Raw genomic sequence first — 239,958 nt, 5'->3', positions numbered from 1 at the left:
GTTGAGCACAGGAACCCACGGTAGCTCTCCCACTGCCAAGTGTGGCTGCCATTTTGTAAAAAGTTGCCCAAAGATTAGAAACCCAGGGGATTTCCCAAACTGTTGCTGCCCCAATCAACTTTCTCCATTCCATACTTTTTTTGCTTCCTCTGAAATGCCATTCATTCAGTCAGCCAGTCATTAGTTTATTTAACAGAATGCTCTGGAAATTCTTCACGCAGCCCACAGTGAACAGCAGTCCCGCCTTCACAGAACCTATATTGGGTGGTTGAACATTCTTCGGCTCTTCAGTGTAGAGAGCGAAGCCTGACTAACTTGAGAACGCGGAAGGAGCTTGTGTGTAAGATTTGAGTCCGTCACACAAGTGGGGGTTCCCATTTCAGGTGAACCGGGGCCACCTGCAGATGTGGATTCCTGTCCCCGAATCCCCGGGCTTCCTGGGGTGCCAGGCCCAAGAGGACCAGAAGGAGGCATGGGGCCCCCCGGAATGAGAGGCCCCCCAGGAGCAGGTACGAGCCTCACGCTGACTGTTCATTATCTGCGTCCTGTGCTGCTGGAATGAGAATCTAAGTGTCTTGCTGTGTAGTTTTTAGCATGCAGCCTGAACAATTTGTGAGGAGGTAGCAAGGCAGTCCCCTTCCTCTTACGCATTTCTCTACATTTATCCAAAGCTTTGATCGTGTCCTAACTGGAGTGACACATGCCTCCTATTTTTCTGCTGAACTCCTACTTGAATCTTTCATGTTGCATACTTCGGCAGCTTTGGGGCACAAGGTTTTGAAGCTTCTCACACAACTGAGTAGATGCTCTAATTGTCATTACTAGCTATTGACTTGATTTTGCATTACAAACACTTGAACTGGGGCTCAGTGGAAAGGAGGGAAGGAAAGGTATCGCTTGGAGGAGGGGGAGGGGAAAGGGAAAGGGTCGCTCTAAATTATGGCCATGACTGGAGTGTTCATGTAATTAATGTGACCATCGCTCAGTCATTCTCAGGGTAGTAGGATCCTTATGTAAGTACTTAAAGCAAATCATCCCTTTAAAAAGTATCCTCCAAATGTGTTACTTTCTCTTCCCAGATCCCTACCACACTGGTAATTTATAAAGAGATTAGGGAGTCCAGGATGGTCCTCTAGTGGTCACCGATCTCTTCAGACCAATCGGCAGTGCCCATGATTCTAGACCGCCTGTGTGCAAATTACCCTAGGAGACATGAGGCCATTTTCTTTTCTGTTTTCCCACCTGTTCTCCCAGGTGTGGCTTTGGCTCTCTTGGGTTCAGGTCCAAAGGAATTGGAAGTAGAACTTGAATTTTGCACCACCTGGTGTGTGTGTGTGTGTGTGTGTGTGTGTGTGTCCCCAAAGCCAAACAGCTAAGGGCTGGAGTCTGAATAGTTCTTGGGTAGTGTCCGGAACAGCCCTGGAGCCTCCCTCATGTTAGTATGGGGATTTTCATGTTTGTATTTGCTGCATTGCATCTATGCAATTGCGTGTTAATTGCGTGTCCATTGGAGCAACTTCCGTTAATAGCGCACGAGCACTAAGAAGTGAGCGTAGTCCTTAGGCACTCACTACATGGGTAGAGCTTGCAGTCAGTCAGAACAACTCATCACTCAACCTACTTTTAAAACCAACCGCCTTTTTGTATATGTTGTTGTGCAATATTGATGGCTGGGATACTTCTCCCCCCGCCCACCACACACCCACCCCTTTAAAAAAAATCAACTCTCCAGTAGAAGATATGGCCGGTAATGGAGTTCTGCAAATATATTTCAGGAAACACTTCCAGATCCCCCACACTGTTTAGAAAGTGTGGTCCTGGGTATCGTGGGCAGTACGGATGTAGGTATGATGCGTTTTTCTCCCACCAGTGCCTCACAATCTCAAGGCAGGAATAGTTGGCAGAACAGGAGTAACTCTTAAATAATGGGAGATGATCATTTGTGCTTTGAAGGAGATTCTGACAAAGGCATGAAGACAATGGGACAGGGAGAGGTGAACTTTATCGTGGAAGCCTGCAGGGCTGCTGAGACTCAGGCAAGGGCTGGCCTGTGAGCAGAGCCTTTACGGAAAGATTGGGCTTTGAGGAACTAGAATTGTCCAGCAGGGAGATGACAGGGGCACAGCGGGGGTTGGTTTACCTTGAGAGCCTGGTGACTAAGTCAGCCACATCCTTGCTGCTCTAAGTGTGGTCCGAGGACCAGTAGCCACTCAGGCCATAGACCTATCAAGTTAGAATCTGCATGTTAACAAGATCCCCAGAATATCTGTGGATCCCTTCAAGTTTGAGCAACCCTAACCATGTTAGATGAGTGCTGTCCTTAAAAGAGTCAGCTAAGAGTGACACAATCCCTAGTGACTCAATCCTAGCTGTAGATCAAAGTCATCTGGAGGGGCAGGAAACAACCGTGAGGCCTGGGCCCCCTCCCAAGACCAAGGGAATGCAGAAGGGGGCAGGGCCCAAGTACCAGTGTTTGGAAAAAGCTCCCACGATGACTCTAGCGGACAGCCAGGGTTGAGACTCAGCACCGAACCCCAACACCAGTGGAGACAGGTTGGGTGGCTGGGCTCACCCATTGTGGTAGCTTGGGCAAAGAACCGAAGAAAGTTACTGAGAAGAAAAAATCAAATGGGCAAATAGTAATCTTGGGCACATACAAGATTCTGTCTCCATAGACTGTGAGCTTCTGAAAGAAGGCCGACAGTCTACATGGGCCCAGGTGTGATCACCTGTCATCTCTCGTTCTGGCTGACTTGGGGTAAGATGGGCTCATCGGGTTGCAGGTGGCCTCAGAAGGTCTACTCTGGCTTTCTGTGCCCTCTCCTTATTGATGTCACTGACCCTGCTAGCTGGCAGTGGGGACACCTGAGGCCACCGTGGTATCACAAAATGTGACTGTTATGTTAAAAAAAAAAAAAAAAGTGCCCAGCCCTTCCCGCAAAGCACTTCCTGTTCTCCATGGTTTCAGAGCGGGGCTGTGCTGCTCCATGGCTCAGCTTCCCTGGAGCTCCTTTCTACCCTCCTGTGTCCCCACTCTCAAGCCAGTGTCCCCTTCTGGGTCCCTCTTCCCTGACATGGGCCTCCAGATCCTGTTATAAAGGACCCCTCTTTGCCTACACTATAGTCTTTGCCCCCTAGCTCCCCCTGCTGGCCACCTGGATACATGGCTGCACTGTCCCGTTACTAAAACGTGACAAGTCTCTTCTGAGGGTCTAAAGCACCCTAACCCTGTCTGACTTGGGTCATGTGCAGGACATGTTGATCATCGCCTGTCTACTTTCTGAAGGCATTTCTTTCAGCACGGTGTTGGGGGCTGTCTACACTGCCGCCTCTCTACTTTCTGAAGGCATTTCTTTCAGCACGGTGTTGGGGGCTGTCTACACTGCCGCCTCTCTACTTTCTGAAGGCATTTCTTTCAGCACGGTGTTGGGGGCTGTCTACACTGCCGCCTCTCTACTTTCTGAAGGCATTTCTTTCAGCACGGTGTTGGGGGCTGTCTACACTGCCGCCTCTCTACTTTCTGAAGGCATTTCTTTCAGCACGGTGTTGGGGGCTGTCTACGCCACCCCCAGGGTTGGTTGTGAAGGCTCAGCTGAGACCAGGAAGCACCATGTCCACTTAAAATGGCATCGTTGGTTTCCTCTTGTTTTTCCTTCCAAACCTCTTCCATTGCCGAGCTGGTTCTGTAACCAGGTGCCACAGCCGAGATCTATTCAGAAGCAAACAAAGTTCTGGCTCTTGCCTGCCCAGTATGAGTAGGTAACAGCCACACTAAATATAATTAATGTCTGCTAAGAGTCCTCCACCATGGAAGGCCTAATGTTTTTCTGCTCACATGTCTCTTTGATCTACAACTTTTCCTTCCCGGTGGAGGGGGGATGGGGAGAGGCTCAAAGGCTGGAGCTTCCTGGGATGAACACAGAGGTGGTTTCCATATCGGTTTGAACTCTTACTGCCTAATGGACACATCCCCACATCCTGTTGGAGTGTGTTTAATCTTCAAGTCAACATGTGATGTGCTCAGAGGAGGTAATCCATCAAATACTGGAGAGGTTTTAGATGTACCTATAGTTCTTAAAACAAGTTCCAAGTAGAGAACAAGTCCACACGGTGAAAGCTCTGGGCACTCAGCTCGGGTTAACACAAGCTTTCCTCCCCATCTCTGGAAAACTGCCTGATGATTTCTCCAAAGGGAGCAAAGAGCCTATATCATAACATCTGGTGGGGGGGACTCCTGTCCCCAAATCGACAGTGATCTCGCCGCATGTCCCTATTCTGGGAAGACACCTGCTGCCTTTTCAGTGATCAGCCCGTTTGCTGGCTTGTCAGCACCTGGGCAGCCCTTTCCAGCATACAGCGCAGTGGCCACACGTTGCGATCCTCTCCTCGGGTGGGAAAGATGAAGGAAAGCTCTGAGCTCACCATCAGGGCCCTGTGTTCCTTCCAAAGTAGCTGATGTTCTCTTTGAAGCGGGTGGAAAGGGATGTGCTAGCCAGCATGCAGCAGCCCCAGGCATAGAGAGGTTTCTGCCCCATTACTGGAAAGGAGAGGGCGTCTCTCACCCAGATGGCGAGAGGGAGAGGGAGGGGCTTCCTTTTTCGCTTATGGAATGACGACCACGTACAGCACGCAGTCCAGGAACCGTGTGACCAGCCAGGAGAATTTGTTTAATACCCGAGGAAGCAGAAAGTGAAATGCTAGCACCCCAGAGGCCAGGAATGCCGGGGGGGGGGGTACCCACAGGAGCTCTGCCAGCATGGAGTGTGGGGGGAGGGGCTGGCTGGCTGCAGGGACAGAAGGAGGACGTTTGTACGGGACACTCTGAGGCAGGCAAGGTCAGAACAGAATTTCAAAGGCAGTGAGGTCTGGAAGGGTATGCGTCTCGGTGCTAAGAGGGGGGCCTGTGTGAGACAGGAAATTGAGTGGGACGGCCCCCTGTTCACCCCAGTACGGCAGTCCCCTGCTCTCAACCCTCAGGTGGCTTCCCCACTCCCTTGAAGAACAAGTCCTAGAGTGAAAAAAGAGCGAAAGCTGCGTAAGTGAGCCCTCTCTGACTTAACGGTTGGTTTTAGGCTAATGTGTGGCAGAGAGAGTGAGAAAGGGAGAGAGGGAGAGAAAAGCATAGGTAGAGACCAGAACCCTTGGGAGGGCTGGTGATTCAGGGAATTCAGGACAATGGCAATAAACTCCTCCACAGGCAAGGACCATATTTGCTACCCACGAAAGGAGATTGTGGCTCATGAATTGATGGCCTTGGCCAAAAGTAACGGCTTAAAAGAACCCCTCAAGTATCAGTGTAAATGCAGCCACGTCCTCCAGGGGGCGCAGCTGAGCCCCACAGCTGGTCATGGGTGGGGGGCGGGGGGCGCGGACGGCTGTGCCTTGGCCCTCACTCAGCCTGCCTGTCTGAGTGAGGTTCCCCACCCCATATGATCAGCTGTGTCACCTTCCTGAGCCTCAGCCTCCCCACTGGGAGGGTGGCATATGAGATCTCACCTGGTCCTGTGGCTGGTGAGAAGAGCGAATTGGTTAACCCACGTCAAGGGTGGTATCTTGCACCTTGTAAACGCTCAATTATTATTTTAAATAACTGCTACTTTTATCTTGCTCCAAATTTAACTTGGCTCTCAGGTGAATCCTATTAAATTTTATTTATTCCTTTTTTTTATATTAAATATAATTTATTGTCCAATTGGTTTCCATACCATACCCAGTGCTCATCCCAACAGGTGCCCTCCTCAGTGCCCTTCACCCACTTTCCCCTCCCCCCCCACCCTCCCATCAACCCTCAGTTCTCAGTATTTCCTCTCAGCTTTCTTAAAAAAATCGTTATTAAGGATGATATTTAATTATGAAAGTCATATATGTTCAGTGTAAAAAAAAAAGTCAAATATACAAGAATATGAAGACACACGAAGACCTCTCTCTCAACATCTCTCTGGTCTGGCTTCCAATCCCAGCTCTACTGGCTTATTATGTAAGTTGCTTGACCTTTGAGAGCCTCATTTACCCCGCTGCCAAGTGGAGGTAACACTTCCCACCTTCATGTATCTGAGAAGACAGAATGAGCTAATGCAGAACCGTCCGAATGGGGAGCCCGGGGCCAGCACCTGGCCACCAGGCGTCACACTGTTTTCACCACGGCCATCGTGAACTCTTGCGCAGGGTGCAAAGGAGAGTCGGGGCCGGATGGCAGGAGGGGCGAGGATGGCCTCCCAGGGTCTCCTGGGCCTCCTGGAAGCAAAGGGGACACGGGAGAAGCGGGCTGTCCCGGAGCACCAGGTAAACATTTTCAGCTTCTCTTCTTTCCTTTGACCCCGTAGACCTGAGGACTCTTGGCACAAGATCCGTGGCTTCTCACGCGGCTTTCCAAACTGCTCTTATTAAAAGCATTTGCCTTAGATGTGGACTCACCAGGTATTGGGCGAGGCAGAAGCAGCAAGAGCAGAACAAGGATGTATCCCCCACTGAGGGTCTAACTGATCCTCAGCCATCGTAAAGATGAGGCAAGGCGCTATCCCCCATTTGGCATCTTCCCGAACCGCTGTACATGATCATAAAATAATACTCAGCTCTTCTAGCTGGTTGCTTTGCCAAGGCAAGCCTGGCATTGCATGTCAACACCACTGAGAGGCCGTGCTGCAGATGGGGGGGTTCTCACCCTCCACGACTGGCTGGATCACTTGGCCTCTGTTTTCTGAGTTCACTTCCTCTTACTGTACAAGTGTCGAAACGTTTATATAGACTATGAGGCTCTTAAGACAAAAAAATGGGGAGGAGGCGTTGAGTGAGGGGAGAGAGAAGACATTACAGAATAGCCATTTGAAATATAACGCGCCAGGCGATAGGTTGGGCACTGGGGACCCAAAGACTCCCAGGTAAGTCGCATCTTCGGGGAGGATCTACCAGGTCGGTAATGAGAAGGGGTGAAGGGGGCCGGTGAAGTCTGTAACGAAATGGAGCCTGCAGTCAGCTTCAGCCCATTGCTGCAGGTGGGGGAGAGGGCTCAGCGGTGCCCACGCTGTGCTCTCCAAGTCCAAGGTCCCCGTCCGGACAGTCTTGACAGGTCAAATGCAACACGTGGGCAGGCCTAATTCGGTCCACAAGTCCTCTGGTTTCCAGGATGAATGAGGAGAGCCCGCCAGTCTTCCAGAAAGAGTTTTTAAAAAAATAAACAACGTTTAATTTCACCTTTGCTCTTGGCAATTAGAAGTAGCCATTGGCCTCCTTCAGTGGGCTGGCCCCTTAGAGATGCCAAAGGGGACAGACCCTGCTTCCCGTCTGCCAGCAAGAATGCCACCACCAGGCCTGCCTTCCTCCTCCCTCCCTCATAAAAGAAGGTCCAGGTTGTGCATGTGGGTTCCAACCCCTTGCCTTTCCTCCATATGCCAGAGCCATGAGAGGGTCCGGGAGGTGTAAGGAAGGCCAGCTTTGAGAATTACCTTTTCCGATGAGCAGGCTCCTAATTCAGTCTGAGAAGGTCACACATATCTAGTTCTAGGCTCCTAGTTCAGTCTGGGAGGTCACACGGGGGGGGGGGGGACGCCACCCCATCTTTGTCTTCTCAGCATGTCACCTTTCCCTGTTTGTCATTTCTCTTGTTCAAGTAGAATGTAAGCTCTGGAAGGGCAGGGATTTTTGTCTGCTTGCTGTTTTTCTGCTAACTTGGTCCGACCACCTGGAAGATGCTTGGGATAAATACTTGCTGACTGGGTCGTTTTGTATATATTGGGGTTGTGTCGGGCACCTTCCTGGGCATGGGCCACGGCAGGCTTCTGCCCTAAACTGCCTTCATTTTTTCTTTATTCCTCCAGGCCCTCCTGGGCCCATTGGGGATCCCGGGCCCAAAGGGTTTGGGCCTGGATACCTCAGTGGCTTCCTCCTGGTTCTCCACAGTCAGACAGATGGAGAACCCACCTGCCCAGCGGGCATGCCCAGGCTGTGGACGGGCTACAGTCTGTTGTACCTGGAAGGACAGGAGAAGGCTCACAACCAAGACCTGGGTATGTGTGTAGCACATGGTCACCCACGTCCATCGCTTAGGGGGACAACTTTTGGGGCAATTTTACAGATTCATCAACATCCTAAGTGATGGCTCATCTCCCGTGGGATTTGTTTCTTTTTAAACTACCATGCTAATTCTCAGCGGATTTTATTAAACGTGTGTGAGTCCTATGGTGGGGGGGGGGGGGGAAGAAGCTCTCTCCGGTGAGAGCTTATCATCTGGCTACTTAACTCATTTTTTTAAAAATAATTCTTCCTAAGAATATTTTAGTGTAAGAGTAAGTTCAACTTGACTCATATGTAAAATGTGGTTTTTATTTCCAAAGGTAAGTTATTTAATCAGGACACGGTCAGTTGCTGTGTTTACCTGTGAGATGGTGCATCGACAGCAGCTGGGTGCTTATATGATGTGGCATCAGCCGGTACCAGTCCCCCACCCGCCTCAAGTTGGTTTTTAAGTGATAGAACTTTATTTGGGGAGTCATCGCTTGGTGCTACTTGTCCATTTTCTTTTCTTTTTTTTTCTTTTTAAAATGTTTATGTATTTTTGAGAGAGAGAGACAGAGTGCGAGTGGGGGAGGGGCAGAGAGCGAGGGAGACACAGAATCCGAAACAGGTTCCAGGCGCTGAACTGTCAGCACAGAGCCTGACGCGGGGCTCGAACCCACAAACCATGAGATCATGACCTGAGAAGTCGGACACTTACCCGGGTGCCCCTGTCCATTTCCAATAGTAGATCTGTAAGCTACAGGAACTGCTTTCAAGCCAGGAGTTTAAGTACCTTCCCAGATCATGCTGGTTGAGTGATGGGTGCAGGAGCGATATAACAACAGGGACAGCTGCTGGAGAGGGGAGTCCTGTCACTGCCCCCCCCCGGGCTATGACCCCTGCTGTCAGCAAGGGCAGGCAAGGAGAGCAGGCTTAGCAATGGCAGCTACTTCCAGATCATTCTCCACTGGGCTTAGCCATGGCCATTCCCATTAGAGGGCCTGGTGGGGGAGGGGGAGGAAGAAGTAATGGGTAATATCTCGGCCTGTTTACTTCTCTCCCGCTTGCCCTTCGGCCGTCAGCCTTCTTCCTGCCTGTTTTCTGTTCCACCAGCTTCCCCCCGACCCTGGTCTAGCCAGAGTCTACTCACAAAGCTCTTCAAAAGCCCTGGGATAAAATCTGAGCTCCCTACAAGATAGACAAAGCCCACAGCCTCTGGTCTGACTTATCTCTGGACACCCGGAGACAGACAGACAGACACCCAGACGTCCTCTTCCCCCCTCACCAACGGAATTCCTTTCAGTTCTTTGGGCTCCACGCTTTCTCACCCCCGGCCCTGTCCACTGCTGTATCTTCTCCTTTGAATACTCACCATCTTCAGACCTGGCCAAGTCCTTTTCATACTTCGGGTCCTAGCAGAAAGGCATTCTTCCAGTTGTCCTCGCCGCAAGTCCCTGCACTCTGTGCTTCTCACTCGTAGGGCTGGCCATGCTGTATCTTCCTTGCCCAGTTGCTCAGCCATCAGCCCAGCCGGGGCATCTTTGTGGGGACAGAGATGTGGGGACCGCACCCCTCCAGCAGCTGGCCCATTGCTTGGCTCGTGAGTGACTGAGGAGTGAATGAGGGAGTGAGGGCTGGCCCCAGGACCAGGGAGGTGCCAGAAACCCACCACATCCGTGTAATAGAACACGCGTCAGCAAATGGCACACGCGGGAGAGGTCACGGGCACACCGGCCCGGCTGCTCACACACCACATTGCCTTGTCCTCCTTCCCAAGGTCTGCCGGGGTCTTGCCTTCCCATGTTTAGCACACTGCCCTTTGCCTACTGTAACATCCACCAAGTCTGCCACTACGCCCGGAGAAACGACCGATCGTACTGGCTGGCCAGCGCCGCGCCCCTGCCCATGATGCCGCTCTCGGAAGAAGAGATCCGCCCGTACATCAGCCGCTGTGCCGTGTGCGAGGCCCCGGCTCAGGTGGTGGCCCTGCACAGCCAGGACCAGTCCATCCCCCCGTGTCCACGGACCTGGAGGAGCCTCTGGATCGGGTACTCGTTCCTGATGGTGAGTCTCTCGCACGCCCGCCACCTTGCGGCACCCCTTGCCGGCCCCTTCCATCTGGACCGGGCAGTGGTTCCCTGGACTCTGTCGGGCAGACAGACAGCAACAGCACTTGTGGTCACGACGCCCGCCGCAAACCACAGCCGGTGGAGATGCGAGGTCATTCTTCATTTCTTATCGCCGAGTGTTTTATGATTTTGCTAGGGTTCGGTAGTTGGATTGGCTTCAGCCCTCCGAGGAGGGTGGATTCATTTTGTGTGCACGTCAACGCGTCCTCTACTTCTCCTTTCCCCAGTAGATCTTAGTGTGCTCTTCTTGGGACAATTTCGGGAAGAATGTAAAGTTAGGTCCAGGCCTCCGTGTGTGGCCGGCCGGGTCTGGGGTGGTCTGCACGCGTCCGAGCCCTAACTCTGTCTTTGTTGTCCTGGTAGCACACAGGGGCTGGGGACCAAGGAGGAGGGCAGGCCCTCATGTCCCCGGGCAGCTGCCTGGAAGATTTTCGAGCAGCGCCGTTCCTCGAGTGCCAAGGCCGCCAGGGAACTTGCCACTTTTTTGCAAACGAGTATAGCTTCTGGCTGACAACAGTGAGGCCTGACCTGCAGTTTTCCTCGGTGCCATCACCAGACACCTTCAAAGAAAGCCAGGCCCAGCGGCAGAGAATCAGCAGATGTCAGGTCTGCATGAAATACAGCTAGAGAACCCGTAACTCGCCACCGTGTCGCCAAGAGAAACTTCCTCGTGGGCCCGGGGGGGGGCCCAGGCTGTGCTAAGAGATGAATGGTGCTCATTTCAGACTCCAGCTTCAGCTGTTCCTTCTGTTTCGATGTGGTTATTCCCACTATCCTGTCATTCTCTCCTCTGTTCGGGACAGATTAAGCAAACGCTACCCCTACGGACTTGTTCGGACCTACCAATCTAGATGAAACCCGGATATTCTTGTGTGTTTGCGGATGATGGAAGAGCTGGCTTTGTTTAAAATTATGCTAATTCACAGGAAGGCAAAGAGATGATAAAAACCAGATTACAAGTGACATTACTGAAAACTTCATTCACTGGTTAATAGCACCTCCAACAATTGAAGTCAATTACTCTATAATACAGTGGGCTTCGGGATGGATTTTGTAGGAAAAAAATAAATAGGCCAACAAATGAGACTAGAAAGCAGAGATTTCCAACATTTCAAAATGATTTCCTCTGTAATCTGTTTTCCCATGTGCTTTAAATAATTGTAAAACCGTGACCCAAGGAGATGTTTAAAAAAAAAAAAAAAATCCACACAGCCAGCGTTAACAGTTCGTTTCAAAGCAGAATGAATCATTACGCCAGGAAGGACCACAGTTGCTGTATTCCGGAGATGCTACATTAGCATAAACACATCACAGAGGAACATAAAACATGTTCTCCTCTGCATTTTTCAGAGAATGGAAATGCCTACTTCGGCAGCCCTTTTGAAAAGTAGCATTTATGGGAAAAAAATATATTCAATAAGGGACGAGGAGCCTAAAAGCTATTAATGAATATTAAGGCAGTGATTCACAAAAATGGACTCCCCATTGCCGTGAACTTCCAACAGAGGGCATTTTCCCCAGTCGGGGTCCGGCTTGTCTTTGGCGTGTGCGCACTAATGGGACCGAAGCCACATGGGGCTCACTCAGGCACACGCAGCTCACACAAAGCATCCTGCTGTCTCCCCAGGAGCACCTGCGGAGCCCGCGATGGACGCTTTTCCTCCCAAACATAATGGCATTTCACATGGGGAAGTGACAGAGCCCTCATTATGCACTTGGGAGAAAATGAAGGGCCGGGTTAATTAAACTTAGGTGAGAAGATTCATTGAAGTCACAGGTCGCCCCGCCAGGAAGACATGGAAAGAAACGAAAAGCAACCTACAATTGGCGTTTCACGTTCCTGTTGTTGGTGTTTGCAGAAGCACCCTGTTTTTCCAGTTTTGAAAACATTCTTCTATCTTATGTCAGTATTATATACCAACGCAGCAGTTTGACATTTGACATTAATGCTTTCTGTAAAAGTTTAGCAGATATGTCCGTTTTTAACGAGTAGTTTTCTGAATAGCAAGGGATACATTTCCTATTCTGTAGGGATTCAGTGGTCCAATCGAAAAATCAAAAAGCTTGTGGGAAATAAATGATAGGAAATCTGCCTTCCTCATTTAAAAACATGTCATGTGAGAAAAGAAACTGAAGAAATTTCTCATGAGAAAGGGATGCTCATTTTCGTGCTTAGTTTCAACGCACTTAAAATAATTGAGAGAAGAAAAACTCAATTAAGATTTTGTTTAGAAGAGATGTTTTCCTTGCCAAACATTGATTAGCAATGAGCTCGTATATGTAGAACATATTTCAAATGAGTCTTGCCATGGGCTGCTCCCAGGATGGCGATTTATTTTAATAGTTTCCGGTAGAAAGGAAAAAAAAAGTTTTGTCCCATTTATTGATTGTTTTTAATCATGCTACGGCGTGTTCAATATTTTTTGAGCATCTGAAATTTAAGGCAATTTCAACCTTTTCAACCTCATTGATAATTACCCTTTCCCGTTTCCAAAGTTTTATTATATGTCCCCAAACATCAGGGCTTCTAAAATTTCATCTTCTACTTTATGCATTTGGTCTGAAAACATTTTCTGGGAACAGATAAGGGTGTAAGAATGTAAGAAACGTACCTTGCTTGCTGAAGTATTTTAAACATGTTAGGATATTATCTTAATAAGCTGGCCAAGTAAATCTTTAAAAAACAGGCTGAATTCAGTGGGCAATTTACTTGCACTGTGAGCCTGGGATTGTGTTTGAGACTTATTCACAATATTGATATTGCAAGGGCCCCTTTCTAAATGCATCCCATTTCTGCCTTCCAATTTTGAAAAGTTATTTTAACTGGTCTAAAGGGCAAAACGATGGAAAAAATAACTCCTTGGATTAGAAGACTGTGCTTTTTTCACCTGGTTATATATCAGTGTACTTTGAAATATCCTTTCTCTGTGAAGGATGAACAAAGCTTTATGGTGGTCCTAATCCATGACTGGTGATTATCCTTATCAACATTTCCTTCCCAGGAGCCTCCCTCCCCCACCTGGGTTGGAATGCATCTAGATGGTCCAATGGGAACGGCTCTGGGTCACGCAGAGGAGGACAGGATGTTTCCTTCTGGGTTCTTATTCTCAGTGAATGGAGCCCCATCCACGCGGGTGTCCAGGGACCCAGGCCTCCATGCCATTGAGCGGTGGCTCATCCCTTCTCCACCCATATTGCCCAGACCTAAACTCAGTCACTACTTCCTGTGTGGATCACTACCTTCCCCTCCAGCCTCAGGGCGCCTTAACACAGCCATTGTCCTCCACCCCTGCTTTTGATGGTAAACGTGTCGCAACTGATGCCACTGCTGTCAAATTCCAGTCCTTTCTCGAGACGCAGACTTGATTTTGTTGTTCTTTGGCTCAAAACTCATTCAATGACTCCGGTGCCTCTGAACTTCAAATGCCTTCCGATGGGGTGAAAGGCCTCAGGAGCGGCCCGCGGCTCACCTGGACCCCAATCACAGAGGCGTGTGCCTAGCTCTGTAACCTTGCTCCTGCTCTTTCTCCCAGTGGCATCCCCACGCAGGTGAGTTTACCTGGCACACAACTGCTTCCTTAAAGACTGAATTAGCTGGAGGGGAGGGGCGTGTGTGCATTTCCCCAGGGAGACTTGGGCTCCCTTCCGCTGCTCCCGGCACAACGAATGGGCCTGGCCACTCTCATGTTCCCTCCTCGCTCCCGTAAGGTCTCCTCACTCTTCCTCCATGCTCTTGCTAAAGTGCAAGCCCCTCGAGGGCAGGACCATGCTTCCCTCAACTTTGCCCAGTGCCTATACACAGCAGGGTACGCTACTGATCATTCTGTTTTCAGCGACAGTTCAGTATCATTTGGGGTTAGATCCACGCGCGTAGACTTCTCCTGGACAAAATGGTGACAAGCATAAGCCATGTCTTATTTCAGACAATTTGAATTTGGCAGCATATCTGCACACCCACAATCTCCTCTTCACAGTTAGTGACAGAAAAGCCAACTGATAACCTTTGACCACTATCCCCTCCTGAAATACAGCTCACGTTTCCAAACTGAAATGGCAGGAATGGCAAGATTCGTGGGATTTGGCCGAGAGAAGGCTCTTCATTGAAATGCGACAAGACTTAACTCGTGCTGTAAACTGTATTCCCTCATCATACAAGACCTTCCTAGTACAAGATCACATCTGTGAAGTTTGGGTACATGTTTTTGGTGCTTAGGAAAATAGTCAATGGAGTGGTCCACTAAAACTGGATTTTATCAGATTTTATTTTGAGCCTCTTATGGATTGTAATAGAGCAAACCATTCTGTGTGTTCTAGGAAATTACATTAGATTTGTGTTTCTGTCAGCTCACCGAATGACTCCTGATTATTTTTACTTTTATTTGGGCTGGCTGCAAGAATAGGGGGAAAATGTGGACTTGGGAGTTGGTTTGAATCTGACTCTGTCACTTTGCCACTGTGTCACCCTGGGCGAGTTACACCTACTCTCTGTGCCCCATTTTCCTCATTTATAAAATGGGACATAACACCTATTCTTGCATTGGAAATGAAGTTCGAATATATGTCTAGTGCATAGCAATCATTGTGCATTTATTCTGGTCACATCTACTTAACACAATTTAATACAAAAAAACCACAACATTTCTTGGTTTTTTTTTCCATAGAATTATATTATGATTTTTACAGGGTACATTAATTACTGATTAGAATTACTTGTATCTGACCAATTCTTTGTGTCTTTGGGAATGTTATTTTATTTCAGTTCTCAAAGTTACTGTCCCCCCACCCCCACCCCACACAGACACACTCAAAACCACAATTTCCTACAGGGACATTATCAGGAAGTTCTGCAGGGAACAAAACAATTGACATTAAAAATCAGTACTCTGCAATTGTCACTGTTATTATCTGCCAAAGACTCTGCATAATGCGTTTTAAACCACGAAGGCTGGCTGCCACATCCACGTGAAATGCTTGAATTTTATGGTGCTTAAATATTTAATGATTCATAGGACAAAATGTGAGATGTGTCCAATAAATTGCATCCCTTTCTCTAACCTACGGTTGTAAAGTTAAAGACTTGCAACACGGAACATTTGCAAGGTGCCTGGTCTGCTACTGACTCCTGAACCTGTGTTGTATTACCAGTCATAATATTGTGCATTATATATAAAATTCTGTGATGACCTCCAAACACAGCTGTGTCTTATCCGGGTGAATTTATTCTCTTTCAAGTCAAAGTAAGTTGGGTTTTTTTTTTTGTTTTGTTTTGTTTTGTTTTGTTTTGATGCACCTCGCTGCTACTGTGACCCGCTTTGGAGCTAGCTTAGTGCGGAGAACGGGTTGCATGGTCGAGGTGCGGACTGTAGGTGGGAAGAACATGGGCAGAGTGTGGAAGGTGCCCCCTTTGAGGGAAAGGGTGGGATTCTGAGGCTCGGGGAAGCGCTGCCTGCATCCGGTGATGGGGTAGGTGATGGAGTTGGATGGAGCCGGGCCAGGAGTTGCGGGGGCAGTAGGCATGGGGCTCAGACCTGTCGGGCCTCGGTTGTCCTATTAGTTGAAGGAGAGTGAGACCGCCTGCTTCACGGTGTTGTCCTGAGGCTTAAAAATTAGAGATGCAACTACCAAGAAGTAAAAAAAAAAAAAAAAAAAAAAAAAAAAAAATGGTACTGTTACTGATAAACTGTAGTAACTGGAAGTTAGGGGTTAGGCATCGATAGTCAATAACTTTCCGTGGGGTTCCTCCTTTCCAGTAGGAGTATTTGGCCCAACCTCTCACCCAATAGAGAAATAACAATATTTAGCATTTCTGGAGCACTTACTAAGTGACAGGAACTGTATTCACCCTGTTAGATGCGTTCCCGCTCAGCCTCTGAACTATCCTATTTTACAGATGAGACTGAAGTTTGGGGAGAGTAACTTGCTCAGTGTCCTGGTCAGCACCCAGTGGAACTTGGACCCTGGTCTGTCACTAAAGATTGTGCTCTTACCTGTTACACCATCATCCCCATTTGTGGGTTGGCTAGATAATAGAGGGTCCCATATAGATGTCACCCTGAGGCCCGGAACTGCTATCACTGCAAAGCCAAGGCCACGCGTCCTCAGACAGCCCGCCCAGCTCGATTTGGAGACTGTCTTAAACTGTTCTCGGGGAGATGAGGGCAGGAACCCATGAGGACAGAGTGGGGGTGGGGGGGAGCCCAGAGAGCAAACATCTCAGGGTCAACTGAAGATCAGCCAGGTCTCTGGAGCGCCTTGATGTCGGCTCAAGGTCAGCCATTCAGGAGAAGCGCTCTGAGTCGGACAAGGAAGTATCAGGACGCCCTTACCCGGAGGCTCGGTCACCGAGGCACTGGCCAACCTCGCTGTTGTTATTGTCCCGTTTGCCAGCAAAGGCACTTCCTGTCACAGGTCAATGTGGCGAGCGGCCCGCATCTCCAATGGTAAAATACCTAGTGCTTATCATTGTATAAACGTACAATTTTATACGACATTCTCAACTGGTAACCATTTGCATCTATTTGGGAAAAAGTAAGAACATTTTAAAACGAGGAGTGAAAGGTGCTTCTGGTCGCAAAGCAGTCTGTCTGCTTACAAGACGCACAAGAAACGGGGATGACCAGCCGTGACGGCGTGCGCGGGGCGGATCTGCCCACCATTCTGCTCTCGTGACAAACGGAGGGTAACTGACGCCTTCCACAATCTGTGATCGGGGGCCGGTCCTTCTCTGCCCCCCCCACCCCACAGCTGCCGCTCACAGGCACTCGGGACGGGCACCTTGTTCGCGGGAGGGAAGCGGTGCGTGGCCGTGGCCGTGGCCGCAGGTGAGTTCTTTTCCTCAAACTTCTTTCTGCCGAGGTCAGCCCCTCTCTTTCCTGCTCCGCAAGAGACAGTCACGGCGGCCGGCGATGTCGGGCGCTGGCTTACTGATCCCCGTGTCCCTCGCTTCACCGCTCTGAGCCTCAGGATCCAAACTGAAAACGGGGGGGCCTGGTTCCCTGGCAGGACGGTTGTCAGAATCCCGGCGGATAACCGATGATCATCTTAAATGCATTTGTGCCCACTGGAATCTGAGCAGGATTCCGGCGCCTATAAACTACTTGAGGCCAGTTTTATTTTTTTCCCTCTTCCACCTCCATATTCTTCTTTATGTTTCCCTAGTGGCGGGAGCCATTAAGATCCAGTGTCTTAGCAAATTTCAGTATACAACACAGTGTTACTAACTCGAGTCACCGTGAGCTATGTTAGGTGCCCAGAGTTATTCGTCTTATAACTGGAAGCTGGTACCCTTTGGCCAACATCTCCCCATCCTCCCCACCCCCTGGTAACCACCGTTCTACTGTTTCTGTGTTGGATTATTAGTATTGTTATTGTTATTTTTAGGACTCCACACGGAAATGAGACCTTACGGTATTTGTCCTTATTCCACTTAGCAGAATGTCTTCAAGGTCCACCCACGCGGTCACAAATGGCAAGATTTCCTCCTCCCTCGTGGCTGAATAGTATCTCATTGTATATACGTATATATGTCCCATCTTATTTGTCCATTCGTGCACACTCGGGACCTGTTACAATGCAGATTATGATTCATTTTGTCTGGGGGCAGGAGTCAGAATTTCTAGCAACTCCTGGCTGCTGCTGGCCCTGCTGGCCCAGGGCCCACACTCTTTGAGTAGCAGGAAAGTTGGCCCTGGCTGCTGTCCTTTCATGAGATCCTGAAGACCCTGTTCAATGGTTTTCATGCTTATCTGCTGCTAAGGATGTGCAGGGTATTTTCAACTGTTGGCGGAGGGACCTTATAAAGAGACAACATCACAAGGCTAAAATGAGTTAACTTTGGAGGACCTCAAACAAAAGCCCAGAATCTACGAAGTCACATGCTTTTCTTTGACTTGTTCTTGTTTTTAACACTTCCCTCCAGACACTACGCACGGTATTTAAAAGGAAATAAAGTGAGAGATACAACTTCCTGGCAGGAAGCCTGGCTGGTGGGTGAGCAGCTGGTGTCAATGCTTAGAAAAGGGACCCGCATCGGCTTCTGTTTACAGAGAGCCACGTGGCAGAGTGCTGCTTCTCAGGTTTTGCTCGTGTGGGCCCCAGATTCCAAGAGCCTCTTTAAGCCACACGATACCATTAATTTTTATCACCTCATTCTCTTCCCAAGCATCAACATGTATCGCCACCAAATTCAATGACTTCTACTAGCATTGTTTCAGTTTCCCTTGATAAAACGTAAATCCTATGTTCAAATCTGCCAGCTCGTTTCTGTCGTCTGAACAAGACGCCAAGATGTCTCCCCCCCTGCCCCAGAAGGGGGTTTGAGAAAAGGTTCGCACGGACACATCAAAAGCATTCCTTCAAGAGTACAACGGCCAGATCTGGTGGTCTACACGGGCAGCCCTCAGTGATATCTTTTGGACATACTGGGATCTCGAATTTTGTGCAGTGACAAAGTGTGTGTCTTCAGACTGATGCACGAGGGTGGCGATCCCTCCCCACTTCTGATCAGTACGCATGCTATCTTTTGAAGCTTGGGAAAGGTCTGAAATTCTTCCCATGGGCAAATCCTTTCCTTCGCGTTATTCCTCCCTTGATGTGATTCAAGAAACCACAACAATATCAGTTAGCAACACCCCCATCTTTTTTTTATGTGCTGCCGGTGACAGTATAAGTGAGCTTCTGCTTCAAAACACAGGCATTTATTGGTTCGGATGCTGCAGACGTTGTCGGAGGTACCGTGAGGAGATACACAGAAACAGTCATGGTCCCTGCCTCATGAAGTTTACAATCTAGAAGAGAAGAGACCTTCTTTTTTTTTTTTTTTAATTCTTTTTTTTTTAATCTTTATTTATTTTTGAGAGAGAGACAGCGTGTGAGCAGGGGAGGGGCAGAGAGAGAGGGAGACACAGAGTGCGAAGCAGGCTCCAGACTCCGGGCTGTCAGCACAGAGCCCGACGCGGGGCTCGAACTCACAAACCGTGAGATCATGACCTGAGCCGAAGTCGGACGCTCAACCGACTGAGCCACCCAGGCGCCCCAAGAGAAAAGACATTCTTTCACTGCAGGATACCTTGAAATTCCAAGAGGACTGTGAACAACGGCCAACAGGAGCAGATCATTCTGGGCTATGGTATCTGGGGGCCGGACAGGGAGGGTCTGGATGGGCTGAGAGAGAGGAAAAGACTGTCCCACGTAAAAGCACATCACAGTGAAGTCACAGGGCAAGCTCACGCCTCAGACAGGGAGACCCGTGAGTGGACGTGCAGTCTCTGGTATGCATAACTGGGGGTGAGGTCGAAAGGCTGGCTGGAGCCCCACGGTCAAGGCTGAGGAGTCTGACCTTCATGCTCTGGCAACAGAGAGACAATAAAGGGTACTGAGATGCTGACTGGCCATCACAAGAGTCCGTTTTGGAAGATTAAGTGGCAGAGCCACGTAGAGCTGAGTGAAGAGGGATTTTAAGTCTCGAGAAGAGCAATGAATTGAGAGATTTTAAGGTCCTCTAAGCAGAGTCTGTGATTCTAAAATGCAAGACTGGGAGCAAAAAAAAAAAAATCAGGAAATGATTGCGATACCCCATGGGAAGGGAAAGGAAGAGCTGTATACATAAGGATTTATAAAAATGACGAATCGAACACAACTCTATTGAATACTGAACCTCTCAAGAGAAACGGAAGACTGGGAACAAGGAGGCCCGCACTGCCACACCCTGCCTTACAGTCCATTTGGGTGGCGGGTCCCATCCACTCCCCCGTGGCCGAACAAGTGTCGGATAGAGAGACTGACCCTGGTCCTACCAAGCCCCGCCATTCACCGCTGACCCGTGCCGCGGCAACAGACAGCCTCACAGGATGGAGGAAGCCACACCCAGCACGTACAACTTTGAGATCACGGGCAATGACTGCGCTCAGGGTCATTACAAGGAAGCAACTCTAGCCGTTCCCTCATCTTCGGAAGCACAGAGAGATTCTGAATTGAGAGGTCTCCTAGGTTGACTGACCACACCCAGAGTACGGCAGCCGGATGCTTACTAGACAATCAGGAAATCACGATGGGCTAACCTACAAACCAAAATGTAAAAACAGCCCTAAATGCTTATCCTCTATGGGAGAGAATTTGTCTCATACAGTTGCTCTTGTTTATCCTTCTCAACCTAATTCCAGTGTGTTGACATCATTCTGGGGGTTCTTTATTGCAGGAAAATAAACCCAAGATGGACGCTGAAAATAATAAGCACTGGTCCCAGGCCAGTCTGTTAACAACAAAGTAATTATCCTAATTGCCAGAACATCTTCGTTGTTTATAACTAAAATGGCCTGTCCCACATCTCTAGAGTTGAATGCTGTTCCACTCCACAAATAAAGAAGGTGTGCATGTTCTGTTACTTCCACCATACAAAATCCAATTCTGGTGTCTTTGTATCTATTTGTATACAAATAAAATAAGGAACCACTATACTGGACTCAACAGCAACTAAGAAAAACACTTCTATCTACAGTGGCTGGACTTTCAATGTAATAGAAAGAACACTTTGGTGGGAAAACATTTCATGAGTGCCTCCCAGGAGCCAGGACCCGCCTCTGGGTGGTGGCAGGGGCGAGAAGGACAGTGCACACCCAGTCCCAGAACCCTTCACAATCCACGCTCCCTGCGTAGAAGGCATGTTTTTGTGTAGTTGTGCACAAATAATAACAGGGCAAGACATCAGTGCTATCACAGAATTGCCTTTACAATGTGCTGTGAGAAGACAGTCTGTAAGAATGAGGTTATTTCTAATAAGGAGAACGGGAGTCAAATCCGTAGAGTTTGGGAGCAAGGGAAATGACATTTGAACATTGGACATGTTTACGGCTATCAGACTCACGGATACAATTCATATAGTAAACAAGCTGTATGTAGCTGCATGTTGATTATAAATTAACCTGTGGAGCCCAGGTATCATCGTGCAGGTCACAGTGCTCCCAAGACTCAAGGGGTTTCTTAGCTCATTTGTATGCGAGGTTGGTGCCTCTCACAGATCAATTCAGATTGGAAACTGGATACAAGACTGCATAGTTGGCATGCTCCAACTTTGTCAAACGTGTACAAAGAAAAATTGAGAAAGTAATATCCCAAAAATGTTAACTTTGTGTACCTAGAAGTAGTGAAAATATAAAAAATGTTAAAATTGTACATGTATTTATATTTGCTTCTGTTGTGAATTTTCTCAGTGGAGACATAGTCCTTATTAAATCTATTTTCCTGATTATATATTTCTGGTTTTATTATATAAATCAGTTTTATTGATTGCAAAAGTAATATACATACATACAAATACACACTTTTTTTTTTTTATGTGAGAGAGAGAGCAGAGAGAGAAGGGGGGAGAGAGAATCCCAAGCAGACTCTGTGCTCAGCACAGAGCCTGATGTGGGATGTGATCTCATAACTATGAGATCAGGACCTGAGCCGAAATCAAGAGTCAGACACTTAACCGACTGAGCCACCCAGACGCCCCAAATACACACATTCTTTAAACACTGCGATATAAAATTGTAAAAAACCAGAAAGCAAAAATTCTACGTGCTCTGCCCCCAGAGATAACCTCTGTTAACATATGGGTATATTGCCTTCAGATGTTTGCTTTATGCATATATAAGGCACATATATTACTTTCATGATCATAAAACTATATATAAATGCTAGAAATATCAATGAAAATAGGAAGATCCTTTTCTGCTTCAACTCTCTTTAAAGATAAATACCTCAGTGACAATAAGACATCAGTGATATCTGACTTTGTCTTTTTATTCATGAAACACAGGCACCAGGAAATAGTCTTAAGTGACATGGATGGCCCGTGGGCTCTAACACTGAGGGCTTCTAGGTGGGTCCTGGGCACCTGGGCAGGACAAGCGGCTGTTACAGTGGCCATTTAAAAGGCACTTTTATGGGGGAAAAAATACTTCCTCAAAAGGGCTTTCTCAGCGACCAGCCCACCAAATGACTGCTTTACTCTGCTGGTAGCACCTGCTGCTGCTTGGCTGGCTGGTTAGCTAACCCAAGTGACATCTCTGGGAACCTATCCTCTCGCTGGAGAGGCCGCTGTGCGCCCCCAACGTCAGTGCCACCTGATGTCTACGGAGTGTGTAGGCGGCGTCCCCGAGGTCTGACCCAGGCCTTTTCAGCCCGACGTTCTCTAAAGACAGAGCAATGGAAGAACAAGTCCAGTACGCTGTCAACGCCACCCGCACGTGGGCGCCCAAGAGGCCGAGGTGCTCGGGCAAGGGCGAGCGGACAACACGCTCTTACGGCAGCCATGTCGTGTTTCCCGGAAAGTCATCGCAGCCACGTGTCAGGAGGCCGAGGCATGGCTTCTCTCTTCTTGCCAAGCCCTGCACTGGGCACGCCGGACAGAAGGGGGGGCCTGACCTTCCAGGCTGGTGAAAGTCACAGTCTTCAAAACCAGAACGAGGCAGAGGCACCGCCGGGCTGGCCGCACCAGGAGGGAGTGTGGAAAGTGGTCCCGGCCTGGAGGAACGGACCTTCCGCCTGTGACACAGGAGGAGGCCGGGAGAAGGGCCCAGAGAGCCGTGGGCTGCTTCCAGAAGTCTGGTTTCAAGACAAGTCAATCTGCTGGTGGATGGAGACCCACAGGGGCCACGGGGTGACGAGCCGAGGCAGATGTGAGATAAAGCTGTACTGTGCTTTTGGTTCAAGTAGGGGCTTGGGAAATGATGAGCCACATGGGCAATGATCACACGACTGGACCACTTTTGCCCAGGATGCCCTGCCCCCTCAGTGGCTGTCAAATCTGTGAAGCCGCTTCCTCCTCATTTCTTCCTCTGGTGAGAGACGGAACCCGTAGGGCAGGGGACCCGGGGGGCTGTTTCCTGTAGTGAGAAAACACAAGGGAGACTCAAACACTGCCCATCCATTGTTCTGACATTTACAGGGTATTGGTTCCTAGGCTTTCAAGGGGGAGAGAAGACAGATGGCTGGGGTGTCATCTTTGTTTCAGCACGAAGCAGAAATGTAACAAACATATTTCAACTTCAGCTGTCAATACTAAGTTTCAGCATCAAGTAAATGTTTTTAGTGCGGTCCAGTCTAGGAGTGTAATCCAGTCCTTTTGAAGATTCTTGACAAATCTCCCCATTTTTATTTTTTCTTCCATCACGCTTCATAATTTGCATCATCTAGCTTCTACAATGTCTCAAGGGCTTTATATTTTATTTTATTTTATTCTATTTTATTTTTTCTCATTTCATTTCATTTCATTTCATTTCATTTCATTTCATTTCATTTCATTTCATTTCACTGTATTTTATTTTATTTTATTTTTTCTGTCCAGAGGTAATTTGTCACTGTGTCTAACTTCCCCACCAAGTATGCTGATTAGTTTCTCTTCAGCAACCTTTGGGTACCCCCCTCTCCCTGCCTCTGCCCGGCTGCCTCCTGCAGCACCCTGCCATCTGCACCCCAGCCAGTGAGAATCAAGTCTGCGTGAAACACACAAACACCACTGAGCATCCAAGGCCACACAGCAAGGGCCCGATTACCATGCTGACCAATTATCTGGGAGAGCAGACAAAAATGCAGGCTTAACATCTGAAAATCAAATGGAAGACCATGGAAATCATCACTGCAAAAGGCTTTCTGCTCATTCTCTAAGACTGGCACCTTTTCCAAGGTGTTTCCAGGTGATATACATTGATATGACCATTGTGGAGCCCAAGATGAAAAAGAGTTGGAGAAAGCAGTGAGAAATTAACCTGTTCGCAAAGACAAATACTGTATGATGTCACTTACACGTGGAATCTGAAAAACTAAACTCCTAACCAGAGAGTAAATGGTGGTTACCAAGGGCTGGGGGTGGAAGAAGTGAGGGTATGAACTTGTAGTGAGTAAATAAATCCTGGAGATCTCATGTACAGCACTGTGCCTGCAGTCAATATCACTGTATTGGAAACTTCCAAGTTGCTAAGAGGCTACATCAACTGTTCTCAACACAAAGAAGAACTGGTAAATATTGACACGATAAAAATGTTGGCTGATGCTACTGTTGTAATCATATTGCAATATATAAGTGTATTAAATCGACATGTTTTACACCTTAAGTTTGTTAAAAATATTTTTTTAATGTTTATCTTTGAGGGAGAGAGAGTGCGAGCAGGGGAGGGGGCAGAGAGAGAGGGAGACACAGAATCCCATGCAGGCTCCAGGCTCTGAGCTGTCAGCACACAGCCCGACGTGGGGCTCAAACTCACGAACCACGAGATCATGACCTGAGCCGAAGTTGGACGCTCAACTGACTGAGTCACCCAGGTGCCCCTGCACACCTTAAATTTACACAATGCTGTACGTCAATAATATCTCAAAAAAGTCAGTCTCCTCACTCCACAACAGGAATTTCAGCTGTCAGATGATGAGAAATTTTGAAACGGCAGTCAAAAGGTAACTTTTTTTTTTTTTTTTTTTTCATTTTGTTGCTTCCCTAACACTTAGGCTTATCTGGTTCTCCTTTCCTTTTGAGACCATGGGAGAATTACCCCTCCTGGACACCATGTGGCCATTCCTGACTAGAAAACCTAAACGTCAACTGGGCAGGCCTAGCTTCATACTCACTCCTGCTGGCCAAGCTCTACTTGAAGGCTTTTTGGTTCAGAGCAATATATGCCAATTTATCAACCTTCATTAAGGGATGGCATTCAAACACAGTACAGGCTCATAAGACTGCCACCATAAAGAGTTCATGAAGTCTAGGGGAGCCTGGGTGGCTCAGTTGGTTAAGCATCTGTGACTTGGGTCATAATCTCGTGGTTCATGGGTTCGAGCCCCGCATCGGGCTCTGTGCTGACCGTTCAGAGTCTGGAGCCTGTTTTGGATTCTGCGTCTCCCTCCCTGCCCCTCGCCTGCTTGCACTCTCTCTCTCTCTCAAAAATAAGCAAACATTTAAAAAGTTATTTAAACAAAAAAGATGAAAAGTTTAACTGGATACGATTTTTGCTATATATGTATTTGAAAAGGAATTTTGTCTTTGTTTCCAAGTGGCAAATGCCTGACATTACAGAGAAACTCATGAATCCAATTACCACTAGTTTATCGCCTGAAACTGTTTCATGAGAGGAGATCCAAATCCTGCTTTCCCTTCAACAATTGTTTGCAACAATAAGGCACTTGGGAGTGAAGGCCAGTAGTGACACCCCTACCAGCGCGGCAGGGAGGCAGCGGCAGAGCTGTGGGCGGGGTCAGGGGCAAGTTCAACGTGGCAGGTGGAGCCTGGGCCACTGGGCATGAGCCCGTGGAAGCGGCAGGAGTGCTTGGCCTCCCAAAGGGAATCATGGTGTCCACAGCAGAAAGGTGGAGAGCTGAGGCTTCCATGGAGGGAGACGCAGGGAGGGGCTCAGAGCTGTAGGCCGTGGGGGCTCCTGGGGCCCGAGCTCGCAAAACGAGCAGCTCGCACACGTGCACTTGGGACCTGCTCGAGGGGCAGTCGGGGAGGGCGGGGCCGAGCCAACGGAAGTGCCGCGTAAGCAAGCAGAAAACTCCCATCAGGGGAACAAGGATCACTCTTCTGCTCCTAGAGCTTTTCTAAGGTGCCCTATTTCAGTCAGCTTTCACTCCCAGTTTCAGGACCCCAAGTTTACAGATGAGGAAACTGGCTCACAGAGTGTTGGGGACACACACGAGGTCACGTCTACCCACTTTCCCACTACCCCTGTACCGGCTGTCACCTCTGACGTCATCCCGGTGAGCTCCTGCCCAAACCCACGTGGACGTGGGAACTCCTCCCATTTGGAAATAGAAAAGGAAGGTCCAGCCTTGGGCCCTCAACTCTACACCTCGGCTGTCACCACAGATGTGACTACAATGCTCCCACAGGGGCCCCTGAAATTCCTAGCTTTCCAGGACCACCAGAGGGCCCTGACTGTAACAGTAAAACCCGGTTTGTAATCAGGCCCGATTTTATGGGTATTTAAAGCCTGTGCTTTGGGCCAGCAAGGCCTCTGCTATCCATTCAAGTCTCAGCTAAGCTTCGTCTTCCACCCCCTGCTTTTCATTTACTCTTGAAACTGTGTCTGTGTTTCTAGAGTTTCCACTTATGTCATATGGTCTTTTACTTCTCTCCACAGCCTCCACGGGGCTCTACAAGGCATTTCTCAAAGGGTCTTAGAAATGTTTACAATATGTACTTACATTTTTTAAGTGTATTTATTTATTTTGAGAGAGACAGAGGGAGAGGAAGGGGCAGAGAGAGAGGGATAAAGAGAGAGAGAAACCCAAGCGGGCTCTGCACTGATGCAGGGCTCGAACCCACAAACTGCGAGATCACGACCTGAGCCGAAACCAAGAGTCAGATGCTCAACCAACTGAGCCAGCCAGGTGCCCCTGTAACATTTGTTAAGCGCTTGGCAAAGGTGTGGACGGGCCTCAGCTGGGTGGTGGGAGAAGGTACAGCCCCCATCCCCGGGGACGTGATGGGAAAGGTGTTCGTAGGATGTCATCAGACGCTTCCAGCCCTGCCTGGAACCAGAGGGGACACCCCAGGCCAGTCTCCATTTTGCAGGTTCTAGTAGGCTCCTTTGTGAGGGGAGGCTGCTCAAACAGGTGATGGCTGGGTCCCTTCCAAGACTGTGAGGTCTGACCACCAGGAACGAAATCCCGACTCCTCCACTCATAGCTACACATCCCTGAGCAAGCTGGTTATCTTCACTAGGCCTTAGCTCCCCTATCCATAAAATAGGAATAAAGAGGGATTCCTTTGCTGGGCTGTTGAGAGGCAAGAAAAGAAATGCTACAAATAAAATGCTTAGCTGAGCCCCAGGCACGCAGGCAGTGCCTGATGAGTGCTGGTTGTTATAATTTTTCATCTCTACCACCATCATGAGTCACGTGTCACATGTCTACTTGTTAGTATCGTTAAGTAACTTGGTGGAAGACACAAAATAAAATGACTTCTTAAAAGACAGTGCCCAATTCTATTGGAGGCCCGTTTGGCAGCATTTTGTATAAAATGTGGAGTTGCTGCTTACTAAATATTTGCCTTCTAAGAAACAGATACAAAAAGGAAAAAGGTAATTAACAACCTCCAGTTAACAGCATCTTTTGTAACAACAGAGGAGACTTTTCAGTCCCTGGGAAAGCTGGCGGGCCCAGCCAAGACCTCCTTTTTTCTGCCGGGTTAAATCACGCACTGAACATTTACAGGCCTGGGTGAGACAGCCTTGCTCTGGTGAACTTGGTACAGAGTATTAGTATTTATGAGCCCTGCCTCCGTGTCCTTGTAAATGGAGGTCAGCCCTCAATGTTACTCAGAGAAACAGCGAGCATGCTTCAAAGAACCTCAGGAACAGTGCCCAGTTTAAGATGATTTAGCTCAATTATAGCACCAGTAGTGAGATCATAAGATTTATTGATTCATGGTTCTTGATGGAAAAATTTTCAGTTATCTACCCTTATGTATAATGCAGTAACTTCTGCAATTACATCCAGATAAGAATTGCTAAAAAGAGCACCATGAGTTGATGGCCATTTTCCCTCCCGTGTGCCATCCCTGTAAATAGAGATGTTTAATTTGCTGGTATTCACAGATCCTGCCCATGATCTAATGAGCACACTGTACGATTCAGTGAAATTAGACTGATGTGAGTCACAGGATGGCGTATCTTTCCCTTACAGTAGGGAGCTAAAGAGGCAATCACTTTAAAAAAAAAAAAAAAGAAACCCAACAACAACCAGGAAACCTCTAAATAAATCACCAGTGTTCTCAGGGATTTCTATTGTCAAATGAGGGCAGCAGCATGGGATCCACATTCTCTCTTTTAAGGTTACTTTATTAGTATTCCATGAATTACAAAGCTTCCAAAATGCCTTCTGAAAGGATGGTTGCTAAGTCATTTACTGACAACGACCAACAAGGCTGGAAGAAATCCTAACAATTTGGCAAGACATTCTCTGAAAAGGGGAGATACTTAAGGACATAAGACCACTTTACTTTTTGAGTCACTAATTATAATACATATCTGTCTGTCTGTCTATCTATCTCTTTAAAAAGAGTCTGAAGTTCACCTAAAACCTCGTAACTCCATACAAATGGAAGCATCATCATGGTTTACAAGAAAGGTAACATTTAGAAGTGACTTGAGAGGGAAAATATTCCCATTTCTACTACTCAACCAATCGAGTCAGCCACAGTGGGGATTTCTTGGTTTTGAACTTCTATCTGGAATCTCAAAATGAGAAGCTTTGAAATGGAGATCCACTCAATGGCTACTTTGCCTCTCTGACCTTAAGTCAGTTAATTTTGGAAATCTTTAGGGCTACAATAGACTTACAATAAATAGGCTATAATTCAGTGAGCAAGTCAAGTAACCTAAAATATTGGGTCTACTAGGTCAGGTCTAGTGTTTCTTCCAATACAGACAATGTACAGTCTGACTTCTGGAACAGAAAGTTCCAGAGACAAGAAACATCTGTTGGGCCATTACTAAATGCTCACCCTTCTTATTCTCCCTCCTTTTTAAAAAGTGCACAGCTTAATTAGTTTTCATGAACTGAACATGTGGGACCAATATCTAGATCAAAATACAGACCACTTCTGGGGCACCTGAAGTTAAACGTCCAACTTCAGCTCACATCATGATCTCATGGTTCGTGAGTTGGAGCCCCACACTGGGCTCTGCGCTGACAGCTCGGAGCCTGGAGCCTGCTTCAGATTCCGGGTCTCCCCCTCTCTCTGCCCCACCCGAGCTGTGCTCTGTCTCTGTCTCTCAAAAAGGAATAAACGTTAAAAAAAAATACAGAACATTTCCGACACTCGTCAATCTCTGCACGTGCCCTTTTAAGTCACTGCTCCCAACTAAAGAGAACCCACAACCCTGATTTCTGACCGGTGGAGACTCCTTTATTTTCATGCATAAATGGATTCATACACTATGTAACCTTTGTGAGTGGTTTCCTTTTATATTATGTTTGTGATCCACATTGTGTATGTGGTTTTTATTCTACCTGTGCCCCCAAGTGGAACTTCCCTATTTATAGACAGAGGAACTGAGGCTTAGAGATTTCAAGTAACTTGCCAAGACTATACAGCTGGGTCAGTGGCAGAGTCAGGACTCCATCCCAGGAAGACCCCTTTCTACTCTGCTCTAGATTTGACGTCTGTGAGTGTTTTCCTTAATCCCAAACCAGACTCTGTAAACCTGAACAATACTATTGCCTTAATCGTGACTTGGAGACGGGATCTGAAGTCTGCCTCTGCCTTGGACAAGACTCAGTGTAAACAGTAACCACTCTTGGGTTACTAAAGGGACCTGGGATTAGGATCTCCTTTGACGAGGTATCGTTTTAGCAACGGGCCCAGCCCCAAAGGGCAGCCTTGGTAGTTCACCATCAAGTAATATTATACACAAGAGAACAGTTTGTAACTTCTTACACAGACAGTTTTCGATGCACTTTCTACCTCACTGTGCTGGAGGAGCATCAAGGGAGGAAGGAGAGGCTGAGCATCCACCTGTCATTAGCAGTCACTGGCATATGACGCTTTTCAACTTGAGTGTAGCTGACACGCGATGTTAGACTAGTTCCAGGTGTACGACCTAGTGATTCGACAGTCCTGTCCATGATGCTGTGCTCACCACAGTGGAGCCCCCGTCTGTCACCATACCACGCTATTACAATACTATCCGTATTGTGACTACCAGTCACTACCAGTGACTATATTCCCTGTGTTGTGCCTTTTAGCCTCATGATGTGTTCATCCCGTAACAGGAAGCCTGTATCTCCCACTCCCTGTCACCCATGTGCCCCCCCCCCCCCCCCCCCCCCTCTGGCAACCAGCAACTTGTTCTCTGTATTTATGGGTCTGTTTCTGCTTTTGGTCTATTCAGTTACTTTTTAGATTCCACACATAAGTGAAATCATATGTCTTTCTCTGACTTATTTCACTTAGCGCAATGCCCTGTGTAGGTCCATCCATGTTGTCACAAATGGCAAGACCTCAGCCTTTTTTTTTTTATGGCTAACACTCCATTATGTATTTAAATTTTTAAAAAAATATTTATTCATTTTTGAGGGACAGAGAGACAGAGCGTGAGCAGGGAGAGAGAGAGGGAGACAGAATCCGAAGCGGGCTCCAGGCTCCGTGCTGTCAGCACAGAGCCCGACGCAGGGCTCAAACTCACAGACCACGAAATCATGACCTGAGCTGAAGTCGGATGCTTAACCGACTGAGCCACCCAGGCGCCCATAACACTCCATTATATATTATATCACATCTCCTTTATCCATTCGTCTATCGACGGACACTTGGGTTGTTCATGGAATTTTTGTCTAAACAAATGAATGTGAATTTTAATACTAAAAAACTTTCCTCTTTTTAAGATCTGTCTTAAATCCTTTGAAAATTCCATCACTGTCTCAACACTTTATCATGAGATTTTCATGACACTAACGATGATTTTCAAACACTTTTTTCATACATTTAACGATGCTTTAGAATGTTCCAAACTTTCCTTGATCTAAAGTGTTTCTTTGACCAAAATGCCATTTGGTCAGCAGTCTGTAGGTACCTCCGTTTACCCATCCTATCAGCTGATTCTGGAAATTGAGAAGAGGTTGACTATGTCTAAGAATATCTGTATACTTCAGGACTGTATTTTCCCCCCAAATTCAAAACCATGTAGGGTTATTCACTGGACAAATATGTACAAACTCTTGGAAAACTAAACACAGGGCTCCCTGAGGGCAGAGGTCTCTCACTTCTGCATTCTCATTGCCTAGCACAGATGAGGGGCCCGACGTGTCTGGTTGGGGTGACAGAAACCACACGTGGGCCTTGTCTTGAGACACAGGTGGGAGAACACGCTTTACAGCCGACAAAAAGGAACCGAAGGTAGGACTTCCCATCTGTGCGGAAGGAGCGCGTTCTGATAAAAAACGTAGGTACGTGAGCAGGGAGAGGCTAGGAAAAAGATGAAGACCCTTCGGGAAATGAAAACTCCACAGTCTTCTCAGAAGCTCCGGGGCCAGCGTGTCCACTTGGCCTCAGGGGGAGGGTGCCGACAGGACATTTCTGATGGAGATTCCACACCCGTGTGCAGAGGGGGCAGCTGCTGAGCTCGCCCCACCAGGCCTGCATCTCTGCCGGACCCCGCTCTGGGGACCCTCAGGGGCGTCACAGGATTGCCCAGGTCCAGATGGCTCTCTGCTCCAGGCTCTGGACTCCTCAGCCCTTTGTCAGCCCGACCCTCTGGCCTTTCTCTCTTGGGCGGGGGCTCACCAGTGGGGAGACCCACAGGCAGGAAGGGGCTTCTAGTGGCTTCTTCAGAGCCCGGATACAAGTCCTTCTGCCAACTCCTCATGCTTCTTGATCTTTTTTTTTTTTTTTAATTTTCATAACTTTCAATTTCATTCTTTAAAAAAGGAGAGGACAGGGATGCCTGGGTGGCTCAGTCGGTTAAGAGTCCGACTTCGGCTCAGGTCATGATCTCATAGTTAGTGGGTTCGAGCCCCGCATCAGGCTCTGTGCTGACAGCTTGGAGCCTGGAGCCTGCTTCGGATTCTGTGTCTCCCTCTGTCTCTGCCCCTCTCCCACTCATGCTCTGTGTGTCTCTCAAAAATAAATATTAAAAATTTTTTTTAAAAAAGGACAGTAGGTAAAAGAATAAACTATAATAAATTGAGCTTGACAAGATAAAAAACTGCCTCCTCCCGAGACACATAGAGTTCTGGCCCCACTTGCCTGCCACTTGCTATGACATTCACCCTAAAGAGTGGCCGTGGTGTTTTCCCTTCCTGGCTTTCAGCAGCCCCAGCCCTGTGAGCACAGTTACCACCCCACATCAACCGACTGGCCACTGAAGGCGGAAGTCACAGTCGGGGTCCCGGCCCTTCAACGGGGCCAATGCAAGATGTCTGGACAAAGCCAGACGGTCTCAGAGACACCACTCACTGGAGAGTTGCCCAGTATGCTGCTGTGGTCTTTAAACACTAGTGAACATCATAAAGGAAAACTGGTTAAAAACACAGATTACGAGATCCCACTGGTAGAGATTCTTGTGCTGGAGCCCAAGAAGCTGCATTTTAATGAGCACCCAAGTGATTCTGCTGCAGGCGGTGTATCAAATCACTGAGAACTGCCGTGGGAAAAAAAAAGATGCTTCACCAGACCTGGGCTCACATCCTGACCCTGCCAGGACCTTGGACAAGTCATTCCCCAGGCCCCCCCACACCCCCCAGCCCCTGCTCCCAACCCTCCAGGTGTTGGGCTCATCTGTGCCATGAAGGTGCTGGACTAGACATTTTGCCCCCCTGCACAGAGATGCCATGACTTGTCCGGTTCCCAGTGAGACATCAGGCTGGCTGGGCTAAGACTGCAATGGGAGACACCAGCCACCGGCCTTTACTGCCTGCAGCCCGGGTGGCTCACTCTGGAGGATCCCGCCTGCCCTGCTGGCTGGCCTGTCGGTGACTTCTGGCATCTGGACACACAACTGGCCGTGCTATGCTCCTTGACAATGTCCTCCAGCTCAGCTGGTCTATCTCGGTGCCCCTCCACTCTGACATTTTAATTTTCAGTAAACTTTTTTATTTTGGAACAGTTTTACATTTGCAGAAAAGTTACAAAGATAATAGAGATGATTCAATTCCCCTAATGTTAACAGCTTACGTTATGACAGTATAGTTGTCAAAGGTAAGGGATCATTTATAGGGATGGGTGCATTACTACGAACTAAATTGCAGGTTTCACTTGGATTTTTACCAGTTTTCCCACTAATTTCCTTTTTCTGTACTAGGATCCGTTTGGAACATTTAGTTGTCATGTCTCCTTAGCCTCTTCTGGCCTGTGGCAACTTCTCCATCTTTTCTTGCTTCCTATGACCTTGACCATCTTGAGGAAGTCCAGCCAGGTAGCCTGTAGAATGTCCCTCAGTTGGGTTTGTCTTATGTTTTTCCTCATGCTTGGACTGAGGTTATGGATCTTAAGAAGAAGTCACAGAGGTCAAGTACTCTTCCCATCCTGTCATAGCCGGGGCTCCTGCTATCAACATGACTAGCCACTGGGGGGGCAGGTAACCTTGAGTACTTGGTTAAGTAGTGTTTGCCATGTTCCTCCACCTTTAAACTTGTCCGATGAGTTCCGAGGGAATAAAGCTTTGAGTCTCTCCAGGAATGACCAGGATAAAATGGAAGAAGTGGGAGTAGGTAGTTCAAGGAGGCTTGGTCACCTGTTGGGGAATGACTGGATAGGGTGGGGGTCGTCCCTGACCTTCACTGGGCCCCAGGTCCCTGGATTCCAGGTGAAGGGGCTCCAACACTGGTGTGAATGTATGAATCACCACGAGGGCTGGAGAGAGTTTCCGATTCTGTAGGCTTGGCATGGAGCCCAGGCCATTGTATTTTTAATGAGCTCCCAGGTGATTCGGACCTACAGTAGCTCCAGTAGCTCCGGGGAACCAATGAGCTACAGCTTAGATTTTTCTTTCAACTAAAAATATCCACCTTGGGTTTGCTTCCAGTTTTTACACTTGCCAGCAGGTGGACCCAGAGGCCTGTGACACGGAGTCCACTGAAGAAAACTAGGGCAAATTCCAGTCAACAAAGCATTCCGCCTCGTAAGCAGAACTGGGGTTATTTTGAAACAGATGGGCGCTACAGAGGCTGCCGCACTGAATATTATGGAGCTGTTTATTGTCTAGATGGTCTGGATTATCTGCCAGCATCTAGCAGTTTCTCTGTCACATCAGACTTCTTCAAGAGCAGAGGAGGAGACGGACGAGGCACTCAGAGAAGGTGAGACGTGGTTATGGATGTGGGTGCGGAGTCGGATATTTCAACCGGCTCTAAACTCAGAATCTACTCTTGCTACTGTGCTTACTGCTTTGCATCACGGAGGGCTTTTTACCGCAAGGGTCTGTGTCCCCCTAACTCCGGGTTAGAAGAGGTAAACAAACACAATCTGTGGGAATAGGACAACCGTGGATGCAGTGATGCTAAAAACGACTTATTGTAAAACCTAACCAAAGCGGTAATGTTTCCCGGTCCACACTGTCACCCCAACGCCACTTATACTTGCCCCCAGTCTTCTTTCCTTCTGCCCCCTCTCCTTGTACCGCCCCAGCAGAACAGCAGGAGGGAGGAAGTGAGATAAACAAGGGCCATACGACTGTGCCTGATGCAGCGGTTCTGCGCGTGCAGGGCCAGGACTTATAAACGGAGTGTTCTGTGAGTCCTGGAAATCTGCAAAGAACTCCAGCATCCGTGGCTCCTCCCTGGAGGATGTTTTCAATTCCTTAGCCCATGACCTCAGACACTTAGCTGCTGTCCTGGCCAGCCCAGGCCCAGAGGGGCCACGAAGGGGTCTTTGAAGCTGGCGGCTTGGTAATTGGTGGTCTGGCTGTCTCTGCGGCTGGACAGTCCCCAGGGGTTGGAGGGATACCGAGAGGGGCTTCCTGGCGGACGAGGCCCTGCCTGAGATGGTGGGCTCCTCACTGCCTGGGCCACCAGCTCCCCCGGCCCCACGGGATAAAATGCCAGGTGCGTAGTCCACCCCCACCCCCGCCTCGCGTGCAGGGGGAGGCCCTTCGCTCAGAAACGACAAGCTCCCTAATGCTATTGCTTTTCGCCTGGGCTTTCAAAGCCCCTGTTCACACAGAGGTACAGAGACGCGTCTGTGATGACATTTAGACCTACTTCATTTTTTTCCTCACTCCCTCTCCCTCGAGTTTCAAATCAGAGACAGCTCAAGTTTCAGCTCTGGAAGCAAAGGCCCAAAATAATGTTTTCATTGACTTTTGAAATCACAGCCCATTTAAAATTAGACAATATTTCACTCAGAAACCTCAGTCTTCTGAAAACACCGTTTAGCCTTGGGGAATGAAAAAAAAATACAAATAAACATCATCCCAAGAAATCACGGGGTAAAGAAAAAAGTGTGGAGAGCTAATGTGAGAACTTTGGAAAGGGACAAGGGAACTTGGGTTGACAACCTCTGCTGACAGAGGTCAAGTCCAGCTCTCCCTGGACAACCACTGCAGGTAACTGGGTGTGTCAGGGGAAACGAGGAGTCTCGGGAGACAAGGGGGTTGGGATAGCTGGTCCCCAGGCTCGGTGGCCACAGCGACCCGATGCTTCCATGTCACAGTCCTGCGAGAAACATGGCATAACGAAGCACCAAAGGCCAGATACTGGCCATAGAGCAGGAAGTCCCAAAGTCTGATGTAGAGAAGCTTGGTGAGAGGCAGATTCTAGGCTGTAACTTGGGAGATCCCAGCCCAGTATCTGTGGTGGGACCCAGGAATCTGCATTTCTTTTTCTCAAGCTCCGACAGTGAGTCACCGGCCTCATTATATGAAACTTTGATCACAGCAATGCCAAAATGTACTCTGGGGGTTCGTCTGGCCTTGGCCATGAGCACCTTTATGGCCACTGAGTTTATAGAAGTCGGTCTTTTGTCACATTTTTCATGAGTCAGAGACTCTGGTGGTTTCTTGGGTTGTTTATGCTCAATCCTGGATGAGGTGGGCTTTAAAAGTAAGGTATCATTGTAACCTGGCTCTCCAGAGGATTATAACAAATACAATTATGGTATTGCCCCAGAGATTCTGTTAGCCTTAACATTAGTGTAGATGAAACTGGCCCACTGCCCCTCACCCAATCCTCGGAACAGAACGATTCACCTCTGGATCCCTGGAGGCCGGAACATGGTGGGTGTATCACAAATGTTTGGTGCATGGACAAAGAACAACTAATTGTGCCATCAGGGCTGAGCAGAGAGAGGGAGTCAGGGTGACCAGGCCGGAACAATGGGGCCAGAGGGCACTGACAGAAATGGAGACACATGGTGCCAGGTAGGGAATTTCAAGGTCTGGGAATCTTGGTTTCTGGCCTTGGCCCCCAACCAGCTCCCAAACTCTAGACATTCATGGATGAGGAACAGGTGAGAGGAGGCTATGCACACACAGGCTTAAGAATACAATGCCGTGTATTTGTTTCCTCTATGAAATTCCTCAGGAATTTCCTCTATGGGTTCCTCTAGGAATTCCTCTAGGAATTCCTTTTCCTGGGCTCTGGGATTCATGATACCTTAGAGAACTTTCAGTAGCTAGAAGCAGGCCAAGATAGGAGATGTACTGGGTACATCTAAACTGAATGCATCTTAAAGACTCCAAAAATTCAAATTATTTCTGCATTTCAAATATCATAAGCCAGATTAGTGCATAACCAAATGTCCAGAGATACTGATATCAATGCATAATTACAAAACATCCCTGACCTAGGAAACTGTCCCTGAGATTTTTGATGGCCAAGAGAATATCGTGGTTCAATGCTCTCATGAGAGCCGAAAGCTGCCTGGAATCCTTTTCTCGAAGGTGGGATGAGAGGAGGACAAAGTGATGAGAGCCTCTGCGATGGGGTGTGGCATGGCTGGTGTCCAAGGGTCGCAGCCGGCAGGGCCAGGCTGAGGGCATCACAGGGAAGCAACAGCCACGAGGAGCTAAAACAATGTGAGGACAGTGGCCGGGTGGTTAAATAAAAAAGGCAGGAGAGAGGAGGTGAGCATACATGAAAGAAGAATGGCACTCTATTGGATGTACGATCACCATGACTTCTGAATGGCCACCACTGGGCTGGGCTCCTCTAGGAGGGCACAGGCACCATGGAAGGGGAGGAGAGCACAAGTGCTGAGCCTTTCTGGGTGGATACAGCCCGTTGAGGTGGGCAGCTGAGAGGCCATCGGGGCATCACAAACACACAGGAGCCTTGCTCTCAGAGCCTAAGAGCCAAGAAGTTCTTCCTGAAGGTCAGAGTCCACCTGGGGTTGTGTTCGGTGACATGATAAGCGATCCCACAAGCGTGGCGGCCGTTTTCAAAACATGCTTCTTTCTGTATTCGATGGTATTTAGCCTGACCCTGAGCCTAACTGCCACTCTTTGCGTGTTCTTTTAGGTCTGATTAACTCACTCCCACCACATTCTGACCTTGTGCCCCATCTAAGAGAGTGTGTGGATGTGTGCGTGTGCATGGACACGTGCATGTGGGAGCACATGCACACACGTACACACACACCGAGACTTAAACATCTCCAATAAACAAACCCTCCCAGCCTCAGGAAGGCCTGGGGGCTTTCTCAGACGGTTTTCATACCATTCAAACAGCCTGCCTCTAACTGCCTCATCCTGACCTAGAACTGTTCAGAAATGACTCTAAAATGGCCTCTTAGCAGAGAAGAGATACTCCATAACAATAAAAAGTGACTTCCTCTTACAGGGCTGTTAATAATCTCTAGGAAAATAAAACTTACTTTATGAGCATTAAGGGAGACCTTGGGACTAAATTTTTTGAACTTTACTGGCCAAGTTAGGAGTCTAGAATTTGGCTTATCTTGGAAAACAGAGGAGCTAGATGAAGGGGAGGACTATGTTGCTCTCTGAGCCTCTTTGGAAGTATCTCGTGCATGCTGCAGACAGATTAAAAGCTAGTGCTGGAAGGCCTGTCTATGGTTTTAAGAAGGAAGCTCTGAGGAGTCAAGTGTGGACAGGAGATTTGGGGTGAGATGCATGCAGTCCACAGTAAAAATCATGGGTTTTCAGAGAAGGGAGGGGGGTCATTTGGGGTGGTGGTATCCAGTCGGCTCATTTTGGAGATGGGAAACAGAAGTGCAGAAAGGATAAATGGTTTTCCTGTTTTGTGCAGCTACGGGGGCAGAACCAGAAGTCAGGACTCTCGACGGTCTGTTCCTACTACCTGGCTAATTTTTTTTCCTTAAGTTTATTCATTTTGAGAGCCAGAGCAAGTGTGCATGCACAAGCAGGGGAGGGGCAGAGGGAGAGGGAGAGAATGCCAAGCAGGCTCTGTGCTGTCAGTGCAGAGCCCAAAGTGGGGCTGGATGTCAGGAACTGTGATATCATGACCTGAGCTGAAAGACGTTCAACCGACTGAGCCACCCAGGTGCCCCGTCTTATTTTCTCTCTTAGGCATTTCATCCTGCATAACCCACACCTCCCTAGTCAAACCCGCAGTGGACACTGGTTTTTCACTGAAGTGCCCTTCTGCCACGTGGCTCTGGCAGGGGACAGAGAGAGAGAATGATTTCTGGAGCCAGACAGACCTGATGTTCTTATCTGTGCAGGGCAGAAATCTGCTTCACAGATGTGCTCAGAAATGAATGAACTGAAGAGTTTTACCACCTGGCCCCAAACAATCACAGGTAAGTGGCTCCTGATTATTATACTAATAACCCCGCTTCCAGGCTGCCCCATCCTGGGTACGTCCCCACCATACAGCCAGTTAGTCACACATACCCAGACCCTAGTCATCCGAGACTATTCCTTCTTCCTCACCTGCCCCTCTTGGACCCCTCACCGAATCCTGTCATTTTAACCCGAACATTTCCCAAGCTCCTCCCTTCCTCTCCATCTTCCCGGTCACCAACCCTGTCTGAGCCACCTGCTTCGTGAGCCCGGACTGGCGTCTGAGCCTCCAAGTGATCTCCCCACACCGTCTCTGGTCCTCCTACCAGCCATTCCACACACAGTTGTGGGAGAGCTTCTGGAAAGCACGTGCCTCATCAAGTTCATCCTCTGCCTGCCAAGGGTTTCCTTTTACTTAAGTACAAACATCAAAATTTGTACCCAGTCCAGTACACTTGCCCTGTCACCTCCCACTCACCAGTTCCCTCCTCCAGCAACCAGCTCAAACACCATGTCTCCAGGAAATTGTGCCCAACCCCTCTCCCCCGCCACCCCAAACCCTCAGTGAGGGTCCTCTGCCCTAAGCTCTCACAGGAACACAGCCCCTTCCTTCAAAAGCACACAGTGCCTCCATTAGTAATTGGACAGGACTCATTATTTCAATAATGTGGGTTCTCACTGGGCTTTGAGCTCTGCGGGGTAAGAACAGGGAGAGGTTGTGTTCACATTCTCTCTCCAGGGATGAATAAATAAATGAGCCGATGCACGAATGAGAGAGAGGGAGGGAGGGAGGAGGTAGGGTAGTAACTATTGTCCTCATTTTACAGATGGCCAAACCGAGGCTCCAGAAGGTGTGTGATTTCCTGAGGCCTCAAGAGCCAGCACATAATATAGCCTGGACACGAGGGGCTGGATCTGAGCCCAGTGTTCTCTGTCCTCCATGAGGCACCCACCCATCTCCCTTTAACCAGCACCCACATCTCTCCCTTTAACATCCAACTTTCTCCACTTCAACCAGTGGCTCAGCAGAAAAAAAAAAAAAAAATCAGTGTTTTGTTTTGTTTTGTTTTGTTTTGTTTTCAATGGGGGCTATGAGGGTAGAGGAGGGGCCATAATTGGTACATGAAAAAAAAGAAGAAATTGCAAGTTGATATAGTGGATATTTTGAGTTAAAAAAAAAGATGACCATGAAAAGGCACAAAATTTGTTGCTATTTAGACCAACTATCACCACATTTCCAGAATTGTTTCTATGGGTCTGAAGATAGCAGATTAAGGGCAACTGACTTGGCAAAGGGCCTAGACGGGTTTTCAGACGCTCTTAGGTTAGAAAAAAATAAGGGCAGTAAAAGCTCCGGTGAGGACACTATACCAACATGACTGATATAAATGGAACATACTTCTATGAGTCATTTGTAGCTTTAAATACTACAGAAAAAAGAATTTATAAAACATGCCCAAACAGCCTCCCTTTGATGTGGCGAACCCTTTTAAAACCACATTGTTCAAATTTATGTTAAAATGCAAACCCTTCATGTTTACAATGGCACTCTCGGAGAAATGCAATATAAAAGTACAACTGTTAAATTTCAAAGACAAGACTTATAACCTCAGAACAATAGGGCATTCCCAGCGCAAATTTATGAGCTGTTAAACCTCAAAAGGTTTCTTCAATTAGCAGTGAAGGCTTTTGACATATTTGCAGCCTGATATAGGGGCTGCTCTTTCTATAATTTGGGGTGTATTGCTTTTATCAGAACTTTTCCTTACTTTTATTGACCTCGGCCGACAACCATTGTGCTTCTCTGTGCACAGCGTTTGATCCTGCTAATTATGCTGTGGGGCCAGGACGGCATTTCACGGTTTACCATTGCTCCTGGGGCGCGCTACAAATTATACATAATGCATTGCATTGTAATTGCTGCATTGTGAACTTGGCTCGCCTTTCCAACATAAAATACCGACATCCAAGTAGTTTTATTATAAAAAAACCATAAGGGATTCTTTTGGATTATAAACATCTGAAGACATAACATTCTCATGAATTCCAGCTGGCTATTTTGGACACACAGAGGGCAGGCAAGGCTGAAAAGCAAAGCAAATATACTTCATATTGATGTTTACAGAGGAAAAGGAGAGGCAGTCCTAAAGGCAAGAAGGCTATGATGAATGCAAAACACAACAGAGGAAGCAGAAGCTGAAGGGCAGACAGAAGTCCAAAGTGAGAAACCGGAGATGCAAATTCTAGCAATGGCCCTAGGCCTCACTGGGCCTCGAGTTCCTCATTTTGAAAACAAAGGCACAGAACCAAGTGAGCACAAAAGTCCCTTCTCCCCAAAGACAGCGGCCTCAGGAGAGCAGTGGCTTGTTTTCTGCATCTCATTCGTCAGGCCAGCCTTCCTACCAGGGGGCTAGGAACCTGAATCTTGTAGTAAACATGAGGCCTCTCTTGGGTGCCCTACTGGTTTGGGGCCTCGGACAATAAGATAATGGCTTTTTAAAGGGCGGGGGGCAGAATGAGTGAAGCCACACGTTTTATATATGCAACACGGCCAGCTGGCAAACAAAATTACGAGAACGGTATGGGGGTCAGTGAGGCTTATCGCTGTGGCCTGCACGCCCCGGGCCGGAAGTCCGTGCTCCGGACACCCCCCAGCAGGCTGCTTGTGTCTCCAGGCTTGTGGTTTAGAAGCAACACCTAGGTACCAGGCAACTGCTCCTAATCCTCTTTTCTACCTGCACCCTCCTCCCCTGCCAAAACGAGACAGTAGCCTGATCTATGAGTTCAGACTGGTTTCTTTTCACTTCCTTTCAGGGAGAAGAATGTTCTAGAAGAGCTTAGGTGGAGGTGGCACTCTATCTGAGCACATTCTGCATCAGTGAGGATGCCGTCATCAAAGTTGGGGAGAAGGTGGGGGTGAGGTTGTGGGGAGGTGGGTGTGGGTCAGGCCCATGCATCTTAATAATTTACAACAAATCATCGCTGAGGACACGCTGCTTCCTCGCTGCTTCCACGCATCACACTGGCTGGGTTTGGAAGCTGATGACTTGGCATCCTCACCTCTCTTGTCTAATGGTGTTTCTGGGTGCGGGGTGCAGGGGGATGTCTGTGTAAGATCCAGGATGAGCAGACAGCTACAGGCTGTCCCCACAGGCTCTGCCTGGGAGCTATATTTGGGCTGCCCTGACGGGGATGGTGGCCAGTTTTGTCACACCTTCACAGTGCCCCTTGGGCCAAAGGCTTGGGAGGTTTCATCCCTGTTCCAATCCATGCTGCATTTAGTCTCCAAACAATCGAGACTTCTGACCAGTCAAGTCGGCCATGCCGGCCGGTGAGGATGGAAAGGGGGACTATTTAAATTTTTTTTTTTTAATGTTTATTTATTTTTGACAGATAGAGACAGAGCATGAGCGGGGGAGGGGCAAAGAGAGAGGGAGACACAGAATCTGAAGCAGGCTCCAGGCTCTGAGCTCAGCACAGAGCCCGATGTGGGGCTCAAACTCACAGAGTGTGAGATCGTGACCTGAGCCGAAGTCGGACGCTCAACCGACTGAGCTACCCAGGCGCCCCTGAAAGGGGGACTGTTTTAAACTGAGCCCACTCGCGTGATTGCATTCATATTTTCTGTGTTGCTCAGACCTAAAGACAAAATACAGCACCTCAGTCCTGCAGCCAGATGCACTCAGCAGAGCCCGCAGGGGGCATGTTTTCAGCTCTTGTTTTCTGTCAGCAATGGCAGAACTTGGCCTATGTGTATGATCTCTTTTCAACTATTTTCTAAATCATATGTAGTTTCCATAAGCATTACCACAACTTCTAACGTGCCAGTATAAAAGGCAACACTTAAGGAGTTTATGTGTAGATCACTGTTGAAAATTCTAAGCCCAACAGATGTTCAGGGCTTCCTTCTTTGTGTAGAAATACATGCATTCCCATGCCTTTCTGCACTAGACAACATTTGACACAGTGTCTTTGCATCCAAGCAACCTCCCTGTTCTGTACCAAACCACCCCCTTTCCTTAAGAGAAAGTTTCTGTTGTTGGGGTGGGACTGGCCTGGTTTCTGCGGGCTCCAAGGGGAAATGAGAAAGTGTCAGGAAAATCAACAAGCGGGTGGCCCCAGGAGGAAGGGGACTTCCGCAAGGGGATGACCACTCTGAGGAAGGCAAGCCAACTGTTAGGGCCTCAAGAGCATCTACTCCCACAAGTTTCCGACACGGTCCTGTCAAAAAGAGTTTCTCTTTATGCTCCTTTATCATCTTGGCGTCGCTTAAACCTTGGGAGACCCGACAGGAGCGTGGGTCTAAAAGCTCACGTGTTAGAAATGGAGCTTCTGAATAAAGGGAAGGAATAGCTGGTGGTTTTAGGAACACAATTTCCAGAGTGACCCGGCGGCTCAGTCGGTTGGGCAACCGGGTCTTGATTTGGGCACAGGTCGTGATCCCGAGTCGTGGGCTCTGCACTAAGCATGGAGCCTGCTTGAGTTTCTCTCTCTCCCTCTGCCCCTCTTCCCTGCCCGCTCTTTCTCTCTCTCAAACAAAAATCTTAAAGAAAAAAAAAAAACACTACAATTTCCTTCCCACCACCAAGAGACTTGACTCTGACCCTTCCCTGGGTCACCGCAGTGAATGAGTTGGGGCGACTGGCAGTGCTGTGGTCCATATGTGGCCATCAGGCCAGTGGACCTGGGCCTTGTGTGTGCCACAGGAGCACAGCCTGCAGGAGATACGTGGCCTAAAACTGGTAAAGGTCACCCACGTACAAGGCCAGGGACCTTACAGGAGTGAGCTTCAATTATACAACGCCTTTGGCCCCAGACGGGTCGCCGCCCTGCGCTGAGAGATGGGTACTGGATGCTAGAGTGCCCTGGTGTTTGGAAATTCCTACGCAAATCACTTCCAGGGTAAACTCGTATTTATTTTTCAACCAACTGGGAGAATCAAATGACCAGATGTCTCTTTTGTAGATCTTCATTAACGAACAAGAGACCTGACAGAAGTCACCACCTGGATTCTCGGGACTCAAAGGCAGCGACACTCACACGTTATTGTGGGGTCAGGTCCTGGTTAAGCTTCACCACATTCACGCTCTATGCTCACCACTGTGTCCCGAGACCTGAAATTCCGTGGACCGACACTGAAAGGACCCTGTGAGTCAAATGTTAAGTGCAGTAAAATTTGGTGTAAAGGAAATACGCTCTCAAATGTCGGTTCTATTGGGGTGATGATCCACCTAGTTTCATAATCTCTGGTTAACTAGAAAACTCACAACTTCTTCCTCCTACTGCCGACAGCTGATGTTTTATTGCGAGCTTACTACGTGTCGGGTATGGAGTTAAGCATCTGATGTGACGATGAGGGACAAGGAGGTGGGGTGTGGCTCACCAGTCACAGCCAGGAGAGGACACAGTTAGTGTCCTCATTTCCATCCCTTCTAACCTCCTTTATTTTGGTTTAGAGTTTGTAATTTCTAATTCCAGCAAAGTCTTGGGGGCTGTCTGAAAATTTACTAATTTGTCTCTCCCCTCTTTCCTTAATTAATACAACCGACATTAACTGAAAACATGGACTGTGTGTCAGGCACCATTCTAGATTAAGGAAGAATAAGGTACAGTTTCTTCTCTTGAGAAACTCACGGAAGCCTAAGATGAATCGGGCTATATGGTTTAAATGAGTGCATATATTCACATCCATGAGACCTATGCGCTAAAGCCAATATTAAACGTATGTAAAATTTCTAAAGCTACTGAAGCTACTTACTTAGACACCCCCCTCGTTGTACAGATCCTGAAACAGGGTTCAGAAAAGCTAAGAAACTTGCCCAAGTCCCTCAGCTAGCTTCCAGTAACTTTGTGGTTGTTGCTGTGGTGGTGGTTGTTAAGATTTTGTTTTTAAGTAATCTCTACAGCCACTGCGGGGCTCACACTTACAACCCCGAGATCAGGAGTCCCGTGTTCTACCAACTGAGCCAGCCAGGTGCCTTGCCTGCATGAACCCTGGAACTGGAACCCGGCCCTTCTCGTTCTCATTGACTACAGACACACCTATGATTCAGCGCATCAAATACTGTATGTGCTCCAACAAGGTTTCCAGCAAGAAGGGTCATTCCAATGGCTCAGGCGGCCATAAGGCATTGCCAGTCTTGCTCACATAGCACATAACTTGACTGTGTTAGAACAGTGGCTTCTCTTTGATGTAGGGCCACAAACACGCAAAACATGCAGTTGGTGGGTGGTTAACCTTCCATCAAAGAGTTCTGTGTTCCTCCGACGGACTGCTCCTCCCACCTGGTTCAACAGTGAGCAAACAGCCCAGCTAATTTCAATCCAAACTTCGGACCTATATTTGGCAGCAAAGTATGTTTAGAACTTTGCAGGGTTGGCCACGCAAGGGTCGGAATCCTAACTATTCAAATTGTTACACCCAGTTGTGCAAAAGGGGCCTTTGACTCCGGCCACTCGTCAAGGCCTGTGATACTGGGTAAGGACGCAAGAGTGTGGCAAGACTGTGAGTCAGCCTCCCCACAGTCCCCTCAAATCCTCAAGCCTAGCACATGCCAGCAGCCATTCTCCTACCTAGTGGTCAACCTGGACAAAAAGGCTCTCAGGAGGGAGCAGCTGGAAGGGTCAACAGTCAGGATTACGATTTTAGGACAGAAAACTCTACTGGCCTTACAGTTGTTCTAAGGCTCAGACAAATGCTGGAAAGGGATGTGATCTGTGGCAATTATGCCCGTGAATGAAGCAGCCCCACGTTCTTCCCATTTGATTTTCACTCCGTAAGACAATAACAATGACAATCACAAGACACCTGGCAGTGTTAAGAATGACCATCTCTAGAACTTTTAGGCTTGTTTACTCATGGTCTAATTTACCACCTTCTCTAAAGAGAAAACAGTTCAACTATAAAACATTAGAAAAGTTCTTGCTGGGGTGCCTGGGCGATTCAGTCAGTTAAGTCTGACTCTTTTTTAAAAAAATATTTTTTTAATGTTTATTTATTTTTGACAGAGAGAGAGAGAGAGAGAGAGAGAGAGAGAGAGAGAATGAGCGGGGGAGGGGCAGAGAGAGGGAGACACAGCATCCGAAGCAGGCTCCAGGCTCTGAGCTGTCAGCACAGAGCCCGACGAGGGGCTCGAACTCACAGACCATGAGATCATGACCTGAGATCATGACCTCAGCCAAAGTCGGACGCTTAAGCGACTGAGCCACCCAGGCGCCCCAAGTCTGATTCTTGATTTTGGCTCATATCATGATCTCACGGTCTTGAGATAGAGCCCCATGTTGGGCTCTGTGCTGACTGTGGAGCCTGCTCAGGATTCTCTCCCTCCCTCTCTCTCTTTCGCTATCCCTCCCCTGCTTGCACATGCGTGCTCTCTAAAAAAATTAAAAAATAAAAAGTTCTTGCTGAACAGGACTGGGCAGGGAAGAAAGAGTAAACGGGAGCGGAAACATCTAGCAACTGCTTTGGGAAATAATCCCAAGGCCATGGAGCTTTAAATAAATAAATACCAACCTTCCGATGGGGATAGTTTTGGGTAAATGGCAAAGCACATGAGGAAGCCGAGTAGAAAAGGGCATATGAAAATTCCACCTTCCTGACTTCCTTACACAACGAGGCCAGACGTTTCCCCTCAGGCACCCACTTCTTGGTCACCAACATCTCCAACACAACAAAACACCTCAACATTTTCTTGAGTAATTATATTCTTAAGTTGACGTCAGGCAAATCTTGTTCTTTCTCTGGGGAGAATATGCTTTGGGATTCTTGCCACAAATGAAAATGCCCTTGATGATTTTAGAACAGCTCCCTTAAGAACCATATAGATCTAGGGGCTCCTGGGTGGCTCAGTTGGTTGATCGTCTGGCTCTTGATATCAGCGCAGGTCTTAATGTCAGGGTTGTGAGTGCAAGCCCCCTGTCGGACTCCACGTTGAACGTGGAGCCTACTTTAAAAAAACACGAAAAAAAAGAACAATGCAGATATATCCATACATGCAAAAGGGCAATACTGAAAGTGAATGAGGGGTGCCTGGGTGGCTCAGTTGGTTAAGAGTCTGACTTCGACTTGGGTCATGATCTCACAGTTTGTGGGTTCAAGACCTGTGTCAGGCTCTGGGCTGACAGCTCAGAGCCTGGAGCCTGCTTCGGATTCTGTGTCTCCCTCTCTCTCTCTCTGCCCCTCCTTCACTCATGCTCTGTCTCTCTGTGTCTCTAAAATGAATAAATGTAAAAAAAAATTAAAAAGAAAAAAAAAAAAAAGGAAGGTGAACGAGAGTCCCTGGGTTGAAGTTCAGGGAGGAACCACCATGAGGAAGGACAGTGCCAGAGGGCACAATACAAACTCAAGAAGGGTTCTACATCTGCTTATTCTGAAGTCCAGGCCCACCAAGAGATTTGAAAAGAAATACAGAAAAATACCATAGCAGGGGAGAAACTGAACGTTTACGTGCTCAATCTTTTTGCTCTAGGCTTCCTTCCCCACTGTAGGCTTTAGTTTATAAACAGAAGGGTTGTCTTTTGAATACATAAGGTCACGTGTGTATGTACATACAATCCAACCACAAAATGAGTAATAAAAAGCAAAGACATTTCAAATATACGTCACCAAAGGGACCCCAAGGAGCAAGAGACAGACCTCTGGACTCCAGGGACGAGTCTGTTCTGGTCACTGTGGTGTTGCTAGTCCGGGTGGCCAAGGAGCGTTTGCTGAATGACAGAATCCCGAAGGATTTTCATGGATGGAGGGCAAGTTCCAGCATTTCTGCCCCGAACCGGAAACTCAGCCCATCAAGCAGCATTGCAAGTTTTTGAGTTTAGCCCAAGAGTGGCCTGGAGGCCTCTTAAAGAGGTCCGTCACAGCCTCTGGAGGCCCTGGGGCTCCGTGAGGAGCAAGTACTCCCAGTGCCCACCCACATAAGTGTGGACCCCCTTTTCTAGGGTGAAAGCAGGTCTGAGGAAGAAAAAAAAGGGCTTTTTAGACAGTCCTAGTATCTCCCCTCCTCATTTAGTCCCTTTGTATTTCTTTCTTTCATCAGGAGGGGGCGCTCTCTCTCTCTAGCTTTCCACCATGTTCAGTAGGTCACTTGCTACCAAACCCTAGAGCTTTGAAGAAAGATGAAGATTCATCTTCGGATGAAACAAAGTCACACAGTTGTATGTCTTAATGCATCTGAAATGATACAAGGTGAGGCTTCCAAAAGTAAAAGCCCACAAAGGTCCTCAGACATCCCCGCATGACTGACAGGACATCCCTGTTCTCACAGAGCTTACCGTCTGGTGCGGTCAGAGGCACACATCAACAGCCGCCATCTCCTTGTGAAATATCTAAGAAAAGAACTCCTCTGAACCTCAATCTCCTCGTGAAAAAATAACCGACCCAGACCCAGAAACCACGGCCTTCATTCAGGGCAGTTTTGAGGATGCAATTCAAAACAAAAAAGATGGGAAAGTATTTCGCAAGCTCGAACTGATGAGAAGTAAAAAGTTTTAACTTCTTAGATCTTGGTACCTCCAGGTGGTAAATGTCTCTTACTGTGTCTGGTGCCGCACCTGCTACCTACAAAGACTCAGTGCTCAGAGCAGACAAATCTCTACCAAACCCTAAAAGTAAGGCTTCTACAGGTGTCCTTCTGCAGCCAACAGACGTTCCTGAGGGACTGACACACATAAACCAGGATGCTTCATGCACAGACAAATCTTGGTTCATATCACGGTGCTCTGAAGAGTCAGAGGTTTAAACAAACAAACAAAATCTTACTTTGGGAAAAGAAACCATTTTTCAACTAGCTACAGTCCTAAGCAGATACCACCATTTATTCGCCCTAGGAATGAGAAGCCATGGACTGCTCCTAAATTCAATTGTACGTCTCTCTTTTGCAGACATTTTATTAAACACCTAAAGCCTCCCAGCCAGCAATGCTAGTAGGTAAAAGGGGAAAATGAACTCAGTTTTGGAAAGAAAGGATCACATGACATAGTTTGGAAATCTATCCTTGGAGGCAATCTGGTTCTATTATTTGTCCTGTTTTTTTCCTCTATTCTTTTTTGTGGGCACCCTTTTGGGGAGCAGTGTGGGAGAGGGCTGGGGTGGGAAATGGCCAGGTTAAAAGCAGCCCCGGCACTGAAGAAGGATAACATGTAGAAATCTCTGCGAAGAGAAAACTGGCTGCTTCAAATGTGTTAGACTAGACCCTCCTTCTGGCTGCAGGGCTCCCTTTGGGTCTCACCGCAGGATGTGTGTTAAGATGATGTGCAGCGTGTTTAAATAAAACAAGAAAACAAACCAAGAAAAATTTAGCCTTATGAAGAAGGAAAATCGCCTAAAAATACTTTACTACGACTTCAAACATGAAATCACATTTACAAAATAACATTTTAATGACTTAGGCGTAAATGACTCAGGAACATATGGATTAAATTTCCTTCAAAATGCATATGGCTTGAACAATTAGGGGGACTTGCTTGGCAAAAATTAGCTTGGTTTGTAGAGCACAGCTCTGGAAAAAGGAAAAAAAAAAAGAAGTGTGTCAAACGGCACTCACTGTAGCGTCCCTTTCTGGTGCTTTCTTTGGTGACTGAGTCAATTGGCTACAACAGCCATTACCTAACAAACTTGGAACAACTTTCTTGGAAATGGTTTAACTCTTTTTCCCTATTTAGGCAAAGTATTCAATAAGTTTATAATAAATGACTCTCCTTCACCCCCAATATTGCATCAAAAATAGAGGCCCACTTCTGCAAAAAAATGTTGAGCTGTCTTAGGCCCAGAGCAAATGGCTGCTGCATCTTTTCAATAATAGGGGTTTAACATTTTGGGATGTTAAAACAGGGATGTTTTTTATTTTGTTTTAGTCTATTTGGAGTAAACTTTAGAGAGTACCTTTTTCTCCCCAAAATTAACGATGCAAATTTTAGGCAAAGCCCACAGTAATCAGGTTCTGTGTTACTTGCTCAACCTTTTTTGTTTTTTCACTCAACTTCACATGCGAATACTACCACTGTCTCTGTAAAATACCTTAGCATTCATAGTGTTTACTGGTTCCAAAATGTACCCTCAAATACCATCTCATTCTATCCTAGGGGGAAGTCATGATGAGCATTCAAAATATTTTTTTTAAGATTAAAACAATTTTTTTTACTCTTTATTTATTGAGATTGAGAGAGAAAGAAAGAGAGAGAGAGAGAGAGAGAGAGAGAGAGAGAGCAGGGAGAGGCAGAGAGACAGGGAAACCCAAGCAGGCTCCATGCTGTCAGTGCAGAGCCTGATGCAGGGCTTGAACTCACGACCCATGAGATCATGACCTGAGCCGAGATCAAGAGTCGAATGCTTAACCAACTGAGCCACCCAGGTGCCCCTCAACCTATTTTTTCGATAAAGAAACTGAGAGCTGAGGTTCAGATCAAGGTCATAAAGCACCAACCAGCCATTATGCAAACATCAGATTTCTTATCTTGAAATTTTTTATTATTCATTTTTAGTAATATTTGGTAGTGGCACTCTCCCTAGTCCCTTTAGAATACTAGAATCTCTATTCTTCAAGGACCAGAACAAATGCCACACCTTTCAAGATATGACCCTTGAACACCCAGTCTCTAAGTGTGATGGTCTTTTTTTATTGTGTCAACTGGGCTCATCTATGGTCTCCAGTTATGTAACCAAACACGAATGGGGGTGTTGTTGTAAAGGTATTCAGTAGATATGACTAAAGTCCATAATCTTTTGACTTTAAGGGAGATGATTCTAGATAATCGGGGTGGGCCTAATTCAGACAGGCCCCAAAGACCAGAGCTGAAGTTTCCCTGAAAAAGAAGGCATTTTTACCTGTGGATTGCAGCTTTAGCACGTGCCCGAGAGTTTCAGCCCACCCGTCCTGCGGGCCTGCCTACAGATTTCAGACTGGTCTGTGCAGCACCCTCAGGTGCATGAGCCAATTCCTTGCACTGAATCTCCTAATATATGTCTCCCACTGGTAGTTTCTCTGGTTGAACTTGACTAATTCCCCAGGTAATTCTCCTTCTCTGTTCCTATCATTTATATAATTGCCAAAACCATTGGTACTGTAAGTTCTTTGTAGTCAGACCCACATCTCAGACATCTCTGTAAGCCACAGCACTTAAGTCTTACATATGAATAAATATTCCCTGGAAGAATTCGATTATGTAATGCAAGAGCAGAAGGGACAGTGCTTCATCCTCCTGTGAAATAAGTAAAACTGATTCCAAAATGCTCATGGGGAAACAGGACAAGCCAAGGAGAGTCATAGCCTTACAGGTGATTTCACCAAGGAGACTGTTTCTGTCACCTACCACCAACAGGTTACCAGTTTCTGCTCACTGGACACGACAATCTTATGGGTGCAGGACATTTAAGATTCCTGGGCCCGAAGCACTAAATGATGATCACAACCTTTCTACTCACCCCATCAATGCAACAACTAAAAGGCTCTCACACATTTCCCAATGACCCCCCTGCAGGGGGCATACTGTGCCTTTCAAAAATTACCTCCGTAGCATTAAAACAATTAACATTTATCAAAATACGGAGTAAAAAATTATGCTAAGAATAGCTTCTTCTAAAACAAATGGCAGTTAGGGATCAGAAAAATGAAAGATACTAACAGGTTATCATGAATGCCAAAAAGTAATCACATACAGAAAGTCAGAGGCAGGATAAGATTTCTTAACTTTAGGTACTTTATCCAGGCTGAGGATATAAATATTTTTTATTAATTCAACAAGTACTTAGGAGCCCTTCTGTAAGCCAGGAAGTATTTGTTATGAGCTCATGAGAAAACAGCTAGGAAGACCTTCATGGAGCACACAGGGTATATTGTTGGGATGTTAAAATATTAGTTATGTGGCGCGCACAGAATTCATTCTCGGGGACCTGGGGGCCTCACAAAGAGCTAATCTACCTTCTACATCACCTTCTCAAAGTGATTTGTAGACCGAGCTCAGAGCATCATCTGGGAACTTGTTAGGAATGCAAAAACTCTCGGACCCCAGCCCAAGCCTGCTGATTCAGGAACTCTGGGGATGGGGCATCCATCCTGCTTGGCACGTATCAGAGTCACCTGCAGAGCTTGATGGAACAGACTGCCAGGTCTCACCCCGGTGTTTCTGGTTCAGCAGGTCTGGGGGGACGTCCAAGAATCTGTGTTTCTAACAAGTTCCCAGGACCCGCTTTGAGAAACTATGCTCCACATCTGCCCTAGTATGATGGCCACTGGCCACACGTGGCTCTTTACATTTAAATGAATTCAAACTAAGTAGAATAAAAATTCAGTTTCTCGGCTGTATTAACTATAGTAGTCTCCCGCTCATCCGTGGTTTTGCTTTCTGCTGTTTGGGGTGCCCGTGGTTAACCATGGTCACGAGGCAGATGATCCTCCTCTGACATATGGCCAGAAGGTCAAGAGTAGCTTAAGGCTACGTCACTCTCCTCACTTCATCTCATCAATAGGCATTTTATCGTCTCACATTCATCACAAGCAGGGCGAGTACCAGATATTTTGAGAGAGACCACATTCACACAGCTTTTTATTAGTCTATTGTTACAATCGTTCTCTTTTACTATTGTTGTTAATCTCTTGCTGTGCCTAATTTCTTAATTAAACTTTATCATAAGTATGTATGTATAGGAAAAAACAGTACATACAGGGTTCAGTACTATCTGTGGTTTCAGACATCCATGGGGGGGGAGGCCTTAGAACGTGTCCCTCAAGGATAAGGGGGAACTCCGATACATTCCAGGGGCTCAGCACATCCAGCGAGTGGCGACCACACTGGACACTGAAGATACAGACCGCACTGCAGAAAGTTCTATTGGACAAGGCTGTTCTGGAGTTACTGACGAGCCCATGCAGGAGGACCCTTCCATACATAGCCAGGTACCAGAGGCAGAGAAAAGACCAATTTCACATATTACAGTGGAAAACACAAGGCCAGATGGTCCAAGTCAAGGGGAAAACTGTTTTGCGAGTGAGCTGCTTCTCACGTGGGTGGCTCACTGTAGCTCCAGGATGAGGAACATCAGGGGTTTATTTACGTAACAGCAGCTAAGGCTGGAGAGACCAGTAGGAGTAATGCAGTCTGTCAATTATCATGTTCCTTTTCCTTTGCTCTCAGGGGTAGAGGTGGGGGTTAAGAAACTCAAGCCTTTAAAAGCACAGGGCTGGGGAGCCTGGGTGGCTCAGTCGGTTAAGCGTCCGACTCTTGATTTCATCTCAGGTCATGATCTCATGGTTTGTGAGTTCGAGTCCCACCTTGGGCTCTTCACTGACAGTGGGAAGAGTCTACGTGGAATTCTCTCTCTCCCTCACTCTCTGTCCCTCTCCCACTTGTGCTCTTTCTCAAAAAAAAAAAAAAAAACAAAAACAAAACCCTTAAAAAAATAAAAGCACAGGGCCTCTGTTTTAACTCTGATGGAACACGAGACAAAAGCAGAATCTATCTGGAACCAGCAACTGCTCATTTCCTGAAGCAGCTCTAGTCAATTCCATTGCTGACCTTGGCCTCGCTAAGCCCAGGGACCATTTCTCAGTTGTCATCCTACAAGTACTATGAGGGGCATTTGGTGCGGCTGAGCACTCCTCCCTCTTGACTTATCCTCAAAGAGCCACACTCTCTTCTCTACCTTCTGCCCACTTTGTAGCCCCTTCTTCTCACTCTCCTTTGCTGGTACCTTCTTTTCTCTCCAAACTTCATGTCGGAGACCTGGCACTCCGTCCTTGATCCTCTTTTCTATTTACACTCACTTCCTTGGAGACTCCATCCAGCTTCATGAAATTTAAGTATCACTTATACCTCACTGATGACCTGAAAACAGGTCCTGTTTCCAGACCACCTAGCATCTGGCCTCATACAAACACACGTCCTCACTGCCCCCACGTGGAGCTCTCACAAACCTCTTACTCCCTGCAGGTCCAAGACTGAACTCCGTCCCCCACCCTGGCCAATCTGTTCTCTGTGTTCAGGTGAATGGAAGGGAAACTCCAGCTTCCCAGTGCCCTCAGCCAAAACATCACTCCCTTCTCCCTCCTCTTTCTCTTACAATCACAACTATTCTGTCAAAAACTCCTTCTGCGCCACCTTCAAAATATATCTAGAAGCTGACCCTATCGCTGCTCTGACCCAAGGACCGTTCTGTCATTGGGTTTAGGGTCCACCATCTTGAGACCGCTGCCTTAATTACATCTGTAAAGGCTCTTCCTCCGAATACACTCTGATGGGGTCTTTTGGGGGTTACCACTCAACTCACTATGCTGGCCCACAGCAGCCCAGGTGATCTTTCAACAAGTTAAATTATGTTAGTCCGCTGCTCAAAATTCTCTAATGGTCCTATCTCGGACAAAAACAAAAGTCCTTAGACTGGCCTAAAAGGCCCTACATTATCTGGCCCTTTTACCTCTCCATCCTTACCACCTACCTTCTGGGGACAGAAAGCACTGGCTCAGACTAGTGCACATGGAAAGAAGTGGAAGAATGTGAGCCACGTTTTGAGTTAGCACCAAGAGCACTTGGTTATTGACAACAATTAACGAGGAATGAGTCGGGGAAGTGGAAAGGTCTGACAAATTCAGTTTCATATGGTCTGCATCTAAGAGGTCCTTGAGTGGGTTAGACATAATTTCAGAAGCTCAGGACGAGATCTGGGCTGAGGAGATAAACGTGGAAGTTGCCGGCATATACACAGCAACTGAAGCCTTGGGAGAGAAAAGAACACCCAGAATGAAGTCATTAGGAAAACCGGTATTCAAAAGTCAAGTGGAGGCAGGTGAATCTGCCAAGGAGGCCAAGGAAAGAGGCCAGAGTAGCAGCCGGAAAGCCAGGGGAGTGGGCACTGGGGGGAAAGGGAGGCAAAAGGTAGGGTTTCAAGAAGGGGTGATTATGTCTGGCAAGAAAATGCAGGGAAGAAAAATGACCCCGGGTCTTAGCAACACTGAGGTTGCTGGAGAACTTGGCTAGAGCTGTGTGATTAGGGTAATGGCAGCCATGAGGCGATCGAGGAAGTGGACGCAAGATTCAGAGTTGAAGAAGTGAAGACAGTAAGCAATTCGCTGGAGGATGTCAACGGGAAGAAAGAATGGGGTGAGTGAAAGGCAGCTGTGTTACTGCTCTCTCCTTTTGGGATGAGGCAGGAGAGAGGCTAGCATATGTTTCGCTGTTGATAGGAAGGATCCAGTAGAGGCCGACGGGAGAAAGGGATAATCAGTAGCAAAAGATTTTCCTGAGAAATTAGGAATTCTTTGATAAGAAGGAGACCTCCCTGCCCAGCTGTCAGAAGGGATGAGTTAAGTATGGGGATGGGTATAAGTAAGTCTGTAGCCTTCTTGATGGGAGCCGGAAGTCATTACCTACAGGTGGATTCTATTTTCTTCAAGCAGTCAAGGCCAGGTGGGATGTTGACATGCATTTATAATAAGCTCAGTCTCCTCTATTGGGTCACGTTCTCCAATCAGACTCAGCTGCCAGATGGAGGTTCTGAGAAGCCTGGTGGCTGGGCTCATCCCTGTCTGTGCTTGCTTCCAGATAGGTGGAAGAAGGACGAAGCAGCAAGGGCGTGGATGGTATTTGTAAGACGGTACTTGAAACAAAGGATCAGAAATCTAAGCAGGGTAGGGAGGAAAGATAAGGAATTAATGTAATGGACTGAAAACGGGGACAAAGAACACTGAGGCAGACTAGTCAGAACATTAAGGTCACCTGAAAGTGGTTGAAACTTTACATATTTAAATCCATGAATGCTAAGAGCCCAGTATATTTCACATGAAATATATTTCTCTTGTTTGTTTGTTTATTTATTTATTGAGACAGAGAGAGAGAGAGAGAGAAAGAGAGAGAGAGAGAGAGAGAGAGAGAGAGAGAACCAGTGGGGGAGGGGCAGAGAGAGAGGGGGAGAGAGGATCCCAAGCAGGCTCTGCATTGTCAGCACAGAGCCTGATGCCGGGCTCGATCTCATTAACTGCAGGATCATGACATGAGCTGAAGTTGGACGCCCGACCCACTGAGCCACCCAAGTGCCCCGCAAAGGTGTTTTGGATACAGCTACTTTACTACTGAGTGCCACTCTACTTTCTAACAAGGAGGACCAAAGGGACCTTGCCATTGAAGAGGTAAGAAGGAGGTACCGCAATTCAAGAAATATGATTCCGAATCTCTATTTCACACTATTAAATTACTTCTAAGTGATGCGCTTTATGAAGTTGACTACAGCTGTTTCTTACTTCTATTTTAAAAAAAAAAATTTTAATGTTTATTTATTTTTGACAGAGAGAGAGACAGAGCATGAGCAGGGGAGGGACAGAGAGAGAGGGGGAGACACAGAACCCGAAGCAGGCTCCCGGCTCCGAGCTGTCACCACAGAGCCCTACGTGGGGCTCGAACTCATGGACCGCGAGATCACGACCTGAGCCAAAGTCGGACACTCAACCGACTGAGCCACCCAGGTGCCCCTGACTACAGCTGTTTCTATGCGAGTGTCCTACATGCAAGTTTTACCAGATTTCTTTTTTAAAGCTATTCTGCATGCAGTGGCTATCAACTAGGGGTGACTGTGCCCCCCCTGGAGACCATCGATCAAGTCTGGGGATATTTTTGGCTGTCACAACTAGGGGGAACGGTGCACTGCAGCCAGCGGGTAGTGGCCGGGGGCTGCTCTTCATTCGACGGTGCACAGGACAGTCCCATGCCACCCAACAAGGAACTATCCCGCCCAAAATGGCAAGAGTGCTAAAGAAAACGCCAGCTATTTATAACAAAGAGGGCTCAACTGTGGATCAAAGTAACGAACAAACTATCTTCAAATTTTCTGTACCGGAAACATTACGGTGGCCTAAACAAAACCAACTTCGTTTTCGGAAAAGGCATCAAAGTAAGCACACGAAAAGGTGCGAGGTTTAGAAAAGAAAGCCTCTGGATATGCTGGACTTTCCCCCCCATCCTCGCCTGGCTTCCTCATTCCCTTGTTCCTCTCTCTCCTGCATCCTGGAGAATTAACTTCCAGTGATAAATTAATCTTGACAAAATTCCTTTACCAGAAGTAAATGTGAAAGTCTGAAGAATTTAGTAAGACGGCCTTTTGCCCATATATAGAAATGATGAAAGACCAGGCCGCGGTAAATTCCAAGCAGAGTAACATAATGATAGCAAATTTATGAATGGGTCTTCTTTTCACAGTTCTACTGTCAGGACTAATTACTTGTATTAATTAGGACTGTCAACACATGAATATGCTTGTTGAGGCCGCTTCCTACGGTAAAATATGAGACTTGTAAATATCAAGACACTTGGAAAGATGCAAAGACTTTTCATTTATTAGCAGCTCTAAATGATGTGGAAGCTCCTCTGTACCATGAGCCTTGGGAATTGACTGTAAATAGATTCCTGGTTAATGAATTTGCTGTTTGTTCTTCCTTGCTTAGGCATTACTCCCGGTGTAGCCTTTGGATCACACAGCCAATACATCCCTGCTTTAGAAGGACTGTAGGAAGGCTACGGAGAGAATTCCTCACGTTGCTGGAAAACTAGAAAGGACAACCAGGACAGTTAAAGGCAACGGGAGGGAGCAGAAGCACAGTCTGCCCACCACTTTTAACTCTATGTGACCCTGGGTAAGTGGGTGAGTGACTTAGCCTCTCTGTGCCTCGGTTTCCTGACCTGAAAAATGGAGATAGAGACAGAACTTGTACAGAGCCGTGGTGAGCCTCCAAAGAATCAATACACGCAAGGGGCTGAGAGCACCGCCCAGGCGGAGTCTGTCCTGGCTCTAACCGTTTTCATAATCACGGCTACCTGGGATCGGGGTAGAAACAGAATGAACGTTCCAAGGAGATCCTTGGAGTAACATGCAGTTATGAAGTGCTTCGGAGTCAGACAAAGGTCTGGATCATACCTCGACTCTAGTACATTTAATTTCTGGGCCTCAACTGTGCCAGTCTCCTGAGTTCTTGCAAAAAGTAAATGGCAAAGGAAAATGTTTGTAAGGTACCTGCTTATGCCTGGTACCTGAAAGGGGCTTGCTAAATGCTAGTGGCTTCAGTGTTCATTACCAGTATAAGCTTTTTGGAGAAATCTCCGAGATTGAAATGGATGCCAAAAGAAAAGACTTCGGTCAGTGATCTAAGAGAAGTGGGGAGACAAAACACTCGGAAAAAGAGAGAGGGAAACAAAGTGGCCAGAAGAGGTGGCCCCTTCCGCGCCAAGTGCCCTTCCGTTCTGTCTCAGGTGGCTACACCACAGCGCCATGAGCAGGGCCTAACTCCCTCGCCACAAAATCCCCATAAACCCCTCCCCTGGTGAAGGGGAGGCGGCTGCGATTCCAACAGGGGCCCGACTGATTGCAAAGCCCAGACCTTGTTGAGGTGGCAAGGCAAGGATGCAAAGGGCTTCCTCGCAGACTGAGGGGTCTGCAGATCCTACGCTCTTTCTGCTTTTTCCTTTTTGCCCTTTACACATAAAAAATAGTAATCAAATTCTTGGTAGGCAGAGCATGCTCTGGTTGGTCGGCTAAGCTTTACCCGATGACTACCACAAAATGCCATAAAATAATTTTAAATCAGTTCATCAAGTCACTTCAGTTTTAATCCCCTTAAGTATCAACTCGGCAACAGTCCATAAAAGACGAAATTATTCTGTATTTTATTTGACAAGGTCCTTCAAGAGACATCTCTCCCTGACAGTGTGAAGATGGCCTGTCTCGTGGGTGCTGCAGGGAACGCTTTGGGAATGACTAGAGAGGGCGTCTGCTAAGGTCCCTCCTGATTCAAAGATCTTCTATCTCTGAATAGGGCAAGATGTCCATACTATGAATGGTTTCAACTGAAAATCCGTTTCTGTATAAAAAATGCAAGATCAGACAATGTGCTAAGTCGACCCCTAATTTTGTCTTAAAAAATCATGCAGTACCTTAGAAACCAATCTGGCCAAAAGTTTATAACATCAAAATAATATATAAGGAGAAAATCTAGCTGCAGGATGTTCTGGATCCTTTCACAAGGATACTTGTTAAATACAGGGTAACAGAAAATCCACTGCAGTTCCTAGTGACGGAGTAAAAAGCAAGGTGATCCACACGGATCACTGGAACCTGCTAAAACTTATTTCAAGGACATGATCTCCCACCTCTACCCCAGTTGCTAATTGCTTTCAAAGCAAATGTAGGTACCAAAGGGTCCTACTGATAGTCCTCTAAGGTAGTGGGGAATCTTTAGAAATGGTCACAACGTGCATTATTGCCCTGTGAAGAATTCGGTTTCTTTTCTGATTGCATATTATGCTTAAAAATGAACGTGCATGATATGGTAGGAACAGTGGGGAGTGTAATGATGTGGATTTCTGGCTCTAGCCAATAACACCCTTTCCTCTGAGGGTGCAGAATGCCTAGGTGGTTAGAACCTGGCCATCCCTAACGCCCTTGCGGAGTGAAAATCCCAGGAATAAGTATGTTAACAAGAACTCTGTGTGATTCTTCTAAGGTGAAACCACAGCCATGGGGCTCGTAGACTAACAGTTCTGCACTGTTTCTGGAAGTGTCAGCTGAGCTCTCTTTAAATGGCACAACCAAGCCGCCAGGTTCTAATCGTCTCTAATTGGTGATCTTGTGAACTGCAACTTCCCTTACCACTAAAAGGGCTGACGGTATCATTCCTCTAATAAGAAACATGTTAAAAGGCAAAATAATAAAAAGAAAGCACTACGAGCAATAATCATGAAAATTCATTGCATTATGTTAACATTCCTCTTCAGTAAAAACTTGGGTCTAGAGAACAGAATAAACAAAAGCCAAACATGTTACTTTCCAATTTGTTAACTGCATGATTTCCAATAAGAATTGGTATGTGATGAAAGATGGGCTTAATGGTTCCTTTTTTTTTTTTTTTTGTCACGGAGACATGTCAAGAGAGTATCTTCCTTCCTTCTTCCCTCCCTCCCTCCCTCCCTTCCTCCTTTCCATCCTCCTTTCCTTCCTTCCTTTCCCTCCTTCCCTCCCCTAACATTCCCAGCCAGCAGTCCCCTTTTCGTTTATTAGCAAGTGTCACCTAGATAATAGCTATTCTTGCTGATGCCTTGCTAGTTCCCTCCCTCCACACACCTTCCTCTTTCTCCCACCTGACCTAGTTCTCTTAAGGAAGGAAATGTGGTCTTATCTTCATTTTGGAGGAACAGGGGGCAGCTGTCTTGCTCATGTTTGGCACAATATGGGTTTTCCACATATTCTAAAAGTCATATACAAAGAAATTAGAAATCTAGGTACTATTGAAATGGGTGGGATTATCTGTACCTCCAAGTTAAAAACAAAAGTGCCCACTGCCTTTTGCTAGAGCTCCTTAAGAGTGAAGCAGAGATAAATGGGAACGTCTCACCTTGATCCTCAAGTATCTCTCCATCTAAAGGCTAGGGAAGCTTACAACGCAATCCCAGTGCCTGGGCCCATGCAGGCATCTCTGCACACTTCTTCACCCCAACCCCAGTGGTGGCGGATTCTGCCTGGTAATTTAAAAACCTCCCCAGGTGATTCTAACAAGCAGGTGGCTGAGTACCAACAAAATCTCTGAAACATCTCCTCTAGTTACTTAAATACTCGTCAACTGTATGTTTGGTCTTTCTTGAATTACAGTCCTTGGATGCACTCACAGTCACCATTCACTTACTGAAACACACTGGATAACAATGGTTATTCTGTTTTCAGAAACCAAGTGAGGTCACTGCAGTTACCAACATATTCAGTTCTCCTGGATGTCAGTGAGCTGTCTCCTTGTCAAAAGTCCGCTCTCCTTTATTCTTAATGCTGCCTTTCCTGTCTTTCCACTGAATTGGAAGATCCCATCTATAGTTAGCTGAGTCTTACCTGTGGGGGGCGGGCATTTTGGAATTTCATATCCCCTGGCCTCTCACATGTATCCACTGAAGGCCTTGAAAACACTCAACCACGAAATTTGTCACACAAATTCCCATACAAAGCTTAAAGTTGACCAAGAAGACATTAATTAACCTCTACTTGGAAAACTTCATTGGAAACTTGATGAATATTTTACAGAACTCTAATTCACTGAAATTTCTAATTTTATTCCAAAGGAATGAGTATAAATACAAAAGTTCACTGAGCTAGTAAAGTAATAGAAGTGTTTCACAGAAAACTAGTGCTATTATTATGAATTAAAATATGATGATAATCCTACCAATACACTATGAAAGGCAAAATAACGTAATGATTAAGTACATAGACTCTGGAACTAAGACTGTATATAGGCTCACATCGTGGCTCTACCATTACCAGCTGTGTGACTTCGGTCAGCCTCCCTTTGCTTTAGTCTTCTTTCAAAAAGATAAACAGTAAAACTGACTTCATTGTTGTTGGATTAAAATGAGTGTATACATGCACACACATGGATACATATGCGTAGGTCACTTACAACGGTGCTTGTCATGCTGTGACTCACTTAAGTTCCATCTTTTCCCCGGCAGCCTGATCCCCACACGGTGATCCTAAAATCCGTATCTGAAGGGCACCACATCTGAAGGGCTCAGTTGGCTGAACATCCGACTTCAGCTCAGGTCATGATCTTGTGGTTTGTGAGTTGGAGCCCCACATCAGGCTCGCTGTTGTCAGCCAGTCAGCAAAGAGCCCGCTTCAGATCCTCTGTCCCCCTGTCTGCCCCTTGACCCCTGCGCTCTCCCAAAAATAAATAATAAAAGAAAATCCACATTTGATCTTATCGCTCACCTACTCAATGGCTTCCACTGTCCCCAGGGCCAGGTACAAAATCCTTAAACACAGTGTAGAGGGCCTTTCACAACCTGATTCCCGCCCATCTTGCCACTTGGGGCCCCACCTGAAAAATATATTGCAGCCCCAGCCAACTTAGTTTCTCCAACAGGCCATCATCTTATCTCAGGGTCTTCATCTATTTTCTCGGCGCCCCTCTTGGTTCAAACCCTTCAGTACTCATCACTTTCAGAGGAAAGCCAAAATCCTGAGATGGACCATAGCCTAGAACACACTAATTCAAATTTAGAGTCAATACCCAGGTTGCCCCCAAACTTAGGAATCGTACATTGATTCATAGGAGAAAGGAGGCTCGCTACCTGGGTGCCCCATCTGCCGATCTTTAAGACAATGAAGGTGATGGCAGATTGTTATGATGTCACTACAGCCACACAGGAGGAAGACCCGTGAATTCCGAGCTTAGAGTAAACGGCATCCTCTCTGTATGCCTCTGTCTCCTGTTTGCTCTAGGCGCAATTTTTATTTCCATTTTAAGTTATTTCTCTATTTGTGTAACTGCAAAGAGCAGAGGAAGATACGCTTTTTCAGCAAATACAAGTCTGGGGGTTTTTAAGGACAGTGCTCATTTGATCTCATTATTCTGCCAGTTAATTGACAGGAAAGAATGTCCTAATTGCTCATTAACTCTGAAGATGTCCCCCTTGTATGGTGTCAAGGTCTTAGAGACACAGGGTATACAGCATCTGTACAAACTGCTGCTGCTTTGGGGGACAAAGCGTAAGTTTCACACAGCTAAAAAAAAAAAAAAAAAGAAAAAACAAAAAAAAAAAACACCCCAAAAAAACCCCAACAGATGTTTTTGATTTTGGCTTCAAACAATCTTATCTATAATGGAGTAGAATTTGGTGGTGAGTTATTTTCTCCTTGAGCTAATAAGATGAACCACACTGCTGATTAAATACTGTTTTCTGGGGCCCCACAGTTTTTCACAGCCATTGTTTATGGAAATCATTCTTGGTTAGATGGTAATCTGCCAGAATGGCAATGGATTTTTTTAAAATTTTTTTTTAAACGTTTATTTTACTTTTGAGACAGAGACAGAGCATGAACGGGGGAGGGTCAGAGAGAGAGGGAGACACAGAATCGGAAGCAGGCTCCAGGCTCTGAGCCATCAGCCCAGAGCCCGACGCGGGGCTCGAACTCACGGACCGCGAGATCGTGACCTGGGCTGAAGTCGGACGCTTAACCGACTGAGCCACCCAGGCGCCCCAGCAATGGATTTTTGAAAGGTTCTCTGAGAAAGGTACTCCTCGAAGAACTTCCGCTTCTACCCACCCCTGGGTCCCCATATGCGGGACTGTGATGAGTAAAACCGTAACAGAACAAAGCCATCAACACAGGCACTGCTCAGGCCCCTTCTTCAAAGCGCACAAAGAAAGCCAGAATTGCTCAAACAGCTATGCCCACATACTAAGAAGCCTGGTTTACATGCCTCTGTGATATATAAAACATTAAAATGATAATTGGCAAATAACTAGGGATGCCAAGGGCTAGGGAATGTCATAACTTGACAATGGTCATCGTGTCAAAATTATGCTCAAAACGGGACTTACTGGGCCTGAGTTATCTAAGTCAGGGACTTATTTCCCTCTGCACCCACAAATGTCCCACCGAAAAGCATCCTCTATTCCACAGTAAATTACTTGGGGTTTAAAATGTATCTTTGTCACAGCAGTGTGTGCCAAAAGAAGGGCCCTGCTAACCCCCAGAGACACAGCTTATTTAAAGTTATAATGAAGACAGCAGGTGCTCTATGCAGATGTCACTTCTTCTAGGAGACACTTATTAAACACTTTATCTCCCTTACTGTCGCTGGGCTAGCTACATTTTATGTTCTTTCAGCATCACCGTAGCCAAAAGCAAACTGTTTCCTTTTAGTCTCACTGAGCTGAAAATTAAAAACTACTGGGCTTTGCGTTGTTTAGGGGGATTTGCAAAGAATTCTAAATGTAGTGATTCAAGAGTCAACCCATACTGTTTTCTAGTGACACAAAACTGTATTTTGCAATAAAACAACACTCTCCCACGGAAAGCATGCCAGACTTCTTTCCCTGGTGACCCAAACCTCTGCATTCCAACCACCACACATCCTTTTGTTCAGAGGAAGTGGAACAAACAGATAGGAAAGGACCCCACTCGAGGAAATGTACGAAGCTTTCCATTTCGCATACTGTCAGGTAAAATGGAACTGCCTGGGGCCATGGTTCCGAAACTCTGTGCTAAAGCAGCCTCAGAGTAAGACAGAATCCAGTATGTTCTGGAACCTTAAGAAAGAAGTCACTGCAGTAGCCAGGAAGAGCTAGCTACTAATAACGGGAGCAGTCGGCCTTCTTGCCTAAAGTGTGTGGATCACTTCAGCCTGGAAGGTTCAGAGTAGGGATGGAATGGGAAAGGGGGTAAGCAAGAAGGAAAAGGGGAGACTGGATCTGGAGGGATGTGGGCTCTGCTCAGTCTCCTCCATCACTCTGACTGCCCATGAGTAGCCTGCGGAGGCTGGAGGTGAATGAATGAGGTGTGTCTGCCCTTCTCCACAACAAACAACCTGAAGCCTTAGGTGGAATGGGGACGTGGAGAACATCAGAGAAGAGCATGGCTAAGCGTGAACAGTTTTAGCAATGCCCAGATTCATTTTGCTAATTTTTTTTCCTTATAAAGGTTCTGCATGATTTTGGAGACATTTTTGAAAAGGGAGTTAAGCCAAAGAAGAAAATAAAAGTCACCATAATCTTATTCTTGAGAAATAAGGGTAAGCGGCATTTTGTTAAATATCATCCCAATCTTTTTTACGGTACATTCACTAGATCTTTTTAATGGCTGAGTATTATTCTATATCATAATTTATTTGACCTGTCCCTTCTCATGGCATGATTAGGCCATCTGCAATTTTTCCAAAGCAGATGATTACAATGTAATTTTAATCAGCTTAATATTTATAGTAATCTTCCTAACACTGCACAGTTTTGGTCCTGTGTTACAACAAAAATAGATTTATGTAACACAGATGTGGCACAGGAAGATTTCTGGTCCCTAACTGAGATTCATGAAGATATATAAATACATAGTATGCATGGACTCTCCACATCTGGCTCTCCGTAACTAAATACAACAGAATTATAAATAGTTCTGGACCCTTGGAGAACCACCATGTGATGAAACTAGACCACTGTGAAAGCCATTTGTGAGTCTACAACAAATGGAAACCAACATATGACTTGATTTTTCTTACTAGCAACACAACACAACACAACATGACAAAGTGGAAGGAAGACAGCACAAGTCTAAGAGGGCTTTGAGAGGCAGAGTGGATGACACTGGAAATTCTCACGGGAATAATCCCACTCCTGAGGAGCAGGAGAAATGTGTGACAGCCTGATGTCAAATTCTGATGTCTTAAGCCACACCTAAGTGAGCACATGCATCTTTTTGTTCTCAATCATTCTCTTCTAAAAGGCAAGTTAACCAGGGGTGGCTGGGTGGCTCAGTCAGTTGAGCTCAGGTAACTTTGGCACTGCTTTGTCCTATTTTTGTCATTGACTTTGAAAATAATCTAAATAAATTAAGCAAAGGATCACAATAATATCCAAGATTATTCCTGAGTTCATGATCTCACAGTTCAGGGTTTCGAGCCTCACATCGGGCTCTGTGCTGACAGCTCAGAGCCTGGAGCCTGCTTTGGATTCTGGTCTCCCTCTCTCTTTGCCCCTCCCCTGCTCGTGCTCTGTCTCTCTCTCTCTTCTTAAAAATAAACATTAAAAAAAGTTTTTTTTTAAAGGAAAGCTACTGAACAAAATAGAGCCCTATTAAAATGACTGATTGCAAATATCCTTAATTAAAATGTCACTGATGTTTCTATATTAAAAACAGTATTTTCACATTCATATGCTATACATTTTGGTAAAAACGAATGACAGCTCAGAAGATTATTTATGATTGTCTACAGTAAGCACTTTTTTTTTTTTTTTTTTTTGAGTGTGTGTCCTTTAAGGTACCTGAGGTGCAGGTTTCTTGTGCAAGAGGGAGTTCTTTCCCTACAAAACAAACATTTGTTTTCCAATTTTTTTTTTTTTTTTTTTTTGGGACAGAGAGAGACAGAGCATGAACGGGGGAGGGGCAGAGAGAGAGGGAGACACAGAATCGGAAACAGGCTCCAGGCTCCGAGCCATCAGCCCAGAGCCTGACGCGGGGCTCGAACTCACGGACCGCGAGATCGTGACCCTTGCTGAAGTCAGACGCTTAACCGACTGCGCTACCCAGGCGCCCCTGTTTTCCAATTTTTAAACCAATCTGGATCTGTTGCTTAAACAAAAACCAAAATCCAACCAAACGACAGGGCTTGGCCAATCATAGATGGGCAGGTGAAGAAGACGGTGAGGGAAATGTCACTGTTATTCTGGAAGTAATACAGTCTTTCTAAAGGGTGTAGCCACACCCCCCTCCGTTTTCAGGGTTCTGAATTCAGGAACATCACATCAGCCAAACCATCTCCAAGAATACAAACCTAACTCCAGGTCAGTTAGGTCTTGACTATACGGAGAAAACCTCTCTCCTGTCATCAACAATTCAGTAGCAGCCTAGAAATGCTTCTTCTAAACAGGCTCTGTTGGTAAGACATAAAAGTGTCCCAACTAGTGTCCCTTCTTGTCTGGTGTTTACCACTTAGAATGCGACCCTGGGCAAGTCATTTAACTTCTCTATGCCACTGCTTCACAATCTGAAATAACAAAGATAATTGCAAATGCTTATTTCTTAGGGTTCTGTGTGGGTATGTGAACCTTCCTCGTCCCACGGAGAGGCACTTAATTCTTGCTGACTTGGAAAGAATTTCACCACAACATTTGCTGTGGTTTCTTCTGGGTGCCTATGTTATGGGTAGCTGCAAGGGTATACCTCAAATGTTACGTGGTTCTTCTCTGGGTGCTGGGGTTATGGGATCTTTTTTTGTCTTCTTTTCTCATTTGTATTTTCCGCAGCGAATATACATTGCTTTTATAACTAGAACAACAAACGTTAACCAAATTCTCAAGACTGTTATAGATGAGCTCAGTTAGCCATCATCACTGTCTTAGGTCCTCAACACAGTCCACCTCAGGACATCTGGAATTCAGGTAGAACTTCCAGAAAAGGAGTTGAGTGCTGACCATTCTGATGGCGAAACAGAAGCAGAACCACGCAGCAATCACGGCACACATCTTACCAGATGTAGCACCACGTACATCAGAGCCGTTTGTCACACTTTATCATCTGTCTCCCTTCCCTCGAAAGTCAGGTGGACTCTGCCCCTGGTGACAGAGAAAAGCTGAGAAGTCTGTCTGTAGTCAAGCCTACAAGGAGGATGTGAAAACTCACTCAGAGATTCAGCTTTAGGGCGGACTCATGGGAGCTCTAGAAATGTGGCTCCAATCTAGCACCTTCCAGGGAGGTCTTGACTCCCCGGTTCCTCCCACCTGCCTACTTCACACCTGCATCCCCAGGGCAGGACACTGTCAACAATAATCAAGTCCAAGTTAACAGACATGTATATAGATGGTGATGGGATACGAAGTCTCTTGGTTCTCTTAGACTGTTTCCTCATTGGGCCAAAATCAGGTGTCAGATATGATGCCTCCTAAGGTCCATGCCAGCCTATCACTGTTACATTTGAAAATGGCCACCTGCTTTGTCCTAATTCTTTGTCATTGACTTTGAAAATAATCTAAATAAATTAAGCGAAGGATCACAATAATATATCCAAGATTTAATCCCCAAGATTTAAACTAAAGTCACATGCTTAATATGCTCAGCAAAGGTGGCTCTTTACGAATGCCAAACTCATCACTGGCGTCAGTTAAACTCAAAGATGAAGAGGAAATATTAAGATACAGTTCATGAAAAATGTAAATGTAATCACTGTGATGTGCAATTACAATGCTTAAAGAGGAATCAAAAAGGCTCAAATAAAGAGAAAATAAAATCCAATTCACTGAAAACATCAACGAATGAGTCTATGAAACAAAGTCTGGGCCTTCAGCTAAAAAAAAAAAAAAAAACAGACGGTTTTGTATTATATTTTAGTATAAATAAGTGGGATTAGAAATTTCCTCATACTCTCCATGCTTTGATTAATAAGAATTTAAGATCCACTGTAATTTTAAAGCACTATTTGATATCTCTTTTCCAAATTAATACACTTTATAGAAATAATGTCTATATTAATAGTTTTCTATAATTATCTGATTTTATGGGACACTGACTATACACATAACTTCTGAGATTAAAAACTGTATACATAGCTTGAGTATACAAATCATTGTATCAGTAAATTTGGTGGTCTACAGAATTCTTACATAACTTAGGGAATGATGGTTTTGCTGAAGAGGAGAATTTCACAGATGGGTAAGTAAAATGACCAACTCAAAAGTTACTACATGGCTTTCGTGGATCTAATACACACAAGAGGCTCAAATACAGACTTGCTGAGTAACAGCATGAATAATGACCCTGAGGAACATGATGAGGGTACTGGGTAATATTCCTGACACCGTTAAGATCTGGTGGCCAGAAGTGGTCTCCAAGTGTGGGAGAGGATGGAGGGGACATGGGTGGGTGAACTGATTCATTACAATTCTGTTTATAGTTTTATTGTTAAATCTCCTCATTAGCATCTGAATAATGCCTTTTAATAAACGGTGATCGTGGGGGGTAGCGGCAGAGGAAAAATTATAAATACACATGTAACTATTACTGTCAAGATCCCAAATATGTTTAAATTTCATGTATCTTTATTTCTATTTTATTATTTCAGTCACCACGGGCTATGGTTAATATTTTAAAATCTGGGACTTCAAGAGAAGCCGGCTCCTTTCCCACTAGGGACGAAACAGAACTCCGGCCCGCTCATGTTATGATTTTTCTTCCTGGCTGGGATATTCACGTGTTGTTTCACAGATTTTAAAACTCACGTGCTTATGTTTCTTTACGGGCACAATTTGACATCTAGACACAGTCTCGAATGTCAAACTTCACTCGCTGAAGTGAGTATCTCCCAACACAGAGCTGCAAGCAAGAACCATGATCCAAAGGGAGCGTTCTGCAACGAGACTGCTTTTAGACAATCTGGCAGATGGTACTTGTTCATTACACAGAAACTTGTCCTAGGAGAAAACACGCCAATTTACTAAAAAAAAAAAAAAAAAAAAAAAAAAGAAGTTAAGTGGTCACACAGAATTAGCTGTACATCTCTGTCCTGGCCCGTAACGCCTCTGCCAAGCCAAGCAGGCCAGCCGTGAACATTTGCATATGTTAAAAACTGCCAACCGCATTATGCCTGCACTGGGCCAAGGAAGGATCATATAACCATGCAACTGAATGAGCCACCACCATCTAAGCCACGTATGTATCGATTCAGGTCTGCCACGGATGGCTGTGTGAGTTTGTCATCCCTAAACCCTGACACCCATGGGTCAAACACCAACATTCCTGACAGTTTCCCAGAAACTCCAGCTACACTCCTCCTACTCAGTCCATTACCACAGAATAATGGAAAAGGAAGAGGGGACCCAACTCACCTCTTTAGTGTAAAAAAATAAAAATAAAAACAGAGGTCTGAGGAGATTCAGTCATTCACACCTCAAGTAAAGCTAGTTAATTACTATGCCAGGACTGAAATGCAGGCCACTGGTGTTTTCCCATCATTTTCGCTTTGTACCACACCAGGAGAGATAAAAAGAATGAACATAATGCCTCTGTTTTCTGCAAACATGTCCACACAATAAAGAAACAGGCTCTTATATATCTTGGTGTAGCTTCAGCAAGAAAGAAAAATTGTACAAGTCTTTTTTTTTTTTTTACCTAAAATGTGTCTCAACGGTCCCTATGAACACATGATGCTTACAAACAAGATTCAAAGATATTGTCAAATAATCTGTTAACCACAAAAGCACTAGATATTGATTTGGAACCCCAACATTTTTTTCTCCAAAATGGCTCCCCTGGCAATTTCACATCGAGAAACTCAGAGACAAAGCAGCAACCAGTTTCATTCTGAAGCCAAGACCTTTGTAGTATATCCCACCATGGTTTCACATATGGCCAACCAGCAACCCCAACTGTATGGTGTGTGTGTGTGTCGGCAGTGGGGGGGGGGGGGGCGGTGACAGATCTGCCTGATTTCACGAGAGCCAGAGTTGTGATTGGGGCCATTTGCCTTTCAGAAAGAGTCTAAGAAAAGAAGCACAAGTTACTCTACATGGTCAGCAAGGATTTCCAGCTTAACCAGTACACATGCTCCAGGCTGGCAGACAGAAGTTGAAAAGGACACAGCTTTGCACCCAGCCGCCAGCTGAACTTGGTGGCAGGCTAAAAAAAAAAAAAAAAAAAAAAAGGCACAAATTATACATAGAAGGATGTGGGGGAGGGGGGGAAGAAAATGCAATGAGCTAATGTTCCCACTTGGCATCTGCCTTTTGACTCAAAGAAAGAGATGGCTCTTTTCCAAAATTTTTCTATTATTGTGCTATCAGCTGCCTCTTGGACGTGCTTATAAAAGCGGAGACTGCCAACAAAACAAGATTTCTGTTGATAGTAGTAAATGTGCAAGCTCCTTGAAATAATAGGGATTTCGCTATTTCTCCTGCAAAGGCTACTTTGGGATTATTATTCCCGGCACGAGCTTCGGGACATGTACAGCCAGGTCCTGTTGAGGACTATGCGAACAGCAAATTCTGAAGTTAAAGAGGTGCTACCTGGATTCATTAATTTCCTCCTCCAATATAATTTAACTAAAGAACAGTCTGAAACTGATTGGCGCTGGATGTTTCTTGCTGGACTGGCATTCAACCAAATGAATTTCTCTTAGTTGGCCCTTTCAAATCTCAGTATTGCTCTATTACACCAACTTCTTTGAAAACTGGAAATCAAAAAAGCATCCAGCTTCTTTGAAAAGGACTACAGATTCTACCTACTTCGTGAGGGAAAGACCTTATTCAAATGCACAAACACAAAAAGGTAACAAACAAATGTACTAAGAGTGATAGGTTCAAACTCCAGTGAAGAACCAGGAATGCTTCCAGCTTCCCTTTGGGGTGTAGAAAGCTAGGGAAAGCATCACTCCTCTCCTTACAATAAACATAAATGCTGGCCAATCTGCAAGTTAGTAACTTTTTCTTGAACCCATCAGAGAGCTGTGGCAGTAAGGCAGCTAAACAGAGTCTGAAAAGGTACCTGAGCACTTGCTCACCTAGGACGCACTCTGATGGACACTCAGAAGAACTCGGCCAAAACCATGGACGGATTGTTAAAGGCTTAGTGTGAGCTAGCCAGAGAACGCAGACCATGTTCACAGAACGTATAACGCAAAGTGTACTGGGGGCTATGATATACAAGAGTTCGCGCCCACTTCTAGGCTCTTCTCGGAACCTCTTGTGGGCCTCCCCCAAGGGACAGGTGAGTCCACAGACAGCATCCTTTGTCATTCCTGGTTCAGTCCTGGGAGAAAGAAGAGCAGTCAGGGCAGGAAAAGTTTGGAAAACAAAAGGCTGCTCACATCCTTCTTCTCTGTCCCCATGGAACAAAAGCCGTCATTGCCTGGGAGAAAGGCAAAAACCGCGGTTTCCCTAAGGGAAATGGTAAAAACCTACTGCAGCTTAGGATAGGGGGATGGGAAATGAAAAGGGACCTCTAGACCTGGGGGTGGGACAGGAACACAGGGAAGGCCACAACTCTAGTCACAGGGACACAGCCACTGCCTAAGATCAAGGCCTAGTCACAGCGTACCCCGCTTGCCCGCCACCCGAGACTATAAAACACAGTAAGCAGCAGCAGCGTGTGCCTGGGAGAGGGGCATGAGAGCACATGGGGGGCCTGCCCGAGCCACAGCGCAGAGGAAAGGCTGAAATTGAAGGTCAAGCAGACATGGAGAAAACCTCGTCAGCAAATCAGCCCCCACCCTCAGAAACAAGGTAACCCCGGAGGAATCTGAAGCGCTCGGTGTACAGGAGGTAACCGCAGCAACCCTAGGCATTCGGTAACACTGAATTATATAGTATATACGTACTAATATAAATGTTTTAATATAATATGTTGATATAGTAACTCATATAATTCGAAATGCAGTACGCAACAGAACAAGTAGAGAATAAGAATGGATTGGAACACCCAGGGGTGCTGGACTAAGTCAATCTAATTAACGTTTATAGAATATTCCACCCAACCAGAGAAGAATACACGTCAGTTTCAAGGGCACATGGCATTTTCATCAGGATGGACCATAAAATGTTACAACCAGGTGAGCCTCATCCTGGGAACGTAAACCTTCTTCAGCTTTGAAAATCAAAAAATGTAAGAAGAAAAAACAGATTAATAATCTCAACAGATAGAATTTTTTAAATTACTACTTATAATAGCCTACCTTCCCCTCCAAAAAAAATATTTAGGTATAAATCTAATACGTGGAGGATCTGGATGTTCAAAAAAATCTAGCGATATGAAAATATGATTACAACAAAACACTGAGTGAAAACAAGGTACAAAATAGTATGTACTTTACAGTCAGAATTTTATAAAATGAACTCAAACCAAATATTTTTTGCATAGGGAAAAAAAGGCTAAAGAAGGCCTTTAAGGCCTTTAAAACAGTGTCTCTTTGGGGGCGCCTGGGTGGCTCAGTCGGTTGGGCGTCCGGACTTTGGTTCAGGTCACGATCTCACGGTTCGTGAGTTAGGGCCCCGTATCAGGCTCTGTGCTGACAGCTCAGAGCCTGGAGCCTGCTTCCGTATTCTGTGTCTCCCTCTCTCTCTGTCCCTCTCCCCCACTCACATTCTGTCTCTCTCTCTCAAAAATAAATAAACATTAAAAAATTTTTAAAGCAATGTCTCTTTGGTTTTTTATTCTTTTTTTATGGTTACTTATTATTATTATTATTATTATTATTATTATTTATTTATTTTGAAAGAGAGAGAGAGAGAGAGAGAGAGAGAGAGAGAGGAAGAGACAGCAATTGCACGAGCAGGGGAGGAGCAGGGAGAGAATCCCGGGCAGGCTCTGAACCGTGAGCATGGAGCCCGATGCAGGCCTCGATCTCACAAACCTTGAGACTGTGACCTGAGAGAAAGAAATGAAGAGTTGGACACTCAACTGACTGAGCCACCCAGGTGTCCCATGGTGCCTCATAATCACAAAGTGTTTTAAACAAAATCAACCTGAAATTAATGTAAACAATTTGTAAAGCTAATCCCTTTGCTGCCACCTGGGTCTGTAAAATGTACTTCATGGAGTCTCGTTAGGTTAGTTTCCTTAGAACTAGTTCCATATGCTCTTGAAATCATTCACTGAAAATAAAGTTCTGTGGTCAAAGGAGTTTAGAAAACACTCATGTAATAAACTGGTTTCCCAACTGCAGAATTAATTAGAATCACACTGTTCTGGGTCCTTGAGAGAATATAGTTTGCTATATTTTTATAGCCTTGCAGTGTTTCCCAAATCTATCTGAATGCGGTACTTGCAGAGGGGAGAGCGAGACGTATGGGACAGGGTTGTTTTGGCTGACCTTCCAAAGTAGGGTGCAGACATCACAATATTTTGCTTCTAAATACTTCAGTGTGTATCTCCCAAGAATAAGGGACTTTCTGCTACTTACCCATGATACCATCGTCACATCCAAGAAAGTCAGATTACTTCCCTAACGTCTAATCTCTAGTCCAAATACAGAATTCCCATTTTCCCAAAAACTGTTTTTACAGTCAGTTTTTTAAGGTTCTCATGTTATGTTTGTTATTTCCTCTTAATACAAAACAACACCCTGTTTTTTTCTTTTCTTTTTTTTTTTTTTTTTTTATTTTTTTCCCTCAGGAGACCAGTCTCATTGAATTGCAGAAATCCCATGTTTCATCTAATTGTTTCTCCATGGTGTTATTCAGCCTGTTCCTCTATTTCCTGTATATTGACACTTATGTCGAGAGGCTCAGAGTCAAGTTAAATACTTTTAGGAAGAATATGATGTCTCATACTCCATCCTAAGAGGAGACACACAACAGGCCATCGCATTAATAACACCGCTAAGCTTGATCAGTGTATTGAGGTGGTGACACCAAATCTCTCTGTTGCAAAGGTACATTTGCCCCTGTTGTTATCAGCATTGTGATAACTTCCTCATTGTCCTCTCAACAACCTTTTAGGTGACGGTTTTTGTAGTCGCTGATGGTCTCTGCAGGACTACCCATTATTTCATTGGGTTTCTTACTAGTTTTCATTTACCTTTTTAAAATTTCTTACAGGCAAACTTACTTTGTGATGTACATGTATGTGAGTTCTGACAAATACAGAGTTGTGTATCTACCACAATAATCCAGACACAGAATAGTTACATCACTTCAAAAAATGCCCTTGCGCTGTCCCTCGGGGTATCCTAAATGAAGTTGAGTACGAAGCCCAGGCTCAACAGCTTTGCTCCAACTGTACTTGTCCCATAACATTTCCTGCCATGCCTAGTAGTGATTAAACCCCTCTGTGCATAGGAATAAAATCATGAAAACTTGTTTTAATAGAGGCTCTGGGGCCCTACCCCCAGAAGTTAGGACTCCAAGGCTGAGGCGTGCTGTTAGCGATTGTGATACTAGTAATCCCTGGAGGAGACACGATGTAATGATATGAGAACGGCCCTAACTCTCTACCTTTCCTTCTATCCATCCTCTTTGCAACGTGACTTTGCAGCTCCTGCCATGAGGAGGTGGCTTCTATTTCTGCATCCCAGGAGTCTGGGCGGAGACTTGTTTCAGCAACAAATACAATGGAATTGACAATGCACCAGCATAAGCCTCATTTCACTCTCTCAGAGCCCTTGGGCTGAGGCCTGGTGGATGAGCCTGGGCCAGCCGGCTGGATGAGGAGGGGTGCGTGGCCTCATCTCCACCATCGCCTCACACAATGGTCACTCAAGTGAGTGAATGGGCTCATCCGGGGGCAGCCAGCTCCAGGTGACCCACCGCAGACACCTTAGCACAGAGGCCAAGCCAAGATCGCTTAAGCTTGGCCAGCTGACCTATATGCTCTAGAGCAAGAAAAAATATTTATTGTTTTCAGTTGTGTGTGTGTCTGTGTGCGTCCGTGAGTGTGTGTTTGGTGATCTGTTACATGGTAATAGGTGACTTATACACCATAATTCTGATACGCTTCACCCAAGAAATACTGACTTATCTCTTCTTCTCCATTTCTCTCACCGCCTTCCTCATTTAGGCTTTCATTTCTTGCTCGGACCACTGCTGTCATTCAACCTCCGTGCTCATTGCTGCTGCTGCTGACTGTATTCTTTACAGTCAGAAGGCCAGTTGTCATAACTGATGCATTCTTATCATCTAGCATAATGCCTGGTCCCCCAACAGGTGCTCAGTCCTTCTTTGTGGTGCCGACAGATTCGTAAAGCACGGCTCTGATCACGTCCCTGGGCACACAGGACTGTACCGGCATTCACACCACATTCCAGGTCCATTTTCCACTTGGCCTATTTAATTCTAGGACCTCTGGGATCAGGCCACAGCCTTGCTTCCCACTCTTCTTCCCAGTCTTCTCTTAATGCTCCCTTCGAAAGTGAGGGCTGATGGACCACGCCCTTGCTGCCCGGTCTACGGGACACTGACTCCTGCCTGGAAGGCCTGCCTCCATCTCTGCAAACTCCACGCGTCCTGGAAGGTCCAAGTCTTCTGGGAGCGTCTGGTAGCCGTGGTTAAGGAAGAGTTCCCCCCTTTCCCCTGCCTCTACCAGTTGGCCTGAGCCTCTCGGAGCTGAGCACTCCCACCTGAGCACCTGACACGATGGTTACCTGTTCCTTGTGGCATCTAGCAGGCATCTCCTCTACCTGAGATTGCGAGCTTGTTGAGGGAGAAGTCCATCTGTTACCTCTCTGTATTCCCTGTGGTACCTAACACAGTCCATGAAACACAGCAAGACCTTAATAAATGCTTATTGAATGAATGAATGGATGGTTTCTCGTCACTAGTAAAACAACAGTAACAGTAATAAGCCAAACTCACAACAAAGATGGCAAAAATAAATACAGTGCTTTTCATATATTGGTCTGTAAAAGAATCTTCTGGAAAGCCTGCTCAAAATACACATTCCTAGGCTTTGTCCCCAGAGAGACTGGTTCCGTAGGTCAGGAGTGGAACCCTAAGTGTGTGGTTTGGGGGAAGGTTTGTGGGCAATATTTTGATATACAGTGGTATATACCTGCTTTATAGGTATGGATTCCAAGGCAAACTCCTTCCTTCATGCACCTATGAAATTTTTTTTTTAAGTTTCCTGACTTTAATGCCAAAGCATTGTGTGCAGTGAACCTATAAAAAGAACAGCTTTAACAATACATACATAGTCTGGCACCTCATTAGCTTAGGTTGCTGGGAATATGGCATCACACCGCATTCTTTGTAATGACAATCTACACATATTTTTTTTATCTACATATCCTTTTTATAACCTATTTAAAGTTTAATATGTGACAAACAGTCCTTTTTCAGACCGTCTCACCGTGTGATGCATGCTTTAAAAAAAGAGAAGGGCGCCAAATTCCTACCTCGGTCCCAGAGGCTGGCTCTTAACGCTCTCTCCAGTTGTTCCTCTTCATTCAGTCCTGCTGTGTATGCGTCATAGTCCCTGGGTACTTCTTCAGAGTAACCTGGCATGCCGTGGGGGTAATAATCCTGATATCTGGAGTAGCCTACAGTCACAGGGAAAAGGTTACAGAACATTGCCATGTACTGTTCTTTTCACTCTCTCTATTTCATGAAGCAAAGACAGTAAAATGACCTATGTCATCAATTTGAGCACAGTGACACTTGCCAAAATAAAACCAGATGACAAATGGAGAATGCCCCCGTGGGGGTGGGCAGTCGTAGGTCTTATCACTGTTGTACCCACGGTGCCCAGCGTGAAACTGGAGTGGATTCTTACAGTTCAGAGCTACACAATCCTTGGGGAATGTTCTGTGAAGTGCTCACGAAAGTCAAGGGAATGGCTGAAATGATAGCTGATAGAGCCTTTCTGTCTGTGGCTCCATACAATGAGAGGCAGACTGCCATTTAAGGCAGAAACCACAGGATTTCTGTGCTGGGTATACTTTGGACACTAATAACTACAGTGAGATATACAAGGCAGTGTCTCTGTAATTATAATTGTATGTCAAAGAACATGGCTTCTATCAATGGTCCTTTCAAGAAATTGGTTGCTGGGTAAAACGAGAGAAGAAACAACCTGCTCATTAAATGATGCTTTAAGTATCAGACTTACAAAGCCCATTACTAAAGGTCAATTACAGAGCAAAGTTCACTTCTGCAAGGGGTTTCCATCAATCTTAAGTTAATTTGAGTTTCTTCCTCACATTTCCTTTAACTGCCCACTTTTATGTAATTTGTTTGGAAGAGAATTTTTTCCCTCTAAAGATTACCAATCTAATTCTGGTGTAATAAGAGAGAAGTTAATAATAGTCTGTTTATCCCTTCTTTCCTTCTATTATCATAACCTTTGGAGGGGAGTTTTTAAATGTTTAATTAATGTGCTTTTGGTTGTTGATGAAAATTCCTACCCTGTATCCTTAAGTCCTGTGTCATATGTCTCCGTATCATCCAACATAGTACATGCCTGAGTTTAAACTTCTTATTGTTTTAGTAAGACTACGGGGGGAAAAAACCTGACAATCAAGCTAAAAAAGAGGAACGTTGTGGGGCAGAATCTGGTTAATTAAGATTTCATATTCAGAATATTTGATAATTGGTCCTGAGGCTATTTGAAAATTTACTTTTGTGTTGGTTATAAGTAAAATGCAAGATTAAAAGGGAAACAGTTTAAGTATCTCCCATGGGAATTTTCAGGCACTCAAAAAGTCTTTATTTTCAGAGAAACAGTGAAATGATAATAAAACACACTGATCTAGTTTCAGCTGATAATCTAATGTAATGATACACATTTATACAAATATTTGTCATGCAAAGTATATGTGTCTATTCATTATGTTTTCATAGCAGCTTTAAGGGGATATAATTGACATACGATATAATTCACCAATTTAAAGTATACACCTCAGTGGCTTTTAGTGTATTCATGGAGTTGTGCCATCACCACAACCAATATTAGAACATTTTCATCACCCTAAAAAAGAAACCTGTACCCGTTAGCTATCGTCCCCTGTCCCTCCCAGCCCTAAGTAACCACTAATCTACTTTGTCTCTATAGCTATGACTATTCTGGACAATTATATAAATAGAATCATGTAATATGTGGTGATCTGTGTCTGGCTTATTTCATTTAGCATAATGCTTTCAAGGTGCATCCACGTTGTAGCATGAATCCGTACTTCATTCCTTTTTGTGGCCAAATAATATTCTATGCGTGATTATATCACATTCATCAATTGATAGACATTTGGTTTATTTCTACCTTTTGACTCTTGTGAATAACATTCATGGGCAAGTCTTTAAATGGACACATGTTGTCATTTTTTTTTTTTTAACATTTAGTTGTGAGAGACAGAGAGAGAGAGAGAGAGAGAGAGAGAGAGAGCGAGCGAGCATGAGCGGGGGAGGGGCAGAGAATGAGAAGGTGACACAGAACCTGAAGCAGGCTGCAGGCTCTGAGCAAGCCGTCAGCACAGAGCCCGATGTGGGGCTCAAACCCACAAGCTGTGAGATCACAAGCTGAGCCGAAGTCGGATGTTCGACCGACTGAGCCACCCAGGCGCCCCGACATGTTATTTCTCTTGGGTATATACCCAAGAGTGAGATTCCTGGGTCATACGGAACTTCTATGTTTAACCATGTGGAAATGCCAGAATGTTCTCCAAAGAAGCTGTGCCATCTTAAATTTACACAAAGCAATGTTTATGGGCTCAGATTTCTCCAATCTTCACCAATGCTTCTATCTATCTTTGTAATCATAGCCATCCTACTAGGTGTAAGTGGTATCTCATTATGGTTCTGATGATTAATTACACTGAACATCTTTTCATGTGTTTATTGGTCATTTGTATATCTTCTTTGGAAATCAGTCTATTCAGAGTCCTTGTCTACTCTTACTGATTATTACAATACTCTTCTACCTTGGTACTGTTTTACTACATGTCCTGGAAAGTCACACACAAAATGAATGATTCAAGTAAACATTAAATAAAAATGTTCAGGATTTTGGGAATTAATTCTGACAAGCTTTGCTTCTAAAGTAGTAAAAAATTAGTGGAAATTTACTAAATACCTCCAATGGCCCAACTTCCACATTGTCTCTCATGTTTCCCATGTCAGAATACTAACATTATGGTATTTAAAACAGAAAAGGATACGAGCAAAGTGCCCGAATCCTCACAATAGTGTAGGACTGAAGTGGGATCTGGATTCAAATTTAAATATGGACACCTTCCTCAAACTGGTCTCTACTCAACTTTCCTGTGAAAAAAACTGAGCTCCCTCTGCTATGTTGGGGAACACCCACTAGCAGGTTTTATATCCTGAGAGTAAAGACTGCAGCAGTGTTACAAATATTGCTTTCCTGAATTCTCACCAAAACAACAGCAACAACAAAACCTTCCACATAAGGGCAAACAGTTAAAATACAGTCAGTATGTCTACTTCACGTAGAACCAAAGACAGGGGCAACTTCCAAAACATAAGGGAATACTTACGGATAAGTCATTAAATACCATGGCATGCTTTAGCAATCCCTGAACAGAGAGACTGCCCAATTCTCTGGGAGTGCCAACTACTTGACTGCAACAGAAAGAAGTATATTGGGCACTTTCCCATATGGCTCATTACCACTTTCAAACCACTGTGGAAAGTTATTCTGTTATAGAAGGTCTAAGCAGCATTTCTACCTATCTACCTTCGAAAATGTTCAGCTAATTCAAAACCCAAAATAACCCCAAAGCACTGAATCCCCATTTATACAGATATCAGAATTACTGCATACATCTATAGAGTTTCAATTACCACGTAAATTTGCTACAATTTGAGACAATGTTTTCTTGACACAGAAAAACATTTTTCTTCATGTTATTTCTTAGTTAAAAAACAACCCAGAAGTGCCTGAACGAAATAAAGTCTACAACTCTAAACATCTGAATATTATAAAATCTAATTTGGTACTTGTCAGACAAAACATAGGGTGAAAAAGGAAAAGCTTTAGTAAGTTAAGTCAGAAAGACTAGTGTGGTTAAAGGTTCTCTATCATCAGTCATAAATCATCAAGAAGACTAAAACTCCCATCAATATCTATTATAATGAGAACAGGTCTCCTAGGACAAAAAAATTTCTTCAGCTGTTCCACTGGCCCAATCAGATATTTTTAAATCTTCATAATAAACATGGCTGGAAAAACCCAACAATCAAACACTTAAGATAAATAACTTTAAATTATATCCTGCAATGAATACCAGTTTAATATTCTTTTGTAGCTATATACTTTGGCTCTGTAGTAAAAGAAATTCTGGTTATCATTATTCTATTAACTACTCCATCTGTTCCTTATACACATACCAGGATTTCATGGCAAAAGAGATCAAGAAACACCACCAAGATTAGAAAAATTGGTAACAGCTTTTTAAACATTCATGAGGTTCTTTGACCTATAAAGACTCTTCCAGCTAAGGACGGCCATATTAAAAATAAATCATTACTTGTAAGAGATACACATGCTCTCATACAAGTTCCCTAGATGACCATTAGCATGGCCACCTGGCCTTATGTAGCTCTGCTTTTGAAGAAATCCAGTCACTTCAGAGGAAGGAATATAAATATGGTAATCTTACAGGGGATAAGAGAGAAAGGTAAAAGAGGCTTTTATTTTTGCCCTTAATTCTCTGGTCTGTGTGTCTGCTCTGTGCATGCCTCTTCCAAATGAAGGAGGAAAGGAGCAGGTTTCCCTTTTTACTATTTTTTTTAATAAGTGCCAAAAAAAAAAAAAAAAGAGGAAAGAGAAGACAGTAAAGGGAACTGCCCTATTTCGTTAGGATAAATCAGCAGAATGTCTGGTCCACCTCCTATCCCTGTACGATAGAAAAAGCAGAGGCTAGGAATCGGTGAGTGGCACTTCTGGTCCTGGTTTTATCAATAACTAGCTGTACGACTTTAGTCAAATTACTTAACATTCCTAAACTTCAATTTTCCAGCTGTCACACAAGACCTTAGGACTAGGGAATCTACAATAGTTTAAGACATACATGTCTGTGCACAAGTATATTCTTATTATTCTCTTTGTCCAGAGGAACATTCCTGTTACTTTTGGGGATTTATCAACCAGGAGAAAGGCCGTTTTTCCTCTACCGATGCCTAGTGGTAGGGGCCATGTTCTCTGCCAAGTAGAGGGGATAAAGTCAACAGAAGTGAGAAATCACAATGGGAGAGAGGACCAAAATGGGTCTTCCTGTCCAACCCACCTCTTCCGAGTTACACGGGCCAATAAAGCTCTTATAATTAAATCAGTGTAAGCTGGTCTCCATAACCAACAGATGAAAGGAATCAATGCTCTTCCAAATGAGTATATTTATCAGCTTAGTCAGTAACTACTCATTGCACTTATCTTTAGGTGAGTCCACAGACAGAGGGAGGTGAGCTGGCACTCCCCAACACCTGTTCCTCTCCTACACCAAGACCACAGTTGTGACATTTTAAGCATTCAAATTAGCACAGGCAAAAAGCCTCAGAAGTGAAATCTTTTCTTGGGGCAGCAACAGTATTCACTTCTATGGTTCCCAAGTCTATGTAAACCCAATCATCTAAGCCTATGATTTTTGTTCTTGATTTCATTAAAACCACCTGGGTAGTTAAGAAAAAAAAAAAGTCCAATTCCCTGTATCTGTCCTCATTCTGATTTAATTTGTCTTGGATGAATTCAAGGCCTGGATATACTATAAAAACTCCTCAGGTGCTTCATATGTATAGCCAGGATTGATAATCATGATCCAAACCTTTACAACTACATCAAACACAGAGCTTGAATATAACTCCAACAGTATCACTCCACTGATTAAATCCTCCAGTGGCACTCTGACACATTCTGGATAATCTCAAACAGGCTCTTTAGTAAAAGCCCGATAATCCCTTTCTTCCCATTGTTTTGCTTAACTTCTACTTATTAATTCAAGACCCATTCTCCACTTCCTCTGAATAACCTCCACCAACTTCAATCTTACTCCTCCTTCTCAGGCTGCACACTGAATGTACCACGCTAATACTGTTGAAATGGATTTCTACCTCTGCTAGAAAGGAGTAACTGGAACTGAACTAGCCCTTCCACCATACTCAAGTAGAAAACTGGAGAAAATATATGAAACAAATAGACATTTTGAAATACAACAGACATTGTATAACAGGCAATACAAGATTTTGAGCCTTGAGAGAAAGGAAATAAGCCTGTAGGTGCTTCCCGGACTATGGTACAGGGAAAGGAGACATGAGCAGGTGCAGCAGGGTCCTCGTGATGAGCTGACATTCGCAGGGCAGAGTATAGCAAAGGAGAAAACTAAATGTACAGAAAAACCTTCAGAAATCTGCGTGGGTCCTCTGGAGATTTGGCTGAATTATTAAGCCAGGCATGTGTGGGTGAAATACCATGAGACCAAGGAAAGAATGATGAAGATCTACAAGTTGACCAATTCCCAGAGCTCAGGCAGGGCTGGAAGATCTCTGCTTCCCAACCAACCAGAACAGAGAGCCCTTGCTGAACAAAGGCCATTCAGGAGAGACCCCAGAAAAGTGATACCTCAGTTGTAGCACAGAATTAACCATAGAATAAGAGTTATTTTAGACTCACCTTAAAGAACTTAAAAACAAGTGCCAGAGGGATCAAACTGATCATCAAGAAACTTAACTGTGTGTCAGAACAAAGTTTTCTCTGAAATAAGACAAATTCAACACCGCAAAATACACAATGTCTAGTATCCAATCAAAACTTACCAGACAAACAAAAATTGTGACCCACAACCAGGAGAAAAATCAGTGTGTATTGTAGCAGCTATGTATACATATTACATATATATTTATTTATGAGGGGTAGAGAGAGAGAGAGGAGGCACAATTAGGAGCCAGGGACTTTGAACATAAATATTATAGCTATGCTTGGGATTTAAAGAAAAACATGAATATAATGAGAGAAGACATGAAAGACAGAGAAGAGAATGAAATAGGACTTCCAGAGCTGAAAAATACAGTATGTGCGTGGAAAAATTCACTAGACAGGATTGACAGCAAACTCGACCTTGTGGAAGAATCTGAACACACAGCAATAGAAACCATCCAAACTGAAGTCCCCACGTACCCAATTACACAGAGTCTCAGATTTTTGTAAGACAAAATGAAGCGATCCAACATTGGTGTGACTGGAAATCAGAAAAGGTGGGGGATGTTCTTTAGTAAAAAAGCTGGAAAAATGGATTACCAAGAGACCTGAACTAGAAGGAAATGTTTAAGAGAATTCTTGAGGCAGAAGGGAAATGATAAAAGATGGAAATTCGTATCTACATAAAAGGAATCTCCTATTTTTGTGAAATAACTCGCACAAGCCCTGGGTCCATCTCTGAGCTAAGTATGTGATGAACAGACCCAAGGGGGGATTAAAAACAAAAAAAAAAAGCAGGGGCACCTTAGTGGCTCAGTCAGTTAAGCATCCGACTATTGATTTTGGGTCAGGCCATGATCCCAGGGTTGTAAGATCGTGGCCCATACTGAGCTCTGTGCTGAGCCTTGAACCTGCTCAAGTCTCTCTCTCTCTCTCTTTCTCTCTCCCCCCCTTCTGCCCCTCCCCCTCTCATGCACTGTCTCCACTCTCTCTCAAAATAAAGAAATAAACATTTTTTTTATTTAAAAATTAAAAAAAATGCAAAGGCTTTAAAAACTGAACTGCTACATAACCCGCCACACAAATATCAAATTAACCCATGAGAGGTACATGCATGAGAATGGATCAAATAGCACAGTAGAAGATCTGAAAACTGAATTGACATTGGAACCGAATCACCCACAGAAGGAGAGATAGAATTTGTGTTCTAAACCTGAAGAGGGTGACTGCCTGCACAAACAAAAATGTCAATATTTTATAGACGATGTTCACAGGATCTGGAATCTCACAATAGTTAAAAAAGTCACCGTCAAAATTACTGGAAATCCCAAACTAAAACAAAATGGAAGATAGTGACTAATGCTCAGGATTAAAAGACAATCAACAGATTGTCAGCCCCATGAGCAGACTCAGAGATTGGAATTACCAGACAGACTTTAAAGACGATCCAATGACCAATGACCATTCTCCATGAGATAAAGTGAACACTCTTGAAATGAAATGGAAAGATAGTTTTCAGCAGAGATAGAAACCACAAAAGAGAACCAAATGGAAAGAGTAGACGTGGGTATTGTTAAAAGCCGTTGGGTGGGTTCAATAGCAGAATGGAGAGTACAGAGGAGAGAGACCATGAACTTGAAGATAAATCAGCAAAAATTATCCAAGGTGCAGAACACAAAGGGAAGAAGATTGGGGGTGGGGGGAAGGAGCCTGAAGGGCTTGAGGAACACTATAAAAATGTTTAGATTTCATGTCATTAAAGTCTCAGGAAGAGAGGAGAAAGCAACTGGAGAGAAAACATTTGTATAACTAATATCTGAAATCCTCCCAGATTCAGTGAAAGACAAAATACGTGAGGCAAAAACTGACCAAATTAAAGGGAGATCCAGATAGTTCTATAATCATACTTGGAGATTTTAACCCCCTTCTCTGCACTGACAGAAAACTTAGAGGTCAGCAGGATCAGTAAGATATGGAAAATTGGAGATATGTATGTATGTATATGTGTGTGTGTATATATATATATATATATATATATATATATATATATATATATCTTCACACACAGACACGTTAATATATATATAATTCTCTGTACCTATATTATTTAAGTCAGGGGTCAAAAAGCTACAAATGTGGTCCAAATACAGCCCACTGTCTATTTTTGTAAGTCAGGTTTCACTCATTTGTTTATGAATTGTCTCTGGCTGCTTTCATGATACAAGGACAAGTTGTGACAGAGACCATGTGACCATCAAAGCTTTTGGAGTCTAAAACGTTAGCTACCTGGCCCCTCACAGAAAAGGTTGCCGACCCCAGTTCTCCAGTGCAATGACTCTAAAAGACACCTAGACATCCACAGCTATGGTTTCTTTAACACCTGTCTGCAGAAACTGGCCCCAGGCACTACAGGGGGGCCTCCCCAGCACGGCACACGAGGGCCTCAGTCTGAAACAGGTCATGTGCTTTAACAGGAAGTGCTTTCTACATATTTGTAAACCATTTAGAAAAAATATGCTCTCTTCTTTAAGTCACATGGTATTAACTATTAGAGGAACGCCTACCTTAGCCTCTTAGGGTAGGCATGATTCCTCCTGAATGTGCAGGTGGGGTGGACTGTGGAGAAGAGTAGATCTGAAACTAACTTTTAACATTCAGTGGGCAGTGTGGACTCGTAGACTGAGAATCCAGTACTAGACCCGGATCTAGCATGAACCTTCCCATGCCTGACAGACCTCATACCAATCACACAATATTCTCAGGCCAGAGTCACCTCCTTCCCCAGCCTTCCTTACCAAGTCACCCAAATACGCTCCCTGGGCTCTAGCTCCATCTAGCTTCCAGGCATGATGGCGGCTCCAGTACATACCTGCGGACGCTACTCTACAACAGCACAAGCCAGTATCACCTTAAGGCAGCTCTGTGGTGGCAAACACTGTCATTTTAAAAAATAAAATGTATTCGATGAAATAAAGTGCTTACCTGAACTATTAAAGTAGTACTGCTGTCCTGGGTAATGAACAGGGGAGGGAAAATTGCCTAAATATGAAGGAAAACAGACATTTTAATTATAGCCATAAGGATTCCCCCACCCCAGCTTTACGGAGGTCTGATTAACAAATAAAAAAAACTGCATGTATTTGGGTTGTACAACATTAGTTTTTAAAAGGTATATAACATGATGATTTAATATACATATACATATGACATGACTGCTACAATCAAGTTGATTAACACCTATCACCTCACAATGGTGTGTTACCATTTTGTGTGTGTGTGTGTGTGTGTGTGAACATAAGATCTACTGTCAGTAAATTTCAAGTATACAATACAGTGGATGTCTACTCACAAGTGGGACTGCTATATCATAAGGTGTTCTATTTTTAATTCTTTGAGGAACCTCCATACTGGCTGTACCAGTTTACATCCTCACCAACAGCACACAAGGGCTTCCTTTTCTCCACATCCTCCACCAGTGCGTATTATCTCTTGTCTTTTGGATAATAGCCATCCTCACACTTCCCCATTTCGATCTGCATCACAAAGTTACAGTAACCAAAAAGGTACTGGCATAAAAAACAGCCACCTCCACCAATGGAACAGAACAGCCATAAGGCTTTAACTGATGATCTTGCCAACAATTCGGAGGTTCTTTATAACAAAGCCAAGGTCATTTCAAATGATTTCTAACCAACTGTTAAAACAAACTCCCTTCTGTCTGGGCCTAGCCCTATCGGGAACAGAATATGGGAAACCCTCACAGTTCCTTAGAGGTTCTAGAGGTTCCTGTTGACCTAAGAGGGTCTCTACCTCTAAAATAAGCCTGGGCTTAGAGGCTCCTGTACAAGTGGAGGTGGTCTGGTGTCCAGAGAACCTGCTGCCAGAAGACTGTTGGGGGAGCCATGGTTCTTACCCTTCTAAAGGGCCTTTCCCCTTCCTTGTCCCTAACAGGGCAATAGGACAGTCAATTCAGCGCTACTGAAGGGAGGCGGTGTGGGGAGTAACAGGCAGGCACAAATTCAGTGTGATGCTCCTTCTCCAGAAGTTATCAGGCAGATGCACTTGGCTATTTTCCACAGGGCTCTTGGGTCACCTCAATTCTCAGGTCACCCTAGATCTTTCTCCGGCTTCACCGGAAAAAAGGCAGAGAGATTATAGGCTATTTGTAAATAGCACTGAATGTTTGTTTCAACTTTTAGTATCTAATTTTCTATTGTATTACTTTGAAAACAACATGATGTAAAAAAAATAGTCGCCCAGAATATAGGCAAAGTTTCAAGAAGGAAAACTAAGAGTTGAAATGGTGTAATTGTGGGGAAAAATCCTCTTTAAAATCAAAACTCTTCCCTAAATTCTGCAAGAAAGCTTTACAAACCACTTCAACTTCAGATACACATAGAAAATGAGACAAAACATGGGGCGCCTGGCTGGCTCAGTGGGTAGGGCATGCGACTCCTGATCTTGGGCATATGAGTTTGAGCCCCAAGTTGGGTGTAGAAGTTACTTAAAAATAAAATCTTTAAAAAAAAAATGAAACAAAACATTAAACTCGCAAGAAACATTCCTTTTCCCTTATCAGTACTAAGGCGCATTTGGGCAACAAAGCTCATTACTAGATTTCCATAATTAAGTTGTATCAAAAATATAATGAAACTGGACATTTTCAATAAATGCAGTTCCCGCTGTCTCCTCCAAGCACACACACTGGAAACACAGTAATAAGCAAATGTAGGGAAATGGGAATCCGTTTAGATGCAACACAGCCTGTAAAAATCATCTGAAAGTGAACACAACCCCCTAATAAAGACGGCAGTGCAGTGCCTGGAAAGCTTTCTAATATCATGAATATTATATGGTTCTCAAGAATACCAGTCATCGGCACAAAGTGTGAAAACAAATTATTTATGGTTCAAGGAAAGGTAAAATAGTCTCAGAAGATTTCTTATGAATAAAAGATGAAATATTGGAACTCATATGGTCTATAAAACAAGTGTCTGCAAAATAGTTTTCCTATAAGTCAAACACAGTATAGCATTTTAAATTAAGAGGGCTAAAAAATTCATATATTCGAAATAAAATAAAGTATTTTCATTGGGCATCAATTTGACAGGGAAAAAAGCCAGAAAAACAAAAACAAAAACAAAACAACAACAAAAAAAACCCCCAAACTTTTATAGGCAGAAGCCACGCTTCAAGCCATAGCACACTTGATTCGGCCACGCATGAATATGCATCTCACCCACCAAGAACCTAGGGGTCATTCTGAATTCTTGCAAATACTGGCCTGCACTTCAGTCCAGATTTTTCTTTTTTAACTTTGCTTTGCACATATATTAATTTGGGGAATATTACGGAAGAATGCATTATTTTAAATCCATTTTAGGGGTGCCTGGGTGGTTCAGTCAGTTAAGCGTTCGACTTCAGTTCAGGTCATGGTCTCACGGTTCATGAGTTCAAGCCCCGCCATCGGACTCTGTGCTGACAGCTCAGAGCCTGGAGCCTGCTTTCAGGTTCTGTGTCTCCCTCTCTCTCACCTCCCCTGCTTGTGTTCTGTCTCTCTCTCTCAAGAATAAATAAAAAAACGTTAAAACATTTTTTAAATTAAAAAAAATCTATTTTAGTTCTCTGCATTTTCAAGAAAATTGCGGTTTTCTGTGAGTTCCCTTAATGCTGCAGGTAAAAATACCACAATTTGTCCCCTAAGAAAGCTTCTGGTTCACAATTTGGGTTTGCAGACTCTTCTCTGGAGCAGTGTGGGGCACACGTGCAGCCGGTGTTTGGCCTCTTGGTTTTAAAAAGAGCCTATTCAGGGGGCGCCTGGGTGGCTCAGTCGGTTGAGCGTCCGACGTCAGCTCAGGTCATGATCTCACAGTCTGTGAGTTCGAGCCCCGCGTCGGGCTCTGTGCTGACGGCTCAGAGCCCGGGGCCTGCTTCGGATTCTGTGTCTCCCTCTTTCTCTGACCCTCCCCCGTTCATGCTCTGTCTCTGTCTCAAAAATAAATAAACGTTAAAAAAAAAATTTTAAAAGAGCCTATTTGGGAATTCCTAAGCTGAACCACAGGGAAACTTGGGGTGGCTTCTGTTTCCATTAAAATTAAGATGAACTTCCAACCTGTTGTCAGGCCAAGGGTGTTTTGTTCTGTACCTGCACACATTTCCATGATTTTCTTCAGAGGCCCAAGAGTGTACATTAGTCCGACGAGAATCCCGGCCAGATGCCCAGCGAAAGAAGTCCTGGGAGAGAAGGAGACCCTTTGTGAGTATTTGCTCTGCCGCTGATTAGACACATTCTGTCTTCTCATTAGGCCGGTGCATGTCAATTAGTCACAGTCTGCAGGCTTTGCCCCCCCTCACATCCTTTACGCTGAGCAGCATTTAACTCTGTCCAAAGAACGCTTCCCACCTTAAAAAAAAAGTACAATGAATAATAACCACCACATGTTTAAGATGCAGTTTCCCCTCCTTGACCAAGAGAAGGGGGCTGGCTCCTTCACAGCAGTGGAAGCATTTTGTCAAGACAAACCCATCTGTTTCTTCCAGTTTTTCTCTGTGGCTCTTATCCCAAAACATAAATGAAATCCGTTTTCTCTGAATTACATCTCAAATTATTCAGGCATTGTGAGGCCCCATATCTCCCCGTGTAGCACAGCCGATTGCGGATTTTCATACACCACCGACGAGTGAGGCAAAGAGCAGGAGCAACCCGGCAGAGGAAACAGAGATGTCCACACCCCTTCCCCTAAAGTTGTCTTCATGTGTACCTTTCAGGCCCTTAGCAAAGAGACAAAAATGTAAACGTCAAGCTTGAAAGATGAGATAGGGCATTAAATTGGTTCCGTTCTTCTTTTTTTTTCCTTAATTTTAAATGTTTTATTTATTTTTGAGACAGAGAGAGACAGAGCATGAGCAGGGGAGGGGCAGAGAGAGAGGGAGACACAGAATCGGAAACAGGCTCCAGGCTCTGAGCTGTCAGCACAGAGTCCCATGCGGATATCGAACCCACAAACCGCGAGATCACGACCTGAGCTGAAGTTGGACGCCCAACTGACTGAGCCACCCAGGTGCCCCTGGTTCCATTCTTCTTAAAGTACCATCTGAGACTGGCAATCACTATAAGTGACTCAGCAAGCCGCAGCTAAGTCTTTGTTGAATGAGTAAAAGAATAAACAAAGGTCACCTACTGTCTCCCTCCCTCCCCACACCCCCACCCCTGCTCTTGCTCTCAGTGCATCCCACACTCTGCCATCAGCTGTTCTAGAATGGTGGGTTAGCCATGTCACAGCCATCCGGTGAAACTCACTGACTCGTCTGCTTCCAGAGCACCCCAGCCCGCAGCCAAGGCATCCCAGCACTCGGCCTCGCTCATCCCTTGTCCCCACTCTCATGGCCCACTAAGTCCATCACTGCACCCACCACCAGACCCCCACGTGCTCAAAGGGGACCACAGGTTGAGCGGAATGGCAGGCACCCCTTTCATAAAAATCGTGTCCCTCCTTCCTTCCACTGTCTTCCCTCAGCAATGCTGCTTCTGCCTTTACTATAGCATGTACTCGGCCTACCGGGGAGGGAAGTGTTAACTACACATTGGCCCGGCTGTCTGTCTGTCTGTCTCTGTCTCTCTCTCTCTCTCTCTCTCACAAATTCTCTGAGGGCACCAACGATGTCTTCTTATTCATCTTTTATGCTACATTAGAAACTAAAAACAAACAAACAAAGGGTCAAGTGTATGAATATTTCCACAGCTTAGGGAAGTGACCTTCATTCCAGAAAGTTATTAAGGAGCCAGATGTAAACTCCAAGAGCACAGTGATTTCTGTCGTTTCCACATATGTATGACACACCCCTAGGGCCATGCCTGGCACTGGAAGACACTGGGATGTGGGTTGAATGAACGATTCAAGTGTCCCAGGACACCAGGAGGCAAGTTAAACCCATTATATCTTCAACTCAGAGTGCACCCCCTGAGCCACGGCGGTGATGGAGCTGAGGGGCTGACGTTTACTCCCCTACAGCAGACCTAGACTCAAAGCCAACACACGTTGCCTACCTCAGCTGCAACCAAGAGGGCAAAGGCCCTGGAAAATCACAGGCAAAACAGCCACAAGTCATTTTCACTGTCTTAGAGCTAGCGAGAAGACTTGTTAGGTCCCAGGAAAAGAAGAGACCATAGAAGGCTTCGGAGAAAAGACCAGAGGAAGCCGTCTACAGGCAGGATGGCACTGATGTTTGTTCCAGGAGCTAATTCACTCCCAACGTTGCCCGAAAAAGCTCCTGCCATGTGCACAGGCACTGTCACAATGCGTGTGTGTCTGCATGCATGCACATACACGCTCGCCCCCCCCCCATCATCCCTTCAAGAGAGCTATTATCTTCATCAGATAGATTTACCTACAATATGTGCAACCTGATGATAAAAACATAGGATCAGACGCTCGGGTTCCCATTTTTAGGGGAAGAAGAGCATGAGCTATGCTTTTTCTGAGCTTTTCCAAAAAAAATAAAATTGTGCTTATTTTGTTCTATTTTTAGGCTACATAAAACCCTTCAAATAGTTCTAGGAATGGCAGAGAAAGTGGTAGTTTGAGGGATACAAAGGAGAGGCCAGAATCAATTTTTTAAAAATAGTAACCTCGATTTCACAGAGAAGAAAATTGCATCAACATTTTTTAACTTTTTAACCCAATCTTCACGGTGAATCATATAGATACAAAATAACACGGGAGAAAATTTCAATTTAGAACTCCAACCTATTAAACAATCAATCCTGAACCTCATTTACAATTTAGAGTACAATGCAGTGAAATGAATTTCTTATCTCTCTAAATGAGTTTGCAGAAGTTTGAATTATAATCTAATTGTCCTCATGTAATTGCGAATAACTGGGGACGGAAAGCTGGCAGACCAGAGACCATATTGCACCATCATCCGACATTCCGCATTTTCACACAAGTCCCATCTCAAAACCCTAGCTGTCCTTACCATTTAAGCTCTATACGGGTGTTCATCTCTTAAAATAAGAGATGATGATCATCTCAATCAAAACTGAGGATTTTGCAACATAGCACACAAAAAAAGGGACATGCCACACGGGAAAGGAAACCTAGGCTCATTCTGAGAGGCAGTTACCCTTCTCCATGCCGTCGGTAACCATCTGACAGACCGCCTCCCTCTCTCTCGAAGGGATACCCGTGTCCTGAGAGAGGAAATGGACCCGTGGGCAGGAAATGGGGCTGGAGACGTGTCTCCTTCCCAGCAGGCAGGGCGCCCAGTCCTAGCACCTGGGCACTTGGTCCCTGCCGCTTGGGGGTGCTGCGGGGCCACAAGGAGGTCCTGGGCTTTGGCAGAAGACAGTTAACGGCTTCAGAAGCAGACCGCGTTATGATCGTAACTATATACATGAAACAGACGTTTTGATGCCTGCGTTGTCCGAGGAAGCCCATGGTCTCATAGCATCTGTCCGCGAAGGATGTGCTCTACTCCGTTCTTAGTCACCCCCACAGGCGATGCCCCACGTGGCAGGCTCCTAGGAACATGGCTTCTTCTGGGCCTGATTAGGTCTTAGGCTGGGACTGAGGATTTGGTGATGGCCTGCCACCTTCCATCCCAATTCAAAGTAATTCTCAGGGATAGGACCACCCTCTTCAACCCAATACCCGTGATGTTACCAGTGCAGTAAACAGCCTGACACTAGCACTCAACAAATTTCTGAAGGAATGGAGCAGTGGAATTAAAACTGCATATGAAATGCCCATTTCTGATATACGTTACAATTGCATTCTGAAAACACAAGTTAGGCACGGTCACCAGTTAACAATTGTTTTAACATCACATCTCATCCAGAGAGAAAATGATTAAACACAACACCCTCCCCATCCTGCATACTTAGACAATGTATTACACAAAACACCCTCTCGATTAACAAAACAGCAACACCAAACCTATTATTATATCCCAGAATTGGTCACTGAGAAGCTTTATTTCTTCTGATAGCTCAGTAGTGACTCCCTTTAGAAAGCATAACAGCTATAATCAAACACCGATTGATGGCAAGGTACAGTCACAGGGGCCAGGTGCATTGCTGCCATGTCCAGTCACACAGGTTGTGCACCACGCAAACAGACTACGATGAGAAGAAATATCATTTGTCTGCGGTCTCAGGCGTTTCACAAAGATCCAATATTCAAATTCAGATCATCACGTCTCAACTTCGTGGAAAGCACCCATGTAATTTCATTCCAGTTGGGGCCTATTTCTTAATCCAGTAGTTCTTAAGCTTGTTCAGGTTCTAAGCCCCTTTCAACGTCTGATGAAAGCCACAAATCCTGTCTGCAGGAAAATTACACATACACAAAGTGTCACCTATAATTTTAAGAAGTTCGCGGATGGTTTGAATGCCATCCACGGACCTCCAGTTAAAGACCCTTGCCTGAAGTGAAAACAATTCATCACAAATGGGAGAATTTCAAACACTAGCTCCAAGTCTAAACATTTCATTTGTACTCAAATCCTAAGACAGGGGCAGCCTTTTGTTTGGATTACTTAGGTTTATTAACACGCCCCGTCTCTTGGCTGGGCTGCTGCTCTGTAGTGGTGTAACCTACTCCTAGATTCAATTTCCTCCCTGCCCAAATCCGACTGTTAGTCATTCTTCCAGCTAAAGCCTGAGAGTAAGAAATTCTGCTACTCTCTGTATGTCCGAAGAGATCTTTTCGTTTCAGCCTCCCATCTGTCCAGAGGCACAGGATCAACCACTGCTGCTAAAAAATCTCAGTCGGACAGTCCTTCATCTGTCTTTTCAGATTTTCTCTTTATTTTGGATACACTGCCATTAATACCACAACCACTCCAGTTGTAGACTTATCGTTTTGTACAACCCTGAAAAATCATTAGCCATTACTGTTTGTCCTGTAGATCTCCAGAGATGCAGCGCTGACACAGAACTGGGGCTCAACTTGTGTTTGTAGGAAAAAAAAAACTAAAAAAACACAAAAAATATTGAAAGGTTAAAAAATCAAATCGCCGTTGGTGCACATCGCTTATAAGGGATAGTGACGGTAATTGTGGACCAAAACTGAGATGAAGGTATTACTGTGCGTTACATGTCAAATGTATTTCAATAAAGCTGGGAAGAAGATGATTGAGGATTTCAGTTATGCAAACTACATGCAGATATTATTAACACCAGTACAGAGGGTTCTTTCCAATCATGCCGGCATAAACTGCTTCTCACTCCTTTGAGAGGCGACTTAGAAGGTTGAGCTAAGTGGTTATGCAAAATGTTCATGCTCCCATGTGCCACTGTTAAGGAATCAAAAGCCTAAGCTATGATTGAAAGCTGTGACAAGCTATAAAGGTCCTCCTCTGCTAAGTGGCAAATTCTTTCCACAGCTGAAGAAGCTGCCATCTCAGGCGTAGCTCAGAAAGCAGAAAATGTATTACTCTAAGACATAATCTCCCGGTGTGTGCAGAGCAAACGACCTCATTAAGGACGTAGCTTGATGGAGACACAGTGTTAGACAAGGCAAGAGGACACGGTAAGGTAAGAGGCGGTCAGCTAGAAGGGGGCTGCTGTAGCACGTGTTCCAGAATTGCCTCCTGTAAAAGCAGTCCGTACCGGGCTGGAACTGCATTTAACAGAAGTTCTTAATTGTTTGGCGCTCTTAATGAACGATCCTAATAAACTGACCTAACAGCCGCAAGGTGTGGCAAGAGGTGCTGAGGTTTTTGAACGTTCATGCCACTAGGAAAGACCTTGGTAGGACTGCTTCTTCCCAAGATAAACTGTTCTTAAACTGTTTGGTTTCTGTCCTGGATGCTTTCTTCAACCACTACGCCTGTACGTGTCTTTGGCAATGGCGATTTGGGAGAGACTTGGTCTATACGTTCTTTCTCTTCACCACATTCCCCGGCACCTCCTTCCTGCCACTGTTGGCTGCAGAAGTAAGAACCAGTCCTCTTCCAATATTATATTCCCTCCCAAGGGAGGCACTGAAATATTGGCCACGTAACCACTCTAATATCCATGTGTGTTTATTAAACACGGCACCAACCTCGGGCCTGGGGCTGGGAGCTGACCACTGACATTTACTTGAGTCCTAGACAATCATGATCTGGACAAAAACAAGAGTGCTGAAAAGGGATGAAAAGTCTCTCTTACAAAAGGGCTTCCAAGATAATAGATGATGCCTAGCCATTCCTCGGTTCTTGGTCCCATGGCCCTCAGCCTGGAAGCAAGATAACTTCATGAGCTGATTCAAGAGGGTAGCATTCATTCATTCATCAAATATGTACTGACTATTGCGTAAATAAGACAAACACGGTCGCGGCCTCGCGGAGCTTACAGTCTGGTGGGGGCACACACACTCTCTAACTGCGAACTGTTTCAATGTAAGGAAGCAACTCTACTTTCCCTAGAGTAGTCTGGGATGGCTCCTTAAGTGACATCTAAAGTGACATCCATAGCATTTGGAGCTTGTATGCCCCGAGGGGAGGAAGGAAGCTTCACACAGGGAAAAGCACACAAGTAGGGGCTGTGAGGCTGGGAAGAACCTGGTGTGTTTTAGGTGGCTGGAACATAGTGAGTTAGCGAGTGAGCATGAGGACATCCTACAGCATGAGATGAATCTGGAAAGAGGCGCAAACGCCAGGTCTTATAGGCCATATGTGCCAAGGGGAGGAATTTAGGTTGTTTCCTGAGTACACCGGGAGGCCACAGGAGAATTTTCAATGGGAGAATTTTTCACGATGATCTACTCTGTCCAGTGGGAGAGCAGAATCTACAGAGGCAAGAGCCAGCGTAGGAGACCAGCAAGGAGGCTCATGTAGCTCAGATGAAGAACGAGGGCAGCTTGGAAGAGGGTGGTAGCAGCAAAGGTGGGGAGAAGTGAGCGGCATGTATTCTGGCAGCAGAGATGAAACAACTCGCAGTGGACTCCACGTGGGGGGGGGCAGGAAGGGGAGGAATCTAGGCTGCTGCCTTGTGCAACACGACGGACAGTAAAAGCCTTGGGGCGCCTGGGTGGCTCAGTCGGTTAAGCGTCTGACTGTGGCTCAGGTCACGATCTCGCGGTTCATGGGTTCGAGCCCCACGTCAGGCTCTGTGCTGACAGCTCAGAGCCTGGAGCTTCAGATTCTGTGTCTCCCTCTCGCTCTCTGCCTCTCCCTCGCTTGCACTCTGTCTCTTTTAATACTAAACAAACATTTAAAAAAATTAAAAAAAAAAAAAAGGATGGACAGTGGAACCCTTTACTGGGATATGGGAAACTGGGAAGAGGAGAGGGCAGGGTGGGTAGAGTTCAAAGCTCAGTATTGATGTGTTTCGGGACAGATGCCTGCAAGACAACTAAATAGAGGCAACTAGTACAGTATTCAGTAGGAAGCTGGGTACCAAGTTGGAAACTGAGTGTAAGAATAATTCAAAATACTGCTCCAGGATATTTCATGTTATTTGACTTCTAGAATATTTGTATATACTAGGATGACAATATATCTTTATGTATATAACATAAGACACATTACAGACACACAAATATACATAGATGTATCTAAAAATAATATTTAAAGAAGGTACTGTACATTAAAAACAGCAACAGATAATGGGTGGGGGGAGGAGCAGGGAGTAACATCTTCCTTTCTATTTTCCAAACTTCTTATAATAGTGTTTTAGTAATTGCATTTTTTTTTTTCAAATACAAAGGGAACAGAATTTGGCAAGGCCCTCGTTTAACGAACGGCATTTCTCTCACCAGTGCAGTGGATAAATCTAAATGTTTTTGTTGTTGTGAGGGTAAATCGTGAAGAATGTTCTCTCCCATGTGGCACAGGCAAATGTTTTCAGATAGCACTCCAGATGAAAATCTGTAGCTTTGCGGTATTACGAAGTTTCTTTAGAATCTGTCGTTGTTACTCAGATTTTCAAAACGAAATGAAAGGTGTGCCAAATTAACTGAAAGCAACAGGTCGGTTTTATTTTGCACGCGACATAAGCAAACAACGATTCCCCTTCACCCCACACGCTTAATTGGGGCACAGACATTACAGAGTCCGTCCGTGCAATTCTAGAAGTGAGGCCTGTGCTCCTTTGCTCGCCAGACACCTCACAGGACCAGACGTATCCTACAGCTTCCTTTCCCTGGTTTTCCAAATTCACTATTGAGTAGCTTCCGTTTGCCCAAACTCTCTCCCTCTTCTCTGCACCATCCCACATGCACCCTGGCCCCTGGGATCATCTAAGAAAGTGCTTGAGAACAGGGGAAACTGGAGTTCTATCACCTGGGGTTGAATCCTGGCTGTGACACCTTTGGGACCAACGTGCACCCACCTGCACTGGCTCTCCCCACTGCACTGTCTTAGTTCAGGCCTCTCCCCGGCTCCGTCCCCCTTGCTCTGCTCCAGCCTGGCTCACCTTTGTGCAAGCACTCTCTCTAACAAGCCAGCCTCGCCCCAATCCTTAAGCCTCTTGGTAGCTCCCCAGTGTTTCTAGAATAAAACACAAGCTAGCCTTGTTACATCCTTCACGTGGCTCCAGCTGCCTCTTAGCCTTCACTCTCCACTGCCAGCCCGCAGCTTGACCACACCCAAGCTCGAGCCATTTGCAAAAGCCTCACTTTCACCCTTCCCGACTTTGTATGCAATATTGCCTTCCACCCGGCTAAGCCCTAGCAAAACGCTCCTGGCCAGCACGTTCCTGTAGGACAGGGTAGGGTCTGCGGCTCCTCTGTATTTTCCTGGCACCCACATCTTTCCTCGTCTGCTGATTTCTCTGCCATCGCCCTGCTGCTTAATCTAGTGGCTCTTAACCCTATCATACCGGATGCCCCCTTAAACTCAAACAGTTTGCAAGGCTCCATCTTCTTGAAATAAAATTTATAAACAATCACAATTACACACATACTTCTTAAGACACAGACACATACACACACACAATTTCAACTCAACGTTATAATGCTCTGGCTGTAAAATAAAGATTTTTAACAAGCAATGCAACAAAATCATAGGAATTATTTGCATAGGATACTACCAGAAGACACATAAAATGGTCCTTTGCTTGCCCCTATGTATGGAATCTGCATGAAGGTGAGAATAGTATATGCAGGCAGATACAGATGGGCTTTTTGTGACTCAAATACCACGTGCAGGGTTCCATCGGTGACATGATTTTATGTGACGATAAATAACTTTTGACTCCAAAAAAAGCAAAGTACAATTTTCCCTTAAGTTACATTTACAATTTTCCTGGAAAAGTCATTGTATATTAAATCCATGCCAAAAAAAAAAAAAAAAAGCAAACACACACACACACACACACACAAAACTTGGTGTTTATATGAAAAGCACAACTAGGTTTTAGGCTCGGATAATCATAAACAGCTTATTCACCTACATAAATGTCCTTTCAACAGATTTGGGGATGGGAGGGTTATGCAGGATCATTCTGGTTGGAGGGCACTGTCCTGCATGGTGCAGGGCGATTAGTACCTCTGGCCCCTGCATACCCAATGCCAGCAGCACCGCTAATCATTATAATAACAAAAAACAACCCTGCCAATTTCCAAAGTCCTTCCTGGGGACCTAAGCCACCTATTCCAGTGGAAAACCACTGGCTTAGTGCACAGCAAATGCTTATTAAATGTTTGTGGAATTGATAACCTTTAATCATTAGGCCTCAAAAATCTTTCTTTTCAAAGTACTTCCCATGTGACTATACTATGCACAAATTCCAAGGATTCCAAGTAAATCTACAACATATTGAACTGATACGCAAGCAAACTTCCCACCACGACTGAAATGCACATGGGGAGTAAGAATATTTGAAAGAGGCCATGATCACTTCCACATTGCACTGTGGCAGAATAAATGCAACTTGGCACGTGAAAAATGCTTTGCCATCTGCTATTACTATAGACAGAAATATTTCTGGATACCACATGAATGATTATTTGCACATCACCTCCACAAGTAAATATAAAATGAAAGAGAAGTTGGATTGTTTATAGCCTGATTGTAACATGTGCTACTGTTATGAAGCGAATGGATGTTCCCGTGAGCTCAGCCTTATGGAGGGGTTTTCAGAAGCAGTGTGATTCCTAGAAATCCCGTGGTAGGGGGGCAGCTCTCTGAGGTTGCAGGAAGAGACCGGCATCAGTGACCCCGATTAATAGGAGTCATCACAGGGATACACAAGGAAAAAGAGTGGCAGGGTGGGGTGCCTGGGAGGCTCAGTCAGCTGAGCATCTGACTCTCGATTCTGGCACAGGTCACGATCTTCGTGGGTTCAAGCCCCGCACTGGGATTCATGCTGACAGTACGGAGCCTGCTTGGAATTCTTGGTCTCTCTCTCTCTCAAAATAAATAAATAAATAAACTTAAAAAAAAAAAAAAGTTACAGCTCCGTGGACTCCACCCCCAGAAATTCTTCAAAATTTCCTTAGAGTGGGATGCTGACATCATTTTGTTCGTTTTTTTTTTTTTTTTTTGGTTTTGTTAATTCCCTAGGTGATTTTAATGTGTTGAGGTCCACTGATCTCAAGCCAAAGTTCAAATTCTAATGGTGAGATTACACCTACATCGTAGGCCAATAAGAAAAACATTTTGAGTCTAGGCAAGCCTCTTTACCCTACAAATTACCCCATAGAAGTGACATCTGTTTCCCTTCTTGGTAAGTGGGCCTTAATATATTCTACTATAATGCTGCAAGAGAGTAAGTATAACTTTGAAAATTCATGCAAGGAAACATGTGAGCTCACTTCAAAAGATTTACAAGTTCTTTGAACTTATAAAAACCTGGTAATTCAGCTAGTGTGCCCACATACCCAAGAAAGTGATACACACATGGCCAAAGGTAACCAACAGGAAAGAGTTAAGGTGATCCCCGAATCCCTAGATCCAACACAAAGACCGGGAAACAAAACTGGATCACAAAGTTAGCCTCTAGTTTCAGAAAAATTAAATTCCACTTGTGGTTAAATCTGGTCTAAATCGAAATTCTGACTAATGAATGCCCCACCTACTACATGACTCAGAGACCTGGGTGTGCCATTGATATCACAGACTGCTTCTGTAGCAGCTTTGTTGGTATGCCTGGAAGGCAGAGTTTATGCTAAACATGAGCACAGAACCACGGGCAACACAGTTCTGAAAATGCCTATTAGAGGAGAATCTGTTTAAGCAAAGCAACCTGCTAGGCTGAGCATCTGTGAAAGCCACGAGACCCACAAGGGCTCATCTCAGGGCACTGTCAGTGTCAAAGAAATGGTCCCACCTCCAATGGAGGCCCAAGGTGGGGAGATATTCCCTCATCTCCCTTCCTTGCAGCTGTACACAGGCATAGGACCTATACTTGGCCAGTGAGATAGATCTCATCTTGAGAATCTTATGATGAGAGTCCAGGGTAGCAATGTTCCAGTTCCATCCAGTTCTCTCAGGTGTTTCCAGCGCAGTGCTTCAGTATTCTCAACAATTCTACAAGATATCGGACAGCCTTCTGATCAGTCCTTTTGTGGTTAAGCTTGCCAGAGTTGATTAATGTTTTCAACCAAGAATCCCAATTGGGGGGTTCCAGGTGTATATATGGAATCTGAGGCGATAAGTGGCTCTATTTTCTCTAGAATCGCCACTAGCCCTAGGATGATGGAAGGTCGGAGCTTTGGGTCAACTCTGCCACCAGGCAGGTGAGCTTCTGCATGTGGAGAATGAAGGTGTGGTGGACAGATTCCAAGATGGGCCCTGATGATACCTGATTGCTGGTCTTCACCCCTTTTACAATCCTTTCTTCCTGCGCATGGGTGGGACCTGCGACTTCCTTCCAAACAATATAGCGTGCCACTTCCACGATTGCGTCACATAAGATCGTAACTTCTGCCTTACAAGCAGAAGACTCTTTTCTGTACGCTTTGATGAAGGAAGCTGCCATACTGTGAGCTAGCCTGTGGAGAGAATCCAGTGGCGAGGGACTGAGGATGCCCCTGGCTGACAGGCGACAGCAAAGCCCTTGGTCCAACAACCCACAAGGAGCTGTGTTCTTTGATGAACCACATGGCTTGGAAGCAGATCCTTCCACGTCAAGCCTTCAGATGAGATCTTAGTGCTGGCTGACACCTTTGCTGCAGTCTTGTGAGAAATCCTGAAGCCAGAGACCCAGATAAGCCATGCCCAGCCTCCTGCTGCACAAACACCATGAAATAACAGATACGTGCTTTTAAGCCACCACACTTGATACTGTTTATTACATAGCAATAAATAACTAACACAGAAGCCAACACAGGGAAAGAAACAGAGCCAGGAGATGGAGACAAAATCCTAATACACCTTGTCCGCACCTCCAAATCCTACCACATCTGATGCCTCTGAAGCCCTGGCCTGCACCACCGGAAATTCTAATCATATAAGCAAACAGAGGTCCTTTTCTTTGATCAAGTTAGTTTCGGCTGGGCTTCTTTAAAATGTAACCAGAAGAATCTCAACAACAAAAGTGTCCGAGGATGACGGAAGCGAGGTAGAACCAGCAGATCTCAAAGTCTGAAGGGGAGTTCTGCCAGACGCTCTTTCAGTTCCGGCATAAGCTAAGGCTCCAGGTGGGATAGGGGACTTGATGATTCTAACGAGAGTCAAAAACGTGTCACGTACACTGAAGAATTATTAACCCAGATGGTCGAGTCACCAAATCAATTCTCAGAACCTCCGCCCTGGTATCAGATACAGGCCCATTCCTCATGTGTGGAAGACAATAAAAGTAATCTTGCAAGACTTAAAAGAGAAAAAATACATATAAAAGTATTCCATATAATGCCTGCCATATTGTAGGTGCGAAGCAAAAGGTGAGGAAAAAATTCAAACATCTCATTTTTTTAACTGAGGAACACTATTTACCACCTCCACGAAAGAGCTCTGTGAAATTCACGGAGACTTTACTCAGTAAGTGTTAGCACAGACTTCCAGGGGGTTGCAGGACTCAGGCGGCACTGGAAGACTTTGGGAAGCTCTGACTAGCTTCAGTGATTCTTCCTGTGCCCACAGAAGACAACTCAGGGGCCCTGAAGTGGTGGCAGCTCTCCCAAGGAGCCGGACACTGATTTCAGGACTTTCCCTGTGGTATCTTTCGTTTTCCCAGACAGCCCATAAGATGGGTACTATTATTGGTCCCATTTTACAGATGAGGACTTGAGATTCAGAGAGAAGTAAAACCAAGGGCCAAGCTTACAGAGAGCGAGGAGAAAGCGCAAGCGGCGCTCAATAAATGTGTATTGAAAGGAAGACTCAGGAATGTATCCATCCCAAGGATCCCCACCTCCCTGATGGACACACTTTCTGCTTGTCTTTGCCTCAGACTCGGCACATCTGAGGAACTTTGACTAGGAAGTATAACCTGCAATGAGGAGCCTGAGACTCCGACAGAAGCATGAGTAGGAACGATGTCATTGTTCATGTGACACAAGTCTAACAATACCATGGGTCACTTCTGAGCCACAAAGCACTTGCGAAAAAATCAAATAATCTACTCTGATTTCTAACTTACAATCCTCAACGGGTTTTTTTTTTTCTTTCTTTCAAAAAACCAGTGCGTGCCTTCTTCAAATCTACTAAAAGCTTTATTGCACCAGGTGATTTCAATCTCGTTTACTGTTTTCTAAGCTCTTTCGCTGCCCATTCCCCCATCCAATCTTCTTTCCACCATGGATTCTGAGCTGGACCGTAAGAAAATTCTAGTGAAATTAACAGGCAAAAATCTATGAAATCCAGATTGAATGGGGACCTTGAGCCATCATTAAAGACGAAGTCCTGTGAAGATCTTGGAACACTATGGAACACACGCGGAACACCTTCCTCATCAGTTAGGCCGTCGGCTTCGCCCGCACGGGGAACGACGGTGCTGATGAAGCTTTCCAGACTGAATACGCAGAATGAGTCAGTCGGCAGCACTTGAAATACCATTACAAACAATGTGTGTCAAACGGTGTATAATCAGCACGCTCAAGATGCTTGATAGCAATCACTGGCAGTGTACTCAGAGACACTGGGGTGGAATTTATAAATTTTAAATGAACTTTTGCCATTTCTTACATCAAATCTTCAAAATGACTGCTACAATGCAAAAAAGCTTCAAACTTCCTGTTCCAAGCCAGGGATATTCACCATCCCCGCCCGTGTCTACCACCCAACTGTGACTCTCGGTTCTCCGTGGCCATGACTCAGTCAGTTCCCACTCCCTGCAAATACACCTTAAATCTTTTGCCACGACCTGAGAAGCTCAGATCAGAGATGTGATAACTTCCAGAACATGAATAATACCGCTGTGACTAGTATGAAATACCTGACTGAGGAAAACAAAACAGTCATAACGATGATGACGAAGAACATTTTTTTGCCTTCAGAAAAAGCCACGGTTCTCGATCGGCAAGAGGAAGCGTGGCCCTCAGGACTGGACATTCCATCCAGCCTTTTTACACAAACGAGGTTTGCTCTGTCACACCTTTAAAAAAACAAACAAACCAGGCACAGGAAGATCAGGGGAAAAATGAGTTCTGAGTAATGAGTCTATGAGAAATGTGGCTAAGAGTCATAATAATCTATGACCCTTACTTTTTCACACAATTAGACTCTTGAAGGGGGGGATTTTTCCTAAGCGAACTATCTTCTGCATCCTAGAACTCTAGCCTCATTTCTCATTCAGCAGCTTGCAGGAGGGAAGAAAAGGGAAGGAGGCCACCACGAGTCACCATCAAGTTAGATAAAGCAGACAAGGCTTGCTTTCAGAAACCTAGTTCACCATAAGTACAGAGGTAGTATCTACGCCGAAATGACTTTAAGGGATTCTCCAGAGCAAAATGCAACAAAACAAAACAAAACACCAAAAAACATTAGTAACAGCAGAATCCCATCAACACTGCACTACACTGGTTATTAGTGAAAAGATGGATCGGATAGTGTTCATTTTTAATTCATAGACTCTACTTGTATATTCAGTACAAAAAGAGCACTGCAAGTTTATAAAGTCATTTTTCTGCCGCCCGCGTAAGTACTGAATTATTTAAAGCTCATTTGAAAAACACACACACACACCTGACGGTTTTTAAAATACTGTTTGACAACAGCATTTTCAACATCTATAAAAATATGTGCTAGAAAAGCAGATTCTGTGCACAGTGTCTTTCGTTAGCAAGTCCTAAGGTATTTTTTACCCACCAGTGTGTCACATCTCACAAAATCATTTGAGAGAAACAAGGGGGAAAGGTGACCCTTTGCTCAGAGTTCAAATCACTTGATGATATATATATATTTATATATATATATATATATTTATATATAAGTATATATATCACCCGGTGAATCTATATCACCCTCAAAGTAAAATTAACTGGTTCATCAAAATCTGCACAATGTCAGTTCCACTGGGAAATCTTCCCTCCAATGACAAAATCGGAATTCCTGGATAAAGTGACACTACCAATGAGCGTTCTCTCCAAAAGACTTCACCAAATACAACTGTGATGAGTTTGCATGCCATCAGTTGGAATCCCTCAGAGAAACTCAGAGACTTGTAAAAAAAATGTTTCTGAAATACTGTCTGGATCATGAAATCTCCATGTTTTCTTTTAGAAAGAACACTTGGTTTTACTAATATCAGTCCACAACTTTAATGAAAACACACATGGTAATCTCTTAAAACAGAAAAAGATATTCCCCCTGAAACATACATCCTTCCAGAAGCTGATCTAGGTTCCTCCCACCACCGCTTCCATTTCCTTTTTCGTATCTGCTCTCAGGCAGTCTTTCTAATTCTCTTAGTAGCTTGCCCACTTGATTTGTCTCTTTCAAAGAAAAGACACTTCAATGACCAATTCTGTCATATTTTTCCTTTTTGGTTTTTTTTTCCTATTTTTTTTAATGTTTATTTATTTTTGAGAGAGAGAGAGACAGAGTGCAAGCAGGGAAGGGGCAGAGAGAGGAGGAGAAAGAGAATCCAAAGCAGGCTCCAGGTTCTGAGCTATCAGCACTGAGCCTGACGTGGGGCTTGAACTCATGAATCATGAGATCATGACCTGAACTGAAGTCGGTCATTTAACTGACTGAGCTGCCCAGGCGCCCCATTCCTTTTTGGTTTATTAAATTTTCCTTTCATCATTATCTTCCTCTAATCTTTCATTTGTTCCATTCATAGCTTCTTAAATTGAGGGCTTATGTTATTTACTTTGTAATCTTTCTTGCTATATTATTTAAAAAACACTTCAGACTTTGCCATAGCCTGCAGGTTTGATGTGGGGTATTCTTACTGTCTATTTATAAAGTTTCTTTTTAAATTTCCTCTTAAATCAGGGAGTTACTTAAATATTTCCAATTGATTATGATTATTGGAATTGTATATTTCCTTTGGCTCATATTTAGTTTTGTAAGTCTTTATTAATATTGTGTCATCAGAGAACATGACCTAGAAATCTCCTTTTCTTTTTTTTTTAGCAAGTCTTTTTTTTTCATTTTTTAAGTATAATTTATTGTCAAATTGGTTTCCATACAACACCCAGTCAGTGTTCATCCCAACAGGTATCCTCCTCAATGCCCATCATCCACTTTCCCCTCTCCTCCACCCCCTCCCCCCCCATCAACCCTCAGTTTGTTCTCAGTATTCAAGAGTTTCTTATGGTTTGCCTCCCTCCCTCTCTGTAACTTTTTTCCCCCTTCCCCTCCCCCATGGCCTTCTGCTAACTTTCTCAAGATCTACATATGCGTGAAAACATATGGTATCTGTCTTTCTCTGACTGACATTTCACTCAGCATAATCCCTCCAGTTTCATCCACATTGCTGCAAATGGCCACATTTCATTCTTTCTCACCGCCAAGTAGTATTCCATCGTATATATAAACCACATCTTCTTTATCCACTTGTCAGTTTATGGCACATTTAGGCTCTTTCCATAATTTGACTATTATTGAAAGTGCTGCTATAAACATTGGGGTACATGTAACCCCTATGCATCAGCACTCCTGTATCCCTTGGGTAGATTCCTAGCAGTGATACTGCTGGGTCATAGGGTAGATCTATTTTTAATTTTTTGAGAACCTCCACACTGTTTTCCAGAGTGGCTGCGTCAGTTTGCATTCCCACCAGCAGTGCAAAAGGGTTCCCGTTTCTCCACATCCTCGCCAGCATCTACAGTCTCCTGCTTTGTTCATTTTAGCCACTGAAGGTGCCCTTGTAGCCTCATGTACAACCCTCTCTACTGCATGCAGGCACCTGTGGTCCCATGTGGGATAAGGCGGGGCGCTTCACCCATTCTCGCCTGGGTGCTGAGATGCCTTTTCAGTCTTCTGAAGCCTCAGTTCCCTTTTCCTGTTTGAGTCCCTGACTTTGCTTTCCAGCTCTGTACTCAAAGATTCTGAATCTGACTTTTCTTTACTGCTCACTCTATACTTCTGGACTTGGGTCAATAACTCGGCTATTTACACTTTGCCTTTTATCTTTAATTGGGCCAGCCACCCCCTACTCTGACTTTACTCCACAAACACACATTTATCGAGTAACTGTGATGTGCCAGGCACTGTCTCAGACTCCGAGGACAGATTGATGATATCCCTGCCCTCTGGGCCTTTAAAGGAGACAAGCAAGTTAAGATTGATGACAGTATGAAGATACTCGTGAAAATATGCTACTATATATTTATATTTTACCAACACATTTTTTCTACTGTAAGTAATGCACATTCACTGTAGGGAATTTGGCAAAAAAAAAAAAAAAAAAAAAAAAAAAGAGATAAAGGAGAAAATGATAAACAACTCCATAACCTTGAGTTAACCATTAATACTATTTTTGGATATTTTCCTAGTCCTTTTTGTGACTCTTCTTTGGGGAAAAAATTGAAATCACATTATATATAATATGTTACATTCTACTTTCTACCCTCATCTTAAGATTTTCAAATTTAATGGTCATATTTCCAATATTTAACTCCATTAAAATAACTTCTGAACATACCATTTTAATGGCTATATAATATTCTACTGCATCGTGATTTATTACATCATTTACTCTATTGGACACTTAAGTGGTTCCCAATTTTCCAGTACTTCATGACAACAAGTACACTTCTGTTGATCTTTTTCTGTATTTCTGGTTATTTATAATTTGGGCAGGTTCCTAGAAAAATAGTTACTTAATTAAAGGGTATAAACTTTTTACAGCTCTTGATACAGATCATCGAATTACTTTTCAGAAAGTTTATACCAATACGCAGTCCCACTGGAAGTTTATGTATACTCCGATTCACCAAATCCTTGACAACAGTGATAATTTTTTAATCTCATTAATTTAATGAGTAAAATAGCTTATTATTTTTAATTTCCCTTTATTTGGTTAATGATGAATGTTCATATTACACATTTATTAGCCACCAATTGATTTTTTTTCTGTCAACTGTCTATTGATGGACTTTTTCGATTTGCCTATATTTTTCCTTTTTTTTTTGTTTTTTTTAATTTTTAACGTTTACTTATTATTGAGAGACATAGCGTGAACAGGGGAGGGGCAGAGAGAGAGGGAGACACAGAATCTGAAGCAGGCTCCGGGCTCTGAGGTGTCAGCACAGAGCCCAATGTGGGGCTCGAACCCACAAGCCATGAGATCATGACCTGAGCCGAAGTCGGACACTTAACCGACTGAGCCACCCAGGCGCCCGGCCTATATTTTTCTTATAGTTAGTATTACTTACCACAAAAAATTGACCCTCTTTTTTTCCTAATTTCTGTCTTGTGTGCTTTCTACTTTGACACATGACATATTTGGATCTGGGGAAAAAAATTGTTGCCTTGGCTTCATTTGAGATTACTATATTCATTGCTTTTATCCTTAGAAATTTCCTCCCAACTCAAGAACTGAAAAACTTCCTTCGCATACCCTTAGACATGTTTTACATGTTTTTAAAATATTCTAAACAAAACCTATAAGAAATCTGTTTTCACATATACTGAGGTAAAGCTCTAACTTTAGCTTCTCCCAAGTAGTTAAAAAATTCTTCAAGCACCATTTGCAAAATAACCCTATTTTCTCAACTGATTTCTGATTGTGTCTTTATTATGTTTGTGGCCTATTTGGTTCTTCAAAGATGTAGAAAAAAAAAGTATATCTTGGAATCGAGGAACTATGGTGATATAAATAACAGAGGAGACATATACTGCTAGAAATAAAACTTATTTATTTGACCTGTGTGTTATAAATGACTACAAAATTAAAATGCTCTCTTCTTGAATTCAGAGGGGAACAATGTCCACTTAAGGAGAGATAAATTAGAATCAAATTATTTTATCTCTCATATAAGCTAATGAGAAGCCAACTTTAAAATGGAAGGAGTCTGCAGCCTGTTCTCAGCTGGTTATCACAGAATAATTGATGCACTAAATGACTTCAATTCATAGCACGGACTGTCTTCATCTTGCATAATTTCATCCAAACCTGAATGTAAATGGAAAAGTCCTCTTGCCTATTTAACTCCCATGACTTTTACCTAAAAATCACTTAAGACTGCAGAAGAGGAAGGAAGAAATTAGCAAATATAAAGAACTTTCAATTTGAAAACATTCCTTTCTATACTGAAAGGGTAAGAATTAAGTAAATACATCAGAACTCTCCAGAGATGTGATTTATCATCTTATTAGTTGAGAGTGAATATTTAATTGTATAACATTTATCTCCAATAGTGACTCCTGAAAAAAATTCCAAACAGGTCAAAGTGAATTCTAAATACTCCAAAGGGAAATAAAAGTGCTTCACAGAGTTCATTATTTTTTTTTAATGAAAAAAATATTAGTAAAAAGAAAATCAAGTTGAAAGAATTGCTACATTTGGTAATTAACTTTTCAGAACAAAAAACACCCTTTTGCTATAAGGCACATTACACAATTTAGTTAAGATGCACTTATTCCTATCATCTTTTAACACAGGATATAGAACTTTTCCACTTTTTAAAAAATTCCTTTTTACAATACCCCCCAGTCCCCATTACCTGAGACATGCTATGAACCCGTGTCTTACGCCTGTCACCAAGTCACCAGCACGGATTATTAACAAGCCTAGTTAGTTAAGCACAGATTAGGTAGATGCCACCATCCACACACTCACAATTATATCACAGCATGGTGGCCAATTAGTTGCAACCTGGGTAGTAAGCCTTATTCCAGACAACTCCATGTTCAACCGGAAAACCAGCTGCTTCCTTATTTCTACCTACCGCTCTTCTCTGTTATTCTGAGCCAGCCAATTGGGTAAAGCAGGCCCTAGACAAGGTCTGACTAATTTACAGACAGCAGGCACCTTCCATGCTGGTGCGCTCTGGTTGGGATGGAAATTTCTCACATCCCCCTCTGTGTATGACGTATACATTTTAAAATAGAAAGGCTGTCCAATTACGGAAAACAATATGGGTCATACACCTAATCAAAACTTACTCAAATCACGTTAGTGCCTAACTGAACACTGTTTCTGAATCACACAAGGGCAAATGAAAGGAAGGTAATGCTTATACACACAGACATTTAGGAATAATAATTTATAACTCTTCATTAAAAATAAAATAAAATAGATACCGTATGTTTTCACTCATATATGGATCCTGAGAAACTCAACAGAAGACCAGGGGGGAGGGGAAGAGGGGGAAAAAAGTCACAGAGAGGGAAGGAGGCAAACCATAAGAGACTCTTAAATACTGAGAACGAACTGAGGGTTGATGGGGGGGTGGGGGAGAGGGGAAAGTGGGTGATGGGCATTGAGGAGGGCACCTGTGGGGATGAGCACTGGGTGTTGTATGGAAACCAATCTGACAATAAATTACATATAAAAAAAGTGAAATAAATAGCACAATACATTGTATAAAGCGAAAGCACGGCAATTTTAGAATGTTTTCATACGTAGGAGGGCCTTCATTGGTGCTGTCATTGCTGCAGTAGCTAACACTTCCTGAGGGCTTATTCTGTGCCAAGCAGTGAGCTAAGCATGCGACATAAATTACTTTAGGTTTTTTTCCGTGAATGCATGCATGCCAATTTCCTCATTTATCTTTGTGTCTAGTGTAGCTCATGGCATGGTTGTAGATACTCAATAAGTATTTGCTGAAAGGTGCAACTAGAAGGAACATGCACGTAGAATGTTAAACTTCTGAGCCCTTTCTCTTGATCTCAAGTGATGTATCATCTTCATGAAAATTATGGCTGAGTTGATTCATTTGGGAAACTACTGTAACATAAATCTCTATCATGGGGTATATTCTAAACTAAAGGGGATTATGAATGATACTGTGATAATGAAGAAAAATTCTGAATCGCAATCCTAAAGTGTTTCCTATTATATATATCTATGCGGGACACAGATGTAAAATAAATGCTGGATTATTTAAAAGAAAACAACAATAACAATGACAAAAAAACCCCCCAAAACAAAAACACCTGTCACAGCCAAGAGGAGCTGCTATGGACTGAATTTTTCCCCACCCAAAATCATACGTTGGAAGCCCTAACTCTCAGTGTGCTAATATTTGGAGATGAAGCGTTTGGGAGATAACTGGTTTAGATGAGTTCATGTCACTTTGTGCTGACATTAGTGCCCTTAGAAGAAGAGACACCAGAGATTAAGCTTGAGTCCCTCCCTTGTCCTCCCCACCATGTTACAACACAGTGAAAAGGCAGCCATCTGCAAGCCAGGAAGAGATTCGGCACCAGAAACCGGCCATGCTAGCATCTTGATCTTGGACATCTAGCCTCTAGAACTGTAGGAAAATAAATTTCTGTTGTTTAAGTGACACAGTCCATGGCATTTTGTTATGGCAGCTCACGCTAACCTATACAGGTACTAAGCAGATATGAAGACTAAATATTATGTGGTATCCTGGAAGAGATTCTGGAACAACAACAACAACAACAAAAGGACAATAGGAAAAAACTAGGAAAATCCGAATAAAGTATGGACTTTAGTTAATAATCTGTCAATACTGGCTCATTAATTATAAGAAATGTACATACTAATTTTAAGATGTCGAAATTAGGTGAAAATGGGTGTGGATTATAGGGGAACTTTTTGTATAGCTTCACAATTTTTCTGCAAATCTAAAGACATTCTAAAAAATAAAATTTATTTAAAATACTTAAGTATATAAAACCTGTGTCTTCAGTCTTTCCCCCCAAACAATCCATCATGTTATTTATTTTTGTTCTTAGCTACAGTTAAAGTATATCTTTATCCATTAATATTCAGGAAGAAAGAAATTCCCCATAAACATTATCTTAGTCATTATTTATAGAACATAAAATTGTACTATGTTCTTCAGGTCTCTTAGTATATATAATCTAATAAGAACCACGTGGTATTTCATATCACACAGCTTCTTGAAAATATGTAAAGCACACAAACAAATTACACGCAACAAAACACAACTTACTGAAAAGGAAATGACAAGTTGTCCTATTTCACTAATTAAAAAATTGCAAATAATAGCAAAGTTACAATTTTTGTTATGTATCAAATTTCAAAAAAAAAATTGAAGAGAATATTCAGGCTAGCCAGGAAGTGGGCGCCTTCTGTTTTTTTCTTTCTTTTTTTTTTAATGTTTATTTATTTAGCTTTGAGAGAGTGAGAGACAGAGAGAGAGAGAGAGAGAGAGAGAGAGAGAGAGAACAAGCAGGGGAGAGGCAGAGAGTCAGAGTGTCTGTTGTTCCAGACAGAATCTGAAGCAGGCGCCAGGCTCTGAGCTGTCAGCATAGAGCCCAACGGGGGGTTTGAACCTATGAACTGTGAGATCATGCCCTGAGCTGAAGTTGGACACTTAACTGAGTCACCCACGCGCCCCAAAGCGGGCACTTTCATACGCTGTCACTGGACTATCAACGAGACCAACTTACAGAAAGCACATTGATAACATGCATAAAAAGCCATGAAAAGAATTCAAACCCTGAGATCATTGATTATATTTCTGGGAATCAACTCCAAGGATATATGCAGGCTTGGGAGCCAAGACTTGCAAAGGAGGTGCTGACAGACATCCTCACTTGTCATTTGAAAGATCAGGTAGCAAGATTAGTATGTAAAATTAGTGAATGAGAAAATAAACTTAAGGAACCACAAAAGGAATCCTGATGCAGCCGTTAAAAATCGAGGCTTTTGACCTGCGCTCACAACAAGTTAAAGGAAGAAGGGGGAAATTTACTTGCGTGTGAGGGTAGCGCTGTGTGATCGGATGCCAAGACTAGTTTTCTCCGGGCGGGAGATCATGGGCAATTTGCTTTCTTCACCATGTGTTTAGAGATTTTCAACTCCTCTACAACGAATTTGCAATAATCAAAAGATTAGCAACTGAGAAATTAGGTTACATTTCCATTTAGCTGCTGCTTTTTTTTTCAGTTCAATTATTTATGTAATTTAACCAACTTCTGAAAGAAATTGTCATACAAATCTCTAAGAAAAGAATAACTGAAGAAAAGTCAGTCGTCAGATGAAATTGTCTTTTCTGTTTTCCCCGCGCCTCCTGTGCAGCTCGAAGTTGACTTTGTCCGGCTGGTCCAGGGCAGGTCTCCCCACTGTCCACAGGCTTGGACTCCAGAGCCAGAGAGATGATTTATACACCCCCTTTCCCTCAAGGAGTTCCAATTCTAGTGGCAGGGAAAGTTCCCTGCCTCAAAATTTCTCATTCTCATCTCATAAAATCTGACTCCAGGGAATCATTGCTTTGGTTAAGTATTGCTCTCACCTTGAGTTCTGCTCAACTACAAGCCCTCCTGGGAGGCAGACAAATTAACTAACTCTTTTATAGGATTCATATAACTTTCCTTTATGGGAGCCTGTAAGGAGGGGAAGGAGGAAGTGTGTAAATGGACATCCAAGGAATGCAGAAGAAAAATCTCCCCTGCTTCACAGAATTTGCTCAGGACAGCCCTGGAATGTTGATTCAAACTTACCTCCTTAACAGGCTCCAAAACCATGTTTCCATGAAATAAAACAGAAGGTGAGTATCAGTGCTATAAACATTTGTCATCCAAGCTTATTAGAAAAACAAAACAGCCCCAGTAGATACAAACAAAAGATGGGATTATATATTATAAACAGAACCACCAAGACTTCATAAAATGCTCATCCTGGACAATGCTTAAACAGATTTGTGTATGCACACATATACGTACATGAACACGAACATGCACCAAACAACTCGGCATCGTATCATACCTACTAAAAAGGTTATGTTTTATTTTTTTATATTTTTTAACTAAGTTTATTTATTTATTTTGAGAGCGAGCAAGCAGGGGAGGGGCGGAAAGAGAGAGAGAGAGAGAGAGAGAGAGAGAGAGAGAGAATCCCAAGCAGGCTCCGTGCTGTCAGCACAGAGCCTGATGCTGGACAAGAACCCACGGACCGTAAGATCATGACCTGAGCCGAAACCAAGAGTCAGACACTCAACTGACTGAGCCACCCAGGCGCCCCAAAGAGTTTATGTTTTAAATGATGATACCCAGTGCAGTTCAACCGCAGACAAGAGCGATAGAAGAAATTGGCATAACTTCTTGAAAAACAACTTAACCCACCCTTGAAAAACATGGATCCCAGACACAGCCCTCTCTCCTTTCAGTCATCTGCCCAAACACCACCCCAACCCTGAAGAAAGGACAGTTCCTCCTTGGGTACATCCATCAGGTCATTTTTGTTGCAGGAGCTGTCTCCCCCAAGCATGATTAATTTGGGTATCACCGGAATTACTTATTTTGTCACTTGCTTGTTTATACAAACCCCCAATGTATATTCTGACCCTATATCCATTTGGGTTTTGTTTTATTTCCCACTAAGCTGCTGGAAATACTCCCACATTTGCACAGTTTAGAAAGGAATCTTATGCTTTCCTTTGGGAAAAGGTGTTACCTCTTATACTTCATTTTCCACTTTGCTATAAATAACCCTTTCTTCAATTTTCAAAGGATTTTGTTACTAATGCTGTTTGTGACTGAATAGCTGTTATTAGCATCTTTGGTTGAGGTGAACTCTAAATCTGTTAGCACACATTTCCATATACTGACAGCTGTCTTGTGAGCCGGCACAGACTTTAGCAAGCCTCGTGAATAATACTCGTCCTAATGAAAGATAATAAATTAGTAGAAATGTGTGATCACACCCTGTTCTTCTCAATGCCACCAATGCCCTGGCTATTTATTACCACTGAGGACAATAAATGACACTGCTCCTATATATATTTCACTCCAGTTTAAGTAACTAGTAGCTACCCGAAAGCAGTAGCTGTCAAAATTTTTGTGCCGTGTCCCACAATAAACATACATTTTAGATTTGACCCAGGTCACATACACATACAGCTAAAACATACATACAGAAATTTCTTAATTCTTACCCTTACTGTATTCAAAATTAATATTTCTATTTCTCCCTGCCCCCCCCCCACTTCTTTTCTTTCTAAATACTAGTTGTGACCAACTAAATTGATGTCAGGATCTCTTTTTTTTAAGCACTTTTTTTTTTTTAACATTTATTCATTTTTGAAAGACAGACAGAGACAGCACAAACGGGGGAGGGCCAGAGAGAGAGGGAGACCCAGAATCCGAAACAGGCTCCAGGCTCCGAGCTGCCAGCACAGAGCCCGACGCGGGGCTCAAAGCCACAGACTGCGAGATCGTAACCTGAGCCGAAGTCGGCCGCTCAACCAACTGAGCCACCCAGGCACCGCTGATGTCAGGATCTCTTAAAGGGTTAGAACCCACAGCTGAAAACCCTGCTTTAAAGCCCCGTTACTGCTGGGTGATGTCGCTGTAACTCAGGGACCACAGCGTCTGGGCACCGACTTGCCCCACGCCTCTACCCTTTGCTTCCACTCCAATCTCCACATCCCCCAAGCACTGTCCTTTGTCCTCATGGCTTTTCATTCTGTTTTCCCCCTCTTCTTTCCATTCAACTCACCGTGGCGTTACAGCTTCTGCAGGGCACATCTGCCCCAAGGTAGTGGCATAAAGCAAGCATTTTCTTTGACTCATACTCAGGAGTTCAGAGAACGCAGAGGGGTGGACAGCCTCTGCTGCACGACATCGAGGCTAGGTTGATTGTTGGCGGTCTCTGAAGGCCATCTGCTCACATGTCATGACAGAATCGGAGGGGATGGACTTCTAACACAGACCCCAGGGCCAAGTATTTCTGCTCACAAGACAAGAAACATGTTGCCTCCGAAGTCGTGAGGCACTTTTGCGGACATCTACTGATTACAGTGGGTCACAAATCCACCCAGTTGAGGAGGAGGTGAGCTGGACGCCACCTCTTGATGGTGGAGTGGCTAATTTCTAAAAGAACATGTCCGGCAGGAGATGGTGTGACAGTCACGTTCTGAACAGTTATTCCCCAACATTGCTCCTAATTCCCAGGCAAAGATCCAACAGCCTACTGTGTAGGGTAGATTCACATGCATGTCAACTAGCACTTCAAATGTGATGTAGCCAAGCTGACCGCTGTCCTCTTCTTCGGTGTCCCCTATCTCAGTACGACTGTGGGGGGCTGGAGGAACCCTTATGTTGTGTTTTAGACAAACATGCCAGAAACAACCTCTCACAAAATGTAAGCAGACGGGAGGAGAGAACTTAGCATGTAAGAGACGGGAGGATGAACGTAGCATGACAATTCCATGCCGTCTAAAGGACTCTATCCCATATGGAACACAGGCAGGTTTCATAGTCAGTCTCTGGAGTAAGACAGACAAGGAGCCATTCTCCTTTGGACAAGGACTCAACAGCTCACGCCGACAGCTGTTTATCTAGCAATTTCAGCAGTTATGTATGTTTTCGCATGCCCCACTGTGTCCCTCTCTCTGCACCAAGCACCCCTGAAAAAGGTTCTACTTGTCTAGCAGAACGTCACCACCTTTCCTTTCATACAAGCTCAGAAACCTTCAAGCAGCTAGAGAGGCAGCATGAGGGCTTAGAGCAGCAGTTCTCAAAGTGTGCTCCATGGGCCACGGAGGTCCCAGAGATCCTTCCAGAAGTCCGTGACGTCAAAACTATTCCCCTAGCACTAAGCCATATTTGCCCTTTTTGCTGTGCTGCTGTTTGCACTAATGGTATACAAGCAGTGGTGGGTTCAACTGCTGATACCTTAGCACGAATCATATGAATCGAGGCAGTGGCCCCCAACAGCACCCTCAGTCACTGCATTCTCGACAGCCACATATTCAAAGTTAAAAAAAAAAAAAAAAGCTAAGTTTTATTTCATAATGCTCTTAATAAATAAAACAGAATAGAATTCTTAATTTTCAAAATACCAGTATTAGCACACGTTTTTTGCATGTTATGTGACAAAACAGGAAATATGTATAACGTGCTTCAACTGTGTATCAGAGGCAAGACACTTGTCACCAAGAAGAGCTCTTGTGATTGGGTGAGTTGTGTGAAGAACCAGTAACTGTTTTCATGGACCAACCTCTCGTGTCATATTCACTTGGAAGAAAATCTGACAGACTATGGTTAAATAAATGGAAAATGATACCCACTTTCTCAAAAATGAACAAGATGAGCCTTCAAAAAAAAAAAAGAAAGTAGCTGACGATATTTATTGCCAGTGATAAAGTTTGAGCTTTCAAGTGAAAATCAGAATTTTTTTTGGAAATTGACAAGATTGACACCATGAAAGCTTCCCAATGCTTGAAAGACTTCTGGTAAAATCAGTGGTGATACTGACAAATGGGGTATTCTGATACTGTCTAATTAAATTCGTCAATGTTTACAGGTCTGCATAGTCGGCAAGCCAATATTTCCAAATGACCAATGCAGGATCTTAGAAAAATCATATGTGGGTAGAAGATCTGTTCAAAGTTTAAGACAGGCCAGTGGACCTTCACATAACAGAGTATGGCAGGGTTCACGGATATGGTTTCAGATTCCATAGTAGAACTGACCTTTAAGAAAGTACTGCTTGCCAACTGTGGGTACAAAGAAGAATACCCACAATTATCTGAAAAGGCTATTAAAATGCTCCCTCCTAATCTTCCCAAGGACACGTCTGTGTCAGGCCAAATTGTTTTTCACCAAAATGATATGCCTCAACAGATTAATTGGGGAAGCAAATACAGGGGTCAGATGCTTTTTTCTTATAAGCTGATCATCAGTGAGTTTTGCAAAAATGTTTATTGCCGTTCATCGCCCCTTTCTTGGTATGGAAAATATACTTATTTTCCATAAGAATACTATTTATGTGGATACGTATTGGGTTAGGCTTACTATGATTATTTTAAATGAGTTATTATTAGTAAGGTTATGATTTTAAGTTAATTATCATGAACGTTGATTTTTAAAAAGAGTCTCATATTTCCAATACACTCAAGACTGATAAATTGACAAAAACCAAAGCTTTTTTGGGTCCTCAACAATTTTTAGGATTCTAAATTGGTCCTATGACCAAAAAGTATAAGAACCACTGGTTTAGAGGATGAATTCACAGATCCGATTGCTGAAGCTTAAATACTGGCTATCCAATTTACTAGCTGGTATCTGTCTAGCTTTAATAAGGGATTTCAAATTTTTTATGCCTCAGTTTCCTCATCTCGTGAGAGAAGTAATTATTCCTCCCTCACAAAGTATGTGTAAAGAAGACAAGAGATAATACAGAGCTTACAATGGCGCTTGGCAGGTAAGAAGTCCCCCTAAAGAAAAGTCATTATTATTACGCTCCATGGACTACCAAATTGGCCTCAGGAACCTCTCTTCCATATGTTCCCTCCTTTTCCTTTCTCTCAGCCATTGCACTATTTCCGGTCTTCAGTTTCTTGTCTAGTGTAGGTCAACATTTAACTAGATTCTTGCCACCAAATCTAAAATCAGAGGTCAGTTCATGGCTGTTGCTCCTCAGAAACCAAAGTTTTCTACCTAAGAAGCAAGGTCAGAATTCATTAACCTACCAAGGCTCTCTACGGAGGGGCCTCATCCAGAGTGTTCGTGAAAAGTACCCTGAAGAACATTTGTTCTGTAGAGACTGCTTCATGCTAGCAATAAACCAGAGTGCCATCATCAAATAAACGGGAAACTAATTGGTTGCCCTGATTTCTTGCTTTCTGAAGTAATTTCCTGAACCTTTCAGGTGTTCGCGTGTCCTGTAACCGCTGGATTGGAAAAAGAACACACATGGGCCGAGTTTACTGACCAGGGAACGTTGTGGCAGGGACGTCTCAGGAACTGGTGTTTTGAAGGGCACATGTGGGGGAACACTGCTAGCTTTATCTCCCAGTATTTGTGGGCAGATTCTTTGCTAATTCCTGAACGTGTCATGCTTCCTGGATTTTGTTCTTTCTGTTCCCACTGCAAAGAGTAGTCTACCTATTATCTCCCAACACTCAAGGCATATATACCCTCCACCTTCCTCTGTGAAGTCTCCTAACTTCTCAAATCAGAGTTAATTATCTTTGTTTTTTGTTCCTTTGCTTTTATTGAACTAAAATCTTTGCCTCTGTTTTGTTTCAGTTAGTTGGTGGTATGTGTTTCACTAAACCGTGAAGTTGCTGGAGGCCAGGGGCAGGGAAGCAAGGAATAGAATACTGATTCAAGTCAATATCTAATGAGAACCCCAACAGCAAAGACACAAGAGACACAAACATTCTGTTTTTACTTAAGACACTCAACATTACTTAATGCTCAACATTACTCCCTCCTTACAGCTGAAGGAGATAACAAGTTCTAAAACAATGAGATATTGGCCTGCCTTATAAATGAAAAAAAAAAAAAAAAGAAGTAAAATTGAAATATTTAACGGAGGTCATAAAGGAATCCATCAGAAGATTTCAGACCAAAAGCAACCACAGAAACTACAGGTCTCTTCAGTGATTGCATTATGGTTCTCCAGAGAACAGAACCAATAGGATGGATGGACATATCATTTATTTAGCTATCTGATAAAATACTTTATGTATTTATATTTACATGTAATTTATATATAAATTTATTATAAGGAGTTGGCTCTCGGGCGCTAAGGAGTCCTATGATCTGCCACTCGCAGGCTGGAGATGCAGGGAAGCCAATGGTGTAAATTCCAGTCCAAATCTGAAGGCCTGAGGACCAGGGGCACCAATGGCACAAGCCCCAGCCCAAGGGCAAGAGACGGCCAAAGTCTCAGCCAAACGGGCAGAGAGAAAGTAAAGAATTCAACCTCCCTCCATCTTGTTGTTCTATTCAGTTCCTTCGTGGATTGGGATGATGTCCATCCACAATGAACCTAAGTTCATTCAACCAAAAATATTTACTTAGTGCCCACTATGTGTCAGGCAGATGATAAAGACACAGAGATGAATAAGAAAAAGTCCTTAGTCTCAAGAAGCTCCTACCCTAGAGAAGCAGTGGGGAAAAAAAAAAAGGATAAACTCTAATGGAGACAGTGTTTAAGGTAGAGAAATCTATAAACACTATTGAAACAAAAACAAGGAAATAATTAACTCTGTCTGGAGAAATCAGGGAAAGCAGCAGAGAAACAGGTTATTATTTGATTTGGGTTTTGAATGATAACCACGAGTTGACAAGGAGAAAAGACTAAAGGGCATGCCAAAGAGAGGGAAGAGAGCAGCACTCCCAAAAGCCCAGGCACACGTGGTCGGTATTTTGAGTCTGAGTTTTCACCCCTTCTACCTGTCTTTGGGGTATGGTGGGCCAAATGATGATTCCCCAAAGTACATCCATGTCCTAATCTCGGGAACTAGTGAATGTTACCTATATGGCAAGGACTTTGCAAGTGTGATCAAGTCAAAGACCTTGGGATGGAGTGATTATCCTGCCATGTCAGGATGATTCCTAAATGTAATCCCCGTGTCTTTATGGAGGCAGAGGGAAATTTGACACAGGTAGAAGAGGAAAAGGCAACGTGATTTTGGTGGCTTTTGGGTGACACGCCCATAAGCCAAGGAATGCTGGGCGCCATCAGAACCTGAAAGAGGTGAGGGATGGATTTCCTCCAGAGCCTTCAGAGAACACACAGCTCTGCCAACACCTTGATTTCAGCCCAGTGGTACTGATTTCGGCCATTTAACTTCAGAAATCATGAAAGCATAAATTTCCACCATTATGAGCCACCACATTCATGGTAATTTGTTGTAACAGCGATAAGAAACTAATACAGATGCTGTCTGCTATCTGTCTCTAGGATCATTTCCTGACATCCATGGAGGACTCCGGAATAATTTCACTCCCTTCATCTCTACTTCCTACGATTTTTCTGGGTGATTTCACCACCCATGTAGATAATCCACCCAACACCTTAACCTTAAAGTCACCTCTTTGCCTCTTTGACCCCAATGACTATCTCTGCCACCATTCCCCAATGTCACACCTACACAGACATGCTCATGAGTAAAACCTCCAACACCCTGTCTTCTGACTACCAGTTCCTATTCTCAAAGCTCTCTGCGTTTTCAACCTCAACAAAACCTCCTATGTCCTACCCACCCTCCCCCCTCCATTTGCCCACCACGTACAGGCCTCTCTAGTTCCCTTCCCTTCCCCACAGGCATTACTGGGACAACCCTCTCAGAACCCACAGGTGACCTTGCCAAGAAGCTCATGGAGCAACAGGTCCCTCACTTGCCAGGGATCCTTCAGAGCATGGCAGAGGTCCCAGCAATGTACCCATGGGCTCGTAGGTTTTTGTAAAACTTGTGAAAGTGGGAAACTGAACCACATTGGCTAAAACCGCTACCCCTACGCACGCCAACTTCTGCTGTCACACATCCCCCCATGTCAGGTGGCATTAGCGTGGCCATAGACATTTTGGGGATTCGGCTAAAGGGAAGTGGAGTTGAACTTACATCTAGTTTGGATTCAGTGGAATTTATTTACATGGTTGATGGTCAGTTCAGGGCAGAGTTAAGTCCCTGCTAGTCAGGGCAGTGTACAAAGGGCTTCAGAAAATCCTCCTAATGCCTACTCTGTGTCTTTTTTCTTTTTTAAAGATTTCTTTATTTGGGGGAGAGTGCACGTGGGGGAGAGAGGCACAGAGAGGGAGATAGAAGATCCAAAGCGGGTTCTTCCCTGACAGGCTAACAGTAGCAAGCCCGATGTGGGGCTTGAACTCATGAAACACGAGATCATGACCTGAGCCAAAGTCGGACACTTAACTGACGGAGCCACTCAGGTGCCCCTGTACTCTGCATCTTCAACCTGAACTGTGACAGGAGGCAGAGAGGCACAAGTTCCACGGCACTTTCAAGTGCTCTGGGACAGCCAGCATCATGCTGGTGTCAGTGCCCAGGGTCTGGAAAGTTCTCCCAATCACGGAGCGTGTAAAACCATAAATGGGGGAATTCGGTTCCCACTAAAACAGAGTGAAAACAGCCATGAAACAGAAGAATCTACTCAGCAGCACAGTGGATACAATTATAAATGTGCCATCCATTCGACTTTTCCTTTCCAAGAATCCTGCAAAATCAACTTTATTCAGAATTCCTGGGTTTGTAGCTCTCAAAAATATTTTCAAATCATATCAGAAGCTGTAAAGAAAAGTAATAAATAGATTCTTAGAGTTCTGGTAATCCAATGAATGAAGGGAAGTGAATCCTAAAAGAGCATCGATACTTAAGTTTCTTGCTGACTGGGCACAAAGTAGTGGCACCCCTGAGGAAAACGTGAATCTCCCACCCTGCCACTAAAGATCCTTGACGACACTCAAATCGTTCAAAGTACATTTGAGATTGGTCGCTGCACAGGGACACTTGGCAGAGGTCTGAAATTTTACAGCTTATATGTAAAAACACTTCGATGGAGGTTTCTCCGAATCAGAAAACAGTGCTAAAAATCTACATGAGTTGTAAAGAAACTCTCCTCAACTTTCAATAAAAAATTAATTTTGATGCACATGCTATTCCCTCTACAGAAATGCTATTGCCAAATTACTGTCATATGAACAAGAGATCAAAAGCACACAGCCAAACCTGGGGGGAAAATATTATAGAGGCATGCCAGGGAGTTAATAGAGTATTATATTACTTTTATGGGTTTTATAATGTTTATAGTATTTGTTAGCTCTTTAAAATTTGTAAATTGTTGTGCTTTGGTTTCTCATTTAAAATTTTTACTTTTGTTTCCAAGTTTGTATTTTTTTTTCTTAAAAAGAACCCACAAAACTGAATAGCTCAAACTCACAGAACTAAGATCTGCCCTAGACAGAACACTCATCTTCAATCCCTTGCCTTCGGTCTAACTGGGGGTCAACCCCACCTAATAAATGTAGAAGGAATGACAGAATCTGAAAACCACTCTTTACAGCTCCCCCTGAAATTGCCAATTCAGACAAGGGTCCTCACTGGCATATACTAAACCATAAGGTAGAAGGTTATTAACAAGTTATCTGCATGATATCCAATTATCACCTCACAGTTAGCTTTCCAATTGCGAAAGGATAGACGTATCCTTACAATGGAGACTACCTTAATTAATCGATTGAACTTGGAATTCCTAATGGCGGGACAATCAGGCATTATGTCCTTCCTGTCATGATGCAAGAAGATATTACACAGCCTTACGGCATCACGCCTATGAAGTATTCTTGCCAACAGCCCAGTTTAAGCTGAATGTAAAAACATTTGCACCTAACTTCCAGTTCACAGAAATGCAGAGGGGCTAGAGGAAGCAATTATATAACCCTACAAGTAAACACGCAGAGAAATCTAGAACTGGAAACAGTCTACAAAACCTTCACTAGTCTCTTCACAATTTTTCCATGATAGTTACTTCTCAATGTCCTAGAAAAATAAAAAGTAGAAGGACATCTTTAGAGTAAAAGGGAACAAAGAAATGTCATAAACAAATGTGTGAGCCTTAACCATATCCTAGTCATCTTTTATCTCCACTCCACCCACCCCAACCACCCCCAAAAAAACCCACAGCAATTACAAAAGACACTTGAAAACTGGTGAATTTTGGAATATAAACTAATTATTAGACAACATTGGGGAATTACTGTTGATTTTCTTCAATATGACAAGAGTAATGTGGTTATATAAAGGAACAGATTTTTTTAGGAGACGCACGTTGACGTTTTTAAGGATGAAGTTACTCTGATGTTTGCAACTTACTTTCAAATGGGTTAGCAACTTTGCGTTTGAAACTTTTTACAATTAAACTGGAACAAGTAAAAAATGTATTAAATCTTTTTTTCTCTCAATCTAAGCAAGAAGTTTTTAGTGGAGGCAAAGTAATTATTCTCATCAACCATTAACAATGAAGCAGTACCCAAAGCCTAGGGGCTAATGTTTCAGAACTGCCATATTGTACTAAAAAATCTCCTAGGGTCCAAATGCAGTCATGACCTGCTTAATTTGTGTTTATGAGGAGCCCATGGGAATTTTTAGATTGCTAACTGCCATTCTGGTAGGAAAAGTCAGGTAGGAACAAGAGGTAGGGGACAGACGGAATTGAAGCAAACAAAATTTTGTTTGACTTATTTTACTCATCTTTAGGAAGAAAAAGATTTCAAGTATGATTCCTTTCAGGGCCATTGCACCCTTCCAGCGACTGATGTCATAAAAAAAATGTTAAATCCTTTTATAACTTATAAAGACTTTCACATAGATTATCTCTCTGACTGCTTAAAACAGACTTAGGAAACAGAGAAAGCAAGTAATATTCCCAATGGACAGATGAGGAAAATGAGGCTCAGAGAGGCCACATGATTCACCTGAGGTCGCATAGCTAGTTATGTCGGCCCGGGTCATTCACACATGACCACTGTCCTCTAGCACGGTGACTGAGTGGCTGTCTTACAAGGGGTAACGTTCGTTTCTCTGGAGCTTCAGTGTTTGGACTAAATAGCCTCAGGCTCATCGTGAGAAACTGCAGAGGTCAGAGGTAACGCTTGGCATCAGACCCCCTTTCTTCCATCGACAGAAGGTGGAGGGGGTGGCAGGTGGGAAGGGGCAAGAGCCCAGTCTACAAGGAGGCAACCTCCTCAAGGAGTCTGCGCACTTCCCTGCTGTGTCACCTCCAGAGCAGGGACACTTCTTCAAACACAGTCACCTAGCAGGGTCCCAGGCCACGCAAGGAAATGAAAAGACCATGTGAGGCAAAGCAGTCATGGAAACAAGGTACAAGCAAGTACTGTGAAAAGCAAAGGCACCAGCAAATGAGTGCTATTACTTCAATCCGCTGGTCAAGCCCAACCCCTCACAGTGCCTAATGGCTGGGTGTTTGGAGTGGCTTCCCTCCATAACACGCTGTAACTGGGGGAAATTACTAATTCCGTGGCTTTCATAAAACACAGAGGTCCACCAAATGTTTGCTTGGCAGATTTTTTTTTCTCCCCAGAGGGCAGCTCATTAAGTCTGACAATAAAGCAGGCTTTGTTCTAAAGATTTACAGTGTTTTCCCAGTGCAAATTCTAATTGACAACCACTAGGAGAATAACAATGTAGAGCCAAGAGAGCTCTGGTTTCTTCCATTCTTCCAAGATCCATCTCAAAGAAGCACTCGCTTCTTAGTTTCCTGGACCAGTGTTTAGCTGGGTCTTTATTTAGACACCGGCATAAGCAGATGCTTGGGCATCAGAAGTAAGTTTATCATTCAAAGTAGTCAAATCTTAAAAACCAAAAAGATTTATTCTTTCCAGCTTCAAAGATAGGAAAATGTCATCTAATTCCCAGGCTCAGAATATTGGGTCCCTCCGTGCAGAATAAGCATGTTACCTAAAAATGGAACCATGCCTTTTCCATGGAAAGGGAGGGGGGACCCTAAAAAAAAAATAAAGTGCATGATGATTGAGAAGTCTTCAGAAATGGTTGCATGAGAATATTAAAGGCACTGCTATTCAATGGATCCATCATAGAATAAAAGTTCAAGTATCAGAGGGAGTAATTTCAATATGAATGTTGGGTGTTGTGGTCACAAACAACAGTCTCTCCTCTACACAGAGGACCAAGTCACATCAAGCAAGTCAGGGAGCTGTGAGTGACAAGGTATAGAGCGAGCGGGCTGTTCAGATAAGGGACAGACATTACTGGACCCCTTTTCAAAGAAAACTTTGAAGATTTTGTTAGGCTTTCTTCATGGAACTGTCACGAGGTAACAATACAGTTGCAAATGAATGGTGCTCAGTGGTCACATCGCTGCCTTTTACGGACCAGCTGGCAATGGTTGCCCACGACGGAAAATTAGCATGAAAGAAGGAACTTCAGGTTATGGGGCTGACGCACAGCCCACAGAGAAAATTCCCAGATAAAGTACAACACCCAACACGGCCACACGAACCAAAAGCAAAATAAGACCCCTGTCTGAAAAGAAAAGGAGAGAAAAAAAAAATCCTCCTCACTTCTTCCTGAATCTTCCTGAATTTCCCCCTTCTCCAAACAGCATCCAGGTCGCCACGGTAAAAATAAGCAAAAAAAACCCATGTGCTTCCAATAGCATATATAGATGAAGAGAAGTGAAACTGGTGGAAGATGTGGGAGAATAACACAATTCACCCTCCGTTCTCCTTTTTTTTTTTTAAGTTTCTTTATGTATTTTGAGAGAGAGGGACAGAGCTGGAGTGGGAGAGGGGCAGAGAGAGAGAATCCCAAGCAAGCTCCACACTGTCTCACAAAATGTGAGTTCAAGACCCGAGCCGAAACCAAGTCAGATGCTTAACTGACTGAGCCACCCAGGTGCCCCTCACCCTCCTTTTTCTAAGCAAAAACAGGGAAAGGAACCAAAGTGGGAACGCGCAGCACCCCAGGCAGGATCACCAGACCAGGAGTCGGGAGGTCCTAATTCTTATTATGCTAGTGTCTACCATGAGCTGTTTTAAAAAGCACCTTAACCTCCTGACTTTTCTTGTCCTCATCTGAAAAGGAAAGGATGCATCTTAATCAGCGGTTCTTAAACTGTATTCCTTGGAGCCCTCAGGTGCTATGGAGGTACGTCTAAGGCAACCACAGCAACACGGGGGTAAAGCAAAAGGAATGGGCCCCGTGCTTCCTCTCAACCTTAAACCATTCACAGTTGATCCATTTTATATACTGAGTAAAGTTGTGAGTAAAGTCTTTCGTTTAAAGAGTTCTAGTACCAAGAAGTTGTGAGTAAGGACTATTTGTTTTGTTTTGTTTTAAGAGTTCTATTACCAAGGCACTTCACAAGAAAAATAGCTTAACACATCTTGTGGACCAACTGAACCAACACATCTTGTGATTTTTATCTTTATAATTATTTGGTCTCTATGTGCCTTTTTGCATTACTATTATTAGAATCAATGCACATTAATGTTGATCCTTCCAATCTGTATATCAGGTTCTCTTATTCTTACTTCCAGGGCAAGGAAACTGAAACTCAGATAGGACAAGTTTACCAAAAGTCACAGGACTCATAGTGGACGGGACTCAAACTCAGGAATGTCTGATGTGAAAATGAGTCAGCTCAATGCTGCCCTTAAAGAATCAACTTTGCTGTAAAGAAACCACTGGTTACCTCATTATTATTGCAATTCTTTCTCCATGGAACATCAGGTTCTTCATTTGTATACTCTGAGAATAAACACTTACCCTGGCGAGATGAAATGAATAGCCACAAGTTCTGCCCAACAAGCAAATCTGTTGGGTACAGGAAAGCCCAAAACGTTGGCAAAGCCTCCAGGGCAATAATGGTTGTTAAGAACTTTCAAAGCAAACAAAACTCCTAGAAGAGAATAAAGAGCATACAAATATCAACAATCCAAATGTGGAGACAATCAACATTTACAAAGAAAATGAACTGAATGTAAAAATGATTATTTGACTATATCCAACTTCTTGCTTTGAAACACACTCTATTCTTTACAAGTCAACCCAGCTTTTGGTAGAAAGACAATGTTCAAAATGTTCAAGGCAATTGTTCTTCTGATGTTTCTTAACACAGAAGGTCGTGGTGACTTTCAGCATGCTAGAAAATATATAACCCATAAAATGGGAATAAAATACCTGAAATGGTACTAAATGCCACTGAATTGTTCACTTCAGAATCGTTAATTTTAAGCTATGTGATTTTTCAACTCAATAAAAAAAATAGCAGTAATGTGTATATTTTGAACCTCTATGGAAAGATGTGTTGAGGGCAGGACATGTTTCCTTTCTTCTCCCACAACTGGTTGCATGAGGATGTATCTTAAGAGGGAAGGGGGATGGACAGCAGGGAGGGTAGAGAAAAGAGTCAGATTTCCTTCTGTTGCAGGACTCTTTCCCTCCTCCCCTTCGCATTCTAATTCTTAGAACACCTACTTTAAGCCCCAATGGCAATTTCAGTCCTATGAGATACATATAGAGTGACTATCATAGTTGTTAAAACATGGCACGCATGTCATGGTAGGGTGTGGTGCATTTTAATGAAGTCATTGAGAGGCATACTCAATGTTTTAGAGAACTCCTTATCACAGATACACCAGCGGGTCTCTCCTTGGCCCCACCATGATGGAGCAAGTACATGTTTCTAGAACTACATCTCCTAACAAAACTACCTTCGAGCAGACCCTGGTCCAAACAAATTGTCCAAGAGTGAATGAGGCAGTTAATCAGTGAATGATTAACATAGATTAAGAGCAAGATCTATGTCCCTCCTGTGCTGCAATCATCCTTCTCTCCAAAATCCAAGCCCCGGCAATCTTTAGCCACTCAGAATTCAGTTCCCTCGCCAAATAGGGACCCACATTTCATAAAATGGCAACAGCCACACCTCTCTGTCTTCATGCATGCTACTTTAGAAATCTGCCTTACCTGAGAAACCTACAGCACAGTTCCTTCTGAAGCCAGGTTCATTCATAAATTCTGCAAGAGCAAATTCCAACAACAGGTACACCACCCCAGTGAGTAGCGAGAATGTGACGATGACATAGGAAAACCATTTACTTCCCAGTCTCCTTTCCAGATTGATTCCTTTCCATAGCATGGATGCCATATTGAAATACAAATGCCAATCGTCTGCATGGTGAAAAGGAGAAAGCAGTAGGCGCTGCCAGTCTTTCTGCTGGTAACACGTCTCCACGCTAAGGCAGGAGCCCAACAATGGCTTCAGAGGACTCAAGAAGAACCAGATGTTGACAGCCAAAGTTGCTAGGGTGACAGGTGGAATATTGTTGACCCCAACATGGAAGATTTGAGAAAGGAGCAGAATAAGTCCAGTATTAATTCCTCTTGATCTCCGCTGCATGGTTAGATATCAACCCAGTGATGGGAAAATGTGGTCAGGTTTTAGGCATCTGGGAAGATATACAGGGAGCTGAACCTAAAACATAAAATAAAATGCACATGAAAATCCACTAATTAAGACTTAATGCGCCAATAAGACATACTCATTCGAAGATGAGCTTACGTTATATATACATATACGTACATATGTATATATATATATGTATATGTATAAATATACATATGTGTGTGTGTGTGTGTATATGCATATATATCTCACACCTCCTGTCTGACAGAAACATTTATTATCAATGTCTTCCAGACCAACATCCAGGATGCTAGCTGATGTCCTCCCTCATCTTACATTCTAAAACAGAACATTTCACCCAAATCCCAATGGACCAGTTAATGGATGGGTATGCTTTCTGTGACAAATATGCCATGAAAATATGACTTGTCTTCCTTATAAATAAACTTGCAACCTAATAAAAAAAATCCTAAAAGATAGTATGTAAATATTTAATAACGATTTCTACTCAGAATGCTGAGCAAGATTCTTTACCACCTTAATTTTTTTAAAGAAATATTCAATTTTGATATATTCAATAAAGTCTGCCCAAAAGTTTTTATTTTTTATTTATTTACTTATTTATTTATTTAGCCCCAAAGTTTTTAAACTTCCACCGGCAGGTTTTAAAATGCAATCATTTACTATCTCCTACTCCATATTGTCAGTTATCAACTGCTAGGATGCTTTATCTTCACAAAAACTGCTTTTTTAAAGTTTCTTGCTATGTGCCAAATCCTAGATTCAAATGGTCACTGTCTTTAAGGAGGTCACCTTCTACTAAGAAGTAAGCCAACAACTGCCATACTATATTTTAAGCTCAGTGATAGAGGAAGCCCAAACTCGAGGTGGTAACAGGACTGTGGTCTTAACGGAGTAAAATAGAGGTAGCAACAAGACAGAGCACCAAGTTCAGCACTACGTCTCCACCCCCTGAACCTGGGCTGGTGTTGTGACTTCCTCTGGCTGGTAGATCGCAAACAAAAGGACACTAATTCTGAATGTAGCCCTCGAGATGACTGACAGGCTTCTGCTTTCTCTTGAACCCCCCTGAAGCAACCAAGTGGCCAAGTCTGGGCTAGCCTGCTGGATGAGGGAAGACACAAGCTCCAGACACCCTTATGGCCCTGACCACTAGCCAGCTAATGCCCCTGAAGCAAAGCTGTCTAGCTGACCAGCAGCTGACCACAGACAAGACGTGAATCCAGCACAGCCCGGCCTAATTTGCTGACCCACAGAACAATGAGCTAAATAAATCATACTGTAACTTCACCAAGTGTTAGACTGGTATGTTACACAGCAATTACTCACCAATACTGAAGGGATTTCCTTTGGTGAGGGACTAGCTTAGGCTTACGGGAAGAAGTTAGTAAAGAAAGAGCCACAGACTAAAGACGCAAAAGATAAGAACTTAAGTCCTTGGAGGGAACAGCCTCGTCCATCATAACAGGAAGAAAGAAGAAAAATGTCAGTTGCAGATAAGGGTAAATAGGCAGGTTGGGGCCAGGATGCTGCAAAAGTTCTCATCTAGTGGTTTTTACTCTATGGAGGTTCTTGGGCTCCCAACCAAATACATGACTTACTCTGATACCCTACAGATTCTCATTCAGACAGAACGTTGGAAGGTACATGGGCTTCGGGCTAAAAACGGGTACAATTCTACTTTATAAGCTTTGTGACCTAGAGCAAATTACTTTAAAACTCTCTGAACTTTACTTTCTTCACTTTAAATTAGGAATGATAATACCTCCCTCCCAGGATTACTGTAATACGTCTGGAAAGCAGCAGATGTCGAATACACAGTAGACACATTTTTTTATTACTGTAAGGTAAGCCCACTTATGTGGGCAAGTTCTGCAAATTGTAGCATCTTAATAAGGTGCAAATGTACTCCCTATCCTCCTCCCATATGGATTCTAGGAAATGACCCAGAAAAAATTTGGGGCGCCTGGGTGGCTCAGTTGGTTAGGCATCCAACTTTGACTCAGGTTATGATCTCATGGTTCATGAGTTCGAGCCCTGCATCAGGCTCTCTGCTGTCAGCACCAGGCCCACTGTGGATCCTCTGTCCCCTTCTCTCTCTGCCCCTCCCCTGCTCTCTTTCTCTCAGTCAAAAAAAAAAAAAAAATTAATAAAAGTATAAAAAATAAAAATAAAATAAAGAATAAATATTAGAAAAATAAAAATAAAGAATAAAAATTTAAAAAAAAAGAAAGAAAATTCCCCCCCTTGACTCCTTGACTGGAATCATTAGTGATGAGGAATATGAACAAAAAGACAATGGAATTTCCCCAATCTCATATCACACTGTGCACTCAGGCTCATATTACACTTGCTTGACTTCTGCCCAAATCCAAAGGTCCCTTTCCATCCGTGTCCCTTCTCACCACCATCTCCAGCTGGTGACGCCTCCTGCCTCCTGGACACTGTGCTCTCCTGTACCGCCACCCCTCCTTCCAATCCCCTTTCCTCTGCTTTTCCCTTTTCCTCTATCCTTGCTCTCTTTTGCACATGCTCATGGAACTCCACTCTGATGGTTTCTAAAATCCTTTCTGTCATTTTGATTCCCTAAATTTATATTCTGAAGCCTGGATTTTTCAGTACGTTTCAGGACCATAATCTTACAGGAAGAATACAGCCTGTCTGATCTCTTGGTTTCTGAAAACTGAATTACCCCTCCTTCTCACAAAATGTCTACTTAGCCATTTCTTCTGCCTCTCATTGATTTAATAAACATCAAGTGCCAAAAGCATGCCCGTCTCTATGCCAGGCAGTAGAGGTACAGCAAAGGACGCAACACTTATAATCTCAGCCTCTACATAATCCGTTTCTATTTGCTGAAACAAATAAAAATATTGGCTGTAGAAAGTCAAAGGATGACTAAAATGGTGTGGTTCACACCCGCAACAAACGTATACTTTTTTTTTTTTTTTTAATTTTTTTTTTCAACGTTTATTTATTTTTGGGACAGAGAGAGACAGAGCATGAACGGGGGAGGGGCAGAGAGAGAGGGAGACACAGAATCAGAAACAGGCTCCAGGCTCTGAGCCATCAGCCCAGAGCCTGACGCGGGGCTCGAACTCCCGGACCGCGAGATCGTGACCTGGCTGAAGTCGGACGCTTAACCGACTGCGCCACCCAGGTGCCCCAACAAACGTATACTTAATGTGAAGGCAGATTATAACCACAGCCGATGTGAGATGTGCAGAATATATATTTGAGTCCCACATTTCCAAATAAAGGCCTCTAGAATACCAGTGTGGGTAGAATTAGAAGTCAGGGGTTTTATGTAGCAAAGATAAATGGGCATATTTCATACCAACTCTATGGCCCACTTTCCTTCCGCATAAAGCTATCGAGTCAGCCTTACGAAGTAAGGGATGCAACCTGTAACATGGTAACAGAAAATCCACATGGTCCATGTGAAGATCAAATCTATAACCTGACCTTGTGGGCCAGGCAGGCACAGTTCTAGGAATACCGAAGGGAAGAGATCACAGTGAGTGCGCACTGACCATAAATGAATGTTGTTTTCTCCCGCTCATCTAATACATAAAAATCTTCAGACTGAGAACTATAACAGACCACAGAGGCATGATGGGTTACAGCGACTCGTCTACAAGCCGGAAACCAGTTCAGCGTGTTTGGTTTGGGAAGTGATTTATTTATTCTAACTTGTACCCAGACCATGAAGCAGTTACCACAGCCCAAGGAAGAGCAGGCTAGTCCCTGCACTCCCCCCACCTCAAACCCGTCCTTCCCTACATGGTCAACCTGCCCCCCTGCTGAACACTGGATCATCCCTTCTAATTCTGCTTCCATATTCATCATCTCCGGACACAGAATTTCCCGCTCCCCAGCTGTTCAAGTCAGAGATGTAGGAAACATCCTTGACCCGCCTTCGCCCCCCTCAATCCCCGACCCCCACATCCCATCCACCCCACGTAGTTAATTCTTCCACAGTGGGTGTCAATCTACTTCTTTCTAGCTCTTGAGCCCTAGTCCGATCTAAACCACAATCATACCTTGCCTGGATTACAACAAACTCCCTAACTGGGTTCTCTGCTTATCCTCATACCCACCAACTCTTTTCCACCACCACCCACAGTAATCCCTATAAAACCGAAGTTGGATTCCCCCGCAATGGCTTCTCATGAAAGTCAGAATAAAGTCCAAACGCCTAACCACAACCATGTGCTGTGACATAGGACCCCGCCCACCTCTCTGGTCTCTTCCCCAGTCACTGTGCTCCCATACCAGGAGCTCCACGGTTGCAGCAGAAATGGCCGAGGGCAGAATTCCCTTATCTGTTCTGATCACCACCAAATACCCAGAGTCTAGCACAGTGACTGGCATAGAGTTAGTGCTTAATCAGTTATGTGCCCAAGGACTCCATATGCAATAAGCAAGACTGACTGAAAAGGCTATAATCGGTTCATTTCTAAGTATTTTTCCTACAAACTGGAACCACCTTCCCCACAGAACTATGCATATGAATCCGTTTACATTTTAGCTCCAGAACAGTGTTTACAGCTTTTATCTTAACTTTATAGAAATAAGCCTCTGATCCATTTAAAACGTATTAATAGGTTGTTTTGCCAGGACGATTTGATTAAAAAAACGGCATTTGAATTATGTAGTCATACACACTAGACAGCACTATATCAAAGTTGTGACGGAGAGAAATGGAGGGCTTCTTGGAATACTGAAAGGAAAATCAGCCATATTTACTTTTAATGAGAAATTAAATATTAAACAGGTATGTAATAAGAAAAACTAAGTGGCTAGAACAAACAAAAGAAAGTGAATTCGTAACTTGGGAAACCAGTGTGTCTCAAGGGGCAGAGAGAGGGGTTTTATAAAAAGGGGAAAAACCAATTACAGTGATTTTCAATTCTACTTACAAAGCAGAAAGTATTTCATCATTACCATTTACTACGGCGGTATAGGTCTCAATTTTCAGTTAAAATGTTCTAGAAGAGGGGCGCCTGGGTGGCGCAGTCGGTTAAGCGTCCGACTTCAGCCAGGTCACGATCTCGCGGTCCGGGAGTTCGAGCCCCGCGTCGGGCTCTGGGCTGACGGCTCGGAGCCTGGAGCCTGCTTCCGATTCTGTGTCTCCCTCTCTCTGCCCCACCCCCCACTTACATTCTGTCTCCCTCTCTCAAAAATAAATAAACGTTTAAAAAAATTATGGGGCGCCTGGGTGGCGCAGTCGGTTGGGCGTCCGACGTCAGCCAGGTCACGATCTCGCGGTCCGGGAGTTCGAGCCCCGCGTCGGGCTCTGGGCTGACGGCTCGGAGCCTGGAGCCTGTTTCCGATTCTGTGTCTCCCTCTCTCTCTGCCCCTCCCCCGTTCATGCTCTGTCTCTGTCTGTCCCAAAAATCAATAAAAACGTAGAAAAAAAATTAAAAAAAAAAATGTTCTAGAAGAATTCAGAACCCTGAAGCTGCAAGAATAAACAGCAGTTAGAAATTATATTCCCAATTTGGCATCTGGCGGTAACAGTGCTGATCCACTGACAGCTGATGGACATTTGGGTTGTGTCCGCTTCTTGACTCTAAGGATTAATGCTGCTACGAATGTTCATGTGTCTTTTTTTTCTTTTCTTTTTTTTTTTTTTTTTTTGGTAGGCACACATGTTTTCAGTTCACTTAGATATATACCTAGGGGTGGAATTGCTGGGTCACGTGGTAGCTCTGGTAAACTGTTTTCCACATTTCTGTACCATTTTACATTCCCTCCAGCAGCGTATGAGGGTTCCAATTTCTCCACGTTCTCAACCATACTTGTTTTTATCCACCTTTCTCACTACAGCCATCTGAGTGAGTGTGAGGTGGCACTGACTTAGACTTCCCTAATGACTAAGGACATTGAGCAAATGCCTAAATTTTCATTGCTTAAAACGTAATATAAACACATGTTGATAGGCACACATAACCATACAGACAAGCTCACGCCCTCTCCCCCCTTCCCTCTCTCTCTCTCTCTCTCCTCTCTTTCTTTCTTCCTCTCCACACCTCTCTCTCCCTCCAAGAAACAGTTTAACAACCTCAGGTCAAAAGAAAGCTTCAGAAAGAAAGATGGAACCACAAAGAAATTGTTTTGGTTACACTGCCAGGATTAAAAAATATATACATATTTTTTTAATGTTTTTATTTTTGAGACAGGGAGAGACAGAGCGCCAGTGGGGACACAGAATTAGAAGCAGTCTCCAGGCTCTGAGCTGTCAGCACAGAGCCCCACGCAGGGCTCAAACTCCTGAACTGTGAGATCATGACCTGAGCCGAAGTCAGATGCCCAACTGACTGAGCCACCCAGGCGCCCCTACAATGCCAAGATTTTAGCACCGTGGTCCCCCTGGATGTATCGTGTTGAGAGTGAATGTGACTGACTGTACTTCACTAGCAGGGGCCTGGCTCAGGCACTCATGTGACAATAAATATTGCAAAACTGTTAATATGTTTTATTGCTTCAAACGAAGCAAAACTGTTATGGAAATAGCAGATTATGTTAAACATAAGCACTTCCTCTGCTTTTTAAATTACAAGAGCTGGACAACAAATTAGTGCATCATAAATACCACACTAAGCTGGTCAAAATACACACAAAACACAATGCATTTTTTTCTTATTTGGTTTTAGTACAATCTACTTTCTCTAGGAATGAACTGAACTAAACCATTTCTTCTCACCCCTCGAAGCCTCTCAGGAATCCTATCATTCATGGCTTTTCTAATCCAAACATAAGAAATTATTTTCTCTACTTCTTCCTAGAAGGCCAATCGATGGTAACATTTTAGTCTGGCACAAAATAATAAAATTCTTTGGTCATCCGATAAAACTTCATAATTAGCATAATTTTATTTTCCCTAAAAGGTATTAGCTTCCTTAGGTCCCAAGAGAACCAAATTACAAAATGCACATTTCCAAAACATTTTTGAAAATAAGAGAATGGTATAGTGTAACATGTATTTGCATTTAGTGAAAGACAAGAATTTATTAACTAAATGCTTGCAAAGTAATTTGTTTCCTCTTTCCAAATATATGAATACATTTCAAAAAGCCTATACAGCTTAGAGGCAATATATGGTTTTTAAATGCAATACACAGTTGCATGAATAACATGTAAATTATGCTTTTAAAACTTAATACTTAGGGGCTCTTGGATGGTTTAGTTGGCTGAGCTTCTGACTTCAGCTCAGGTCATGGTCTCACACTTCGTGGGTTCAAGCCCCATATCAGGCTCTGTGCTGACAGCTCAGAGCCTGGAGCCTGCTTCAGATTCTGTGTCTCCCTCTCTCTCTCTCTCTGCCTCTCCCCTTCTCGTGCTCTGTCTCACTCAAAAATAAATAAACATTAGGAAAAAAAAATTAACTTAATATTTAAATATTAAATGTAATAGCAGATGGTATGGCTTTCACACCTTACACTGTATTCAATTTACCAGAATAATCATCTACCTGAGCTGATCAGTAAATGGGGAGTCTTGGGGGTACAGGGTAGAATCTTTCTTATAGTACCATAATTGTTTAATGACAAGTGGAATATAAATGACAAATTTTTCCGGCCACCTGTATCTGTTAACTGGCTTCCTGAGTCACAATAAATCAGACCAAAGAATCAGAGTAGGATTCTCTATTTTCTTATTTTTAAAAAAAATTTTTCATGTTTATTTATTTTGAGAGGGGGGGGGCACGCACAAATAGGGGAGGGGCAGAAAGAGAGGGAGAGACAGAGAACCCCAAGTAGGCTCTGCATTGTCAGCAGAGAGCCTAATGTGGGGCTTGATCTCACAAACGGTGAGCTGAAGTCAAGAGTTGGATGCTTAGCCGACTGAGCCACCCAGGCGCCCCTCTTGTTTCATATTAAAGCCAGAGCAATCCAAAGAGATGAAAACAGTCAAGTGAATGAAAACTGACTTCATGAATAAAAAATGAACACTGAAATCAAATTATATTAAGAAGGTAACGGGGATCTAGTCATGAACATGTGACGCTCTCAGTAATTAAGTTTCATTCATGGAAACACCTACAACTTGGTCTCTGTTCCAGAAAAAACTGGGAATTGAAAGCACAATTCCTCTTTTGAGGGCTTCTGAGACCTCCATTTATTCCATGGTTCTCCAACCTCATATGCTCCATCTTTACAACCACCTGAGAAATTGTCTTACCTAGTTCTCTACAACCCAAATGCCAACTGGCTGAATTGTTTTCATTTTAAGCTACCAGACATTGGGTTTTTATGACACAAGATCTCCTCCTCCCTCTTTTTCCCCATCTACCATCTCTCCAAATGAAAACAAATATAAGATTGCTCACATCTTAATGAGATAATGCCCAACTGTTGTTTATACTAGCCTGCCTTAAGTATCAATATCATTCAAGTGGAAGGCAGAATCCCTGATCCCTGAGGGGGATGGGATTGAAGACCACTAGAATAACACAAGAAGCAATAGAATATTCCAGACAAGTGAGGAACCATTAATAAGGGCATATACTATGTGGTAACAGACCTGACCAAAAGTCAAGCCCTTCTCACTGGGCACTCTTCCCCTGATTCACTTATATAATGACTGACTAGATTTACTGAAAATCCAGTCTTATCATGTTATTCCCTGCCCCCAATCCATCATGTTCTCTACTACATCATCCTAAGACTGAAGAGTATCATAGTTAATAAAATGGACTCTGAAGCCTAATGGTCTGGGTTCAAATCCTGACTCAACTGATTAGAATTTTATGATCTTGTTCAAATTCTCAGTCTGCGCCTAAGTTCCCTCATTTATAAAATGCATACAAAATACTACTAAGACTTGCCTCATAGACTTGCTAATGTCCATAAACCATGCAGGACAAAGCCTGAAACATAATAAGCACACATAATAAACATACCAGTGTTAGCAGGTATTACATTTTTACCATCATCATCTGACCAACTTCAAGCATTTCAGCCTAGGATTCAAAGTCTTATAATATTTACATACTTCCCCAATAACTAGTATCTCACACATTTACGGTTTTCAAAGTAGTTATGTGTAATTTGCTTCATGTAATTCTCACAATAGTCTGAAGACAAACTTAGTTCCATGTTTATTGACTAACTGGTCTACCCAAGCACTTGCCAGGAAAATCACCTGACCATCCTGCTGCCTATTCTGCAGCATACTCTACAGAGCTGCCCATGTGAGGAGTAGCTCCATGGAGATTCTGCCCTTTCAGGGGATGTTCACCCCGCAGCCCTGGATTTCTCTGTCCAAGGTGCTTAGTAAGTGACCATCTCCACACATGGAAAGTCACGCGGGGTGCTCTCACCACCAGAGGTCACAAAGTGCATTTCACACACATCCCCTAGCTTAGTTTTTAAATCTGATCATTCCAAACACAACTGTCCTAGTTTACTAGAAATCCTTTCAGCAGTTCCGGTGTGAAACCATGAAACAGAGAAAGAAATTCCGTTTTTCCTGTACAGATAAACCAAGATGGCAATGCTCATAAACTGGATTCTTAGGACTCAAATCCAGCTCCTCCCACCAGATGGTACCGCTTATCTGGCAAGCCCCTTAATCTGTGTCTGTCACCACTGCAAACCTTGGTGCCCCGGCCTGTTCCTATGAGAAGCCCTCCCAAAGTCTGCGCATCCACCGCGTATAACAAATGCCTCGAATGTCTGTAAGTGGTTAAATAAAAAGCTTTGGAAATTCCAGGCTGTGATCTAGATGCAGTGCAGGAAGTCGTTCAAAGTTCTGCTTCACACCCAGTATCTTTTAACATAACTCACTAGACTAGGAACCCTTCCAATGCCAGCTACTTTTCTTCCACGTAAATGCTCCTTGGAGGGTAAACTCAAGTTTGAGAGACGTTTTTTTTTTAAGTACTAAAAGGGAAGAAGACAATTTTGCATTTTTAGTTCAATCCCTACTTATATGGTGTACATTTTTATTAGATCTAACTTAAGCAATAATGAGAAAAAAAAAGTGATTATAAGTGTGAAGATTTCATTACTTAACCATTTAGCAAAGGGCTTCTTTTTACAAAAAGATCTCACCAAGAGAGAAAAGGAAGAGCCATACATTTGAAGTTAGATAGTGCTTTCAACAATAATGAGGGTTACTGAAATAGAATGTCTATTTACAAAAATTATTACTAAGAGAGAATTACATTTTTAACAGCTCAAAAGAAGTAAACAGGTATCTTAAAGTAAAATTCCTAGAAAGCAAACCAATGTGAAGAAATTCTGAGACATAAACAACTCTGGTTGCTGAGGGTAGAAGGGTTATGTTCGCAAGATTGGGTAAAAAATGGGTAAGACTTATACAGTTCAGAAATATGCAGATGGTGCCCACTGGGGGAGAGGGCTGTTAATCTTCATGATCATCCCCCCAAATAATCCAAATTAACATACAATCTAATTAAAAGAGCATGCTTGCCATGCAAACACAGCTTTAAGGCATCCCCTGGCTACTGGCTCCCAACCCTGCGCCCCCTCCACTTCCAACCAGATCCCTCCTTCTGAGACCCTTAGATATAGAAATTCTAGAGCCATCAGAGTTTCTGGAGCTGCTGCACGCAGACATTTTAATAAAATTTATTTTGCACACACAAAAATAACTGAGGCAGAACTAAGGTAGTAGCCATGAAAAGAGAAGTTGAAATTAAATATCGGAAAGTAATTTCAAATGATGCAATTATCTACCCTGAGCCACAGAAATACATGCCCCACGGCAATAAATAGAATCACCAAAAGAAACTGTCAAGTCAGGACCTGATAATCTGTTCTATCCTATGGAGTCTTAACAATATTCAGGGGGTGATAAGGTTCACAAAGGTTTGGTCGATTTCACCTAAGAGGTACACAAGGTTAGACAGAAGACTTCAGCTTCCATCCTGGCCCAGTCATTAAGGAGGAGGATAGAAAGGCCTAAGAAGTAAAAGATAAAACAAGAAAACAAAAAGCCACCAACACCACCACAACAAAAACCAAGTTTTTCTACTTCCCTGAGGACTGGCTGAGGACGGAAACAGCTTCACAGGGGGCGGAAGGTGTCGGGTGATTCTGGATCATCTTGCTGGGCGACCGGGTCTCTGTCCTGCCCTCATTGTCTACCACAGTCTGCCACTCCTCCACTGTCCCATCCGACTCAGTGATCTTGGGCAGAGATGTGCTGTTGAAGCAGTAGTTGGGCGGGGGCTCCAGAACTGGGCCACGCCCTTCTAGGAAGCTGGGGCTCAAGATCGTCATCTTCTCTGGCTCTATAATGGGGCCCCATGTTAGCAAACCTCTGGAAAAGTCTCTGGCTTGGGGGGACAATGAGCTGGTTTCACACACAGGCAAGAGACTCAGGAAAGGAATTACAGATTTAGGAAACGCTCTCAATTAGTTTCAACAACAATGATAACAGAAGAGCTAGGTGTGTCAGTTTATTTACGCGGAGTGGAGGAAATTAAGATTCATAATACGCTCCCAGGGACGAAGGACTTTGTCAAAGTGAAAGCAAAAGACAAGGCCTTGCTAGTGACGAGCAATATGTTGGGGATTCCCCTGGCAATTTGAAAACCTTAGGTAAAAAGCATGAAGAGGATGAAAATGAACCAGAGAAACCCTTCCCGGCGAGGTAGCACGTCCTCTCCTGCTTCCGCCCACGGTCCTGGTTCTACTCATCCCACGTCTGCTCCTAGCTTTGGGGCCCTGAACGTCCAAGAACATCCATCTCATTAGGCTGAGCTGGATCATCAAGTTGCTTTGGGGCACACAAAGCTCCGAAAGTCTGAGTCCAGTCTTAAGACTGAACGGTTCTCTCCAAACACACGCACCAAACACGGAGACTGAGGCAGATGAAGAAAGAGACACAGAGAGGCACACGATCAGAGAGAAATCGATCAATCCCACCTGGGAGAAGAAAGTTTAACTGCATCCTAGCCTGGAAGAGGCTAATTGTTTTAAATGTTTATTTATTTTTGAGAAAGCGCGAGCGAGGGCACGCACATGTGCACATGAACACGGATGGGGGATGGGCAGAGAGCAAGGGGGACAGAGGATCCAAAGCAGGCCCCGGGCTGACAGCAAAGAGGCTGATGCGGGGCTCCAACTCATGAACCCTAAGACCGTGACCTGAGCTGAAGTCAGACGCTCAACTGACGGAGCCACCCAGGCACCCTGGAAGGGGCTAGCTACATTTTAACCAGGTCACCCATGTGATCAGTCAACAAACAACACACTGACCATCTACCACAGGCGAGGCAGAGTTATTAGGCTCAGAGAAAGAAAAAGACAAAGTGCACACAACTGTTTGCTTCAAACAAGTCAGGAAGCTGCTCTGATTATTCCCTGCACAAAATGAGAGAGGTAACAGTGCTTCACTCCACAGGGTGATTAAGGATACAGATTTACAGAAACATAAAACAGTTCTACAGAATGATCCAGTTTTCATTCTGTCATGGTCACCAGAAGAGTCTGACTATATGACTCTACAGTAAGCAGGAGTATATGACTCTACAGTAAGCAGGTGTCCTCCTTATTTATTTATTTTTTTATTTTAGAGAAAGACAAAGAAGAGTGCCAGCAGGGGAGAGAGGCAGAGGGAGAGAGAGAAAGAATCTTAAGCAGTCTCCACACTCGACACAGAGCCCGACGTGGGGCTCAATCCCACAACTCTGGCTGGGATCGTGACCTGAAATCAAGAGTCGGACCTCAACCAACTGAACCACCCAGGTGCCCCAGCAGGAGTCTTTCTGTGCACACAAATATTTTTACTCATTTACTGTTGCCCATTTGCTGGGTGGCTTTCAAACATTTTCACTGGAATCAAGGGAGGGCCATTTGGAAAATCATAAACAGACACAGAGCGTCTTAAGTCACCTTGCCTTGAATTTCTCAGGGATAAGATCATTGGGAAAGGGGGGGTGGTGTAAATGTCCTCTCTGCGATAAACTGCCCACAATCAAACACGTCCATGTGCAAGCCCCAGATGGTGGTCCCTCAGAAGGGCAACCAGGCCTCGTTTCTCTCCGTACCTCCCCAACTCTGGGGAAAACATCAACGTGCAAAAATCCAGATGAGGGGCATTCTGAGCTCATAAATCCAACCCAAGCGACGTCTAAAAGAAAGAAACCCTTTGTGCAGCTTTGTAATGGCAGAACAAGAGACCCCTGCCAAGACGCTCCCTTGAAGCCCTTGGGATTATGAAACTTAAAACTCTGAGTACTTAAAACTCTGAGTAACTTCTGTTACTCTCCTATGCCTAGCTGTCTGATCAGGTCATGCCTACCTCTAGGTCTTTGCTCAGCACAAGCAGAGGTTACGACGGCTGCCTTGGATCAGATCACCCATCTGGTCTGTTTATTACCTGTGTTATTCCCTTGAGCAAAGTACCACACCAATCCATGCCTCGGTTTTCCCATCTATAAAATGGGTTGGTATGAGGATTTAATTAGAATTCTCTTGATGACTGTAACAACTTGTTCTGGTATTATTATACATTGTTTGGGCTTCCCCCAGAAGCAGACACTGAGACAAAGGTCTCTGTGCAAGTAATTTATTTGGGAAGTCACACGTTTGGGATTTATGATAATTCATTTGGGAGGCAACTGACCAGGAGGCCAGTAGAGAAGCAAACCAGGGAAGGCAAAGCAGCCAAAGCTGTGTGCATTATCAAGCCAGCCATCATGATGGGTGCCTGGGGCTTAATCTCACTGGGAAGTCTGGGAGCTAGCGTAGATATGCCCCAGTGCTATCGCCCAAAGGGCTGAGAGTCTGCCTTACCTCACTGTCACTTGTGGCTCATGATACCAGGCAAAGCAAGTGTCAGGGGCCAGAGAAAACACTCAGAGGCTAGTGTTTGAGTCCTAGCAGGTCCTGACAGCTAGAAGTCTGTCAGATGGATGAAGGGGATGTAGGAAGGGCCCTCCTAGCATCACTCCCTGCTCCTCGACACATTTCCTTCTACTCCTCCCAACCCATTCAATTCCTCCTCAACTGCCAGCCCAGCTCTCCACCAGGCTCCTCATCGGCAGGCTCCCTGACCACAACACTGATGTCCCACAATGCTCTCTGAATGGATGGCCCACAACTGTCAATAGGATTTCCCCAGACCCAGTTATCATATCTTCCAAGCTGCGTGTTTTCAGGGTGTCTTGAGGTTTGAGAGCACACACTCCAGTCTAAATTGGTCCCACTGACTGGCTTCAGCCATGTGCTGTGTGACTTTATGCAAGGCAGCTAAACCAAGCCTTAGCTTCCCACTACGTAAAATGGAGTGGTAGTAATAATGGCTAAACGTAAAGATTAAATGACTTAAAACATCAAAGTGCTTAAACTAATGCCAAGCACACAGTCAACACTCCTTAAATCTTAGCTATTGTTTTAATGACTTCAATAGAAATACTCACTTTCTATTGATTGCTGGTTTTTCTAAAATAGAGGTCAAAAAGAAAAGTCAAATCACTGGCCAAAATTACACACACATATTACCAGTTCGTCTTTGGAAGTACGGCTCTCCAACCTTATGCGTGTGCTATTATCTGATAAAACTAATTCACAGATCAGGACCCACAACTGGAGGCCATGCTCGTGGCCTGACCCAGATCACAAACCTAGACCTCAGCCAGCCTGCACTTACAAGAAACGCCTTACTGTCAAGGAAACCTGACCACCACTAACGATCCTCCATTTTAGCTGCAGCTACCTTATCTTACCCTAGAAAACAGAACACACCAGCCTCATCAGGATATCCCCGCCCCCTAGCCAATCATGCCCCGCTTCCACATTGCCCCTTGTAATGTCCTATCACATTCCGGCTTGCCCAAAATCCTCAAAGAAGAGTGTTCACTGCTTGTTAGGCACTGTACCTCCCAATCCACGGGTTGTTTTCCTTTAGATAAAGACACCAAACTCATTCCTAAATTCTTAGTTTTATTTCACGTATCCCATTCGATCCTCCAAACTTTATGAACAGGCAGTTATTATTATTTCCCCATTTTATAGACAAGCAGAAATTTTAACCACGATATAATCCGGCTCTAGTCTCTGTTATTAAAATGAAATGATGAATCAGGTTTGTCTGCAGAAAAGCTGAGAGTTTTTAACTCTCAAGATAGTCTACACTTAGACTCCAGCAAATCATGGAAGTTACCATTTAAATAGTTCTAATAGTTACTACCTTCAGTGACCTCAGTTCCAAGCAAGCTAATTGCAGGGAAGCAGAATATGCCACCAATATATGCTACTTGGCATGAAGATTTTTTTTGAGCTGAAGGCAATTGAGAAGAAGCAGATATAAGTAAAGTTCTTTGCCCTCTTCTATTTACTTAAGAGGTGGACATGAATTTGCAGGCATTCCCCTCCGTATCTTCAAGGAAACACAAAAGTTAATCTGGGACAACCTTTGATTGGACACCCATGAAATATACATAACAAACTTTGCTAACTAGCCCATATCTTCCATTAATTGCCCCACATATTTGCCTTCTACAGAAACTTAAAGTCCTTTTCCTTTGACTTGTCACTTCTCCACGAACGTGTTGTTCTTTTGTTAAAATGCTATATAAGCCCAAGTTCTAACCATCCCCCTGAGTTACTCATCTCTGTGTACTCCCAAATGTATACACAACACACATGCTAATAAACTTGTTTTGTTTTTCTCTTGCTGATCTGTCTTCTGTCAATCTGGTTTACAGGGCTCCAACTGGAGAACCCAGGAGCATAGAAGGGAACAGAATTTTTTCCTCTCCTACAGGAATGAACTTGACTATGACTTTCAATATAAGCCTCTAAGATTTGGGGGTGACAGTCTGCCTTATATCTTCAGTTCTCTGACAGATCTATGAAATCTTGATTTTCAGTTTGTTCAGCTTTTGTCCTGTTGTGAGGACAGGGATGACAATTTCCAAACTCTTTACATGTCAGAGCTGAAATAAGAAATCACCTGTCTTTCAATAAAAGATATGATACTTGACCACCAAAAAAATTAGGAAGGACATAATCTCAGCATAAAGAATAGTCTTTCCCAAGAAAGGGCAGTTGATGACTTCCATTAAACATACCAAAATGTATATGAATTTTGAAATTATTTCAAATATAGAAAATCTCACTACAGGAAACTTTTACTCTATCAAACCTAAGTGTTTTCGTTTTTTAAATTTTTTTAACATTTATTTATTTTTGAAAGACAGAGAGAAAGACAGAGCATGAGTGGGGGAAGAGCAGAGAGAGAGGGAGACACAGAATCTGAAGCAGGTCCCAGGCTCTGAGCTGTCAGCACAGAGCCCAACGTGGGGCTTGAACTCATGGACTGCAAGATCATGTGACCTGAGCTGAAGTCACACAACTGACTTAAGCCACCCAGGCACCCCAAATCTAATTGTTTTCTTGATACAAGACAATTTGTTGATCTATATTTAAGAAAGTAATACAAAGTAACACTCAAATACCCCACTTCTTTTGGTAACTATCACAGTCAGAGCCAACAAAAACAAAAAATCAATTTTAAAAATCAAGTTAAAGACAAAAAAGTAACAATAACCTAAATGTCGTTTTTTTCTCACTGTGGAATATATATATGCTATACAAAGAGAGAACCAGAGGATCAAAAGCCTTCCACGCCTTCTCTGACTTTCTCCCACCAGGGCCAGGCACTTTGCTGGCTAGGACTCTGGAAAGTGTGGGTCTGCGGGGGGGGGGGGGGGGGGGACAGGTGTGAAGTGCACCCTGGTTAGCATTCTGCCATCTCCCCCAGTCCTGTCCTACAAAGTAAGGTTTAATCTGACAAGCCACAGAGAGGAAAAAATATCTTTTCTACCTTTTAAGAATTGCTCGAATAAAGGAGCACTATCTCAACTCTTAGCTCCGTGTTTTACCAAATCTCCAAAATCATGGTCACATCATTCACTTTGCCTTTGAAGAATGACTTCTGCATAAATGCACCTTCATATTATTAGAAGACTTGACATCGGTCTCACCCAAGGGACTGTCACATAGGAATCTTCACATTATTGTAAAACATCATTCAAACTCACTGCTCCTTGTGCAAAATCCCATCAGAGCTAGAAGAGGCTTAATTTCTCCTAATAAATGGATATGCTTTTTCCTGCTGAGAACCACTTGGCCATTTAGTTGTTTCCTCCGCGTTTACTTGTGTCTTGTGTCATTTCTGAACCCAGCCCGTTTTAAAAACAGGAAAATAATGTACAAGTATGTGCCAGTATAGAAATGTTACGTCAGTCCAAATCAGAGAATACCTCCCTTGCACCTGGTTTTGAAAAACAGAAAGTGGAAAAAAGGAAAGATATTTTTAAGACAGGAAACAGCATGCATGTGCTGTTAGCGTAAATGCTCGAACTACATTAGAGAAGTAGAAGTTAATTAGCCTGGTCAGCTCTGCTATAGTGCTTGCTTTATAACAAGCAAATGTGTTCAAATGCAATTAATATTCAGGGAACAACAGAACATAATGCAAATTTCGCATTTGATTACGCGCAATTTCATCCGCAAGAAGCATTAGGTGAAAGCAGAAAACTGCACCCAGCTGAAGAAAGCTACACAGAAATTCACCAAATGCACCCAATTACATACCTCAAACATCTACCACCTACCTGAGATCAGAGAGTATATTACGAGTTACACCATCACATCTGCAGTTACAACTTACCTTCCACTTCTGATAATCCTTCTACTACCACCTGACAATAATTCACTAGCTCCAATCCTCTGACAACCACTTTCACAAGCAAAGTTCAGGATTTTTTGAAGGCAAAGTACCATATTTATTGTAGTAGTTATGTATTTCTTAACCATTTAACACGTGTGACCGTGCTACCATTTTATTAGGTTCCTTTTTTTTTTTTAACGTACAACTGACAAAGTTTTGTGAGTGTTTTGCTCCAGCCACCATTTGCACCATAAGCCCTGTGGTTTTTATTACATGATTTTGCACAGCATGAGGATTTGAGGAATGCCTGTGTCCCATTCTGGCATAGCTGACTATACCACCAGCATAAAGTGTGTGGGAGGGAGGTCAGCTAACCTAAGAAGTGCTGCTTGTCAGCCATTATTATTCACTTCCACTCCATGTTTTATTCTTACAATCCCATCCTTAAACCAACTCACCAAAGTTAGAGGCTCCCATCACTCAAAGCTTTAAAATGCATGCCCTGACCTTCCTTGGACAAAGCAGAGTAAGAGGGGACAAATTCTCTCTCAACCTGTCAAATATGCCCTTACTTTTCCTCTTAATGTCTTCTCTACAAAAAGTTGTTCTGCCTTCCCTCACATGGAATTTAAAATCAAGATTCCTTTAATCTTGGCATTTGTTTACTTGATCATATGTTCTTAGTGTGCCAATGATTATCTCTGATTATAATTACTCAAGGACCACATTTGTGTTTGGCAAGATGCTTTCAGTAAGAGAGATCAGGATAATATCTAGTTCGAGTGTAGCAATTTCTGCAAAGAAGGGAAGAGTAAAAATAAGAACCCAGGATCAGATGCTCTGACAATACATGCAGCTCAGTGAAAAAAAACTGCATTTACATGCATCATGCATGTTGCACTTCTAGACAGCACACAAGGTCAAACCACTAACTGTCAGTTACAATAAGCTTCCAAACTTCTGGTCAATTACCTGGTTAATAACAAAAGACAAGGCTATGACATCATTATAGTTATAATTAATTTACACAGATCAGCTTCCAGTTAATCAAATACATCTTTAAAAGCATTTAATTATTTTTCACCTAGAAAGCAACACTCAGCTTTGTTAAATAAAAAGCAATCTTGCTGAATTCAACATGAAAGGTTGTCAGGCTACTCTCAGACATAAAGGACAAAAGGCTTCACAGGGCATACAGCTGCAACGTGGGAGCTGCTGCCGCATTCACAGCAAACAGAAGCACAAGGTGATGGCTGATATAACACATCTGAACAGTTTCTGAACATAACGAAGTTGTCAGGAAACAGGGTAAACAGGCTTTGGGAAAAGAAACGTCCCAATGCTTTTTGTCAAAAAGATATACGGGGCCAGCAATATACACGTATGTAGTATAGGACAGTCCTTAAGGGCGTGGTCTTTGGTGAGAGCTCTACAATATGCCTTAGAAAATGTATTTGATCACCAGTTTCTCACCTGTAAAAGGACATAATGCAGGCTCACTGGGTTTCATGAGGATTAAATGATATTACGTATATCAAATCATAAATTGGGAAGTGATAGTGTTTTTAATCCATATAAACAAATAAAGACCTAAGATTAAAAATTTTAAATACCTTTCAAGTATTTTTATAACTGAGTAACCAATTAGCATTTTTCTTGGCTTTCTATGATCCACTGTTTAAACTATATTATATGATTCAAGTCCACGTACATTTTGAAAACAGTATGATGGGGTACGTGGTAGGCACATCAAAGTAGGAACTATTTTTTAATTAAAATAAATTTTATAACAAAGTCTCAAACCAGAGTTCCCGTCAACATGATCTGATAATTTGAGAATTTAATGAGTCTTTCCAAAAAAAAATTCAATATGTCAGATGGCAAAATTTTTATTTTCTTTGCTCCTTTTTAGAGTGTTATAGTCTTAACAGAAAGGATTATATTATCTTTATACATGAAAAAAATGAAACCACTGGATTTTGTATATAATCTTGACTTTTGCTCCACGGTGAGGGGAAATTAGTGCCAACTCCAATTGTGATCCTTCACCACTTATGATTTCCAGTATCAATCATAAGTCGGTCCCTTCTCTCACAGACTACACGTCTTAGTGTAATGAGGGCTCATTAAAGTTCTCCGACTGACAGCCCTTCAGACGTAGGTCCTTAACCCGGAGACACATGCAGAGCTGCAATACTCCCCATCACTCCCTTCTAGAGGATTCAAGTAAATTCCATGCTCACCTTTGCTCTGTGCCAGATTTCTTTGTTTATCTGCCTAAAGTCCATGAAAAAGTGCTCGCCATCCCCCCATTTAATCTCTGTGTAAGAACTGGTAATGAATTATTCATGTGACTGAAATCCTCCCAGCACAGGAACCAGTCAAGGGGGAGAGGAGCACGCCTGACTTCAGAGATGCTGTTTATGTGCCCACAAAGCACATGGGACGGCCACTAAGCAGCAGGTGGTGGGGTCGGCTTGGAGCTTTGGCCTGCTGGACAGCATCAATACTTCATTCTTTCAGGAACAGGAAGTTGCCTCCCAGCCTTACCGGATGTGGTCCTGGTGGGGAGGTGGGGGGAGGAGGGGAGTCAACTTTTCCTTTCCCACACTGATTCAAGGGTGATGGTGACCAGAGTTGGAATAATAACTCTCTCCCTGGAATCTAAAACCTGTGCAGAGATACAAAGACCAACAACACCTGGAACTGATATTCGGAGCCTTAACCTAAAGATATCCTTCAAGTCCACTGAGTCTACCCAAACCTTGAGAGCTCACCTGGCTACTCTCCTTTACCAAGGCTTGGTTGTTCGGTTTTCTGTTGATTCTCTGAGCTATCCATTGACTTCCAACAAATCTCTTGTTTTCGAATAAGCTATCTGGATACCATAGTTAACTCACTTTCTGTTGTTTGCAAAGAACACTCCCCAAAACGCTACATTTGCCAAGGGCTGGCAAGCAGACCCTAGTCTCATTCAAGCATCATCAGCTCTCATCTCCTGGTACCTCACTCGAGTCCGTGGGAGAACCAAAACATGATGCATATAGAAGCAGTATCTCAAAGGTCTGTTCCAGCCATGCTATTCCTAGAGAGAGAAGAGCACAGCTGGCTAAGGACGTGAGAACAAGAGCAACTTCTGCATAAATAAGGCAAAGTCCTCTCAAAGTCATCTACTAAGTGTCTAAACTTGGACACTGGTTGGGGAAGCTGGGTGGCTCAGTCGGTGAATGTCCGACTTTAGCTCAGGTCATGATCTCACAGTTCATGAGTTTGAGCCCCATATCAGGCTCTGTGCTGACAGCTCAGAGCCTGGAGCCTGCTTTGGATTCTGTGTCTCCCTCTCTCTCTGCTCCTCCCTCACTCACCCTCTGTCTCTCTTTCAAAAATAAATAAACTTAAACTGGGACCCTGGATGAAGAATGTAATCACAAAAGGAAAAATGGATGATCTAAAATTTGTCTTCTATTTATACAAGGTTGATGATTTTAAAGAATACATCTAATTATTGATTTTCAAACTATACTCCCTTCCTTTCTTCACTGAAAATAAGACTAGTTTGTCCATTTAATAAAATGTTACCACTTGATGAAAACTTCTGACTAGGACTTTGGGACAACGAATCATTTAGATTCATCAACAAAATGAAAAAAAAAAAAAACAAAGGAAAGAGGAAGGGGAAAAGGAAGGAAGGAGGAAGGAAGAAAAGACGAAGGAAGGGAGGAAGGAAGGAAGGAAAAATGGAAGGAAAAATGGAAGGAAGGAAGGAAGGAACTGAATAAGAGGCTTCTTCAACCTGAGAGCCTTTAGAAAGGATCATGGGAGTATCCTGCATGCTTTTCTGTGGCTTTACCTGTGTTTCACCATTATGTAATTCATTAACACACATCAGTCATCACATTTCTCTAATTGTGAGCCCAAAGAAGAAAACCAATGAATGTGGAACTATAGCAGTAAAAGCATTGAGCATATAATTTTATATCTCACTGTCTGTATCATTTAATAAATATCTGAGAATTAGTGTCCTTTCAGGCAACCAGTCTAGAGAGCAGACATACAAACAGTGACACTACAGTGCGATAAAGAATGAAAATATGAATGCATATAAATGTGCACAGAATGTTTAGAAAAGAGCAAAAATAAGTTTTAAGGATTTGTATGGGGTGTGGGGGAAGGAAAGAAAGAAAATACTGGGCAGGCAATGGGGAGGGAGATGAAATGATCCATGAAACTCATCATCAAAAGCAGGAGAGTCATCTCTCTCTCTCTCTCTCTCACACACACACACAGGATTTAAGTCATCACTTGGCAGACATAATAGCTACAAGCTAAAAATCTGGAAAGCCAAAAAGTCCCTCTTTGATACAAAATTAACATACCTTGAAAGAAACAAGGAAATCTTGAATACTTTGGTACGAAGGAAGAGACTACATGGGCAGTAGGCACAGTATTTATTCCTACATTTGCTCAAAGTTGGAATCAAACGGACTCATTACAACCATGACTGTGAATTGCTGGTATCTGTAACATAAAAAAATGTAGCAAAGTTTCTTTCAGTGTTGCCCAAGAGACTCCATCAAGGAAAAAAAAAAATCCAAAATTAGGAGGAGCTGTCATCACACATTGACTGACACAAGCACGTACACACACCCCTATATATTATTTATATAAAGTTGAAGTCATTGTAATATGTATATAAATTTCATTCATAACTATCCTGATACTGTGACTTTGGATTAAAAATGCATAAGCAAGTTTACACCATGCAGAAACAGCTGTTGGTATAATGAGAACATTCCTGGAGCTGAAGCCAGATTTGGGGTCAAATATGGATGCCATTGTTTACTAGTGTGTGGCCTTGGGCAAATCATATAATCAATCCTGCTGAGCGTCTGCTTCTTTATCCATTGATGAGAAAAATTCCACTTACTTACTGGAGTCATTGTGAAGAATAAATGAGATAGCATATTATGTGAAAGCACGTAGCACACTCCCAAAGTTTGTTTTCCAATCTCCCTTCCTCTCCATAAAGTAATGAGCCTTTCCCCCCATGGGACTAGACTTTATTGCTTTATAATTATGATGTGCATGTAACAATGTCCAAGAAACTAGATGGTAAAATAACACCAACACACAAACCTGAATGCACACCATTGTTCGTTGACTATCATCTAGATCCCAAAGGGCTCTTATATGGCTCTTGTACACTATCTATCGCTTCCCAGAAATTTGACACATTTTCTTTTCTGAATACAGCCAAAATTATCCCCCAGGCTTTGAAATATTGCCATCATGATGTTGCACAGAGCAGCTGGCTGATTGAAAGTGACTCCCCTCCCCCACACTCCAGCTGTCACCAGGAAACCCTCCTCAATGTGTGAAAAAAGACAATGTGATATTACTACCGCTCCTATTAATAACAATCTGACAAATACTCAGCATTTGAGATTATTTTTCTTATGAAAGCTCACTATTAACTAAAAATTAACTCCTTAAGAAAAACCCTTTACCATATAAATTGCAAACCAGCTGCTTTCATACAACAAAAAACAGAGGGACTGTAAACACAAGTAATGTATTTCCACTGACTTCTTGTTTCTTTTTCCTCGAGTCATCTGTAATGCTAAACAACAGCCAGTTAAAATATTAAATAGCTTTAACAGTGATACAGCTGTCATGGCTTAGAGGGCTCAAAAAAATAAAATAAAAACTGAGAGGACTTCTCAAAACGTGTGCATAGACTCCTATTTTGTAAAGTACGGGCCAGACGGGAGGCTGGATGCTTTCTCTTTTTTTAACAGCCACTTGCTCCTGTGCATGAGAAGTCATACACACATCTGACATGGCTGAAAACCCTGGGAGCTGTCTTCAGAACAAGTTTGTGAATCTCACTCACAATAATTCTTAGTGCAAGGACTTCTTAGAGAGAACTCATCTCTTGAGGATTTCTATCCCACAGATGAAGAGTTTCACACCCAATGTCCTGGATTCCAGGGTTCCAGCGACATGCCTCAGAATGTCACCGCAAAAGATTCAAGATGAGCACCAGCAGGCAGAACTGTGCCCTTCAACCTCTCTTAAAGCCTCTCAGCTCCTGAGCTCTTCAGGTAAGATTCAGCTAAAGAGGGTTGCCTCCTAAAAACAAAACAAAACAAAAACCAAAACCAAAACCAAAAAACAAAAACAAAATCTAAAGACCACTGCTTACATGATTAGAAATGCAGCATAAAAGGGAATCTATCTCTTTAAAGCATCATTTCTTTTAAATGGTTTATAAAAAGAATGTTTACACATACATGCATGTATCTAACTTTACATAAATGTACCACCGTTAGATTACTTATCCCCACCTCCATATTATAATACATTGCCAAGTAAGCAAAATTATGACCTGCTCTGGCTCCTTTCAAGTATTTTCCACGCTCACATAGTCATATGTAATATATAGACAAAAATACACGGTATTATTACTTTTTTAAAAATGATACATAATGTATAATGCGTTTTCAGTGCTGTCGCATCTCCTGGAACATCCTGTCCCTTCTCTAGCTGACTGTCCTGGTTAACTAACTGAAGATACTTAAATATTAATCAATGGACCTCAAGCTCAATGGACCTTGAAGTTCCAATAAACACCCAAAACAATTTATGGAAGTTGCTCTGTTGTGGTGATCAAACTGAAGATAGTGTTTTTTCTACCAGGTTTTAGAGTTTTCACCTTTTTCACATGTTTGCCTTCTCCCACTCATAATAATGTGAAAGCTTTGACTCTTCACTTCAGGATTTTACCATTTGAAAAGAAAAGCAGTACAGTTAGCTAATAACAAAAATTTATTTATTTATTAAGATGGCATGAGGAAATAAACGAGGTAAGTTTGGGGGTGATAACTACCTTTTTCTCCCCTGTCCCAACATGCAGCATTTATTGAACCTCTATGCCTTCACGTTTTGCACTTTATTTTAATGCAATGTCCTGAGGTAGGTACGTACCATGACTTCTACTTTATAAAAAAGGAAATTAAGAGGATGTTAATTTGTCTAAAGAACTCAGTTAAGTAGCAGAGGCAAAGTTCAAAGCAGGTTCGACGTGACCAAAACCACTACTATAAGTCTGCCGCTCTAATACAGAGAAGTAGAAAATGTGGGGGCCATTGAAAACTGAATGTTTCATGATGGGACAGTGTTAATTTAGCGGTGGTATTAACAAAATTATTTGTAGAAGCTGATATCCAAAGTGACTCATGTTTATCTGAAAACTCTGACACACAGTATCTAGGAGCCATGGTGTGGTTCGGGAACAGTGTGCTCTAATCAAAGTGACATGTTGTGTATGCCATGGTGAGTCAGTGACACTCCTCAACACTGGAATGAGTTTAGGTTTTATGGCAACTGCCTCAAATCTTAAATATCGCCACCCACCCCCCCAACACTGGCCCCCTGAAAAGGGAAGAATTGTAGGTTACTGCAACTGACAATCTGGGGAAAAAAAAAAAAAAAACCCAGCAGGCGAAAGGCACACTTAACCTTGGTCCCACAGTGCTTCCAGAATAGAGGTACAGGGGGTGGTTAGTACGAGGTCTCTGCTGGTGGAGCTGTGTGCCACATGGGAAAGAAAGATAAGCACAGAAACATCTTCTGCTTGCAAGTCATTAACACCTCTCATCTCCATAGCTAAGGCTTACTCTGGGTATCCACCCTACTTCTTTACCAAGTTCTGGGTCAAAAGAAGGTATAATTAAGCTGGAAACACCAAAAACCATTCCTTAACACAATTAGTTATGTCATTCTTAAAAATACTCAGTCCCGGGGCACCTGCTTGGTTCAGGAGGTACAGCATGTGACTCTTGATCGCAGAGTAGTGAGTTCAAGCCCCACACTGGGCAGGACATCTACTTTTAAAAAAACAAAAAACAAGAAACAAAAAACGACTACAGCCCCAGTAGTGTGGGTATTAGCACGTACTGCTATAATCTTCAACTAAATATCCTGCATCCAACGATCTTAATTATATAGACTATTACTAGGATCCAGAAATAAACAAAATGCCCTGTAAGCTGTGGTCACAATAGTCAGGCACTGCAATTCACAATTAACCCCATGAAAATACTTCCAGCACAATCTATGTGTGTATTTAACTTATACAATTTTTTTTGTAATTTTTAATGTTTATTTGAGAGAGAGACCGAGAGACAGTGCAAGCGGGGAAGAGGCAAGGAAAGAAGGACACACAGAATCTGAAGCAGGCTCTGAGCTGGAGCTGGCAAGCTGTCAGTGCAGAACCAGATGAGGGGTTCAAACTCACAAACCATGAGATCATGACCTGAGAGAAGTCAGAGGGTTACCCAAGTGAACCACCCAGGGGTCTCAAACACTTTCCCTGCACTTTCACACTGAATACTCACAGCCCTGTGAAGAAGCCTCTAAGTAACTTGTCCAAGATCTTACACCTAGGAAAGGCTTCACCTGGATTCCAAGTACGTTCTGTGACTTCACAAGAGCAACTCTTTATCATGACAGCAATACTTAACAATGTAAGCACCCAGGTACATTGGGATGCACTGGAAACATGTTAGAATAGATTTCTGATTGAAGTCTGAGATAAGATCCCAAAATTTGCATTTCCAACAAGTTCCCATGTGATGCTGCAGCTAGTAGTCCGGGGACAATTAGGAACTCAATGTACCGTTATTCTTTGTAAAATTACTTGCTTCCCCAAGCTGCCGTGTCAGCAGCAAATTATAAGTCTTTACAGTTTATTGGAACGGGGGGGGGGGGGAGAAAGAAATGTGGGACTTCAGACTTTTAAGAAGTAATTGCAGAGAACTAAAAGAGGCAAAGTACAGCTGTCACTGAGTGTCCTGCAAAGAGACCTCCACAACGCGATCATTAAGTCATGACTATACAATAATTCCTAATAAGCAATCCTGAGTCTTCAAAAGTTATTGCTTAGTTTGGAAAAAAGAAAGCACGTGATCCATTTTTGGACAGGTTTTTAAAGTGTGGCGAGAAAAAGGGTTACATTCACAGGCGGATTTCCTATCCCCTATTAAGAGAAACACCGCTTTTTAGGTTAGGGTTGTGTCGGCCACACACTTGCTGGGAGAAACGAAGTTATTCTCCCGGCACCTGAAACTGCAAGCTGTTGCTGATGATGCAACGTCACTTTAAACTTTCTGCTTTCGAAAGGACGCTTTTAAAACCCCCACAGAGCCCAGCCCATCCATCCTCTGAGCACATCCTTGCCAGGGCAGTCGTCACCAGGATCAGACAGGGTGCAGACGACGGGACCCTCCCCCCCACCCCCAACCCGGTTGACTCGGTAGACTCGCGGCGGGAAGCACCCTTCCGCCTCTTGGACTTGCCCAGGGTGGCCAGAATGCGGAAGCGCGCCTCCAACCCGAACCCCCCTCCCCGGCCCGGCCCGGGGAAAGCGCCGACTGGAGGCGCCCGGCACCCGCTCCCAACCCGGCGCCACGACCCTGGGAAAGGGCGAAGCGACACCAGGCAGAACCAGCGACGCGAAGGGGGCCAAACAGACGCGGAAACTCACGCTCTCTACGGCCCGCCTGCGTCCCCACGTCTTGGCGCGCGTGTACGTCATCACGCACGGGCGCCAGACACCGAACACTCCGGGTGCCCGGGACCCACAGGGCGGGGAGAAGGGAGCGTGGGCGATCTCGCGCCGCGGCTCGCACAGCAGAGCGGGCGGGGCGGGGCTGGGGTGGGGAGGGTCATAAAGCGGGCCGGCCAGCCTCCCTCTGCGCATGCTCAGTTGCGCGCCTCCGCGCTCTTCGCCGCCCCGGGATGGACGTGCGCGCCGCGTGCGGTGGCAGTGGCTTGGGGCAGGTTTCGGGGGCCTCGCTGGAGAGGGTCCGCTGCTGAGCGCAGTGGGGGGTGGGGGGGTGGGGTGAGGGCTTGTATCCCGGCCCCATCCTCCCAGCACCGAGTAAAACGTGGGTGATCTTCCTTGGGACCGTAACTGTTGGTCGCCCACCGCGCGTAAAGCAGAGGAGCGGCCTGCATTCGAGGGACCGGACGTGGGGGACCCCCGGCGAGGGGGCCAGGTGGCGGCTGAGAAACTGGTCTTCTGGGGTCCCATCCGTACCGCGAGGTCCTGCTGCTGCGTGGAGGAGTCGGACCCTGCCCGTGAAGTGCTGGTGGGAGAGACAGAAACTCCCACCTTCGTGAGTTAGCGGCACACCGCACCAGAGCGTCCGTGTCTGGTGGACCCCGTGGTTACTAAGTAGGCCATCAAAACAAGGCCCTGGGGGTGCTGCCCACTCCCCAAGCTTAGCCCGGAGCTCGCATTTCTTAGTCTGTTTGCCCATTGAGGGGCTTCTGGTGTTAGGTATTTCGATGGAGGTCTCCTATGAAGTCGTTTTAGGAATTCTGCTTCTATCCTAGAACAAGTGTTAGGTTCAGTTGTAGGAGTTAAGTTCAATGTAGCAATGTTGTATTTCTTTTCTGCAATACCAAGAGGCTGGCCTAGTCTTTGGTATGGAACTTTCTAGTAACTAGGGGGAAGACCTGCCTTCCAAAGGCAGGTGGTGGTATGCTGGTCTGTACTTACTGGAAGTTGTGGCAGCTGTGTGTAGCGAGTCTTGTCTTTTGTTACTGTTTGTTGCAAGGACTCTTCGTGGAACTGTTCATTTTGGAGTTTGAAATTTAAATGAAAATTTGGCTCATGTTCAGAGGAATATAACAGACGTTCAAGTGACAGGGAAGATTCTTAGGAAATTCCAAGTATGTATTCTTTGAGCCTTACAAGTCATGCCTTTCTTCTAAAAACAATACGCTGATCAGAAAGTCTGACTGATGGAAACTGCATTCCTAGAACGTCAACTGAAGGGGGGTGGGAAGTAGATGAATCGCCTATAGGAGAATTTTATATACTTCTCTAGAAAAAAGATAAACGTAATTATTCAGAAAGAAGGGGTCTTCATTTATCTTTCTGATCCATGATCATACGCATTAATTCAATTCATACTAATCCTGTCTTCTGTTCTCTAACACCCCTTATACCTTTCTGTAATTGCATCATTTTTCTTGTTGTTATCTTAATACGTCAGATACAGAAGTAATTTTAAGGGAGCCACAAGTCAAGAAGTCTCAATACAGTAATCTCAAAAATGTCATATATAAGGATTTAGAGTATACGTAGGCAATTACATTCCATTTTAAATATTACTGGTGAAAAAACGTAATAGACATTTAAGAGGACAGAAAAAGTCTGCCTTTTTATTTTTTTTTAATTTTTTTTTTAATTTTTTTTTTCAACGTTTATTTATTTTTGGGACAGAGAGAGACAGAGCATGAACGGGGGAGGGGCAGAGAGAGAGGGAGACACAGAATCGGAAGCAGGCTCCAGGCTCTGAGCCATCAGCCCAGAGTCTGACGCGGGGCTCAAACTCACGGACCGCGAGATCGTGACCTGGCTGAAGTCGGACGCTTAACCGACTGCGCCACCCAGGCGCCCCAAGTCTGCCTTTTTAAAAATGACCTTTTTTTTGGTCCTATGGTTCATTAAACAGCCTGCAACTTTAAGTTGTATTGAAATCAGCAAATTGTATGCTCAAGTCCTATTTAGATTGGCCGACATCAGTTAGATAATAATTGTGCATCTTAAACATTAACTTATGAGGCAGTCTCACATCCTTTCACTGAGACAGGGCTTTTAATAACAATAGAACAAATAACAGAGATTCAATGCCAGAAGACCTTTAACATTGAACTTATGCAATTGTTACATTACTTTGTAAGATAATGATTCCTAAACAAAGTATTCATTATCTTAATCATGAGAAAAAGCATTTGTGCACATGATGTATAATATCTAAGACCCATCTAATGATCTGAACAATTCTCTACTTTTAGCAAAGGTTTGAAAGAAAGCAGCAGTGTCTGGGATTAAGCCATTTGATGTAAATGAGTGTTCCTACATTGTGGTCCTAGCATATAAATAGAGGAGTTGCAGTAACAACCTTTGTACAGTTCATAAACCTAGGATTGGAACTGGCAGGAAGGCAGAGGAGTATCATTTTCAGCCTTCAAAACCCGGCCTGAACAAGGGAGGACATCAGTTAGCAGCACCATGAGCAAATAACACAACTGAATTATTTTTTGAAAGAGGAGCTTGTTTTGGTATACCGTTGCTTTTAGTGGATCACTCATTGTTGTACTCAGCACTGTACCAAAAGATGTATAAAACTTATCAAAGAAAGTATAGCTTTCTCGTTTGGCAAAAGCTTGCAAATTAATTCAAGAACAATCTAAGAACCACAAAAGTAAGTACAAAAATTGCATCATGTATTATGATAATAGTAAGACCAACAATAGTATTTAATAGTAATAGACCATGCAAACAGTAACCTTAAGAAATTTTCACTGGCTTTACTGATATCAAACAAACTAGACTTTAAGACAAGAAATATCTCTGGAGACACATTTCACACAGAGTCGGTACATCAAGAATATGTAACGAATAGAAATGTACATGTGCCCACCCACAGAACCCTAAATACATGAAGCAAAAACTGATAGAGTTGAATGGAGAAATAGATAAATAGTAATAGTTCGATATTCAAGATCCTATTCTCAACAATGGGTAGAGCAACTAGACAGGAAACCGTTAAGGATATAGAATGCTTGAACAACACTACCAGCCTTATACATATAGATCACTGTACTTAATGATGGCAGGGTTTATATTCTTTTTAAGAAGTATAGTCTTTAGAATAGTCCATATGGTAGGCTATAAAACAAGTCTCAATACATTTAAGACGATTTGGATCATATTCTATGATGTAACCATGTTCTGTGGTTCCGAGGTTAGGAATAGGCAATAGGAAAAAAACATAGAAAATCTCCAAACATTTGGAAATTAAATTACTCAAGAGTTGAAGAAGTTATGAAGGAAATTAAAAAATATTTTGAACTGAATGAAAATGAGAACATTGAAATTTGGCAATGCAGCTAAAACAGTGATCTGAAGGGTATTTACAACTTTAAACACCTATATTAGAAAAGAAAAAGCGTGCCAATAATCTAGGTTTATACCTTAAGAACTAGAAAAATAAGAGCAACCATAGCAAGGAAACAGGAGGGAATAATTATTGTATTAGAAACCAGTGAAATAGAGAAGAGAAAAATAAGGAAAATCAATGAAAATAAAAGTTGGCTCTTTGAAAAGTTCAATAAATTTGACCAAACTTTATTTATTTGGCTGCCCCTCCCAAAGAGAAGATACAAATTACTGAAATTAGGAATGAAAGCAATACACCGCTGCCCACCCTGCCAAAATTAAAAGAAGCTATGAGTAACCTTATGTCAACAAATTAGACAATGTAGTTGAGTTGGACAAATGCCTACAAAGATACAAATTGCCAAAACTGAGTCAAGGAAACAAAGTCTGGAGTTTGCATCCATGTCCTACAGCTACCAGAACAAAGTACCACCAACTGGGTGGCTTAAACAGCAACAATTTCTGTCTCACACTTCTGGAAGCTAGAAGTCCATGATCGAGGTGGAGAGCAGGATCACGCTCTCTCTGAAACCTGTAGGATAGAATCCTTGACTCTTTCTGGCTTCTGGTGGTTTGTCAGTGGTCCATAGCACTCCTCAACTTGCAGCTACTTCAGTCTCTGCCTCCATCATCACATGGCCTTCTCCCCTCGTGTCCATATCCTCTTCTTATTAGGACACTGGTAATAAAGGATCGAGAGCCCGTCCTACTCCAGGATGAACTCAGGTTGACTAATTACATCTTCATTGACCCTGTTTCCAAATAAGAATCCATTCTGGGGTACTGCGGGGTTGGGACTTCAACATACCTTTTTGGGTGATGCAGTTCAACCCATAACAGATCCATAACAAGTAAAATTAATATAGTTGGCCCTTGGACAACATGGGTTTGAACCATATGGGTCCACTTATACACAGATTTTTTTTTTGATAAACACTACTGTAAATAAATTTTTCTTAATGTTTTTCTCTACCTTTATAGCAAGAATATAGTATACAATACATACACAAAATATGTATTAACCACTTTATGTTATTGGTAAGGCTTCTGGCCAACACTAGGCTATTATTTTGGGGGAAATCAAAAGTTATACATGGATTTTAACAGTGCAGGGGGTTTGGTGCCACTAACCCCTATGTTGTTGAAGGGTCAACTGTACTTTAAAATCTTTCCACAGGGTTACCTGGCTGGCTCAGTCGGAAGAGAATACAACTCTGGATCTTGGGTTTGTAAGTTCGAGCCCCATGTAGGTTGTAGAAATTACTTAAAATCTAAAAAAAATTTAAAATAAAATCTTTCTACAAAGAAAAACTCAGGCCCAGATGGATTCACTGATAAATTCAATCAAATATTTAAGTTAGAAATGATGCCATACAAAACATAAGAGAAAATCTCTGTGATTTTAGGTTAGGCAAACACTTCTCAGCTATGACACCAAAAGCCCAGTCCCACAAAAGAAAAAATTGATAAACTGGATGGCCTCAAAATTTTTTAAAAATTTGCTTTTTAAAAAGACATCATTAAGAAAACGAAAATCAAGCTACAGATTGGAAGGAAATATTTGCTAATTTTCTATTTGATAAGGATTTATATCTGCTTATTTAAAGTACTCTTATAATTCAACAAGAAGATAAACTTCATTTTAAAAACAAGCAAAAGATTTGAATAGATCTTTCACTGAAGAGAACATTAAAATATTCCCAATATCGTGTCACCTGGCTTGCTCAGTCGATTAAGCGTCTGGACTCTTGACTTCAGCTCAGGTCACAATTTCACCATTTTTGAGTTTGAGCCCTGAATAGGGCTCTGCACCGACAGCACGGAGCCTGCTTGGGATTCCCTCTCTCTCCCTCTCTGCCCCTCTCCCACTCACTTTCTGTCTTTTAAAATACATAAACTTAAAAAAGTTAAAAAAAAAAATTCCCAATGGAATTAGTCATTAGGAATGGGCCAATTAAAACTTGCACAGCCCCTGCAGTGACTATAATAGAGAAGACAGACAACAATGTGCAGAAACGGGAGCTCTTGTTCATTCCTGGCGGGACTGTAAAATGACGTGGCCTCTTTGGAAGACAAGTATTTTTTAAAAAGTTATACACTCACTTATGGTGCAAACCCAGCAATTCCACAGTTAAGAATGTACCCAAGAGAAGTGAAAATATGTCCACAAAAGAGTTGAATGCAAATTTCACAGCGATAGTATTCATAATTGCTAAAACCTACCGTCTGAATGCTTCTCCACTGTTGAATGGATAAAGCAATAAAAAAGATACAAATGACTGATTCATTCTACAACATGGATGAATCCCAAAAGCAGTATGCTAATTGAGAGAGAAAGCAGACCCAAAAGACTACGTATTGTAGAATTCCATTCATAGGAAATTTCCAGAAAAGGTAAATCTATACAGATGAGTGGTTCTTGTGACTGGAGATGGAAGTCAAGTTAACTAAATGGACAGAAGGGAACTTTGGGGGATGATAAAAATGTTCTAAAACTGGATTGTGAAGATGGTTTCCTAACTTTATAAATTTATTAAAAATTACATAGGTGAGGGCGCCTGGGTGGCTTAGTCATTAAGTGTGTGACTTCAGCTCAGGTCACGATCTCACAGTTCATGAGTTTGAGTCCCACATCGGGCAAGCTTGAGCCCTAATTCAGGTGAGCTCATGCCCTACTTTGGGTGAGCCCATGCCCTGTTTAGGGTGAGCACGAGCCCTGAGTGAGCCCTGCTTCTCTCTCCCTCTCTTTTCCTCTCTCTCTCTGTCTCTCTCTATCCCTTGCTCACTTGTGCCCTCTCTATACACAGAGAATGAGTGAGTTCTATGGTATGTAAATTCCATCTCATTGAAGCTTTTTAAAGAGAAAAAGATAACCAGTCTGTGGACAAATGTGGCCAGTCATCTACAAGGTCTAGTAAAGAATGAGCATGGCAGACTACACAGGGCTTACCCATCACATGCTATGTTCAGAGCATTATTCTTGAGTTGGGGGATACCAATCAGATAAGGATGCCATACCCTAGGAACTTCTAGTCCTGAAAAGGAGCCAAGGGATCTACATAAATTTTAAAGAAGCTGGATAGAGCTAACTATTCTTACTGATGTTTAGTTCAATTAATTTGGGACTTTAAAGGAAGAGAATATTAATTAGGAGCTGGACAGATGAGGAAGTCCTTTGTGAAGTTGACATTTGAATGGTATCCTTGATATGTAAGTAGGATTGTACCCACTGACGTGAATGGAATGGAGCATTCTGAACCAAAAAGCAGTAAGATAAGAACAATATTGTGAGGAATCATTAGGGTGATTTATGCTTTATGTATTATTTGAACAGGGTGTTATTTTCATCAATAGTAACAGATGAAAAGGGTATGCCATGATGTATGACCATTCTTGGTGTATGACCATTTATGTAGATACTGAACTAAATGGAATGGAGAATTAAGGAGAATAATGGGAAAGGTTAGCTGTAGATTATGGATGTAAGATAGAGAATATTAAATCTTATTTGAAAAAACACCATTAATAAAATGCAGTCAATTAAAATGCTTTAGAAATTCTTATAACGCTCTTGTCTTTGAGTCTTTATCTGGAAATGTATGCTTTGGAACTCAAATGATTTTTTGTTTAAAGGAAGAATGTAGAATTAAGGATCTATCATGATTGAATTTATTCTACAGCCAATGAGAGAAGTTCTGGCAGTCATAAGGTATACTAAAACTACATATAGCAATGCACTTACAACAGACCTGTGATGGTTAATTATTCTGAAATTATTATGTACATTATTATAATTGAATATGAATTTTCACTAATCAACTCTCAATTAGTCTACCTTGTCTGAGAAGGGCTGCAATAACAGTAAAATATTTCATGTTATTCTTTGGGTATTTTAATGCTTAGAATTTAATGCTTAAACTCCTGCCCCTAGATCAGCTACTTCCTGATTTCCAATCATACCAAAAACACATCATTTTACCCGTTATATTGAGCATTAAACCAATAAAACTTCATTCTCTCCTCGTGTATTGTCTAAATTATTGTCTAAGGGGTAATCCCCTCCCTCCACAGAAGATGAATAAGCCTTAATTTCCTTCTCCCTGCCCCAGTAACCACTAGAGAACAAGAATATAACATGGAAATCTGTTAGTCAAAGATTCTGTCTTGGGACTTGGACTCTTAGGAGATCTGGAAATGGTCATTTGGAAGCCATAGTCATCTCAGCACCATAAATGACAGTGCTTCAGTGTGAGAGCTGGAGGCTGAGTACCACTTAAGGCACCTTTAGCATGACTACCTCAGAATACCCTGAGCTCTGACTCAACCCTTGACCTACTCCTGCTAAGACCTTCAGATATAGATTTTATTTTCTTACAAATCAGTATTATTTTGGTAAATTATAAGATTGTTTTCTTACTCCTGCAACATCCTACAAGCTGTCACTGTTACCACCACTATGACTTCCACTTGCTGAGTAAGTTAATGCACTTAAAGCTCATCAAAGCGCCTATCACACAATACATCCTCGATATGCATTCACTGTTATTATACTATTAGCTACCGTTTGTTGAGTGTCTACCACTTGCCGGGCACCTCACCTCTATTTTAAAAATGAGAAGGGGGCGCCTGGGTGACTCAGTCCGTTAAGCGTCCCACTCGTGATTTCTGCTCAGGTCACGATCTCACAGTTCATGAGGTCGCACCCCACGTGAGGCTCTGCACTGACAGCACAGAGCCTGCTTGAGATCCCCTTTCTCTCTCTGCCCCTTACCCGTGTGTGCGTTCTCTCTTTCTCAAAATCAATAAAGGGGTTTTTTGTTTGTTTTTATGAGGAAACAGAGGGTCAGAGAGTCTAATTTATCAAAGCACACATACTTAGTGGGTAAGAGGGAATGATGGGGATGATCAAACTTTCTTCCTAATACATTATTTCTACTTCTAAATATTAAATGACTAGCACTGTGTGTCACCGGATGCAGAATCATCTATGTAAGAGGTAATTTTGTTTTTATTCCTATACATGTTTAGAGTTTTCCTTGTTTAATTATCTAAACCATTAAAACTGGACATAACCATTGTCCATTTTGGAATTATTTGGAATGATTGTGTTTCAATTATCCACATTTTTCTATTTTCAAAAGTAATTTATTGTTTTGGATAAATCTTCCTTATTCTTGTTTTCACTTATGATGATTATCTCAAAATTAAATTGAGTTTACAGATGTCCCATTGTTCTTATGTTTACGGGATAATAGTAGAATATTGTTTGAGAGCTCCCATTTCTTTCAAATAATAAATCCCAAATAAGTAATTTGATAATTATTTTAGCAGCATTTTTCTTTTACATCTGCAAATGCCCCTTCTATTTTTGTATCAACTAAAATTCTGATGCTTCCATGAGTACAATGAATGATTTTGCCAAATTGGCAGATTTTGCCAATCTGCCAAATCATATTTTCTACGTGCCCTCTGGGACCTAACAGGAGACCCTCTAAACCACACCTTCTCCAATCAGGCAGATTGTATCAGGAATATTATAAATGTGCTTTATGAAAAACTAATTTAGATAAGGAAGTCTTAGAAAAGAAAGAGCTATCAATCATCTTTCTAGGAAAAAAAAAGATGTCCATAAAGGAGCTCGCAGCAAAATATGGGAAATGTGGCTGTGATCACAGCAGTAACAGTAGCAGGCGTTTGTGTCAACTTCCCATCTACCTGTAGCCCAGGTGATTTCAGGACCTCCCCTGGGCACATACAGGCACGTCCACACCCACAGGTACCCAACTGTTCCTCCACCACTGCTTGCATCCACAATTAAACATAATGTGTTTTAATTTTTTTTTAACTGTTTATTTATTCTTGGAGGGAGAGAGAGAGGGAGACACAGAATCTGAAGCAGGCTCCAGGCTCCGAGCTGTCAGCACAGAGCCCGACGAGGGGCTTGAACTCACAAACTACTATATCATGACCTGAGCAGAGGTCAGACGCTTAACCAAGGCGCCCCAAACCAGAATCTGTTTTATTTTTTTTTTAATTTTTTTTTCCCAACGTTTATTTATTTTTAAGACAGAGAGAGACAGAGCATGAACGGGGGAGGGGCAGAGAGAGAGGGAGACACAGAATCGGAAACAGGCTCCAGGCTCCGAGCCATCAGCCCAGAGCCTGACGCGGGGCTCGAACTCCCGGACCGCGAGATCGTGACCTGGCTGAAGTCGGACGCTTAACCGACTGCGCCACCCAGGCGCCCCCAGAATCTGTTTTAAATGGAGGGCTGTTGAGGGAACACTTAGAAGAGAATGAATGCCACCTAAAGGTCAATGGGTCAACCTGTTCCCTAGCATGTGGTAGTCCTGGGCGGTGACTGGGAGAATCAGAGGCAGAGGCATCTCAGGTGGAGGGAGCCAGGGACAAAAGACACAGTCAAAAAAACTTACAGAATTATTGCTAAAGTTCTATCCAACTTACGACAACAGGCTAGAAAAAATGGGGCAGAGCATGGGGTCGGCGGGGGGGGGGGGGTTGATATCACCTATAATGACAGAGAGCTCCACTTTGCATCATTTAGATTTTTCTTTTTCTTTTTAAATTTAACACACCTGATTTCTAATCAAAGCATTTCCTTCTCGGGGGGATTTGTTTTTTTGAGTGCTAACCACATAAGTAAGAGCTGTCATTTATCTGAGAATTTTAAATATATGTAACTGGAAAAGGATTTTTAGAGGTAACTTTACTTTTCTTATGAGCATTCCAGGCATCAGGTGGATGTCAGGTCATACAAGGTTTTATGCTGCCAATTATTTTTTAATATTTATTTTGAAATAATTGCAAACTTTAGAAAAGTTGCAAAATAGTACAGAGAATTTCTCTATATTCACAAAATATGCTGTTAACATTTGTTTCTCTTTTCCTCTCCCTCTCTCTTTATATATACATTAATATTAGCATTAGTATTTTAATATATACACACACTTTTTTCTTAATTATTTTCATGTAAATTGCAGGCAAGGTGCTCCTTTGCTTCAGTATCATTGCCTAAAACAAGATTTGTTTTTTAAGAAAAAAGTTACTAGTCTTAAATCTCTGGGGTAAATCTAGCACACTATTCTATGCATTTTAAGTTGCAAACGTCCAAGTGCCATGAAGCTCAGTTGGGAGCAAATGATGACATCCATTCTATTCTAGACCATACATTTAAATATTGAGTAGAGCACAACCTGGATTTTAAAAAAGCAAAATGCAAATTGATACTTTGGGCTGAACTACCAACACGAATTAAACATTTCTAACTACCAACGGGACTCAAACATTTCTTTCTACTAGGGCACAAAATGACAAACATTCTGACAAAATTTAATTCATTTGACTCAGTAATACCCCAGAACCTTAAAATCAATTGATTGAATGCCTACAATGAATCCAAGATATCGAGGATGCGGCAAGGTGGGGATGAGCATGGGTCTAACAGGCTATGGTAGAACTTACTGTTACATAAACCTTTAAAGCTGTTTGAGCGCTTGATGCAGGCTTTTGTTTCTAATGTTTCTGACTTACAAGGAACAAGAAAACACAGAAAATTGGAAAATGCACAGAATATGATTTTCAGTTCTACCACTGCCATGTGGCCTCACGTAAGCCATTCTGACCCTCTGACACTTAATTTCCTGAACTGTAAGATGAGGGAATCACATGAAATTATTTCTAAGTTCTCCTTCAGCTTAAATATTTTAAGATTCTAAGATGGAAAGAAAAAATAAATACAATGTTAGAAAAAAAATCAAAGAAGATAATAAAATATGAAATGTGACTAAAAGTAAAAGTTGCTAAGCCAAAGAAACATTTTAAGATATGGATGAAAGATCACTATAATTTTCAACACTTAAAAATTCACCTAAGTTTAATTAAAACCTTGGTAGTGAACAAAAGTAAAAGGAATAAAATATATGGTTTCGCTGTATTTTAGAATGAAGAAAACAGAACGAGGACACAGTCAAAAAACTAAATACAAATCACAATTACTTACTAAATATGTCTTGTGTTACGATGTCGGTGAGACACGGTTACAGCTCTAGACAAAGAAATCTCAATTATGGAATAATGCACAACTTGAAAAATCAAGCAACATAAAGTTAAAACATTTCTATCTATTGAAAGCCTGTAAGTCATGGGGGCGGGGGGAAGAAAAATATACAACTAAGTGAAGTCAACAACTGTAAAACCAACTCAAGCAAAGAGTAAGCTGATTATTTTTTTAACTTCCTAGGAAAAAATATCAAGAATTCATTCACTGCCCTTACAAAATATAGAAGACGCTCGTAATCGTGATTGCACTCATAAGCAGCTTGAATTCCAGCACACCAAGCTTCAGCCTTAGCCCTAGCCAAGGGACTGTGTGTTCTGACCAACCTCTCAACTGGGCCAATAATTCTTTCTTCTGTGGCTTCTCACCAGGATTAAATGAGATAAGGTATGCAAAATGTAAACCTTCGTGACTGGCACATAGTTAAAGGCTCAAAAATATGAACTCTAATATCAACTTTTCCACAATTCATACTCAGTTTTCCACTTTGGGGAGGAAAAGCCAGAGCTTGAGTGGCAGAGATAAAAGAAAATGGGGGGTATTGGAAGCCAGAGAAAGAACGGGGGTCTGACTGATGTGGGGGTGCTGGGTGCCCACCTTCCTGGACCAGTTAACAGGCCCCGTTTCTTCAACACTGCTCTTTGGAACACCAAACTTTCTGGTAATTCCTTTTTCGGTCTGTGTTAACAGCTTTTCTGATCTGACTTTCAAAAACAGAAGTTAATTTTTAAAACAAATATTTGCTTTTCTGTGGACTTCTTTAGAATATGCACCTGAGAAATGGAAGATTCATCAAGAGAGTCTTAGGAGTGATGACTAGATATTAGTCTGAACAATACTCTGTCATAGATAACTCATTTGCCTTTTTCTTTTGTTGAATGAATAAAGCTCCTTGTGAGAAAAATTAAAACAAGGATTGACTACCTGCCTTTTTAGGGAGTTTTTCCTAGGCCTTAGGAAATATTGTTTAGTCAGTATCAGAAAAAGAATCACTGATGAAAATAAAGGCTATCATTTACTGAACGTTTGCCATGTGCTTTACTCATCAAACTACATTTATCCTTCTAATGAGTCTACGAAATAGGATTATTATCTCCTTTTACAGATACAGAGCTCCAAAACAAAATGACTAAGTACAAGTTCACAAAGACAAAAAGACTTTGGACTTAAACCTAAATCGCCATGAATTCACCCACAAATCTTCAGCTGCCCGAGCTACCGGAGGGACCTGATTTGTAGGAGAAAACTACCGTTTAGTTTTCATACTTAAACCTCGGTTTGATATTTTATTAACAGGTTTTTACCTTGAATTTTCTTGAGACTTATTTTTAGTGCACATAATCAAGGGAGAAAAAATAATGAAGGGAAAGGCTGACTCTTCTAGCACCAGGTTATATTTAATCTTAGGGAAAGGCAACATGTTGTTTAATTTTCAAGCCCCACTGAGAAATAATATGACAGATTTTAACTGTATTTTTATGGAAGAAATACAGGACATGTTGCTTATTGAATATTCTTGCACTTTTAACCATATGTGATTGATTTAAGGTAAGAGTAGTTTTTAAAATTATTTATTTTTGGTAAATTGTAACCAGTTGTTTCCTCCAAAACAACAGTCTCTAGAAGCACTTTCTTCCTTTTGGCTGTGAAAAATATTCACAAAATAAAATATGCACATCAATTAGATGTGGCAAATTGTGTAGCCTCTTAGAAAGACTTGAGTTATATTAGACCTTCTTTTGATTAATGGGCATTCTTTAAATGAATTAGCCCAGATTCTGCCCAGGAGCATAGTCTGGGCATCCCAGGGGAATGCACTAGAACAAGTCAGAATGTGGAATATCTGTCTTCATCATCAAATACTGTTCAAAAGCAATTGGTTTTGAAGTACTCTTCAGACAGAGGTCACAAACTCCAGTGCCTAGAGGAGGTAGGCAGGTGATACAGAGTCAAGTGGGCTGGGTGGAGGGAAGGACCTGACACATCATGGTGACAAATGGCACCTGACACTTGGCCATGGTGTTAGGGAGATGAGCTGGTGCCATGGGACTCTGGCAAACCGGCCATGGAAAGGGGCAGCTGTTTTTCAATTTTGGCTGACTGAGGCCATTTGGGAATCGGGGCTCAATGCTTTCAGATCATTTGATTTTTAAAGAGGAATTAGAATTTCAAATTTTGATGGGTATCTTCTAATGTTTAATAGTTGACGATTACTTTTGAAAATACTAGTTGGGCCAATTAAAAAAAAAAAAATACCCTGGACCACTTCTGGTCAACAGGCTACCAAGGGTGCAACTTCTGATTTAAGGAAACGAGACAAATAGTAATAGAAGTGATACCTGCAAATGATCTCATGGTTCTGAATTCTTATACCTCTTTACTAGCTTTTATATAACATTAAAAATGCACTTAAGTTATACTTGACCAAAACAGCAAAGAAGGTGTAGGCCTGGCATCCTATATGAAACCATATGGTGCGTTCCTTGATGTGTGAACTCTATACCACCTCCTTCAGAATTAACTAAAGAGCTTATTTAAAATGTGCATGCTGGATTTACATTAATTAGGTCTCAGGTGGCTGCTACAAATCTGACTTTGTGCAAGCAAGCACCTCAATCCCCAGACGATTCTAACCGCCATTAACGGAGCTCCCCCATTCTGAGAACACGCAGGGGATGTGGTCACTTCCTTTACGTCTATATCATCCCTGTACTCCCAAGCAGACACAGCTCTGATTTAAAAAGGGTTAAGTTTTGGACCCTTTGGATCCCTGGTTGCTTGGGTGACCCAGAACACGTCTGTGCTTTTGGGTCATTCAATTCTGTAGTTCACAGTGACAAATGTCTACTTCATTAGCTTGCGGTTTATAGATGCTTAGTACACGTCTTCATTTAGTTAATGTCTTAGTGGGTTATTTCCTCCTGGCTCCCTACTGAGGATCAATGTAGTGTACCTGATCGGTGCCCAGTAAGTAATTTTTGATTGACTATTATAATGTATTAATTAGAACACTGTCAACTAGGCCTACCAAATCAACTGTCTGTGACTGAACTGAACAATCATTTACTTTAACCCACGAGGCATTTTGGGTAAGCCAATAATTTGACTAATTTTTAGTTCTCAGAAAATTATTTGATGACATTGACCAAACGAGCCCATCCCCAAATAATAAAATTTCTGGCCTCACCTGCTCTTAAATTCAGGAAGTAAGCACATTATTAGGAGTGTGTAACTCATTATGCATTCTTACACAGGGAAAAAATAGTATCATGAAAGTGTGACAGTCACACCATTCTAGACACTGGAAACATTAGCTGTAGAATATGCTGATAGATTGGCACGTTCAATGAGCTACACATTTTAGTGTGTCTAGGGAAAAACCACAACTGAAATGTAAATTGCTATTTTGCTTTGGTGAAAAATGAAGCAAAATGCAAGTTGTATTTTAAAAACATCAAGATCAGGAAAAGGCAATAGACCTGTGTGTTCTATCAACAACAGAATCTGGGTATAGGGCACAGTTTAAGAGATCATTCATCACTTAGCTTAGACTATAAATAAACTGCCTCTTAAACCATTCCACGCATTGTTAGACAAAAGAAAATTTTGACCTCCAAGGTAACCTTCTCCAGAAGATAAACTGATAATTTTTTGCACAGCTTGTCTTTTTTTCATCATTTCCATGCTATTCTAGTTAAGGCAACAAGCCTTGCAGTTCAGAATATTCAAATATGCTATTAGGATCCTGGACACAGTGATGGGTCTTGAATTCACCCCTGCAGAGGTGAAGTAACATTAAATTTGTCCCTGCCTCCTCTAAGTCAGCAAGATGGCACTGTACAATATCTTTAGAAATACTAAGTTAGGAAGCCCACGGAGAAGAAGGTGAAAAGAAGGTTAGCTACAGCATAAAATCATGCACCAGATGCGATGACCCTTCATCAGAGGCTCTGTAGCCTGCAAGTCAGCATAATGTTATCGGATTCCCCTTCCTAGCTGAAGCCAGACACATTGACAAAGGCCACCCCACCTGCACACTGATAAGCCATCAGCATCACCTCACAAACTAGAAACACAGAGCTGGGGCAATTTATAAAGAGAACTTAAAGCTATAAATAGCCTCTTTTATTTTCTATTCCCCTCTATTCCCCTCACCCCAAACCCAAAGAATTGACCTTTTCTTCTAATGTCTGAAGAGCCCATGAATATAACTTAGACATAAACATTGACCTTTGGTAGCCAGAATTCCAAAAATTACACTTTGAAGAATTCCTAGAAAACTCAGTCCTCCATTTTTTGAGCAACTGGAATAAAAAACTTTAGTATTGCTCGGAACAAATAGAGTGACAGCTCTTCAAATAACCTTTTCTTCCACAGAATACACTTAGCAGAAATAACTTCAACTAGAATTAATGAAGTGGAATAAAAATTGCAAGTTCTAATTTTTACTTTTGCCTTCTGTTACGTAGGTAAAGTGCATGGTCTTGGAATCAATCAAACTTGATATGCCTTGATTAATACAGTATAAAAATTTCCAAAAGAGTTCTGTGTGACCTAGAGGAATTAAAAAGTAAGATATTCAATGAATTTTGAAAGCTTGGATGAAATGTATAGTAACTGTATTACCTGATACACAGATCTTTATTTTAGAAAAGAGAATCCCCAAACTGGATGCGAAGTGGGATTCTAGAAGGCAAATTCTAGGAAATTGTTCATGATGAAATTTTATTTTATTTTATTTTATTTTATTTTATTTTATTTTATTTTATTTTATTTTTTAATTTAATTTTTTAATTTAATTTTATTTAGTTTTGAAAGAGGGAGAGCATGCAAGAGGAGCAGAGAGAAAGGGAGAGAGAGAATCCCAAGCTGGCTCTGCACTGTCAGCGTAGAGCCTCATGCAGGGTTTATCACAAACCATGAGATCATAACCTGAGCAGAAACCAATAGTCGGACACTTAACTGACTGAGCCACCCAGGCCCCCAGAAATATTATTTTAGAAATTAGAAAAATCATTTCAACTGCTCCCGTTGCAGAAATTAACTCATCATATAATTACTGATGGGAAATTAATTGCATGAAGACAACCAAGGACCTCAGATTAATGATTAGAGTTCATGAATAAGGATCATGGGAAGAAAAATTAATTAGATTGGTTTGGGCAAAGAAAAGAAAATAAATTCAAGCCACTTATACCTAAGAAGGAATCAGAAGCATGCACTTTAAAAGAATGGTGTTGGGGCCCCTGGGTGGCTCAGTCGATTGGGCCTCCGACTTGGGCTCAGGTCATGTTCTCGCAGTTCCTGAGTTTGAGCCCCATGCCGGGCTCTGTGCTGACAGCTCGGAGCCTGGCTGCTTTGGATTCTGTGTCTCCCTCTCTCTCTGCCCCTTCCCCACTCGCACTCTGTCTCTGTCTCTCAAAAATAAATAAACATTAAAAAAAAAAAAAAAGAATGGTGTTGGGAGGGCCGTCCACCACTGGCCAGATGCAGTCTGTGAAAAGTCTTTGAGTAGCCAGCCTGTAGCCTTCTCCCTTTCCTGATGCTGAGCAGTCTCTGTAGTTAGTCACATGGGCAACCATGTCAAGGTGCACACAGTGTGACTACCATAAGTGCCTACTCCCTGGGGGACAGCAACGATGGGAGGGTGGCTTGTTCTCTACTTGCAGGGCTGGGGTCATGGGCTCCTCTCCTATACCAAGCCCGCTTTTTGTGCAATATCCATCTCAACCACTTGTGTCGGCCTGGTGGACTTGTGGGGAGAGGAAACTGGCGTAAACATGACTTGTGGTTACTGCTTTTTCTATGAGTAATAAAATCATTCATCGCTAGGGAGAAAAGGTGATCAGATGTCCCATCAGCTTCCTAATCACTCAGGATTAAAATTCTAGTTATCTTTGAGTTCTCTCACGATGCTCCCAAATATCCAATCTGTTTTCAAAGCATTGTCTCCACCTCTGAATTTTTTCTGCATCTCTTCCTTCCTCTTCATTTTTACCACCACAGACTTAACCCAGACCCCCATGGTCACATTGGTTCTATTGAAACAGACTCCTAACTAGCCTATCCCTGCCCAAGGTTTCCATTTTATTCTATTTCCTGGATCTGCTCATGTCACTTCCCCTGTTTATCGTATCAAGTGCTCTTCATTACTAATGAAATAAGTCCAAACTCTTTGATCTGCATTCACAGTCATCTGTATGGTCCTCAAGGTTATATAATAGCGTCTGATTCTAAAATTGGGTATCAAGTGCCTGCTATATAATAAAGATATGACACTAGATGTTCTGAACGATTCTCAAATGAATAGGACACTCTTCTTCTCAAAGATTTTGTGGTTGCCACTTCTTATAATGGCTATCACGATGGTTAACTAACAGGTGCTAAACACATTACAAGCATGATCTCATTTATAGACAAGCCACATGTTCTCCTTACTCCAGTCCACATAGAATGCCTGTGTTTCTTCATGATTCTCCCACCATTGTTCATATAGGCCTCTGCCAGGAAAGCTTTCTTCAAGCCACCTTTCTTTAAGACACATCTATTGCTCACCCAAAGATAGCAGCGAACAAATCACATCCATTCTCTACTTTATGAGAATACATAAGTATAAAACATGTCTGGTGATATTTAAGAAACATAAAGTAAGTTAATAGTGTCAAACTGACCAAGTCTTGCCCCTTAAGGATGGGGTTTCTGTGATCCTCACCACTATAGGGGAGGCCCTGTTCTATAATAAGGTAGGGATTGAAGGGTGAGGAGTGATGAAGAGTGGTAGGACTAATCCCATTCAAAATACATGGTTGAGGACAACGACCATAATGCCGATGATGGTTAATATTTATGGAGCACTCATAATGTAAGCTCTAACTGCTTAAAATCTCACAATGATTTAGTGAAATACTACTTTATTCACATGCTATTGACTTTTGAGACATGAAGGAGGTTGAATAAAATGGTTGACATTTATAGTGATGATAAGTGACAGTCAGTTGACCCAAGGCAGTCCAGACCTAAGGTCTAAACTAATAGCCATTCTATGAATCGATGCACAGAGTATGAGGGTGCAAGAGATGGAGAAACTCGATGCTGGGTAGATGCCCCCCAAATTTCCATGTTAACTACCTCTGTGCCTCCAATCTCCTCTCTTCTAAACCCCTCCTTCAAAACTCCAAGAGTGCTCTATTCCACAAGAAAGTCCAACTTTGTCATTACCCTGATTAAACAATTCGATGGCTCCCACTGCTAGAGAGAGAAACTATTATTATTATTGTTATTACTATTATTATTATTACTCGCTAACAAAATGTATGAAGTGGTACGTACCTTGACTGTCAGTTTAAGAAAATCTCTACGCCAAACTTAAGCACCTGGTACAGAAGGAAAAGTTTATTTAGTGATTTATTAGCCATTATAAAGAGAATCCTTATTAGATTTCACTGATAGACTGGAATTTAGTTTCTATGCACAGAAATATGTCCTCATGGGCATAAAAGCAAAGTAAGAGGCAGCTCAGGGTGGCAAAAGGAAGAACAAGCACAAGGGCTTTGGAGCCAGAATTTGGAATCATGGCATGCTGACTTCCTTAGAGATCTAGCAGACTTATCTGCAGCACCATCAAGTGCAATTTGGGGAAATTTTTTCCTCCTCATAAGGTTGTTGTGAGCATCAAATGAGACCAGATATTAATGGGCTTAAAACAATGCCCGCATAGAAATTCCTAAGCAAATGATAACCATTATATATTATTAAAGTTTTCATTGTTCTACCCTTATTATATGCTATTATGGTAGTTAAATTCAAGTAGTAATATGTGAATGTAGCTTTAAAGACAAGCAATCTTACATTGCTTGAATATGGGATAAAAATCCTTCTTCCCGAGAAATCCACTGCAAGATTCCTTTTTCTTTTTAATGTTTATTTATTTTTGAAAGAGAGAGACAGAGTGTGAGCTGGGGAGGGGCAGAGAGAGAGGGAGACACAGAATCTGAAGCAGACTCCAGGCCCTGAGATGTTACCACAGTGCCTGACTCGGGGCTCAAACTCAGGAACCACGAGATCATGACCTGAGCCGAAGTGGGACACCCAACTGACTGAGCCACCCAGGCGCCCCTCCATTGCTAAGATTTCTTATTTGTCCTTCTAGAATTTTTGTGTATAAAAATATACATGAGCTCTTTAAAAAAAATAAGTGATAGCATTTATTATATGGTTTGCATCTTACCTTTTTTTTTTCTGTGAGGATTATTCTGTAATGGCACTTACAGATCTACTGAGTCATCTTCAGTGGCTATGCAGTATTTCAATAGGTAAATGTGGCATAACTTATTTAACAAGCTTTATAACTGATGGACATGTATGTGGTTTTCAGTTATTTCCCATTGCAAAATAACATTTCCCTGAATATCTTTGTATAATTTTGTTTTTTAGAATTCATTTCTAGAAGGGGAATTGTTGGGTCAAATGGTATGTGCATTTGAAATTTATATAGCTCTTGTGCAACTGCCTTCTGAAGAGGTTGAAAGAATTCATACTCCTCCTCAGTTGTAGTGTAAAGAAGCTATTTAAATACATTCCTTAAAAATCACTCAATTTTCTTAAGCCAATTTTCTCACTGTCCCAGAAAAGCCCATGCTACATTCCTACCTCCTTTCCTGTAATTGTCTTTGCTCCTAGCCTAGAATTATCCTTCTCATTTGTCCTATCTAAATCTTCCCCATCTGCATTAGTGGGACACATTTGGTAGTAAGTAAGAAAACTCAAGTGAAACTAGATTAAGGAAAATTAAAAGAGTGGGGAGGATAATTACTGAATGGATTCTAAGTAGTTCACGGAATTGAAAGATGAGCTGCAGGTTCCAGAGAAATTCTAGAGAGGTAGGACCAGAGTCTGCACACACACATCTAATTATTCATTTACAACTCTGAATCTCTGAATGATTGAATTATCTTCACTGGTAGACTGGCGGGTCTCATAACTGTCAAAAATGTGAAAAGGTAGCAAAGTATAAACACAGAACTTCAAAAGATATTTTTGCACTGGCAGCTGCTGGTTTATCCATGCTATTGGTATCCTCTTATTTGACGGAATTCAATCAAGAAGTTTAGAAAGCTCTGGTAGAGTGTTCAGAAAAATCACCCTCCTAAATATCAAGGAGTCATAATTTCAATGTTATTATTTATAATAATGCCCTACAAGTGAAACTTGCACAGCAACAATTCCAGAATCATCTCCTCCCCCACCTACATGACTAGAATATTTTGAAAGCGCCCCCTTCATCACGCTCTCCGTGGTCCTGAACCACTACAGTCAGTTGAAATGTGTTAGGAGGGGGAAAAGGGATAGAAAAAGTGAAGAAACTGCCCAGTTTTGTTAATTTTTAAATACTCTCAGTAACCAACAAAGAACTAAAACCAATCTTGATAGAACCAAAAGAGCAAGCGATTTTGTAGGAAGCCGTGTCGATCTGTGCAAATGTGCAAGTGCACAGGCAAAGTCATGTAGGGGAGTCAGCAGATCATCACTGTGTAGAGAAATGGCACATCAACTGCCCTTCACAGTGAACTTATAAAAAATTACATAGATTTTCTTTATTTTTACTTTGATGTTATGATGGGATAATTGCAGAACTAAAATAATAATAAAGTCTCACAATTCATAAAGCTGTGTTTAAGTATATTTTGTAGTTCCATAAAGATTTTGAGAGTTATGGCTTTTACTCTTTGGTAAATTGTGTGCTCATCAATGACATAGTGATTTTTATTTTACATAATTATATTGTTGGTGTTGATTTATTTTACAAAAGATTTTATTTCTTACTCTTCCAGCTTAAGACTAAGTGCTAGTATTGATATTTGTCTTTTGGGTGCACTAAATACTTTACATTAATCTTTAAAAGTAATTCAAGATAGGGGCTCCTGGGTGGCTCAGTCGGTTGGCGACCGACTTCGGCTCAGGTCATGATCTCACAGCTCGTGAGTTCGAGCCCCGCGTCAGGCTCTGTACTGACAGCTTGGAGCCTAGAGTCTGCTTTGGATTCTGTGTCTCCCTCTCTCTGTCCCTCCCCTGCTCACACAGTGTCTCTCTGTCTCTCTCAAAAATAAACATTAAAAAAAAATAACGTAATTCAAGATAAAGGGGAAAGCTATTATTTATTTGGGAAATTTTTAAAGCAATAAGGTGTGATTAATCTAAAAGTAAATTTCTAGAAATAAACTTTCATATAAAAATATTATTTAAAAGTTTGGTAAAAAAATTAGGACATATGATCTTGGAAATTTTTTCTATGAATCTCTATCTCTCTCCTCACTTCCCCCTTCTTTCCCTCTCTCTGAATTTCAAGAAATGTCGTCTAGAAGTCTAGGTTTTAGAGGCAAGAAGGTAAAAGTCTATGGTGAGAATTATCTAAATATAACATCCATACCTTTATATATATTTCAATACCTTTATCCTCATGGCAATTTTTCAAGTAAGAGTTATTTAGTAATCAGAAAATGTGTTGCCATGATTATCCATGTAAGCGCTACAGATTTTACTATACACATTTACTGTACCGTATACATCTGAAGAGTACATTGAACTCCAGTGATTTCCCTAGAAATCAAATCATACCCTGGGCAGTTTGTGTGCACCTGAGATTAATGTTGATCAGTCTTACACATAAAACACAATAAGGCTAAAGCCTGTGCCAATTCCAAGGTTTCCTCTGATTTGACCATCAGTAGCAATTGACTTAGTAGTTTACTTCTTCTCCCTGATACAGTGTCTTCCCTTTGCCTTAAAGAGAACACCCTTAAGTAGTTACTCTTCCCACTCTCCTTTGCTGGTTCCTTTGTCCTATTCTGTTCTCTACTTTCTGCCTCTTGATGATCGTGTCCAGTATCATGGGCTTTCCATTCCACATATGCCAACAACCCAGCCCAGACCAGTCGTTTCAACTTCAATTTTATATATACAAATGCCTACTTGATATCTCAACCTAAACATTCAACACGCACCTGAAAATCCGCATGTCTAGAACTGAATCTTCCTGATCTTCCCATCATCCGTGTACCTGTTTACTCACAATCATCCAATCTGTGGTGGTTAAAAAAAATGGCTACAAATTCTTTATTATTCCTCCCATGAAGAATATGGTTCAGGTGTCTTCCCCTTTAATCTGGCAGGGGTTGGTGACTGCTTTGCCCGAGAAAGTACATACGAAAGTGAAGCTCTATGACTTCTGAGATGAGGTCGTTCAAGGCTACACAACTTCTGTCTGGTTCTCTTGGAACACCCCTCTCAGCACGTTTGCTCTTGGGGTGCTCTGTCTGTAGTCTCAATCCTTTGGAATCTAGAATTTAACCTTCATTCTGAGCTCTAGCCACATGGAGAGAGCAGGTATAAGTGTTCTGAGAGACCCAGCCTTTCAGTCATCCCAACCCAGGTGCCAGATGTATGAATGAAGAAGTTTCCAGATGATTCCAGACTCCAGTCATTCAAGTTGCCCCCAGCTATTCATGCCATCCCAGGAAGGGTCCTGGGCATCATGGAATAGGGACACACCATCCTCACAGTGACCTGACTGAATTCCTGATCCATAGAATCTTAGAGCATAACAAAATGGTTAACACTTTAAGACACTTCCTTTGGAGCGGTTTGTTAACCCACTAATAGAAAACGGACACTGTCTCAGTTGTTGGAAACTTTACCTTTCTGGTTGCGCAGATAAAAATGCCCTTTTTCTCTCATGTCACATCCAAACCACCTACAAATCCTGCTGACTCCACGTTCAAAAAATATTCAGAATTTGACCACTTCCTCCCCTCTCCACTGCCAAACGGATCTCCACCACATGATCCTTTATGGTTTCATGCACTGTTCTCTCTCGAATCTCTCTGCTTCCTATTCTCCCCTCCCCAACTCTGTCTGCTTCAGCTACGTTTCCTTCTTCACCATTCCTTTAACGTGCCAAGCAGTTTCCTAACTTGGGCCCTTTGCCCTGTCTATTTCTTCAGCATGGAACACTCTTCACATTTTTCAGTTGGCTATTAGCTCACCTCCTTTGGGTCTCAATGTCACCTTCTTGAAGGAGACTTAAACCTGGACCATCTACTTATCACTGCAAGCCTCTGCTACTGCCAACATTCCCAAACCTCCTAATCTTGATTTAATTTTTTTCTTCCATAGCACTTATCAACTTCTAACATACTAGATATTTTAATCATTTAAGATGCCTTGTCTTGGGGCGCCAACTTGATGGCTCAGTTGGTTAAGTGATGGACTTTGGCTCAGGTGGTGATCTCTCCATTAGGGAGTTCAAGCCCCCACATGGAGCCCCATGTGGGGCTCTGTGCTGACAGCGCAGGTCCTGCTTTGGACCCTCCGTCTCCCTCTCTCTCTGCCCCTACCCTGCTTGCACACTTGCTCTCCCTCTCAAAAATAAAAATAATATTTTTTAAATGTTTATTTTTGAGAGACTGAGAGAGACAACAAGCCAGGGAGACGCAGAGAGAGAGGGAGACAGGATCTGAAGCAGCTCACCGCTGACAGCAGAGAGCCTTATGCGGGGCCCAAACCCATGCACCGGGAGATCATGATCCAAGCCGAAGTCGAGGTCAGATGCTTAACCAACTGAGCCACTCAGGCACCCTAAAATAATAAATATATATATTTAAAAAAAATTTTTTTTTCAACGTTTATTTATTTTTGGGACAGAGAGACAGAGCATGAACAGGGGAGGGGCAGAGAGAGAGGGAGACACAGAATCGGAAACAGGCTCCAGGCTCTGAGCGATCAGCCCAGAGCCCAACGCGGGGCTCGAACTCACGGACCGCGAGATCGTGACCTGGCTGAAGTCGGACGCTTAACCGACTGCGCCACCCAGGCGCCCCTATATATATTTTTAAAAAGATGCTTAGTTTTCTCGCCATGTGTCTTCCCTTACTAGAATGTAAGCTCTGTGAAGGCAGGTACCTGGCCACCTTGTGCTGTACGTATCTCAAGCACTTGAAATAGTGACTGACAAACAGTCAATGCTCAATAAATATTTGTTGAATGAATGAGAAATAGCCCTTAAAAACTTAATTTCCTAGTACTCGGAGGTGTTTATGTTTGGTAAATTGGGAAGTACAAAAGAGCATTTAATATTTTAACTAGTTTAATGAAACCAATGTCAATAAAACTAATTTACATTACTAATACATAATTCATTTTTAAATGTGTCTCCTTTACAATAAAGGGCAGTCCCTTTCTTATGTAACTTCAATCCAAAACTGGTGCAAAATTAAAGATAAGTTTATATGAATATATTTTATGTGCATTTATGTCTACTTCACCTCAAATACTTTCTACATCTTGCAAGGGAAATGACGTTAACAATACAATAGAATAAAATTGAGAAATGATAATAAATGTCTATTATCTTTAAGAAAATAGTAATTGAATTACATTATGTTCTTAATTTGTCTTTCACCTGTATTTAAATTTCCATTGTTAAGATACATGGAAAATTTAAGTGTAGCAGACTTCATTACTTGGCAGGTACCGATTGGCTTCAGTGGAAAAATCATTTGGTTGGTACTAAGAATCGTATAATTTAAATGAACTAGAATCCACTGGAAGTGTGATGTGCTTTTGTCCTTGGGAGGTTTTATGGTGAGCACAACCGAGAAACTAGAGGTGTGGTTGTTTTGCTTTTGAATTCAGAAATACTCCTATAGTGAGGCAAACTGCAGATCATGACACGTTAATGTGCTTGGAAATTAATTTAGTGGCTCTTAGCAAGCATTAAAAGAGCATGAGAAAAGAGAGAAAGATGAGTAAAAAGATTCAAGTGCATCGCAGGGAATAAGGGTAGACCGTGTTTCAGTCGTGTATGTAGATGTGTACAGGGCTTGACATACGATGTGTTTGTAAAATGTATTTTTACTGCGGTCATGGTCAAAAGGTTTTAAGTCACTGCAGTAGAGTATTTCAGAATAAAACTACTGACCAAAGGTCAGTCCTTATGTATTGCATGATATTTTCACTTAAAATATGTGGGTTTAGACATAAGATACGGAGTGGTTTGCAAATCTCAGCACACATGAAACTCAGTGGGGGAAGTGCACATTAAATTAGAGAGCATCTGATCCAGGAGTCAGGGGTGGGATAGAAAAAGGCTGCACATTTAACAAGTACCCAGGTGATTCTGATGCGGGTGACCTTCTGCCCACATGTAGAGCCATACCAGACAATACCGCGGTCATTGATGTGATTATGAATGCCTTGAGTTCAAATTAACTCATATCTTCCTAATCCACACATAGTAAATATTCCTAAGCTTCTAATCAGTTGTGCATTTTTTGTAGGTTTTTTCTTTGTTTGTTTTTAAATAAAGAGCCTTAAAATCATAAGCCCTAGTTTGAGGCAGAATTACAAGAAGAAGAAGAAGAAGAAGACGAGGGAGGAGGAGGAGGAGGAGGAGGAGGGGGAGGAGGAGGAGGAGAAGCAGAGGAGGAGGAGGGAGGGTGTAGGGGGAGGGGAGGAGGAGGAGGAGGAGGAGGAGGAGGGGGAGGAGGAGAAAGAGAGGAGGAGGAGGGAAGGTGTAGGGGGAGGGAGGAGGAGGAGGAGAAAGAGAGGAGGAGGAGGGAAGGGGGAGGGGGAGGGGAGGGGGAGGAGGAGGGGGAAAGAAACAAAAAATATGATTATTAACCCTGCCATTAAGGGGGGGTTGGTGGGAGAAAAATGAGGGGCCATGGGTGACCAGGGATTCTTTGTTAGGAAAACCAACTTATTTTACCTCCAGGCCCTGACTACTGAATAAAAAGTACTGCAAATTTGTCATTACTAAAATTCTTATTAAAAAACAAGTAAAGTTGGGCCACCTGGGTGGCTCAGTCGGTTAAGTGTCAGACTTCAGCTCAGGTCATGATCTCACAGTTTGTGGGTTGGAGCCCTGCATTGGGATCTGTGCTGACAGCTCAGAGTCTAGAACCTGCTTTGGATTCTGTGTCTCTGTCTCTGTCCCTTCCCCGCTTGCATTTTGTCTCCCTCTCTCAAAAATAAATAAATATTAAACATTTTTTGGGAAACAAGTAGAATTATTTTGAAGACATTTTTTGGTTATCGAATTTTAGATGGAGTGCACCACACCAAAACATTTTTAAATTTTTTACATTTTTAAAAAGAAAAAGTCCTTTAGATGAGTGTGTCAGTCATGGGGAATCAACCTAAAAAAAATCACCAATCAGTAAAAGTTGTGATAATGGAAAAATTAAAGCGTGGCATAGAGTTCTCACCTGCTCCCTCCCCTCCAACCTCAGTCATCTGTTTATTTGATGTTTTGTTGATACCCAAAACAGCAAAAGGTTTGAGATTGTCTGTTGAGGGTGTTAATGCCTGTCTGAAATCCTGTGTGAGTTCTCAGTTAGTTATCTTCTTTGAGTTCTCTGGGATTGGTGGGGAATGAAATCAAGACTAGAGCAGAACTGGATTCTTACTGGCTGACTGCCTGTAACTGATTATTCCCCAAGACTCAGAGACTTATCAGGTCTGAGAAGTCTCTGTTTCACCCAACGGTTGTAAATAGCCCGCAGGTAAAGACCTTTGCTTCCTGGTTAAGGCTGTGCATTTACCTATTCCCAAGGTATTTAATGAAACATTCCTCTTTGGGCCTAAGCCAATGATTCTTAAGTTTTAGTGTAAATAAGAATCTTTTAGAATGCCACTTAAAAAAGTAGCAGCTCAAAATGTTGCAGGATTTTTACCTTAATACCCGGAATTCATTGTTTTGCTGCAGACACAGCATGAGCAGCAGGCAGAGGTTTATTAGAGTATAAGATTAGAAAGGAAGAATAGTAGGAAAGCTCTCTTTGCAGGGGGAGTACATCGGAAAGCAAGTGCCCGAGGACTATAAGCAAGGGTCCTTGTTGTAGAAAATTCTGGGCAGCCTACCCCCTCCCCTTCCCCCTGTTCCTTCTCAGGTTCTACACTTATTGGTTTGATAGCTCTAGGTGCTGGGTTGCCTGTTCCGGAATGGCTTGTTTCCATGGTAAGAGGGGTGGCCTATTGCCACTCTTAGGTCTTTCATCAAATTCCTGAGGAAAACCTGAAGGGGAGTAGGGGTTCTGTTACATTCTTAAGAGGAACCTTTCACCGGAGGGGGTTTGCTGGGATCAGCATTGTTCCAAAATACGTGTTTTTCTCCACCCAGTGACCTCAGGTCCTATCCTTTCCCTCTCTGCCTATTTTATCCTCTTTTCCTATCATAATAACGGCTACTTAAAAATGCAGATGGTGGGGGTCTAGTGTTCTGACATTCTGGTTCAGTAGGACTTGGATGTAGCCAGAACTCTACATTTTTTTTTTTAATTTTTTTTTCAACGTTTATTTATTTTTGGGACAGAGAGAGACAGAGCATGAACGGGGGAGGGGCAGAGAGAGAGGGAGACACAGAATCGGAAACAGGCTCCAGGCTCCGAGCCATCAGCCCAGAGCCCGACGCGGGGCTCGAACTCCCGGACCGCGAGATCGTGACCTGGCTGAAGTCGGACGCTTAACCGACTGCGCCACCCAGGCGCCCCCAGAACTCTACATTTTTAATCACACCTTGGAAAACACTCACACAGATGTTTTTTAAGAGACAGAATAATTCTTCACACTTGTCTGAAAGATTTGATACCTGTGAATGAAAAGAGAGAAGCTCCAACGCAATAATGCCTCAGTTAAGTAGAATTTTCATTGCTGTGTTCTCTTGGAATGTATATAATACTGAAATGCAAGTACTTGCCTTTCACAGCAGCATATTGTTGTGCCTTTCAGCCAATCGTCAGTCATCTGAAACTGTGTCACAGAAAACATGGTGCCCGCATGGACCCGGCAGAAATGGTGTCACTGGGAGTATGTAAAAAATGTAGGACATCAGCCTGCCCTAGACCTTCTGAATCAGAACCTGCACTTTACAAACACCATCAGATTCGAGAAGCATTGATCTTGCAGATTCTCGAGCCAAATGTCACTTTCCGGCTCACTTTCGATTTCCCTACCTCGCGTTTTTTTTTAATCTGAAAGGATGAGAGATTTTAATCACGAGAACAAGGTTATTAAGGGAAGGGGCATCTCCAGGCTCCCAAATCATACCATTTGTGATTGATGACTTTTAAATCAGAGGCCAATAGGCTGACATGGGATATTGTTTGCCCTGTGCCTACTTTTTCACGAGATCACAGTGCTCTGGAATTATATTAATTCGTCCCCCACCTTCACTGTAAGCTTTCTGTGGGCAGGATCATATCTCAGGAATCTAAATCTTCAGTGCCCTGCTTAATGCCTGACCAAAGAGGTGACCCTAGCACCTGAACAGAAAAAAAAAAAAAAATGCCTATCACTTACCTGAGTGATAGCCACCCTTCAAGTTCAAGCTTAAGGCTTCTCTCCTTCACAAAGATTTCTTTAGATATTTCATCTACCATGGTCTCCATCTGCTCTAAGTAAATACTTCTTATTCGACATTTAACATACGTACATAGGACTTTAGGTATCACTCGTCATTATCTTGTATCTCTTATTATCCCATCAAAGCTGTAAGAAGCTCTTTTATATATTTTATACTGCCTTGAAGAGAAGGTATTCAAATATTTGTTACTATTAAGCTATCTTAAAAATAGATATTAAAATGAGAAAATCTGCAAGTTTTTATTTTCCTTCAAGCATTATTCTAAATGGCCAAAATTTTAGAGATGACTATTTAGACAGCTCCTCCAGTTGTGAGCTATTTCTCTTTTTTTAAAAAAATTTTAATGCTTATTTACTTTTGAGAGAGAGAGAGAGAGAGAGAGAGGAGAGGTACAGAGAGAGAAGGAGACACAGAATCTAAAGTAGGCTCCAGGCTCTGAGCTGTCAGCACAGAGCCCGACGCTGGCTGGAATTCAAGGATGGCAAGATCATGACCTGAGCTGAAGCTGGACCCTTAACCAACTGAGCCACCCAGGCATCCCTGTGAGCTATTTCTCTTAAGCAGAACATGTTCTGATATAGGAAATACTAAATGCTTTCTAATTGTCAGTTAGTTGTAGTTTCAGCCCACTCAAATCTAATTTCTGTTATTTCTGACCCTGACTTATACTTCTCTATGTTGACAATATATAAAATGTTTAATTTATAGCAGATTAATTCATAACCAAAATAAGTTTATACTTAGAGATCACTTTAGGGACATAGGTAATAATTGACGAAGTTTTTACGATGTCCCTGATAGCATTACACATAGACCAATATTTTCATTTCAAGCTAAGTGTAGACATATTGCCCAATAGTGCATCCATGGCATGTGAAGTGTTAGCTCCTGGAATCATCACTGTATTTGTGAATATCAACACAACTGTTCCCGTGTTTAGATGAACCATTTCAGCTCTTAGTTTTAAAATGCACTCTAGTCTACCACACAACTCATCTCTAACTATCCTATAGATGGCAGCATTGAGCAACATATTCGGTAATAGGGTTGCTTTTTGGTTTCTGTGAATTTTCAGCTAGAGCTGAATTTTTCATACAGTGTTATTTCATTACAGTACGCCACAAGACTAATTTAGCACGTACAGTGACAAAATAATACTTGTACCTGCTCCAAATTACTTAGATTCCGCAAAAGCATCTCTTTCTATTCTGTATCTTATATGAACCAAATGTGCATTTCCAGAGTAATCTCAACCCATTAATAAAAAAAATGTGAAGAACAAATGAACTTACTATAGTACAATTATAATAAATATTAACCATTTTAAACGTTGGTAGTAAAAAAAACATCAGCAAATAGGAAGAAATGGCAATACCATCCCGTGATCAGCAGTAACCTTCCACCTGAAACCTGCTGGTCTGAACGGAATTTGTCGCAGCAATCTGGCTAATGTCATGATTTTTATAGAAGTTTCAGCCACTGAAATTCAATTTTTAAGGCAGAAATCATTTCTCACTAAGACAAAAAAGCTTTTATATTATTATGTAATAATTTGTTTCATATGATTAAAATCCAAACCTCTCTGTGAAGGTTAGGGTAGAATATTTATTTGCAATTAAATTGATCTTCTGGCTTTCTCCTCCTTTTAGGAAAGAGTATTTTGTTTTCCACAAAGGCATATTTCCTTTATTTAGCTTTTGGGGGGAAGGGAGGTGGAGAAAGGAAGAGGATCATTTGAAAAGTAAAATTCTATGGATTTGGATGATTTTCCTACAAAATGATAAATACCCTCCAGTCCCACCCCGCGCTAACCATCAAACTTGCAAAAAGCCCTTTGGCCTTAGATTATGTTACTAACGAATAACCCTTTCGTCTCACTTTTTTTGCCAAGGGTAAAAGCCCACACAATTACACTTTGCTATGAACTTCAGGCTTCCCTGCTCCGCACCCCCCTTCCCTGTTCCCCAGGAAGCAAGCTGTGCCCCCAGAATCCCGGTCCCCGTCGCTGCAGCCTCATTACCAAATATCTGCTATTTATAGCTTTGCTGTAGTGGGCACGTGTGCCCTCATCACCAAGCTGTCAGAGGGAGAGAAGGGCGGGCTTTCAATTCAACAGTGTGTACACAAATTACAGATTAACCAGGTTTAGATGAGCCTGCATGATGGCAGGGAACGTGAAGGTACGAGGAGAAAGGAGAAGCTCCCAGGCTTCCGCAGATGCCGGGTCTCCCAACTTACATACCTTACGCCACTGAATGGCGCCTATGGTTCTCTCTCTCTCTCTTTCTCTCTCTCTTACTACGCTTTGCAACCTACCTTGGTACCCTCACCCTCTGTCCCCACCTCCCCTCCTGCTATGCAAGGCTTGAAAGACAGGCAGCCCTACCAATCAGCAGGCTTCCCCTGGAAACAGCCCCCGCCCCTCACCCCAGCTCTAGGCCCAGGCGCGCTCCGCCGCGGCCCAGCCGGCCGGGCCATTGAGCATGCCCAGCGCTTCCACTGCTGCGTTTCCCCGCGAGCAACCTGCAGTGTCTGCGAGCTGGAGGCAGAGGAGGGTCTCCGGCGTGGAGAGGGGGCGGAAACCCCACACTGGCCAGGAACGGGGTGGATAATTAAGACAGCGTTACCCTGAGTGACAAACGTCATCTCTGTAGGGTTCTCATTGCCAGGCGGGCGAGCAAGGGACAAACTGCTTGTTCATAGGTCAGCTCACAAAAACAACTTTGGGGAGCGTTGGCATGTGGTGAGACGGAGACCCCAAGATAACTGTAAGACTACGCAAGCAGATCCAGGATGCTGACCTGTTCTACTCATGAAGTACCCATTTTCCCCGTAGCGTTGAGCTGGCAGGATCCTTGTTTTCTCCCGATTATCCTTGTGGTCAAGGGTAAAAATGTTATGGGGTGGTTCAATGGGTGTGGATGGATACCGTGCGTGAAACAAACACTTAAGCCAATATTTACACAGTAGGGTTTGGGCCTTATGAACCCAAACCTGTAGGTCCCTAACCTCCTTTTTAAAACACAGACACATTTCGGAATATGATAAAGGACGTCTTCGTTTTCTCGCCCAGCCTTCACCCCCGTGAATCCCCGCCCCCTCGCTAGGAAGGAGGTAGGGGGAAGCCGTGATATTTACATTTTTCTCCCCCAGTTCCTCAGCAGTAACCCCACAGCGCTGGGTTTCGAACACCCTACCCGGATCCCTCTTCTCATCTGGAGTGACCAGAATCCCCCAGTAAATGCCCTTGGGCGTCCCTCTGTCCCTTCGAGGTACCTCTCCCTGCAGTGGTTTCGGGGATTCCAAGGTGGAAGGCCGGCCCAGAAGTCCCTTAGAAGACCTTATAAAAATACAGATTTCCTCACCGTGGCCTATCACTGTGAAACTGAAGTCTAGCTTCTCTATTTTCTGGAGGAAAGAGGCTTGACCAGAAGCCACCCTCTCTCGAGGGGTCGATCTTACCTGTTAGGTAAGATCTAGCCCAGCTCCGGCGCCCCCTCCTCCCTGGGTCCTCCCACTCAGGGCCCCGTAGCCGCAGTCCCCCCCCCCCCGCCGCCCCCCACCCTCACTCCTGCGTCTTCCCGAGCTCGCCCCCCCGCCGCCGTTTTCCCAGACTCCCCTCGTGCTTTCGGGTAGCCACCCAAACACACCCGCCCGCACCCTCGGCGGGGATTCCTGCGGGCCGGGGGCGCCCTGGGTGGCACGCGGGGAGGACGGCTCTGCGCCGGGGCGGGCGGCCGCGCAGGGGCGCTGCCCGAGCGCTGCGCCGGGGCCCAGCGCGGGCGCCGCTGCGGCACTGCCGGGGGGCGGAGAGGGGCGGGCGCGGGGCGGGCTCGGCCGGGAATGTAGAGACCCGGGCGGGAGCCTCCCGGCGGCGGCGGCGGCGGCGGCGGCGGCGGCCGGGCTGCGGAGCGCGGAGGCTCCGTCACGTGTTTTTCTCCTCGGAGTGAGACGGCGGCGCGGTCGGCGGGGGCCGGCGCGCAGAGCCAGACGCCGCCGCTTGTTTTGGTTGGGGCTCTCGGCAACTCTCCGAGGAGGAGGAGGAGGGAGGAGGGGAGAAGTAACTGCAGAGGCAGCGCCTCCCGGGGAAGAGGCGTCTTCCCCGACTCCTTCCCAAACCTCCCCCTTTGCCTCCCGCCCTCGTCCCCTCCCCTCCTCCCCTGCCGACTGGAGCGAGGGGCAGGGATGAGCCTGTCCCTCCGGCGCGTCCCCAGCTCCCTCGGCCGCCTAGTAGCGTTTCGCGTGGAAAAGGCACTTTCTCCGTCCGCCGAGATGGGCCCGAATGGGGGCTGCAGCGGACCCGTCCGCGGGCGGCAGCAGCAGCAGCAACAGCCGCAGCGCCGCGGTCTCTGCGATTGAGCTGGTATTTGGGCGGCTGGTGGCGGCGGGGCGGTTGGGGGGTGGGAGGAGGCGGAGGAGGAGGCGAAGGAGGAGGAGGAGGAGGAGGGAGAACCCCGTGCAACGTTGGGACTTGGCAGCTCGCCTCCCCCTGCCCAAGGATATTTAATTTGCCTCGGGAATCGCTACTTCCAGAGGGGAACTCAGGAGGGAAGGCGCGCGCGCCTGGAGGGGCAACGCGGGGACCCCTGGCCGCCGCCGCCTGCGCCAGACTCCAGCCCGGGCGGCGAGAGATGCATCTTCGCTCCTTCCCGGCCGCGGCGGCTGCGAGGAGACTTGGCTCTCGGAGGATCCGGGCTGCACTAGCGCCGGACGCACTGCCTCCCCCCCAGGGCATGAAACGCCCGTAAACTCCGGCCGGGGCCACCTCCTTGGCGCAGCCGCTGCGTCCCCCTTCGGCTGCCCCTCCCCGGCGCGGGCGGCGGCGTGGTGTTTGGAGTCGGGGGTTCTGCCGCCTCCAGCCCTGTTTGCATGTGCGGGGCCGCGGCGAGGAGCCTCCGCCCCCCACCCGGTTGTTTTTCGGCGCCTCCCTCTCCTCGGCGGCGGCGGCGGCGGCGGCGGTGGCGGCGGCGGCGGCGGCAGCATGGCGAGCCCTCCGGAGACCGAAGGCTTCTCGGACGTGCGCAAGGTGGGCTACCTGCGCAAACCCAAGAGCATGCACAAGCGCTTCTTCGTGCTGCGGGCGGCCAGCGAGGCGGGGGGCCCGGCGCGCCTCGAGTACTACGAGAACGAGAAGAAGTGGCGGCACAAGTCGAGCGCCCCCAAACGCTCGATCCCCCTGGAGAGCTGCTTCAACATCAACAAGCGGGCGGACTCCAAGAACAAGCACCTGGTGGCCCTCTACACCCGGGACGAGCACTTTGCCATCGCGGCGGACAGCGAGGCGGAGCAGGACAGCTGGTACCAGGCCCTCCTGCAGCTGCACAACCGGGCCAAGAGCCACCACGACGGGGCCGCGGCCCCCGGGGCAGGAGGCGGCGGGGGCAGCTGCAGTGGCAGCTCGGGCCTCGGCGAGGCTGGGGAGGACTTGAGCTACGGGGATGTGCCCCCAGGACCTGCGTTCAAGGAGGTCTGGCAGGTGATCCTGAAACCCAAGGGCCTGGGTCAGACAAAGAACCTGATTGGCATCTACCGTCTCTGCCTGACCAGCAAGACCATCAGCTTCGTGAAGCTGAACTCGGAGGCGGCGGCCGTGGTGCTGCAGCTGATGAACATCAGACGCTGCGGCCACTCCGAGAACTTCTTCTTCATCGAAGTGGGCCGTTCCGCGGTGACGGGACCTGGGGAGTTCTGGATGCAGGTGGATGACTCTGTGGTGGCCCAGAACATGCACGAGACAATCCTGGAGGCCATGCGGGCCATGAGCGACGAGTTCCGTCCTCGAAGTAAGAGCCAGTCCTCTTCCAACTGCTCCAACCCCATCAGCGTCCCCCTGCGCAGGCACCACCTCAACAACCCGCCACCCAGCCAGGTGGGGCTGACCCGCCGCTCTCGCACCGAGAGCATCACCGCCACCTCTCCGGCCAGCATGGTGGGCGGGAAGCAGGGCTCCTTCCGCGTGCGCGCGTCCAGCGACGGCGAGGGCACCATGTCCCGCCCGGCCTCGGTGGACGGCAGCCCCGTGAGTCCTAGCACCAACAGGACGCACGCGCACCGGCATCGCGGCAGCTCCCGGCTGCACCCGCCTCTCAACCACAGCCGCTCCATCCCCATGCCTTCGTCCCGCTGCTCGCCTTCTGCCACCAGCCCGGTCAGTCTGTCGTCCAGCAGCACCAGTGGCCACGGCTCCACCTCGGACTGCCTCTTCCCCCGGCGCTCTAGTGCTTCTGTGTCCGGTTCCCCCAGCGATGGCGGTTTCATCTCCTCGGATGAGTACGGCTCCAGTCCTTGCGATTTCCGAAGTTCCTTCCGCAGTGTCACCCCGGATTCCCTGGGCCACACCCCACCGGCCCGCGGGGAGGAGGAGCTGAGCAACTACATCTGCATGGGAGGCAAAGGATCCTCCACCCTCACCGCCCCCAATGGTCACTACATTTTGCCTCGGGGTGGCAATGGTCACCGCTACGTCGCCGGGGCCGGCCTGGGCACCAGCCCAGCCCTGGCCGGGGATGAAGGAGCTAGTGCAGCCGATCTGGATAATCGGTTCCGAAAGCGGACTCACTCGGCCGGCACGTCCCCTACCATTTCCCACCAGAAGACCCCATCGCAGTCCTCGGTGGCTTCCATCGAGGAGTACACGGAGATGATGCCTGCCTACCCGCCAGGAGGTGGCAGCGGAGGCCGCCTGCCCGGCTACCGGCACTCCGCCTTCGTGCCCACCCACTCCTACCCCGAGGAGGGTCTGGAGGTGCACCGGGGCCACCACCGCCCAGACACCTCCTCTCTCCACACTGATGATGGCTACATGCCCATGTCCCCAGGAGTGGCCCCAGTGCCCAGCAGCCGCAAGGGCAGCGGGGACTACATGCCCATGAGCCCCAAGAGCGTGTCTGCGCCACAGCAGATCATCAACCCCATCAGGCGCCATCCCCAGAGGGTGGACCCCAATGGCTACATGATGATGTCCCCTAGCGGCAGCTGCTCTCCTGACATCGGAGGTGGGCCCAGCGGCAGCGGCAGCGGCGCCGCCCCCTCTGGGGGCAGCTACGGGAAGCTGTGGACCAACGGGGTCGGGGGCCACCACCCTCACGCTCTGCCACATCCCAAACTCCCCGTAGAGAGTGGTGGCGGCAAGCTCTTGTCTTGTACTGGTGACTACATAAACATGTCGCCGGTGGGGGACTCCAATACCAGCAGCCCCTCCGACTGCTACTACGGCCCGGAGGACCCCCAGCACAAGCCAGTCCTCTCCTACTACTCGTTGCCAAGGTCCTTTAAGCACACCCAGCGCCCCGGGGAGCTGGAGGAGAGTGCCCGGCACCAGCACCTCCGCCTTTCCTCCAGCTCTGGTCGCCTTCTCTATGCCGCCACCGCGGAAGATTCCTCCTCCTCTACCAGCAGCGACAGCCTGGGCGGCGGGTACTGTGGGGTCAGGCCCGATTCTGGCCTCCCGCACATCCACCATCAGGTCCTGCAGCCCCATCTGCCTCGAAAGGTGGACACAGCTGCCCAGACCAACAGCCGCCTGGCTCGGCCCACGAGGCTGTCCCTGGGGGATCCCAAGGCCAGCACCTTACCTCGGGTCCGAGAGCAGCAGCCACAGCCCCCGCTGCTGCACCCTCCGGAGCCCAAGAGCCCAGGGGAATATGTGAATATTGAGTTTGGGGGGGATCAGCCGGGCTACTTATCTGGTCCCGTGGCTTCCCGCGGCTCGCCTTCTGTCAGGTGCCCATCCCAGCTCCAGCCAGCCCCCAGAGAGGAAGAGACTGGCACTGAAGAGTACATGAACATGGACCTGGGGCCAGGCAGGAGGGCCACCTGGCAGGAGGGTGCCGGGGGCCAGCCAGGCAGAGTGGGCCCCACACCTCCTGGGGCGGCCAGCGTGTGCAGGCCCACCCGGGCCGTGCCCAGCAGCCGCGGTCACTACATGACCATGCAGATGGGCTGTCCCGGTCAGAGCTATGTGGACACCTCACCAGTTGCCCCCATCAGCTATGCTGACATGCGGACAGGCCTCGTTGTGGAGGAGGCGAGCCTTCCGGGGGCCACGGCCGCGGCTCCCTCCTCATCCTTGGCGGCCTCGGCTTCCCCCACTGCGCCTCAAAAAGCAGGGGAGCTGGTGGCCCGCTCTTCCCTGCTGGGGGGCCCGCAGGGACCCGGAGGCATGAGCGCCTTCACCAGGGTGAACCTCAGCCCCAACCGGAACCAGAGTGCCAAAGTGATCCGTGCGGACCCGCAAGGGTGCCGGAGGCGGCACAGCTCCGAGACCTTCTCCTCGACACCCAGTGCCACCCGGGCGGGCAACACGGTGCCCTTCGGAGGGGGCGCTGCAGGAGGGGGCAGCGGTGGTGGCAACGGCAGCGCCGAGGAGGTGAAACGCCACAGTTCTGCTTCCTTCGAGAACGTGTGGCTGAGGCCTGGGGAGCTCGGGGGAGCCCCCAAGGAGCCGGCCCAAGTGTGCGGGGCCGCCGGGGGTTTGGAGAACGGGCTTAACTACATAGACCTGGATTTGGTCAAGGACTTCAAACAGCGCCCTCAGGAGCGCCCCCCTCAACCACAGCCGCCCCCGCCCCCGCCCCCGCCCCCTCATCAGCCTCTGGGCAGCGGCGAGGGCAGCTCCACCCGCCGCTCCAGCGAGGATTTAAGCGCCTATGCCAGCATCAGTTTCCAGAAGCAGCCAGAGGACCTCCAGTAGCTCGACTGGACATCACAGCAGGTGCGTTTCATGGTGACAAAGTCAGAAGACAAAACCGCTTTGAACCCTGTGCTGGAATTCTCTTCCTCTTTGCCTAGGCCCCCTTTCCTCTCCTTCCCACTGCTTCCTTAGGGGGTGCATTCCCAGGATGGGAGAGGTTAGGGCACACAAGGTGTACTCTCCCCCCCTCCCCCGCCCCCCCCCCCCATAACACTTGGCTGGTGGTCAAATAAACCTGTTGGAACAGCGGCCCAGGAGGCCTTTTTCATTTGAGGTTCCCAAGTGAAATACTTAACCGTATGATTTTCAAAAATATATACCCTACACCAGTGCTGAGGCTTGTGAAGTCCCTATATAAGAACCTTGTTCTCTTTATTGAAGTTTTCTTTTGACTGTATATTTAGGTCAGTCCCTAGAAGGAACAGACGACAAAAATACTGGTTAATACAGGGTCTAAACCAAACCCTCCACTTGAGATAGTTTCTTGGAGCTCTTCAGGGTGATCTTATCAAGTTGCTCCGTGTCCTTTAGTTCTGTGATTTCACAATACCAAGGCAACATAAATAGCAATGGAAACATCAATTTTTATTCCTGCTGCCCTAAAACGATTCAGGAGGAAGAGCTTATTCAGGCTTACATATTTAGAGAGACATACTTGCCTGTTTGTGACTCTCTGTAGAAAGTCATTATGGGTGACATTCTCTTTTTGTTCCCGAACCAGGATTTGTGAAATATTATTCACACCCCGACCCACCACCTCACAGGCGTGGCTGTTTTCATACAGGGTATGCAGTGAAGTCTGCTGGTGTCTGAGACCCATTATTAGTTAAGAGTTATGGAAATTCACCCCAGCGTGTCTGCCTTACCGTTGTCTGTTCTTGCAAAGGCCTCAGGGAGACATCACCCAGATCGTTTGAGGACTACCGCACATCTTCTGTAAAATTACTTAACATTTTTTTGTGTGTGGAAGAGAAAGAGTATTGAGCTAGGGGAGCGCAGAGGTCTGGTTTGATTTTGCATTGAATGTTAAAGCCCCTTCGTTTGGGGGGCATTTCTGGTTGGTCTTTAAAGGCAAGAGTAGACACCTCAGTAAATGTGGAAACTTAGCCTGTTACGTCTTCTGTGGCTAAGGCTCTACTGAAAATGAAAAACATTTGTAATAGGAAATCAGCCTGTCCTTCATTCCGTTGAGCCTGTTTTCTGGTGGTCATAATTGTGGGAAGAAGAGAGGAGTGCAGTTTGCAAATAATGTGATGAGTTGGCAATGTAGAAGTTTCCAGCATTTGGAAACACTTTATTCTGACGAACTGATTATCTTGTGATAGTCTTTTTGATATATGCTTCACAGAATGAGCTTTTAAAAGCATTAGTCTTCGTAATGTGTGTCCATTCATAAGAAATTGTGCATTGGGTTTCTATTCATAGGTATTTGCTTATCATGTGGCCTCAGTCTCCTTGATTCTAACAGCCTCTAATATTTGACCCCTATCCTTCTCTGTTTTCTAGAACAAGACATAGATATAAAAACAGTCCGACTAAGATTTTAGAGGATATATTACACAAAGCATTATTTGATCAGTATTTAACCTTTATTTTCATGAGTCACTAGACAAGAGAGATTTAATTGTATATATCAACATCAGTTAAAAACTTTGGTTATTTTTAAATGATAAAAAAAAAAACACTTAGGGGAAAACCCCTCTAATCCTTTAACCATTTATGCTGCAAAGTGTTTCATTTATAAAGTAATGAGAGTTTGAAGGAAAAAAGAAAAAAACCCAGCAGAACCAACATTGTGGCCAGAGGGGAGATGAAAGAGGACAGGAAAGAAGAAATTCTCCTCACCTGCTTTCTTCGGTCGAACCGGTCTCTTTTTATGTAGAGTAGAAGAAATAATATTTGCTCTAAAAGAAACTGATGACCAAATAGAGTTTTCATCTTTTCAAGGGGCTTTAAAATGCAATCCCCTTTACGTGGTGGGTACCTTAAAAACCAACCAACCAAAGCCAAACGATCTTCTGAGCTTTCTTAGGGAGAGTATAATATTTTGGAACATGCATATAGTCATATCCCTAATAATCTGGGAGTAGCAGCACACCATGCTTTCACAGCACCATGGCAGAAAAATTCGACAGTGCGTATTGTACGATGTAAATGGCGAGATGAGAGGTGTGTGCGGGTGTGTTTTCTGTGAGGCACTGAATGCTGCTTGGCCCGCTTCCCATCGTGAATTCTGCTCACCTGCCTCTGCCCTGTTGAGTTTAAAGACAGTCCATTCTCCTCTGAAACACAAAAGCGGACCCGCCCCTGGCAAACAACTTTTCCCAGGAATGAGTATGCTGCTTTGTGAAAACATCCTTTTCCTAACTCCCTCGGCAATTTCTGTCTTTGCCTGCCTTGCTGTTGCTCAGGTAAAACCCGAAACTGGGAAGGAATGAGGCGCGCTTCCTTCTCACCCCCCCCCTCCCCGTTTTATTAAACATTGCGGCTTCTCCAGTATTTTTCTCTATTAAAGGAGAACATTTGTGAGGCAGCTCAGGAGCTCAGAACTGGTGGTTTTCCTTCTGATTGACCTCATGGCAGCTACCGGGTTTTGTCAACCTGTGTCTCCTCGGAGTTCTGTTTTTAGTTGTTTTCCGGCATCCCCTTCTCAGAACCCTGTTCTTTGTTTCCCATTTCTTGTTTCCTATTTCTGGTGTTGTCTTGTTGTGTGTGTGTGTGCCTCATTTCAGAATCTCGCAGTCCTTGTGGCCTACTCTGCAGAGAGTGGGTTGAGAGCCCAAGAAAGAAGGCAGAAAGGACACAGCAGCCCAGTTTTTCAGTTTGTTTTTTAGTTTTGAAACTGCAGCTCGGGCACATAGATCAGGCTTTGGCAAAGGCACAGACCCAAGCCACCCCTTTTAGGTCCCCCCCCCTTTTTTTTCTTTTTTGGTCATTTTGTTATGATCCCTTCAAAAAAAAAAGGGAGGGGGGAGCATTTCTTTTCTTTCACTGCATTTCCTTGGGATTTCAAGGATTCCTACCTCCACGACTACCTCCCTCCTCCTCCCTCCTTCCCTTCCCCTCCCTGTGTGGCCTTTTTGTCTGGCGCATACCGTCTCAGCTCTGGCACTTTCCCGTTTCCCGGGTCACCTCCGCTTCCTGCATTCCTCCCTATTTATTTGGCACTTGGCTCCCCTCCCTCCTCCGAGCCCCTTGAGCCGGGGGTTGGGGAATCTGCAGCGGGGCTGAGGCCGCCCTCACAAACCTCCCACCCCGCCCACCTCCGGTCGCCTGGGGGCGCCGGGCTGCCTGGCCCCATCCCCGCCCCGTCGGCCGCGTGGTGGTCGGGAGAGCCTGCTGAGCCCCGGCCCCTCGGTGCAGGACTGGCTCTGGGTGGGCGGGGCGGACGGGCGCGGATTGGCTCCCGCCAGAGCCAATCAGCGCGAGCATTGGCAGTACTGCGGAGGGCGCGGGGTGGGGCCTCGAGCGGGGGTCGGGCGGGGGCGGTGGGCTCGGGCCTCGGTCCGGGGTCTCCGCGGTAGCCGGCGGGCTGGGGCATCGGGGGCGCCAGTCGTCTACCTCTGTCCCTCCACCTCTTCCCTCTGGAGCCCGCGGAGCTGAGCCAAATGCGCGTCTCTCCCCCCGCCACCCCCCCCCCCCACGCCCGGAGGATGTTATGCTCTCAGCCTTATTCGTGCCTCCAGCCCAGAATCCCAAGAATGAGAAAGTCCAACCAGCCCACTGACAGAGGCCGGAAACACACACTTCCTCTTTTTTTTAATTGAGAAAAATCCAGGCCATGACCATGTGACATGCCCCATTTTGTTTCCCTCCTCTCTTTACTACGGTTTACTACGACGCCACGTTCCTTCATCTTCCTGTCTGGAAATCCAGGAGCACGTGGTTGTAGGATTGATTGGGTTGGCTCAAGATTCTTACATTTACGTCCCTTACTAATGGGAGGGGGGAGGGGGGAAAAAAACGGAGGAGGAAGTACAAGTGCTGTGGCTGGCACTGTTTGGGGAATCATTCAGGAAAAACTCATTTGGCTGGAAATTGCATTAGGGTCAACACTATATATCGAGCGGCTGCAGTTCGAAAAGCATGGAGCCAGATAAGATCAACAAAAACTGACCCTTCTAGGCCCAGGGGAGCTCCCAGTGAAATGAAAACGCCGGATATAGCTTGCAAATCATGAGAATCTAGAGATTCATTGCAAGGGCCTGGGTAGGGTTTGGTACTGAGGTTGGGGGAAACGCTGCTTAAGCTCTCAAAACCAGATTTGTTTTTTTGACCAGTGACAGCTCCAGGGAAAGATCATCAGGGGAGACTGGCTACCTTTCCTAAAGCTTGCTAGGTTTGTGTTGTGGCCCTCACATAAGCAACAGCATATGAGATGTATTACTTGAGGGGATGGAAAATGTGTTCAGATCTGTCCTTTCTAAAATAAAGGAAAATAAAAGAAACCCTCCCCTTCCCCTCTCACCAGCCAGCATCCCTCATGCATCACTGCAGCATAAGCCCCAAAGGCAGCCGTTTTTTCCGTAGGTGTAAATGTAAGGAAGAAGCACCGCCCTGATGTAAATGCCATGCCTCATGCTGTTCTGAGCTGTGGAGAGTTTCTCTGTTCCAGAAAACTTTGAACATCTAACAATCTTATTAATCTCTGCTCTCCTTGAAGTAGCATTTTAGGTTAAAAAAAATAAATCCATAAAAAATTCTATATATTGTAGTCGCTTCTCTGATTGCCCCCCCCCCCAAATGAAGACTATCTCCAATATTGCCTACAATAAAGGACTTGCAATTCAAAAGTTCATGTCTCCCCTGATCCTTGCTTCCTCCCTCCCACCCCCGGAGTGGTGGGGAGGTTATCAAAATTTCTGGAAAATAGCTTTATGCTATCTTCAATGATGGAATGGAAAAACCAGTTCCTGGAAGCCAGAGATCTTGGGTTGTAACACAGCCTGTGCCCTTCACTAGCTAAGCGACCTTGGGCAAGTCACTTAATTTCTCGGAACCTATTTCCTCATCGGTAACTCGAGAGTTTTGTTCTAAATTATTCTGACCTCCTTTGCAGCCAGCACTAAACATAGGAGTATTTTGGAGACAATAACCGATATTCTTTAATGGGTCAGTTGTAATGAGGATTCTTTCTGAAGAAGCTGTTGATGGGGTCATAATGAAGTGCATGAGAATATTCTCTTTCGTCCTGTTCTGGCTTTTGGATCGCTCTTAATAGTTTTGATTCAGGACCTATTTTAACCTTTCTGGTTTGGAGGGGAGCAGATTTTAACAGACCTTAAGACAAGACCTCCAGACTGCACCAGTCTCAATTTTTCGAAACTTTTCTAGACTGAACTGGGCTCCTCCTCCTCTTTCCTTGTTGAAAACTCAAATGTGTGTGGGAATGCAAGTCGACTGCTAGTTTCTTGCCTCCTAAGGTCAACTGTTGGAAGCATCCCACCCCACAGTACAGGTCAAGCTTTAACCAATTGATGCCTATGACATTATTCTGTTTCTTCTCTTGGAAATCACCCCTTCTTATGTGGGTGGTCTGCTTATGGATAGTGTTTCTCATTTGTACCGTCAGAATCCTTCAGTGAGGTATCAGAGAGGACACCTGAGAGGGCAAGGGAGGACTATAGGAAATCTTTTACAATTTTTTGTTTCAGCCTTGTTAGGTGTGTGAAAAGGCCCCGTATTTCTCTTGCTGGCAGGCTGAGTGTCATCTAGCTTTTTTGTGTGTTCTCTTTTCCAATCCTTCTGCTACCTATCATGTATATTTCTTAGCTGTATAGTATATTAATGGGTTTTTTTTTTTTTATTTTGGTGGGTTGGTAACTTTAGGATAATGGGACACCTCACAATTACAAGGTTTTGTTTTAAAGAAAGCTATTCTCTCAATTATTTCCTCATGTTACAAAGTTACTGGAAATTGTATTCAAGGAAAATAGTGTCTTGTGAATTCAGTTTGAAGTCAGTTTCACACTAAAGATGCTGCAACCCTCTTTGCCACATCTACAATTATATACTTGATTTATTATTTCCTTATGAGTCCGTAGCTACGCGTCAGACTCTAAAAGCTCTTCTTAAAATGTTCTTGAAACATGTTTAGAAGTTGTAATCACGTTCAATTTTAATTTAACAGAATTACATTCTAGTATTGGTATGGGATATAATATTAGTATGCTAATTGCCAACTAATGAAATAGTTGCCCCCCCAAAAGTTATCATAAAGCTTTTTTGAATGATAGCTAGGAAATATCATCTACTTACTTCCATTCTTGTCTTGCAAGGTGGAGATGGGAGTATCTTGCCCATTCTTGATTCACAGAAAAAAGGAAAAGATAGATTAGATGGGTATAAGGTACTGTCATCTATGGGGAAAGGAACATTTCCCATTTTAATAATATTCTTGCTTCAGGCTCTGCTATAATCTGTTTGTTAAAATAGAGTTGGTTGGATAAACGGTATTTGTGCTTCCTCAATGAGCCAGTGATCTTTGAATAATAGAGCTTTTAAAAATGATGTGTTGATGTTGAAAAGGCTGCTTTTCTTTTTCAACCCTCTTTCTGTATTTTCATTAATGATGGCAGTGGAATTGAATATGTGGGTCAGGCTATAATTTTAATTGGATCATTGCATCTGTCTTCAAGCGGAGAGGAAATTTTGTGGTTTTATTACCCCCACCCTGAATGTTTCATTGAGTAATGTTTTACTGAGTGAGCATTCATTGTTTTCCTTTTGCCATTCCTTGTTTGCTCGTTTGTTTGTTCCCCACTCTGTGTCTTACCTTCTGCCATTTACTCCTGGTCCTGTTTGAGCCAAACCCACATACATTGGATGCTAATTGGTTGGGCTATAAAGAAGATGCCAGTAAACCCAAGTTCATAAACTTTTCCCCCTTGTTTTCTATTGACCAAAAAATACTTGGATGCGAGTTCTCTGATCTGCCCTGACATATTTAGGTCATGCTGCTGAATGAACAGTATCACTTAATCTTGAGAAATTGATAGTTGTGTTATGTTTGTTGAAATGATTAAAGAGACATCCCCCCCCCCTTTTTTTTCCTGTGAACGTGGATAGTGTGGCAAACAAATTATATTTTGCACAAAAAGTCATGATGCTTCTTTTTAGGAAAGTTACAATCCATGCGAGGTGGGCAAAAATTTGAGAAAAGACATTTATAAAAATATGACAGTTAAAGGTCTGCAAAATATTCATTAGTTACTCTGTCTTCAACTATTATTTGTCTTTTATTCTCTCATGATCATTTCCCTGTTCCCTTTTCAAATTATTTGAAGGGCTCCTTAGGATACCAGAAAATAATCATACTTACCCTTGAATTTTAGGGATTGTGGAGATAATCAGAAGAACTTTAGCTTCTCTGGTACAAGACCAGAGGCCACCTACCTCCCAAACTCAACATACATGATCTGCCCTCAGCCTAACAGGCCCCAGACCATGTTTTCTTGCTGGCCCCTCTCCCTCTTTTCCTCAACATACACCACTGAGCACCGACGGTGTTCCAATAGCAACATATTTTCTTGTAAGCCGATGGGGGTGGACCCATGAAAGTGGAGGAGGGGGAAAGGTGGTGGAGGCAGTTCAAGTAATTACCAAACTTCTTACGGCACAGCTCATCTGGGGGAAAAGAAACAAACCAAAAAACAAGATTCAGGACATGAAATCCATGAAAGTCAGCATTTTTCATAGCCTTATGGGGTGAATGTGCCCATCAACCTCAAAGGATGACGCTTTTCTCAGCCCTTCTAACCCTGCCTTCCTGGCTGGCAGTAACACCAGCATAATTAAATAGCTTATAAGGCTGTTGAAACTATTTGGAAGAGTGGCCCATTTTTGGATATTCAGCCGGCAAACGTAACATCAGCAAGAAGCAAGAGAAAGATCTCTTTGGCTCTTTTGTGCAGGCGAGGCGGCCAGGAGAGGGGGTCCAGGTGTTACAGGGACCAGAGTTCATGAGGACTTGCTGGAGGTTGGGCTGCATTACGAAGCCTGGGGTGAAGGTGGAGGCTGCAAAAGAAATTGTAAAAGTCTTTTCTTTCCGTCTTCGAAGTTCTATCATTCAAGGACTTTTTTTCCCCCCCTTCGGGTGGGTGGTTTTTATTTTTAGTAGTGACAGGCTTTAACCCTCTGACCTCTGGTTCCTGTGCCTGCTTCTGGCTGGAAGTATAATCTCCTTTGAGGTTTTGTCATTGCTGTTTCTTCCGTGTGTTCCCTTGCACTCTCTCTGCTTTGATGATGGGCAGTCGTGTTTGTTTTTAAGGTTAGAGTCGTTTCTTACGGGAACAAAAAAGCATTTCTTTTTTAAGACCACCAAGTCTTAGGATAGCTTGCCGGATCTAGTCACGTTATTTAAAAAAAAAAAAAAAAAAAGTGTCGGTGTGGGTAATTCGTGCGCGTGCTCTAAGTTTCAAGCAGTTGAAAACATTTTTTTTTTTGTTTTTTTTTTAAGGTATGAAGTGAAAACTAAGCTTCCCTCCTGCTCTTGCTCCCCAGGTCGCCTTCCCCTAGGCCACCATCAATGCTGGATTTTGTTTATGTTTCCAGAGATGAACTGCTCATAAATTTTGAAGCTTAGTAATAGGGGGTTGGTTAAATGCCCAACTGCTCCAAGTCTTCCATGGAAGAACATGCTCAGATCCCCTGTTTTTGCACCGAAGGAACACAGCAGAGAGCATGCCTCTTACAAGAGACTCACTGCCTTTTTTGTTAAGAGGTAAAAAGAAAAGTACTCTTTACTTTCCTTGCCTCTTGTGACTCTTCGGGACGCAATATAAAAAGCATAATCTAGTGTAACCCAGCAATGGAGGGAAAGCATTAGTTAGGAAATGATCTGCTTTTCTAATTTTGAAGCGTTTGTGCAAATTGATTATGAAGGGAAAAGGGTCTCAGTCTTCAAAGTGCAAGTCTGTATTATTCTGTTTTCTCCTCGGGGCACTTCCATGGTAGCTGGCCAGCATTTCCCCACCCCCTCCAATGGAATGAACAACTAGTTCTTAATATAGTGTGGTAGGATTAACTATAAAGGTTAACGATCCTTTTGAAGGCTTTCTGGTCACCCAGGTCTCCTACTGGTGAGAGTTCAAAAGAATTAATACTTTCTATTGGAATGGTCTGAAAGATTGGGGAAACCATTTCAAATTCTGGGAGCAGGTTACTTTAGACATCATAATCGCATGTAAATAATACAATAAATTGCTTTCGTGTTTTCCTCTCCTAGTAACTTTGGAGAAAGTGAGTGGAATCTGTTCCATCTCCTGAGGAAATGTGTATCACTGTGTGTATGACAGAGATAATCTCTACTTTGTACCAGAGAGGCAGCCTAATGGTTAGACACATTTATGGCTGATGTCCTTCCTGATTGTGGTCCAGGTACGGTATGAATAGGAAGGGGCAGTTCTCGTTACAAAATAGAAACTTTCGAGAACACGAGAACAGATAACATTTAAGTCGTAATTACCAATATTTTTTATCATTTTTGGTGACTTGTTAATAAGAATATGCTAAAGGCAATAATACCGGGTTTTCTTCCAGATCCTCTGCAGTGAGGGATGAAATACAACATGCAGGAACTTTTAAAACAGCTGCTAAAGAATTTAATATAGGAAGCAAGCTAATTTCTTAGGTGTATGCATCATTTGCCTTCATTAGGTGTACGCATCATTTGGGCTGTAAGAAACCACCCCAAGGCCTGTTGCCTTAAGATATCTGTCATTTGTTAGATCCCAGTCCTGAGGGCTGGGGAGCTGGGCTGAGTTCAGCCGGGCAGTCCCTGTCTCACCTGGGTAAACTCCTGTGGTTGCAGTTGGTGGATGGTTGGCTGAGGGCTGGTTGGTTTACAGTGGTTTCCCTTACTTGTCTGGTGGATGAAGCTGACCGTTGGTGCCTGCTGTTGGTTGAACCAGAGCCAGCTAACCCAAAGTTCGCGCAGTCCTTGGGTGAGCAACCAGCCGCAGCCAGAGGGGGCAGGAGCACACAAGTACTTTTCAGTGCTCTGCTTACACCACTTTTGCTACTCTCCCATTGGCCGGAGCAAGTCACAAAGCCCTGCCCAGTTTCAAGGGATAGGAGAATAGACACTACTTCTTGATGGGAGAAGCCACTGTTTCTGACTTCTCCAATGTGTGAGCGTATGTATACGTGCAGTTGTTCATACCATCATTGACCATTTATCAGTTGCATGTTGAACATTTAGAATAAGGTTATTCTTAAATGTGTATAATGAACATGCCTAGCTTTGGGTGAAACATCCCTGATTCCCTTTGTATGAAGTGTTATCGCTTTTTTCCTTCTAATTTTTCTTTGAAAAACACAAAAGCTTAGAAGGTCTCCACAAACTTTTATTGAGTTCATATTGTGAGCCGGGCACTGGGGACGGAAATAGGTGTGCCCCTGCCTTCCTGGTACTTGTAGGAGGCAGAGAACAAAGACGTAAACAAGGAATTTCATTGCTGCAGAATGTGGTACGATGAGGAAGAAGGACACGGTGTTACGAAGTAGAATAATGGGAAACCACTTTAAATGTGGGGACAGGAAATGATTTGAGAAAATAGTACATAATATGGTTCTATCATTCAGGTTTGTGAAAGGAGAGCAAATATTTTTATATCACGTGTTCATGGGGCCAGGTGCAGATTCAGATCTTTTTTTTTAAGAGTTTGATTTCCCCCTTGAGATAGGCCTCTTATGGAATGAGTGAAAGCTGGAAGTTCACCTCTAAGAAAAACATGAAAAATGACTCCTGAGGTTTCTAGTATCAGAGGCTGTTGTGGACTACACTTTCTCACAGTCCTCAGGCAGTTCACACAGTCTTGGCGATGAAATGGGGCAGTAGAAAGGGGCCAAAGCCACAGGGCATCAGGCATCTTCCCTCTGCCCCTTCACCAACACCACTCTCTCCCCACGCATGTGGCAAGCTGGACCAGAGCAGAGCTTGTGCAGAGAACTAGACTTTTAGTGGGGAGTGGTGGAGAGTAACGGGTGAAATGGAGTCCCGGACTTTTCGACGGTTTGAAAGAGATTTTCCCACCTGAGCACAAACGTAGACTTTGGTAACGCAGAGTTGCTGGTTCTTGGGGAGCAAATGCTTGATGGTTGGCAGTATCCGAAGGCCAACCCTGTCCCAGATCTCTTACCAGGCAGTATTTCCATTTTTCTTACACCAGAGCCTCGAATGCCTTAAACGTTCCTGAGGTCAGAGAACAAAACAAAACTGGGACACTGGGTAACATATGTCACATCGGGAGGAGGGAAGGGAGATCCCTAAAGTGTTTTGAGGGGCTAGTTGAGTGGTGTATTTATATCCTGATCTTGACAGCTTGCACCCACCCCCCAGCTCCTCCTTGGCTTGCCCTCTGCCCCCTTCCCAATTCCAGCACACTCTTTGAACCGCAGTTAACAATACCTTCCTTTCAAAGCTGATCTCCTTCCCTCTGGTTAGATTAAGGTATATAAATATTACATTTTTTTCCCTAAAGAATGGGTAATGACTTTACTTCTGAAAATATTTTACTTTCTCTGGGAGTGTACCCTGGAAGTCATTGGGATTATAATGAAAACTTTCCCTTTTGCTAAGCTTTTCGTGTGTGTGTGTGTGTGTGTGTGTGTGTGTGTGTGTGTGTGTGTGTGTGTGTTTGGAGGCGAGGAGGGCTGGGGAGTGGAAACTACATTCCAATAAAAAGGGTTACATTCCTAAAACTAGGTCTTTAAAAATATTTTGCAGCCTGAGCCTTTGGTCCCTCACAAGTTCCTACAAGGGACAACCTTCAGACAGTGTATGGGCTTGTTGATTCTCGGGCCTTTGAACTGTGTGAGGAATGTGTCTCAAGACGGAAAAAGGAATGACTCCTGCTTTTAGGCTCTAGCCTGAAAGCTGGAAGAATGTTATTGTGTCTTCAAAGCCTGCTTCCCACCACGCTGTATTAGATGGGTTCTTGGAAAGCGTCTTTGCATGATCAAGTGTACAACAAAAGCCCGTGCCACCCAATTTGATCTAATTCAATGGCTACTTTTCGGTGGGTTTTAAATTAATGTGTCTCTTCTGTAAGAATACAGCCCCATTCCTCTGCTCCCTCTTTACCCCAGTTGAGATGATTTATAGTGACTCACTAGATTAGGAAACTTGAGGCCTTCCTTTTTGGGGGGGGGTGGGGGAGTGGGGATTGGGGAGTGGGGAATGTTACTTTAAAAAAAAATAGTGGCAGTGGTATTTCGGAAGGTAAAGAGTTCTTAGCTCTGTAGAATTGAGAATAGATTTTCACTGTAGGTAAGTCAGATTGAATTTGCATTGTAAAATCAGTACATTTAAATGATCACAGAAAGCATTTAGAGTATTTTATTTGCCTGGTTCAAGTGTACCTGGCACCCTCCCTCTCTCCTTTCTTTCAGAAATTTTCCCTCTTCCTGTGATGGTGGGAAAACCCTGGTGTCCAGGGCACTCGGGCACTCTTACCTACTAACAATTGTGAGCTCTTTGAGCGTAGACTCCAGTATCTGAAGAGGGAAGGAAGGGCCCACAAGACACTTGGCCAGATTAAAAACTTGTTCATCAACAGTTCAGGGAGCAGTTATTGAATCAAGGCAGGGGATAACTTTAGAAAAAGTCTCAAACAAAAACAATGCTGTGGGTATATTTTGAGTGCCTCCAACCATTTCATTCCCCAGATATCTTAAAAATCAAATTCAGATTTACCATTGTGTTAAAAATAATCAAACCAAATTACAGGAGCTCTTGCAAGCTGATATGACCGGATATGAAAAGCTTGGGTGCAATTAATTGCAGCCTCATCATTCATATGTCTGAAATGCTGGGGTGCTTCCTCTGTTTCCCCCAAACCCTTTTTTTAAAGATTGATGGAAACTTTGCTTTGTTTTGACAAGATTTATTTCTCCGCTTCCAACAGGAGTTTAACCAACTTTTAGTCTGCTGAGAGAGTTCTTCTGATGTTAATTGTAGTTTACTAATCTAGGTCAGAGCTTACTTAGCATTCTCACTGATGAGGTTTAAAAGTATCAAAAGCAACGAGAAAATTATTTGAAAAATAATTATTGTATCACCAGTACCTCTGCCTTTACAAAGAGGCTAGTTTGTTCTCTGTGCTTATTCCTTTTCTTCTTCCTGAGTATATCTTTGCTAATTAGCCCTTCTACTAAAATACTGGGACGATCTGGGGAAAGGAATTAAATTTAAATGAGTCCGTTCTGCCAGTGTGGCACGTGTTAGCTACTCTGCTACAATGTTATCCTGGGTCTGGGAAGTTGAACCTAATTGCCAAGGTAGGAGACTGCTCCCCCCGCCCCCCGGGTTCTGTTTCCACACTCCATTGAGGCTGGGCTGGTTTGATGGCCGCAGTTCTAGAACGTGTATTGTAAACTAGTGTATCAGCTATTAGAGCAATTCTTCTTCAACATTGCTTTTGCTATTTCAAGTATGAAGCTAAAACTTAGAATCTAAGCAATTTTACACCTAGCAAAACCAGTTGTCACCCTTTGTTCTGAAACCCCAAATCTGTAATATAAATGCCTTCTGTTTTATTTTGAAGAGTATTTCCATTTTCTTGGCCAGTCATTTGACATTTATGCTACTTTCTAAATAAAACCTTGCAGTGTTTCCCAGCAGGTATATGCATCTGGTGTTGGGCTAGGCTATTTCTGGCTCGACCAGCGTGGTTGACTGGGTTCGAATGCTTCATGCAGTGAGTTTGGCATTTGGTAGATACTGTTTGTTGTCGATACCGAATAAATGAATGTGGGGCCATATGTTTTTAAACCACAGTATGGGAAGTATGCCAGCACTTTATTTATCTGTAGACCAGAATCATATTCTGTTCAGGAGGACAGAGAGTGTTTCTCAACTCCATTGCCACGGCCTCACACTTACTTGGCGGGTACTTGTCTTAAATGTTTCCATTCGTTCCATAATCAAGCTGTTGTAATTAGCAAACCTGGATATTTGAAGAAAGCATAACTGGTCATGAAGACAGTGGTGAGGAATTGCCAAAGGCTCAAATGTTTGTAGACCAGACGTGAGAGAATGTTCTAGTTAATACAACAAGGAGTTAGTGGGTTTCTGCTGAGTGCCAGGCATAGTCCTAAGTTCTGGACTCACAGCTGTGAAGAACAGACAGCAATTCGGGCCCTTGTAGAGCTTCTTTTCTCAAGGACAGGTTGAGGGAGTAAGCTGTCAAGGATCAGCTTTCCCAGAGGACAAAGGAGACCCACTGAGAGACGTGACAAGGGCTTCTGGCCCCCCCTTTATGGACTTGAGAGGTTGACAACATTGATTTGTACACACACTTTTACCTTAAAACTCATCACAGTCCTTTTGCCTGGATGTAAATACGTCATTTGGACTCTTTGTGGCTTATCAGTCATGACTAAGTTTACCTTGTGACTCACAAATGCAGCAAAGTCCGATTTTTCTGCTGTAATAGGGCTGTGTATGAGAGAGAAGGAAGTAAGAGTTGAAGCTGATGTGTCTCCGCTTGGAAGAGATGGTCTTACACGTAAAGTCAAGATCTGGAGCAGATGACAATGAGGGAAAAAGGGTGACGGGTACTGATATCTCTGGGGGGTCATGGCAAAGATGGGAACTGGCCATAGGTATGGCCACCATTGTGTGTTGGGCCACAGATGTGTGTTGGTGTCATGAACGAACCATAGCTCATGTTGCGATGTTGACGTCAGTAATTTTCCCTGGGTGTCAAAACTTTTCTTTTGAACACCAGTGTGCAACACTGGTGATGTGTAATACCAATCCTTTTCTGAAATTTTGTCTGGAAATTCTGTTGGAAAAGTATTTAGTATACTTTCTCTATGCTTATTACTTGTACAGAATGTTTGGGAGGAAAGACCAAAATCTTGAAACTACTCCTATATAGAAAGATTTTATTTTTATATTATTGTGTGTTTTGCTAGTAAGGATCTTCAAGCATATTCCTGTTAGAACCACAGATCACGAGAGGAAATCCCACAGTTTCAGGGAACGTTTTCTAGTGGTTTAAAGCTTTTATGGTGAGATTTCTTTATAGCTGACTTAAGTCCCTTATTCTCAAGGGAGAGCATTTCCCTCATTCTGATTTTAGTAGTGGTGAGAAGTGATAACCCCTGTCTTTTTTTTTTAATTGGGTATGTAAATTTTATTTTTATCAGAGGGTTTAAATATATATATATATATATATATATATATATATATAATCTACTGTAAAGGACAGTGAGGTTGTAAAAACAAATTAAAAAATAAAACATAATGACTACGTTTATTTATTTTAATGTTTATTTATTTTTGAGAGAGAGCATGCATGCAGGGGAGGGGAAGAGACAGCGAGCAGAGCTCAGATGTGGGGCTGGAACTCACGAACCTCCAGATCGTGACCTGAGCCAAAGTCAGTCACTTAAACCCCTGAGCTACCCAGGTGCCCCTTTAATGGCTAAGTTTAAATGTGCAGAAAATGATACAGGAAATCACAATAACCTTGGTGCTGGTACTAGTCAGTTTGCTAAAAGAGGAAATAAGGCTGGAAATGATTTTAAACCAACTCTTCAAAGAAACTAGCCGTAAACATAAAATGTTTCATAAGTGATTAGACAATGCTCATTAAACTGGATATGACTTTCTGGGTTTCAAATATGATATATATTCATTAGCTGAAATTTATTTATAGAGTCACATTCTTCTGAAAGAAACTTTTTATATTTTGTTTTTTATTATATTTTATGTTATGTATTTTCTAAGAAATATTTTATATTTTATAATTTACTTTTCTACCAGTAACAACAGCGCACCCAGTACAATTACAATTTGGGGCTCTTTAAAGAGTTTACTTTTAAGTAATCTCTACACCCAACGTGAGGCCTGAACTCACAACCCCGAGATCAAGAGTCGTGCCCTCCACCCACTACGCCAGCCAGATACCCCCAATTTAGGGTTCTTTTATGTGGCCAGGAGATTTAAAGGTGTTTGAAAACCAGTTGGGAGTGCTGCTGAATATTTATACAATTCGGTTTTTCAAGTAAACTTGTTTCATCGTTCATTTTTAACTCAGTATTTTTTTTTTAAGTGTTCCCTTACTTTGTGACACTACAAGATGCCCCAGGATCATCTGATTTATTTTCTGCCCTAACCCTAGAATCTTCCATTTCTCCAAGAAGCCCTGGATCCTTTCCTTGGTGAATCGTATTAGGGACCAACATATTGGCGCTAGCTGTGTTTGTTGCTACGGGTGTCATTTATTTTCTGCCCTCCCAGTTGCCACAGCCAGGAAACACGTGTGTGTATATTACACCCTATAGATACAGACGTACCTACAAATATGTCTATATGTAACCATCTGGATCTATACCAAACTACGCATGAGTTCATACTGATGTCTCTTAACTCTAATGGATTTCCATATGGATTCTTCTAGCTTTCCCCCTTGTTTATCTGTCACCTCCCACCCCCAACTGTGGGAAACTTTGCTCTCACCATCCTCCATCCATTCACTTCCTTGTTGGAATCCACATCGTGCATATGCATGCCAGTTTCAGAATTGTTAACTTGTGCCCTATAGGAAACAACTTGATCAACCAGAGCGTGGTGCGTATGTATAGTTTCTTTTGCCTTAAGTCTTACAGATTCCCCTCCTTTCCAAAGTTACTTTAGTCGGTATCTTCTTCCTTGGCCCCCTTCAGTGAGGTAGTTTCATGTGTTTGTAATACATTTTGACTCTTCTGTCCCATTCTGTGTTCTACCTGTGATCACTGACTTTTTTTTTTGTAGGATCCCTTAGAATATTTTTTAAAATGTTTTTTTAATGTTTATTTATTTTTGAGAGAGAGAAGAGAGAGAAGAGAGCATGAGCAGGAGGGGGAGAGAGAGAGAGGGAGACACAGAATCCGAAGCAGGCTCCAGACTCTGAGCTGTCAGCACAGAGCCCAGCGTGGGACCTGGGGCTCGAACTCACGAAGCGTGAGATCCTGACCTGAGCTGAAGTCGGACGCTCAACGACTGAGCCACCCAGGCGCCTCTGTGATCACTGACTTCTTAATGATTTTTAAAAATTTGCAGACATTAAGGTTTATTCTTTTTTTATGTTTATTTATTTATTTATTTATTTTTTTTTTGAGAGAAAGAGTGCAAGTCAGACAGAGAGAGAGAGAGAGAGAGAGAGAGAGAGAGAGAGAATCCAAAGCAGGCTCCAGGTTCTGAACTGTCAGCACAGAGCCCCACGCGGGGCTTGAACCCATGACCTGTGAGATCATGACCCTGAGCTGAAGTCTGCGCTTAACCAACTGAGCCACCCAGGAGCCCCCACGTTCTTCCCATTTTAATCTGCTCTATGTCAGTATTTATTTGTGCAGCCACAGAGCATTATAGATTTTTGTACCACCTTGGAGCTACTGTGATTGTCACAGCCTGTTTCAGCTTTCTTCCTTGAAGGGTCTAGATATTTGGGCGTTTGAAACTGTGTTGTTTGAATCCTCCTGCTGGTCATCTTTTAAAAACCCTGTTTTGTAATCTTGCCTCACTGTAGATATTTATAAAATATTCACTTTTACTTTGCCGTAGTTGATTGACAGGCTCAAGGAAACGAGTTAATACAGTTAATTTGAGCCTGGTCATCATCAGTTCCTAGACACCCGGTGGGAATCTGGAACTGGCCACACACTGCTGCCTGGGCTGGGCACAACAGCATGGGTCACAGGAGGCAGCCACAGGGCTCAGCCCCATCTGAATTTGTCCTCTGGGGACAGGGCTTTCTTTGCTGGACTGCAGGAAACTGTTTCTGGGCTTAAAAAGGCCACTTTGTGGTAAATTGGTGCTTATCACCTTTGCAGGAAAAAAGCAGCTACTTAGCAACTGGCCGAAAGGGGCTCGCAGATCGTATTTACAGAGTCTTTTAACACTCAACCACGTTTTTTTTTGTTTGGGGGTTTGTATGTTTGTTTGTTCTGTTTTGTTTTTTGATCATTTACTACAAGCAAAGTGTAATCAGCTTTAAGGCTACTCTCTCCTGGGGTGGCTACCCTTGACCCAGACAACTGTGCTTCCTACCCACCAGGAGAGCAGGTGTGCTGTGGGGCAGGTACTCAGAGGGGGGAGTGACAGGGGAGCCACAAAGGCACAGATGTTTGGGTCAAATGCTAGGACACAAAAGACAAATAAAATCCAGGTCATTTATGTTTCATAGTCTTATTCCCTACAGTCTTTTTTTTTTTTTTTCTTTAAAAACACAGACATTGATTTTTTTCTCACCCTCTGAAATTGTCTCAACTTGTGTTTCTGGCAATAGAATTCCTGACATACTAGATCATAAAGATTACTGCTAGGCGTATTTTATATTTGTGTGTGTGTGTGTGTGTGTGTGTGTGTGTGTGTGTGTGTGTGTTTTCTTCATATATTTAACCTTGGGTTACATGTGTAATTTTTCAAACATTCCCTTATAATCAGTTTTGTTGCCTGTACTTGTTGACTGTGAAAGCCTCTGGAAAAGTTGTTTGAAGTACAGGAGACTCACAGGTTTCTTTATGCGTGTCCTTTTCACCAAAATGAACCTGGATGAAAGTTGTTTTTAAAACCGTTTAAAAACCCACTGACCTAAAATACATCTTATGCCCTTTTTTAACCTTATATTGAAAACAGGCATGTATACCTGCTAATGCCCGTGATTTCAAAATGCCCAGAAGTATCCAAATAGCGTCCCACAGGTCATTGACTAGAGACATTCATGGCATCCTCCATAGAGTTTCTGGCGCTGCTCAATTTTGCACATTCCAGATTGTCACCAGAGTCTAAAAAGAATTAGTATGCCTGGACTATATTTGCATTTAGAGTGTTAGCAACCCTCCAGAGTACACACACTGGGCTATTTATGAAGCAACTTCAGCTGACAGCTGAAGATCAGAAGATTCTATTTTGGGAAGTGTCCTAAATGTGAGGTTCTGTGGTGAAAAAATTTAGTGCCCTACAGATAAGAATACTTAAAACAGGAAGCAGTGGTAATTTATTGCTTCCTGTGTAAGTATCCTTATCACTATGATAAGCTTTAGGTTTCAGTTCTGCTTTTCTGATCCCAAGATTTCTTTTCTTGTAATCAGCTCCTGTAAGAGGATTACAGATAATAATAATAATAATGATAATAATAAATATAGGGAAATGTACAAATGTGGTGGTTGCAGGTGGGGCGGGGTACGGGGAGAGAATTTACCAGCGTGATTTTTCCTGTCTTGAGAAGAGTCTTTCATTTCCAGCCACTCAGTAGTGTTTGGTAGGCTAAGACAAAAACTATACCACCATTGGCTCATTCCCTTGGCTCTGTCTGTTGCATGCGTGTGCATATGACATCGATTCCAGGTTAGTGTAATGCAAGGCTGGGTTGACTGTGGCTCATGAAAGGTTGGATAATGGGATAGACCAGCATGGATAAGAAAAGAGGAGATGGGAATTTTATTCCTGATCCTGCCACTTCCTGGGATCTACCATTTTTGACCTAATTTTCTGGTTCATAAAATTAGAGGTAGTAATAATCGTTCCCCAATCAATCTGATAGCGTTGTTCCAAGGAGCAAGTGAAGAAATATATGGAAACTCATTTATAAGCTGAATTGCCTTGGGAGCCTGTGGTTTATAGTGGTTTCCCTTAAATCCACCGCTCCCCTTTAGCTCGTAGGACACGAGGGTACTTTTGACTCATGTTCCTTCCTTAGTAATAGTATGTTTCAAATTCAGTCAGCTTCCTAGATTTCTTGGCTGGACGACTATATTGTGATTGTACCTGAGAAGATGCATCAATGTTGACTCTCTAGTGGAGATATTTGTTTCATGAAGTAGGAGTCTGTTGTGCTGTTAAATTCTAGGGAGCTGCGTTGCATTTATTAGCTTGGCATAGAAAAATCAAAGTTCTACATATGGGCTAAATTATATTATAAGCTGTAAGTATAAATCAGGATTAAAGAGTGAAACGTATTTATTACATTTTAAAAGGAAGTATGTACATGCATTTTATAGTTCCTATGGATTTAATTATACACTAAATATGGAAAATAAAAGTATTACTGGGTAGCACTGAATGTTTACTTCCACAGCACTCGTTGATAAATGTCTTTGCTCTTGAACCTGTGCCTTCTTTGCCAGAGAGATCTGGTGCGATGCGCTGTGCCAAGCAGGAGGGACAGCCATCCTAAAGAGATGGGTGAAGGAAAGCCAATAGCACTCAACGTACTTACGTAAAGGTTGGTCATAGGTTCTCGATGGCATGACTTACTCTTCCTAAAGAAAGGGAGCTTTGGAGAGCAAAAACCAGCTAAATCATCTCCTATTCACTCCTGCTCTTGCAAAGTGACTTTTTGTAGTGTTGGCTGTGTTGTGATTTTAAAGGGTGCCATGTTTTTATGGAGGAGAGTGAATATTCAGTTGTGAGCTCATTCTTGGTCCTGACTTGCCTTTGTCAAGGTCACAGGTTTGTGGGAAGGATGACGATGATAGGGTACACATGGCTATAGAGGAGTCTACGTTGGGTCCCCTTTCCTGTCCTCAAGTGTATGACATTGGCCAGCTCTCCAGAGTAATCATGTCAGTGGCTCACTGGGCTCATATGTGTTCCAAAATTATTTCAGAGCATTGGCTCCATTGGTCAAGGACAAACAGAGATAAAATGAGAAGAACAAAGGGTAGGTTGGAGGAGGAGTAAAATTCATGTGGCGGTTTTGTAGACAGCCACTGACCAGAGTTAATTACTAATTTATAATTACCCAGGGGTCAGGAGTTTGAATTTTAGTTATTTCACTGTTTTGTTTTCCACGTAGAGTGGGTTATGTGAACTATTATATGAATCTTTGAATTTAGTAAGAAAAACACTAGGCCTGAAAGTGTCCCTAAAGATGATAACACTTCAAACATTCATTCTATGGTTAAATAAATTCAGGTCCAGAGAAGTGAAGTCAGTTGCTTAAGATGATACGGCTGTTTCATGGTAGAATCAGCAGAGAACCCTAATATATTATCTCCAGCTTGATGCTTTCTCGGCACCCCCCCACCCCCTGCCATGCTATACTGCATAAAGACATTCATGCATATATGCCTTGTTGATTTTATGTATATATAATGTTACACATGTTGCATACATATATGTGTGCCCAGAGGGTATACACTGTAGATTTAATTGTTCATTTATTTGTTCCTCAAATAGTTAATAATGCTAGGCACTGTTTTGGGTGCTAGGGATATAGCTGGGAATAAGAAGTTTATATTCTAGTGGGAAAGACAATAAACAGATACAGTTATTTCAGATACATTTATTTCTGATAGTGGTAAGTACTCGTCGGGAAAAATCCAGCAGGGTGGAGATAATGGGCAAAATGCACCATCATCAGTTTATCAAAGCAGCTAAGTGGACCACACTCAAATTTAGTTTTAATTTATTGTTATTGAAGTCGTTCTGAAAAATTCGATTGGGCAAGAAGCATTTGGGTTTTCAAAGACATGTTTGGGGAAAAATTATAATTTATGAGAATAATTAAAGGATTTAAAAGATTGCTTGTTAAATGAAGTTTCCTCTTTTATATGCAGAGTATTTGATTATTAACCCTCCATGAAAATAATTCATGAGCATTGGTAATTAACTGCCTGTATCCATGACTTAGCCAGCCCTATCCGTAAAGTTTTAAAAATGCATTTATGACTGGCAGGACTTTATTAGTGCTCTTTTTTCAGCATCCTCTTTCCTTTCTGGGGGAGGAGAAGACTAGATTTCCCAGTGTTTGCACTGCTCTGCTCATCTAGGAGAGCCCTGAAAATGGTGATGCTGTATTTTATATAACTTGGAAGGACTTATTTTAAATAATAGTAAGGCAATCAATGGATGATATGTCTAAACTAAGACAAATGTATGCTGGTTATCAATGAATAGCCCTGGTTCCTTGGTAAAAGTTGGAAGACTCTTATTTCATTGGCTTATGACTTATTTTTATAGGTACCTGTTCTCCTCACAGTTGTAGATAAAGAGTTTTCTGGAGATAATGACTAGAGTAGTCCTTGCCTGTTTTCCCCACTACACAGATCCCTTTGTCAAGTGACTTTGATGTTATGGTAATGGTTGATAAGTTGTTGCTTCTGAAATGGAGGTTAAGTCTCCAGCCTCCTGTGAAACTCTTAGGGAGCCTAAAATGACATGTCCTGCAGGTCTAGGTCTTGTATTCATAAACTGGTTGGCTGGAAGGACAGGCCCAGAAATGGCTCTCTGGTCCCATGGGGCGCTGGGGACCTGCATTGTTTTGGTCTAACATTTGGACTTTCTGAAAACCCTCTGTGTAGCCTGACTTGAGCTCCTTCTTCCTTTTGGTCGCTGATCATTTGAACCTGGATTCTCCTGATTTTAGTGTCCATATCCTTCATGGCCCATGTCCTTTCTTGGCTGGTCAAGGGCCTGTGTCCTAATTGTCTTCAGTTCATTGTTCATGACTCTTTTCTGAGCGTGCTCCATTGACTGCAATCTTTGGCATATCTTCTGTGCTTTAAGAGCATACTTGTGGCCACAGAGCAATTTGATGATGGTGATAGTGTTGAATTAGGAGAACTCTAATATCAGTTTCTAGGTTCTGATGGTTTTTCCAGTGGCGTAAACAATTTTGAAGTATACTGAATATAGTCACATAAAATATATAGAATGTGAGTAGTCCCATTATGGCCAAACAACACGTCAGTCAGCTCTGATGACTTTAAAGAAGAATCAAGATCTTTGTAAATTTCTGAGGGCCTCCAGATTGGTTTGGAAACAGCAAGAGCTTAGTTCCAAGTAGATTTGAAGGTCAGCAAATATCGGGGAATACTGAAGGCAATTTTATCAATCACCTCTAGACATTCTCGGTAGTACACAAACACCTAAGTCTTTGATTAGCCCTTTGGCTTTGGTTTGGTTTATTTTCATCTTATCAATGGTTATTTGCTTATTATATTCATTACTGTCTCATTATTTCATAAAATATATTTGTATCAAGGCAACTAATATATGTCCAGTTATTCATTGCATAGGTATTTACTTGTTGACTAACCTACCATGTACCCAGCTACTTTGGAAGATGGAGACTCCAGTAAATTAGGCAGAATTAGGTTTTTATCATCATGACATATATACTACCGTAGCGGAAGAGACAAATGATAAAGAAGTAAACAAAAGCATATAATTTCACGGAGTAAGACCTACCAGGAAAATTAAGTCGTGTACGGTGATGGAGAAGAAGGGGTAGGGCGGGCTATTTTTGATAAGAGTAGTCAGAAAGGAAGCATTTGAGCAAACACCTGAGTGAAGTGAAAGAGAAGCTCCTGTACCTATGTGCTCGTGAAGAGTGTTCTGAGGAGCAGCAGATGGGAGTCCCACAAAGGGAACAATCCCAGTACGTTCCAGTGCATCTGAACAGCCGAGAGGGGGGTGGCAGACGCAACAGGAGTAGTAGGTTAGAGCCAGATCTTGGAGGGCTTGATAGGTCGTGGTGAGTGGTTTGGATTTCATTCTTGTGAGATGGAAAGCCCAGTCGGAAGGTTAACATACGTGCCAGGAGCACCCTACATGCCTACCGAGGATTCTACTGGAGAGACATGGAGTTCGTCTGTATAATCTCTTACTCGTCGCCTCTTTACTTTCAATTGAGCCAGTCAGCTGGGGCCTCTTCCATGAACTAAAGCCACCTTCGACCTAGGTTTTCATGGATCCGCTCCTAGAATTGCTTAGGCGCATTTTAGGGGTACCTCCAGGAGATTTCATCTTCGGTCTTGCCACAGCAGCGTGTCGCCCAAGCCGCTGAGATGCCCGTGGGCCGAACCAGCCCCTTTGGATATTGTCACTACAGTTTAGTCGTCATTCCAAGACTTTCTGGATGCTCGGCCACCCACCTAATGATCCTTGACACATTCCTGGCAAGGCACGCCTACTCTGGTTTCTTTACAGCCAGATCACAATTCTTTGGAGAATGGCAAAGCCCCTTTCATCTAGGGTAGGGTCCTTGATTGAAGCCTCCGTCAAGCATTCTAGCTGCAAATAATTTAAGCCAGTTTTTATCTACCTTGATTTGGTCATTTTTGTTTTGGAATCCATGTCACCTGACATGACCCGTTCACATATTGGCCTTATTAGTGCTTACATTTATTTCAGCCCTCTTTTTATCTTACGTGGTTTTTAGGTTATGGGATCCAAATTTAGACTTGCCGATAACAGTTGGATGCTAGTGGACTGGCATTGAGTGGAAGTCTGTGTGTTTTAGGAAGTACAGTATTAGTTCGTTTTAATCCTTTGATCTTCCTGTATGCTGGATACTAGTCTGCTCTAACACCTACATTCAGAGCACTTTTTTTCCCTGTGACATTTAAAAGCTGTAATGGAAACATATGGCACCAATCAGGTAGAGTGAGTTAGCTTTGACTTTTATTGCTTTTTTTTTTTTTAAAACTGGATTTTACCTACTTCCTGGAAAATGTTGGCCGAGTTCACTTTTAATGATGTTTTGGATATGCCATTTGCTTTGAGGTGTTAACTCTGTGATCTTTCTTGTTTTGAGCTGCTCTGGACAGCTGGCTGTAGTGGCTTCATGGAGACATGCTCACGGGTTGATGAGACCCTAAATATGGGCATGGCAGGGGGAGGTGGCAGGGGGAGAGTGACCTTCATTATCTGAGGTCCCGCCATTATTAAGGATTTAGTAGGGAAGTAGAAGCTATAAAAATATTCACTAATAAGCTAACCACTTCTAGAGTCTCTCCATGCTTATTATCTCTCTATACTTACTACCAGGGATGGCTCCTCTATCTGCTTTATTCAACATTGAAAGTGTGCAGTTTGCAAAAGATGCACAATTTCATGAAGTCAATGGAAAAGACGTTGAAAGGGTGCCTGGGTGGCTCAGTCGGTTAAGCGTCTGACTTGATTTTGGCTCGGGTCATGATCTCACGGCTCGTAAGCTTGAGCCCCATGTTGGGCTCTGCACTGACACCATTGGAGCCTGCTTGGGATTCTTTCTCTCTCTCTCTCTCTCTCTCTCTCTCTCTCTCTCTCTCTCTCTCTCCCCCCCCCCTCCCCTGCTCACACTCTCAAAATAAATAAACTTTAATAAATAAAATAAAATGAAATTCTCAAAAAAAAGAAGAAAATGAACTACTGAGATTCCGAAGTAGTCAGTGACAAGTCTAGATCTAGCAGAATTAGATGAGAGAGCTACTGAAGAAACAAATCAAAGATAATGACTCCTTTAGGGAATGGTAAAAATATAGGATTAAGAGAGGCCCATGGGGAAATTGATAAAGCCTCTGAATATTTCTATAGAATAATTTTTTTTATGATTGTTCTATAAAAACCGAAGAACTCAAAGAGATGAAATATGCAGGAAAAGTATTTTAAAAAATGAACACTTTGATCACACTCTGTTCATTCTAAGACTTTGCCAGGAGAGGCAGCTGACTTACATTTTGTTAAGTACAGGCAAAATAGCTTTTTCCATCTATTTTAGTTTCAATATTTACAGTACTCTAATTTTCCAATATAAAATTCCATTGAAACTGCTTTTTACTAGAAAAATGGGCTCCATCTTTTAAGTAGATTTTACTTTTTTTATAACTTTTTTTTGTTTGTTCTGAGAGAGAGGACAAGTTGGGAGAGGGGTGGAGGGAGAGAGAGAGAGAGAGAGAGAGAGAGAGAGAGAGAGAGAGAATCCTAAGCAGACTCCACGCTCAGCAAAGAGTCCAACGTGAGGCTCCAACTTATGAACCATGAGATCATGACCTGAGCCAAAATCAAGAGTCTGATGCTCAGCTGACTGAGCCACCCAGGCACCCAGATTTTACTTTTTTAAATGGTTTTTTGCTAGTACCAGTTACGTTCAGCTGATAATGACGTTCTGTGTATTTCTTTTATGCATGTGGCATATGATAGTCGTGGGGAGGAGCCCTTCCCTTTTCCTGCCCAAATTTTGCAGAGTAGAATGGAGTTTCTCATTGTGTCAGTCCAGTTGTTGAGTAGGCAGGTAGCAAAACTCCAGGGATAATTCACTCTGGTGAGCCCAAGAAAGACCATTAGTGCTCACGGATGGTTTTGAAAACTCATTGGAACGGAGCGATGCTCGCCAGCGTTGTAGCAAACACAAATAAGTTGTCAATTCCATGGAGTCCCAATAAAAAATTCTTCCCGGCCCTTCCAGCTAGATATGGATCAGTCCTCAAGAAGGCTACGCAGAGAGGAGCCTCTTAAGAAGTTTGTCTGACAACAGATAGCCATTCATGAAAAGCTTGCTGATGCTAGTCAATAAAATTTAAAATTTTAAGGGTTTCTTCTCATGTCTAATTCCCATTTCAGCTCAACTGCATATTTCCTGAAGGAGGCGGAGTTAGAGCGAATTTTTTTTTTTCTAAGAAAGGAATATGAATCAACGAAGCCATCCGTAGTGGGAGGTTGGGCTAGGTAGCGATAAAATCCAAGAGGAGGGAAATGGAAATATGCACAGATTTTTCTTGGCTGGGAAGAGAATTATCAAGAAACGAAGTTTGTTTGATACAGTTCTAAGCACGATATTGATGCTGTTCCTATAACCACCACCTCAGTGTGATTATGCACTGCTAGGTCTTCCAGGGAGCACTTAATTAGTGTCTTGTAGAAAAAAATCAAATCTTGTAGGAAAAAAGTCAGTTGGGCAGCTGTCCAGTTTCTGATCTGCTCACGCGTAAATGAAGATGAAGACCTTAAGAACTACAACCCAGAGCATAAATTGTAGTATCATTTGTGAACAGAGATGATGACGCGGGATGACCACCACGATCTACTTGAACTCCTTTTTCTGGATTCATAACATCATCCTCGTTAGTAATTCTCTTTTTCCTGGTCTTTGTGTTTCAGGCTTATAGAGCGCTTTCCATAGCCGTTTAAAAGTCCATACTTCAAAATTCAATTCTTTGTCACATTCTTTGGGTGATTCTGTTATTGCCAAACCAACACATGCTTTTATTAGTGCAGTAAAAGCAGAAGCAAAATATTGTTTAGAAAATCTGGCATAGGGAGAAATCATAAAATTTATTTTCAAATGGAATAGAAATGGTACTGGATTGTGTGCTGTTCAAGTTCATCCATGTTCCATCTTTCATCATTTGGCATGAACTACAGAGTTATGTATAGAGGGTTTTCATTTTATTAGTGTTTGAAGTTCATTTGCTGTAAAACATTGATACAGATGAGTTTTGAAGCCCTGATTAACCCAAGTGGTTGGCCCAAAGATTATTGTATAAAGTAGGACATATTATTGCCCTGAGACCTATTGTTGGTATTGACGAGAGTAGCTTGGGTATTGCTCAAGAGAAATTTGATTCAAATTGTGAATGGAGTATTTACCCAGGGTCTTTTGTGATGGCATTTAAAGTGGACCTGGGATGTTTGTGAGGATAATGAATAATTCCAGATGGAGTAAAACTTGACTTCTATCCTAGAAACCAAGACAGAAAGACCACAAAAATGTTGATACCTTCGCCATTAGAAATCAAACGCACTATGATCAAATATTTTGAATTACTGGCGCTAGGGAAGAAGAAAACTCTTTCTGCTGCCGTTTTGCTTCTGAAAAGCAGATGGCATCTTTTTAAAAATACCCTTGAAATCCAAGCTCTCTGGATTGCTCATTTCATTTTCACGTGGGCATTCAAGGGGGTAACCACTGGGATCTGGGATGTGGCATCTATGGTACTTCTTGTGGCTTTCGTTTGTAATATTTTTGTCAGAAATGTGGCGAGCAGCCATCCAGAGAACCTTAATACAGGACTCTTAGAATCGTGCATAATTTTAGGACCAAAGAAACCACGGCATAAAAAGAAAAACCCCAAAAATGTAGCAATTTGAATAAAAAAGACCCCAAAATAGGATGGTAAGGGAAGTGTTTAGGGAACGAGGAGTTAAAACTAACAAGACCCTCCAGTGGAAGACTATCTGCCATGCATTCTTTCCACTTTCTGGATCTCTCACACAAACCATCTTCCCTCCTTGCCTTCAAGGGCTTTGTCTCTTTCCTCCTTCTGTCTTTCCATTCAGAAAACTGTCGTACGTTCTTTACTAGAAAAGCATTTAAAAGAAGATGATGACACAGAATGCTCTAAGTTGGTCTTATTCTCTTCTGGATGGTCAAAATAGTATCGCAATATTTTTGTAAGAATCGCAAATACATATTTATCCACGACAGACCACTTGTTAGCTATTTTCTTGCCTGATTCCTTGCATCAGAAAGGTGTTTTATACTTGCAGGGTTGTTCCTCTGAGTTGATTTGGGTTTTATGTGTAGTCCTCTTTGTATTATTCCTGCTTTACAGTAAAACACGTAATTCTACTTAACGCTAGATAAGGAGTTGACAGAGTAGAGCTTGTGGGCTAAAATCTGGCCGTCACCTGTTTTCGTGTGTGTGTGTTAGTTATAATGGGGATTTGGCCACCCCATTTCTTTATGTATTGTCTGGCAGCTTTCGACCTAGAACAGCAGAAGTGAGTTGTTTGAATAGAGATTGCGGGTACAGATGGTAGGTAAAACTTGACATTGTGATTGCTCTCTATCTATTTTGTGCGTGTCTATGGTCTCATGGTGCGTTAGGTGATTGTATCACAGGAGGCCTGAGTTAGGTGTCTTTTTCAGTACAAGGTGACATCTATTATGACTTCCCAAAGAATCCTGGACCGTGACTCCAAGTCAGGATGCCACATTCACATGGTGATAGTGCATATTTATAGTCACTAAGAGCAAGGTTTTAAAAAGCGTAAGTAAATGAATAAATCATGCCAAATTTGAATGGATCGTTTCTGGAAAATAACGACCACCAGTTGTTCAAAGAAAGTGAACCTCCGGGAGCCTCGTAATTCGTACGGGGAGTGCTTCTGTAGTGAGCCAGGAGTGGATAGATGTAGGGCTACAGATCAGCCCTTTGTATTGATTAGTCATTTTAGTCCTGTTTTATATGCTTTTTTGAGTCATCTGAATGAAGTGACTGACCAGGGGTCTTTGCTAAAATTAATGGGAAACTAATTTTTGTATAGTTTATGATCATGGGAAAGTACTGTTATTTGACAGCTTCTATTCGTGACCATGCTTATGGCCCTGTCATAGCTTCTAAATTACACTCATGAAACAGTTATTCAAGATTCACAATTTGTATTTTAGTCTAGTTAGACAGCTCTTCCTTGGGCTGATTCCATGCATTTGGAGAATTTCAGGTGTATTGATGTACCTGTAAAATCTTAGTTCTGTTCAAATGTTAGAATGTGTATCATCTGTAATTGGGGATCTTTGTGGGGAGGAGAAAGCCTTTTGAAACCTGAAAAGCCTTTATTCAGTGGGAGGTGTGATAAGAAGCAAAACTTTGACGCTGTGAATGACAGTTGACCGCTGTGGCGGAGGCGACTGGAAAGAAGTACATAGGAAAGTACCAGGGACAAGATGGCTACTTTCCAGCTTTTTCTGAGGCATGGTGCTTGGCAACCAGTTTCGAATGGCTTAATGGAACTCCCAACCACCGGGCTGTGTACGGTGCAATTCGCAGGGCTGTTCTCACGCAGACAGTGGTATAAACAGCGCCCCCTGTAGTTGTACTGCCCTAACCTCGGTTACAGCAAAAAGCCAAACTAACACCAAAACACATTCCCAAGCCATTATGTTGTTGTTTTAGTTAGATTATCTGGAGAGTTGGGTTTTATTGCCCTGCCTCGCTCATTAAAACTGAGAGTGAAGAACTGGAATTGTCTCTAGGTTCCCACTCCTGCTAATTAGGTGTGTTGTAGCTTGATACAGAACCCAGCTTGATTCTCAGTTTAACTTCCCGTCATGAGCCAGCCCTGAAACCTAGAAGTATTGTTTTTCATGGAAGCAGTGTGGAAGACCTCAGCAACTCCTGAATCCATGCCGAAGTACTCGTGCATGAGTCCGCTGCTCTGGGGAGGAAAGAGCTGCAGGGTGAAGATTCACAACGCTGCCGTCACAAGATTGGCCTTCGTATTATGCATATTTGCTTCCAAGGCTTCTAGTGCCGGTAAAAGGCAGCGCCTTGGATTTCAGACAGCTTCCATGGCACGTTTTCAAGCTTTGTTCTTGCAACATCTTTTCAACAAGGAATTATTTGGTGTGTGATGAACGTACAGAATTGAATTAAAAAAATACACCTTATTTTCCCGCTAATAACTTTATCGGAAAGGGGGAAGAAGAGGGTGCTGGAGGGATTAACCTTTTAGCCAGTGTCCGCATGCACATAAGTGGGTTCCTTCCTACGTGCCCAGATCTCTATCAGCTGTGTACTTCTTCTTCATCTTTCACAGGGGTGAGGGTTTTCCTCTGACGTAGAGACATTCCAGATGGACAAGAGTGTAAATGCCAGGTGACATTTTTAGGGGCTTACTAATGGAGCCACAGCAGATTAAGAGCGGGGGAAAAAAGTATGACTGCACAGATTTGTAGGCAAGTGTGGACCGGACACTGTTAGATTAGCTATTTGTGAGAGCCTCTCTTTTTGATATTTCATAAACTTCTTGAGTATTTTTCAACTCTCTCCAAGGAATAGAAAGTAGAATCTTAATGTCACCTTTTGTGGAAATAATATTACGGGCAACCTTTTTTTTTAATTATTATTTATTTATTTTTATAAAGAAAAGTTTTAATGCTTATTTTTGAAGGAGAGAGAGACAGAGTGTGAGCGGGGGAGGGGCAGAGAGAGAGGGAGCCACCGAATCCGAAGCAGGCTCCAGGCTGTGAGCTGTCAGCACAGAGCCCGATGCGGGGCTCGAACCCACAGACTGTGAGATCATGACCTGAGTCGAAGTCAGACGTCCAACCGACTGAGCCACCCAGGCACCCCTCAGGCAACCTTTTAGTAAAACCACTTATTGAATCTTGGTTTTAAAATTAATTATTAAGCTTGTCTTAGGGCAAAAGACAATAATGCAGGGAATAAAACAAATTTAATTTGTGCAGATACACTAAAAAACTTGTTTGAAGGGTGGGCTTATTCTGCGAGTGACTTCTTTCTCATCCAAGCCTACGTACATGTTCTAACAGACTGAGGTCAAAGCATTTCAGCGTATTTTCATGGTTTCATTCTTCATGGTACTGGTGCCATATTTGCATTTCAGTGTGAGTTTCGGTTCTCTTGCGTCTTCTCTAGTGTATAGAAAGTGCCATGGTTTTAAATTACAGTCAAAAAATGGATTTGGGTTGTCTTTGCACGATTTTTGAAAGAAGAAGTTTCTATGTTGCTTTTCCTTGTTTTTAAACACGTTCGAAAGTGTATTATTTGCTTGGATCATAATCGCCCTTTTCTGCTCACGCAGTCTCATTCAGCCTTTGTGAAGAAATAAATTTCGTTGCATATCAACATTTTACGATACTATAGGAAGTGCTCCCGAGTTTTGGAATGTGACTTGCTTCAGCTGCTGTTGGTGGTTAATGGTTCAGGAAATTTGCCAACTGCCGTGGTTTGCTGGCCATGTCAAAACCTTTGTAACTTCAGACTCAAGAGCCCAGCACTTTTTACTTGCCCCTTTATTAAACGCAGGTGCCAGGTTTAGAAGTTCCTTTGCTCCAGATCTCCATAAAAGTTTTCTCTGGACAAACTGTTTTGCTTTTTAGAAAGAACTGGTCTGTTTACCAACATGGCATCATAAAAATACAGCAGCTTTATATAGCTTTCAAGACCACATGGTTGCCTAATGAATATTACTTGCTAGTTGTGACTTTTACTTGTGATTTGAGCCCTTGTGTGATATTGTTCCCCCTGAAACAGGCATTTTGGGGCATTAGGGCTTATTTTTTCGGTATTCCCCCATTGGGCCTCTCTGAGTCATCTTCTGGGCACTAACAGAAGTGAATGTATAATTGTAGAGCCTCTCTTATTCCACAGTTACTGGATCAAATAATTTGTAAAGTGCACCGAGGATCTTTGTTAGAGGAATTTACAAGAACATCTTCAAAACAATCCTCATATCCATTTGTCCTTCAAAACCTGAGGAGCCAACATTTCTTTTGGTATATCAATTGTATTCCAAACTATTAATTATTGGTGCATTAACATCTCACTGACTATAAATCATAGTAGGAATTTAAGAATAGAAAAACAAATATGGTGTTGTCAAAGTATGTTTTTGCGTTCAATTAATTTTTATCAACGTTTCCATCCTAAAATTTCTCTTGTTTCTACTGGTGTATATTTTGCCCAGGATTTTATCAGAATGCTCTTTGAATAGTGAAGTTCAGGGAGAAATGATTTTCGGGGGGGGGGGGAATTTTACGCAGCCTTTCTCGAAGTGTGCTTCACAGGGTGTTCGAGTTGTTAGTATGGAATAAGATCTACATACTTTCTGATCATAAGTCTGGGAAACACGGGGTTAAACAAAATGTGAAGGCTCTAATGTCAAGAGGGAGATATTTCCTAAATGTCATGGGCCACAGAACCTTCTTTGTCATGGAGCTCATGTTTCATAGAACATATTTGGTACTGTTGGCTTACTGTATGGCCAGAACTGGGTCTGTTGGAGTGCACAAATTTGGGGGCACCAACCATCCTCCCTAATGGAAGCTTCTTACCTTGTATATTGTAGGTTCCCCCAAATATTGCTATGACTTGGAGTCTTTGTCCTGATTCATTAATTGTAATACTGTATAAGTAGAGAAATATATTTGCTATTCTTACACATGCCCTTCATCACTGAAAGCAAGCGCACAGCACTTAGACCTTTCTTTGGCTGTATCTATATGGCTGCCTTCTCAGAAGCCTGTTAAGGAAAGGAGGAGCCATCATATTGAAGGAGACAATTTGCAGACTTCCCTATAATTCTATCCTAGTTGGTATGAATTCACACTGTTACTGTAATGCATCAAGGATATAATTGGTCAATAAGTCATCTGATCTCTAAAATGATCTTCTCTACTTATATTCTAAAGGAAAAATATATTCCTTTGGAATGTCAAGACATTGGAATATAGTTGGATATTTGGATGTCAAGACATTGACTTCTAGTTGCATGGTTAATGTTTACAAACCGCGCCTATAACTCTTGGGCGACGAGTCGCTGACACAGGAAGCATATCCAGGGCTGTTTCACCGCCTTTCGTGGTGCATATGTTTTGATTCAGTGAGATCAGCGATGCCAGATTTTAACATCGGGATTTTCTCAGTAAGATGAAGTTGGTGATTCACCTTGGCTCATACCTCAGACATGTGGGTATAGGATAAATGCGTTCTTAATGATAGTTCAGAGCCACCAAATCTTTTATCTGCCTGAACTTATTGACTCTGTTACCATTGATCTTAATTGGCTGCTCCTGATGGAAGTGTGCTTGTATTAAAGTTTAAAAGGGACTTAGAATGAAGTCTCTCCCTTTATACGGACGATTGAAAGTAAATGCGCGAGGCCTGTATATGACATGGAGTTTTAAAGACTTTTTGCCAACTGTTGATCTCCTGAAAATGTAACAGAGTTTGAGAGGTTTGGCTCCTCCCTTCCCCCTTTCCACTTACCAGGTGGCTGGGATGCAGAGATTCATGCTTTTCGGGTTCGCTTGTTGGGGCATTCGTGCGTTAATGTTCAAAGACAAGAGTTTAAAAACTGGTTGTCGTGATGGGGACACCCGGTTTTCTAAGCTGGAGTATCAATGATCAGGCCGATAAGGATTTATGGGTGGCACTAATTGGTAGGGAGAAGCTATTAAGGGTAAGTTAAAAAAAAAAGTTGGGAGGAGGAGGGAGCTAAACAAGGGATGAAGGCACAGAGTGTCCCCCAATAATGGCATCCACCGTCACCCAGGCCCGGTGCCACCCAAGTTCAGCGCAAAGAGTTTTGACTCACAGGAAAACCTTGGGTTGCGAGTGACTTGTTCTGTGAGTGTTCCACTAGACGAGCAAACATGTCTTATAAAATTTAACTTGAGAAACGACTGAACTGTCTTGCCATCCGAGTAGTATGTGACGCCGAACATCCCATGATCGCAACTGAGCCGATAGTTCTCGAAATTCATTTCAATATACGAATGCTTTGGATTACGAGCATGTTTCCAGAACGAATTCTGCTCCCGAACCAAGGTTTTAGCATATTTTGACTTGTTAAGCCACTTGTACCCCCTACCATGCAACAGGGAACATACACCGGAGCTGGATCCCATTTTCAAGATTACAGATATATTTTAGAGCTTTCTGTAGACAGACATCATTAACACAATAACAGCTCTCCACTTGAGCCCATTTTATATCAATTGCTGCCAACTGAAATAATGACACAGAAGCTCTGTTTCTATGTAAACTGTATAATATCTTAAAGCTAACGTCATTGTTTTCTCCTTCCCAAGTACAGCATGTTTTGATCTACATCGGGAATATTTTTAAAAAGTGGACGTCTAAGAATGTAAACAGTTGGGAGGAGAGATGCAGCTGTTTATGATTTACTTTTTCATCTTCTGTTCTTTGGTGGCTTCTAATGTCAAAGGACTTTTCTTTACATATGATAGTGTATGGCTTAGGACCATAAGTATGCTTTTTCTGGTTTTTATTTCGGCTTTCTAAATAAAGGATGGAAGGACGGAAGGAAAAGTCGTTGGATAAAAATATCCCCCCACAGACTGGGTCTTGCGCTGGAAGCACTGGGCCAGAAGAGCCTACGGTCCTAGAATGGAGAGGGTTTCTATTTTATGGGGCCAATAAATGTCAGGCTATGAGCTTTATCTTTCGGCGCTGTGTGTGTGTGTGTGTGTGTGTGTGATTGTCAGAGTCTATTAGTCACACCCAGTTGCTTGTGTTGACCACTGTCTAGACTCTTCAAGAAATGAGAGATTTCATATTTAGTGTTTTCACAGGAGGGCACATAATAAGGGATAAAAGCATGCATTTATGATGGCAATGTCTTTTACAGATGATTTTCCAGAAGTGGAGGGATCTCTGATATCTGGGTGCCTATTGTGTGAAATGGTGTTCTAGCTGATTTCGTTTAGATTTATCAGAATGGCATTTCACTCTGTAATTTCTCACTGCTCTTTGTAAACACGAAGCTTACCCCAATCTCCTGGTATAAAAATAACTTTGTATATTCCGGTGGACTTTGTTTAGATGAGCGGTTTGACAATCCTTCCACCCATGCTTTTTCTAGCATTGTCTGTAAATGTGTGGTCGCCAGCCTGGATTTTGAATCCCAGTGGCCCCAGGTACCAGCTTTGAGATCTTGAGGAATTTACTATTCTTTCCAAACCTCAGTTTCTCATTTTTAAAAACAGAAATAGTAATATAGTCTCAGGATGGTCATGAGGATTACATGAAATAATGTGCGTTAAAACTCATAACATAGTGCTACCAAGGAACAAATGTGGGCCCTATTGCTGGTGGGGACTGTGTGTGTGTGTGTGTGTGTGTGTAACATGCTTACGTATCACCACCTCACCCCAGAGGGGCTTTACTCAACTATTTGGGGAAGGGAGGAAGATACAAGTGAAATTTGAAAACAATTATAATCAGTGTAAAATTTGCTTTATTTGTTTAGTCCTGCTTAATTTGTAGTATTAAAAATAGATGGAGCTTTTTAAAAAAATTTTTTATCAAAAGGGGATAACGCTTTTAAAACGTTAACAAAACCCCTACTTACTATTAAATGTAAGGGAAACCACAAAAACTTAAGAGCCTCTTTTTCTTTGCCTAAAATTACCCTTAATCAGGTCATATGGACCTTAGACTATGTGTGTATGGCATCTTATTTTCACATATATACCTTTATATCTATAAACATTTATTGAGTGCCAGTTATGTACGAAACACAATGATAAATCAGAGCTCGAGAGTGACAAACCTTGAGAACAATTTGGTAAATGATGCCAATCAAATGAAAGTTTTATTGACAGGCTCAGAAACTGAGATTTCATGGCATATGTGGAATATAGTATGATTCTACTATGCCAAGATATACTTTTACCTTTGAGCTAATGAAGTATAAAAATTCAGGTTATAAAAGTTTAGGGTGCTTTAGAATTGCTAAGAACAATCCATTTTAAATAATGGATCAACTATTAAAATTATAAGTTCAGAGCAAAATAGGAAACACCTCCACACCCAGTGATAAAACAACAAGGAACAGTATTCCTTTAAAAAAATTTCTTTTTCATGTTTATTTTTGAGAGTGAGAGAGAGAGACAGAATGCAAGCAGGGGAGGGGCAGAGAGAGATCCAGGACCCAAGCAGACACACAGGATCCAAAGCAGGCTCCAGGCTCTGAGCTGTCAGCACAGAGCCCAACACGGGGCTCGAACTCCCGAACCACGAGATCATGACCTGAGCCGAAGTTGGACCCTTAACTGACTGAGCCGGTCAGGCGCCCCTGGAACAGTATTCCTTATTGACGATGAGTGTCATTGTTGGGGTTTCGCTGACGCCGTTTTTTGAGGTGCTCCTCCCTGCAAACACACGAACAGTGTTGCAGAGAGCAGAGAGCAGTCAGTGTCAAATACCTTTCCATTCCCTTTGTGTTCCCCTTTCTGCCCTTCCCTCCCATGGCTTCTTGCGACTGGATGGGATGCATGGATTGTTTTGTAATTGCTTAATTGTCAGGGTCTCGGCCCTGTGCCTTACGGTCACCATCTCATTTAATCCTTACCAACAACCCAGTGAGCTAGGTGGGCACTTTCATCTGGCACCTCACTGAGGTCGATCCAGTGCCTGAGTGCCGGTAAGTGCCACAGAGGAGCTAGGGTCTTACCATCATCGGAAAGCCACAAGCCTAAGTGCCTTGCAGGCAGTTTCCACTCCTGTTGTAGCCCATAACCCTTGGTGAAATGTATTTTCATCCTGTCCCAGCTGGTTAGGAAAACAACTCCCGTGAATCGCACAGCATGCGAGTTGCGCTACCCGGCAGTGGTTTCAGAATTAGTTCTTGGGGAAGATCTCCGGCCACCTCATCGTTTTCCTAAAGCCATTAGAAACCTATGCTTGCCTCACTGGGGCTTCTCTCCCAGACCAGTAAAGCTGCACCTCCTAGTCAGAGCACAGGGTCAGGCCCAGTGAACGAAACCGCGGTCAAATAACGAAGACCTTTGTACTGCTCTAAAAGTTCATTAACGTGAAAACGGAACCTCGTAGTCACTAACTTGCCAATCAGTTGGACTGAAGGGCATGCTCTTGACGCAGGCTGTGTGCCTTCTAGAAAGCAGACGACTTTGCTACGGTCTGTCGATGCGAATGGAAGTTTCTAGTACACACGCACCATGCTTCTGTGCTTAAATTTGTAGTCTTTTCCAAATTTTGGTACCTTTGAGTCACTATGGCTTTGCTACTTCCCCAGAGGCAAAGTGCGCCTGCCTCTGGGTCTTCCTCTGCATGCATCTATGGTTCTGGGGATTTGATACTTGCACACAGAGTCCGCTTGATGCTGCAAAAACAGTATGGGGATAAATTAATGTTCCGTGGGAAAATGGGAGCATATTTTTATGTCAGTACTTTTGATACCTCGAAGCTGAAGGTGTCGTCATCATGTAATTGTTACGTCGATTCTACTCTTGTATGGCAGATGGGATCTGAGTTGGCAGTTTGGTGGCTTTCGCTGCCGCTGGTCCACTCAAAGAATGAAGCCAGGGAGTTAGGAACTAACCTCCCATTTGTGCCTTGTGGTTTATTTGGTAAAAGACAGCTGGAGGGGCGCCTGGTTGGCTCCGTCGGCTGGCGGAGTGTCCGACTCTTGATTTCGGCTCAGGTCGTGCTGTCACCACCCACGAGTTTGAGCCCCGCGTCGCACTCTGAGCACTGACCACCCGGAGTCGGCTTGGGATTCTCCCTCTCTCTGTCTCTCTCTGCCCCTCCCCCGCTCTCCCTGTCTCAAAATAAATAAACTAAAAAAAACCCCAAACCAAAGACCTGCTGGAGGGCAGGGTGTACGTATGTGTTTCGTTGAGGTTTGGTGAATGCTTGTTTATTTGGGTTCTATCATCTGTGAGCTAACACACATGGCCCGTCTCACTTCCTCTTGACCAGCACCTCCAGACTTCAAAGTAAACTGCGTTGGTGTTTTACAGAGATAGAAATGTATCGGGTCACAGTTTCCATCCCCCTTTTCCCACGCCAACTGTCTGTAGTCTCCCTTAGCCTGAACACGAAGCAGGTAAAAGCCCCTCCGTGTGGAGTCTGCCGTAGTCTTCCCCAGGGTCTTCTTTGCAGCCATCTAGATCTTGTTTGTTCAAGGGCCCTGAGGCAGAGGCTTCTCATTCTCCTGCAGTTCGCTCTTTTAGAACCTTTCCGCCTGGAAGTCTTTCTTTGTGTTTCACTGTAAAACTGTTTCTGTAACCTAACCTCACTTACCTTGCTGAGATGGAGCCCAGACGGCTTATGGCCTGGCCTTCCTTCGAAGTCCCCAGTGAAGTAGTCTTTCCTTCAAGGTTCTTTACTCCTTGGCTACTCAGAATATGGTCCTCAGACCAGCAACCTGAGTGGCACCTGGCCACAGGTTAGACGTGCAGAATCTTGGGCCTGTCCACAGACCTACTGAATCCCAGTCTGCATTTTAACAAAATCCCCAAGAGATCCGGAGCACCTTAAAGTTGGAGAAGCACTACTTTATTTTATCCCTTCGTAGTTATTATTTTCTCTGTACTTTTCTCTGGTATGCCCGAAGAGTGGAGACCCCTACTGGACACGCTGACGTAATAGCGGAAATCGCCAGTGTTGCTGTATCTCAAGTCCCTATTAATTTAATACCTGTGATACAACAAGTGTGAACTAAATTAATGTGTATTCTTCATTTACAATACATTTGTAGCCTTCAGAGACTTTTTCGGGTTTCCCTCTGCTGTATATTTGCCCTCTTGTCCTAATGGAAGGCCCCATTGTGACTTGGCTGCTAATATCTTGCTCTGTGCTTATGTTGGGTACCACCTTGTTTTTCCTCTTCCTTTGGGAACTTCTCATTTTTGCCGGGGGAGTGGGGCTCTTTTCTTTTCTGAAGACTTGGGCTATTAAGATGTTAATGACTCCTGGTTAGAAAGAGTACTCTTTCGGGTGAGGACACCCCATGTCTCAGTGGGATCTTACCTCAGTGGTACTCTTGACCAGTTTCGTGAGCTCGGGCAGCGTGATTCTAACGCTTAGCAATAATCACATGATCAAGGAAGTCTCCGTAATACCAGGCGTGGGACTGCTTTGATCGTTCTGTTTATGTTCAATCTGTGAACCCTTTCTATGATGACTTGGGCACGCCGTGGAAGTCACCTGTTGAAATGGGAAGGGAGCATCTAAAACAAAAGTTGGAATAATTACCATCCAGATGCATATTTTGGTGAGTCCTTGGACTGTCCTTACCGCTAGCTTATTTACTTGTATCAAATGGTTCACTAGTCACCTTCCTGTTGATTTCCTCCAGCTGTGTGTTAGAAAGGACGTTAGCAAGGATCTGGCCACTCTTAATCCTTGCACCTCTATATGGAAGACTGTGGGAAGGCCTTTGTTTCTACTGGAAATTCTCTGGGGAGGATGCAGAAGAAATGATATATGTGAAGTCAGTGGCTATGTTTAGGGGCTCTTTGGGTGCCGCTGATGGCTGGGAGTGAGGAGAGCTCAGGGTGGAAGGACAGGAGGGAAGAGAAGCATCTCCTAAGATTCACATCTGACGTGGACATTTACGTGGTCTTGCTCTCCCTTATACTGTTAAGGAAGGAAAGTGGGGGTAAGCAAATGAAGAGGTAGACGGTTGCCCATTCGTGACATGGTTTTATGGGAAAAACTTCAGGCAGTTTTTAAGCAGAATTAAGCAAAGCTCATCATAGGGAAGTTAATTAAATGTTAATTATAGCCTGTCGCCGTTGGGTAGTAATGGTGAAATTGTGTGGTTCAGTTTTATTCTGAAGGTATTTTGTCAGCTTCGCAGGCTACAGTGTAGAAGAATAGAAGCTATTGTTTTCTTTGTATACTTGAGGACCACAGTAGCTTCTGGGGCTTTATTTAAGGAGGATGAGCTCTTATTACCATTACCTTTGGGCTCAATCTGCAAAGCTGCATACTTAGCCACCCGGAAATCAACTTGTTCTTTCTGTTCAATGTCTAATTTTTAGAACTTTGAATCCTGTGTACTCTCGTTGATGATGGTATATATGCCCTGCCCAGCCCCCCACCCTCCCACGTCCCCCACCCCCCACCCGCCAGCATTTTTCAAGTTTAAGTTTTAGGGAAAACAGACCCTGAATGTATCTTCCTGGGAAGACATCTTATATTTAGAAACAGCAATTAGGGCCCCTGGGTGGCTCAGCCGGTTGAGCATCTGAGTCTTGATTTTGGCTCAGGTCGTGATCTCACAGTTCGTGGGATTGAGCCCTGCCCTGGGCTCTGCACTGACCAGCAAGGGGTCTGCCTGGGATTCTCTGTCTCCCTTTCTCTCTGCCCCTTCCCTGCTTGCACTCTCTCAAAATAAATAAATAAACATTCAAAAAAAATACTTTTAGGGGCGCCTGGGTGGCTCAGTCAGTTAAGTGTCTGACTTCGGCTCAGGTCATGATCTCAACAGTTCATGAGTTCAAGCCCCACATCCTGCTCTCTGCTGTCAGCACAGAGCCTGTTTCAGATTCTCTGTCTCCTTCTCTCTTTTCTCTTCCCCCACCCCTCCTCTCTCTTTCTCTCTCAAAAATAAACATAAAACAGATTTAAAGCTTAAAAAAATACTTTCAGAAACAGCAACTGGAATTTCTATCTTGTACATTGTATAGTAATAAATGCTCTTCCAAGGTGAGTATTTCATAAGGTGAAAAAAATCTCTAGGAACTAGTATTCTGAATTAGGAACAGCCTCTTAGAGAACAAAGTTAGTGGATTTATTTTAAAAGGTTGACTAGGGGCACCTGGGTGGCTCAGTTGGTTGAGCGTCCGACTTCAGCTCAGGTCATGATCTCACAGTTTGTGGGTTTGAGCCCCACGTCGGGCTCTGTGCTGATAGCTCAGAGCCTGGAACCTGCTTTGGATTCTGTGTCTCCTTCTCTCTCTGCACCTCCCCTGCTTGCTCTTTCTCTCTCTCTCTCTCAAAAATAAGCATTAAAAAAATTTAAAAAAAAAAAGGTTGACTAATTCTGGAACAAAGGGGGCCTAATTCTTAACTTCATTTTACTCCCAGATATTGGAGCCCAACGGGCACGACTAATAGTCACAAATAACATAAGGAAAGTCTCTTCTTTCTCAGTGAGTTTTACAAATGATCGTAGGGACTAGATATTTTCTCCATTTTATGAAATTGTGGAGGCAAAGCGAGGTCAGATGACTTGTCCCAGACCATCCTGAAAGTATTGGCTCAGTTGGATGAGATACAAACCTGGAAGTAATAAAGCATAACTCTTCGTGGGGTTGATCTCTTTTTCATGGTCCATGTAGGGGGAGCACAGGGCACCTGCCAGTCTCCCCCACACTCTGTTACTTTGGCCTCCATGATGCCTGGTGTTCTCCCCCCGGTTTAGTCCTTGCTTTTGTGTCACATCCGGACATCCTTGTTCTCCTTTGGAGGAGGAACATGTGAAAATATGGGCCTGGACTGGTTAATCAGATTGGCCATCTTCTAGTAAAAAAGGAGGGAAGGGGACACAGCAGAGGTAAGGCTGTGAGCATGGAGTGCACACCCACTCAGACTCTGAAGCCACGGTGTGGCAGTCATAAATAAAAGAGGGTCTTGGAAACGGGAATGCCTACCTCTTCCCGCGTGCACTTCCAGAGAATTGGCATGGACCCCAGAAACAGTTAACGGGCACGTTTGGCGGCACGTTTCTCAGCCTCAGCACTGTTGACGTTTGGGGCCAGATAGTTCTGTGTTGCAGGTGGCCATCCTGTGCATTGTGGGAGGTTTAATAGGATTCGGGGCCTCCGCCCACCACATGCCAACGGCCTCTCTCCCCCTTCATTCCAACCCCAGTTGTGACAACCAAAACTGTTTCCAGGCATTGCCAAATACCTTTTGCAGGGAGACATTACTCCTGGCCACCCAAATTGAGAACGAGAGATTTAGTGATGTGCTTGGAAGCTAGAAGGTCTGTGCAGAGAAAAGGGGTTTAGTCCCCTGAGCATGTTCCAGTGGAGTCCAGATGGCTCTTGCCTGGCTCACCAGTGGCTTACCTTCACAGACCCCCTTATCTCCCCTGGGACTGTAATTCCCTCAGGGTCACTGAGCAGCATTGTCTTTTTTTTTTTTATGTTTGTTTATTTATTTTGATAACGTACACGCTTATGAGCGGGAGAGGGGAAGGGGCAGGGAGAGAGGGGGGGAGAGAGAGAGAATCCCAAGCAGGCTCCCTGCCATCAGCACAGAACCTGATGTGGGGCTGAACTCGTGAACTGTGAGATCAGAATCTGAACTGAAATCCAAGAGCCGGTCACTTAACCAACTGAGCCAGCCAGGCACTCCATTATTCCTTTTTTTCTTTTTTTTAATGTTTATTTTTGAGAGAGAGAGAGAGAGAACGAGAGCGAGAGCGAGCAGGGGAGGGGCAGAAAGAGAGAGGGAGACATAGAATCTGAAACAAGCTCCAGGCTCTGAGCTGTCAGCCCAGAGCCCGACGCGGGGCTCGAACCCACTAACTGTGAGATCATGACCTGAGCCGAAGTCAGACACTCAACCGACTGAGCCACCCAGGCGCCCCACCACCACCTCTTAATTAAGAAATTGGCACAGCTGTCCTCAGGAGGCTTCTAGTTCAGCCAGGCAGGCAGCTCAGTAGCCGAGTGACATGATGGGGTTCAATTCAGCGGGCTGGTAAGGGAACTTCTCCGCAAACGCCGTTCTCCAAATTAAAAAGCCAAAGGCTGAGATGTCAGATAATGGGGAAAAGAAAGGGGAACAAGAGCAAAGTGGAAGTGAGACTTGAGACATGAAAGCAGAGACCGTGAACCCGGGGTCAGCGGGTGAAAGGTCAGCTGCTCCTTGTCGGCTGGAAGAATTTTGCTTCCTGATCCTGGACAATAGAGAAGTGTTTGCAGTCGCTTAGAAATCTGCACCATTGTCTGCTTCAAAGGCCTTAGAGATGCAAGCAATGTACACGTTGTCAATAATTTCAGATGATCTTTCCAGTGTTTTTCCCCCTCCTCTTCCAGCTGCCCACCCTTCGACGTGTGCATCTGGCTGTAATTTCAGGTTTTCGTCAAGTAAGTCAGGCAGCGTTGACTGGCTGTGTCACATTCCCGTTCGGTTCCTTCAGATGCGAGACTGGGGACAAGAATTCAGAAACAAAAGCCGCCCGTCCCCTCCCCCTCCAATTAGAAACATGCTTTGGAACCTGGAAATAGTGCATAAGAATCTCACTAAACATCCATTTAAGTCTATTCAGGAGAATTCTTTGTGAATCGTTTCGTGTAGCATGGTGAGTCTTTCATTGGCTGACTTAGAAGGGCTGGGGGCTTCAGGCTTCTGATTCCTCTGAGAAAGCAAGAGAAGTGGGCTTTCAACGGTGTTTCTGTAGATAGCATTAATTTAAGATCCGCCAAAGACACGCGAACGCTTTCCGTCCTAATATTTACCTTGTGCTGTTCCCTGTGTAGGTAGACAGGTCTTTGTCTAAAATCCTATCCCAGGGTCTTATTTTTAGCTTCACCACTACTTTTTACCTTTTCTTTTTGTTCTGGCACTTCCTCCATACCACCCCCCCTCGCAAATAATTTTGTCTCCCTTCCCAAGACTCATTCTAATCTTGGCTTCAGCCTCAGCCCTTGGCTGGTATCTGGTCTATGGATTTATTCTTGCTTGCAGATTCCACCAGAGCATCTTTGGTTGGTGTGTATTTTCAGGTATCAGGAAAAGATGGGAGATCCAAGGATATCTAGGACTTTTTTTTTTAATGTTTATTTATTTGTTTTGAGAGAGACAGAGACAGAGGGTGCACCAGTGGGGGAAGAACAGAGAGGGAGGGAGGGAGAGAATTCTAAGCAGACTCCACGCTGTCAGCACAGAGCCCGACTTGGCTTAAACTCAGTAGCTGTGAGATCATGACCTGAGCCCAAGTCAGACGCTTAGCCGACTGAGCCACCCAGGCGCCCCCAAGGATATCTAGTTCTTGATAAGAGTTCTTACAATAAGAGCTGATGTTTGAAGGCTCACATGTGTCAGGCATAATGATGAAAATTTTCGTGTATTATCTCATTTAAGCTTAAGGATAACCCTATGAAATGGGTACTGTTATCCCCGTGTTACAGATGACAGTATTGTGATTTACAGGGGTTACTAACTTGTCCAAAATCACAGAGAAAAGAACGAGAGAAGAGGAGATCGTGTAAATTCTTAGTCTCCTTTTCAATTTTTTTTTTCTTTTTAGAAAGAGCACACAAGTGGGAAAAAGGGGTAGAGGGAGGGAGAAAGAGAGAGAGAGCAAGGGAGAGAATCTCAGGCGGGTTCCATGCCCAGCAACGGAGCCTGATGTGGGGCTCAATCCCATGACCCTGGGATCACGACCTGAGGCGAAATCAAGAGTGGGACGCTTAACCAACTGAGCCACCCAGGCGCCCCTCCTTTTACATTTTATCTTGGAAATAAGTTTTGAGTTAAAATTGACCAGTGTTTAAAAAGTGTTAACAGCCATGTGGTAGGACCATCTTCGTTCTCAAAATAACCTTTTTTTTTTGGATTTAATTTCCTAAATTATATTTTAGAATTCAGAAGTCCATACAGGACACACCTCAGTCAGATGGTGACAGCCCTACTTATCGCATGACTTTATTGCAAGCAGGGTTACAGCTTATCTTGAACACAGCCCACCCCTGGCCTTCGGTAGCCTGAGATGGATGGGACTCTTTTCCATCCTCCTTAACTGACTTTTGTTTCAGACTTGCTTTCACAGAAGCACCTGGGTGGCTCAGTTGAGCGTCCGATGTCAGCTCAGGTCATGATCTCGTGGTTCATGAGTTCAAGCCCTGCATTGAGCTCTCTGCTCAAAGCACAGAGCCCACGTAGGATCCTCTGTCCCCCTCTCTCTCTGCCCTCCCCCACTCACACACACACACACACACACACACACACACACACACTCTCTCTCTCTCTCTCTCTCTCTCAAAAAAATTAAAAAAACACATAAGAAAAAACCGAACAAAAAAAGACTTGGTTTCCTAGCCCAGAAGTCTTATCACTTGCATTTCTTTAAAAAGAATTCTTGGGGTGCCTGGGTGGCTCGGTTGGTTAAGCGTCCAACTTGGGCTCAGGTCATGATCTCACAGATCGTGGTTCAAGTCCCGCGTCGGGCTCCGTGCTGACGGCTCAGAGCCTAGAGCCTGCTTCAGATTCTGTGTCTCCCTCTTTCTCTGCCCCTCCCCTGCTCATGCTCTGTCTCTCTCTGTCTCAAAACTAAATAAAAACATTAAAAAAATTTTTAAAAGAATGCTTCCAGTAAAATGAGTCACAATTGTGCTCTGAATACATTTGAAATACGCCGCCGTCTACCAGTTTCGATTGGTTTCAGAGAGTTTTCTTTCATCATTTGGGCCACATAAACAACAACAGCTCACGTAACTTCCAAGAATCTGGATTAAATTCTCCCCCACATTTTCCCCCTTAGTATTCTCAAAGCAAGAGGGAAGACAAAGGGTAACACCTTTTTGTTTGTGATTTATGATGATGGTTTCCAGGACATGTCACTTAGATTGTGTGCAGTCCGGAGAGTCTTCTACTGAGCTTGACCTTACTAGGAACAGTCGGGCATGGCCCTGTCCTCCGGTAGGCCCGTTTCATGATCAGAATACCACGGAAGATCAGGGCCACGCAGCTGAGGTACCTCGTGGTTCCCGTTAAAGATGCTTGTTCAGTTCAGTACTTGCATTTTTCTTGCATTACCAAATTCTTCCATACAGTCAGCCACAAACCCATATTATCGGGGACTCCGGCTAAAAACTTGTGGTGAGTAGGAAGTAGATTAAAAACACAGGTTTTCCCTTTTCCCCGGCTGCCAAAAGTGATGTCAGTGGTGTTAATGATCCTTACCTCAGCCCGCTGCAGACTCGGGGCCCTCCGTGTGAATGCTTGTTCTGTGCTCTGGTTCCTATGCTATTACGGAAAAGCTGCTGATAGTTGATAAGAAACAATTGGGTAGTCAGACAATTACTCAAATGTAAAATCAGGCACTTGCTTTCTTGAAGCAATTTATGATCTGACTCCAGGGAGAGAGGAAAGAATGCGAAATCTATTTAGTGTTTAGCAGAAATATTAAAGGCAGCAGCACTAGGCTGAGTCTGCTTCATTCCCATTTGCCTAATTCCAGAAATGGCATTGCAAACACTTTTTTACTATCTCTACACCACATTGTAAACTAAGTTGTGATTTGAATTTATGTCTACTGGTTTGGATCAAAGCCAGACCAATAAAACCTACTTCCTGTGTTTCTGAACATTAAAACAAAACAAAACCAAAAAACTGATGCGAAGTGACAGTATAAACTATAAACCTCGGAGCTGGAATTTAATTCCTAGGAGAGAAAATAAACTGCAGAAATAGCTCCCATGAAAGCAGAAGAAAGACTGAATTTTATGACTTGCTTTCTCAGGTAGGGAAGAAGGTATCATCTTACTTTCGTGTCTTCAGGCAACAGGTTTATTTTGGTTGAGCTCCGTTAAAATTAAAGCTTCCTGTCCCACATTATGTGGTCTGACTTGTAATGTAGAGGGGTTGTTTTTCTGAGTTTCCCCTACCTTGACTGTCACGTACGTGGGGATGCATTCTGATTTCTGTAGAAGAGAGATCTGAGACATTTTGACTTACCTTGCAGGGATGGGGGAGGGCTCTTAACGGTGTTGACGACCCCCGTTTGCTTTCTCAGCATGCTCCGTATTAATAAAAAGAAATACCCCGTGAAATAACTGAAGTGAATATTCTTTGGCTTAAAAGATTTTTTTTTTTCAACGTTTATTTATTTTTGGGACAGAGAGAGACAGAGCATGAACGGGGGAGGGGCAGAGAGACAGAGGGAGACACAGAATCGGAAACAGGCTCCAGGCTCTGAGCCATCAGCCCAGAGCCCGACGCGGGGCTCGAACTCACGGACCGCGAGATCGTGACCTGGCTGGAATCGGACCCTTAACCGACTGCGCCACCCAGGCGCCCCTTAAAAGATTTTTTAAAAATGTTTATTTATTTATTTTGAGACAGAGAGAGGGGGGAGGAGGGGCAGAGAGAGAGGGAGAGAGAGAATCCCAAGCAGGCCCCACAGTGCCAGTGCAGAGCCCCACGCAGGGTTGGATCCCAGAAACCATGAGATCATGAGCCAAAATTAAGAGTCAACTGCTTAACTGACTGAGCCACCCAGGCGCCCCTGGCTTAAAAGATTTCTGAATGCTTCTTCAGATTTCCTTAGTACATCATTGGCAGAATACTTTTTTTTTTTCTTAAGATTTTATTTTTAAGTAATCTCGAACCCATGACCCTGAGATCAAGAGTCACCCGCTGTACCCACTGAGCCAGCTGGCCACCCCTGGCAGAATACTTTTAATTGTTGCAAACCATATGTTGTTGTAGTCGTTTTAATCTGTCTTCTCCATAAATTTCCACCCCTCTCGAAAAGTCCCTGCCCTTTGTCTTTGGGGACAGGAGAGGTCCACAGTGCTGGCAGGATTCACCCCGTGGACCACAGCGGAGGCTCGAAGGCTGGATGGCCGGCTCCTGGGTCAGCCCCTCTCCTTTTCTTTTCATAATACACGTTGCCTTTCTTCACTGGTGGTCTCCTGAAGTCACCGGCCCTGCCACAAGGTCTTTCGCTGGGACAAAAGGGGAACTGGAGCGAGGTGGCCTCTCACATGTTGGCAGCTTTCCCTGAATGGTCCTCCCTGGCAGCCCCGTGTGCTGGAAGGGCTGGCCAGCAACCTTGTTATCTTCCCCGCTCTCGCCCATGTGACTTGCACCAGGAAAAAGTGCTATTTAAGCAGCTCCTTTAAAGCACTGGCCTGGCTGCTCAGTTACCCTTTGCCTTTTAAGACCGTGAAACCAAGTCTTTCCAGCTCCCTTCTGGCCTATTTTCAGAGATGTTTCCTTTCTTTAGCTTCTTGTCAACAGAAACTAGCAAACGTCTTGGTCTTTCCTCTAACTTGAGTTCTTTAGTTTAATCCTACCTTGATTTTTCCTTCTTTCTTTTTTCTTTTTTCTTTCTTTCTTTCTTTC

General features: G+C 43.7%; 3 protein-coding genes and 1 long non-coding RNA gene across 11 annotated transcripts in view; 3 read left to right on the top strand and 1 right to left on the bottom strand.

Moving 5' to 3' along the window:
• Positions 1–15,312, top strand: part of COL4A4 (collagen type IV alpha 4 chain) — a 95,952-nt gene extending 80,640 nt beyond the window's left edge. Inside the window, exons 28-33 of the mRNA XM_032594123.1 lie at positions 384–509; positions 5,198–5,410; positions 6,166–6,282; positions 7,815–8,003; positions 9,770–10,056; positions 10,485–15,312. Of these exons, the coding sequence (XP_032450014.1) occupies positions 384–509; positions 5,198–5,410; positions 6,166–6,282; positions 7,815–8,003; positions 9,770–10,056; positions 10,485–10,748 (1,196 nt within the window). The 3' untranslated portion in view covers positions 10,749–15,312. The remainder of the gene's footprint in view (positions 1–383; positions 510–5,197; positions 5,411–6,165; positions 6,283–7,814; positions 8,004–9,769; positions 10,057–10,484) is intronic.
• A 6,027-nt stretch (positions 15,313–21,339) lies between these two features.
• On the bottom strand, positions 21,340–154,306 carry RHBDD1 (rhomboid domain containing 1). 7 transcript variants are annotated; one of them, XR_003971025.1, is made up of 9 exons: positions 154,216–154,306; positions 149,045–149,186; positions 126,551–127,058; positions 125,348–125,480; positions 87,976–88,097; positions 84,846–84,902; positions 75,619–75,762; positions 54,649–54,900; positions 22,911–22,990 (listed from the first exon to the last, which is right to left on the bottom strand). XR_003971025.1 is itself a non-coding variant. In XM_030326485.2 (8 exons), the coding sequence occupies exons 3-8, from the start codon at positions 126,981–126,983 to the stop codon at positions 22,896–22,898; spliced, it is 951 nt and encodes a 316-aa protein (XP_030182345.1). In that variant the 5' UTR covers positions 126,984–127,058; positions 149,045–149,186; positions 154,216–154,306; the 3' UTR covers positions 21,340–22,895. The 7 variants fall into 7 exon arrangements, 6 of the variants coding, with proteins under 6 accessions (XP_030182345.1, XP_032450418.1, XP_030182342.1 ...); XM_030326485.2 differs by lacking the exon at positions 54,649–54,900 and having other exon boundaries at positions 21,340–22,990; positions 88,009–88,097; XM_030326482.1 differs by lacking the exon at positions 54,649–54,900 and having other exon boundaries at positions 21,881–22,990.
• Positions 33,830–43,319, top strand: LOC115521319. Of its 2 annotated transcripts, XR_003971026.1 has the most exons (4): positions 33,830–33,893; positions 38,233–38,310; positions 41,108–41,203; positions 43,259–43,319. It is a non-coding gene; the product is annotated as an uncharacterized LOC115521319 (long non-coding RNA). The 2 variants fall into 2 exon arrangements; XR_003971027.1 differs by lacking the exons at positions 41,108–41,203; positions 43,259–43,319 and adding an exon at positions 39,121–39,265.
• Positions 154,307–188,162: 33,856 nt separating the features above from the next.
• IRS1 (insulin receptor substrate 1) lies at positions 188,163–192,068 on the top strand. Its single transcript, XM_030327168.1, has one exon. It carries the CDS (start codon positions 188,164–188,166, stop codon positions 191,872–191,874), a length of 3,711 nt encoding a protein of 1,236 aa, XP_030183028.1. The 5' UTR covers position 188,163; the 3' UTR covers positions 191,875–192,068.
• The last annotated feature ends 47,890 nt before the right edge of the window (positions 192,069–239,958 follow it).

This window comes from Lynx canadensis, chromosome C1 (assembly GCF_007474595.2).
Source record: "Lynx canadensis isolate LIC74 chromosome C1, mLynCan4.pri.v2, whole genome shotgun sequence".
NCBI lineage: Eukaryota > Metazoa > Chordata > Mammalia > Carnivora > Felidae > Lynx > Lynx canadensis.
Note: the sequence above shows the minus strand (reverse complement) of the source record. Positions and strands in the feature narration are given on the sequence as shown.

Excerpts from the sequence above, each read along its gene's own strand:
- RHBDD1 (XM_030326482.1), bottom strand. The coding sequence starts at position 126,983 with ATGCAGCGGAGATCAAGAGGAATTAATACTGGACTTATTCTGCTCCTT. Across the intron at positions 125,481-126,550 it reads CTGTGCTGTAGGTTTCTCAG|GAGTTTTGTTTGCTTTGAAA; the intron begins GTAAGGCAGATT and ends ATTCTCTTCTAG. Across the intron at positions 88,098-125,347 it reads ATTCATTTCATCTCGCCAGG|GACTTCTTTCGCTGGGCATC; the intron begins GTAAGTGTTTAT and ends CTTCTCTCCCAG.
- IRS1 (XM_030327168.1), top strand. The coding sequence starts at position 188,164 with ATGGCGAGCCCTCCGGAGACCGAAGGCTTCTCGGACGTGCGCAAGGTG.